At 39.3% G+C, this 241,380-nt stretch overlaps 6 protein-coding genes and 1 pseudogene across 11 annotated transcripts; 1 reads left to right on the forward strand and 6 right to left on the reverse strand.

The window, feature by feature from the left end:
• Positions 1–1,278: 1,278 nt before the first annotated feature.
• Positions 1,279–68,985, reverse strand: Slc49a4 (solute carrier family 49 member 4). The gene is made up of 9 exons (XM_070030067.1): positions 68,521–68,985; positions 56,042–56,135; positions 41,636–41,901; positions 36,999–37,128; positions 29,887–29,995; positions 23,172–23,239; positions 19,957–20,084; positions 7,170–7,352; positions 1,279–1,501 (listed from the first exon to the last, which is right to left on the reverse strand). Exons 1-9 carry the CDS (start codon positions 68,864–68,866, stop codon positions 1,386–1,388), a joined length of 1,440 nt encoding a protein of 479 aa, XP_069886168.1. The 5' UTR covers positions 68,867–68,985; the 3' UTR covers positions 1,279–1,385.
• Positions 68,986–70,279: 1,294 nt separating this feature from the next.
• Positions 70,280–103,964, forward strand: Hspbap1 (HSPB1 associated protein 1). Of its 2 annotated transcripts, XM_070030073.1 has the most exons (8): positions 70,280–70,401; positions 79,369–79,554; positions 87,301–87,482; positions 96,798–96,934; positions 98,623–98,794; positions 101,791–101,874; positions 103,146–103,256; positions 103,380–103,964. In XM_070030073.1, exons 1-8 carry the CDS (start codon positions 70,338–70,340, stop codon positions 103,908–103,910), a joined length of 1,467 nt encoding a protein of 488 aa, XP_069886174.1. In that variant the 5' UTR covers positions 70,280–70,337; the 3' UTR covers positions 103,911–103,964. The 2 variants fall into 2 exon arrangements, with proteins under 2 accessions (XP_069886174.1, XP_069886175.1); XM_070030074.1 differs by lacking the exon at positions 79,369–79,554.
• On the reverse strand, positions 73,600–75,758 carry LOC138832625 (large ribosomal subunit protein eL22 pseudogene; annotated as a pseudogene).
• Positions 103,965–104,351: 387 nt separating the features above from the next.
• Positions 104,352–141,585, reverse strand: Parp14 (poly(ADP-ribose) polymerase family member 14). Of its 4 annotated transcripts, none has more exons than XM_070030069.1 (17): positions 141,371–141,585; positions 137,086–137,216; positions 136,110–136,143; positions 134,442–134,684; positions 130,953–131,189; positions 126,968–129,210; positions 123,328–123,564; positions 122,756–122,977; positions 119,701–119,776; positions 118,735–118,884; positions 117,937–117,999; positions 117,208–117,375; positions 113,056–113,259; positions 112,377–112,976; positions 110,578–110,711; positions 107,474–107,648; positions 104,352–106,957 (listed from the first exon to the last, which is right to left on the reverse strand). In XM_070030069.1, exons 1-17 carry the CDS (start codon positions 141,555–141,557, stop codon positions 106,668–106,670), a joined length of 5,394 nt encoding a protein of 1,797 aa, XP_069886170.1. In that variant the 5' UTR covers positions 141,558–141,585; the 3' UTR covers positions 104,352–106,667. The 4 variants fall into 4 exon arrangements, with proteins under 4 accessions (XP_069886170.1, XP_069886171.1, XP_069886169.1 ...); XM_070030070.1 differs by having other exon boundaries at positions 112,377–112,967; positions 118,735–118,887; XM_070030068.1 differs by having other exon boundaries at positions 118,735–118,887.
• Positions 141,586–143,762: 2,177 nt separating this feature from the next.
• On the reverse strand, positions 143,763–183,841 carry LOC138832299 (protein mono-ADP-ribosyltransferase PARP14-like). Of its 2 annotated transcripts, XM_070030075.1 has the most exons (17): positions 183,655–183,841; positions 177,292–177,422; positions 176,585–176,612; positions 172,892–173,134; positions 171,153–171,389; positions 166,574–168,882; positions 163,323–163,559; positions 162,590–162,811; positions 159,565–159,640; positions 155,445–155,594; positions 153,580–153,642; positions 153,100–153,267; positions 151,970–152,176; positions 151,291–151,890; positions 148,833–148,966; positions 146,750–146,924; positions 143,763–145,858 (listed from the first exon to the last, which is right to left on the reverse strand). In XM_070030075.1, the coding sequence occupies exons 1-17, from the start codon at positions 183,839–183,841 to the stop codon at positions 145,569–145,571; spliced, it is 5,457 nt and encodes a 1,818-aa protein (XP_069886176.1). In that variant the 3' UTR covers positions 143,763–145,568. The 2 variants fall into 2 exon arrangements, with proteins under 2 accessions (XP_069886176.1, XP_069886177.1); XM_070030076.1 differs by lacking the exon at positions 172,892–173,134.
• A 14,904-nt stretch (positions 183,842–198,745) lies between these two features.
• On the reverse strand, positions 198,746–201,856 carry LOC138831847 (protein mono-ADP-ribosyltransferase PARP15-like). The gene is given in 4 exon segments (XM_070028864.1): positions 198,746–198,969; positions 198,972–199,106; positions 199,863–199,993; positions 201,785–201,856. Coding segments are annotated over 3 exon segments (459 nt in total). The 5' UTR covers positions 199,963–199,993; positions 201,785–201,856.
• On the reverse strand, positions 201,846–227,148 carry LOC138831848 (protein mono-ADP-ribosyltransferase PARP14-like). The gene is made up of 4 exons (XM_070028865.1): positions 227,077–227,148; positions 206,714–206,793; positions 205,834–205,997; positions 201,846–201,977 (listed from the first exon to the last, which is right to left on the reverse strand). The coding sequence occupies exons 1-4, from the start codon at positions 227,146–227,148 to the stop codon at positions 201,880–201,882; spliced, it is 414 nt and encodes a 137-aa protein (XP_069884966.1). The 3' UTR covers positions 201,846–201,879.
• Between the last annotated feature and the right edge of the window lie 14,232 nt (positions 227,149–241,380).

Genomic DNA, 241,380 nt, shown 5'->3' on the forward strand with positions numbered 1-241,380 from the left:
ACTTAAAAAAAAAACAAAGAAAGAAAGGCCAGGCACTGGTGGCTCACGCCTGTAATCCCAGTTACTCAGGAGGCTGAAATCTGAGGATTGTGGTTCAAAGCCAGCCTGGACAGGAAAGTCCATGAGATTCTTATCTCCAATAAATTACAAAAAAAAAAAAAAGCCAGAAGTGGTGTGACTCAAGTGTTAGAATGCTAGCCTTGAGCAAAAGAAGCTCAGGGATAGCACCTAGACCCAAAGTTCAAGCCCCAGAACCAAAAAAGAAAGGAAGAAAGGAAGAAAGGAAGAAAGGAAGAAAGAAAGAAAGAAAGAAAGAAAGAAAGAAAGAAAGAAAGAAAGAAAGAAAAAGAAAGAAAGAAAGAAAGAAAGAAAGAAAGAAAGAAAGAAAGAAAGAAAGAAAGATAGAACAGAGAAAGAAAGATAGCTACTGGCAAAATTGAACACACTGACTTTATAAAGAAGCAAATATTTAACAACCTAAACTCAAGTACAAGGGCACAATGCTGGAATCACTCAGCAGGTTTAAAGGGTTGAATGTTTAGAAACTGTTTTTCAAACAGGGTCATTTAATAATCAAATCTATCTGTGGAGGGTTACAGCTGGCACTGGACTTTACAGGTCAGGAAGACACCTGCTCTGTGTGGCTGGTCACCTCACTTTTAACAAAGTGCTGAATTACACATTCCCTGACAGTAATCACGTGCACCAGTCAAATCCCTGCTGTCATGAATAAAGTCCAGCAGGTCACAGGGTATTCTCAGAAACAAGGGTGAGTCAGGACGCAGATTGGGGCTGTTCTCTGACGTCCTGGAAAGCACCTGATCACCATGACAAGAATGGCCAAAGGCTTCCCACCTGGCTCAAAAGACGGAGTCATATAAGAAATGGCTTTATTAGAAAAACACGTAGTGTACATGTGGCTAATTTTTATCATCGATATACTGTTTGGCTATTTTGGAATTAATCTGATACAGGGTTCAAACTTCTTTAGAAGTTTAGTGGCATTACTTCCTATCCGGTCATGTGACTTGGGAGAAGTTATCTTCCTGTGATGGAGGCCTTTTATTTCTTCCCATAATAATAGTTAATCAGTAGTAGCACTGGCACAGAAAAGACAGGACAAGTTAGGTAGTGCTTCACCTCCACCCCAGAGTCAGGCACAGGGATGCCTCTTGTAGAGTTTTAAAATCCCCTATAACCTCAAGTCCCACATTATTATTACCTAACAGTAATTAAATTAATGTGACAACTGTAACCTAACAAAACCTCTGAGTGAAGTTTCCTTCTTCTTTTTTTTTTTCCTGTTAGCTGTGCAATTCCGAGCAAATGTGCAGTGTGCAGTATTGATTTCCAGTCTCCTTTTAAACTCCTTCAAGTCTGTGCTATTAAACTGAGACAACCACATCAAGATAGAGTCTGTCATAGGATTCCCTGAAGCACAGAATGAGGAGGAGACTGAGCAAACACGACCCCGGAAGGCACCAGTTGAACCAAGACAACTCTGTAAGACAAAAACATGCAGTTTAAGCATTCACATAGCACCAGCAGAATACCACCTGTACACAGGGTAGAGGCTGCTCTGCATTCCCAAGCACTGCAAAAGAATGAGCCCAGAAGGCTTGGAAACTGCCTCTCACTAAGCAGTGAGATCATTATAGGGCTTTCCTGAGGAATGCTTTTAACCACTGTCATAAATACCTTTTTGTCAATTTAATTCATGTTGACATTGGCTGCACAATCCATCTACTATGTCAAAGGAAAAAAAATGATCACCCTAAAGTGTTGGTTTGTTGTGTTTTAAATGTCCTCTATCACTATCACTCTCATCCCTGTTTAGAAATGTCTGCCAGATTAGAAATACAAAGAGGAAACCACCAAAATATCCATATATCACTTTCTTACTGTCTTTTTAACAGAACTATGCATTTCCAAGCAAAAATGTCAAGAAGTAACCACTACAAAATCATATTAGCAAATATATGATCAAATAAAGTGAAACATTAAAATAATCAATTGTAATTCTATTTGTAGGGACAACCCTGTATTTTGGTGTATTTCTTTTTAGTTTGTTTTTATACTAGCATGAATGATTACATATGATGCCAATGATTGGAAAACCTATAAACATCTGCTAAACAGAGGCAATTCTGTTGTTATCTCATTTAATGATATTGAGAATCTGCTTCTTCGAAAAGGCTCTCTCATGAATCCAGGACTTGCTAGTACGGCATTTGTGGGCCAGTTGCTAGCTGCTGACTGGGGCTCCAGGAACCTTGTGCTGGGCATCTGTACCTGGTCAGCCTCCTTTTACCTAACCTTACTGTCAATCCCAAGGTATAGTAAATTGCTCCTTGGTGCAAAGAGATTGTTGTTTGTGTTTTGAGACAACCTGTCCTGTCTCATATTCATTTATAAGTGCCAGTAAAAACAAATAAATGGATGGGGAAACAAATTTCATTTTTCTTGGTTATACTTCTATAGGCTTTTATTTTCGCTTTGTCCTTCTATAAAATGCTAATACTGTCTTAATCTTCAAAAATCATCCTAAAGATTCCTACACTGCTGCTTTAGTTTAATCCATAATTCATATGGCCTAAAAGAGCAATTTATGCTTAGGAATGGAAATCAGAAAACCAACCGGTAAGCAAGGCACTGCAGTGCCTTTCTATAATATGCTCACAAATGTTGCCTCCTCATCTCTCAATTACTACATTTAAAAAGTCTTATTATTCTGCAGGGTAAAAAAGATGTATATTTCCAAGGCACTTGTATATAGAGGCATTGTCTTTGCTTTCTTAGGTTGTGTATAAATAAATTCTCTGGGAAGCAGTGACCTGGGCCTTGTCGTTACTCTCATACTCCCTGAAATGACACACCAGGTATTCTCTGCTATTATAATTAACCAGACAGCCTGGATTTTTGATGATAATATTACTAAGCAAGACCAAACAGTTTTTTTTAAGTACAAAGTTATAGATAAATGCATACTATTTGTACTAAAAAGAATCACTCTGGCTTTAAGGCTACTTTTTAAGCAGTGGATAAAGTATGATATCTGAAGACGTGGTCTGCAACAATGATGTTTTTCTAAATCTTAGCAATTTTAATTTATGAGGAGCTAGAGAACATACATGTTGCCGCCATCAACTTGTCTTTGCTGAGGAATTTGTCAAATGTTGCCAAAGCAGACGGATCATTTCATCTGAATTGTTAACTTATTCTTTCCACCTGGGTTCAGATGACATCTCTAAAATGCCTTATAATTGTTCTGTGGTGTCATAGTTTGCTGATTGTTTTTTGCTGTCATTTCTCTGAAAAGCCAAAATCTACTTGGCTCAACCAACTGCCAGTGTTCTTTGAAATGACTTGCCTTTTCAGAAAGCAAAGGGTCGAGACAGGAAAATAGCAATTCATATTCATAGAAATCACAGCTTAGGTGCTTTAATAAGCAGGAAATGGCTTGCTTAAATATTACTTTGAATTAGACATTGCAAACTCACTTTCTGAGTACCTGAGTTTCTGAGTTGAAAGTCAGTTGCAAACTGACTTTCTGAGCTCTTTGTTACATGACATAACAAACTAACAATCCTGATCCAGTTTGTATTTCGTTTTTTAGACTGGGCAGCTACTGGGCATTCCTTTCCTTTTGCCTCTCACTGGAAGAAACATAAATCTGTACTTGAAGGTAGGACTAACACAATTTATCCCACACTGCGGCTGCTTCTCTGCAGCCTATAGGTCTGTAGTCAAGTCTTCTCTGCCAGTTTGTAGTAACAAGGTGCTGCATTTCTTCAGTACCTGGTAGTGTTGCTCTCTTAGGTATCTCTGAGCTAACTGTGATGTTGCTTATCTTTTTACCTGTTCCTTTTCTAACCAGAAGCACTGGTTGACTTTGCATCTTGTCTTACCCTTCAATGACACCATGCTTTTTACTTTTTTGTGCTGGTCCTGGGGCTTGAACTCAGGGTCTAGGCTCTGTCCCTGAATTCCTTTTGTTCAAGGCACTCTACCATTTGAGCCACAGCTCCACTTCAGCTTTTTAGTAGCCTCACCGACTTTCCTGTCCAGCCTGGCTTTGAACTGCAATCCTCAGATCTCAGTCTCCTGAGTAAATAGGATTACAGGTGTGAGCCACCATGCTAATGGTTGTGATCACCCACATACAGGCACTTGTCTGTTTCTAACTCCCACCCTACAGAACCAAACCTTTACTTTCCTTTATAGTGATCTAATAAAATCCTCCCCATTCTCCTTCCAGGTGAGCAGCCCAGTTCAATGCTTTGTACCCTTCATTCTACATTAATTACCCAGAAGATCTTACTATCATATCACATTTACTTTTTAGATATAAAATTACTTTCACGAGTCTACATCGTCTGAACCTGCCCTAGATCTCCTGGTAACCATTAATAAGTAATGCCCACCTCAGGAAGACCAAATTCATGGTCAGTCAAGTCAAAACCTTTATGGATAAATCCTGCAGCAAAAGTTTATGAACAAAAAACTCAAATAATACAAACTTCAGAATATAAAACAGAATACATTTTGGAGCACACCAAGTATCTAACACCATTCCCAATGATGGTGCTGTCTCAACTCATAGAGATCCTCAAAGCAAACACTAAAGAGAGTAATTCCTTTTTACAAATATGATTATATTATGTAACAAATAACTTCTCCTGTGTTCAAAGTGACCTTGAAAAATCCAAGTCAGAAAACATGCTAAGAAACTTCTGACTTGGTTTGAAGTGCCCAAAGCAGAATAGAAACAACTCTATGACCCAAAGCTCCAAATAAGCCTGACTAGTAATAATAACAATGGTCCCAATGTCCAAGAAAACTGTCACTGGAACCAATCTTGCTAGGAAAGACATTCTAATGTGGTCATTTTGGAGATGGCTCTATTGTCTTGATCGGATGGAGTTACCTACCACATTCTACACTGTGACTGGGAAGCTGAGTACCAGCTTGAAAGATTCCTAAAATGTCACTGATCTTCATGGTGATTACAAATCAGGGTTTCTTCTTGGGGGTAGTGGTATGTTTATAATTCTAGGTACTTTGGAGGCTGAGCAGGAAAATCATATGAGCCACAAGTTTGAGACCAGCTTTGACAACAGAGAAAGACCCTGTCTCTGAAAAAGCAAAACGGGAACTGGAGCTATGGCTCAAATGGTGGAGTTGTGGATGTAAGAAGCCAAGTAAGAGAGCGAGGATGTGAGCTCAAGAGTCAGTACTAATACAAGCAAAACAAAACAAAATAAAGCAAAACAAGAAACCTAGATCTTCTTTTAAATAAATCTAGACTTCTAATCATGGTGAGTTCTTCTAAATTTTGCATTGCTGAATTATAACATTTGAACACTATATTAACAGAAGAGAATTTATTATACAAATTGTGTAGGGTACTTTCGGGATGTAGTCTCACCCAGTTTTCAGGTTTGAAATTTGTGGGTCACAACTCAATTCATAGAGAATGTGGATTTTAAGGGCAGGATCATTAAATCCTATGTGAAAAATAATTTCAACACAAATGTCATATTCCTGGTAACCTTAGCCTTAGAAAGATGGAGGTGTGTTTGTGTGTATATTCATATTCTCACAAATACACACAGAAAAGCATTTCTTTAAAACAGAGGTGTAGGTACTTCAGTTCCTAATGCCAGTCAGCTAGATGTTTGGAAGACGTGCCCTTCTACTGTGTGCTAGTGGTGCCTTGGAATTACACTCTTTCACACACCATCTTTACATCAATGATCTAAGGTGCTAAAAGTCACTGAGACTTCTTTTCCCCTGAAAACCATCTTAATGAGTTAAAATGAATGATTATTTCAGGTTTCATTTAGTCACAGTAGTTTCAGAGTTTAGGAAGAAAGCTAATACTACAGAGATTTGTACAGGAACATGTGATCAGAAACCAAGAGCAAAACTTTCTTCTTCTATTCAAATAAATCCTTGATTATACCAGTAGGGTAGGAATGAGAAGAAATGGTGTCATTTCTGCTGCCATTGCCAAAGAAAATAAAAATATCTACTACCTTAAGCTGTTCAGTAAGAATATGTCTGTTATATGCTAGAGATCGCAGTGAGAGATTTATTAGAGAGTAACATTATTTGACATCTACTATTATTTTTAAATACCATGAGAACAAAACTGTTTCTTGTATCAGCCCTAGGAAAAGACACTCATTTTGCCAGGCCACACAGACCACTTAGCAAACCTGTGCCCATCAGTTAGAAAACTGTATCATGCTAGGGGAATCACAGCCATCTCTGATGTTTTAATTTCCACTGTGACACACTGAAGTGGGTTCGAGGTTGACATGGAACAGTCATAAGATTCTGTTTAGAAAACTGAATCAAAGGACAAATATTTCCTTACTGGAAATTTGCTTCCACAGAGGAGTAGAGTGGACTTCTGACTACATAAGGGTCACTCTTCAGGAGAACCAAAGTTCCATCAGGTTTAGCAGACTTAGCGTCTACTTTACCTGCATTCTAATGGACAGAGACAATCTGGTTTGCTGTAAATTACATGAAGAATTTCACCTATCATTGGAACACTTTCTGTGGTTAGGAGACAGTGCTCTGCCTCTAGTTGTTCAACATCCAGGGATGATTCTATTTCTTGCTTTGAATGTTTTAAAATTTTATTTTCCCAGTCAAGGAGGTTAACATGGTTATCATTTCAATTATAAGCCTGTCAGAAAGTTCCCTATAAACAATGTGGCTTACTGGAGTATCACATTTTAGAGCTCTTCTTACATGGTATGACCTCTTACTCATCCCTAAGGCTTTAAACTACAGCTATACCCTGGAATTAATTTACACTCTGTGCTAAGACAATACAGTATATTAAAAAAATAATACATCAGTGGTTTTCAGGGGAAAAATGAAAATTAGAATCAATTGGCCAGGTGGTGGGTTAGGGAGAGACTACAAACTACAAATAATGCATTTCAACCCAGGACAAGTAAGAAACTCTGAGGGTAAGGATGCATGGGGCTAGAAGACATTTCAAGAAAAACAACAGTGGATACTGTCTTTATTGGCATCTAAATGCTAAATAAAGTAATTTGCTCGAGTGAGAATTCTCCAACTAAATTGTCTATATATCAGTGCCACAAACTTCTCTCATAATATATACCAAAATAAACAAAACTTCTTACCTGTATGATAAAATGTGAGAAAAAATAAAAGCACTCCCATGAACATATTACTTAAAAAAGTAACAACTCCACAGGTAATTCCTTCTGGAACTGGGTAGACAGTTTCCACAAAAAGCTCAAAAAATATAGGTACACTGCTATTCAAGAACACTCCCAGGAGAATGCAGGAGGCATACAATGTCACTGAAAGAAAAACATGAATGTTTTAGTTGTATAGTAGCAACCATGAGTCATAGGAGATAGGTCTTCTGGGTGTTCTCTTTCCTAAGTATCAACTCTGGATTCTCATCTTTTCAGTGGGAATGATAAAGCTTGACAAAGCATCATACATCTGTTAGGTATTTGCTCAGATTTTTCTGCAATAAGTAAGAAAAGGTTTTGTTGCTGAAGGATTACCAGTTTATTCCCTTTTCCTTTCTAGCAGATTGTTTCAAGGCACAAAATCAACTTATCAGTATAATTAAAGAGACTTTCCCCTTGGTTACACTTATAATAAATAGGTAGAAAAATAAAATACAGGAACTTAATTCAAAAAAATCTTGATTCCTTTTTAAATTTTAATAGAACTTCAAGTCTAAGAATAAATGCCATGGAAAATTATATATAGTAAGAGACTGATTCATAACAGTTTTCAAGTTCAAACAGACATTTACTAGTATATTTTAAAAAATATTTAGAATTAGCTCTGAATTTTAGAATGAGTTTTATGTCAACAGTTTCTTTTTCTTTCTTTTCTTTTGTCGGTCCTTTCTTTTCTTTCTTTCTTTTTTTTTTTTTTGAACTGGGCACTGTCTCTGAGCTTTTGTGCTCAAGGCTAGTGCTCTACCACTTTGAGCCACAGCTCCACTTCCTGTTTTCTGGTAGTTAGTTGGAGAGTCTCTCGGACTTTCTTGCCCAGGCTGGCTTTGAATCATGATCCTCAGATATCAGCCTCCTGAGAAGCTAGGATTATAGGCTGAGTATGGTAGTACATGCCTACAAGCAGGAACTGAGGGAGTTTCTAGGCTAGCCTAGAGATATACATGGAGAGATCTTGTCTTCAAAAGCAAGACAAAACAAAACACAGGTTGACCCACTGTAACAATGAGATGCACACTATGTTGAAAAATGAACTTTACAATTTAGGCCCAGGGTTGGAGGAGTGGGAGTGGGGGGATTGTAGTTGTGGAGGTGGGAAGGAAGGGATGGTAGGGGAAAAACAAAGGAGGAGGCAACAATGCTTGATAGGAAAGGTACTCTTTACCTTGCTCATGTAACTGTAACCTCTCTGTGAAGTATTTTCACAATAAAAAACATGAAAAAAAACCCCCAAAACAAAAACAAAAACAAAACACAAAGCTGGTCCTAGATTAGCACATTAAAAGCCTATTAATACTATTCTGTAGTGAAATTTTTTTTTTTAAAAAAAGAAACACCAGGGGCTGGGAAGGTAGCTCAGCGGTAGAGTGCATGCCTTGCGAGCATGAGGCCCTGGGTTCGATTCCTCAGCACCACATAAACAGAAAAAGCCGGAAGTGGCGCTGTGGCTCCAGTGGTAGAGCGCTAGCCTTGAGCTGAAGAGCTGAGGGACAGCACCCAAGCCCAGAGTTCAGGCCCCATGACTGGCAAAAAAAAAAAAAAAAAAAAAAAAAAAAAAAGAAACACCAAACACATATAATAAGCTAGAGGTTTATGACTGTAATCCTAGCTACTCAGGGGAATATCTGAGGACTGTGATTCAAAACCAGTCTGGGCAGTAAAGTCAGTGAGATTTTTATCTCCAATTAATTACCACAAAGCCATGTGAGATGTAGTTCAAGTGGTACAGTACTAGCCTTGAGCACAAAAGCTCAGGGACACTGCCAAGGCCCTGAGGTCAAGCCCCAGGACTGGCACAACAAAAAAGCATGTCATTCACTAAGCACGTTTAGGTAAATGATCCCTATCCGAAGTAATTTTATCATTACTACTGTCTGCCAACAAATTTTCACTAATTTTAATTTGAAGGTGAAAAGAAACAGTGGGGTAATAATCACCTATTTAGAAACCTAGAATATGTGCCTATATCCTAATAAATATATCATATTCACTGATGAGTAGAATTTATTTATTCTAAGGAAAGTAATTATAATAAAAATATGCTGAATTTTTCTGATCAGGAACTGCAGAAAGTCAGGGAGTTACACTAAATCTCTTATGTATTATTCATAGAACTTCACCAGAATTTACCGTAACTGATTATGATCATTAACAGTCCCTGACATTATCAAAGGGATAGAAAAAAATAGTCCTTCTGATTCCTAATAGAATGTCTCTAATCTCACTGCTGCTTCCCTCAACAATTACTCTGGCCTTCCAGGATTATCAAGTGTTTAGTATATTCTAGTAATGTAAATCACTGGTAATTACTTTGACGTCCCTTAATTTCCTTGAGTAATCATAGATAGAAAAATATAGAACAAAAGAGTGACAGAGAATAAAGAACATACTGCTTGTGTAACAGTGACTAAAGTATTCACAGAATTACAGGGGAAGCATATGAGGTTTAGTAAATACCATGGCAAACATGACATCAAACAAAGTGTAGCCTAACACCTCATACACCCCATATGTCTTGACTAGACCTGGAATGCACAAATCAAAGGACATATTCTACTTCCTCATGACTAATAAGTGGTATATCAGGAAATGTAGGGATTGAATATCACTCACTGCTTTTAGAGAGTAGTCTATTTCCAAACACTTTACAATATATTATTGATTAGTCAGCGATTGTCAGGACAGAGAGGACTATTGACATAAGCACAGATGAATTGAGAAGTGTTAAACATGAAAAGTATCTAAATAAATGAGAAGAAAATTCAAACTCATAGGAACCAGCAAGTATTATTTTTGAGTACAATTTTACAAACTACAATATAATTAGCTGTTTTTAGGAACATGATTAGAGATAATACTTCCTATGTATTTATTTCTGAAGCAGCTTTACATCATCATACAATTATAATGAGACAACTTAAAATGAAGTGACTAAAATATAAGCTTGATACAAAATGAGATAGCTAGGATGACTGGGAAGAGTATCTCTGGTGAACCTAGGTGTTTTTGTCTTTGTAAAAATTATCTGTAAATAGTTGTACAAGGGGGTTTCCAAGTTAACATGTTCAGTTTATGTGTACAGTCATCTTGATCAGTGTTAACCCTTCCATTGCTTCCATCCCATTGCAAGTTTCTTCTTCCATTTTGACATATGTGCATTGAGTATTACAACTGTATTCTCCCATCATTCCTCTATTTGTCTATTTCCCTCCTTTTTGTCCCTCCCCCAGTCAAAATATGTTATTGGTTCCTGATACTCATTCTGTCAAACTGTTAATTGTCTATTTAAAGGAGTTACACCTTGGAAAAGCTCTCCTGTGTACCATATTTTAGTCAGTTTGATCATACACACACATATGGTCCCATATGTGTTTACATATATCTTTATATTTTAGGTTTAGCAACCACATATGAGAGAAGACATATGCCCTTTGTCTTTCTGGCTTGGTTTACTTCACTCAATATGATTTTTTTCCAGATACATCCATTTCTTTATAAATGACAATTTATTTTTCCTGATGGATAAAATACCACTGTATGTATGTATGTATGTATACATACATACACACATGTATATGTGCATGTATGTATACATACATATAGTCTTTAGAATCTCAATGTTGTTTTGATTTGTATTTCCTTTATAGACAGTGATGCTGAACATTTCTTCCCATATTTATTGGCCATTTGTGCTTTTGCTTTTGAAAAGTGTCTGTTTAGCTTCTTTGCCCATTTATTAATTGGGTTATTGATTCTTTGGGAGTTTAGTTTTTCAAGCTCCCTGTATATTCTGGCTATTAAGCCTTTGTCAGATGTATAGTTGGCAAAGATCTTTTCAGTCAGGGCCTCTTTTGAAAACCCTCAAGACCATGCAACTTATTTCATGCTCATGAAGTATCTTTGAATGCTGCTTTCCAAGATATCAAACCCTGGAAGAAACTTGGAAGGAGGCGTTAAATAACTCTTTGGAAAGATGAAAGTGGGGCTGGGAAGTTGGCTCAGTGGTAGAGCGCTTGCCTTGCATGCCTGAGGCACTGGGTTCAATTCCTCAGCACCATAAAAGCAAAAAAGAAAAAAGTCAGAAGTGGTGCTGTGGCTCAAGTGGTAGAGTGCTAGCCTTGAGCTGAAGAGCTGAGGGACAGCGCCCAGGCCCAGAGTTCAGGCCCCACGACCGGACTGCCCTCCCAACCCCCCCCCCAAAAAAAAAAGAAAGATGAAAGTTCTCTTGCTGGTGAAACTATAACTGGGTCATCTCTTAGTGGGCAATCTGGAAATTCCGATCAAAATAAACATGCTTTCTGATTCAACAATTTCACATCTAGGAATTTATCCTATAGGTCTTTAAAGAGCATTCACTGAAATACTGTTCATAGTAAAAGATTAAAAATGAGCTACTTATCAACAATGAGTTGATTAAAATTTTATAAAGCCATTAGACATGATGTATCTCTATGTACACTAATATTGATATCTCATATCTGTAAATGAAAAAGGTACTGAAAAGAGTGCTGTAGGCGAGATTGGGCCGTTCAGAGTGGTATGGTCATAGACAAAGAGAGTGCTGTATTTTCTTTTTTTGGGTCCGGTCGTGAGGCCTGAACTCTGGGCCTGGGCGCTGTCCCTCAGCTCTTCAGCTCAAGGCTAGTGCTCTACCACTTGAGCCACAGCGCCCACTTCCGGCTTTTTTCTTTTTGCTTATGTGGTACTGAGGAATCGAACCCAGGGCCTCGAGCATGCAAGGCAAGCACTCTACCATTGAGCCACCTTCCCAGCCCAAGAGAGTGCTGTATTTTAAAGAAAGGGTATAATGCTTGTTTGTAGATGTATAGAATTCTCTGGGAAAATGAAGAAGAAACTACAAATCAGGATTATCTCTAGAGAGGGAAATAGTGACAGAAGAATAGTATTTTTTCTGTATACATTTTCCACTATTTGAATTCGAGTACTTTTACTATGTTTATGTCTTAGCAAATGCATTGACAGTTGAAGAACTCTACTTCATGTGAGTTTGTTAGCTTACTGACTCAGAAACAGTTATCATTGAATCAGCTGACCCAAGGAGATAACCATACTCAGCAGTTATCTAACAATGCAGAATCTTGACATGAATATTCTCACTTCCTTTATTAGAATTCCTATAATATGTAGGTTAAGTGGGTTATTATATATGAGACAAATTACATGCAGAATAAATGTATGATCTAACTTTAGAGATCCAGTAATGAAAACCAAGCATTTTCAGTCAGTTGTCTCAGTCTCAGTGTTTGCTTCTTTTATTACTACAAAAATGATGACCGAGAGAGTTTTTAAATTTAAAAAACACTGGATAGATATTGCAGAAACTAAGGAATCAAAATGCTTTCCATAGGTAAGAGTTAAATGAACATTTTTACAATCAGAATGGAGGAAAGGCAGCCATATCAGGACTGATTTAATATATTCCCCAGTGTTCTGGGGCATGCATAAAGTAGAGCCTGATTGTTACAAGTCAGAATTTGACTTCCATTTGAATTTTTAGTTTCGTGTCTTATATATCCAGTGGGTGAATGTCATCTATTCAAAGTCAGGCAGACAAGATAATTTCTTGTTCGTCAAAGAGGCGCAAGCTACATGATCATTAAATATTTCCATGACTTTCTGTAATACTGACACTAAAAATATAATAAACTGCATTTCAATTAAAAACTCAAGGTAATTTAGCAGAACAAACACAATTGAAGTGCTGATGCAGATTTTTTTCAAAGTAATAAAGTAGTATGGGTCTACAATTTAATTGCAAAAACTAAAGTCCTCTATAGCACAAACCACAGTTATAATGAATGTATTTCAAACACATAACTCTGAAAGTACTGTTCCTTTGACAAGATTACTAAACTTTAGGGAAGGAAAACTGTGTCTAAATACATTTTTTACTAAAAAATATTCAAACTCTTAGGTAATCAGTAATTATGAAACAAATCATAAAATTTTAGATAAAAATAAGAATGATTCCATTTAATCTTGAGATACCCAAATTATTACCAATAACAACTTCACAACGCACATAATTTTTAGCATCTTCAAAACTGCTTTTACATATATTACATATTATCATCATTTGACCATTCTACCAACTCTTAGAAACAAGTAAATAAAGCTTAAAAAATTTTTTTTATAGGTTGTGAGGCTTGAACTCTGAGCTTGGGTGCTGTCGCTCAGCTCTTCAGCTTAAGGCTAGCACAATCCTGGCTTTTTCTGCTTATGTGGTACTGAGGAATTGAACCCAGGGCCTAATGCATGCAAGGCAAGCACTCTACCACTGAGCCACCTTCCCAGACCCAAATTAAGCATTTTATAGTTAGAATGACTGTTCTGAAAGTAAAAGAAAAAATTTAGTTATCAAGGATATTCATAGTGCTAATAATATTATAAAGACCTACAGATTCCAGCATGTTATCTATTAGCCACTGTGTTGGATTGAAAAACTAAAACCAACACTTGGTATATTTTTATTTAGTAGTCCTGACACAAATGGCATGCTCTCCAAATCTATATTCAACACAAAAGCTGAAAGTGACTGTATATAAGATAGATGAAATTCAAAAATAGAGCATCAAAATGTTATAAACAAAAAGGTGAATTTTAATCATGATAAATGCAAAATGGGTATAAAGTTCACGGCCTAATAAGAAAACTTAGCTTGAGCCTTTCTTTGAAACCACTTGTCAGATGCCTATGACATGTAAGCTGCTAAAGGAATGAGACACACATCTGGCTCAGCAGTCAGGTATGGGCAGTGCTAAGAAGATAACTACATTTCACTCTTTTCAAAAAAGGCCATATTTAATCATGAGCAGCAACAGCCTTCCGGGCTCTGTGTGGCAGATTCAGGAATGTTTTCAGGAGAAAAGCATTTTCTGATATACTCAGGTTGGTTAGTGGCGCTGAATTTAAATCTAAGGAGGAATTGGACTAAAGGCCAAGGTGAGATATGACAGATGCCTTCAAACAGTTCAAGGGCCATATGGAAGAGGGAGGAGGTTGACATACTCTCTGGAGCTTGTTGCTCCAAATTAGTTATAACTCACTGGGAAAGACTTTCTAGGACTCAGAGCTGACCAGCAACAAGATAGGTAATTTTCTTTTGTAGGATATCCAAGCTGTAGTCAGATGAACATTTATCTGAGATGTTATAGAAGAAATTACTGTATCAAATAATGAGTAAGATTTATTTAAGTAGTTCAGTAAAAAATTTAAAATTATGTCACAAGAAGAGTTTGACCAGACCACAAAAACCAAATATGCTACAATGCTTCTAGGTGAGAGACAAACTGTTTACTGTTTTATTAAAAAATAAAAAATAGAAAATAACTAATAGACTTTTATTAGGAATTATCTTAAATATTAGAACCAAGAAACTTCCCTAAAGGGTAGGCTTAGGACATTAATATACTTTATAGACAAACTTTTACTATTGTGCATAGTGACTGAGCTATTATTTCATAATAAAGTTAACTGGGAATTATTAGGTTATAGATTTTTTACTACAACTATTTCATAATCTAAACTTGATATTGCAAATTAAAATACTTCTTTTTGAAAAAGACAGATCTGTAAAGCAAAACTGAGCAATAAAGAGAAATATTCACATATTAACTACATATTTTCCCACAGATTTTGAGCACAGTGGGTGAATATAAAGAATGCACACACATACATGCACAGATATATGTTCCTACATCACTGAGTTGAGCATCATATTTTCTTACTAAAAAGTGATTTCTGTGACCTTCATAACCTACCACTAATTAAAATGGCTCCGATGAGGCGAGGGCATATTTCTGTAGCAACATTCATTATCAGCTATGATTTCCTTTCTGTGTTATTAATTTTCAGGTGTTCCTTATTTAGCCTTTTTGTTGGCATACTGTAGTCTTATAAAAGCTGACTGTTACATTTACAGTTCCTTATGGAGAAAAGATCTTGCAGAAATGAAGTACAACTAATAATCCTTTGTAAGGGGGAGACCTTTATAGAGTGGAGCCTGCGAAATCAGATACTATTGGTAAAGGTTTGCCAGGAACTTCCCAGGTCCAAAAGAATTATGTATGGTTCTGAAGAAGACAGCGTGCTACTAAATCATGGAACACTGACTGATCAACCAGGCAAGTGCTCCACCTGTAGGAAACTCAGACTCTGACTAAAGACTGACTTCTCTTCTTGAAAACCTCCATGGATCAACATTACCTGATCTTCCTCAATAGATTCTTTGAGCATTTCATGATTCTTACATTGAGAGTTTTCAAAAATCCACTCGTCTCTCCTTTTAATCCCTATTCTATTTCCCTTTTCTAACCAACCATGCACATGACTAAGCTACTTTTAGTCTATAATACTGAAAAGAGTAATTAAGTCACTATTTAGCTTTCTTTCCTGAAAGTTTTAAACCCCACCTTTCTTCACAAATGTGCATTTCTTTAACTATATTTCTTATTCTTTCCTGGATTTTCTAAGTTTCCCCACACTTTGGTGCATATGTGTGTTTATTTCTTTACATGCTGTTAGAAATGGGATACGGCTATTTTAACACATAAAAATCAAGAGGCTTACTCTTCTCTAGCCCATACATATCACATGCCTTTTAATCCAGTGGAGTATATTTAATACTAGAAGTCACCTTGTGGCCAGTTCTCACATCATTCCTAAAAACCTTTGTTTAGTTAGACATCCTTCCTAACCCCTACCCTGGATTTGTTTGGTATCACATCATGCATGGCACTCTAGTAACTTTAGATGAAACTCGATGAATAATCTCTTGAGGCAATTTCCGTCAGGCAGTCAAATTATATTGTTTCAGCAAACTCAACACCAAAGTGCTACCATTTTTCAAAATGCCATTTTCTGAGTGTTCATCTGTTCAGTAAAAAAAATGACTGTATGGGTTGTGACCAACAGGGCTAGACAGCTCATTCTCAGATAGGGTGAATAATGTGTTTTCATAATTTTGTCTGTAGCTTAGGCTTTGAAATTCTGAAGCTCCTGTTAATCTAGTTATGAGGTTTTAAAATTTTTCTCTATTGTAAGTACTTCAATTAATGAATACAACGGTAAATACTGAATTTCCCTAAGGAGGGGAAAAAGGCATCTAGCTGATAGTCTCCGGGAAGGTGTGTGGAAGCAAGCACACATACCAACACAGTGTACCTCTGCAGAGAACGTGATGACCCAGTTTTTCTTTTAGAGAGATAGCAACAATAGTAATGAGATCAGTGGACTACAGAAAACAGGAACATTTGGCACTTATACCCTCCCTATATGTTGATCAAAATAAACTAGTTTTAAATTTACTATGTCCATATTATTACTGCATACAGTCACATATTGTTTGATGATGTGAACACGTTCTAAGAAACGTGTTGTTAGGTGAACACCAAACAGTGCACTTACACAAAGCAAGACAGCTAAGATGAAGCAGAGGACATAATCTTAGGGGACCACCATCATTTCTGCTACTTTCCCTCCCCACCCCCAAACATCACTGTATGGAACATGGCTTTAGTTCACATACTTTTCATGGAGATAGGTTCTCCTGATATATAAAAACCTATAATAGAAATACTAAGAGGATAAAGACTAGATAGTCTCCTCATAATGATCATTAAAAAAGAAACATGAAATTGCCATCACTGACTTTAAATAGCAACCCTAGGTCTAGATTTGTGAATAATAAATTTTGTAATAAGTTCTCTCTCATTAAACCTCTTTTACCTAAAAGGAATTAGGTCAGATTTTTACAAAGGCAGTAAGGATATCTGTGATTAGACATCCCAATTCTTTATTCTTCCATTAAAATGTGACCTTTTCATTCCGATAGCCACCACTGAGTAATGAAGTGACTATGCTTACTTACTACCACTAGCAAGAAGGCCTGTCTTCTGACAATCAAGTGGGCATAACATATACTCGATTCATTCATTCATTCATTCATTCATCCATTCATGAGGGCTAGGTGATGGGGTGGGAGCTGGGGACAGAATTTATAAGATATAAGCCTATGCTTCAGACTGTTAGGGAAGTTAAGAAATATACTGAAGGAATTACTTGATGAAAGGAGAGGAAAAAAACTATGACAATTTAGAAAAGGAATGTGAACAAACACAGTCTTTAAAATACAGTCTTTGTAAGTTAAAATTATTTTTTCAGGAATATATGTGACATTCTGAAACAGACTTGCAATTGAAACCAGTAGGATTGATAGAGTTTACAATTGTTAAGATGGTCAACATCAAACTCAACCTTTCTATTCCTTTCTTAATTTAATTTAGAATTCTGCTTTCATTTCTGTCCAATACGATTATTTTCAACAGACTGGGAAAACAGGGTCTTTGATCAGGGTCACAAACATTAATGTTCTTGTAAGATTTAAAAGGATGTAATATTTTCAAATATATTTTTTCCTTGACTAGAGAAAGAAAACATGCTTACAAATATATAAAATGGAGGTAAAAATTAAACTCATACCTAATGCCTCTACTCAGAAATAACTGTTAATTTGGTCATGTTGAATAGAAAATACCTAAAGTAGAAGAAACATGTTATCCCATAATAAATATTCTATCTTTAACTTGAGGGAAAGAATTTTGTTTTTCAGGTACTCAATATTTGGCACTTATAAAGAAAATCTTACAGATGTTTCCTTGACATATCATACCATGAAAAAAATCTGTGTGTATTGTCCTGAGTAAGAAGAGTTATAAACTAAGACTGTCCCACTAGTGTTGTTCAAATACTAAGTTATGAAATTAGTCTGGCCCATTATACTTGCCAAAAATTGGGAACATTATGTAAAAATAGTGCATATATTTTATTCTGGGTCTAATTTTTACCTTGGACAACAATGCTTCTCAAATAATGCACACACTGAAGAGAGAGAGAGGACTGCCAGCAGAACAGGTTAAGGTTTCCAGTTCTTAGCACTCATAGTATCTCAGTAATTTTTTCATGGTGTCCCAAGATCAAAAGAAAGCTAACAATTACATAGTTATTTAAGCAGTTGAATAAATAATTATGCTCTAACAATTTAGTAGCTATTTAAAAGGCCATACTCATAAATGCAGAGAAATACAGTTCTATTTAATTCTTAAATGACTACAATTTTTTTACTAAGGGAATGTGTGTATTTGATGGCACTGCACAACTTCTTATATCTCAAATCAGAATGATTTTCTGTTCTGCACTGATTTTGTATGATGTTTGCTTTATAATACACCAACTACTGAAAAACAACCTTTGCAAAGATAAATACGTTCAAAAGATTTGCTGCCTTGGATGGGTAAACTGTTTCTTTTACTGTGCAGTGCAGAGATCCAAGCTGGGATATATTGTATTCCTCAGTCATATGGAGACACAAGCAACCCTCCTTCTCATGGATTTTACATGCCACTGCAAGAAGTCCCATGGGGCCTGTTCACATTCTTATTTGTTCCTACTCATACAAATGCTTGTTATGACATATTAGCCCTAAATCTACTTTCACAACAAGTAATTCTATAATTAAGCTCATAATCCAAAAGGTAGATAGATATTACACGCAAATGGAGTAAGAAATACGACTCTTAAGCAACTGTTTGTTAACAAAAGGAAGAAGGAATAACAGAGTCCCCTAGTGTACACAATAATCTATCACAATAATTAAAAAAAAAGATCCTGTAGTGGGCAGAATAATATCCTTCTCCCTCAAAGATTCATATCTTAGCTTCTGAAAATTGTAAATATGTTACCTCCGATTGAAAAGAAGATTAAGATCAAAAGAGAATTAAATTTGCTGATCATATGAGTTCAAAATTGAGAGGTTATTCTAGATTATCTGAGAGGGCCTGATGTGGTCACAAGATCCTTAAAAAGAAGAGGAAGGCAGAGGAGGAGAGTGCAGAGTGCAACATGACTATGGGAGAGAGCTGCAATCCTGCAGTATGAGAGGACTTGGCCTGCTGTTGATGGCTGTGGAGAATGAGCCATGAGCCAGTGAATGAGGCAGTCTCCTGAAGCTAGAAAAGGAGAGAAAATAGATTCTTCCTTACAGTCTACCCACAGTTTGATTGTGACTCAGTGACACCCATCGTGGGTTTCATTCTAACCTATAAAAGTGCACCATAATCAATTTATGCTGTTTTATAAACCACCAAGTTTAATAACATTACAACAGTAATAGAATCAGGTACTGAACTAATTAACAATAAAAAGAATAGCAACCACAAATGCTTTAGATCAGTTAGATGAGCTAAGTATGCTGGCTATTATAACTGCAAAAGGCATTTTCCATAAATTTTGGTTTTGTACTTATATAATAAAACTAAATATAAAATAAAGCTATAGGTGCTGATTCAAAGAATTTTACTAAAGTATACATTAAATAGCCCTGCCATCATCGTCTTTGCTGTTTAATGATGAGGTAATGACTATAAATAAAATCTTTGTACTATGTTCTGATATAAATTTTAAATGAATACAAGCATTTCTATCTTATGAATTTAAGTTAAAAAACACATTTCTTTTCCATAGGTAAAATGCCAGTTAAATGGTTTTAGGTAATTTCTTGGGATGGTGGTATGATGTTTGGACGGGGAGACTTAACGATTACTGAAGGACAGCAAAAAGAAGTTCTACTGTCAGAGTATGTGTATTCCTATGAACTGAAAATATTTACTCAGAGCTTAAAAACAGTGCTCACCTGTAGTCAAAGGCAGGTGGGTGACACTGTTCAAACAGGTTAGGGTGAACCATGTGGATGACAGTGTCGCCCCAGAAAACAGGAGGAGAAGAATCAGTTTCAGCATGCCCCGGATAAAATCTGCAAACCTGAGAGAAAACAATTTTCTGTTAATCCTAGCTGGACTTTTAGGGCTTTTCTGTTTGTTTTTTTAATTTAGTGACATACTTTTAAAAAACACAATTACTTTTTTGTGTGTATATGACAGTACTTTGTAATCCTTTCTTTTTAATCTTAGAAAGCACACAAAAGGTCATCTCTGTTTGATCTACATAATTCACAGGATGAAATTTTACATTTTCAAATACCACATTTCTTTTGAATTTTTATACTTTTTACCCATTCTATAATGAATATACATTAAGTTAGAAAATAGGTTAACTTGTTGATCTCAATGATAGGGTTCTGAAAAGTCACCCAGGAAATGTACTCGCTCAGAGCCTCTGGGGTCCTTGTGCTGATCTGCCTCTCCCTGCCTTGTTCTGCTCCCATTAGACAGCTGAGTTTGTTTTTCATACATGCTAAGGTTGCTTATTTGTCTGTGTGCAAAGCTGGCAGCTCCAGACCCTGACATGGCTCATTCCATTCAGGAGTGCATATGCCTCAGCTCATTCTCATTCCAGTTTAAGACAGCCTCCATATTCACTGAAGAGGCCCTGTCCTTATATTAAGGCTCCTCATTTATGCTGTTTTTTTTTCTTCCTATTGTTTTTCTCTATTGGAAATTGTCTTGTTTTTGTACTTGTTTAATTTTTTTGTCTTCCCTATCAGATTGAAAGCTCCCTCAGAATAAGAATATAAACAGCATGCCAGGTGTGGTGGCCACAACCTGACTTTGCAAGTTTCAGGCCAATCTTGGCTACATGGTGAGTTGAAAGCCAGACTGAGCTATATAAACAGACCCTGTCTCAAAAAACATATAAAAAATAAGGTAGGTGCCAGTGGCTGAAGCCTATGATCCTAGCTACTCGGAGGCTAAAATCTGAGGCAGAAAAATCCATGAGACTCTTATGTCCAATTAACTACTAACAAGCAATAAATGAGGCTGTAGCTCAAATAGTAGAATGCCAGCCTTGAGTGACAGGGCCCAGACCCTGGATTCATACTCCAGTACTGGCATAGAAAAATAAATTAATCAATCATAAATAAGATATACACACAAAGCAAGACAAAACAAACAAAAAAGCCATTAGCATCTAGAATACTAAAGACCATTCTATAAAGCTTAGAGGTTTTATGGTATTTTAAGTACTGAAATTACTACTATTTTCCTGAATAAATATGAAACTAAAATGCATGCCAATCCCCCCCTCCTTCCCGCCTCCCCTGGCATTTCCAACTGCTTTTCTTCACATGCAGATTAACTGTTGATTGTACAGGAATAATCTTCTGGCTGTATCTATACACAATTGCTCCATTCTTTAGAATTATTTCTATTATAGAAAAATATCCCATCCCCAATGCAGCATTTGCTATGTCTTCTCCACTTTGAATTAAAAAAAATGATTGTAATTCCTATGATAATTCATGTCCTTAAACAGTACTGGAATCCTTTGTTCTGTACTTACTAGACATGATCACATTTTTTTAGACAAAAATAACTTCCTATGAGAGCCATCTTTTGGTGGGAGAAATAGATGCACTTCAGTTTAGTGACAGATTTGTTCTCATCTATCTATGAAAGTTCACAATCAGATTTCTATGAACTCTGAGAAAGATTCCACAGCTTGATAGAAATGTCCCTCAAGAAAATATATTAAAAAAAAGAAAATATAAAACATGCTATCTAATTCCAAGCTTACTAGCCCCTTTCCTGATTTACATTTTGGTAGGCTGCATAACATTTCCTCATTGGTTAGGTAGATGTAAAGGTAGGAGAGACTAAAATAGCTTTCTGGTTCAAGTAAGAGTTGAAGTGTACTAACATTTCATACTTTGATCACACAAGGACAAACTGACCAGTGTGGCCTGCTGCTCTTGAGGACCTAGTCCTGTCAAATGCATTGATAACATCAAAGAATGTTATAGAACCAAAAACCTTCAGTAATGGCCTTTAGAAAATCTAATTACAGAAGAAGGAGGCTGAGACAGGAGGATTACAAGTTTGAGGTCAACCTGAGTTACACTGTGATATCCTGTCTTGAAATAAATATAAAATGTCCTAATTTTTCCTCTAGTTGTACCTATCTATAGTTAAGAATAGATTATAGAAAGATAAAATGTGAGATGTCATGTCTGAGGCACAACAATTCTCTTGTCAGTCTTTTAGTATGCAGAACTGGTTTTGATCAATGATGATTCACTTTAATTGGCTTGGATGTTTAATTAGAAAACTTTAGTAATGCTTCTTATCAAAATGTGACAGAACAATCTATTTTGGAATCAGTGATTTCCTATAAAGAATATTTTCCCATTCTACTTCTTCAGCTCTTAGGTTTTTATTCTAATGTTTACCAAACTTACAAAAACCTCAAAAAAGTGATTTAGAAGTTTTGATGTTAACTTATTCTTTCATTATCCCAGAAACACTAAACAAACTGTAAGATCTACATATAATAATTAAGTATTTAGAGATTAAGGTGAGTTATATATCTTATTTGATCTTCTGAAAGAAGAATTCAATTCTTCCCTTCTTGGTTAATCTGATTTCCTAATTTTGTTTTTTATTAGAGTAAAATGACTTAGCAAGTGAATGAATATTATCAGATTGGTTTCACAGTCACCCACTAAAAAAGTAACATTTTTATTCTTTCCTTTTTTAGAATGAAGGGGACCTTTTTTCCTTCTGATTCATTTTAAAAATGTGTTGTCACAATGGGTTAAAATCAAAGAGTTTGAAGAAAATGGGAACCTTTTTTGTATGAAAGTAGGAAACCATTGGAACCTACCTGTGGAAAAAAAACCAGAAATGAACACTGGATAATCAGGAGACCAACTTTTCATGAGATGCTCTGATAATGGATTCTTTTGAACTCTTTCTTATTCTTGTTAATTACTGATTTGCTTTTACTGTCATACCTTCCTTTGGATTCTTGGAGATGTTTCTCTAATGATATGCCATTATTTCTACTAGTGAATGTTGTGGGTTTTTTTTCTCTTTCACTTTCTCTAAACTTTAATGTTTATTTAGGGGAGCCTTGTTCCACTCACATGTTTAATATAAAAAATATTCTCACCTTGCCATAGCTATTCCAACAACACAGCCACCAACTATGGACCAAAATCCAATCCAGCCAGCATCTACCTGTTAACAAAGTAGCAGACACATTAAATGCAAGACTGCCATGTTGCAGCTGAGAGGAAATAAAAAAGAGATTCTCTATAATGACTTAAATGACAACAAATCTAGGGAATTTTACTTATGAAAGTACATGTAATGATAAGATATATAATAAACACAAACTAATGTTTTGATTATGCTTTACTGGAATATTTACATCGACAAAATCAACATCATTTTACAAATATTTTCAGGTATGTGCTACATACCAGGAATACATTAGACAATGGGGAAGGGTCAATGACCTCAAAAAAGTTAAATATAACTGATATAGGAGAAACTACTAGGAAACAGGTACAAAAACATCTGGCTATATCTGAAAATGTACTGAGAGAAGAGAGGGAAGAAGGGAAAGAAAAATGTAGAGAAAGAGACATTGAGCTAGGTTTTAAATGTACAGCCTATTTTTCTCTTTGGAAAATAGTTCTAATCTTGCCATTTACTAGTTTTGTGACCTAGGGCTAATTATGTCTTTTTATGTGTAAAATGGAAGGAATGTCATAATCTATCCACAGGACTTGGGTAAGTGGCCAGCATACTGGAAGTGCTCAATAAACATCACCTTATTGGGCTCCTCCTAGCTTATCTTCTTTTTCCTACCTTCACATCCACACTCTTTCAAGTAGTCTGTGTTTCCTCATCGCTCATGGACCTTTAACTCTTACTAAGACTTGCTATCTGTCCCAAACCACACTCTATCTCATTTTCTGCAACAGTAGAATGATGATGAGTTTTTTGAAGTTCAATAAGTTCATAAATGTAAAAAATAAGCTTGTAAGTGTAAAGTGCTAAATATGTTGGCTGTTATCACTGAAATTCTGGTGTATCTAATGATATTGGTGCATTTTCCTCCTTTTTATCCTTACTATGATAACCACACCAACTTATTAGTTCATTTCTTATTTCCAGACTCCTACAAAAGCCTCTGAAAAGCTCCTCAGAATCTAGTTTGTCCATTATTGTTAGAATGTTATCTCAATCATTACACTCCCCTGCTCAGAAATAATTACTAGCTTGGGTAAAGTCCAACCTTGACGTGGCACTTACGAGTTACCCAAACTACTTTTTATTATTATTATCGTTATTTTTTGGCTGGTCCTGGGGCTTGATCTTAAGGTCTGGACACTGTCCCTGAGCTTCATTTTTTTTGTTCAAGGTTAATGCTTTACCACAGCACCACTTCTGGCTTTTTCTGAGTAGTTTATTGGAGATAAGAATCTCATGGACTTTCCTGCCCAGGCTGGCTTCAAACCACAATCTTCAGATATCAGCCTCCTGAGTAGGTAGGAATACAGGCATAAGCCACTGGTGCCCAGCTTTTTCTTACTTTTGACTCATATTTTTCACTACACTTGTGACAGGGATTGCCAGCTGTTATCTTCTTCTGTCTGATACTTAGCTAGATTACATGTAATCTAAAAGTGGCCACGTGACTTGAGTTCTCATTAGAAAAGTGGGCAGAAGTGAAGTGTGCTACTTCTGGGAGACAGAGCCTAAGAAAACAGCTGTGTGCCTCTTCCACATTCTCTTTTCCCTTTCCATTACTTGCCCTTTAGATGTGGTTACCTAGTTGTCACCCAGGAATATATTTACAAGTTCCAAGGGGACGAGGGCCTCCAAAGAAGAAGAAACTTAAGGATCTAAGTCAGACTGAAGAAAAGAATTGTCTAAACTTTGATCAATGGCCCTGGATCACAATGAACATGAACAATTTCCTCAGAACTTTTAGCATTTGACTTCTCACAGCAGCTTAGTCTAAGCAATACATTAACTCTATTCAAGTTTTTGCTCTTATAGTATTTGCTGCCATTCTGGAATTCTGGAAAATATAAATGCTGTCTCGGGAAAGAAAATACCCTAAAGCTTATCTTATCCTTATCTGTTGTCCTGCATGCCGCTGACATTTGTGTTAAGAGGACTCTGTTCTGAAGGACTACTCTCTCATAGCGGGACACTTACTATCACTGTTTAAGACTTCCTTGATGCTAGTAACAGGGTCCCCCTCAGTGTATAAGGTCTTGTGCCAGGCAAAGGACCATTATACATGTGGCTGTACTGATGCTGGTCCTTTCATGCTGGTTTGTACATTTCTGCTTCCTTTGTTCATCCTTTGTAACTTTAGTTATTAAAATTCTCCCCAGTAATTAACTGCACATTTTCCTTAATTTTTTTTTTTTTTTGCTTTCACTTCATTTTAAACTTCCTTTTAGTAGCTGGTGTGTTTCATACACACTGTATCTCCCAGTCTGTTCAGAGAAAGATACCCTGGAAGGGCTTCTTAGAGTTTAAAGAACAAGACATTGACATGCAAAGTCAGCATAATTTAAATAGGTAATGCATTTTTTTCCTTATCAGAACTGAACACATTCAGAATACTTGCTATCCAGAAAAGTAGGTCAGAAAAGTAAAGGGAGACTTTCTTCTTAGGGTACAGGTATGGCTGTGGTCTAATACCAGTGTCCTCTCCAAATTTGTATGTTGGAGCCTAATCCTCAATGGAGATGATTAAGTCATGAGAGCTCTGCCCCCTCATGAGATTAGTGTCCTTTAAACAAGAGGTTGAGAGAGCTACCTTGACTCTTCTGCCACTGAGGAGGCAGCAAGAAGGTGCTATCTTGAAGCAGAGACTAGAACCTCACAAGATACCAAATCTGCTGGTACCTTGACTTTGGACCTCCTAACTTCCACAACGGTGGGAAATAAATTCCTATTATAAACTCCTCAGATTAAGGTCCTTTGCTACAGCATGGATTAAGTTGGGTACACTAGGTAATTTGGATTAGCATTCCAGTTTAGAACTAAAAATCTGAGGGAAAAATCTGTTTACAGTCGATGGAGAGAACACAGGCAATCTAGACTATGGAACCATGATCTAGGATGGGAAAGAAAATCAGAGTTAAGCTTGGTGCTTGAAGAAAAAATTTTTAAGCGTGCCTGCTGATTTAAAACAATGTAGAAAAAGAACTGAGAAGAAACAAAAAAATATGAGTTGGGGGCTTGCTTAGGGGTAGATGGTCTTCTAAAAACCTTAGTAAGGCCTTAATTTGGGACTCAGAAGGGCTATACTCTAATAGGAAGTGGCAGTGGAAATAGAATATTATTCCACAGGACCAAAATCCAACTTTAAATGGTATCAATTCCTGAAACTAGATTAACAGATCAAACTAGAAACAAGAGCATTTGCTCAGAAAATTTTAAATTATAAATGCAATCAAAAACTTTATCACTAAAAAATACAAGTTGGCACCTATGAGCCTAGCTACTCAGAAGGCTGAGGTCTCAAGGATCGTGGTTTAAAGTCAGTTCAGGCAGGTTTGTAAGATTCCTATCTCCAATTCATCAGCCAAAAGCTGAAAGTGAAGCTGTGCTTAAGTAGCAGAGAGCCAGCCTTGAGCAGAGAAAGCCCCATTACAGGCACCTAGACACAAACACAGCTACACACAGACACAGACACAGACACACACATTTGAGGCATTTAGATTAAAACTCTTTCTCAATAGAGCAGGAAGAAAGAAAGACATAAAGACAAAACCAGAAGTCAATGGAATAGAAAAGAAACAACAGGAAGCCACTGGAAAAGTTGTTTTAAAAAGTAACCAAGATCCACAAAAAAAAAGTAACCAAGAGAAGATGCAGATAACCATCATCTCCAATGTTTTGTCCTTGGAGACATAATAAAACCATGTGATACATACTTTTAAATACTTACATTAATTAATCAATTAATCTTACATTAATTCTTCCAAAATAGAAAAAAATTTCCTGTTACTTTTACAGATCCTGTTATTTTTTTTTTTTTTTTTTTTTTTTTTTTGGGTCCGGTCGTGGGGCCTGAACTCTGGGCCTGGGCACTGTCCCTCAGCTCTTCAGCTCAAGGCTAGTGCTCTACCACTTGAGCCACAGCGCCACTTCCGGCTTTTTTCTTTTTGCTTATGTGGTGCTGAGGAATCGAACCCAGGGCCTTGAGCATGCAAGGCAAGCGCTCTACCACTGAGCCACCTTCCCAGCCCCGATCCTGTTATTTTTTAAACATTGATACTAAAACTGAAAAGATAGGACAAGAAAGAAAAATTGGAGTCTACACTCATTCATAAATTTAAGTGCCAAAAAAGAAGCAACTAAATCCAGTGACATGTAGTATAATGTATCACACTGACAGATGGTGTTAGTCCAGGAATGCAAGGTGGGCTAAACAGTCCTTGGAAAGTGCTAATATGAGGGAGGAAGTCCAACTTTAAATTTATTTCATTTCAGTTGATTTAAATTTTAAACAGTGACATATGAGTAATGGCTGAACAATGTAGTTGTACAATATAACAGGGAAATGTGTTTATGAAAATCTTGATTATTTAGGCTAGGTTTTTTTTTTCCCCTGACAGTTCTGGGGCTTGAACTCAGGGCCTGGGCACTGTTCCTGAGCTTCTCTTTGCTCAAGGCTAGCACTCTACCACTTGAGCCACAGTGCCGCTTCCGGCTTTATCTGTGTATATGGTACTGAGGAATCAAACCCAGGACTTCATGCATGCTAGGCAAGCACTGTACCATTAAGCCACATTCCTAGCCCTAGGCTAAGTTTTTTTTTTTTTTTTTGGGGGGGGGGGTCCGGTGGTAGGGCCTGAACTCTGGGCCTGGGCGCTGTTCCTCAGCTCTTCAGCTCAAGGATAGCACTTTACCACTTGAGCCACAGTGCTACTTCCGGCTATTTTTCCCCTGCTTATCTGGTGCTGAGGAATCGAACCCAGGGCCTCATGCATGCAAGGCAAGCGCTCTACCACTGAGCCACCTTCCTAGCCCCCTAGGCTAGTTTTTATTGTGTGCTTTCTTTTTAAAAAATATGTGTCGTACTTTCTTGTTTGTTACTTTTTCCCCAAACCAGAGTCTGAACTCAGGGCTTTGTGCTGGCTTTGTGCTGCTCTACCACTTGAAGCATTTAGTCCAGCTTTTTGCTGATTAGAAACCGAATCTCATGGACTTTTCTACCTGGCCTGCCTTTGACCTGTGATACTTCAGATCTCAGACTCCTAAGTAGCTAGGATTACAGATGTAAGCCACCAGTGCCTGGCACTTGTTTTTGTTTTTCACATAGCTAATGTGTTTTTCAGTAACTGTATTCTGTATGTTATGAATGATGAATGTAAGGATTCTGGGTTCTCTTATTATTCCTCTAAAATGATTGATTTTTTGTTGTTGTTGTTATAGTTGACAGATTATTGGCTCTTCACTCTGAATCTGTGTAGCCTTGCTTGGCTTTGTGCTTTATTAGGGTAGGGTAGAAATAAAGCCTCTCTCACTTGGTAGGGCTTAATCTCTAAACTGTCTCCTCTGCAGACTTTTGTCCGGGCTTGGCACTCAGTATAGGCTTTGTTTATGGTGGGTCTAACTAGAGTAGATCCAGGGAACAGCCCTGCTTATTGTCTGACCTTTCTAGCATTAATTAATTGCTAATGAGGTGTCAGGATATTGGCTGTGCCAGAGCTTCAAGACATTGCTTGTCCTCTAATGGCTCTGTTCTGCTTTAAACTCTGTAACATTCTCCCTGTTAAGCCTCTAGCAGCTTTGCCCTTCCATGGCTGCCCCTTTCTCAGCTGAAGTTTTACTGCTGTAGGGAACCTCACCTAGTCCGCTGGGTGCCTCCTTCTGCAGCTCTCCTTTTAGATCAGTAAGAAAAAGGCAGCCCAAAAGTGAGCTTGAACAGGTGTGTCCCCCAAAATGATATTCAAATACCCAATTAACACTTGAAAAGATCCATAGATGTCCCTTTAATGGCATACAAGTGCATAGCTATCAGCATGTCTAAAGTACACATAAACAAGTGTTGGTAATGATATAGGACAATGAGGAATACCATGCACTGCCTGTAGGATTATAAATGGAAATGGAGACAACCACTTTGGACAAGCTTGGCATTATCTGTGAAAGGAGGTATACATTAATAACCAGCAATCCAATTTCTATATATATATATATATATATCCAGTTGCACTATGTAAGAAAGGCCTTAAAAGCCATGCATGACAACATTCATGGGGCACTGCTTATAAGATAATGAAAAATGGCAAAGAATCCAATTGTTCTTCCAAAGCAGTATGGACAAAATTATTATATAACAGAATATCATACCACACTAATGTGTTGAATTTCTTCCATTTGCCTCTCTAAATCTCTCTCTACCTTTTCTACCATGCTTTCTGGAAGCAAAGAGAAGGAAGCAATAACATCAAGCAGGGTGAAATGGTTATTTTAAAAGAAGCTAAGATATACTTATTCTGAGACCAGAGAGAAACAAATTAGGTTATGAATAGCAATATATTTGATGATGGGCTCATAAACTCCTTTATGAAGTATGAAGCAAGGACAAATGATGAAGTCAACAAAACTAAGATTTTACTCTCTTCTGTCTGCCAGCCTCATTAACAGCACTCAAAGAAATGTGAGATTCATTACTGTCTACAAAAATCAAGCTTTTAGTTGTCTCATAGAATCTTGTTTTTGCAACAGCGATTTAGAACAATGTTTACATAGTCTTAAACTAATACCAAGAACATGTAATCAGTACTCATAAACTGAAAAAACTAAAATACCTACAACATATACACATATAAAATACTTACTTGGCTGACATGAACTGGTGTTAAAATTAAGTCGAGAACTCCAGACCAGCCAGCAAATACACCAAGTGGTATAGCATATGCTAAAGCAATCATCAAAAACCTCAAATTGCTGTAAAAGAGAAGTAAAAGAAAACTAAAAATCTAGAATTGAAATTCATGGTTATGCCAAATTTAAGTCTTTTGGAAACTGCACTCTTAGAATCAGAAGTAGAAAATATGTACCCATTTGTTATTAAATTTAATTTATAAATAATGATAAAAATAAAAATAATAAAAATTTAATTTTATAAGAATAATCTTTCTTGTTTATAATATTTAAAATGACCAGTGATCCTGTATTATATTTAACGTTTATTGAATTACCAATATTATTTCATATGAGTAGGAAGTAAAACCAAGTCAAAAAACACTTTCTGATCTGAAAGAAAAAATTACTAGTTCTCCTCACAATTAAGGTAGAAAAAAAGCAAAGCTAAAAAGAAATGTATAATTTGCTAGTTAAAGAAAATTTAGGCAGTACCTTTAGTTTCTTTTTTGAGTTTATATGAGTCATACAAAGGGAGAGATTATACATATACTAGCTAATTCTTAGTCTGAAACTAGACACAACAAAGTATCACTCAATGAGTGAATGGCTATATGAAGAATGGCATGTCCATACTATGGAATACTACTCAACAATAAAAAAGCATGAGCTACTTAAGTAACATCCAACAACCTGGAGACTCATCAGAGAATCATACTGAGAATAAAACCTTGAGAGGGGGTAATGATGTTAAAAGAAATGTACTCATTACCTTACTTTGTAACTGTAACCCCCCTGTTCATCACCTTTACAATATTTTTTTAAAAAAGAGAATAAAACAGTTGAAATATTTTATGCCATATAGTATCATTTACATAATTTCCTTGAAATGATAAAAACACAGTGACAAAGAACAGATTAGTGTTTGCAGAGAATGAAGGGCAGTGTGGGAGAGACGCAGCAAGTGTGCCTATAAAAGAACAAGAGGAGGATCGTTGTGATGATGGAAATGTTGTATATCTTAATCATCAGTGTCCATTTTCTGGTTGTGATATTCTACTACTTTTGTAATATGCCATCAAGTTATTATTTCTCACAATGAAAGTATATCTGTAATTATCTCAAGATGAAAAGTTTAGTTTTAAAAACAAATTTAATAAAAATCAATACCATTCAACAGCTACAAAATATCTTAGGAATAAACTAGAAAGGTCAGAGACATCTATGTGGAAAAAGCAATCTTTAAGGGACAGACACTATCTAAATACATTGACACTCAGTTGGTGCTATTAATTTAACTCAAATTAGGTTAATGCAATCACAAACTTCAGCTATATTTTTTCTAGAAACTCATGAAATAAGCTCCAAAAATTATATGGACTAAAAGAACTTAAAAAGGCTAAGTCACCCTTTAAAAAAAAAGGTAGTGAAAGCCCTTGCATTTAAGATATTAAGAAAAATAGCATGGCCAAAGTAATTAAAACAGTATGGTACTAAATCAAGAACAAAAAGAAGAGCTGGGCGCCAGTGGTTCATGCGTGTAATCCTAGCTACTCAGGAGGCTGAGATTTGAAGATCAAAGTTCAAAGCCAGTCCAGGCAGAAAAGCCCATGAGACTCATCTCCAATTAACTAGCAAAAAGCAAGAACTGTGGCTCAAGTCATAGAGTGCTATCCTTGAGCAAAAAAAGCCTCAGACAGTCCCAGGCCTTGAGTTCAAGGACTGGCATAAAAAAAAACAACCCAAAAACAAAAACCCCAAACAACAACACAACAACAAAAAACAAGGGAGAAGATTAGATATCCAGGATACAGAAATACAGTATATAATACAAATCAAAGTGCTAAGGATGTTTAGCAAATGGTAACAGTTTATGTTTTGGAGAAAAAAAAACTGTATCATTGGTATACACCATATTTTAAGATAGATTCTCAGTGGGATGATAAGCTAAATGTGAAAGATAAAACCAAAAATTAATGTTTAAGGAAAACACAGACAAAATCATTAGGCAGATGATAGGCTGGGAGTAAATATTTCATTAAAAAATCAACAAGATATGGAAAATGAACTATATAACTTGTGGGCAGGGACAGGAGGGGGAACTGAGGGAAAGCAAAGGTACAGGGTGGCACTGTCCTAAAAAGAAATGTGCTTGACTTGTAAAATGGTAATCCCTCTGTATAACAGCTTAAAAAGAAGCTAGAAGTAGAAGTTTAAAAAATAGACTATACCTAAAGGCTAACAATCACGTGAGCCTGAAACTTACTCATTACACACAACACATATTTAACAAAAGTGTCAAAGATTAGGAATATAGATAATGCCAAGTTAAGTGGGCATTTCTGACAGCAATCTGGCAATACTTGGCAAATCTAGCTTAGACTATCACCTAGAAATCCTGCTGCAGGATCTACTTTCCAGGGCAATTCTCAGCTTTACGAGACCCGAGGCCTGTGGTGATAGATATGAGGGTGCAATCTGTGTAAATGTGATAGATCCATTAAGAGTGTAGAATACTAGATGTACATCGAATCGTAAGGATGCATCTTGGAAACAGTGCTCATATCACAAAATGAGAGTTCTCCAGATTCAAATGCCTCCTGGGGGAAGAAGTTTAGCCTCACTGATGAACTAGTCTTGAAAACAAAAACAAAAGCAACAACAAATCCCTAAAAGCAGATCATAACTCTGGATAAGAAGCTGGAGAAGCTGGGTATCTGTGGCTCACACCTGGACAGGAAAGTCCATGAGATTCTTATCTCCAATAAACCATCAGAAAAGCAGAAGTGGTGCTATGGCTCAAGTGGTAAAGCGAAAACCTTGAGCTGAAGAGCTGAGGGACAGTGGCAAGGCCCAGATTTGAAGCCCACAACTGACAATAAATAAATAAATAAATAAATAAATAAATAAATAAATAAATAAATAAATAAATAAATAAAAGAACCTGGAGTAAATGCAAAGGATAGAGTAACATGAAAAACTACACAAGGAGACAACTTGTTGTCACTGTTATTGGATTTTGGTACCCTGTACCTTGTATACACATTTATCTAATTTGGGGAGGGAAAGGGGAATAACAAAATGCTGAAACAAGGACACAGGATGACCCATTGCAACAATGGATACTCACAAGACACTATGTTAGAAATGAGATGTTGGAAGGTGGCTCAGTGGTAGAGTGTTTGCCTTGCATGCATGAGGCCCTGGGTTTGATTCCTCAGCACCACATAAGCAGAAAAGGCCAGAAGTGGTGCTATGGCTCAAGTGGTAGAGTGCTAGCCTTGAACTGAAGAGCTGAGTGACAGTGCCCAGGCCCAGAGTTTAGGCCCCAGGACTGGCAAAAAAAAAAAAAAAAAAAGAAAAGAAAAAAGAAGAAAAGAAATGAACTTTACAACTTGGAGGGTGGGTGGTGGGGAGGAAGGGGAAGATGGGTACTGGAGGAAGGAAGAGATAGTAGGAGAAAAACAAAGGAGGGGGTAACAATGCTCAATAAACAATGTACTTATTACCTTACTCATGTAACTGTAACCCCTCTGTATAGAATCTTTACAATAAAATAAAATTTAAAAAATTTTTTAAAAAATCCAGATTTTGGAGGCAAAAGAATTAGCTCTTCAACAAGTAAATTACAAGGGAAAAAGAGATGGAAATGGAAAGGTTATAAGACATTCAAGCAAATGCGTAATCTGGAGCCAGATTAAAACAAAAAAATATTCTGAAAACAATTTATGAGACTATAGAAACTGAAACACTGATTTGAAAGTAATAAAGTATTAAGAAGCTGTGAGGTAAGATATTGACAACACATTTATATCTAAAAAGAGTTCCTAAGTACACAGGCTATAGATATGAAGTTGAGGCTAGTCTTGAGCTAAAAAGTAAGACTCCTGAAAAAAAGAGCGAGCCATTTTTTTTTCTGTCATGGGACTTGAACTCTGGGCCTGAGTGCTGTCCCTCAGCTCCACAGCTCAAGGCTAATACTCTACCACTTGAGGCTAATACTCTACCACTTGAGCCACAGCGCCACTTCTGGTTTTCTGAGTGGTTTATTGGAGATAAGAATTTCATGGCTTTTTCTGCCCGGGCTGGCTTTGAACCGTGATCCTAAGATCCCAGCCTCCTGAGTAGCTAGGATTATAGGCATGAGCCACTGGTGCCTAGCCGAGCCAATATTTTTTAACATATGGATGGCCAAGCCAATATTTTTTAACATATGGATTAATATGATCTGTCCTCTGAGATGTACTTTATAATGTCAAAAGGAGGATGTGGGTAAAGCACAAATAACAATATTACTTACATATCAATAGTTGTGGAGATGGGAGGGCAGGGATGGTAGGGGAAAGACAAAGGAGGAGGTAACAACTCATTACCTTGCTCATGTAATTGTAACCCCTCTGTACGATATTTTCACAGTAAAACAAACTTACTAAAAAAATAATTGTTAGATATTGGCTAAGGAAATGTGGGGTTCTTGCCTATCTTACATATTACTGGAACACTCCCAAACATAGCTTATAAACCTTACATAGTATTTACTGAAAACAGCTAAACAGAATGATATATAATATTACATATAAATATATTACATATAAATATTACATATAAATATATACTCATGCAAAATAATATCACACTGCTAAAGCAAATAGACAAAGGAATATACACAAATGGCATTTGAGAGGTGATTAGGAAGATGAGGAAACATAAACAAGGCAATGAGTAAACAACTAAGTGAATATGACCATGTGCCCTCAATAAGGAACCTGTCCAACTCATCTCTGACTCTTAAAAGTCTAAAAGGCAACAACAATAATCATCATCAAACATCAGCAACAATACATAAAGGGAAAGAAATGTTGACATGAGGTTACATAGGATAAAAGCAGATTAAGAGGAAGGAATCAGATGGAGAATAAATAAATAACTGCAGTGAAAACATTGAGGCATGGTCATTGATTTTTTTTCTGCCCCTAGACAATGGAATTAGAACTCAGAGTCAATTGTTCCCTTGTTCTGATTAATCCAGTAAGTGTTAATTTCAGAAGGTCTTGAAAAGAGCAGAGAAGTTAAATTGCAGACTAAGGGAATGTGGCAAGTAAGGTCTACAGAGCTCCCTGGGACAGCCAAAGGGAGAGCAGGCCATGGTGAAAAGTAAACAGACCAATGAGGGAAGAGCCAAAGAATGATAGGAGGTGGTAAAAAAAAAAACAAAAACCAGAGAAGAAAGATATACTATGCTTTATGATTTAAACTCAGACTGAAGGTCTTTGGTCTTAGGTAATTAGAAATAAACATAAGGTATATCATTATAGTTCTTAATTCTTGTCAGAATTATCTTGTATATAATTCCTTAGTATATAATTCTTTAATGCCTTCTATTTCCTACAGAATGCTCCAAAATTACTAGTATGGCCTAATAAAGTATGACCCCAATCTATTTATACAGCTTTATCTTGATAGTCAACTTCTTCTGCTAGCTTTGCATGAAAATGTTTTAGCTCAACAGAATTTTTAAAACTACTATTTTAATCTATCATCTTCCAATGTGTGCCACTAACTACAATTCAATGTAACTAGCATTTTTCATTATTTAGTATGTGGAAGGAAATACACTAGGTATTAGAGAGAAATAGTTTTCAAAAATTTCTTATTGTACCCTAAAGTAAGAATTTATTTTGTGCATGGGTAGCCATGCACATGTACATATATATATATATGTATATATATATATATATAATATATATATATATATACACATATATATGCTGAACTAAAAGTCTCCCCAAAACATGTATCCCCAATACATGTGATACAATCCTATTTTCTGTTCCATTTTATTTAGTCTATCCCATTGAAGAGCTGAGGGACAGTGCCCAGGCCCAGAGTTCAGGCCCCATGACTGAAAAAAAAAAAAATAAAGTCTGTCCATTCAAAACTGGAAAATGCTCTATTTATTTTTAATTTTAAATAAATAGTACAATGTGAAGAACATCATTCAATGAATGATTTTCAACTTTAAATTTAATAAGATTTAAATATATTCCAACTATTTCCAGGGAAAATTTAGTGTTCAAACTGAAATATGCTGTAAAGGTATGAGACATTGGGTATCAAAGATTTATACAAATATAAGAATGTAAAATACCAAATCATTCAATTTAATATTGACTACATGGTAAGATGTTTTAGGTATAAATTATGTTGAATAAAATATACCACTAAGTTTAATTTCTTTTCATCTTTCTTAATGAGGCTACTAAAAAGGATTATACATGTAGCTTGAATTATATTACTATTGGACAAGACTACCAGAGAATAGAATATACCAGAAATAGTTCTTTACTGTAAGGAATTTGACATTTGGGAGGAAGATAAGAAAAAACCAATTAGAAAGAATAATATATAATAACTAAAAGTAATACATACTTATTACAATTTAATGGGGAAAAATTCAAAAGATAAGTTCAAGTGGTCCAAATGGAAGACATAATCAGAAGTGATGATTTTCTCTATCTCCAAAGAATTAATTTTAATACTGGCACTGGAGCTTTTAAGGGCAGAATTTCATCTAACTACATATAAATTAAGCCAATAAAATAAAATAATTAAATTTCTAAAAGTATGACCCTGCTGGTGGCACATGAGGTGGTTTTAGGTGAATCATAGTAATATTTTATTCAGCTTGTACTGACAGGCCCTTGTTTATTTTCATGCTCATTAACAAATACACGCTAGTAAAACAATCTGTATAAAAGCACATAAAACTCCTAATTTTACAGATGCTATTGTGTGACATATCTTTATATAAAAGAAAACTGTAAAGAAAATAAGAGATTTGGTTTTAAAAATATTAAGTAAATTATTGTATAGGTGGTCTTTGGATAATATACCACTCACAGACACTTTTGTTTGAGGTGATTTTTCAAGATAGATTTCTGGTAGGACATCAAAATATTTAATTAGTATTATATCAATTCGTTGCAGCTTGATTAATAATTGATGAAAATTACTATCTCAAATTAACTGTTACAAAACATGGAATTATTTTAAGTCACAACTTCCCAACAATCCTACATGTATTTACCTTAATAATCTACAAAAGCTGCGCCGGTAACTCAGCCGCTGGCTTGCTGCAGCCACACTGGGAGGAAGAGGAGGTCGGGGTGGGAAATAAGCTAGTGTTGCAGAGAATATTAAGCAGACAACTCCAAATTCTGAAATCAAAACAAAAAGCAAAATGTTAACTAACTACTGATAGAAAACGTTTAAAAGATATGCTTACTCAGTGTGAAGTAAATCTTACAGTATAAAGATATGCAAAAACACAGTACCTAGCCACAATATCTTAATCCAGTGAGAAAGGTGGAAATGGACATTTTAGGAGGACACAGAAAGAAATCACTCTATAGGCAAAGCACTATGAAGACTGAATGAATGAGGAGTAAGACAACTGTTATTCTGTGCAGAAAACATTAAAATCCAACAGTGCTTTACTGTAAAGGAGATTTTTTTGAAACAGATAAGATGTCTATTTTTGGTCGGTCCTGGGGCTTGAACTCTGGGCCTGCACTGTCCCTCAGCTCTTCAGCTCAAGGCTAGTGCTCTACCACTTGAGCCATAGCACCACTTCCGGTTTTCTGAGTGGTTTACTGGAGATAAGAGTCTCATGGACTTTCCTGACCAGGCTGGCTTTGAACCAAGATTCTCAGATCTCAGCCTCCTAAGTAGCTAGGATTACAGGCCTGAGCCACAGGTGCCCGGCCTAAGATGCCTATTTAATAAAGGACGATACTGAGGAAGAAAGATTATGAGAGAAAATTGGTAGAATTTATTTGATCAAGGGTAAGATTTCTGAAGCCTCAGTAGGACAGATCCAATTTACAGAGCATTGCAGGAAAGTTAGCAGGACAAGAGAACATTCTAAAAATAAGCAACCAATAAGACAAAAATTTAAATACAAGACTAGCTAATGTGGAATATTGAACAACCAAAAGAAAATGAACACCCAAGCCATCTTAGTTTAGCCCCCTTACAGAAAATGAAGTTTCTAAGACTTCATCCTCCTTTCCACAGTGTTGGCACCTGGAAGTCCCTGCTTTTGTTCTGTGCCCAATGGACAAGAAAAGCACAGCATTCACTGAAATCAGGAAACTTGGGACTACTGACCTACCTGTTGAAACCCTCACTCCTTTTGGACCAATAAAGGTCCATAAAAAGGTACATATTTATATGTACTTTTTGCTGCACAATTCTAGTTCTAGGATATGTACTTAGTGGATTTGTATGAGACACCTTAATAGATTTTTTTGGGGGGGAGGAGGGGGTTGATCATGGGGCTTGAACTTGGGCCTAGATTCTGTCCTTGAGTTCTTTTGCTCAAGGCTAGTGTTCTATCCCTTAAGAGCCACAACTCTACATTGGTTTTCTGGTGGTTAACTGGAGATAAGCGTGTCACAGACTTTCCTGCACAGGCTGGCTTCAGATCACAGCCTCCGGAGTAGCTAGGATTACAGGCATGAGCCACCAGCACCTGGCGTTGTAGATTATTTTATTTAATTCAACTAGAAAGATATATATTTCCAACTTGGACAGACAAGATTGCTAATTTACAGAATAAGCATCTTTACAACATGTATACTAGTCATTTACATTTCTTCTGTTTTTGCCTTGGTCATATTCCTTGGCTACCATTCTAAAGGCATTTTTGTGAGTAGCTCTGTGAGATATGTAAAATAGAAAGCTGTGCTCCTAGAAGGAGCACAGAAATGGAGGGATAAAGGGTGAACAAATGCAGCAGTGGTACTCACTAGACACTATGCTGGAAATGAACCACACAAATTGTGGGTATGGATGAAATGGAAAAAAATGGGAGAGAGCGAAGGAAGGGATGACATTATGCAAAAAGAAATGTACTTATTACCTGGCTTATGTAAGTGTAACCTCTCTGAGTACCACCTTTATAATAACAATAAAAATTAAAATCCAAAAAGCCTCAGGCTCTCTGATAGGTAGCTTTAGACATGGATTCCAATGCTGTCCAACTATAATGTGCTACTGTACACACTCCTGGAATGTGCACTGCACATTCTCTTCCTATAATGTATCATAAGAGGTTGTAACTTTGTCACTTTCATGGTTAAATAAACTGACTTCCATCTTGTTGACAACAAAATAAGGATGGTCCAAATATTTTGTAACATTTATACACCATTGTGAAACCATTGGCATAATTTTCTGATCATTTGAAAAAGGAAATCCTGTACCCATTACTCTCAAATTTCCCAGCCCTAGACAATCACTATATTACTTTTAGTCTTTACGGGTTTGAGTATTAGAAAATTACAAATTTTATATGTGGTCTTTTGTGACTGACTTCTTTCACCTAGCATAATGTTTGCAAGGGTCTTTCTGCTGGAGCATGTATTAGTCTGGTACTGTCAGTACCATGCTTGATTGTAAGTGTGAAAACTTATAGGCATGAATTCTTAATTCTCCTTTAAAAAAATTCTTCTTCTTCAAGACTGTTGTGGTTATTCCTAATTGCATGGAAGCCATGAGCCAGAGAGATGCAGAGGATTGGTATGTGCCTAATACTGCCTTGAAGAGACACAGCTGCCATTTAGGCTTTCAATAAGATGACTGATACTACCAAAATAAAGTTTAAAAGTTAAGCGCCACCTATTTTCAGTTTTATTGACTTATTTTTATGTTTCAACTGTTTTCTTTAAAAGAATTTAGCCATCTATATATTTAAAGTGAGTATCTGTTGCCCCTGCCCTTGCTTTCAGTTTTATTTCCTCTATACCACTTCTTTTTTTTTTTTTTTGGTCCGGTTGTGGGGCCTGAACTCTGGGCCTGAGCACTGTACCTCAGCTCTTTAGCTCAAGGCTAGTGCCCTACCACTTGAGCCACAGCGCCACTTCCGGCTTTTTTCTTTTTGCTTATGTGGTGCTGAGGAATCAAACCCAGGGCCTCAGGCATGCAAGGCAAGTGCTTTACCACTGAGCCAACTTCCCAGCCCTCTATACCACTTCTTGAAATGTAAATTTCATCATACAACTTTCTAACCTTTTCAACTTCTCCAGAGTGGTGAACTTCAAGCTCTCAACCTTTCACAGATCTGAATGGCCTGGCTTCCACTCTGGCTTTGTCCAGTGCTAGTCTCATCAGATCTAAAACACTCTGGGCTTCAGCTACTTGGATTACCAGGTTCTATCCCTTTACTGGGCTTTTTCTCTGTGGTTCTATTTTATTCTTCTGCCACCTGATTTTGGCTAACTCTCCATCCCTGAAGTTTTGAGATGCTGCATCTCCAAGGAGCTTTGCTTGAAACAAAATCTGGACTAGGTGTTCCTCAGAGTTTTCAAAGCAACTTGAAATGGTTTGTATGGCATCTTCCTCCTCTGTTTTATCACCATTTTCTCTTTTAAAAAAACTGTCTGCGTATTTCAGGCTACTGTAACTTGTGTTGAAGCAGGAACCATGTCTACCTCAGTGTCAGGCTCAGTGACAAGTACATAAAGCTCAAAGTATGTTCATAAGTGAAGAAAGAATTACTAACATTCAAACACACATTTACATCACCATTGATATATGAAATTACAGGTCCTGGACATACTGAGTTCTCTTATATCCTTCTTCCTTTTGCACTGACTATTCTTTCAATCCCATGAACATCTGGTGAACTACTGGTGAACTTCTTAATTTTATCATTATTACAGTCATGTGAAGCTTTCCTGACCTTTCAGCTTTTCTCCAAACGTAGGCAAGTTAGGTTTCTCTACGTCTGTATAGTTAATAGTTTTATTTATACTTATTTTTGATCTTACCAATTCCAATTGCTAAGCAGAGTACTTAACACGCAGTCAAAATATATAAGAACTGTTCTGTTGGAGCTGTTACACCAGTGGCTCACATCTGTAATCCTAGTTATTTAGGAAGCTGACACCTGGAGGATCCTGGTTTGAAGCCAGCCTTGACAGAAAAGTCCATCTCCAATTAACAGATGCCATCTCCAATTAACCAGCAAAATACCACGGTGGAAGTGTAGCTCAAGTGGTAGAGTGCCAGTCAAGCAAACTGAACAAGTATGAGGCTCTCAGATCAAACTCTGGAAGCAGCAAAACAAACAAACAAACAAAAAACCCAAAACTAAAACCAACCAACAATGATAACCCGAAGAGTTCCACATCAGGAAGGAAACAATGAACAGGCATATGGGGAGAGGAAACATACTCAAGAAGATCTGTAGGAAATTGAATATAAGAGCAGACTTAATTTCTGACTTCAGAAATTAAGAGAAAAAGGATCCAAAAGAATGTTTTGGAAAGGTTGATACACATGGAGAGAAGAAAATGAAGACTGTAAGTGATCACTGTTAGGTGAATATGACTAATAATGGGAACATGGCAAGGGAGAAACAGTTTTATATAGATGTTTTGTTTTATATAAAATGATAGTATATTTCAAGAAGATACAAGCATATGTGTTATATACAGTGCTTCATGGAAAAAAGGATGAAAAGGGCAAAAGTAAGACTGCCATCTAGCAAGAATACATTTTAATTTAGTAACTTCCTAGGAAAGATAGGTTTTAAATAGTTATCTCCATGTTATACAAAAAGGAATGCATGTTATGTGTACATGTGTATTTATCTGGTAGTGAGATTGTGATAGGAATAAGAATCAATGTCTGCCAGGAAAAGGAAAACCTTCAGATTACCTGTATATAACACAGTCTCGATGCGATCTTTAATATGAGCCCTGCTACTCTCTGCAGCAAGAAGAGGCGCTGTCCCATTGGGTGCTGGAACAACAAGCGGTCCCACTAGAAATGCACATGCTCCACCCAGGTAACTGAGCATTGACGCAATCGCTGTGGCAGTGGCCCGTTCATCTGCAGAAAACCATGTTGTGGAGAGGAAGGGTGGGGCATTCATTACCGTTGGACCTGCCAATCCATTTAACAGTTGTCCTGCGTGGATTAATCTGTAATTAGAAAAGTTACAAGACTGTGAGTTATTTGAAGTAGAAAAAAAATCAGCCAAAAAGAAGTTTAACTATGACAATAAGAATACGTAGCCTGGCATGGTGGCTCATGCCTGTAATCCCAGCTATGTGGGAGGCAGAGATCAGAAGGATAGAGGTTGAAGACCAGCTCAGGGAACAACAGTGAGATTCCATCTCAAAACAAAAACTGAGCATGGTGGTTTCAGATCTGTAATCCTAGTTAATACAAGAGGTATAATAAGAAGATAACAGTCCAGGCTAGCCTGGGAAGAAATGTGAAATTCTGACTCAAATATACCTAAAGCAACAAGGGCTGTGGGCACGGCTCTAGTGATAGAGCATCTATCTAGCAAGCATGCGGCCCTTTTTGATCTCCATTCTGAGAACTTTAAAGTTTTTCACTCAGGGTTAGTACTTTACCACTTGAGCTACAACTCTATTTCTGGCTTTGGCCAGAATTGTAGATAAGAGTCTCATGAACTTTTCCTGCCCAGGCTGGCTTTGAATCATGATCCTCAGATCTCAGCCTTGTGAGTATCTAGGACTACAGGAGTGAGCCATTGGTAACCAGTGGATCTGGGTACTTTATGAAGAGGAAAATCCTGGCCAATTTCCTCTATGCTTGAGGAAAACAAACCCTACAAAAAAAGGGGCAAGTGATGTGGCAATCTTCCAAGAATCCTATGCCTTCTCAAATGGATCACTACAGGGGCTTAGGACGGCCCTGTATGTTCATATACATACACATACATGCACATATTTATGTATATGCCTACATCTATTTACATTTTATTGTTATTATTAAGGAGTTGTACAAAGAGGCTTGTAATTCCATAAGTCAGGTAATGAGTGATTTGGACAATGTCACCCCTTCCTTCGTTTTCTCCCTTCCATCCTATCCACAAGTTGCCTAATTCATTTTTTAATAGTATATGTTGAATACAATGACTGCATGAAAATAAATACATGCTGTTAATGAATATGATACACTTAAAAGGCAAGTTGACTTCCCTACTAAAAGGTCTAAGGGAGATCAAATACACAGTTACCATTTTTTTCACTTCATAAGTATTTACTAAAGCCTCTAGTTCTTGCCATATACCAAACTAAGTACTTCCTATAACCTTTGTTTCATTTAATTTTATAATAATACCACATGGTAGCTATCATTATTCTCATTTATTGAAATTTTATTGAACTGTAAAAGCTGAAGCCAGCAAAGGTTAAAAAATCTGCTGAAATAAGTAGTAACAAGTAAAGCTGAAATTTAGATCAAGTCTGACTTTAACTCACATATTCTTTCTAGTGGGCCACCACTCACAATACTCATTCATAGACATAGGAAGCACCACAGCCCTAGAAACAACACAATAAAGCTCAACACTTCATACCCATCTTTTCCAAGATACTGGAAATTATACAATGAGAAGATGAGTTTAATTCCATATGCATTGCTAAGTATCTGTGAGGTTAAGGATTAGAATCACAGGTTAACCAGGCTTTTTAAGTTATTTTTTGGGAGCGGGGGATAAGGATGGAAATAGGTTCTCATGCATATTCTTTCAGTTCTAATACTGATTTTAACTTTAGTTTTAAGAGTTATTGAGGAGTAGATTCTTACTTCTATTATTGCATCTGTTCTCAGTATGTTACTCAACACTCTTATATCTTACTTATCTCATTGACCAAACCCTTTGTCCTTATTGTTCCCTGCCCTCAACATACACATTCATATTCAAGAGAAGACTTTATGGAAAAAAGAAACAGAAGTCCACACAACCTAGACTAGAAAGAGGAACAGCTTAATCTCCTGCCTTGGAAGTAGAGAAAATGGAAAGGATAGTATATAAGGCATGCTTTCATACTATTTTCCCCTGTCTTGTTTGCTTGTTAAGTATCCTGTTTCAGATTTCTTCCCTCTCCTCTTCTTATAACAACTACCATCTTTAAGTCACTTAGGAAGTTTTCTGAAAGCAGAAGGAAATAGGTATATGGGAGAGGAGGTAGAGTCCTAGTATAGAAATACTTAAGAAGTGAAATATTATGAAGTTGGTCTGCCTATATCCTTTTAAATATCTTCTTTGAGGGCAAAGTAGCCCTAAGTGTCATTAATAATACTAAGCAAATGGAAAACATTTTAAAATCTCCTATGTAAAGGGAACTATTTTTTAGATGATGAAAATGAACTGAAACTGTTTACACAATCAGTTCCTCAAAAAGCTGGTTGCTCCCACAGCAATTTCACTATAGGAAGATTCCTGATCCTGACTCCAGATGGCACAACAATCAGACTATGCATGATGGCTCTTTGACAGTACTCTTAACTGAGCTATTCCTAAAAGCAGCATTGGAATGAATAAACTTGATGCCTAAAAGTGTTAACAATAAAAGAAGGACATGGAAGAAATGATTAACCAAAAACAGATAAAAGACGTGAAATAGGATGAATTCAGAGTTAAAAGTATAAAACTCAAATTACTGCTATAGCTTCACTTTTCATTGCCGCTCCTAAATTATCCAGGCAACAAGTGCAAGAATCAGAGAATGTGTGAGATAATTTAAGGTTTATCCAAGTGCAGTTCACTAAGTTCTCAGGAAAGAATATCCCTTCTACAACATGGCACTTGTGATAAGTGTCCAGAGAGCATAAAGCACTTGGGATTCTGTTTAGAGGTCACTGAAATATGAATTATTAGTTAAAATCATCTCAAGATTAAGACAAATATATTTGACATTTAAAAGTTACCAATTTTTGGCCGGGCATTGGTGGCTCACATCTGTAACCCTAGCTACTCAGGAGGCTGAGATCTGAGGATCATGGTTCAAAGCCAGCCCAGGCAGGAAAGTCAGTGAGACACTTATCTCCAATAAACCAGAAGCGGTGCTGTGGCTTAAGTGGTAGAGCGCTCGCCTTGAGCTGAAGAGCTAAGGGATAGTGACAGGGCCCAGAGTTCAAGCCTCACAACCAACAACAACAACAAATTTTAAATAATTGTTTGGTTTTTGCATTAAAAGCCATCACACACGCAGTCTTTATAAAAGATCTATTGGCCTTTGGGTAACCTTCTGAATCTATGAGGGTTACCCACTAGCAGGTAAGCCCAATTCCTTTTTATGCAGCATCTCTTAGTTTTTCCAGAACTTAGTCTTGCTCCTCCTCATACAATATCCCAGAATCCTCAAGGCTTGGCAATTATATAATATGCTGATGGTCATAAAGTATTGTTTGAGTAACTCTGTGATGTTACACCAATCAGTAACATAAAGGTTTTCATGTTTGTCTGACATTCTTCTACCATTAAATCACCTTTTGTCTTTTCTCCCAGTTACTGGGGATAAAATCCAGAGCTCTTGCATACTATACAATCACTGTACCATTTGAGCCATGTTCTCAGCCCTTTGCCTTTTATTTTTGAGGTAGGATCTTGCTAATTTTACCTTAACTGGCTTCAAACTCATGATCCCCCTGCTTCAGACTCCTAAGTATCTAAAATTACTGGCATATACTATCATGGCTTGCTAAACTGCCCCCACTTATGAAATGAAATCTGAAAATACAATTTTAAAATAAAGTTACGTTTAATATAAAAGCCTAATTTTCTTTTTTTTAATTTAATTTAATTTTATTTGAGAACATACTGTACAGAGGGGTTACAATTACATGGGCAGGATAATGCATACATTTCTTACCAAGCATTGCAGCCTCCTCCTTTGTTTACCCTTCACCTCCCTTCCCAGCCTCCCCCCTCCCCCCCACCCAATCATACCCCCCTCCCCCCCACACACCGACATTGTAAAGCTGGTTTTGACATGGCATTTTGTACTTCTCATTGTTGCAACAGGTCCACCTGAATCCTTAAACGATTTGTTTGTCCCCATCTCCTCCACATGTTATACTGACATCAAATATAGTGAAAGCGGGGGTTACACTGTGGGGGAGGGACATACAAAGCAACAAAGAAATAATCTTATAAATGCGTTAGAAACACATGCCTGAAAGAAACGAAAACATTAAAATACATATTTAAGGGTTCATTTTCCTAACATCACATTATCTGACTTTTTCTGCTTGACTCATACCTATACTAGATATTGCAAATAAGGGAAACCATGGGACCTATGTTTCTTTGGGCCTGGCTTACTTCACTTAATATAATTTTTTCCAAGTCTTTCCATTTCCTAACAAATGGGGCAATGTCATTCTTTCTGATGGAGGCATAGAATTCCATTGTGTATATATACCACATTTTCTTGATCCATTCATCTACTGAGGGGCATCTGGGTTGGTTCCATATCTTAGCTATGGTAAATAATGTAAAAGCCTAATTTTCTTATCCAGTGTCAAAGCAAAATCTGAGATTAGTTTTTCCAGAAAAATGCTGACTCTTAAGACATAATAAAATAATATAGATATTTCCAAAAAACTCTCTAAAATGACAACATAAGATGATAAAGTATTTAATATAAGCAGCAGTCATTATTTGACTCAATACCATGTGTTAAGTATTCATTGTGTATTGCTAGGGCACTGTAATAGGTACATATGGGAACGTAAAAATAATAAGTCAAAGCTCTTCAGTAGAGGTTTAGTTCCAGTGTAAAGCACCTAGCTAGCAAACAAAAGGCCCCAGTACTATAACCAAAAAAATAAGATAAACTAAAATCAGCTTGAGCATTTCCAGGCATAGGTGGAATGTTACCTATCATCATAGGAAGAAATACCAACATAAAAATATCACAGGGCAATAATCAGACCTGCTCTAATGTGCTTGTCTGTGAGGCCTGGACATGAGTACAGATGGAAGTCTTTGCAAGCCCTCTTGTCGCTACTCCATGACCTGGGAACACACCAAGGACATACAGTCTACCCTTGGAAGAACAGATTTGGCAAAGAGGTCTGGGGTCCAGTAAATAAAGAGGTGAACAAAGTGGCACATCTCCTGGGCTCTATGTATTCCTCTCTCTGAAGGAGAGCCAGAGTGGACGTTAGCAGGCATGGAATCTTGGACAGATATCCTGCAGCAGTTCTAAGGTGGTTCAGGCAACAATAGTGGTAGGTGAAGGAAGGTGTGGTTTGGAGAATTGTTAAGGAAATATAACAAATACAGTGAGGCATTGTGCCAAGATAATAATGCCCACTAGATGACTGAATAAACAGGTCTAAGTTGAGATGTAAATGTTGATATTGGACTGGTGGAGAATAAACACTAGAGGATATCAATATTTTAAAAATAGTTGGGAAGACTGGGAATGTGACTTGGGGGTAGAGTGCTTGCCTAGCATGCATGAAGCCCTGGGTTTGATTCCTCAGTACCACATAAGCAGAAAAGGCTGGAAGTAATGCTGTGGCTCAAGTGGTAGAGTGCTGCCTTCAGCAAAAGCTCAGGGACAATGTCCGGGTCTTGAGTTTAAGCCCTGGGACTGGCAAAAAAAAAAAAAAAAAAAGTTAAGAATCTAGAAAGATGATTAAGAAGGGGCATTACAGGGGCTGGGAAGGTGGCTTAATGGTAGAGTGTTTGCCTTGCATGCATGAGGCCCTGGGTTCGATTCCTCAGCACCACATAAGCAGAAAAAGCCAGAAGTGGCTCTGTGGCTCAAGTGGTAGAGCGCTAGCCTTGAGCTGATTGCTGAGGGACAGCACCCAAGCCCAGAGTTCAGGCCCCATGACTGGCAAAAACAAAACAAAACAAAAAAAACAAAAAAACAAGAAGGGGCATTACAGAGGCGGTAAAGAAAGAAAGGAGAAAAGAATGGTGTCTTTCCAACTAAAAAGAGTTTCAATAACAGAAAGATAGTTGAAAACAACTTAAATGTCAGGGGTGTGCAGAAGCAGGTTTGCCTGCTGGGCAGCAGAAAGAGAGCTATGTGGAAGCTCAAGGAGGTAATTTGAGAGATCTAAACTTGCTTCCTTACCTGCAATGCCACATCCAATGACAGGCATGCATATCCAGTTAGGGGACTGCATGCTGCCTGCAGCTCTGCAGGTCTCTCAAGAAGCAGGTGTGCTGCCTTCTTCATCCTATTCTTCTCTTTGTCTCAACACCTTTCATTTTTTTTCTCCTCCCTCAAGTCTTTCCTTTTCTCTTTTTCCTCTCTTTTCCTAACTTCTATGAGCTTAGTTTATACTACCCTGCAAGCCATGTAGAAAAATGGATAAAAGAGGAATTTCCCTAGTAGGCCGAGAGACATGGTAGATTGGAGGTGCAGAAGTATCTAGCAACAACAGAACTGAGATGGTACAATTACCTAACATAACAGTACTGCTGAGGCTTGCTAACAATGCTTCATCCATGGGAGTTGCTGCCCAGTCCTGCTGCTGCTGTGGGTACCTTTCGCCCTCAATTGGTGCCCTTGCCCATGGAGAGGACAAGGCCTGTGTGGACATGAGGGTTGGCACCCACACATATTATTCAATGTACTTTAGCTTTTCAAACAAATGCCAATAGCTGGAGCTCAGACTGAAGATCAATAGTTCACACTTTCTAATGTACTTGACATTTTAGCTTCTATTTAATGATATTCTGGTATCCTGTCCTTCTGCTCCCTAACATCCTGGAAAATCTATAATTCCTAAATTATGTCTACTTAGAATAACATGATGTCATATAATTTGAATTTCTACGGCCATAAAGGACTTCAGACCTTACCTGAATAGCCAACCCTTTTCATAGAAGTTAACACACTTAAAGTCACATTTTTAATTATAACTTTCCATTATCTAAAATGTACTAGGTGGAGCCCTAATCATGTTACTAGCTAATGGCTAAGCCAGGACTAAAAATCAAAATTAGAACTGACGCTATTGGCCCACATCTGTCTGCTTTCTCATATGGTCTCATTCAGCAGGAATAGCCCAAATCAGACTATTAAGATAACCCAAAGTTCTGGATGCAGAGGCACACAGTACCTGACACAGTTTTATTCTGTGCATAGACCTAATTTATAAGCCTCCAGTGTACCAAAACTAGGACTGAGACAACATGAGAGACATTTTAGAAACTTAGCAGTTACTTCCTCAATATAAACCTGATATTCTTTATATGCTTTAAAATATGAAATAATTGGGGCTGGGAAGGTGGCTCAGTGGTAGAGCACTTGCCTTGCATGCCTGAGGCCCTGGTTTGATTCCTCAGCACCACATAAGCAAAACGAAAAAAGCTGGAAGTGGCACTGTGACTCAAGTGGTAGAGCGCTAGCCTTGAGCTGAAGAGCTGAGAACAGTGCCCAGGCCCACAGTTCAGGCCCCACAACTAGACCCCCCTCCAAAAAATAAATAAAATATGAAATAATTTAGAATTACGTACAAAACTCAATATGCCAACAATTCAGAAATTTCTCCTGATTCCTATTCATGTCTTTTCAAAACAGAATTTTTGGATATTCAAAATGGCAAGTGTTAAATAGCAAGACAGAGCAGTAAAGAGCCAGAAATGTTATATATTTAATACAGGAAAATGAAGTTAGGAAAAGGAAAATTAAGAGATAATCATGGAAAAGTTATGAGCCTTCTAAAGATTTTGTTATGACTCCAATTTTATTGTATGAAAATGTATTATGTTTTTATACTTTAATAATTTTACCCAGGGGCTGGGAAGGTGGCTGAGTGGTAGAGTGCTTGCCTTGCATGTATGAGGCCCTGGGTTCAATTCCTGAGCACCACATAAGCAGAAAAAGCCTGAGGTGGCACTGTGGCTCAAGTGGTAGACCAGTAGCCTTGAGCTGAAGAGCTAAGGGACAGCACCCAGGCCCAGAGTTCAGGTCCCACAACTGACAGAAAAAAAAAATTGCCCAATCACGATTCAATTAGAAGTATTGATTGAGTATCTCCTCTGTGGTCAAGGTATCTGTTGCTGGACATTATAAGAAATACTAAGGAGGGCAGTTCAGCCCTGGCCCTAAAAAGAGTTGTAATAACTTATCAAGTACAACAACACATCAAGAAAGAACAGAAGAACAGTGAAAAGAATACTGGATTAGGTGATAAGAAAAGACTCATCTAGAGCCTTCACTAATTTAAAAGTAGTAAAATCTTTGGTGAATCACTCTGTTTTTGTGATACTACAGATTAAATTCAGGGCACTGTATTGCTAGACAGGCACTGCCCCACTGACTCATTCTCCCTATCCTCTTCCTTTTCTCTTCTGTTTTAATTCCTATAAAGACATTTCACTGGGTGTTTTACAAGGGCAAATACAAGAATCACTAGGCAAGGCACAGGAGAAAAATGGACGTAGCCTTGGCCTGAGAGATGTCCAACTCCCCTTTTTCTCTCCTGTTTTTTAGTCTTCTCCTAACTTTTTTAATTACAATTTTAATTTGTATTACATATTACATTAAATCCACTGCCTTAATTTGCGCGTAAGTCATGTGGTAATGTAGTCATCTCCATCATTATCGAACTTTTTTTATATGTTTTTTTAATTGTAAAAACACTGTATATAGGGGTTACAGTTACATGAGCAAGGTGTTTTCTCCTTTTATTTTTTATTTTTGTCATTCATGGGCCTGAACTCTGGGCCTGGGCGCTGTCCCTCAGGTCTTCAGCTCAAGGCTAGCACTCTACCACTTGAGCCTCAGCACCACTTCCGGCTTTTTCTGCTGATGTGGTGCTGAGGAATCGAACCTAGGGCCTCATGCATGCCAAGCAAGCACTCTACCACCGAGCCACCTTCCCAGCCCTTATTTGACTTTTTAAAAGAATAAATACTCATAGTAGAATAAGTGAGTCCACACAAAGTAAATCATCTGTAACTTCAACACCTCAATTCAGAGCATCAACACTACTACTGTGATTCTTCAGTCTTGTTATCTTTCAGTTTTTTCCCCCAAGGAATCCTTTTCTCACAGACAGGCATGATATGCATACAATTTTATATACTAAATCATTTTAGTTTATACCATGAACATTTTAACTTTATAATCATAATTGTTAACGGTTTGTGACATTGTTTTCCAATGTACAAAATAAATTTTTAAAGATTTTCCTAATGATAGATATTTATTGCCAACAACTTATTTACTAATATTTTCACATAAACATATTAGTAATACTATTAGCACATTAATAATATTTGTATGCAAATATTAGCCACTGTCCAAATTACTTATTTACGATTATTAAGACAAAGTTTGGCCTTATAAACTAGCAAATTCATAGTAATTTGTATTTTTATCAGAAATGGTCAATAGTGCCTGGTTAACCAGCTTTCAGTACTATTACATATATCTTGGTGTATTTTCTATTGCTTATATTATAAATTTCTATAAAAGAAAAGTGGCAAAAACTTTTCCTGAGTTTTCATTAGTACTCTTTAGGTAAAATACTATGATTAATATATTAAAACAGAGCGAGGTAGAAACTCATTGAAAAGCTGTTGTTCTCTTGCCTTGAGACTTCCAGGAACCAAGATTTAAGAAAACAAGGATATGGGGCCACTAATCCAAAAGGCTGGGTTGGAAAGAGGCTCAAAAACCTCCAAGTGAAATGGATACAAAAACAGAGTTAGATGAATTCTTGTTCAAGTGCTGTTCAGAAACATATTGTATATGTCTACCATCTCTTCTGAGTATCAGAAGAAGCCTGATAAAATTTATTAGTTGAAAATATGTTCCAACTGTAGAGTTTTTAACAGTTGCATAAGGTATAGTTTTGTTGGTTGTGGGGCTTGAACCCTCGGCCTGTATGCTGTCCCCAAGCTCTTGAGCTCAAGGCTAGTGCTCTACCTCTTGAGCCACAGTGCCACTTCTAGTTCTCTAGTGGTTTATTGGAGGTAAGAGTCTCATGGACTTTCTTGTCCAGGTTGGCTCTGAACCATGATCCTGAGATCTCAGACTCCTGAGTAGCTAGGATTACAGGCTTGAACCACCAGTGTCCAGCTTGATTTTATTTCTTATTTACTCTTTGTTATACGTCTTCATGAATTTTCTTTTGCTAATCACCTTCTCCATCAAGATGTAGAGTCAACTCCATTCCTAGTGCATTAGTTACAACTGAAGAGGATCTACATGGATACACAATTGGAGAGAAATAATAGTACAGATGTCTCAAAATAGAATAAAATAAGTATTAATAGGCATCTTTAAAAGAATGCCTTGTTGAATTTAAACTTACATGGAATTTTGTACTTAAAAATTATTAATGTTTTTTAAAAGCCCATGTGTATCTGAAAATAAAAGACTATCTCAAATACAATTATAAAACTCAGAAGGATGAGAAATAACTTGCTTTCCACAGGAAATGTGCTTTTTTTCTACCCTTTAAAATGTGAAATACTTATAATTGTGGATTTTCTGGAAAGAGAACATTTATTTTGAAAATGGAAAGTTCTGTTCAAAATGAAAGTCAGCTTCTTGTCCTAAACCCACTTCCCCTTCTGGCTGTGTTCCCCATCTCTGTTAAAAGGAATCAATAGCTTTGAAGGTGCCGGAGAGCAGTCTCAATCATCCCACCACCAATCTCTTCTCACATTCTTGCTCACATCTGTGCTATTCCATTCCCAATTCTTCCTGCAGGTAGGAGTCACTCTGGATTCCTCTTCCTCCACATTCAGTACACTAGCAAATCCTCTAAAATATAATCAGAATTTCACTACTTCTTATCATCAGAGTTAACATGACACCCAAGCCCCCATCATCTCTCCTCCAGCTTACTGACTGGTTTCTCAACTGGTCTTATTATGTTTGTGACTTCTAGCTCCAGTCTATTTTCAATACAGCAGCCCAAAGTCAGGACACTCCTCTGTAAACATCCAGTGGTTTCCTAACTCAGAAAAAGCTGAAGTCCTTTGAAAGCTGATATGGTCTTGGATCCTGCCCCATACTTCAGCCACAAGCTGCAACTGCTCTTACATTTCCTTCTAAGTCACACACTTGGCTCTAGCAATCTGGCTTCCTAACAGCTGTGCTCTTCTCCCTTGTACATTTTATCCCTGTGGATCCCTTTGTTTGTCTCCTAAACACTGTGTTATCCATTACTCTCTTCAAGTTTCTATACCAAAAGACTGTCTTCCTAGTAAGATCTTTCACCAGCTTTTCTTCAGCAATTGAAGCCTTTCTTTTCTATTTCATGCTTTCCCCTATGACACATCCTACGTGTTTTTACTTACTTATCCAGTTTACTGCTAGTCTCCTCAACTGGAATATAAGCTCTATGCATGGTAGGGAGTTTGGTTCTCTGTTGTACTCCGAATGCTCAGGAGAGATGAAGGATAGGCTCAGGCTGGGTATGTGTTTGCCTTGCATGCATAAGGACTTAGGTTCCATACCTACATAGAAGGTGAGTGTAGTATATAGTTGGAATGTAAGGAATTCTGTTGAATGAATAATATATAAGGAAACAAAAGACAAGTAAAAGAATGACTATAGCTTGAGCTCTCAATCTTGTCTATTCTTCTGCCACTGTCTATCCCTGCACACTTCAATCAGTAGTTTATCTAACACTGCCTGGATACTATTGCTCCTTTGATTAGAAACCTATGTAGTTCCAAACTGTCCCACGAGAAAAGTAAAATTCTATAGGAAGTATCAAGACCTTCATAACTGGAATACTCCTTTCTATCCATTCTTATATCTTAATCTGTAGATCAGTGTTGTCCACACCTTAGTGATTTATGGGATCCTCTTGAAAGGAGAAACATTTCTCTCAAGGTCATATCCAAAGATCCTAGTCTGAGAAACATCAATTTAAGAAATTTACATCCTAGTTAATAAAAATACCTTTTTTTGTAGATAATTCCTGGAAAAACAACATCCAGTTTAACCCAAGTGAGAAGTTAGTTATACTTTACACCCTCTAAGGATAAAGCCACAGGCTGCAAGTATAGAAATGTTGCTGTATACAAATCAAACTACCTTCTACCCCAGAAGAGGCCTCAGCTCATATAGACCCTCACTGTTCTCTCTCTTGGAATACTCTTCCCTTGGGGACAGTCCTCAAAATTTTACTCATCATGCAACATAGAGTTTGATCATTACAGCTCTTATGAACTTGTATGAATGCACGTATATATGTACGTAAATACACAGAGTGAAGACATAATGTATTTGCTTTAAGAAAACACTTTACAATAGCAATTTCCTAGACACCACTGAGGGTCTCCAAGATCCTGTCAAAGACTCAGTGAGAACAAAAACATTTCCATAACAATACTAAAATGTCAAGAATCCTTTTCAGTGTTAGGAAATGAAAGGCTTGGAAAAAATTATATTAAGTGAAATAAGCCAGGCCCAAAGAAACATAGGTCCCATGGTTTCCCTTACTTGCAATATCTAGTATATGTCTGAGTCAAGCAGAAAAGGTCAGATAAGGTGATGTTAGGTGAAATGAACCCTAAGATATGTATTCAAATGTTTTTTTTTCTTTCATGCGATTGTTTCTAACACATTTATAAGATTATTTCTTTGTTGCTTTGTATGTCCTTCCCCCACAGTATAACCCCTCCTTTCACTGTATTTGATGATGGTATAATTTGTGGAGGGGAAGGGGAAAAACAAATCGTTTAAATAGGGATACAGGTGGACCCATTGCAACAATGAGATGTACAAGTCGTTATGTGGAAAACGAACTTTACAACTATGGTGTGGGGAGTATTGGGTGGGGGGGCGGGGGGAGGATGGGAAGGGATGGGAAGGGGAAACAAAGGAGGAAGCTACAATGCGTGATAAGAAATGCACTCATTCTCTTGCCCATGTAATTGTAACCCCTCTGTACAGTATTTTCACAATTAAAAAAAAAGAATCCTTTTCAGTCTGTCTCACAGTATGCTATACTTACTTGCAAGTATTTATGCTAACAAGGAGTAAGTTTATTTTTATTTTTAAATAGCAAATATCTTTTGGATTACTTAATGTTAATTGTGCACTGGTGACAGCCATCTATAGAGAGCACTGTAATTATCAAATGAAATAGTTCACATGTGTCTTTATGGTACATAACACTTAATATATTATTATTCATACCCTCCTTTCACAAAGGGAAATTTATACATCTTCCTGGTCCATTGTCTCTAGCTAGGTAGTATGAGTTTATCAAAGGATGTTAGTAGAGATGATATATGCCACATACATCTGAGAAGTTTTAAATTTGATTAGGTGGTTCTGCTCAGCCTCTTGTTCTCTGGCTCTTACTTCACAAACAGCCTGTCCCAGGCAGGAAAATATCGTGTAATCTACATAAGCAATTCACCTGAAAAGTCCTGCCCTGGAGCATGTAAACCAGAAATGTAAGCAACCAATGGACTAGCCCAAAGGTTTATTTATTCTCTTTTAGTGGAATTTTGTTTACTTGACTGTTACCTTCCAAGATAAACACTCAAGTTTTACTTCTTTTCAAATTCTTTGCAAATAGAATGTAAATTATTCCATTTTGCTCCAGGATTTTTTTCCCAGTTGAGTGCTAAAGATTTCAACAAATGGGCTGGGATGTAGCTCAGTGGCAAAGGGTTCAATCCCCAGTACAAAAAAAAAAAAAAAAAAAAAAGATTTCAACAAATGCACTTCCCATGTGGGGATGAACTCTTTTTTGATATCCTCAGTTTCATAGGGCTAATTTGTTATCTCTTCTGTGGCATTTGCTCTAGTACATATATGCATGTATGTTATATATATATATATTGTTGTATTCTATTATTTTCTAATGGTTATTATCTTTGACAGTGAAATTAACAACTGATACAGTATCTTCCATATGACAATAAATTGAAGAATCATAAAAGCATAAAAATGCTTCAAAGGCAGGCATTGATGGCTCATGCTGTAATCCTAGCTACTCAGGAGGCTGAGATCTGAGAGTTGAAGTTCAAAGCCAGCCCAGGCAGGAAAGGCCACGAAACTCTTATCTCCAATAAACTACTTAGAAAAAGTCAGAAATGGCGCTGTGGCTCAAGTGATAGAATACTAGCCTTGAGCACAGACAGGCTCAGTGACAGATCCCAGGCCCTGGGTTCAACACCCAGGATCAGCAAAATAAATAAATAAAAACAAAATAAAAATGCTTCACTGAAAATAATTCTCTACTGATCATAAAAATGGATCTGGTTAATAAAAGCTTATAATGGAACATATACACTTATAATAAAAGAGAAAGTAAGAGAAAAAGTATGAAGTTACTTATATGATTTACCTTCTTTTAATCATTAAGTCTGATACAGGTATGCATCTTAGACCAGTTCCCAAAACCATAAGGAAGGATGTCAGAAGCACAGTTACCCGAAGACCTAAAAAGAAACAATAACAGAAGGTTAATCTCTATGTACTTTAAAATAAGTCTGATGTTAATTTAAGAATAAACATTTTTATTAATCTGCCCAATTGATATCATAGTCTAACATACTTTTCTCTATAATCTCCAACATGGAAAAAAAACCTATATACTGAAAATGAAATGATTTTCACGTTAATAGAAACTTCAGTGACAGTATCAAGACCAGAAAATCTATTAACTAATTTTTTTCAAACTGAATGTTGAGAATGTTTTGTTCAATTCAGATATAATATACTATATAGGAAAATAAAATTTTTGGCAGTACTAAGGTTTAAACTCATGGTCTCATGCTTGCTGGGCAGGCACTCTAGCACTTACGCCACACTCCTGGTTTCTTTTTTGGCTGACTTCAAATAGAGATCCTTATATCTTAGCCTCCTGAAGAGCTAGGATTACAGGCATAAGCCATCAGTGTTCAGAATGACTAGTTATTTTTAATCTAATCAATACAAAATTCTAGTTTTAAAATGCAAATTGTCAATTTTAAAAACCTCTCTGTTGTCCCTAGAAAGTATTGTAATAGATTAACTATTTTAAGATTTCTCAAAAATTAACAACCTACCAACTGTATATTTTCTTATTCTGAGGACAAACTGATCCTTGTTTTAGAATAGTAAACCTTTGGGGGAAGAGTTTGGGGGAGTTAAAGTTGGAGTTTGTTTCCTTATAACTTTATCGCATAAAAGTGGACTTGAGATTAGAATGACATCAGTTACAAATAATAGAAGGTATGCTTCCTTGTACATCTTAGTATAGTGCTGGTATACTATGTATATATATATATAGATAGTGCATACATATATAACCACATACCAAAATTACTGAGAAATAAAAATATAAATCGTACTTATCTTTGGTGATCTATGTAATGGTTTTGGGGGAAGGGGAGTGCTGGGGTTTGAATTCAGGGCCCCATGCTTATTAGTCAAACTCTACCACTGCAGCCATGTCTCCAGGTCTTGGCTTTTAGTTTGTTTGTTTTTGTCGGTCGTGGGGCCTGAACTCTGGGCCTGGACTCTTTGCAGCTCAAGGCTAGCGATCTATCACTTGAGCCACAGCGCCACTTCTGGCTTTTTCTGCTTATGTGGTGCTGAGGAACCAAACCCAGGGCCTCATGCATGCAAGGCAAACGCAAACACTCTACCACTAAGCCACCTTCCCAGCCCCGGCTTTTAGTTTTAATTAATATATATTTTTAATATTTTGCACATGATCTCCAATAAGCATGTTACTTTTGTAATAAAAAATCAATTTTAAAGCAAGAAAAAAGTGATGTTAAGGACTTTCTGATTCTCAATTCTACAATAATGGTCTATAAATTTTCTTAGTTCATCAGAGTCTTTTTGAGATACCGGTATCTGAACTCTGGGCCTTGTACTTGCTGGAGGCAAGTGCTTTCTAACTCTCCTGAGTCATCTTTTGCACTGGTGATTTTTTTTTGAGACACAGGCCTCACTTCCTGCCTAGGCATGGGCTTGGACTGTGATTTTTTTTTTTCCATAGCTATCACCGAGATAAAATCTTTCAGACTCTTCTGTCCAAGCTGGCCTGTATTTACAATTTTCCTGATTTCATCCTCCCATGTATCTGGGATAATAGTTATATGCCTTTGTAGCCAACTGTATCAGATAGTCAGATTGTTTATAACTTATAGAAGACATTGATAAAAAAAAATGCACACAGGGCTAAGTATGTAGTTCACCCTCTGTAATCCCTGCTACATGGGAGGAAAAAGCCAGCCCAGATGAAAAATATGAGACCCTATCTGAAAAGTAAACTAAAACATAAAGGGCTAACAGGTATGGCTCAATGAGTAGAATGCTTGCCTATCAAGTACAAAGTCCTGAGTTCAAACTCCAGTACTGCCAAAAAAGAGAAAAGAATGGTATAGAACTTCAGAAGACAATGTAGATCAATTAAGTATTTCTTTCATCTGTATTCTAAATATGACCAGTATTTTGAAAATGTATGTCAATAGTCATGTTGGTAGAAGGGCAAAAGAAAATATAAAAAGAAAAGATAGGGCTGGGAAGGTGGCTCAGTGGTAGAGCGCTTGCCTTGCATGCATGAGGCCCTGGGTTCGATTCCTCAGTACCACATAAGCAAAAAGAAAAAAGCCGAAAGTGGCTCTGTGGCTCAAGTGGTAGAGCGCTAGCCTTGAGCTGAAGAGCTGAGGGATAGCACCCAGGCCCAGAGTTCAGGCCCCACGACCAGACCCAAAAATAAAAAAAATTAAAAAAGATATTCCACCAAGGTTCAGTGGCAGTAGGCATGGGACAGCGTACTCTCAGTAGCGGCAGCAGCCTGAAGATGTTGCCACCTATTACTGTCAACAAGCTTTCAGTACTCCTCCCACAGTGATACAAGTCATAAGAAAAACCTCCCAGGGAAGAGGCTGTGCGCCCCAGCTGATCCTTCTACTGTCTCCACCTGGTCAGAAGGTTCTCAGACACAGCAGTTTACCCTTGAAGAGTATGAATTGTGGCATCAGTTAATATTTATGCAACAATAAAACAATTAGCTCAATATTCTAAAAAGAAATAAAAATAAAAAATAAAAGATATGATAAAAAGATAAGCATACAGAGTACTGGAAGAATAATGGAGCTAAGTCTTCTTTCCATTGTTGGGAGGCTATACCTTTGTTGAAACAGAATCAACATTATCACACAGGTTGTGGCAGCCTCATCACACATGTAACTCATAAAAGCCTTTGATACAGGTGGTCACAATCCTTAACATTTATCCCACATCCCTATTTCCTTGAAACCATTTCACAGACAAAACAGACTTAAATGATAATGCAATGTTTCAAATTTTTTCCTCCTAGAAAAACTGTTTTGTTCTGTTTTGTTTTTTGGTTGGGTCTCAATGCTTGAACTCAGGGCCTGGGCACTATCCCTAAGCTTTTTTGCTCAAGGCTAGCTCTCTACCTCTTAGAGCCACAGCTCTATTTCTGGTTTTTAAGTGGTTAGTTGGAGATAAGAGGCTCATGGACTTTCCTGCCTGGACTGGTTTTGAACTGCAATCCTCAGACCTCAGCCTCCTGAATCTCAGCCTCCTGAGACACTGACACATGCCTAAAAAAATATTTTTTTTGATAGCAGCTAGATAGTTAAATGGTGTTTCCTTCTCTGCTTGAAGGAAACTGAAAGTCAACAAAATCATTATTATACAGATTAAACAGAGCAAGGGAAATAAATGTGAGATCCAGATCAGGCACATACATGCTCTGAGACTAATTTGTGAAATGAACTGAGCTAACTTTATAATATGCTTTTATAATCTGAGTATTATTAATACAATTTGGCAGAAGGAATACCATAGAGAATTGCACTTCTTGGTAACAAGCAATGCATACATACTGCTCATTTACTGCTTCTCCTATCAGAATACAGACTTTAAAACTACATTATAGCCACAGGAAATAGAGTGTAATTAATGAAAAATACAAAAAAGGTCATAAATATCCTGCAAAACAGTATTCTTATAAGTTTACACTTGGTACTCAATGAGATGCTGAATCGAGTACTATGATTTGGGCCTGTAAGGTTTACATTGTACATGATGCTCATCTTTTTCCTAAAGATTTTGTTTATAATTAAGGTAAGAGCCAGCAAGGAATAGCTGGGCATTGATTATGGCCATATGGTTGATCCAAAGAACCATGCTTCCTATTATTGCTGCCAAACACTAGCGTATTTATTTCCTCCATTATCTTTTAATTAAATGCATGATCATATTATAGCTAATATAAACATTTAAGAATGAGGAAGTCATGAAAAACTGATCATTAAAGCAATCTTGCTAAGATAAATCATGTTGGGTGCTGTATCTACAGACAAGTAAGAAATAGGCTTTTTGTTTAACTGTTGCTAAGTATTGCTTAATCTATCCCAGTTATACACTCTATCTTGAATAAAACTGTTTCTTTGCATCATTTATACCTTGATAAGATATATCTCTCTTAATTCATGGAATAAAAAAGCTATCAACTCACCGAGGGAGGAGAAGTAATAAAGACCTAGCAAGGATGAACAAATGTAGGCATGGTACTTAGTAGATACTATGAGGAAAATGAACTATGCAACTTGTGGACAGGGACAGGAGAAAACTGGGGAAAGCAAAGGAGTGTTATTGTCTAAAAAGAAATGTTCTCATTACCTGATTTATAAAATGGTGACCCCTCTGTACCACACTTTCATAATAACAATAAAATTATATTAAAACAAAAAAGACCCCAGGAAAACAGGCTTAAGAGACATGTAAAATCTCTATTTAAAAATGACCTCAAGTGGACACAGTAGTAAGGTCTGAGTACAAAAACCATGTGATGAAAGTTATTGTTAAAATAATTTCAAAATACAAGAATGACTAAAAGGAAAATCCATTTCTTCTCAAATTCCAGACACCACAGGAAGTGTCCTTTCAATGGATAATTCCTTTAGTTGAGGACATAAGGGGTGTTTTAATGGAAATCCACAACAGGTCCCTAAATTAGAACGCAAAGGTAATTGGAATGCAAAGGTAATTGGAATGCAGATGGACGGACACACACACACACACACACACACACACACACACACACACACACACACACACACACACACACACACACACACACACACACACACACACACACACACACACACACACACACACACACACACACACACACACACACACACACACACACACACGGAAAATTAAATGTTGGATGTTAAGTCTTTGGCAAGATTGTTCTCTTGCAGGGTCCATCCACTTTCTTTAGCTAGAATAAAGACAAGCTCTGCTTACTCCTGGCAAGACTCCCTTCTTTGACCACAGAGGTCACACCCCTGTCATGCCAACTCACTTTGAGGACTGTCAGGACTAACGACATTGGGCCTGTCCATTCTGTCTACATCAGACATGGGAGATTTGAAGTTTATATCCATATCCCATTATGTTTATGTATCCCTCAATCTGACTTTATCCCTGCTATCTCCCTAATTCCCGAAACTTTTCTACTGTATCATGAAGAGTGGAATCCTTATACTTTCAAGCTCTTCTCCAAATGGTCTCTCTCCTAAGGACATTGCTTCTACTGACACTTTCTAGGAATCAGTAGTACTCTTTCTGTCTCTCAGTGTATTTTCCTCGGTGTATATGATCCTCAGTATATTTTCTCATGCTTTTAAGACTTTCCCTTTATCAGTATATTTAAACAATATGATTACAATGTTCTTTATGTTTCTTATGCTGGGATTCTGAGAAATATGGATCATAATGATGTAGTTTGGTAATTTTTTTACAAGGACCTTTTTCTAAAAAATGTGAACTTATCTATCACTCCCTATCTATCACTTACTGTTCCCCCTTGCTTCTTTTGCTCAAGGTTAGCACTCTACCACTTGAGCCACAGCACCCCTTCCAGCCTTTTCTGTGTATATGGTACTGAGGAATTGAACTCAGGGCTTCATGCATACTAGGCAAACACTCTACCACTAAGCCACAATCCCAGCCTGCAATCTTCTTAATCATTTATAGGATACTTATAGAGGTTTCTCCATCCTGGCAGTTGGGTATGTGAATTATTCCCAGCTATATGTGAACATTAGGAAGTGTTCTGTGAGCTCATTTCTTCAATGTTGGAGGCATCCCTTATAGATTCAGGACTTTCCATGATGCCTCCTCCTCTATGGTACTCTTGCCTAAGAATTCTAGCTATGTGGCCATTGGACTCTGCTTCTTCAACTTAGCTGAGCTGTCTGAGTTCTTCATCTGTGTGTTGCTGAAGAAATCACAAGGGATCATTGTCTTGCCCTGTCTGATGTCCAAAGTCTGAGAACCATTGTTTCATGCACATTTTCTATTTCATACATATACTGATCCTTCCCTCCCCAGCTTTCTTCCTCCTTCCCTTTCTTTTTCCTTCCTTCTCCCTTCATCCTTTGCTGGTATTTGTCCAGCACTTGCCCAACAGAACAAGCTAAAGGAAAACGCAACCATTATGATGGGTCTCACTTTTTATTAAAAAACATCCACATGCAGCAGGACCCCAGTGCTGACCCAAGTCCAACTACAAATTTCTAGTCCTTGTATTCTTGTTTCCTAGAAAACTGCTCCACAAGTTATTTTTCTCTACAAAAAATACTCTCCTATTCTCACTCATCAAGTGGTAATTTTGTTTCCGACTTTCTGAGACATAAGTAACATCTACAAGTTCCACCACCAACCAACAGCATTCATATCTATATACCCTGTCTTCTCTTCTGTTAAATTCAGGCTCTATTCTAGGTCATCCTTAAGCTCGTTCTTCTTTACCTCTCCAACCTCTAAAGACTGTAATACCCAAGGACTTGCTCTTTTTCTCTTCTGAAGCTACTTTTCCCTCCACCAGTGATCTCATCCAGCCCTAGGACTTTAAACGCCACAACTGAGAACTCCCACATTTCTTCAACGGACTCTCTTTTGAACTCCAGATTTGTATATCTGACACATAAATTTCTATCAGCCATTTCAGGCCCCTGATCTCAATGCCATCTACTTCCAATTGCTCCGTCCACAATCCTGAACATTTTAGTAAAAAAAATCTCTATTTTCTTAATTATTAATACTAAAGAGTTGAGAAATATCTTAGAGTTCTCCCTTTCTTCAAACCCTACATATGACTCATCAGCAGTAGTGATGAGTCTACTTTCAATTTATACTTGCAACCTAACCATTTCTTATATTCTCCACTGCTACCCACAGAAGCCACAATGAAATCTACGATCAGCGCCTATCTAGCCTAACAAGTCTTTCGGCTCTGACCCTTGTTTTCAAGACAACAGCACAGTCACCCCTTCTACTCAAAGCCTTTCCATGAATGATGAACCCCCTCAACTCCTTGTTAACAGCCAATATCCTTACAATGGCTTAGGAGGCCCTGCATGAGTTGGCTTGCTCTACCCCTCTAATCTCATCTCCTACCATTGCTTCCCTCACTGGTTCTACTCTAGCCATACGGGCCTCATTGCTCTTTTTTGATATGCCAAACAAGTTTAGGACCTTTGTCTTTGCCATTCCTTTCCTCAGTCTTGTTCAGAATTGATATGCCAGGCTTCCTTTCTCCTTCACATATCTACTGAAACATAATATACGCCTTACCTGTGATACTTTACACAAAACAAAAATCCACCTGTTCACCTTTCTTTTTCTCCATTTCCCTGCTTATATTTCTCCAATATATTTACTACTCTCTGACACACTTAACACTGACTTTTAAATTTTTCTTGCCTTGATCTTCTCATGAGATGTAAATTCTGTGAGGAATTTATTCTCAGCCCTTAGCAAACATTTGGATATTGTCTTCTTGAGAATTTCTTCACTTGGTTTCCAGGGCATTCTTGCCTTTGGTCATTATCTCACTAGCAAGTTCTCCTTTGTTTCCTTATTGATTAAAGAAAAGGGTGAGAAATTAAAGCACCCATTTTAGGAAGAAAACAGGCCTTCTCTGCTAAGCTGGGTAAGATCAACCAACTACCTACCTTCTTAGAACAAGTTACCTTAGCACTCAAGGAAGGTGAAGTCTTGAGTGCTAAGTGTACAGACAGGACCTGCAGCAGCTCAACCAACGTTATGAGAGTGTATCATCTTTCTCCTATTGAAAAGGAAAAAAGTACTTCCTAAAAAAATTTTAAAAATATTTTTATTGCTTCAACAAATGGAAAAATATAAAACACGAAATTGAATTTACCATTCAATTCATAAAATCAAATACTTCTTCATAGAAACTATGAAGTAACTCCCCAAGGAAGTAGCATAAGTAGGTAGTTTCTGATTTATCTGTCCATGGATAATAGATATAATCATAAGAAGGGTGAACATAAACATTTTCCTACCATAAAAACAAGGTTGGTGACATTTCAATATTAAAAATACTCCTGATATAAAGATAAAAGAAGCATTTCCCTCTAAAAAGAAAAGAATGATGGGAAGTTACTGTTTTGGACTTGGCTCCAGACAGACCAGGCCAAACCAAAATAAAATCATTCATGCTAAAACCATCAAATTGAAACTTTTCTCCCTGAAAACAAGACATTTCAACTTACTGTATTACATAATAAGGCAACTCAATTTTACTACAAAGTGCTATGAACCAGCCAGGTTTTGTTTGTTTGTTTTGCTTTGCTTTGTTTGCTTGTGTTTTTCCTAGTATTCTGTTTTTGTGTGCACTTGAAAATCCCACTGCTGTGTTTTTGCCCAATGAGAGCTTTCTTTCTATTTTGTAGAATGGAAACTTAGATTCATGAATCATAAAAAACAATTTGAACTATAATTAAGTCTGCTTTAATTTTGTCTTTTGATATTCCTAAATCTGGCCAACTTTTACAGTGTGATCAAAGAATTGTCAGATTAGAGAAATCTAAGAAGAAATACCAATTTGATGTCATGCTATTATATGTCATGCATATTAAAATTTAAAAAGTTTGAAAGTTGAAAAAATCCAAATAAAATGTAGTTTAGTTTAAAGACAAACAAACAAAAAAATCTCATTCAATGTGCGGATGTCCTTTCTTGGCATCCTTAGCTTAGTTCCTATTCTACCTGGAGGCTCAACACAGGTCAAAACACACCTTTGGGAGGCTGGATATCTTGTTAGAAGCTTCTTCCTTGTGTTGTTTGGAATTCTGTTTAGTTCTTTCTTCTAGAATTACACATATTAAGACTAATTCCTCTTTTTCTTGAACTATACATCCTGTATTCTGTCTCCTATATTCTTTTTAAAGTTCAATACACCCAATTCGCTTTATCTTATACATCATGATTTTTTTTACACAACTTTAAAAGTTCTCTAGTTTGTCAAATGGCTTACTAAAAAAAAAACATCAGGGGCTGGGAAGGTGGCTCAGTGGTAGAACACTTGCCTTGCATGCTTGAGGCCCTGGGTTCAATTCCCCAGCACCACATAAGCAAAAAGAAAAAAGCCGGAAGTGGCGCTGTGGCTCAGGTGGTAGAGCACTAGCTTTGAGCTGAAGAGCTGAAGGACAGTGCCCAGGCCCAGAGTTCAGGCCCACTACCAGACCCCCCCCCCCAAAAAAAAATCAATGCTCAAACTGAAATGTTAACAGAATATATCAAACAACTTCTCTCTGTTTTTGGACATCATGCTCTGTGCCTAAAATTATTCTCCATTTTTTAGCAAGTAAATTGCACTGTTGATTATAAATGAATTCACAGCCAACAATTCTTTAGTCTTTTCCATATGGATACCTGAGAAGGAACTGTCAGAATGGGAGAAGAACAACTGCTAATATTACCCTGCTATTCTATATCCTCAACAATATATCAGACAACTGCAACTGTGACTACCTAGACTACTGTCTGAATACTTTTGTTCCCTTCAAATTCATATACAGAAATCCTAATCCACTAAATGATGGAATTAGTAGGTGGGTCCTTTGGGAGATGATTAAGTTATGAGGTCAGAGTACTCCTAAACAGAGTTAAAACTTTAAAAAAAATAAAAAAGACCCTAGAGAGATATATGGCAATTTCTTTTAACCCAGTCTACTTTTTTGTTTTTAATTGTGAAAATACTGTACAGAGGGGTTACAATTACATGGGCAAGGTAATGAGTACATTTCTTGTCAAGCATTGTTGTCTCCTCCTTTGTTTCTCCTTCCCATTCCTTCCCATCTCCCTACCCTCCCCCCAAAGTTGTAAAGTCATTTTTTGACATAACGACTTGTACATCTCATTGTTGCAATGGGTCCACCTGTATCCCTATTTAAATAATTTGTTTTTTCCCTTCCCCTCCACAAAGTATGCCAACATCAAATACAGTGAAAACCATGTGGGAAGGACATACAAAGCAACAAAGAAATCATCTTATAAATATGTTAGAAACAATCGCAAGAAAGAAACACAATTTGAGTCTTATCTTGGAGTTCATTTCACCTAACATCAACTTATCTGAACGTTTCTGCTTGTCTCAGACATATACTAGTTATTGCAAATAAGGGAAACCATGGGACCTATGTTTCTTTGGGCCTGGCTTACTTCACTTAATATAATTTTTTCCACGTCTTTCTATTTCCTAACAAATGAGGCAATGTCATTCTTTCTGATGGAGGCATAGAATTCCATTGTGTATATATACCACATTGTCTTGATCCACTCATCTACTGAGGGGCATCTGGGTTGGTTCCATATCTTAGCTATGGTAAATAATGCTGTAATAAACATAGATGTGCTGGTAGCTTTAGTATGGTCTTTTTTGTGATCATTTGGGTAAATTCCCAAAAGTGGGATTGCTGGGTCATAGGGGAGCTCTATGTGGAGTCTTTTGAGGAACCTCCACACTACTTTCCAAAGTGTTTGAACAAGTTTACACTCCCACCAACAATGCAGTAGGGTTCCCTTCTGGCCACATCCCCTCCAGCATCTGTTGTTATTATTAGAGTTCTTGATTATAGCTATTCTAACTAGGGTGAGGTAGTATCTCAATGTTGTTTTGATTTGCATTTCTTTTATGGCTAGGGAGGTTGAGCATTTCTTCACGTGTCTATTGGCCATCCTTCTTTCCTCTTCAGAGACGTTTCTCTGTAAATCTTTAGCCCACTTATTTATTGGACAGTTGTTTCATTGAGGATTTGTTGTTGGGAGATTTAATTTTTTGAGTTCCAGGTATATTTTAGATATGAGACCCTTGTCCATTGTATGGCTAGTGAAGCTCTTCTCCCAATCCGTGGGCTTTCTATTGGTCTTGCTAGCTATGTCCTTTGCCAGGCAGACGCTCCACAATTTCATGCAATCCCATTTGTCCAACCTTTCTTTGATTTGTTGTGTTTCTGGGTCTCTTTTAAGAAAATTTCAGCCTGTGCCAAGGAGACCTAGGGTTTCTCCTATTCCATCCTGTAATGTTTTCAGGGAGTCTGCTTTGACTCGGAGGTCTTTGATGTCCAACCTTTCTTTGATTTGTTGTGTTTCTGGGTCTCTTTTAAGAAAATTTCAGCCTGTGCCAAGGAGACCTAGGGTTTCTCCTATTCCATCCTGTAATGTTTTCAGGGAGTCTGCTTTGACTCGGAGGTCTTTGATCCATTTGGAGTCGATTCTGGTGCAGGGTGATATATAAGGATCTAGCTTTAGTTTTCTACAAGTGATTAACCAATTTTGCCAGCACCATTTACTGAAGAGGCTGTCTTTCTTCCATTCTATTTTTTTTAGCTCCCTTATCGAAGATTAGATGGCTATAGGTCTGTAGGTTCATTTCTGGTTTTCAATACTATTTCATTGGTCCTGAAGTCTGTTCTTGTGCCAGTACCAAGCTGTTTTGATTACTATGGCTTTGTAGTAGAGTTTGAAATTTGGTATTAATATTCCTCCAGCACTGTTCTTTCTATTAAGGATCGTTTTTGCTATTCGGGGGTCTTTTATTGTTCCATATGAATTTTTGGATTGTCTGGCAATTTCTGATATGAGAGGCGGGAAGAAAATGGCATTTGCTAATAGTAGACCCAGTGGACTAAGCTTTCCAGATACAACCAAACAATCCAATTCATCAAATAATTCCTTTCAACAATGGGTATAACTACAGAAAATATACAAAGTAGTTCCCAATCAATATCTAACTAATAAATCTAGAGTCTTGATAATCTAACCTCTTATGGTTAAATTAACAATCTATTGCGATGATTCTCAACCTTATGATCTCTTCCTCTCTCCTCACATAATCATACTGGCAAATGGTAGTGAGATGGACAGTAGGCCCTTCTGTAAAAGACAGCCTTTCTTCATCTAGTCATAAGCCTCCACCTAGAAAGCTACTAGGACATAAACACACATGCCCATCACCACCTGCTGGACACCCAAGCGTCAGACCTGAGTTTCCCAATAGTTCTTCCGTGACTGGAGTCACCTATTACACAAGGCCAACTCATTAATTACTTCCTCACATCTAGACATCATCAGTCTCTTTTCTGACCTTTCACCCTGAATATTCCCAATGCTTTTAGGTCAAAGAATGATTTTTTTTTAAGCAGGTACATGAAATAAATAAAACAAACCCATATAGCGCGGGCGCTAGAATGCTCCCATGCTCACAATAGGCAAAAGCTCGAGCATTTAAAGATACGTTAAATCCGTAGGGCTACATAAAGGGCTTGAACACACACTACACACACACACACACACACACACACACACGTGCAAGGCAGTCTCCCCGCAATTGTCGCTTTGGGGACAGGGGGTTCCCAAGTTAGGATGGGATGCCAGGGACAAGAGAAGAGCGCTGCTCCCCGTGGACAGCTCCGGGCAGCGCCCCATTCCTCCTTCACCCCCATCCCCCGTCCCCCACCGTCCCCGACCCCTCACCTCTCTTGTCCAGGAGCCACATGAAGGCGAAGCAGGGCAGGAAGCCGATGGGCCCCCACAGCACGAGCAGCGCGATGTCCCAGCTGGAGAAGCCATAGGCCTGGCGCGCCGAGTTCTGGATGGGGCCCCAGCTGTTCCAGACCAGGCCCTGCGCGAACGCCAGCAGCGAGAAGAGCAGCAGCACCAGCCAGCGCCGCCCGTACACCCGCCCGGGGCCCGGCCCCGCCGCGGGCAACGCCGCCGCCGCCGCCACCTCCCGGCCCCGCCGCGCGCCTCCCGGCGCAGGCCCCGGCCCGGGTCCTAGCAGCGGCTGCCGCTCCTCCTCGCTGCTCCAGCCCGAGCCCATGGCGACGCCGCCCGCCGGTACTGCCCCGCGCTCGCCGGTGGCTGCCGACCAGCCCGCCGCAGACGCGGCCGGAGGAGCCGGAGCCCAAGCCGCCCAGAGAGCCCTCCGCCTCTCGACCGCGCCTAGTGCGCCTGCGCCACCGGGCCGGCCCTCGAGAGGGAGTTGTGGGGCGGGGCAGGGCGGGGCGGGGCGAGCGGGGCGGGGGTCGGAGCGGGGAGCCTGGGGTCCGCCCTGCTGGGGGGGGGGGGAAGGAGACTGGCGCCCGCGGGCTAGACCCGAGGTGTCCCAGTGGGGATCCGAAAGAAAGGGAGAAGCTGTGGGGTGGGTGGCTGGGTCGGAGAGGGAGGCTCCCCCGGAGCCTGAAACCCGGGGCGTTGTGCAAGCCACCTGGGAGTGCTGGCGGAAGCGCCTGAGTTTACGTCTCGTGCCCCACACACAGCCCGCTGACCTCAGGTCACTGAACCAAAGGCTTGCTTCTGTGTGTGGCTTATTTTTATTGGGACTATAACTTCAGAGGTTACAGGGGCTCTAAGACGGAAATATAGGAGGGGTACGGGGGACTGCGTCGTGAAAACCATTTCAGGTCTGTGTACCGTGAAGTATTAGTTTTGTCAATTTATCTTTTTGTGTTTCCCATATCCAGTGAAATGGCAATAAACTAGCCATGTAGTTCACACAGACCTATGATATATAATACTATCTACATATCATGTATACGATACCATCTTTCTGCTCACTTTGTCTATCACTTAACCCAGCAATCTATCGGACAATCTTAAGGTCAGAAGACGAAGTGACCTCGGTCCGTTTCTGGTCGTGATTTCTGACCAGACACCCAGCCTCAACGACGGAGGTTGGTCGTCTTTTGTCCAGATCGTGTTTCGACGTAGGAATCCTGAAACCCGACAGCTGTCAGTGTCCTTGAAAAACCCAAGCCAAACAAGTTGGCTTGTTTGGAATGAGGAGTGAGTCACAGGAACGCCACCAAAGGACACTCGGGTTTGTATTCCCGGGTATCCACAAAAGCCAGACGCTGGCTACCCGAGGCGCCCGAGCTGCCCCGGTATCCTAGGCTGATGAGAGGCCACAGACCCGGGAGCGCGGCAGACCCAGGGCGTGGCCTGGATCCCCACCGAACAACAAAGCATTCCCTCAAACGCCAGTTCTAGCGGGTGGGAGGAAGGGCCAGAGGATGAAGCAAAGTAGAGGTGAATCTAAGAAAAGACAGCATGAAGGAGGATAAGGTCAGCGCCAGCTACAGCGGCGAAAACCAGACCACGTGCTCGGTGCCTTTCAACAACCCCAGACCAAAACAAACGTGCGTGGCCACGCCCAGCAGCGTCACGTGGTCTCGAGGGCGGTGTTTCCGGCGCAGGGGCGGGACGGGACTAGGGGGGAAAAAAGGACCGCGGATCTACTTCCGGTCGGCCGCTTCCAATTTACTTGCAGCTCCAACCGTCTGGCTGTAGCCATGGCAGCGTGCTCCGAGGCTTGCACTCACCCGGTCCTAGTAGCTGGAGCTTCAGGGGAGAGAGGTAAGGTGTCTTGCCGCCGTCAGAACCTAGATACGAACCCAGTGCATGCCTGTCCCACCCGCGGGACCCCGACAATCAGCGGGGCCCATATAGTCAGTGTGGCCCCGTGGCCCGGCCTGCTGTAGGGGGTGGGGTTCCACAGAGCAGGCCTCGGGATAGAGCATGGCTTTGAGAGACTGACGTCACAGCCCCACGGGGCGCCACCGGAGGGGCGCGCCATGCCGCCGAAGGGGGGCGGGGCAGGCCGCCGAAGTTGTGGGGCTTCCCGCTGAAAGGGCGTGGCCTGCTACTGGAGGGGTGGGGCGTCGAGCCCCACATGGTGAGTTGCCGATTGGGATTGGAGAGGGGGCGGCTTGGGGGAGGAGCATGAATGGTGGTGGGGTTAGTGGGGGAGGGAGGCAGCCTATCTGGGTATATATAGACTGAGTGCTCCGAGGAGAGGGGGAAGGAGGAGAAGAAAAACCGGGGTCCTGAGGGAAGGGTAGTCCGGAGGAGACAGGAGTCCTGAGGAGAGTAAGGGACTAACCGTTAGTGCAGAGTTAGTTACTGCTGATAGGACAGCGGTAGGAATGGAGGGAGAGAAGGCAGGAGAGGAAAGCTTGCCGGAGCAGGGCAGGCCTCGAGGGGCCATATGGGACCTCCTTAGGAGGTCATTCGGGGCCGATTGGGGCCTTCCTTTAGAGAGGCCTGTGGAGAGGAGCCTCCCGGAGCAGAGCAGGGCAGGCCTGTGGAGAGTGGAGAGGCCTGCAGTGAAGGAGAAAGGGAAAAGCCTTCCTCTTCGGAGGTTTGGAGCTTTGGAGGCTTGCAGACCGACCAATAAAGGTTGGGGGGTCAGGACTGCCTAGTGGAGGCTTGGAGGCTTGGTGGTTGAGGCTGCTCTTGGTTCTGGGTATCTAGCCCAGGACAAGATAGTCTCAAGACCCCTTTCTGGTGTAAATAATGTAAGTAAACTTCGGTTGTCCACTTTTCACTGCCTCGATGGATTGTCTCAGTCTTATTGTCATAGGGTCTTCTCATCATAGGGTTCTCTGACCTTGCATTAGGCCAGGAATAAAGTGACTTTCCTCTCCCCTCAGATTATGGCATGTAGGTTTTTTATCTTCCCTACAAAGGCCCGTATTCTCACATTCAGTGATAGGCTGTTGCACGTACAGGATGTTTTGAATGTGAAAGGATTCGATACAAAACATTGGAGCCCATCCTTAAGATAAATGGAAATCTAAGACTTTGGTGAGCAGGGATTTGTTTACTTTGGAAACCTAATGTAGCTTGAGTTGGGGGCCCATAAGCAGAGATTGCTGTTGCTTGGTTTCGGTGCCATGCATCTGATGCAGTTCTGAATCCTGCCACAAAGATCCAGAAACTTTGTGGAGTGTTTTGTTGTATTAGGCTACATTAATTAGACAAGGTGGGTGAGTGATTTTCTTGTTACATTTGCACACAGGTTTACAATGTGTTCCATCAATCTCACCAGGAACAGTCTAAAGATGGGTCACCTTGGAGAAAACAAATTCTTCCAAAAAGGCAATAGTTTGAGATGGGTGGGATGAGATAGTAATAAGTGACAGAAGTCTAATAGTGGTGCTCGGGGCTCTGGGAGACAGAGATCAGAAAAGCACCATATGGGTGCATTTGGAGATCAAGTAGTTTGCCTGGAAGGGGGCTGCCCCTTCTCAGTGACAGAAACACATGATAAACTCCTACTGTCTGGCTACTTTCTTTCTCTCTTTCTTTTCTTTCTCTCTCTCTCTCTCCCTCCCTTCCGTTTTCCCTTTTTCTTCCTTCCCTCCTTCCTTCCCTCCTTTCTTTCCTGCCTTCCTGCCTTCCTGCCTTCCTTCCTTCCTTCCTTCCTTCCTTCCCTCCTTCCTTCCTTCCTTCCTTCCTTCCTCCCTCCCTCCCTTCCTTCCTTCCTACCTTCCTTTCTGTCGTGGGGCTTGAACTCTGGGCCTGGGTGCTATCCCTATGCTCTTCAGCTCAAAACAAGCACTCTACCATTTGAGCCACAGTGCCACTTCCGGTTTTCTGGTGGTTGATTTAAGAGTCTCACGTACTTTCCTGCCAAGGCAGCCTTTGAACTGAGTAGCTAGGATTACAGGCCTGAGCTGCTGGTGCCAGCTCTCTGGCTTTCTACTGCCTGTATTGCTCACTTACATCTGTGTTCCAGGGAGAGAGTCACACCTCCAATTCACAAATCCTATTTTACCGCCTGTCATGTCCCATTATCCACTTTTGAATGCATGTCGTAGTTTACTCTGTTCCTAGAAAATACATTGTTTCCTTGTCCTTTCCTACATTTTATTCTGGAAAAAGAAAGAAAGAAAAAACCCTTACGATGAAACCAACCTTTAATCTCTTTGTACCTACAACTGTCCTGCTGATCTTTGCTGGAAAAAGTCCTGACTAACCCTGGAGTATTCACTCAGTAAGAGCCTGACATCCTTCTGTCAGCATCCTAACTTTTTAAATTGCCAGTCCTCCCAATTTTTGTCTCCTTTCTTCCCTTTTCATAAAGCTGATGATGCCTTTCAAAGTAAGCCAACTTTGCATCCTGGTTTCAAGTCTCTCAGAAAAATAGGGCAAGGCAACACAAAAGTAAAGTTGTGAAGAGACGATAAGGATGTGGACTTGAGAATAAAGAGCATTTGGAATGGTTACTGTAGGGCTAGGATAATTAGAATTCAGTGATGATGTGATTTGAGTGCAGGAAATAGAACTATGGAGGTGAGCATGAAACTCTGCAGCTGATCCCTTTCTTTAAAACTGTTTCTGAATATGCTTAATAACTCAATATGCAAAAGTAGAGAAAAACATTGATCCATCAGTGGACATTTTGGGTTGCATCCATTGCTGAGCTCTTGTCACACAGATGTACCTCTTTGAGCACCCACTGTTGAATTTTTTTATGGAAAGTAAGATGAAATATGTTTTGAATCATTGAAAATACAGGATGCAAAAGTTAGAAGAGATTAGGTAGAAATTTTGAATACACTTTAGGGTATTGGAAAGAACATTAGATAGACACCATTTTTTTTCAAGTGTTATCTTCATTAAAAAACAACTGATTTCCTCAGTATCACCAAAAATACAGATTTACTTGTCTTTGTTTTATGTTTAAGACTAGTATTATTTTGAGTGTATAACTATTTATGAGCCAATTTTTGTTGAGAACTCATACAAAATATTCCAAGTAAATGAATTTTAATCCTCATTGTCTTCCCCTTCTTTGTGCTGGTTGATCTGGAAGGAAGCAATTTATAACTCTTTGCTGTTAGCAATTACACATAGCCAATCATGTAGATTATTCTTTTGGTGAGTTATTTCAAAGTCCTGGCTAACCACCTCAGAGGTTACATTGATCTTGCTCTTACTCCTCTCAGTGATGACTTCCCGTCCAGCAACATTCCCAGCTTTTCTGTTCACCTTGAGTCTCTCTCGTAGAAACAGCTCAAAATTGTCAGCAGCCACGCTTCCATCTTCTACAGGGTGGGTATAGTCCAGGGTGAGCTTCAGAACCTGCTTCTTTTTTTTGCCCCCCTTCACCAATAAGCCTTGTCTAGGGTGCTATGGCGGCAGGGGAGGCATTTTTTAAGAAGACATAGTTTCAGAGATAACTGAGTAAGAGCTTCAAGTGAAAGTGGATAGGAAGAATTCCAAAGGCCTATGGACCCTTGGTAAATACTCAGCCTGAAAATAACTCATGTGCACAGCCTCAGGATGAGGGTGTTCATAGGACATCAAGCTTGGCAATAACAATTATGTCTCAACAGCCTTAACACTAAAAGTTGTGTTTTCCTCAGTGGCAAAGGACCACCTTCTAGACCATTTATCATGTTACTTAAGCATTATGCTACTTTCAGAAGAATTTTCTAAGTTTGTACTGACATTTAAAATACTGGATGCAAGATGAAAAATTATATTTGGCATAAATTTTACTGTCAATCTTAGTAATCTTAGATATGATTCCACCAGTCTTCTGATATCACCACATCATAGCTACTATCCCATTGGTTTTAAAATTTTATACACACATGTATATATGAAGATAAACAAAAAATAATTTTCACATTAACAAAACCCATCATATATTTGCATATACACATATGTATGTATATGTAAGTATATATTTGGAGATAAATTATCTTTCTTTGTCAGGACTTGGATCCTTTAATGTATAATGTATTCCTGTGACAGTTCTTTGAATTATAATTCATAGCATCTTCTAAAATTTTTTCCTCCTCTTTTTTATTTTATTTATATTTTTTGAGCTGGCACTGAGACTTGAACTTAGAACCTGGACACTGTCCTAGAGCTTTTGTGCACAAGGCTATGCTCTACTTCTAGCTTTTTGCTGGTTAATTGGAGATTGGAGTCTCCTGGACTTTACTGTCTGGGCTGGCTCTTTGAACAGCAATCCTCAGGTCTCTGACTCTGCCACTGGTACCCCGTTCTTTCCTTTTCTTTTCTTTTCTTTTTTTTTTTTTGTTATTTTTCTTGATAAAGTCTTTAGTTTTTGTCAGGGTAGGCTTTCCTATGTTTCCTGTGTAGCTGGGATGACTGGTACATGACCATCCCTACCCAGCTTCTTTGTTGAGATAGTGTCTCACCAACTTTTTACCTATGGTTGCCTTCAAACTGTATTCTTCCTGATATCTACTTCCTGATCCTAATATCCTAATAGCTGGGATTATAAGCATGAGCCACCCCTTACCCTTCCTAAAAGTCTTTAAATGCCCATAATTTTTCCATTAGTATTATATCTAACATGAAAGACAAATTAATTTGCATTTCCGGATCTTTGCCTTTGCTATATTCTATCAGTTTTTTCTAGAAACTTGGTGAATGTTTCCTATTCTTGTCATTTATTCTAAATCTCAGATATAAATCCAAGGTAGGTATTATTGACTGAAGCCAGATTGCTGGCAAGTTCAGAGAAATTTTGTTTTTACTTACCTTGTGTTTTGCATTAATTTTTTAAAAGTTTCTGAGAAATGGGGCAACTTGCTTTTTGATGTTACCCTGTTGCCAAAGAAAAATTATAAGCAAGCTGTAACAAATAGTCTGAATTTGCTACATTTGAAGGGAGAAAAACTAAGGTGCAAGACCTGGATTAGTAATCTTTTTACAGCAATTTCTAAATCATCTAGTTAGAAATTGCTGCTTGCTGCAATCTTGAACCTAAACATACATATACTTTAAAGATTATTGAAATTACATCAGAATTTTTATATCTCTTTGCAGATATTCCGGGCATGTAATGACTGGGTGAATCCCTAGGTTATTTAATCAAGTCTAACCTTGCATTCTTCTTTTAGGGCAATTGTAAGACTTAAACCTGCTAATTTAATGGCCCAGTTCATTGTTGATTAAACTATCAGAAACCAAATTAGTTTTATCTCCCAACCAGCCGATTGTTTTATTTCACTGATGGGCTTGAAATTCTGTAAGGTATGCTAATTTCCTGTTATGGAGAATATCCTACTGCTTGCTTTTACACACACTTGATAGCACTTTTCATTTATTTAGCAAATGTTTGGCACTTAATGTATATCGGTTATTAGACATAAGGTGCATTCTCAGCAAATTTTAGTTTGGAGGTTTTCTGTTAAATAATCTCTTGGATGTGTGGGATTTTTAGATCAGGTCATTAAATACCTCTTTAAATTTGGGCATTTTGCTGGGGAAAAAATTAACTTCTATGAAACTGTTCTGTTAAACAGTATTCACACTGGGCGTAGGTGGCTCACAACTGTAATCCTAGTTACTGAGGAGGCTAAGATTTAGATCAGGTTCCAAAGCCAGTCTGCCAAGGAAGTCTATAAGACTTTCATCTTCAATTAACCACCAAGAAGCTGGAAGTGGAGTTGTGCTTCAAGTGGTAGAGTGACAACCGTGAGCAAAGAAAAGCCAAGGGACAGCACCCAGACCCTGAGTTTAGGCCTAGTATCAGCACAAAAAGATAAGGAAAAATAAGAACTAAAAACTTCCTGTGTTATTAATGTATGGATATGTATTTGTAAAAAGTGTAGCTAGGTGCCTAAATATGAGAACTGTCCAGAGAATGCCCAAAGCTGTGTGATCTAAGATAAGTGGAATAAATACATCTCTACCCTATTTTAACTAGCCAACTTAGAAAATGCTTCTGTTGTCGTCTGCTCTCTAAATTTCTAGAAGCAAAATGTTCAGAGATTGAATATTTTACTATTTTGAAAATGGAAAGAATGTTACAGGTGTCAGACCAGCCATGATTCAGCCAACCTAAGTACTTTCAGGGTGACTATGGTTGCTTTTCAAAATGCTCTTGCTTGGAGGAGGTGAGGTGAATCTCTAGTTACAAATAATAATGGAGTTTAGTGCCATGAAGATGTACATCTTTTGCATTCTTCAGGAAACCCTTGCAGTTTCTTGGGCTTTTCTTTTATTTCCCCAAATGGCTACTTTCTAAGGCAAAATGGCTGACTCAACAACTTCTAGGTAGGTATCTCTGTCCACTCCTGTCTGCAAAGGAATCTCAGAAATATAATTTTCAGCCATTCTTCTCTGAGTTCTGTTGGTGAGGAAGAAGAGGCCAGCTATTGAGTAGGCAGACCACTACCAGTAATTCCTGTAGATGTAACAGGCCCCCTCATTCCCTCAACTTTGTCTCTCTCCAAAGCACACATAGATTATTATCTCTGTTAAGATTTCCTGATCCTAGTTATCTTTTCAGGTCATACTCTTTACAGAATTTTCAACCCTCAATTATCTACAGTTTAAATTCCTAGAAATAGGATTGTATGGTAGGAAGAAGAGTGGTCTTGGGATCTGGAGACCTGATGTCTAGTTCTAGTTCATCTGACCTCAGAGCTTCCACTTTATCCTGTGGATAATGGAAATAAAATATTTTGTCAGTATTTTATAAGCTTCTTAAAGGAAAAGATGAACACAGTGAATAGATGGTATTGGTATGATGATCATGTTTGAAATTAATTTTCAACCTCTAAATAGAACAAGCTGTTGCATTTGACTTACGTTATAGCAAGTTACAGTCTGGAAACATCTAGTTTTGTTTTGATTATCTAACACCCACCCACATCTCTGGTTGAAATAGTCTTTGATATTATTCTCTTTGTATTTCTTCATCTTGTCATTCCTGCCTTCCTCACTGACAGCCTGTTTTTATTTACCATCTTATTATTCCACTTCTTGCATAGCTTTTGCAGTAACACTCAATCAATTTCAGTCCCTACTCTCTCTTCTCATCGCACACCTGCACACTTTATAGCTATCATTTTTACTTTTAGGAGATATAATGTGCTGTGAGATTGTTATGTTATTATTTATTAAATATCTTCATACTTTGGGGCATTAGATTGTTTACATTTTTAGTTGTTATAATGTGTGGTAGTAGACAGTTTGTATCTACTTGTATACTATATATAGTATATATGCATGTTTATAATATGAGTTGCTGGAATAATGGGTGGGTTTTTGAGACTTTGCTTCATTTTCTTGGGAATAATTCCAATTTATGTGTCATGAACAACAGAATATGAATGTATCTCCTCTCCTTCTTGGCTTCTGCATCCTCTTTCCTTCCATCCTTCCTTCCCAGTGCTGGGACTGGGAAGTAAGCCCAGGTCCTTGATCATGCTAGGCTATAGCATGATCTCTATAGCAAAGCTACACTAACAACTCTATCAAAGCTTTACATAGCACCACAAGGAATTAAAATATGCCCTATTGACATTGATTATTGAGGTTAAAGGCACTTGGAAAACAGGAATGCCAGAAGGAATTTTGACTTCCTTTTTCTTCCAAAAGCAGGTGATAAAACTGGCAAAGGTACTTTCCTGTAGCAGGAGAAAGGAAGTTACTCTTCTAACTGGGTTGTCAAGGCATAAACCTTGTTAACTATTAACTTCTGGTCATTTTTCTTTCATTTCTTGTCCTAGCCCAGACCTCTTTGTCATGCCATGTTTTCACAGTTTATAGTTCTGTCTGACCTGGTATGTAAGTGTTTTGCTGTCACTGCTTCTGTTGTTCTTAATTTTTTCTTATGAGGACTCTTAGGAACTTGTAAAAGTTACTAAATGAAATCTGTATGCCTTTCTCTTGCTATCCTGTCTTAGGTGAGTTTTAGTCAGTCTCACATACCTATTAAAAATATGAAAAATATGGCTTATCCATTTTCATACACATAGAATCCAGGCACTCCATGTCCAGGAAGGTTTGTGTATTGCAATCGAGGTAAGCTTTTATTCAACATTGGTTAAGACATTGTATATTAATACAGCTGGCTGAGGATCTTTTTGCATTTTGTAGCTAGCAATCCTAAAAGTGAACAACTCCCTCCATGCTGGACGCCAGAGGCTTATGGGCAGGATTTTTCAAACCTAGAAGCTTTATGACAGCCTAGAATCAGAGAACTGTGATTCCATATCCTCAGAGTGAAGACTTATTGGTCTGAACTTCCAAAGGCAAAATCTTATTGCTCTAGGCCTTGAGAACTAGAGGCTTATGTCTATAGGTTTCAAAGCCTGAGACTTATGCTCAGGTTAGAGGGTAAGTGGTTGTGATCTGAGTGATAGCCCAGCACCTAGCAGTGTGTTCCGGTGCCAAGATTCTGGATCTTTAGCTCCTAACCTTTAAAGCTCTCTGCAACTCCTTCAGAATGGTATTTCTTCCGTAGAGTAGCATTTCCTCTATTCAAGAAATATTTTATCCCAAATTCATCTTTTCATTTTTAAAGAATTTATCAACATTTAGACATTTAACATTTTAATATGAAAGAAATCACTTAAGGATTAATGGTTCTTCTAAAAAAAAAGAATTCATAGTTCTTTCGGAGGCCAAATATTTCTATACACAGTAAGAAATGTGTGTAAATGAAATGTAGTTACTGAAAGAATTGCCAAACAGAAGCAATTTTAACTATTTTTCTTCAGACTATACAGAATAAATTCTTATCTATTGTATTTTTCTCCCTAGGTAAACATGTCAAACCTTTTACACCAGAGAAAGCAAAAGAAATTATAATGTCTTTACAGCAACCTGCAGTTTTCTTTAATATGGCTTCTGATTGGCCAGCACGACATTGGACTGCCAACCACATTTCAAAGCTCCTTCCTAGCAAGCAAATACGATTTAGAATGGGACTAAAAAGCAGAGACACAGGTAGGGCTATAACTCATCATCACAGTGTCTGTTGACTCCACTCCCTCTTCCCGGTGGGAATTTCTGATTTCTGGGAATTTTTTTTGTCTTCAATCTTCTTTTTAACCATTCACTGTATAAATAGATAGATTTTTTTTTTCTGTTCCTGTAGCTTGAACTCTGGACCTTGAGCTGTCCCTGAGCTTCTTTTGCTCAAAGATAGTGCTCTACCACTTGAGCCACAGCTCCACTTCCAGTTTTTTCTGTGATTAATTGGAGTTAAGAGTCTCATGGACTTTCCAGCCTAGGCTGGCTTTGAACTGAGAACCTCACATCTCATCCTCCTGAATAGCTAGGATTACATGTGTGGGCCACAAGCAGCCCACTTAGGAAAATTTTATTGGAAACTCTTGGAAAGTAGTTTGGCATAATGTAGCTTTTTTTTTCTAAGACAAAGTAATTGAGTTTAAATTCCCACATAAAATGAAAATGTATTTGTTCATATATTGAATTATGCATGTTGCCAGACATATTGTGCATCAGCAAACATGGAAGACATTTAATAAATATTTATTAACATGCTATTATTTATATTACCATCTGACTAAAAAATGAACACTATAATACTGTTGTTATAATAGTAATAGACAATCTAATAATGAACAATACACTGTAATAGTTTTTGGGTTTTTTTGGCCAATCCTGGGGCTTGAACTCAGGGTCTGGGCATTGTCCCTGAGCCTCTCTGTGCTCAAGGCTAGTGCTCTACCACTTGAGCCACATTCCCAGACCTTTAATATTTTATTTTTTTATTATTGTTATAAAGGTGATACACAGAGGAGTTACAGTTAACATAAATCACTTAAAGAGTACATTTTTTGCCAGTCCTGAAGCGTGACCTCTGGGGGCCTGGATGCTGTCCCTGAGCTCCTTTTGCTCAAGGCTGGCAAGAGTACATCTCTTTTTAGACAATGTCACCCCTTCCCTCCCTTGACACCTGTAGAGTATGTTCTTTTATTTGTGGCTTCAGACTATTGATAGTGCTTGATTTTAATTGTAATTTTTGTCCTTTGCTTTACTGGCTGCCTGTATTGTGTTTCAAAAATATGGAACATATGTAATGATGTTTGTTTATGAGTATATGGTGTTAAGGACCAAATCCTACTTATACAAGTTAAGCAAGCACTCTATTACCAACCTAAATCCCCAAACCCCTCTCTCTCCCTCTCCTTCTGTCCTTTTACTTGCCCTCTCTTCTTCCTTCCTTTCCTCCCTCCTCTTTCTCTCCTCTCACTCATCTCTTCCTCTCTCCCTTGTACTAGGTTGCCCAGACTGGGCAATTGTTTTAGTAATCCTCTTACTTTGACCTCCAGCATTGTTGGGGCTATGAGTACATATTACTACTGGGTTTTGTTTGTTTATTTTGTTTTTTAATTCTCAAGCAGATTGATTTTGCCTGCTCCCTTTTCTTCATAGAAGTCTTTGAACATTTCCATTTTTCCCTCTATTTCTAGTTAAAACAATTGTCTTTAACAATTAACTCTAGAATTCAGTTACTATAAAGGAAAGAATGGTGTTAAAATACAAAGAAGTCCATAATAGTTGTCTAGCATCCAATTTGTATTTCAATATGGGTGAGAAATTCAGTATTTAAGCCTCACAGTGAAGTGGCTTTTGAAATCTATTAATAGCTCAAGAGGAACTAGAAAGTTCCCCCATGTCCCATCTATAGCTCCATGTTCTTCTCATGTTTTTAGTGCCTAGAACCCTCTTAGACTTCTGTGACAGAGACAGAAGTGTTATTTATACAGGTATCTCATTTTAATCACAGCAATGAACTGTTGATGGTATCTTAAAGACCAGACTAACAGCAATAACATAAAATCAGGTTGTACTTTTTCCTTCCTGGTTCTATTGAAATAGATCTGTCACTCATTGAAGCAGCCTGTTAGATATAAACTTGAAGAGAAACAGGAATTGTATCTCTTTCACATCCTGGCTAGACTGCAGATTTACTACCACTACTAGCAGCTAAAATGGGTTGAAACCTGTTGTCTCAGGCCTATTAACTGTTTACCTGAATCCATTCTGTTAATCTACTTACCACCTAGGATGGTACTATTCTTAGAATGGTACTGTTATTATTCTGTGCTATAGATGGGGCATAGTAATTTGACATTTTCAAGTTAATATTTGAGCATAAAAGAAAAAGACATGAAATGAAACTCTGCAGTTGTAAGAAACTATTCTGTGTTTTCAGTAAAGATAACTTGGTCTTTAAAAAATTCCTGTCAAGCCAGAAGTGGAGCTGTGACTCAAGTGGTAGAATGCTAGCCTTGAGCAAAAGGAGCTCAGAGACAGCACCCAGGCCCAGAGTTCAAACCCCAGAACTGGGCAAAAAAATTATATCAAATTCCTACAACATAAAATTCAGCCTATTAGGGGCTGGGAAGGTGGCTCCGTGGTAGAGCGTTTGCCTTGCATGCCTGAGACCCTGGTTTCGATTCCTCAGCACCACATAAGCAAAAAGAAAAAAGCCAGAAGTGGTGCTGTGGCTCAAGTGGTAGAGCGCTAGCCTTGAGCTGAAGAGCTGAGGGACAGCGCCCAGGCCCAGAGATCAGGCCCCACGACCGGACCTCCCCCCCCCCAAAAAAAAATCAACCTATTAGTCATTTTAAAACATTCAGTTCAGGGCTGTTATATTTAGTGTGTAACTATTACTGCTGTTGAATTTCAAAACAGTTTATATCCTGTTCAGATGGCCACTACCTTTTAAGTAGCTGATTTCCATTCTGCTGTACCTAGCACTAGGTAATACACATTGAGGGCATATCATTTAAACAGAGTCAGGGAACATCTGCCCTTTTGTCACTGGGTTCTTTCATCTAGTTTGTTTTCAAGGTTCATCCACATAGTAGTCCAAGTGAGACTTGGACTACTTGGAGACATCCCTAAAATCTGAAATTCTTTGAAGCCTGGATTTTCTGAGCACCAACATGATATTACTAGTAGAAAGCTGCACATCTGACCTAATGTGATAGGTCATTGTCAAAATGCAGGTGCACTAAAAACATTGGATAGTGTTACCTTTAGTCTGTGTGTGTATGTATTTGTGTGTGTAAGATATGTGTGTGTGTGTGTGTGTGTGTGTGTGTGTGTGTGTGTGTGTGTGTGTGTGTATAAATGAGTTTCATACTTAGAATTTGGTTCCAATTGCTATGATAGCTCATTACACGTATACTAATATTCTAAAATTCAGAAAAATTAGAATCACTTTTGGGTCTCAAGCATTTCAGATAAAGGACACTCAATCTGTATGTGTCAGTGCTTCATTTTTCTTCGTTGTCAAATATTCTATTGTATGAACATACACATTTTATCCATCTCATTAATTCCAGTATCACTGATTAATCCTTTTTTAAACCTTTTTTAGCTTTAGAAATTACTTTTATTATATTCCTGTGTTCTTGCACATTCAGGTATTAGTTTCTAGGTCACATATTAAGCTATGACATTTTGAGTTAGTAACACAATTTAAAAACACTATTTTAGGCCGGGCACTGGTGGCTCATGCCTGTAAATCCTAGCTACTGAGGAGGCTGAGATCTGAGGATCACAGTTCAAAGCCAGCCTGGGCAGGAAAGTCCATGAGACTCATCTCCAGTTAGCCACCAGAAAACCAGAAGTGGTGCTATGGCTCAAGCAGTAGAGTGCTCATCTTGAGCTGAAGAGCGCAGGAATAGTGCCCAAGCCCAGAGTTCAAGCCCATGACTGACAGAAAAAAAAAAAACCACAAAAAAACCCCCACTGTTTTAGCAGTGGTGTATATTTTAATACTTAAAAGTACAGTTCATTCTATCTGGTTTCTTTTTGTATATATTTATATTCTTAGTTGACATGGATAGATAGATATATAGATAGATAGATAGATAGATAGATGTATTTATGTAGCATCACTTCATGTATACATCAATGTCCAAATCAAGTTATCTTCCACCTCAAACATCGATTATTTCTTTGTGGGGAGAGAAAATTTTCAACATCATTTCTTTGGGCTCCTCTGAAACACACAGTACATTGTAGTCATCTAGTCACCTTACTGAGTCATCAAACACCAGAAATTATTCTCTTACCTATAGCTTAGTTTACATTGACTAACTTTTCTCCATCTCTCCAACCCCTAGAAAAACACTATTCTACTCTCAGCTTATATTACTTTTCTTTCTTCGATATCATTGAATTTCATTAATCTAAATGAACTTTGAAATGCTGATGGGATTTAAACTGAAAATTCATTAAGCTCTGAAAATTAATTTGAAAAAAAATCACACTTTTCCTGGTGGACAAAAAATATTTTCAGGTCTTTTTTTTTTTTTTTTTCTTTTTTAATGAGAGCTCAAACTGAGCTCAGTTTGTACCATACTGCCAAATCCTGAACTTGGTTGTGCTTCTTCTTACCTAACACTTGGAAGTGAGTGGGATGACAGTCCCAGATGCTAAAGCAACTTCAACAGTAAATAAAAGAACAATAATGATAAAGTTAGACAGGAGTAATTCCAGTACATAAAGTAAACTAAGAGAAACAAATGTACTACCCAGAGAAAAACTGTCACTATAATGAAGTCAGACAGCACTTTTGTGCTCCTTCATCTGGGAAGCAGTGAAATGTTTCTATTTTGGTATCATTATGTAAATCAAAAGGTCAGTCATTTCCATTCATTGCATCATTTTAATTTCTCCTGACAGTAGCAGTTCTCATGTGCAATTTTTACATTTTCAGATTTTCATTTTTAATATTCAGATCTTGCTGTGACAGAAAATGAAGTCTTCTAATAAGTCCAGGATTGGGGGTGGGGTGGGGGTGGGGGGCTTCTGTGCAGACTTGTTTGTAAAAGTGACCTCTCCTGGAAAGTCCTGTTATATGTATCCACCCCAAGGGAAGTAGCTTCAGTTAAAGGATCTTGTATTTAGTTGGGTAAGTTGGATTGAATTCTGTAGTAATGAATTTACAAGACAATATAAATTTTTCTTTCTTTCTTTCTTTCTTTCTTTCTTTCTTTCTTTCTTTCTTTCTTTCTTTCTTTCTTTCTCTCTCTCTCTCTCTCTCTCTCTCTCTCTTTCTTTCTCTCTCTCTTTTTCTTTCATTCTTCTCCCCTCCCTTCCCCTCTCACCTTTTCTCCCCTCCCCTCTCTTCTCCTCTCCTCTCCTCTTTTTCTTGTATGTATATGTTGGTCCTAGGGCTTGAATTCAGGTCCTAGGGACTGCCCCAAAGCTTTTTTGCTCCCAGACTAGTGCCCTACCACTGGAGCCACAGCCACTTCTGCCCTTTTGATGGTTAATTGGAGATAAGAATCTCACAGACTTTCTTGCTCAGGCTGGCTTCCAACTGAGACCCTCAGCTCTTAGCCTCTAGAGTAGCAAGGGTTATAGGCATGAACCACTGGCTCCCAGAAACAATGTAATTTCTTTAGTTTTACAGTAGAAGTTACTAAAATAATGAGAAATGATTCCTGTTTATCATTTATTATGAAGTTTTCTTCTCATATTCATTTTTGCTAATAAAAATATAACTATGTACTCTTATGCTATTATAGTGAAATATTGATGATGTCAGTGATATTAAATCTTAAATGGTTTGATAGTTTGCTACATGCCAGGCACTTTTTTAAGTGCTTCTCAAAAGTTTATAAAAAATTTAAATAGTTACTGTGTATGTAGATTTGTATCTTCTAGATCATTGTACGAATGAACTTTTCATGCTTTGCTAATGTGGTAAGTTGATGAAGTAGATGGATTAGAATGATTCTTTGGTATTCTGTGTGGTGTTAGGAAAAATAAGGGAAGGGAAAAGAATAATTCTGTAATTATAAATGGTTCAAGAAGGAAGAGAAAAAAATAGAAAAGTTGTTGAAAGGAAAAAGGATTGGCATACCATTCTTCTAATTCTATTGAGTTTGAAAGGTTGCAAGTAAATGTATGAGAAGTACTAACAATGGTATCTACTACTAATAGTATTTGCTAAGTGTCAGAACTGATCTGCATATTTTCCTGAAAGGATTTCATGCTTTGCAAAGATTATGATCTGATTTTTTTTTGGGGGGGTCCGGTCGTGGGGCCTGAACTCTGGGCCTGGGCACTGTCCCTCAGCTCTTCAGCTCAAGGCTAGCGCTCTACCACTTGAGCCACAGCGCCACTTCCGGCTTTTTTCTTTTTGCTTATGTGGTGCTGAGGAATCGAACCCAGGGCCTCAGGCATGCAAAGCAAGCGCTCTACCACTGAGCCACCTTCCCAACCCTATAATCTGGTTTCTTAAATAGTAACTTCCCTGTGTTCATTTACAATATTCTGCTATTTGCAGATTAAATTAATTTTGTTGCTCTCACATCAATCTAAGACTCCATAGCAGTAAACCACCAGGAACAGATAATGGGCTTCCCTCTCAAAGCTTTTGTGCTCTGCTCCCAAATACAACACAGAAGTTTATATCTAATTATACAGTGCCTCAAGTTGTATTGTTGTAGCCAAATGCTTTATCTTTGAAATACACTTTTGTCTCCCTTTTGAAACAGGATTTTGCTATGTAGCCCAAGGTAGCCTTTAACTCATGATCCACTTGTCCCAGCCTTTGATTGCTGAGAGTATAGGCATGTATAAACATATCTAGCCTTGTTTAAAAACATTCTAAGTTCAAAAATAACACTCTTTTCTTTTCTATTCCTACAAGCATGGTGTTAATTATAAATTACATACTTAAAGATCCTAAATTAGAATCTTCCTGGTACCTTTCTTCACTACCTTTTCTCTCATAAACTCAGTGAGCATAAGATCCATCTATATTTCAACATCATTGAGGACCCTAGTGAGTTTTGGCTGGTATGATTTGTCATTAGTAACACTAACTGTATTGAAACAAAATGGAGAGCTTTTAAAACCTAAAAATATAAGTGCATGCCCTACCAGCTGTCAGTGCAAAGATATCATATACTTCATGGAGTCTCTGGAAAACACAGCACAATCATAAGAGAGAGTGAAAAAGACAATTAATGTCTTAGCATTATAGGGAAGTACTTCCAACCTCACCCTTATGGGTCTTGGAGAATTGATCATCTCAGTTTTTCTACTGGATCACTAAATCAGGCCATAATAAGGCTTGTTTTTTTAATCTTCCCACCCTTTATTTTGGGAAAGGGTGGCTCTGGAGTTCAGGATGGCCTGGAACTTGCTATACAGCCTAGACTGGCTTCAAATCACCATCCTCCTTGCCTCTGCCCCATGAGTACTGGAATTACAGATATATACCATACAGATATACTCAGCTGGGAATAAAAGAGTAAAACTATGTTTTTCACTTTTATGCTGTACTGTGAATGGTTAAATGGTTCTAATTATATAACAAGTACAAATTAATTTTTAGTTACTATTAATATGATAGTTTGGTTTTTTGGTGAAGGGGATTGAAATTAACTTTGGTGGGTTCGCAAGTTTGTGGTAGCACACATCTGTAATCCAGCTGTGTGGAAAGTGGAGATGAGAGGATTGTGCCATTCTCAAGAAAGCTTGAGATCCTATCTGAAAAATGAGTAAAAGGAAAAGGACTGAGGTGTGGCTTAAATGGTACAGTGTTCCCAAACAAGTGCTAGGTGTAGCTGCAAACTGCTGAACCACCCACCCATACACACAAAGAGGAAATTACCTTTATTTAAAAAGTACCGATAGTATTTGAAACTGTTCATTATACATTTAAAGTTATGTTCTCTTACGTTGTAGTTCCTCAGTTTGAAACTGCATGTAGTTACGTGGAGGCTACACTTGAAGAGTTTTTGACCTGGAATGCTGACCAACCTCGTATTTCTGGACCATTTAGAGATTATGATCATTCCAAATTCTGGGCTTATGCTGACTATAAATATTTAATTAGTCTATTTGAAGACAGGGCAGATGTTTTTCAGGTAAGTAATGAAGTCCTTTCCATCTTAGTGAGAACTGGCTCACAAGAAAAGATGGTAAATCCACATCTTCCTGGTATCTTATTCTTTCACTGCTACTTTCTGTCATAAGTAGTCTGTGTTTTGGGGGTTTCGCCCAGTGGAGTAGAAGGGTCTGCCTCAGAGACATATGACATTTGACTCACATAGATGAGCAGCTATGTCTGTTTTCTTACTCATCTTTCCTCACATCCCTCCTTTGCCTTTGAAATGTACTATAAACAGGTGGTGTATAAACCTTATTTCCTCCTAATCTACACAGAAGTTCCTGCTCTGTCAGTGAGACAGGTAGAGGTGCAAATCTGATTCTGTGAGAGGCATTATTTGGGATGTTACCAGGTATTCAGTAGTGGATAGAGCTCAGAAGTGTGAGAATGAATGAACTGCAGAAGTGAGAATATGGACATTCTTTTCCCTGTGTTGACACTGACCAGGGTTTGCAACCTCAAATGGCCTGTGATGATTTTGAAGACACCCTGCTCTGGTTTCTGCCTTGTCCTAGGTATAGGATGGTAGTGGGAGTGGTGCCATGGAGCTCATTTGGATAACTGTCTTAGCTGGAATCCTTCACTCTGCCCCTGGTTCTCTGGGGAAAAAAAGAAATTTCTCCCATTCCTGCTCCTCCTACTCACATGGGACAGTGGTTCCTTGGCTCCAGAACAGTTTCTGTTCAGCCTGTAATGTTCTTTTTCTCTGTGAGTTATTAATGTGGATTGCAGATTAAGACCTGTAAAGTAGTAATATATATCAAGTACTTGTCCTTGGTCCTTTTATAAGTGCCTTACATTTAGAATCCTCCCAGTAAATTAATGATTTTAATACTGATCCACATTTTAAGAAAAATAAGGAACAAAGATTATGCAACCAAGAATGGGTTGACATGTGTGATCTCCCTCCAGAGCTGTCACTAGCACTGTGCCTTCAAACACATGCAGCTGCCCTGTGGGGCTTTATAGATGGATAGCACCCTTCTAGCCCAACTGAGTCCCTCTCCTGCTGCCTCCAGTGGTGCTCATTTGACCCCTCCAGTTGTCTGTAGCATCCAAGCATGTCTCCAATGGGCAGGCATGTGACCTGGCCATGAAGTGTGACATAAAAGAAAGCCTTTTGTAAATGTACTGGAATTCCAATTAAGCCCTTGTAAAATCTGATATGTATAGTCAAATGAGGTTTCTGTCAGGTTATAGTGATTCATTCTGCTGTGAACAACCAAATCTATTGAATTTTATCATCTTTCTTCTCAAAGTTTTCAGAGCATCAACTCTTCTTATATCATAAGTACCTAAGTTCTTGTTGCTTTCATTATTGTAATTCAGTCAGTTCCCAAATCTTAATTTATTGTTGTTCTTTACATTGGTATAAAATGGTAGATGAACATTAAAATTGATAGATCTTAAAAATCAATTCATGTGAAATCACATAATAAGCAAATTAAATGTTAAATATAAATATTAATGACACCCCCCCCCACCAACGTTGTAAAGTTCGTTTTCCACATAGGCTTACATTTAATTTTTTGTCCATTTACGTATTGCTTTGCTCACCTTATCCAATAGAAGTGAGAATTTTGAAAAAAAAATATTAATGACACAATTTAAAGAAAGTAAATATATTAAAGTTATATATTATATATTAAAATTGTTAATGTCATTTAAAAAGTAGACTCTTATCTTTTTATATTTATTTAATATCTGGCTATTGAAGATGGCCAGATTATCATTTAGGTCGTTGAAATTTGCTGGTATGTATGAAGGATATGAAGACAACCTTGCTGCACATCAATATGCAGCTGAAAAAAGGAGGAGTATTTTAACAGGCTTTTCAGAGAATTGTGGGATTTTTGCATATCACATCAAACCTGACACAGTATAGTTTCTTCAAAATTCATTCATCACAATATAGAATCTGAACCCACAGCAAATAAACCCTTTTTACTCTTCTAATAAAATCCTTGCATAGAATGGATTTTTTTTTTCTACTCCTGGGCCTTGGTCTCTGAACCTGGGTGCTATCCCTAAGCATCTTTTGCTCAAGACTAGCGCTCTACCATTTGAGCTACAGCACCATTTCTGGCTTTTTCTGTGGTTAATTGGAGTCTTATGAACTTTCTTCCCAGGCTGGCTTCTGTGGTTAATTGGAGTCTTATGAACTTTCTTCCCAGGCTGGCTTTGAACCTCGATCCTCAGATCTCAGCCTCCTGAGTAGCTAGGATTATAGGCATGAGCCACCAGTGCCCAGCTCTAGAAAGGATCTTTTGTAATGTCATACATTGGCAATTGGGATGAAGTTGGTTTACTGAGTTGTATAGATCTTCCAGATGTTGATACATGGGTATACTGACACTCTTCATTATTTAAAAGTCATGTTTGTTAATATTACACAATTACCATGAGAAAAATCTTTAGCATTAAGAAGCTTTCAATGTCATGTATCTGAAGGTACAGTTCTCAAGATTGTTTTCATTCAGCTCAAAATATTTCTCTTGTAATTTATTCTTTCACTTAGATTGTTTAGAACTATAATGTCTAATTTATAAATATTTTGGATTTTCTAGCTTCACTAATTGATTTCTAACTTCATCTTGTTCTGGCCAAAAAATATACGTCTTATTTTAGTCCTTTGAAATTTAGGAAACTTGTTTTATGGCCCAAATATAGATAATATTGATAAATGTTCCCTATATACTTGAAAATAATATGCACTCTATTGTGTGGAGTGTCTTATAAATGTCAATTAAGTCAGGCTGTTGGTTCAAATCTATATCCGTACTGATTTCTCTATGTATTTGTTACCCATTATAGAGGGAGTGGTGCTGACCTCCTTCCCACCCCGCAGCTATACTTACCTTTTTGCCTTTTCATTGTAGATTGGTTCAAGTTTTGTTCCATATATAAACTTATTAAATTCACATATACATTTAAGATTATGATGGCCTCTGGATTGATATTTTATTATGATGAAATGACCCTCTCTGCCTTGGGTTCTTTGTTCTGATGCTTATCTTGTTTAGTTTGCCTTTGATCAATATTAGTATGAGAAAGGAATAATTAGAACACAATCTTTTATAAAATTCTAGAAGTAGCAAACTAGTTTATAGTTACAGAAAAGTTGTTAGTGGTTATTTGAGAATGAGGGAGGAGGTAGATATGTGTTATGAGAGGATACTGGGAAACCTTTAGGTATGATCAGATGTCATTTCAATTGTAATGGGTTTTCAGGTTTGTATATATACATGCAAAAATTATATACATGAAAAAGCATAAATATAAATAATGTACATATATTTATATATAAAGTATATGTAAAATTACATGTATATGCATATGACAAATATATATGCATAAACTGGTCAGATTATATACCTTAAATCTTTAAATATATGCTGCTTATAGTACATCATTTATACCCCAATAAATAATACAGTGCTACTAGTACATTTTGGTCCCACTGTCTTAACAATAACAAATCACTATTCTTGTTTCACCATCAGTGTAAATATAAGCATAGTAATATAAGCAAATAACATTTTAATAGTATTATGAAAATAGTTTTGACCTCACAAATCCCTTGAGTCTCCAAGAAGCTCTGGTATAGTTATTGTGTAATTATTATATCCTAATGCTGACTCCTAATTCTACAACAGTTCCTTATAAAAATACTCTTTATGCCATGCTCCACATTAAATATTAAAATGTGTTTATTATGTTCATAGCATTTCATGATTTAAAGGTTGTATATGACAGCATTTAAGGCCCTCTCTGGTGATGCATACCTGTAAGTCCCTATCCAGTCTCCTCACTATGGCTGGACATTCTACATTCCTTCTCCCCTCTGGCCTATGGTCATGCCCTTTTCAGTTTCTATGTGATAGGTTCTACTTTCTAGCACCTGGCTCAAATTCTGTCCAGGCTATCAAACTTCATCTACCACACCTACATCCATTTCCCCTTGCTTTCAATATGCCCAATGTGTTTTATTTGAATGTTACTGAAATAGTTCATGAGATAAAACATTGTGTCTTGTTCCTATAACAATATTATAAGCTCTTTGGGCTATATCTAATGCTTTTTTATTCCCCCAAACTATTAACATGGTGCTAAAGTATAACAGATATGTGAATAGTTTCATGTGTATTTTTTCTCCTAGTCTTATCATTTCTTGCTTTGACATTTCTTTAGTCTTTAGAGCCCTTTAGAAAATGTTTTGATTTACACCTCTGACTTCACTCTTACCAGCTTTTCTTTGGTATCTTATGTAGGTAATCAATTTTTTGTCAATCAATAAGGCATTCTTTTTTCTCCTTAGCCTTCTACTGGTTTAACGTTTTTACTCACTAATTTGCCTTGAATTCCCCATCTAATAGCTCTTCTCTTCTATAAAGTAAATTCATCTACTGTATAATATTTAAATTTAAATATATGAATTCATATACTGACAAATATATTGATATGGTTGGAGAGTAATGTGGTAATCTTACAAGTAGCTTAAAATTATGATTTTGATATTTAAGTGATTTTTGTGTATTGAAGTAGTCTCATTATTTTTCAGTTATGCACCATATCATTGCCTAACCTAAGTAAAGCATTTTTGAACACGTTGTCTTCTTCTACTAAAGGCAGATAGTGAGTTTGTGACAGCAGTAAGATTTTTTTAAATCTCTGACTCATTAGGCAAGAATGATGTCTTAACTTTTTCAGTTATCAATGAGTATCCTTGTAGTTGAGGCAATTAAGAATTAACACATGTAGTGCAGCATATACAAGGCCCAGCACTGCAAAGAAAGGATCACTTTATAGCAAAAGGGAGTTTTCTCCCAAGAATATTTTTCAGATAGTTCCCATTTTATGTTATTCGGATTGGCTTCAGAGAATCAGGAGCCTTAATAAGCCACTAAGATACATAATCCTTACATGCAATAAATAGGTTAGTTGTAACCTGCTTTGGACTTTATGACATAGCTATGAAGGAATGTTGAGCTTAAGCAGGTGGATTGATAATGATTAAAAGAGTCTAATGACCAATGATTTTTTTTTTGGTATGTGTGTGTGTGTGTGTGTGTGAGTGAGTGAGTGTGATTACATGTGTGTATGTGAACACACGAGCTTGCACACTACTATCAGGACTTGAACTCAGTTTCTCAGCCCTTTCTTGTTTGGCTTTCTTGCTCACAGCAGTTCTGCCATTTGAGCCATGTCTCCACTCTGTCATTTTGCTAGTTAGTTGGAGACAGAATCTCATAGACTTCTGTTCAGCTTGGTTGGAACCTTGAGCCTCCTGAGTGGGTAGGATGACAGGTGTGAGCCACAAACACTTACTTCAGTGATGACACTGGCTTTTTGATGAAGCAAATTGGCATGTTAGAATTTTGCTTTTCATCTAACCTATCAGTGAGTAGAGAGTTAATGATCTCTTTTCTGTTTATATACCTGAAGGTAACTTTTTAAATTTTATTTATGTATTTATTTATTTTGTTGGTTGTGTGGCTTGAACTCTGGGCCTGAGTGCTGCCCTCAGCTCTTCAGCTCAAGGCTACCACTCTACCACTTGAACCACAGCACCACTTCCAGCTTTTTCTGTTTATGTGGTGCTAAGGGCCTTATGCATACAAAGCAAGTATGCTACCACTGAGCCACCTTCCCATTAAAAGGAGAGCCTGATGCCCATAGCTCATACTTGTAATCCTAGCTACTCAGAATGTTGAGATATGAGTATCACAATTCAAAGCCAGCCAGGGCAGGATTAACTCCAGTTAACCACCAGAAAACCAGAAGTGGCACTGTGATTCAAAGTGGTGTAGAGCTCTAGCCCTGAACAAAATTGCTCAGGGACAGTGCCCTGGCCCTGAGTTCAAGCCCCACAACCAACAACAACAACAAAAGGAAAGAAAGAAGAGAAAAAAAAAGAGACTTAAGTATTTGCTAATATGTCCTTTGAAGGATTCAAATTTAAACTGAAGTATTCATCCATATAAGGGACATGATATATCAGTGGTTCATATATCAGATTCTGTGTGATCTTTGTGGACCTGAAATGTAATTTTGACATGTCTATAATTACCTTCATGTTCTGTTAAAAAAAATTAGAATGCCCATAGTCTAAAGCAAAGGAGATTTAAACAGATGTGTATCTAATGTGTCACTCATGACTATACTGGAAGATATAGTGAACCAATGAGGTACTTGCACTTGCCTAGGAGAAAAAGATTCTATAGGAAAACATTTAGATTAAATTTCACTGAATCCAACATTTTACATTTAGCATGTAGAAATAAGGGCTTAATACTATACATATATATATAAATTATACACAAATATATTTATATAAAATCATGATAAGCCATGAGTTTATGCTGGAAGTAACTCAATTTTTGAAAACAATAAACAGCTCTTGATAAAATTATAAAAACAAAGTATTATTCATCCTTAAGTTATTTAGTATCTACTTTTCTGGAAAATTCAATATATATTAAAACCATGCAAACTCTCTTTGGTGATAAGTTAAATAGCATTCTAATCTGGATAATTACAAACAGATTTTTCAGCATTGTGCAAACTGTGCACGTTGCACCTTTTTTGTTATGTTGAGCTACATCTTAGGCCCCCATCCATTTAGTGCCAGTGGTGCTCCTTTCCAGTATGTGTGCCAACAGAACTGTCTACACATTGTTTTACACATTATTCCACAGCACCATTAAGAGGACAGTACTGTTCCTTAATTTCTCTATATGTTAAATAGATAAAACTACTTTCAGTCTGAAGATTAAATGAGATGTAGGCCTAGTCTACTGTAAGATTCAATAAATAGGTTGAGAAGACTTGATAGCAGTTGAAAATAGCTGTCTAGCTGTGAAGTTCGGATGGATAAAACACAAGACACCAGGCCAGTAAGATTAAATTTAAGGGGAATAAATGTAGGACTCCATGGATGTTGCCTAAAAGCTGTTTGCAAATCAAAGCTAAAGACATGATTAGTCAACAGTTCAAAAGACAATACAGGAAGGCCCCAAATTAGCCTTGGTGTAGTTCAATTGCTTAAAAATAAAAGCACTGTCTGCCAGTGCATTATAGTATGATAGCCCAATACAATCCATGTCCAAGGTATTACCCACGCTTCCACTTGTAGCCACCTTTCTTTTGACAAAGAAGTTAAAATAGAGCTTCTTAGAGAAAAAAAATAACGCTTCCACTTGTAGGTTAAAAAAAAAGGAAAAGCATGGCATCTTTTTCAGATAATTTAAAGACAATAATTTTGGGAGAAAAGATACTTATTCTCTGCATCTATATAAAGCAGAACTGAGCAGGGCACCAGTGGCTCATGCCTGTAATCCTAGTTACTCAGGAGTCTGAGGGTCATGGTTCGAAGCCAGCCTAGGCAGAAAGGTCCCTGTAAGACTCTTATCTCCAATAAACTACTAAAAAAAAAAAAAGTCAGAAGTGACTTTGTGGCTCTAGTGATAAAGTGCCAGCCTTGAGCCCAACAAAGAGGCTCAGAGACAGTGCCCAGGCCCTGAGTTTAAGCCCTAGTTGGCGGGGAAGGGGGAGGAGGAAGCAGATCTGAGATACTCCTGGAAGCTACAGGAAGACATACTGATTTTGTAGAAAGCTGTCAACCAGACACTTGGTTGCTCTTTCTTAGGGATGCTATAAAATAGCATTTTCCAGGGATGGATAATGTCTAGAGACTTTTCCAGCTTTTGAATGGATGTCAGAGTAGATTCCAGGATGTGTTGCCACACCAAGCACATACAGTAGCCCTAACTAGGTTCCCTGTTCTTACAAAGACTCAGGGAAGATTCCCTTTTGTCCTGGATTGTTTCAGACATTTCACTACCCATAAATAGCTGGACTCCACTGGGAAGAAAATCTCAGCGCGTGTGCTCTTTCGCTATCTTTCTCACTCTCTTGCACACTCTCTTTCTTTCTCTCTCTCCCTCTCTTCTCTCCTCTCCTCTTGTCTCCTTTCTTCTCTCTTCCTTCTCATCTTTCTCCTCTTTCTATTTCTGTTTCCTCTACATACATACACACTCTCTCTCAAGAAAGCGTCTTTTTATTGCTCAGGATGGCCTTGAGTTAGCTACTTAGCCCAAGCTGACCTCAAACCTATCATTCTCCTTTCTTAGCCTCCTGAATGCTAGGATTATAGGCATGTGCCACCACACCAGTAAAAATCCAGACCTTTTTTTTTATCGATTGTGGGGCTTAGAACTCTGGGCCTGAGTGCTGTCCCTCAGTTCTAATGCTCAAGGCAAGCACTCTACCTCTTGAGCCACAGTGCCACTTGTGGTTTTCTGGTGGTTAATTAGAGATAAGAGTCACAGACTTTCCTGTCCAGCCTGGCTTTGATTCATGATCCTCAGATCTCAGCCTCCTGAGTAGCTAGGATTAGAGGTGTGAGCTACTGGCACCCAACCCAGACTTAACAGACTCTGGAGTCAGGCTCTGGTGGCTTATACCCATAATCCTAGCTAATCAGGAGGCTGAGAGCTAAGGATTGTCATTTAGAACCAGATGGGTCAGAATAGCTTTGAGACTCTTACCTTCAGTTAACCAACAAAAAGCTAGAAGTAGAGGTATGGCTCAAGTGATTGAGTGCCAGCCTTGAGCAAAAAAGCCAAGTGAAAGTAAGAGGTCCTGAGTGGAAGTCCCAGTAGCATTACAAGAAAAAAAAAAGCTGTATGACATCTCTAGTTGGAGATTCTGCTTTAGTTTTAGTAGATATGAGCTACAGCTCTGGAACGTTAGTTTTAAAAGACTGCTAGTCTTTTGGAGAGAAGGCTTCTTAATGTGGTCATAAAAGTACAAAAGTAATAAATTGTTTATATCCACAAATATTGGTACTGCTTCAAGGACCCAGGGGTCCTAAGTTGAGCTTCAGCCATATTTCCACTGCACTTCCTGCCTGAACCATTCTTCCCCCAGGTGGCTGCAGAATTGCACCTGTTGTTTAGTGTCTGCAACAGCTGTAAGCTTCATCTGGATGGGATTTTGTTTTGGTCTGTTTGGTCACTGGTTGATCACAAGCCTCTAGAAAAGTTCATGGCATGATGTTAAGTAGTCAGTAAATGTTTGTTGAGTGACTCCTAGAAGTGAGGTTACTTTTGCTTTTCTTTTTTTGCTTAAAATAAAATTCATGACCTTCCCTGGACACTGTACCCCCTCTATCTGTAGCTATCTCTATATAAGGAACTATATATAAGTGGATATGCAAAAGAAATGCTCAACTCTGACATAACAGATGACTGGTTTGTTCTTGATGGATTATAATTTTATTTCAAAACAGGACGTGATATGGTCTGACTTTGGATTTCCTGGAAGAAATGGACAAGAGAGTACCTTGTGGATTGGCTCCCTGGGAGCCCATACCCCCTGTCATCTGGACTCTTACGGTTGCAACTTAGTATTCCAGGTACAAGGAAGGTAATGCATATGTTTGCAAGTACGTGCCTGAGTGTGATGTGAGCAAACAGAAAAGGAATGACAGGATTCTGCGTCTTAGTCACAGCTTCATCCTGTCCATCTGCTTTGTGCCAGGCATAGCTTTTCCACCATGTTCTCTCTTTCCCATGTGAAGTGAGGGGAACAATTGAATTGGTTTCTGTGTCTTAACCATGATCAGAATTGTCTTCAGAGTTCCCAGTTCAGCTGGCCCTAGCTTTCTCTCTTAAAAGTATTTATATGTGTGCTTTGAGTAACACACAGGAGGTTTCCCTGTGTTCCTTGGACCTCTCAAGGGGTAGTCAGGGCACCTGTTCCTTCTCAACTGTAGTTTGTGCCCTCCAGTTGACCCAACACCAGATATTATTGCCATAGATCAGTTTTTGTTGTTGTTTTTTTAATCTTCATCTGTCCGTTGTCCCTGTGAAATAAAAGGGCTAAAAGTCTGCAGTATATTATGTGTGTGCTGGTACTGGGGCTTGAACTCAGTTATTTCTGTGTTTCCCGCCACACACCCCCCCCCCCCCAACACACAACTGGTGTTCTATCTCTCAAGCCATACCTCCAGTTCAGTTTTCCTCAGCAGGGATCCCCTTGAAACCATTTTCCTGTACACTGTAGTTTTTTTTAAAGTTGTTGTTATCATTGATACTTGATTTTTCTTTGAGACAAGATCTTGTTATGTAGCTAAGGCTAGGCAAGAACTCACTATGTAGCCCAGGCTAGTTCTTAACTCCTAATTTTCCTGCCTCAGCCTCCTGGTTGTTGGGATTAGAGCACACCTAACTACTGTAGAGTTTAACTAGAAGGTTAGTTAACTTCTTCTGAGGCATTGTTAGCAGTAATGAACTTCCTCATATTTAGTTTCATGATTTTAACAGTGCTACAAATGCATTTATATGTTTTGATAAGATGTAATAAGATGAATTGTCAAAAACCATAGTAAAAAATGTAAACTTGATAAAACAATCCTTTTTCTGTATTATTACCATTACTATTGTCATTATCATTGTCATTATTAATCTCTGCAGTCTTGGATTATGGACTCTGGACCTTATGCTTGCTAGATAAGCATTCTGTCACTTGAGCCACATCTTAGGCCTTTTGGGGCTCCTGTTTATACCCAGGCTGACCTAAACTATGATCCTGAATACAGGGGGTGAGCTTAATCTTTGGATATAAAATGACTACCTGATTTTTTTTTGACTGCTTGTTTGCTTTGTTTTTTAACTCAATCAGGACCTTGTGCATGCTAGGCAAGCACTTTACCACTGAGCTACATCCCTAACCCATGACTATCTGATAGATAGATAGATAGATAGATAGATAGATAGATAGATAGATAGATAGATAGATATTCATTACATCAGAAAGAACAAAACAAACCAAGGAGAAAAACACATGAGAAGGAAAACTTTGATCTGAGATAGGAATGAGTCTTCCCAGCAAGGAAACAGACTGGCCAGGATCATGAGATACCCACTATCAGTGAGTCATTTTCAGCAGATGAGTTAGAGAGCAGCTCTGAGTAAGAGGCCAGGAGGACGCTGACAATATGTTCCTTGGTTTTGAACTTGAAGGAGTAAAAATGAACATTGATTTGCTAATTTCTTACCTATTTGTCTCAAGTTGAGAACACTAACTTGTATCTTTTTTTTTCTTGATATTAGGAAAAGATGGCATCTCTTTCCTCCTGAAGATACACCTTTCCTTTATCCAACCCGAATCCCGTATGAAGAATCTAGTGTGTTCAGTAAAGTCAATGTGGTCAATCCTGATTTACAACATTTCCCTCAGTTCCAGAAAGCTCAGAGACATGTGGTCACGCTGTGCCCAGGACAGGTAATGACCTCTCTGTCAAAGGACACCATTGTGTCACCCTGGTGCCATGTGCGTGCCCCCAGTGCAGACAAGAATAGTTTCCTCATGCTGTTCTGCTGTTCTGAGGTAGCTGTCTCATCTGTAACAGGTGACGGAAACATAGCACTTCCTGTGAGGAAAGTAGACTTTGAAGGAAGACAGCCCACAAAACCATTTTCATTCAGGTTAAGAGAAAATTTCAAGGCACAGTTACCAGAACATTTTTTCACAGTTCCTGTCTGTTCAGGTGTAACAGAATTAAACCCAGACACATAAATGTGCATTGGAATGCATTTGGATAGTCAGCCAACAGAGGCAGAATGAATTGAGAATAGTTTGGTTTTGAGAAAGAATGGGTGACTATTTCTAGCATTTCTAGTTCTGTGACACTGTGGGTAAAAATTCCCTTACAACATTAGCACTTGCTGAATGATGGTTTACTCTGAAAGATCTTGGGTTGTTTGTTTTGTTGTGTGTGTGTGGAAATGTGCGCACGCGTGCACGTGTGCGTGGTTATGATTTGAGGCAGGGTCTTGCTATATATCCCTTCTGGCCCCCAAATTGTGGTCATGCTGCCTCCATCTCCACATGGGATTACAGGCATATATTCCCATACTCAGCTTCTTTATCTCTTGAAGAGACTTAATACCCTTAGTTCTCCCTCTCCATTGCCTGTGTACCTTCCATCACTCCCATGTGTAAAATTACTACATGTATTTATCCATTTCATTCATTTACCGGTTAATCACATTGGGTATTATGAACATTGGGTATTATCAACATTACTGTAATGAACTTTCCTGTGTAAGCTGTTTGAGAAATCATTTGTTTTCAAGCCTCTTGGGTACATACTTAGGAGTAGAATTCATGCCTCATATAGTTAGTTTGTCTATGTTTTTCACAGTGACTCTCCCATTTTACATTCTTACAAGTAATAGATGAAGATTCCATTTCTTCCCATCTTCTCCAACACTTGCTGCTTTTTATTACTGCAATTCTTATAGCTTTCTAATGGGTATAAACTAGTTTCTAGTTCATTTTTTATTTCGTCTTTAATAGCCAAATTTAAATGATGGGTTTGTCTTGTATCAGGTTTTTTTTTTTATCCTGTTTGTTCTTTAATCCACCATAAGGTGGCTCTCTCTCACCACTTTATTATGCTAGGATATTCATGACTTCTTTATTAGTCAGCTTGCTGTCACTGTAATGACAGAAAAAAAAATACCTGAGAAAATCAATTTAATGAAAAAGAAGCATGCCAGTGGCTTATTCCTGTAGTCCTACCTACTCAAAAAGGTTATATCTAAGAACCATAGTTCAAAGACATCTTGGGCAGAAAAATCTGTGAGACTCTTATCTCCAATTAACCAGTAAGAAGTCGGAAGTAAAGGTATGGCTTAAGTGATAAAGATCCACTTTTGAATAAAAGAGCCAAGTGAAATTACAAGGCCCTGAGTCCAAGCCCCAGTACTAGAGCACAAAAAAATCCATTCATCCATCCATCCATCCATATATATGTATATATGTAACTTATTTTTGTTTCATGGATGTTTAGCTGTGTTGCTTTGGGCCTTGGCAGCACAGTACATTGTGGTGGGAGTATGCCATGGAGTTGAGTGCTTACCTCTTGTCAGCAGGCAACAAAAGAAGGTGGAAGGGCTGGGCACCAGTGGCTCACGCCTGTAATCCTAGCTACTCAGGAGGCTGAGATCGGAGGAACACAGTTCAAAGCCAGCCCGGGCAAGAAAATCTGTGAGTCTCTTATCTCCAATTAACCACCAGAAGACTGGAAGTGGTGCTGTTGCTCCAATAATAGAGCACTTGCCTTGAGCTGAAGAGCTGAGGAACAGTGCCCAGGCCCAGAGTTCAAGCCCCACAACCGACAGAAAGAAAAAAAAAAAGAGGACAGAAGGGACTGTGTCTCATTATTCTTTCCTGGGCAGCCCTCAGTGACCTAACGTCTACCTATTCACGGTTGTACCACCCCCTACACATTGCCAACCAAACCTTCAACTCCAGGAAAAACCACCTCTACTCATTGTCCCTCATATCCTCCTATGAGCAATTATCTTACCATTTCTTACCCAAGTGCCACTAATTTTCTCATTCCAAAGCCTAAAAGCTGCCCATTACCTCCATGATCCTTGACTCTGCCCATTACTTTTCAGTCTAGTGACCCTCCCTATCTAGATCTTAAACACTCAGTAAATGGACCATGTGAGAATATTCTTCGCAGACTCTCCTAATGTCACAATTTTAACCATCCTTTTATTCAGAATTTCTTAGCATAAATTCTAACGCCTATAGGTTAAAACCCACTAACTGTCTCTGAATTCGGGACCTTCACTGGACCTTTTTCTCTTCTCACTGCCCGGCACCTCCTGGGCAGTAGTGGCACTGACCTTGCTGAGTCTCAGCAGTGCCAGCTTTTCTCCTTCCTAACATAGTCTCATTCTTTTCTTTGTCCAGTTCCTCCCCTTGTTCTGATTCAAGTCACTCTTTCTCTGGACCTCTTACTCTTGACTGCCCTAGTTGAGGCCTGCCTCTTCTACTTGGAGACTTCTCACATTTACCATTTCTATAATGGCACCCACCAGTCCATTATTTTCTCACCAGCTGGCTCTTGAACTGTAAAATGACAGAAGAGAAGTCCTCTATTTTCACATTTCTCAGATTTTTTTCTCTCCTTTCTCAGAATTTGGACAATTGTTTTGCAGCAGAAAGGAGGAAAAATTAGACTCTCAAAAGCCTTCAGTAAAATGTAAATGTAGACAATGGCATTAAGAAGAGTAGAAAAGCTGGCTCAATTAAAAAAAATGACAAGGAAAAACAGATTATGGGGTTTTTGTTTGTTTCCTCTTTCCTTCAATACAGTGGGGGTTTTTTTGGTGTTTCTTCTTTCCTAGCAGCCTCATCAGATCTGACTGACATAAAAATGAAACATCCCATAATTGTGCTATTTTTTGTTTGGTTTTCAGGTTCTGTTTGTTCCCAGACACTGGTGGCATTACGTAGAATCCATCGATCCTGTCAGCGTCAGTATAAATTCATGGATTGAGCTGGTACTTTTTTGTTGTTCTTTTAAAAATAAAATCTCTGCGCTCAAGATACACAATTTGGTGATTAATTTGCTAGCCAATACACCAGGATGACCTTGTTTGGACTGCAGTGTTTTTGTCCCTGTCCCCAAACTCCCTGAGCTTGAAAGAACTGTGAGTTTATCCATTCACTAGTGATTGCAGTCTGCTTTCCAGAGTCCCCTGGATTACCTGTGGTTGTGGCTTAGGTTTACACTGTCTACATGGGAGCTGAGGTTGGAGCTTTGGACTGTTTCCTAATTTTTTCTGTGTCATCTTTCTGTTTCTCTGTGGTTTTTCAGATGTCCAGTTACTTCTTTTGTGATTTCCTAGGCTCTTTCTCTTTTTCTCTTTGGGTCATAGTCTCTCCTGACTGGTACTCTCACCTTTTCATTCATGTAGTCAAACTGAATAAGCATCTGTTCTACCACCTGACCCTGTCCATTCTCTTTCTACATCAGTATCTATATATCTATATTAATTATGTATATTACAGATGTCAGGTTGTGGTTTTCCCCCTTTTATGTTTTTGATTAATAGGAGTTGGTGCTTTTGCTGTCATTTATCATTAACGCTACAGTGTATACATGTAGTAGCTTGGGAGAGCTATGTTTGGATGGCTACCCACTTCTCCTTCATACCCCCAGTCAAAGGGATCTAACATAGACATTCTGCATAGTAAACTCTGTATTGCTGATCTGCTCTCCCAGCCTGTTCACCTCATTCTTAGAGTGAAGCGTGTTTACAACTTTTCTCTGACCCTCAAATAATTTGCTTTTCTAATTCCATAAGAGGTATTCTTTTGTGTGATGATACTTTTTGAAAATGTTAAACATGTTAAAGAATTGGGCAGAAAGCACAAAGGTGGCTTATACTGAAGGCATATGACTTACTGACAAAATACACACTTAAATTTGCCTATTGGTCTATTCTACATCTGTTCCAGATGGCAGATGATACTGAATACAAATATCATGGTTCTGCCATTAGCATATTCATTCTGTCACAAAGCTTGAATTAATGAGAACAGAGAACACTGTTAAAAGAGTCTATATTCTCTTTTAGACCAAAAAGTGAAAGACGAGTGCTTAAGAGATTTGTTGTTGGAAGTGGTTCTGTGGCTCAAGCCATAGAGCGCTCACCTTTAGCTGAAGAGCACAGGGACAGAGACCAAGCCCAGAGTTCAAGCCCCATGACTGACCAAAAAAAAAAAAAGAGGTTTGTTGTTGTTGTTGTGTTTTTTTAATCTAACTTAGGAAGAAGACCACCTAGCCCGAGTGGAAGAGGCAATCACCCGGATGCTGGTGTGTGCACTGAAAACTGCAGAGAACCCACACAACACCAGAGCCTGGCTAAACCCCACTGAGGTAGGTGGTTCTGGATTTCATTGTGGCTTTGGATTCCTATGGTGAATCAGCCTAGATAATACATTCATTTTTACTTTTCCTAAGTGTATGCTAGCATCCTGAAGGGTTTGTCTTTATCTTCAGGTGGAAAAAACATCCCATGAAGTCAATTGCCACTATTTAAATGGAGCTGTTTCTGCCTTTTTTGACCATTACAGAACATCTAAAGTAGGAGAAATTCAAGTAGTAGGAACACATGGGGAGAACCTCAGAAAGGATGAACTAAGCATCAACAGCCCCATGGAGGTAAAGGACACACACAGCCAGAGTATAACCATGGGAACCACAAAGCAGGGGGCAGCAAGCCCCTTTGGTCCTCATCTGGTGCCTGTCACACCGAGCTCTGAAGAACTCCCTTCAGAAAGAGGCGTATTTGAAAGCAATGGCAGAGGATTTGTCTGCAAAGATGAGGAACTCTTTCCAAAACCATCCTGCACCAGGAGGCAACTGATGATCAAACAACGCGAAAATGCTGTGGTGGAGTCAATTGCCTCTAACAGCACTACAGCCCCTCCCTCAGTGTTCATCTCCACAGACGACTTGCTGGACTGTGTGGTGAACCCACAAGTAACCAGGATGGTGGCACAACTTTTGATACAAGGGAAAAAAATATGATTCTTCTAAAGGATGTCTTTCTAAATAACATGAAAAAGTATTTTTTAAACATTGTTTTCTGTGGTTTTTATTCTTGTTTTTCTTAGCAGAATCTCACTATATGAGATTATGAATTCAGAAGCTGACTTTAACCTCATAATTCTCTCCTGTCTCTTAGGCTCCTGAGTGTTAGGATTACAAGTGTGTGACTCAATTTCAGTTTGTAGTCAGGTGCATTGCTCTTTTAGTAAGCTTGCTGTCCTAGGTTCCTTTGCCTTTCCTCCTCCATCTCATCCTTCCAGACTACCTTAATTGTAATTTCCCAGTATTCCCAGCAGGAAGCAGCCTCCATCAGCTTCATCCTAGGATCAATCTGCTGCTTGTTTTCATGAAGAAAGTTTATTGGAAGACCTACTCCATGCTTTGCATTTCATATTATCTATGGCACCTTTAGAAGTGCAGTGGCAGAGTTACATCATCACAGAGACTGTATAGTATAGAAAATCAAATATACTCACAATCTATCCCTTTGCAGAAAATGTAAAGCATTCAAGTGTACTGTTTCTAGGAGAGGACTTGAACAGAATCATGTCAGTCTGTCTCTAATTCAGGATAGTACATTATATAATTATTCTTTTTTCATTTTAATTGTTATTATAAAGGAGATATACAGAATACATAAGTCAGGAAAAGAGCACGTTTCTTTTTGGACAATGTCACCCCTTCCCTTACCGTCTCCCAGTTTTTCCCTCACATCCTCACTCACAAGTTGTATAGTTCATTTTCAATATAGGGTCTAGTGAGTACCACCGCTGCATTTGTTCACCCTTTGTCCCTCCATTTCTGTGCTTCCCCTTCCCCTCCCAAAGACAGATAGCTGTGTAGTTATTCTAAGAACTAAGTTGGTCCAAGGCCAACCAAAGAACATGCTAGACTAACCACTGTGTATTTACCCATTTATTTGATCATTCATTGTCTGTCTTCCCCAATCAGAATGTAATAACTCCACAAGGGTATGGTTCTTGGTGACATACGTTCATTATTTGACTGAGAAAATATGATAGAAATCTTTGTCAGTACTTCATCAAATGCTTTGGGGCAGAATATGTTGTGGCCAATGGTAAAAAGTGCTGTAACTTTTATTTGACATGTTCCTATTGTAGAAATTTATCTATCTTTTCAGATAACTCCTGTTTGCTATTTATGGCTTAGCCAAACTCAATTCAGTATGCAAGAATCCACATAGACTAGAATAGAAAAGGATAAAACTTCAAAATTATCTGTACATAATTTCAGTGAATTATAATAGTAAGCCTAAGTAGTATTTCCTGAAACTTTTCAGAAAAGTATTCTTTTTTGTGATAAGTATATTTATCATAAGGCTTTTTCAAGTAGTCTTCATAGGTACTTGGCCTGATACAGAAAGTACTTAGGATAGCCGGAGATAAGAAAAATGAAAGTTCCGCTGAGACAAAGCCTTTCATTCCACTTAGTTCTTGACCTGCAGAGACCTCATGAGAAAGTTAAGGCCTTGGTATAAAAGGACCAGTGACTCACACCTGTAATCCTAGCTACTCAGAAGGCTGACATCTGGGAATTGTAGTTCAAAGCAAGCCCGGGCAGGAAAGTCGGTTAGACTCATCGCCAATTAAGCAAAGGAAGTGGTGCTGTGGCTTAAGTGGTAGAGCGCTTGCCTTTAGCTGAAGAGGTCAGGGACAGTGCCTAGGCCCAGAGTTCAAGCCCCACGACTGAAGGGGGGAAAAAAGAAAAAGAGGCAGTGGAAACCAAATCCAGAGGAAATAAATAGGCAAGGAAATATGGGGGTGTCTCACATATCATCTGAGATATTTTGAGGCAGTGGCATCTTTGGAGGCCATGTTCTGCAGTGAAAGGCTGGATGTGACAGGCAGCAAAGACTCCGTAGCTGGTTCTAAGGATTCCTGTTTAGCTGACCTCAGACAAAGAACCTTCTTGCACTCTGAGCATGTCTCCTCAGCCTTTGGGTATAGTATTTACATTTTAGGACTAATCATGGGAATAAAATAATGCATAAAAAGCACTTATTCTATCACCTGCATAAACGAGGTATTTAATGAGTGATGTTCAAATCTGCAGTTTCCCTGAGGAATTAGGAAAAACAATTTTGCCATTGCATAGGTATTAAATTAGCAAAATAGCAATATGACTGCTTAATTCCTTTGGTTATACACAAGGCTTTAAAATCATCCAAAGGTAGGCTGCCAAGGGAAATAAGGCATTTAATAAACCTTAGAGTTGGGGCTGAGAAGGTGGCTCAGTGGTAGAGCGCTTGCCTTGCATGCCTGAGGCCCTGGGTTCGATTCCTCAGCACCACATAAGCAAAAAGAAAAAAAGCCGGAAGTGGCGCTGTGGCTCAAGTGTTAGAGTGCTAGCTGAAGAGCTGAAGAGCTGAGGGACAGTGCCTAGGCCCAGAGTACAGGCCCCATGACCAGACACAAAAAAAATAAAAAATAAAACCTTAGAGTTGATTAATCTTAGCAAAAAAGGATTTCACTTTCACTGAAGGTGTAGCTGGCATCACGTACTGGGCAGTGTGAAGACAGGTAAGTTGTGGACACACAATTGTAACTATATATCTGTCGATGTATTTTCTCTCAATATTGATTCATTCCTTTATGAAGAGAAGCTCAGATAACTGATTTCAGTGACAAAGAGTGATGTTTTAGTCTTAGAAAAAGTTTATGGAGAAAAATACTGTATCTTGACTTTGGGGTTCTTTTGGAAAAGGACTCCAAAATATTACTGTCTAAAAGTAATAAGATACTCTGGGTATGCTTGGTAGTCATAAAATACCACAAATAAGCTTGGTCTGTGAACATTATCTACGACAGTGTCGTACAGGTCAGTAGGATTTTGAGGGTTCTTTTCAGGAGGCACAATGTATGATTGATTTCCGAGGGTATATTCTCCAACAAGTACTCGAACGTAGTAGATGTGTTTTTTCCCATTTGCATCTGGCCTGGAGTATGTGTCATTGGCAGAATAATTGGCATTAACAGCAAAATAGGTTCCCTTTCCGTAGCATACAGCTGTGAAGAGAAAAAGTACTTTAAAATAATTTCATTATAGGCTGGGAATGTGGCTCACTGGAAGAGTGCTTGCTTCACATGCATGAAGCCCTGGGTTCAATTCCCAGTACCACATACACAGAAAAAGCTGGAAGTGGTGCTGTGGCTTAAGTGGTAGAATGCAAGCCATGAGCAAAAAGAAGCTCAGGGGCTGTGCCCAGGCCCAGAGTTCAAGCCCCAGGACTGGCAAAAAAGAAAATAATTTCAGTATAGCATACAATTTGACATGTCCCAGTACATCAAACAATGTAAAAGAATATTTAAGCATTTTGTGGGGGGAGGGTTCATTTTTAGAAATCAAATATTCCACATCTCAGGACCAGATAGGCCAAAGGAAATGGAGCGAGACCTATCATGAAAGTTGCATTGATAACTGGCCAAGTATGGGGAAAACAGTGGAAATTCACGTTCCTAGCCAGCTTGAGTTACCATAGCTGAAACCTCAGTTGGGAGCAGCCAGAGTCCTGGATTCCTTACCGTTCTTCCCTGCATAGCTGCGGTTAAAGCCATTTTCATTGACATGTGGCACAGAGTTAATATCTGTCCCATGGAAGAGCAGCCTCTCATTCTTTTGGTGGCCATTCTTGGCATCAATGGTTTTTTTCTTTGCCTGATAGCTATTCCAGAGACCTAAGTTTTGGATCCTTTCGATCTACAAATGAATAAAAAAAAATTGCTAGAGTTGATGACACTTGCCAAAGTATAGGAAACAAAACATGGTCACTGGTTTTCATAAAAAATTACACTCAACAAATTCAATGTCAGCTGATATAGTTTCCTCTTTCAGAAATCTTAGATTCAGTGTTTCATACAAATGGACATTGGATTGAATGTTGGCTTAATCTTTAATACTTTTTATGTACCACACAAGAAAAAGTCCAGTATCTTAAGTAGTTATATGAACTTTGCTGACTCTTCCTCTCCTATCTTACTTTTTTTGCTGGCCCTTGGATGTGAACTCAGGGCTTGGATACTGTCCCTTAGCTTCTTTTGCTTAAGGGTAGTACTCTTAACATTTGAGACACAGCTCCACTTCCAGCTTTTTTGGTAGTTTATTGGAGATGAGAATATCACAGACTTTCCTTCTGGGCTGGCTTCGAACAATGATCCTCAAATCTCAGCCTCCTGAGTAGCTAGGATTACAGGCATGAATCATTGGCTTCTGGCAAATCTAAACTTTTTATGTGCACTCCAGTAGCTGCTGCTGGTGCTGTCTACCTTTCTGTTACTTTGCCTCTTGCCAGTTTAAAAAACTTGTCCTAGAAGGTGTAAGGAGTGGATAAATGTGGCTAGAGTCCCTCATAGAAAAGCAGACATGAAAGGTTTCAAGCTTTCAGAATCTTTCTATTCTACAGAACTGTCAGGCCTAACAGTATTAATCTGCCTTCATCTAGTTCTTTCTCCAATTGCTGCAGTTTTTAGGGTTTTATTTTTGATTTGATACCGTTTCCTCTAGTTAAAAGTCTCGACATTATCACACATTTTGTTGAGCTTCTTTGTGACTTAAACATTATTTCCTCCTCTTCACAGCTAAATTTCCAGTTATTCTGACTACATCTATTCTGTTTCCTGTTAAGTCAAATTTTCTGTATTTAACTTGATTTTTTTATACCTTTAAATTTTTCCTTAGATTGTAAAACATTTCTTAATTCCTTGGCCTTTCAGTTCTAAAATTTAAACCATTATTTCTTACATTTTTAGAAAATTTACTAAGCACATAGTTTTTTTCAACTACTAGATGATCTGGGGAAGGAAAAGGTCTATTTGAAGGACATAGGGATTTGATGAGCCAAGCTCTCAGAGACAAGGAAAGTACAAAATGAAACACAAAAGTCAAAAGAGAATGATTTTTTCTAACTGCCTAAAGAAAATAACTGTCAAAGAGAATTCTATACCCAGCAAAATTATCCTTTAAAGAATGAGGATGCAAGAAAGATGTTTTTCAGACAAAATCTGAAGCAAGTTTACAACCAGATCAACATTATAAGAAGTACTAGCTCTGTAAAAATGATCCCACATGGAAGCATGGAAATGCAGTTTTGATATACAGTGAGAAAAAAGTAAATGTCTTCAGAAAACTAAAACTAGCCCTTAGATAAATGGCAGATAAATGGAGCTTAAAGGATTCAAGGGTAATTACATTATCTAGAAAATGATAAGCATATTGATTTACATTAGCATTTCATAAGTCAGGATAAAGATTGTTTCTAGAGTAATCAAAGAATGAATCAAATAACATAAATATCCCACAATCTAATAGAGCAGAGTATAAAATAGTGTAATGCTTAATCCAAATGACAGCAGGAAAAGAGAGCAATGGATATGTGTGTTAAATGGAAAATAAAGATTAATGTGAAATTTTAAAATCTAAATATCAGTAAATATAGTAAGCCAATTAGGAACTTTAATGAAAGGATAAACAGTTCAAGTATATGTTGCCACTATGAAACACAGCTTAAGAGAGCTTGGCATGTACCAGTGGCTTCTACTGGTAATCCTAGCTACTCAGGAGTCTGAGATCTGAGGATCAAGGATGGAAGCCAGCCTACCAGGAAAGTTCATATCTCTACTAACAAGCTGGAACTGAAGCTGTGGCTCAAGTGGCAAGGCACTAGCCTTGAGTGAAAAAGCTAAAGTATAGTACCTACCCCTGGTACTAAGCCTCAGTACTAGCACGTGCACCCACGTGCACACACACACACACATCAAGTCTATAGCCATACCACCTTGATCTCAGAAGCTAAATAGAGTGAGGCCTGTTTAGTACTTGAGTGGGAGACAAAACACATCTTAAGTACATAGTTATAAAGATTAAGCCAGGAGCTGGTGACTCACACCTGTAGTCCTAGCTACTCAGGAGGCTGAGATTTGAGTATCTCAATTCAAAGTCTAGGCAGGAAAGAGAGCTCAAAGTGGTAGAGTACTAGCCTTGACCAGAAAATCTCAGAGACAATGCCCAGGCTCTTAGTTCAAGCCCCACAACTGACAAAAAAAAAAGAAAAAGGAAAAAGCATGGAAAATAGACATGGGAAGGGAATGTTGCTTTTTTAATATTACTAATAATAATTTGGTATAGTTTTAAAATAATTTTATGCATTATACAGGATAAAATAAGTACCTTATTGTTACTAAGAGCCAAATAAATATCAATTAAGAAAAATGTCTATGATATTAAGTTTTAGTTGAAAACCTAAACATGAACTCATGAACTTGTCATTTGCAGTGAGTATATTCAGTATACAATTCTTGATTGCATGAGCCCTGGCCTGGGAAGGTCAGGTACAAGGTCAAACTTAGAAGATATAGTATTAAATTTTTATTAGCCTGCTTTGCAAAGTAAATGTGGTATATATTTTGATAGCCTCACATCATATGGCCATCTGTTACATTGAAAAACGGACACAAACATCATTATGTTCAACAATTCTGGTGACATGAGTAAAATCTAAAATCTAATTCCCACAAAATTGTATTTCTAAAGAATGAACACACTAGGAAGTGCATTGAATGTGTTTATACAGGACTGTGCTAACATTTATTATCTGTACCATCAGAAAACTCTATGACAGCAGCAGGCTTACCTTTTCTATGATGAACTTTGAGCAGGTCTCATTAAACTTGTCTGCCACCTTGTTGTATTCTGAATCACCAGGTTGCAGCTCAACCACACACAAATTCTGCTGCTTCATGTCACTCCAGTTTGCAGGGATGGCAACTACAAAGTAGACATTTAAGGATCACCCTTCACCCCTGTTGTCCCTGGACCACTCCCACATGCTTCAGAAAATTGAATACCACCAGTATTCCAGTGTTATAACCTCCTAATTCTATGTGTTCAAGAAATTCCTTTATGTTTTATAACATGGACCTCAGTCAAGATGTAACTGGAATGCTTTTTTTTTTAAAAAAAAAAGGGGGGGGGGAGAAGGAGAAGGGGGGACTGAAGTGTTGTACTGTAGTAGATAGATTGCCTAATCATGTGTCTTGTGTCCTGTTTCCAGTAACCCTCCCTGCGGAAAGCCGCAGAGGTATTGGATCTGGAGTTTGAAAGGATAGAAGCTATATGTGGGTATCTTACAAGCTGATCATGTTAAAATGTGAGAACTGCTGGGCCAGCTCAAATCACATGCTTTTCCATGACAGTCTCTACTCCGCTGCAATGAAATAAAACATTATTTCCTAACTGTGATTTAAATAGTCCCGGTGTTTTGCCTATGCATGGATTTTTGACACAATGCCTTACTACCACTGTCAGCACAGGACACTCAATATCAGCTTTCTCACTCTTCTTTATAACATCCTTAAGAGGTAGGTTATGGTGACACCTGTCTCCTACCAGGTAAGCAGAACACTACACACGACCTGTCATTGCTCAGAATCTGAAGACTTCATTCATGCTCATCTCACAAGAGATGAATGTATTGTACAGGAAGTCAAGTTACCCGTTGTCTTTGGGGTCTTATATGGTTGACAGGCAGGAGTAGCTATACACAACTGGCCTTCCCTCCCTGGAGATTTGATCCAAGAGGAGATCGGCAGGCTGTTGATGTATGCATGTTGATGTATGCATCCAGGAACCTGCTGTTCAGGGCAATGGTGGCTTGTGGGAGTAGAAGCAGGCTTATCCCTGTGTCACTGCTCACATTGATTGAGGGCCCACTCTTAGACCAGGCTGTCCTCCCCTTCCTCTCCATTTATGACCCTTTGGCCTTTTGTTCTTAGAAGCTTTGGGCCACTTTTGTTTTTAAGCTTACTGTTTTCCTTGCTCTGAATGAAGCAACCAGTACTTACCAGGCAGAATGGCAGCTGGGAACATTCTAACCCTAGAGACTGAGAGAAATTCAAGGTATGGCCAACTGGTACTATTAGGTGTGTCCTCCTAAAGCTATTGAACACATCCATGCTATGTTTTCTTGACTGTATATTGATGATGATGATGATGATGATGATGATGATGATGATGATTATGATGATGATGCTGGGCCTGAGGCTTGAACTCAGGACCTGGGTATTGTCCCCGACCCTCTTTGTGCTCAAGGATAGTGTTCTGTCACTTGAGCTACATCACCACTTCTGGCTTTTTCTAAGAGTCTCACAGATTTATCTGCTTGGACTGGCTTTGAACTGTGATCATCAGATCTCTGCCTCCTAGTAGCTGGAATTGCAGGCATGAGTATATGTTAAGTATTTAAACTCAGAGATCAAGTTTTTAGGTTTTCTATTCCATTAGGGATACTTGACTTTTACCTAACTTTAAATCTGATGTATGTATAAAATAGAATGTATAAAAATGGATGTAAGTATAAAATAAAATGTATGTATAAAATAATCCCAACACATGTATAAAATAGTGCATGCAAAGGATGAAACTTGGACTCACCTTCGGGTTTTGTGAGGCGCTGAACCATTAAGCTCTGTCCATTTGGACCAGTGGCAATGCATGTGTTCAAGTTCAGTGTGTAGTCCTGATTATTAATTTTGACAACAGTACTCTTGTCCTTTGCTTTCTTTGCATGCTCCAATTGCAGATTTGTTATCTTATCAAAATTATGAAAAGTGCTATTGTCCTCATATTGCCATTGTATAAATTCACTGATAGACTCTGCATGGCTTTCCTTTTCTTTGGCCAATCTAAAGCTCTTGATCATTTCCTCAATTTCATCTCTAGCCTTCATCACATCTCTGCTAAGTCCCAAAATCTTGATCAGAGGTCTCGTCTGGTCCAGAGAAATGTTGATATTTAAATTTCTCTGCAGCCCATTCAGTTTCTGAACTTCCTTTACACCAAAGTCTTTGATACACTCATCTTCACTGGTGTAGAGACATTGCTCTTCTTCAATCAGCTTCTGTATCCAGGAAATAGTATTGTCCACAGAGCTTGCATCTTTACCACATACTCGGAAAGTTGTCACTTCTGTTTTTCTTTCCAAAATCAATGGTTTCTGATTTTTGGAAGACTGCTTTGAAATACCTAAAAAGGCTAAGAGAAAAACAGATTAGCTATTTACCATGCAACAGGCAATATAGGAATATGCATTTCATAAATTCAAATAACTCACAGGCAATTTTAGACATCACAGATGGCTGAGAAGCCTGAGACCCTTCTCTTTTTTTCATGTTGGCATAAAACACATCCACTAATTGGGGCAGAAAGATAACAACTTTAACTTTTTTCACAGATTGAATCAATCCTTTCTGGACAGATTTTTCAATGGCATCAATTATGGCTTCAGCAACTTTATCTGGTTCTTGTTTAGCACTTCCTGGAAAAGCAAATAATAAAAATAGCATGAGAAAGAAAAGGTCCAACTGATAAAGACTTAGGAAGAAATTAGTCTTACTGAATAAATGCCTGCTTCACAGCTCTGTTTCATCAGAGCGGTAAACTGTCTAACAGTGCATCCATCACCAAGCACTTTTGAAGTCCTAGATGCAGTGGTAATTTTAGTTTCAGGATGTCTTAAACCAGCACTCCAACATAGGACCTAAAATCTAACTTCTTATTTGTGTTATTCATGTTGCCATGTTTAGCTGATCCCACCTTACTGCATTCCTTCCTTCCTGTTATAGAGAGCAGGTAGCCTCTCTTGGAGGAGGAGGAGGAGGGGAGGGGAGGGGAGGGGAGGAGGAGGAGGAGGAGGAGGAGGAGGAGGAGGAGGAGGAGGAGGAGGAGGAGGAGGAGGAGGAGGACGAAATATATATATATATAAACACCATCTCCTAGAGGAGAAAAGCAGAATTTTTTGATTCTGTTATCACTCGAATTTATACATGTATTCATATTCTCCAAATATCTGTTGGGACCTGATTTGAATTAAGGTAATTTGGTAATTAAGGTAAATTGGTAAGATCACCTAAAACTGTTATCTATTTGTTATAATCTATAATTCTTTGCACTTAAGCTGGTCATGGGGGCTCCAAGAAGGCTTTTTCTCTCACACTCAATGAGAGTTTAGCTCAAGGAAGTCACTCAGCAGATCCATTCCCTTTTTGGATAATTCCACATTGTACATCTCAGTGAAAGCCAGGTAAGATAATGAAGAGTCTTTTTCCAGTGTCAGAAGTGGTCTCACATGAATGACAGCTCAAAAAGTCTCATGATAAGCAATGTAAAAGTCTTCTGGCCAAGTTAGGTTGTAGATAAGACTCAAAATCCACTTGGATTATCCATTTTGATGGTATTCACCTCCATTGCAGAAAGATGAGTACACATTTCTTTAACTTGGCTAGGTAGAAAACTGTGGGAATATATATATAATCACTCAAAAACATTAACCAAAAGGGTTTATTATTAAGTTATTTTTTAGTATTAGATGACCAGAGAAAGGATATTCCTTTCAAGGCTGTGGTTTCTCCACATTATTAGAAAGAGTTTAAATGAAAGCATTCAGATACTCATTCCCAATAAACACATACTATGTCTCACTATGGACTAGTTAAGACACTATTGTTAAGACACAGATGATGAGATTTGTGGGATGCACAGGTGTCAGTAGGTGAAATCTAGAAACTCAAGGAAAAGACTATGCCAGACTGACTTGTGTTGCAGATAAATATTCAGTCTGCCATAGACAGGTTTTTATTTTGTTTTGTGTCAGAACTTGGGCTTATACTCAGGCCCTCATGTTCTTACTTTTTCCACTCAAGGCTGATGCTCTACTACTTGAGCCACATCTGTACTTCTGGATTTTTGTTAGCTAGAGATAAGAGTCTCTCAGATTTATCTGCCTAGAACCTTGGTCCTCAGATCTCAGCCTTCTGAGTAGTTAAAATTACAGGTGTAGACAAGTTTTTAAAAAGAGAATTCTAGAAAGGTTATGAAGTCAGTGGATGTGGAAAATCCAGTTCTAGTCAGGAAATGATAATACAAATTGAGGCAAATGACAAGTGCTAACCAAAGATAAGAGGCCAGAATGAGCAGGCAGCTGAAGAGACTGACTGATATGAGGGACTAACTGGGTTTATCCGTGAACTTTTGCTCCACGTGCTTGCTGCTGGCTTATTCGTACTATGTTGTAGGCTGTGCTACATTGCAGTTGTTCATTTACATACCTGACCTCCCACAGCACCAAGTACTCCTGGTATATTTGATCCTCTGGGGGTCACTTTTCCATTTCCTATGCCTATGCACATAAACTTATACATATATAATCCCACTTAATAATGAGATAATGAACAGATGAAAATGATAAAGAGGTAGAGTCAGGGATTCCAGGTAGAAAGTGATGGTTAGTGGTGTTAAGAGGATGGGCAGATGTAGGTGAGAGTTTGGAGTCTGTGGTTCTTGCAGGTATTGTTATGCAGATATTTTCTCCCTCATATGGTTATCTCTAAGGAAGAATTTTTCTTTACTGATGGAGGCTGCCTTGACACAAATCTACTTATAACCAGTACTAAGAAGTCATGTAAAGACCAGTTCAGTTGATGATAAAGACAGATAAAGAGGACAAGCAAGGAAAATCTCTTAACTCTGTTTATTTGTGCAAACCAGCAGTGCATCTCAGTCAGTGGACTAGTAAATGGGTTGGCAATGTATATCTGCTCAAATAGGTGTACATATTTATACAAAATGAAAGCTGTCCTTTCCCTGTTTCTTCTTTTGACCCTGCAGGGACTACCCTAGAAAAATGACTGAAGGTTGCTACTTTGTTGGTCTGAAGTAATTTAAGTAGAAATAGAATACTAGGAAAAATAAGATGGAGACAGACAGGAGGGCTGTTGATGGAGGGAGCGAGAATGTCCACAAAAATAGGTAAGTAGATGGATAGGGAGATAGATAAATAGATAAAATTGGGCTAATCTACTAAAAATAGATAATACAGGGGCAATAAGAATAGGAAGGATTATAAACTATACTTCGGGGATAAGTATTAAAGTAGAAATAGAATTCCACGTAAAGTATTAAGTAAGACATAATATAGGATCATACAGAATTACAGAAAGCAAAGTATAGCTCAGAGAATTGGAAGAAGGTCCAGAGAGTGATGGGGGGTGGTGAGGGTGAGGGTGAGGGGGTTGGTTTATTGAAACTAACATTTTAAAGAGATGAAATGTCAGTCTGAGCAAGAGACTTAGAGCTTAGGGCTACTAGACAGTCTCTTACTTGGCCAGTCCGATCTCACCCATTGATCTGGAGAATGCACACCTCTCCTGACTGGTTGTCCTCTGGAAGACCACACAGAAATTTCCCCGTCAGTGAAGAGGACTCTTTATTCCCAGGGCAGTGCTGGAAGGGCATTCTTTAACCCATGACAAACCCAAAGTACTCCATGTGAAGAGTCATATAATCAAGACAGAGTTTGAAAAAAATAAGAATCTCAAAATTAGCAAGTGGACTGGAAAGCTGAGGTTTTGATCCACTCAGTTCTGGAGACTTGAGAGACAGAGAGAGGTCTGAAGCTAAGCAGCAGAGCTAGCTATTGAGTTGAAAACTAGAAATGCTCATCTTGTAGCCAACTATAGCCAGGTGGAAATGGATGCACTGATATTCTGCATGGGAGAGAAGAGAGGAGCAAGTGAAGGATGAAGTGGAAGTTATGTAGGGAAGTGACCAAGGAGAATTGAATATGAAAGAGCCCAAGGGATGACCTATCTACTCCTTTCTTTCTCTCCCTCGCTTAATCTAATATCTAATATCTCAATATTCTCTTCAGTCTCCTCCTCCTCCTCTCCTCCTTCTACTTTTTTTTTTTTTTTGATGGGTCGTGGGGCCTGAATTCTGTGAACTCTGGGCCTGGGCACTGTCCCTCAACTCTTCATCTCAAGGCTAGTGCTCTACCACTTGAGCCACAGCACCACTTTCAGCTTTTTCTGTTTATGTGGTACTGAGGAATCAAACCCAGGGCCTCATGCATGTGAGGCAAGCACTCTACCACTGAGCCACCTTCCTCTCTCTTTTTTTTTTGAAACAGGTTTTCAGTCTGTTGGCCAGACTATCCTTGAAAGCCTGGGCTCAAGCTGCTCCTCCTGCCTCAGCCTTCCTAGTAACTGAATTGGACTTGTACCACTGCTCCCATTCAATGCTTTTTCTTTTTTACTTAAACCACCTAAAGACATTGCTCATCTCTTTCATCAGAGGTACCCTGGGATGAGGAAACTGTCTACTCCTATTTTGATATTGTTGTCATTGTCACATTAACACTCAGCAAAACCTATGGGAAAGTGAACACTTTGTGACTGGAATTTAGTTGTAACAGCCAGAGGCTACAAACCTGTCCCAATGGCTGGGAGGCAAATGGAAGAGTAATTGAATTTTTCACATTCTTTCAACACACAGGTAACAGATTTTATGACATTATATCCACCAACAACATGAATAATTTTCTTGCAGTTCAATAATCCACCTTCCGTAACTATATATTCATTATTCTTCTGTTGAGCTGGAAAAGACAAACAAAAAGATACAAAAATCAGATGTAGAAACTTCTCTTTGAGAACGAGAAATGTCTGATATGGCATGAAGCATGTTTCATACAAAACTAAAATGCTATCTCTGATGAAATTTTATGACTTCAATTTTCTTCTTTAACAGTGAGATTACTTTCAAACTCTAATGCCCTATAACTGAAATTCTTTAGTAAACTGTATGATAATAAGACCAATACATTGTTTTCTTTTTGTGGGGGGGGGGGCGGAGGGCCCGGTCGTGGGGCCTGAACTCTGGGCCTGGGCGCTGTCCCTCAGCTCTTCAGCCTTGTAGCGCTCTACCACTTGAGCCACAGTGCCACTTCTGGCTTTTTTCTTTTTGCTTATGTGGTGCTGAGGAATCAAACCCAGGGCTTCAGGCATGCAATGCAAGTGCTCTACCACTGAGCCACCTTCCCAGCCCATAATACAATACATTGTTTTCTTAACCCCAAGACTCTGCTTGTTTTCTTCCAAGACTGACATTATTAGTCTTCACTTACAATTTAGGCCCAAATATTAGTATTTTGCCTTACCTAGGCGAGAGCATTCCATTTGCACATCTGGTCCTGCACCTTCTAAAATGGCTTTGGAGACCCCTACATGAGAAAGTCAAGATGGTTACAAACACAAGAAATCTGCAATATGTTTAGATTAGAAAGACGGCCTTATTATATTCAAGGAGTTCTATACCTGAGTATTGCTGATTAACAGAGGAAAAAATTCAGAAAATAGCTTTCCATCTATAGGAAGCTATCAAAATATTCTAAAGTTATTAAGTAAGATGACTATTAATCATGTTATTAATAGTATTCACTAAACTATTAAATTATCAATAACTACTTATTAAAATGTATTAATATAAAAATAGCCGGTTATCACTACTAAATATCCCCATGCTGCTGATCACATATATGGTATATAACATATGAGCACCGTTATATATTACAGACTGTGATAGACAATTTGCTCCAGGAAAGTTAGAATGAACTTGTGACTTTAAATGAGCATCATTATTCCACAATACTGTGAATTTCCGGAAATTAAGTAATCACTTAATCACGATCAAAAAAAAGAACCTTGGGGAAGGGAGGGAGGGAGGGGATGGTAGGGGGAAAACAATGGAGGGGGTAACAATGTTCAAGAGGAAGTGGAAGTGTACTCATTACCTCACTCATGTAACTGTAACCCTCTGTATAGTATCTCTACAATAAAAAAAATTTAAAAAAAAAAAATAGCCGGTTATCAAAACCAGTTTGGCTTGCAGAAGATCTTCTTCATAGGATTGGCCATGGTGGTTTTGACACTAGTTCAAAGTCACCCAAGGGAAGTACCTGTTCTGAGGTTAAACGTATTTGAGGTTGAATTTACTATCACATCTGCCACTTCTTTGGTGATGTCACCAGAGGCCACCTGGAAGAGGATGGGGCCAATTTTCATTTCATACACTCCTAAATTAGGGCTGGAAACAGCCCCATAGAAATCTGCTAAGAGAGAATAGTGGAGTCAGTCACTAAGATAACAAGAGCAAGAATGAATGAGACTGCTTCCTGTACCCCCAACCCCCGCCCCAGTGCACAGAACCTTCCTCTCTGGGTGTGACCACCAGCTTCAATCTTTTCACTGTCTTTGAGCCCCTACAATGGTGTGCTTCCAGAAAAAGACTAGGAATATGGTACATATCAAACATGACATCTACAGGGGCCAAATACAGTCAGCCTTATAGATCCTATGTGTCTCACATGCACAACGAAAATCTTGGGCCACACATAAATGCCACCACACCTGGGGACTCTGAAAAGGTAACCAATGAGGATGTTTTAGGAAAGAAATCAAAGCTTGAAGAAGCAACTTGTACAAAATTTCTTATTTGTTTTTGTTTTCACATTTCTCCTCTTTTCTCCCCTAGTTTTTCCCAAATTGGGGAAGATAGATAGACCTTGACTCCCCCAAAAGCTTCTGTGATCCCCAAAAAGGATTAAAAAATAACAGCAGTTTTGACAGGAAAAAAATCATTAAGTTAGCATTGGGCTCAAAGTATTTATTTTGAAAATCTGTAAGATTATGCTTTGAAACTATTCTTATCATGATTTAAAAATCCATTGTATAAGCTGGGTGCTTTTGCCTTAGATCTTATAAACATGGTCAGAAGCTTATCTGTTTCGGTTTATGGAACATACTCAAGTATGTTATTTATCACTCAATCTTCCAGAAAAAGCATCACAATCATCTTTTACTTGCCATGAAATAGTTAAATTAGCAACTAGAAATCACTAGTCAGTTTAAAAGCTTTACTGAACCTTGTGCATCTGCAGCCTTGGAAGCTTTGTCACTGGGAATTCCATTCTTCCTTTTGGAAAATTCATCAGAAAATGCCTGGAATAAAAATACAATTTTCCCCATTACACTCCTCAGGTAATCAAGGAATTCAATTCATCAGGGCTTTTGATCCTGCATATTTAGATGTAAATAATTATCAAAATATTCAGTTTCAGCTGGGCGCCGGTGGCTCATGCCTGTAATCCTAGCTACTCAGGAGGCTGGGATCTGAGGATCACGGTTCAAAGCTAGCAGGGGCAGGAAAGTCCATGAGACTCTTATCTCCAATAAACCACTAGAAAACCAGAAGTGGCTCTGTGGCTCAAGTTGTAGAGCGCTCGCCTTGAGCTAAAGAGCACAGAAACAGCACCAAGCTCAGAGTTCAAGCCCTATGACCAACAAAAAAAAGAAAGAAAAAAATTCAGTTTAATAGTTTATCTTTTTGGTGGTACTGAGTTGAAACTCTGGACTTTGTGCTTTGCTTGCTGAACAGGTATACCTGCATCTAAGCCATCACTGCAGCTCTTAGATTTGTGTGTGCGTGTGTGTGTGTGTGTGTGTGTGTGTGTGTGTGTGTGTGTGAGAGAGAGAGAGAGAGAGAGAGAGAGAGAGAGAGAGAGAACACTAGTACTGAGGCTTGAACACAGAGCCTTGAGCTCTCACTTGGCTTTTTTATTCTACTACTTGAGCTACAACACCACATCTGGCTTTTTTCCTGGTTATTTGGAGATAAGAATCTCTTGGATTTGTCTGCTCAGACTGGCTTTAAACCTTGATCCTAAAATCTTAACCTCCCTAATAGCTAGGATTACAGGCATGAGCCACTATCATCCAACTAGATTTTTAAAGTTATAAAAACAATATATAGAATCCTCTTTCTACAAATTTCTTCTGAAAATTATCAAAGATGTGATCAAAGATATAAATATAGGATATTCATTAGAGTGCTATTCATAATAGAGAAAAAAAATACTTAAAAAGCCAATAGGGAAGCCAGGCGCTGGTGGCTCATGCTTGTAATCCTAGCTACTCAGGAAGCTGAGATCTGAGGATTGCAATTCAAACCCAGCCCAGGCAAGTAAGTCCATGAGACTCTTATCTCCAATTAACCACCAGAAAACCAGAAGTGGTGCTGTGGCTCAAGTGGTAGAGTGCTGAAGAGCTCACGGACAGCACCCAGGCCCCACAACTGACAAAAACAACAACAACAAAAAAAGTAGGAAAATAATTAAGTTTTAATATATTTCCTAAAATATTTCACAGCTATTAAAATTATATTTTGGAGGATATTTAATCGAATAGAGAAATGCTTATTTTATACTATTAAATAAACAAAGAGGATATATAATTACATATTTATAATCTCACTTTAAAATTATATTTGCAAATGGAGTTGTGGCTCAAGCAGTAGAATTCTAGCCTTGAGTGAAAAGCCAAGTGCAAAGCTCTGAGTTCAAGCCCCACTACTAACACAAATTAATAAAGTAAATGAATAAATTTACACTTGAAGCAAAGAAGACTGGGATGGCAGACAACCAAAGAATGTGCATCTTTTGTAATATTTAAAATTTATTTAATGAAAATGGATTACTTTCCTGATAAGTAAAAGTAAACAAACAGTAAAAGAAATAAAGCTAGACACTATGTTGAAAACAAGCGATACAACTTGTGGGTGGAGATGGGAGGGAAAAACTGGGAGAGAGCAAAAGAGGAGTTACATTGTCCAAAAAGAAATGTACTCATTACCTGACTTATGTAACTGTAACCCTTCTGAACATCACTGTCAGAATAACAATAAAAAATAAAAGTTTAAAAAAAGAAACAAGGACTGGGAAGGTGGCTCAGTGGTAGAGTGCTTGCCTCGCATGCATGAGGGCCTGGGTTCGATTCTCAGCACCACATAAGCAGAAAAAATCCAGAAGTGGTGCTGTGGCTCAAGTAGTAGAGCACAGGGATAAGGACTTAAATGCCCCTGGTTCTCTCATAAAGTCAAATCTAGTAGCTAACTCAGAGATAATATGCAGTTGATTGACAGACTATGACTGAAGATGTTTTACTCATGTGGGGATATCTGATGCATTCTAACTAACACCATTTACTTCTAATTAATTGCATTTTTAGCAATAGGCACAGGAATCACTTTATCCTATCTTGACATTTTCCTATTGATAAAGTCATAATTCTGCTTTATGTCTTAACATTCCACATCAATGTGAAAGAGTCTTAAGGTATCCATCACCTCCATTACAATATGTGGGCCTTATTGAATTCTGATTCAGACATAAAACCATTAAAGACAAACTATTTATGAGATACTTGGAAATTTGAACATTGACTTTATGATTGATTAAATAAAAGGAACACAAACAATTTCTTTTTTATATGATATAGTAACATACTTATATTACTTGTAAAAAAAGGATCCTTGTAAAAAATAAATTGCTGAATTGTTTTGGGATAAAATTGTAAATCTGAGGGCTGGGAAGGTGGCTCAGTGGTAGAGCGCTTGCCTTGCATGCTCAAGGCCCTGGGTTCGATTCCTCAGCACCACATAAGCAAAAAGAAAAAAATCCAGAAGTGGCGCTGTGGCTCAAGTGGTAGAGCGCTAGCCTTGAGCTGAAGAGCTGAGGGACAGCGCCCAGGCCCAGAGTTCAGGCCCCATGACCGGACCAAAAAAAAAAAAATTGTAAATCTGAGATTTGCTTCAAAATCATGTGAGAGAAAGGAATATAAGCATCCAACATACTGGCCATAGGTTGACTACAGTTGAAGCAGAAGAATAGACACAATCTGGCTAATTAGATTATGTAATCTATTTTTCTATGTCCCTAACACATTCCTGAATGAAGAGCTAATTATTTTTCAGTATCTTTAGTTTTTCTTGCAACTTGTCATGCTATGAGTTAACACTATTCTCTTACTTTCCTGTATGTGAAATACATACCAAAAGAAAATCCTGTTAGGCAAGAAGGCATTTGAGAATTTTAGGTTCCAAATACAGGTAGCCAAATTCACCAGAAATGAGCAAAAATATACCTGAATATTTTCATGATCTGTTGGATGCAGCAGAAATTGAACCTCTTGCAAAGTTTTCAGTTGATTATTGCTGCTAAATTTCAATACTTCTGAAATAATTAAGTCAGCAAATACAGTTTTAGGAAATCCCAAATTTCCTGTTCCTATTGCTGGAAATCCAATGGATTGTAAAGATAGCTTCTCAGTGATCTCCAAACAGTCTCTGATTATGTCTCTCATGATCTGAAAAGCACAAAGCACATCTTTATACATCTTGCCTAGAAATTCTCCACAGATAACATTAGTATACTGAAAGAAGCCTAGCCATTTTCCTGCTGAATTTATTTTTTTATTTTTTTTGGGGGGGGGGGTCTGGTCGTGGGGCCTGAACTCTGGGCCTGGGCGCTGTCCCTCAGCTCTTCAGCTCAAGGCTAGCGCTCTACAACTTGAGCCACAGTGCCACTTCCGGCTTTTTTCTTTTTGCTTATGTGGTGCTGAGGAATCGACCCCAGGGCCTCAGGCATGCAAGGCAAGCACTCTACCACTGAGCCACCTTCCCAGCCCTTCCTGCTGAATTTAAACCGAGGCCTTACCTGTAGTGAAGATGTGCTGTTACCTCCCCATTCTGGAGCTACCACATGAAGCACATAGTGGCAGTCCAGATTACCACCACTGGTTTGGAATATGGTGCCCACATTGGCAGTGATCCCTTGTGCAGCAGCCTTCAACTCCTCCTGAAGCTTCAGCCCACCCTTTTTCAAGAGGGCCTGAGAGAGGGGCCCTCTATTGAGTGCAAGATCTGAGGCAACGGAGTTGACAATGATGTGGGTCTAAAAGACAAACCAAATATTTGTTTCAAATTCTCACAGAAGGTGTTCAACACCCAAGGCTACCTTTGAGCCGCTGAGTTCCGCATAATGGGATTCAAGTCAGCATTAACTGTTCTATACTGAAATAGAAATTCAAGTGTTAGTAAATTTTTCTCCAGGACAAAAGATAGCTGACAGGAAAGAACCTATAAACGGGGTATCTATGGCTCATACCTATACTCCTAGCTAAGATCCAGAGCATTAGGGTTTGAAGCCAGCCTGGACAGAAAAAGTCATCAAGACTTCGTGCTCAATTAACTAGCAAAGTTTAGGGTAAAGGCATGGCTACGTGGTAGTACAACAGCTGAGCAATAAAGTAAACAAGCGGGAGCCCCTGAATTCAAGCACCTCCTCCCACCCTAAAGGACATATAAATGGGCCAAGATGACTAGAAGAGTCCTGAATAAGACCCTCTCAGTAGCTGGCAAAGATGCCATGGGCTACGGGAGACCTGAGATGGAAATGTTCACAACAAGCAAAGAGTGACAGAGAAAGGCCGGTATTTACTCATGGTGGATTGTGTGTGATGCATTGTTCAAACCTGACAGAGAGGTTCTGCCAGCCAGGGTAGAAGTGATACTCTTAGGGGCAGATTGTGGAAGAACCACCTTGAGTGCTAATCCACACACAGTGAACAGACATGAAAGCTTTTTTTTTTTCTCAGAGTGCACATGAGCCATCATTAGGCTGTGTTAGTGAGGCCAAGAGAAGAGAGGAGGAGGCGCTCTGCCCTCTGTGGGACTTGCAGAGTATTGCACTGCAGCTACTGGGGCAGTGGAAACTATACAGCTCTGGGAAGGAAAGGAGTAGAAAGCACATCTTCACATTCAGTGACAAGAGAGACCAAGAATAGAACTCATTGCCATTCCTGATTCTTGATTGAAGAGGGCATTCTGTGTATTTATTTAACTTTAAATAAAAAAGAGACAAATTATTTTTGATATTCTGAAAATAGTACAATAATTAAGAATCTTTTATAAATTTGAGTCCTTGCTCTACTGGATTGCTAGCTTGGATAAGTTATTTCAGCTCTCTAAATATCATTCCTTCATATGAGAAGTGAGAAGAACAGTGTTTTAGAACTCACCTCAAGGCATTGAATGAGAAAACACAGTCAATCACCCTACATAAATCTGTCACAAAGTATCAATATTAACTATGTTTATTCTAACTACTACTTAAGCTTCATGTCAACAAAATCTAATTAATTTTCTTTGTCATTTTATACTACAACAAAAGGTTCTTTAAGAGAGGTAACTTGAACTAAAGAATAAAACTTGGCCCATATAATAGAAGAAAAATATTGGCAAATCATAAACCTGTACCCATAAGAGACCTCAAAACACATAAAAAAAACACTTAAAATTCAATAATGAAACAACACCACTATATAAAAGCAGGGGAAAAATCCAGATATTTCTCTGAAGAGATACACAAATGGCCAAAAAACACAAGAAAAGATGTTCAATATTGCCGGATGCTGGTGACTCATGCCTGTAATCCTAGCTACTCAAGAGGCTGAGATCTGAGGATCATGGTTCAAAGCCAGCCTGGGCAGGAAGGTCTATGAAACTCTCATCTCCAATAAACCACCAGATAACCAGAAGTGTCACTGTGGCTCAAGTGGTAGAGTGCTAGCTTTGAGCTGAAAAGCTGAGGGTGCTGAAGAGCGCCCAGGCCCAGAGTTCAAGCCCCACGACCAGAAAAAAAAAAAAAGTTCAACATTATTAGTTAGTGGGGAAATGCCAGTAAAAGCCACTTCTAGTTCTCTAAACTCCTATATGAACATAGACAAATGATGGTAATGTTTGGCAGAGATGTGGAGAAACTAGACCCCTTGACATTGCTGACAAGAATACAAACTGCAATAGTAGCTACGGCAAATAAAAAGCAGTTCCTCAAATTAAACATGGAGTCTCGAAGGGACCAGGCCATGACACTCTGAGAATGGATACTCAAGCGAACCAAAACAATCATTCATGGAAATATTGTAAACAAATGATCATAGAAACAGGACTCATAAAAACCAAAGAGTAGGTACAGGTGTGGCTCAGGTAGAAAAGTATTTGCCTGGAAGCATGAGACCCTGAGTTCAATGCTGAGTCTTGAAGAAGAAAAGACAAGGTAGAAAAATGTTAGAATAGGTATGAACCTGAGAAATATTTTTAGTGGAACAAATCACTCATAAAAGGTCACGAATTGTATGAATTTATGTATACCACATTTTGGGGATGGGTCCACTGAAAAATAGAAAAGTAGAGGGCAAGACAAGATGGTAGATTAAAGCATTCACCTTTTTGACTCTGTGAATGAGAATCTAATAACCCAGGAGTTACTACATTCTGAAGAAAGAGAGGAATTACAAAAGGGTGGCAGGAAGGCAGAAAACCACAGAGATACAGATGTAACAGAATAAGAAGCAGTGAGGAGTTCTAAGTTCATTTCCAGCTCCTCTGGAGAGGAAGGGGAAACCGAAGATCCCTTAACAAGGCAAAGGGAACAGCTCTGACTACAGGCTGTCCATTTTAGCTACCAGGTAAGTCCATACACCCGATTGTGGGGGGTTGTGAGACAGTGATTAGTTTGGCTTGGAAGCTAGCCTGGGTGTTACTCCACCTAGCCCCTCACACTTGCCCTACTTCTTTCAACTTCTCACCAGGAATCCTTCTTCCACCACTCCCTGTCACCGGCATCCTCCAATGGAAGAAGGGCAGCCTGGCAGAGCTGGAGTGGACCATATTTGTTGTTGTTCTGATTGGTTAGAAACCCATGTTGGAAAAGCTGTTAAATGCCTTTAAAAAATCATATTAACTACCAGCATCCCTCTCCCTACCTGTCCCGACTCTACATGAATTGTTTGTAATTGATACCTGATCCCTAGACCTTCCTCAGATCCACTTTCCTATTCCTCTTCCTCTCCACATACAAACAACAAACTGGTATTGGTGCTAATGGCTCTTCAAGCTCACTTCTGCTCAGCTCCATTGAGAAGATGCTTTCTTCTGCATTCCCCATACTCTGTTCTGTATCTTCTCAAAGTTTCCAAAAAATGGCAAGGGTAAATGCAATATCATATAATATTTTATGATACTATGATAATATATGATATCAAGATCAACTTTGACACATTGGAACCTAGAGATCTGATCTCAAGAGCCTTTCAATTCTCACAAATGATGGATCAATTTCTGCTAATAAGTGTGACTGATAATTTATCTGAGGAAAGCCATTTCAAGGCAGGGATGTAGAGCATCTAACATCTCTTAATTTCCCCTTCCATGTCTTCCTTTGGCCCACTATGAGAGAGCCACAGACTAAGAAGCATCATGGCACCTTGGTGATGATTCTAAACAGAGACACTCACCTTAGCATTCTGTACATCTTCACTCACCAACAGCATTTTCAGGCCGCTTGGTGATACCAGACATAGCTGATCCTGTGTTACCTTTACAGGTTGGTCTACCGCTGTTAAATGGACGGGGGAGGTCATATCAGATAAGGACTCTGACTTGGGATGGGAAGTTGGGTCTTTGAATATAGTTTTCATAGCTTCAACAAAGGCTCCAAAAATCTTCTCAGATGGGTCCACAAGGTAAATCTCTTTCAAGGAGCTACCTTTGTGATTATATTGGCAATTGTCCTTGATCGCCTTAACAATGGTCTCCACACACTGTCCTAAGGGAAAGCCAAACATTCCAGAACTAACAGCTGGGATGGCTATGGATTGGTAGTTGTTGTCCTCAGCTAAAAGAAGACTGCAAATCACAGCTGACTTTAATAGTTGTACACACCTCTGGGCATTATCTTCTTTCCACACAGGCCCTACTGCATGGATCACACGGTGGCAAGGAAGCCTTCCTGCTTTTGAGATGGTCGCATTGCCAGGTAGGATCTTGCCCCTTTTCTTCACTATCTCGTCACAGTCTGCTTGAAGCTCAGGGCCAGCTGCTTTTAAGAGAGCAGCAGCAAGCCCACCAATATGCCTGAGGGACTCATTTGCAGCATTCACCACCACATCCACTGGAAACTGAGTCAAGTCACCCTGCTTCACAATCAGCATGACACCAGGGGCCAGCTCCCTCTTAAAGCTGTTGCCCTCTTCCTCCTTTCCTTTGTTCTCTTGGAGTTCAATGAAACAGCTATACAACCGTCTGACCTCACTTCTGTAAAACAACACTTTATCCTGGAAGAATTGCCTGGCTCCTGGCTTATCAATGTTAAAGGTTTTAACACAGATTAAATTCTGAACTTTAGCAATGATGTCTGTGCCTTCTAGTACTTCACTCTTGGTACCAATCAGTAAAATGCCATTCTTTCTGTTTTCAGGCTTGAAAATTACCTGCACACCTGTCTTCTTTGGCCAGAATTCCTTCTTGTTTGCCCTGAAGTAGTCTAGAAGCAAGGATGGCTTGACCTCAATGAATCTCTCTATTCTCATATGTTTTTCCAAGAAGTCAAAAAGCAAGGTATAGATTTCATTGACTTCTTTCACACAGCCTGCAATGATCACCTCAGCTGGAGATCCTGAAGTTAATTCAGTGATTGCCACCACCTTTGTGTGGGAATTGTGTTTCTTTTGTAAATCATTAACTTTCTTTTTCCATTTGTTGCTGTTAAGAATTTCCTTGTCTTCAACTTCAATGCGTTTATAATTTAAGCCACTGAGCATTTGCTCTTCAGCTTGTGCCTGATCTTTAGCAGAACAGCTGGTCAAGTCAACAGTTGTATCTTTTAGTTCATAGACTGCATGAACTTTCTGTTTTATAAAGAGAAACTGAGACAATTCTTTACAGTCTACCTGTTGCAAAAAACTGGAGACCTCAGAAGAAATCTGAAGTGTTTTCTGAACCATGGAAAATATCATTGCCAGGACTTCACTCTTTAATTTATACACATCTGCACGGGGTCCTTTAACGCACAGGTAGTGAGCAGATTCATTGTAAGAGAGTTCCATCTCTGGGCACTCTGTTCCTAGATGATTCAGGATACCACTATGGCACAAAAGAAAATACTTTCCTGGAGAAATGGCCACTTTTTCCTCCAGACTCTCCTGTTCCTTTCTAATTTTTTGCATGGTATTTTCTATTAATTCCTTGGTTTTCAAGGTAATGTTTTGGACATCTTCTGATTTTCCTGCTAAAATCATCATCTCCTCAGTTGTATCAAACTCAATCAAAATCCTAGCATCTTCTATATCTTGTTTGATGGTGTCCCACACTCCTGGCTCCACTTGGAGTGAGATAACTTCATATTTAGACCTGATGCCAGCGAGTGCTGTGGATGCATCTTTCTGCCAGGTCTTGATTTTTGATCTTGTTTGGCTGCCCAGAGTGGCTGCAGGTCTGACGGTAACTGTACTGTTGAGTTGGGACCATGTTAGCTCACAGTGACAATGTCTCATTTCATTGTTTATCTCCTCAATCAGATGCCCTTCTTTCTGAAAAAACTTGCATAAGAGTGGATCCAATGACTCTTTGAATGGTGCTGGGAGCTTGATCAGAGGCTTCTCCTTACCATACAAGGCGGTGCCCAAGGAGATATAGTAGGGGAAGACTGATATTGGCATCTTATTGAAGTTATGTTCCTTGGACATGATATTGTCTAACACTTTAAAATAAAAATAAAAAGGTCACCTTCAATGTGATAATAAATCAAGACAAAACTTTTCTAGAGTGAAATCCCTAATGGCTACAGAACTTTCATGTGTTATAAAAAGCCACTAGTTATCTCAAAGTGTCCAAAGATAAATTGGTATCTATTAACAGTCCACAGGTAGATCTTATTTAATAAAACGACTGCTTTCTACCCAAGAGCATGATATTAAATTCCTAATTAAGTCCTATTTTCTGTTTCTTCTTGTATCATGGATGTATCCCCATCACATGAAGAAACAGATATGAGTTTGGTCACAAGTGTACAGATAATATTTTCCCTGGTGCAAATGATAGTTTTCTGCTCAGTTTGAAACTTATCCCAGTATTGTGTTGTTCCTTCTTGGACAGTTCTAGAATTTAAGTGTTAGCAGTTTACTTAGATTAAATTAAAAACTTTCCTAGGAGAAGCAAATAACTGATAGCTTACCATGTGTCAGACACTATTCTAAGTGCAACTAAATATACTTCATTTAATCCCTACAACAACCTTGTTGTAGGTACTTTTATGACCATCCTTATCTATAAATGATACAACTCAGGTTTGGAACAGCTCGGTAAGTTGAATAAGGTTTTATAGAGCAAATATAAATATAAAAAAGCTAAGTAAGGTTTTATCTGAGCTAATATTCAGCATCCTTCATCTCCATAGTCCATGGTCTCTCTCTCTCTCTCTACCAAAACATCCTCCTCAGAGACATGTGAGAGCTCAGCCCAGAAACTATCGTTCAATAAAACCAGCCCCTACTACAGTCTCTCTCCTGTCAATTATACCAGGACCTGTGTATGTGTGTGTGTGTGTGTGTGTGTGTGTGTGTGTTTCTTATTCTCCTAGACCTTGCTCATTTTCTGTTGCTAAGCAGCTATAAGAAATATCATCAAGGAATTTAAAGTTAGCCTCCAAACAACATATGTTAAAATAGTATCCACGGTGGAAAGATGCTAAAAATGATTTCACCTTGTGAGTGACTGGGAACCAGGGCTGATGTCAGGCATGATGGAAAAAAATTCCCCGGAAAGGCTGTGCCCATGACCACTAGCATGACTAATTGCTACCTTATGTCGAGTTCCCTGCAGGATTATTTCATTTAGTCATCACAACAGGTGATGGACATGTTATGAAGGAGAAAACAGTGGATTTGGTAGGTTAAAGTAACTTGCTGAAGAATATAAAGCAGTAAGCCCCAAAGTGAGATTGAATTCGGATCTGACTTCTATTATCTAATGTTAATTTTATACATCTTATATTCTGCATCCTGAGGTCATGTGAAACCACACTTAAGTGACCACACTGAGTGATCACACTGATAGGTAAAACAAACAATAACTACAATTGTAGAATCTGTATGTTATTAAGAATGTCTTTACCAAAACCTGTTGAAAACAATTTGAAAATGTATACCAATAGCTTAAACTCATTATTTTAATAAGATTGTACTTAAAGGTTATAAAAATGACCTATCATATTTTTTAATCTATTCATAGATGGTGACTCATTAGAAAATCTTTTATCTTTTATAAACATGCTTCTTTTTAGTCTGAGTCACTGCCTTTAGGAAGCATTGTATCTCAGGTAAACTGATCGTTAATTTCTGAAAAAACATATATCAAATAAAATGCATCAGAATTTAAGTAACTGCTAAGACATGCTAAAATTGGCTTAGTTTATGTCCAATATCGTAAGCTAAGAGCTATTACCTTTTGTGTCATAAAATTCAACGAGAGCAGAACTCTCATCTGGAAAACACTCAACACTGGCAACCATTCCTCCTCCATTAAAAGGATTTTCAAAGAAAAGTTGCAACTGGAAGTCATCAACACCAGGGGGCAGGTTTTCAACCCTGATTGTTTTTGTCTTTTCCAGAAGTCTTGGAGAAACCTGAAGTTTTTTAATTGAATGGTGCCTGGCACAATCATCAATAAATTTCATAGGATCTGCAAGAGAAAAAAAATCAGAAAATTATTATATCACTAAAGTATACAGAAAAAAATGGCCTGTCTATTGTAAGAATCCTTCATGACCATCTGAGGGGACCACGCAGAGGCAGGCAGGCACAGGAGAAAGATTATTATAAGGTTTATTAGAGAAGCCCTATCTCCCTGGGAGAGGGAGCACATGGCATCTGCCCCTATCCAGGTGGCAGGTAGAACTTGGGGAGAAAGTGAGGGTAGAAGTGAGCTAGGTGCATGCAAGGCAGGTCTGGGTGGAGAGAGGGAGTGGCCAGCTTTATGGCGGAAAGTCTGGGGCAAGGAGGGGCTCAGGTCTAGGTAGAGCTGAGGACCAACGGTGGGGATAATACTAACATCTATTAAGATGAAAAGAACTGAACTGGCTCAGACTCTAATCTCAGCTACGTGGGAGGCAGAGTGGAAAAAATCAAGGCCCTAAACTGACTTACAAAATGAAAAAGCCAAAAGGGTTGGTGATGCGGCTCAACTGGTACAGAACCCGAATTTGTTCAGACTCCAGGATAGCCAGACAAAGGGGTATGCAAGAAGAAGCTATCATTCCAGTTTTGAACACAAGATTTTAATACTTCCATAGGAATCTGCATGCCTAAAATAAATTTCTAATCTCTGAACAACACTCTCATGAATGTCTTATGGGTCTCCAATCACAGCCCTTGCCAACCTGCAATAGCATCTCATCTCACTGGTTTCTCATGTCCTTCAAGAGCAGCCTGTCTGCAGGAGAAACTCACACTCCTTAACCAGCTTACAGTGGCTCTGGCTATTTGATTCCAAACATCACTTTATTTCCTGTGTTAGCAGAAAAAAAAAGCCAGTCTGTTATTTTAAAAATCTACCTTGCCTGTACCATTTCCTGCTTCTAGTGTATTCCTTTCCTTATTATTGATTGATTGATTGATTGATTTTTACTGTTCTGGAGATTAAACCCTGGGCTGTATATAGGTTAGGCAAATGCTCCACCATTCACCCTAGCTCCAGCCTCAGCAATTTTGTTTATTCTTCAGAATTCAGCCCAACTATGTCTTTCAAATTACTAAGGATTGAGGGTGGGTCAAACCTATAGCAAGCACTGTGTTAGACTCTGGGGACATAAAGATGACTCTAACAAGTCTTTGGCAGCTTGTCATTCTGGAGGGAAGAGGCCAGAGAGAAAACGCATTGTGTCTTATGGGATTAACTGGAATCAGATTTGCAGAGGATGTGGTCTTTCATCTGGATTTAAAACAAGAAGAGAGGCTGGATGGATAACATACAGAGACATGACAAGCAGGAAAGCATCTGCCTGAAATGGCTTGGTTCATTTTAGATACGCGCAGTCAGTATGACTGGAGTACAGACTTCTCAAGTGCAACCCTAATCCTCACTTGGATCTTTCTTCCCACTTCCCACAGCTTGTTGCTCACAGGCAAGACCACACCTTCTCCTCTTGAATCATTATTCACTTACATGGAAGCTTCTTCCCTGTCCCAGTCTGTGAGTTCCTCCGCAGCAAGAACTATGATTTATTCATCTTTTTGCCCATAGTACCCACACCAGTGCCTAGCACACTATAATGCTATACTTTGGCTCTAGAAGGATCCCCTAAGACCCATACACTAAAAGCTGAGAGGTGGAGTGAACTAAGAGGTAGGGCCTAGTGGGAGGTCTTTTGGTCACTTGGGAGGAGAGAAGGGTTTAGGGTGACCTCTTTCTCTTAGCAAGGAGGTAATGAGTATGCCGTGTTCTGCTACCTACATGCTACTTTTCCAGGGAGGCAAAAACCACAATAGGGTCAAATGACATGGAATGCAACCTCCAAAACTGTAACCAAATAAACATCACTGTGTAAGCTTATTGTCTCAGGTATTTGTTAAATTACTAAGAGGCTGATGAACACAGGAGGGGTTAGAACATTTTCACCAATGGACAAAAAACAAGTTCTTTTAGATGTTCCTTTTTTCATAATACTAGTAAACTTGAAACTAGAATAACTTCTTTTGTTGATGCCTTACCTGTCTTAGGTTTGATGTTAATTGCCTTTCCAGAATCACCTCAGTTGATCATGGTGAACTTGAGGTTGTTATTATGATCGCTAATTTATAGATGAGGAGAGTGAGGCACAGAAAACACACTAACTAGATGAATGGCAGAACTAGAATTATGACTCCATCACTTGTGCTTTTAATTAACCATTCCATTACCATGGTCATGGGACAGTGAGGGCTTGAATTGGAAAGCTCCTTTGTTTTAGGTGAAGATTGTTTTTCCTCATGACAATGACCTCAAAGAGCTTCTGTATCACATACAGAAAAAGTCCTAAAGTACAAGATGGTAAGACTGAGAAGAGACAAATTCTAGAGGTTGGATACCTGGGTTCAAATCCAGTGCTTCCATTTATCAGCATATAGGTGCCTTTGTCTATGCCAATTGAGAGGTAATGCCACAAGGTTGTTGAAAGAGAGATAAATAAATACCTATGAAATGCTTAGCAATAGTACCTAATTGATAGCAAGCACTATGTGTGATTGTTAATATTATTGCTTTGAGTAAGTCCACCTTAGAATCAATACTTACGCCTCTCAATGAATGAAAATGCTCATTCCTTTACCTGGAATCATGTTAGTTAACTTTAGACTTTAGATTTCTTTTTTTTTTTTTTTTTTTGGGTCCAGTCGTGGGGCCTGAACTCTGGACCTGGACACTGTCCCTCAGCTCTTCAGCTCAAGGCTAGCACCTTACCACTTGAGTCACAGCACCACTCCTGGCTTTTTTCTTTTTGCTTATGTGGTGCTAAGGAATCGAACCCAGGGCTTCAGGCATGCAATGCAAGCGCTCTACCACTGAGCCACCTTCCCAGCCCCTAGACTTTAGATTTCTATTTCTGTGTCTCTTCCTGTCTATCGGTCTCTGTCTTTCTCTGTGCATGTCTGTCTCTCTCAGTCTCTCTCTCTCTCTCTCTCTCTCTCTCTCTCTCTCTCTCTCTCTCTCTCTCTCTCTCTCTCTCTCTCTTTCTCTGACACACACACACACACATGAACTCATACAATAAAAGTCAACCTATTAAACATCAGAATTTAGTCTGAAAGCTAACTTTCTTTTCTTCCAAAATTGTTATTAATATGTATTATTAACATGTAGTCTTTTTTACTAGCTATTTTCTTTTAACTTTTCTCTGATGTGGGGTCCCAAATCTCAAGACAGAAAGAATACTGGCCATTGAAATGCCCTTGAGCTTACCTATATGCTTTGGCAAGGTAACCACAGCAACATCGAAGTCTCGGTTTATTTCCATCTGAAAGTCATCACTGGGCAGGCCACTTACATTCTCAACGAGTAAGGTCAACATTATATCAGTCACGTTTGCTGGAAGATTTTCAAATGCCACCAAAGAAGAAACATGTTCGCATTCTCTTGGGATGTCTTCCTGTTTTTCTGATGTACTATCTAGAGAAAGTTTTGCTTCCAGCTCTGCTGATACATCTGATTTAGGAGAGACAAAAAATGTACAGATGTTACATGGTCATAGCAAAGTGTGACTTAAGATGTGACCCTTACTTTTCCAATCTTTCAGCCAACTTTTGGCTGAAAGCTCTTAGATAGATTTTTGCTTTAGTGAATTAAAAAAATAAGATGTAGTATTTTATTTTCTACTAACATTACTGTTATCTTAAATTCAATGTAATCAAAACTTTTTGTGCCTTAACTCTCCAAGAAGCACAGTTTGTCCTCCATAGCACTTGATATTTATTTCTATCACAGCCCTCCATTACAATGATTGAACTAAGCATCTCAAAAGCAAGACCCAGGCTTGTTCATCCTTGTGTTGCCGATGGATAGCTGAGACTCAGTAAATGATCACTCAATAGGAGAAATACTGCTTGGTGCCCTGGTGGAATGCAAGAACATCTGATGATGTGCATACACACTAACTAAATATAGTGTAAGGAGTGAGATACAACATAACAGTACTGAGTGAGACAAGTATGACCACATGGAATGGGGACTGGGCTTGGGATAAGGCTGCATATATTCAATCCCTGGTTGCCACTCTTTAGTTATGTGACCTTGGTCATGGGTCTTAAGTGTATATACATCAAAACCCCAAAACACTTGACTAAGTGAACTGAACAGTAAGTCTTCTTTCAAGCAATCAAGTTTTATAACCCACGACTATTAAAAGCTTGGTCACAAGAGAAGCCTATCAGGACTCAGAAGAAGAGACAAAGCGGCTGAGCAGCTACTGAAAGAGCTCAGAGAACAGGAGGAAATCTGTGAAGGTCTTGAAAAGTGCATAGAATTAGATAGAAAAAAAGAAGGGTAAAGGGGATTCTGAGTAGCAATCACTAGACAATTTGGAGAAAGCAACTTGATCTACTTGGCTGTTGGCCGTTTCCCAGCAGGTGAGGTAAGAACTCCTGACTTCCGGTGCCAATGCGTTAACTTCCGGTGCCAATGCTAGGAAGACATGATCCACCGAGAAGTCAATCCTTTCTGCTGAGGTTCCATAGGACATACCTGGAACAGGCAGTACTCACAAAGCAGTGCTAATGGACGCATAGCTTTCTCCAACATATTCTTGTCCTCGTTTCTCATTGCTAGTGGGTACAAGTGGGCTCTAGCTTTTAGTTCACTATGGGAATATCTTTCCTACTCCTCAACTGCAATCATCTTCCAGCCCCCCAGAGAACTCTTCCCATCCTTCTCACTTCAACCCAGAGGAACCCACAGGGTTCATCCTTTGCATGGTATGCAAAGCACTAAGAAAGTATAGTCCAAGGAAGCTCCAAGCTGAGCAGGCCCTAGTTCTTAAAAGTTTAGGAGAAGGGGAAGATCCCCCAACCTGTCTTTTTTAATGTAAGCAAAACTGCTTGCTGAATGCTTGAGCTACAAAAGCTGAAGTTTTACCTGGTTCTTTGACATCTTCTTTCACCCTGGATTCCTAAAACCCAAACAATAAAGTACCATTAATAGACTAGTCGTAATTGTAATCTTACATTAAGAAATCATCCATAAGACCAGCTTGAAGTTGTAGGAAAAACAGAAATTATATTGGAACACTCCCATATGGGGCTCTTGAATGCAATCTGGGGCTACATGTCACAGCATTTCCATTTGCTAGGGACAGATCATTGGTGAAAACAAAACCCAACAGAATTCACAAACTGGCCTGTAAATTCAGTTTTTCCTGACTTAACTCAATGCTTATAACAAGCTTCATAGAAGTCATCTCATTTTTTGATCATCTATTTAACAATTAAACAGCACAAGTAGTCTGGATAGTTGTCCTCTAAAAACAATGTAAAAGCACAACAAAATCTTTATAGCCTAAAGCTATAAAGAACCAAGATACACAGATCCAGGATTTTATTTTATTTTATTTATTTTTTAGACCCAGGATCTTATACCCTAATATCATTGTGACCACAAATCTTGACTTTTTTGTTGGTGGTGATGGTCATGAGGCTTGAACTCAGAGCCTGGACACTGTCCCTGAGCAATTTTTGCTCACGGCTAGCACTTTACCACCTTGAGCCACAGTTTCACATCTGTTTTCTGGTGGTTAATTAAAGATAAGAGTCTCATGGACTTTTCTACTCAAGCTGGCTTTGAACCACAGTTCTCAGGTCTTAGCCTCCTGAGTAGCTAGATTACATGTGTGAGCCACCAATGCCCGGCCAAATCTTGACTTTCACGAAATGTCCAAAATCAAAGGAAAAGGTACCTTCCCTCCATCTTGTCATACTACCTCAACACAGCTTTCCCCACTCCCTCAATATTGTTAGCCACTTTTCTGCTCATTCCACCACATTTTGAGATTCCCACATTTGGAAGCTTGGGAGATCATCCAGATCCCTCTGAACCCTGGCTCCGTCTGGCTTACCTTTGTTAGAATTTCCCCCTTAAAGACAGGGCCTTCATCTGGGGCTATGGGCAATCGGACAGTGAGCTTGAATGTTCCTGTTCCTGGCAATTCCAACTCATGATTCTGTTTCTCCAGAACCCTCTGCCGAACTGAAATGTCAAGAAAACAGTCAAGTGACATTCTTTATTTTATAATTATTCTAAGATTTTTAAGTCACTTCAATAACTTACCCAATTTCTCAAGAGGCTCTATACAGTAAAAAGAGGAAAAGTTTAATAAATAGATATAGATTCTAATTTCATCTTTATACATCATTTTTTTAATATTTAGTGTTCCAATTTGGATCTGCAGTTTCCCTGAGGAGCTTATGTGTTAAAGATTTACTTACCAGCCTGTAATGATAATGAGAGGTGGAGCCTATTGGGTGGCAGTTAGGTGATGGGGGTGGGAGGCTGTGCCTTTGCAGGGATAGTGCACCCTAGTCCTTGCCCTTGTTACTTCTGGCCGTGAGGTGAAGGCTTCCTACCCACAAGTGCACCCACTAAGACCTTGCCCCAGGCACAGAAGCCATAGGCCAACTGACTAGACTAAAATCTCCAGAATTGTTGTGCCAAAATAGAGCTTTCTTCTGTAAAAGGTATTTTCTCCTGTTTTCATTGTACTGGCAATTTGACTAGCACAGACAGCATATTGGTTAGTGAGCATTAATTACAAAGTAGCTCAAGTCTCATCTGTTAATGAGGCAAATGGATACTGTCTTGTACTAAGACTGGGTACATTTAATTGAAGACACATTTAAGGCACTTCACAGTACCTGACACTCAGTAGGTATTCAAAAGGCAGCAATATTAATGTATGCTGTGGTGAAATAGAGAAAGCAAACCCCATGGAGAGCTAGGGAAGCCTAGGACATAGAAGGATGCAACCATGCTTCAGAAAGGTAACTCAGATAGCCATGAACAGAATTAGAAGTACGGTTAGAAAGCATTTGAACCAATTCCTCTGTCTTATGATAAGGACCTCACATCTGGTAGTAAAGGGATAGGAAAGAAGAGATAGGAGAACAAAAATAAAAGAGAGAGAGAGAAACAACAGATGAGCTACATTGAAAAACTAGGTAGTGGATATAAGAATCCAAAGATCTAGATTCAACTTCCAACTCCACAATAAACTAGGCGAATGACCATAGGAAATACCTTAATTTTTCTGAAGCCTCAGCTTCTCTACTTAACATTTTGTCTGTGAATGTGCTTGGTAATGTCCTCAAAAACTAGGTGGATATAAGTTGTAGTTATGTATCAACAGAGAGCCAGGGAGTTGGTAAGAGTGGCCAGAGAGAGAAAAAAGCAATCAGTGTGTCTCAGATCATGAAGGAAATGGAAGGAGGAATTTACAGGAATGGGTATGGTCAACAGAGCGAGATGGTGCTGAGTTCAGAAAGAGGCTTTTGAGAGATCTAATATTTACAGGTGTGACTCTGGAATGAATCCTGAGTTAACCTGTGATTTGATCTGACTCAAGAGAATTTTTTAAAAGGCAGCATGAATACCTTTGTGTCTCAGTGAACCATGATGAGCCTTAGAATCTGAAACAGGCCTTTGAATGAAACTGAGAAGAAACTCGAGGCTCTTAACTCCTCTCCTTATGGGGGTGCTGTACTTGAACTGGAGTGAGGATAGAGGACTGGGTAAGACCAAAGAAGGCTAAATGTATGCTGTTTTATATGCCACAATATCTGAGACCTTGTACCTCTGTGTTGCATTCCTTTCCTTCTTTCCTGGACTTTTGACAGTCTATCCAGGTATCTGAACATGCTAGTCACTTCTCAGACTGTGTGCAGTATGTGTGGATGTGTGGTATTCCAGAAGAGAGATGGTAGTAGTGTGAGTATGTGATCCCAACAGAAAGTAGGTGAATCTGGGAGGAAGAAGAGCAGAAACTGAGGTCCAGCTTCCCTCACCCATAGGTACCGCCTTCTTCCTACACTAACCTTAGGTGGTCCACATTTGAGTTTATTAAGGAAATGGCTTTCCTTACTCCAAGGATGCCTGGGCTCCTGAGCAATGATCAAGAGTCAAATTATGATGAGAAATCATGATTAAAAAGCACACCTCTAAGCTGGGAGCTGGTGGCTCATGCCTGTAATCCTAGCTACTCAGGAGCTGAGATCTGAGGATCGCGATTCAAAGCCAGCCCTGGTAGGAAAGTCCGTGAAACTCTTATCTTCAATAAACCGCCAGAAAACTGCAAGTGGTGCTGTAGCTCATGTGGTAGAGCACTAGTCTTGAGCTGAAGAGCTGAGGGACAGCACTCAGGGCCAGAGTTCAAGCCCCATGACTGACCAAAAAAAAAAAAAAAGTACACCTCTAAACCAAGATTTAAAATGTTTTGTTAGGAGCTGGGAATGTTGCTCAGTGAATATAGAGAACACTTCCATGAGTTACATGAACCAGTAGCCTTAGACTGATTCCCAGCACAGAAAAGAGCTACAAGTATATTTGCATGCAACTTCTCAGATATCTAGTTAACTATACAGAAAGTGAAATCCAGCTTTTTATTTGTTTCTCTTTGCTATATAATAAATGTTTCAAAAAAGTGCTGGTTGGCTTCCTTCAGATTATTTATATTTATATGAGTAAATATGCTACCATACACTGTGACCTGCACCCACCGACACCACTTCCGGTCATTCTCTCTAGAACAAGAATGCATTTCCTAAGACTGTCTGGAGAGGCCAGGCATTGCTTAGCCATGCTTGGGAGGAAGTTGTTCCTCAAATGGGAAACAGATACTGATGGGGATTTCAACACCCTCAGAGTGTTGGCCACTAAACAGTTTTGAGTCTTAGTAAGTTTTGAGTTGTCTCTGCTGAGGTAGCAAACCAATGGGACCACTAGAGCAGCCTGTGGGTGTGGAGGGAGAGGGGAGTGGACTGGGAAAACTGGGGAGTAAGAAAGCTGAGCAGAGAGGTTGCAATTGTGTCCGCTTGAAGGCTCAAATTAAGTTCTCTTTATTGTCACAAAAATTATATTTTGTGAGATGGCACTCCTCTGCTGCTGCCATTTTGTATATTAAATTCCAGTTCTGTTCAATTGGGGTTATCAACAAACAACAGATTCTTAAACTTAAGCTGTCAGGGCTGGTTAAAGGGCTGATTTCTATCCATTATCACATCCCCTGCACAGAGTCTCTAGCACAGAGCTGGGAATGTGCCTGGCTAACCTGTCCTGCAGCTGACCAGGTTGCAGGTGGTCTGTACTCCAACCTGAGAGCTGCTCCTGAGGACAGTGGGATTTTAGAGAAGAAAGAACCCCCTAAGGGTGACCTGATGCTGGAATCAAAGTGGGGGAGCCTCTAGGAAAGGGGAAAGGAGAAGGGAAATGACTTAACATTATGCTGTTCTCCTTCTGAGCACTCTGGTGGAATTAATCCTTGGAGAGAACTGTTCTTAGTCTTCTATAAGAAGGGCCAAGTGGGTCTCTTGTTCCCTTCTGCCTCTCCTGCTAACCTGGCTGCACCCTTCCCTTTCTCCTTCAATTTCCCCTTCCCAGGCCCCTGTTGGGGCGTTGTATCTCTCCAAACTGCAGGGCCCCAGAGCCTCCTTGCCTCTCCTCAAGTCCAAAGACAGGAAGATGACTGTTGTCTGCATCCCAAGGACCACTGGTGGTTGTCACCAGGCTAAGAAATCCCAGGGGGGAAGTGGCAGGCTGGAACAGAAGCTGGAGTTTCCATGAGAGCCCTGAGCAAGCAAATAACAAATGGCTCTAGATCTCCCTTCATGAATCCACCAGGGTGAGGAACGGGGTGGGGGTGGGGGCCCTGGGGGCTCAGCTGCTTAGTAGGACAGAACTTGCCCCAGAATCAAAACTCTCAACCCACATCGTCTGGGAATGCCAGCGGTGCTCCCGAAAGTGTGGACCACCATGACACGGAGGAGGGGAGACAGGGGTCCCTGGACAGGACCCTCTCCCATTCCCCTCCACTAGTCAACGCAAAGCAGGTGACAGGGCCTCTGCCCCCCTCCCCAGGGACCCCAGAACCACTGGTTACATCCACCACCCTTGAGGAGTCCCTGCGACCCACATGTTTCCTAATCTCGTTCTTTCCTTTAACGAAGGATCTGAGGTTGATAGATTCCCAGAAGCAGCTCGGCGTACACAAGGCACTAAAGCACCCTTGGGTGGACTCTGTGTCCATTTTGCGGCTCCGTCCCCCACACTGCGACTCGCCCTCCCGGGCTGCTGGAGAAGACGGCAGATAACTCACCCCCCCAACCCCCCAACCTTTCCTTTGCGCCCCTCACCATCATCAGGGAAGAAGAGCACCAGGAAGCGCTGTGGGTCCCCGGGCTCCTGGCGGACCTCACACTCGCCGCCTCCGGATCTCTTCGGGCTCTGGAAGTACTTCTGCAGCTTGATAGTTAAGTTCTTGGGGGGCTGGGGACCCCAGGACCCCTCCACCAGCAGCGGGAAGGGGCCCGCGCCAGACATCCTCGGTTGGGTGCCTCTGCTCCGACTGCCCGACCCGGAAAGCGCCTTTTGCCCCTTTCGCTTTCGTTTCCAGGAAACTCCATCTGGCCTTTAGTTTCGGTCTGGGGTTCAGCGGCTTCAGGATTCCGATTGCTCCACCAACTCCCTCCCTGCCCCCTCCCCAATTCCCCACCTTCATCCCAGGCCCCAGCAAAGATGCGCGAATCCTCTGGGGCTGGCATCGGCCCTCCCTCCACCTGTGCCGACCCATGCAGACGCTCGAACAGTCATTCCAGTTTTCTTCCAAGTCGTCTTTCGTTGTTAACAAGAGATTTTTTTTAAAAAAGTGATTCTTAGACTGTGATCTCCATGACTTTGGCTTCCCACTTTTCAACCATAGATGGATGGATCCCAGCTTTGCGTTCTGCCATTGAGCTGGTTTTCCTGGATTGTCAAGGTTGGATGTTTGCCAATGTCAGGGAAATGAGAGCCTCGGGGGGGTTTGGGTGGAACACTTCACCAGTGTCTTATCATCTGGATGGATCCGCCCAAATCCTTCTCACAGAGTTCCCGCAAGGGCTACCGCAAAGGCAGACGCAGGGAGTTGGGCCAGGAGCCCAGTGGTGCCCTGGGACAGAAAGCACAGAGGTTCCTGAAACTAGGGATGAGGCTCTTCACCCAGGGTGCGAGCCTGCAGGGCTGGGCACAGCATCAGTGCCACCTGGGCCTTAGAGTTGACCCAGATGACCTTGAGGGCTGGGAATTGGAGAGGACTCCATGGTGTGATTTCTCTGTTCAGCTCCATCTGGTCAGTCCTGGTGGGTGAAGTGGAGTCAGAGACCAGCCATATGATAGCCCAAGGGCCTGGACCAGGGGAGACTAGTGAGGACCAGGGTGCTGGCCGAGGACGATGAGGACATGATGGAGTCTAAATTGGTACTGAAGACTGTGAGCCAGAAGCAAAGGAAACACTCAAGATGTCTCACTGCACTATTACCTATGGGACACACGAGGGAGTGAATGGCTGGATAACAGTTGTCAGGATCCTAGGGAGGCCGGACAGAGTGGGGGAGAGAGAGAGAGACTGAAAAGCGTGTATTCACCAGGTGGGGAGTGTTCCCGGTGGCAGAGGGGCCTTATGCTTCCTTCCAGTGTTAGATATCTCCAGTCGGAGCAGAGTGTGTTGACATGCTGGAGCCCTGGCAGCCCTATCGGCTGAAGAGGAGGAAAGAAAGCCAGGGCACTGACCTGAGGACTGGAAGAGGGAAAGAAGCAGAGTCAGCAAGTACAGCCGGCAGTTCCCAGAAGAGTTGGCTGGGGTGGGGGTGGGGATGGAGGTGGGGGTGGGGGTGGGGGAGGGGGTGGGGGAGGGGCTGTGTGCAGGGGAGAGTGGGAGCTAGCAGCCGCTGGGGATGGGAGGGGGGAGGTGTCACAGGATCAGATGATGTTATTTTTGTTTCCTGGATTAAATATCTTTAAGATAGGAAGGTCTCTGGCATGAGTAAACTTTGGTAGGAGGACAAGAGGATGATAGGAGAAAGTGGAAGTCCTTCTTTGGTGGCATATGTCGAAAGAGGACAGTTCCAAATCATCAGGGGCAAGCCAGAGAGAGAGAGAGAGAGGAAGAGAGAGGAAGAAGGAGAGAGAGAGAATGGGAGAGGGAGAGAGAGAAGGAGAGGAAGAGGGAAAGGAAGAGGGAGAGAGAGAGATTGAGCGCACACAGCAGCCTGTCCATTGTACATGGCAATGGGCAATTATCCCTACGGATTCTGTAGGAGGGTGAGGTGTCAGAGCCTGCCAGTGTCAAAGGTTCTTTCACCTCTAGATCTTGCATTTCATGTCTTAATCACAACGAAGCTGAATTTTAAGATGAAGAAAATCAACTACTGTATAGGCCAAAGACATTTCCTGAGCTTTTATACTTTTGGTATAATAGAGTTGAAGCACCTTCAATATTCTACCGGCAGGTGGTGCTGGTGATCTGCCCTAAACCACCCTGGGCCCCTGGAGGGCAAGCGCAGAAAACACAACAGGTAGATCCCAGCCCTCAGCTAACAACATGATTGTTACAAGGCCTGGTTCCTGTTTCACCCCTCAAACACCTGGGAGGGGGGCGATCAGCAATTCCAATCCCTCAGTATTTGGAGATCCAGAACTGGGAAGTTAGTTTTCTTTTTCTTTACACCATCAGTTGATAAGAAAAAAAAGGATCAGATTTATTTTCATCTTTCAAAAGAAAAATCTTTATTTAGGTAAGTTGTCAGTGTCCATTTCTGGATGCCTTACAAAGACATTATTCATTATTACACGTTAATTATTGCTGAGTGCTTGGGCAGGAGCTTCCAGGGGGTCTGATAGCAAGCATTAAAATCCACAGAAGGTTCTGATGGAAAGCTTTGAGTTTCAGTCTCTATAGCACTTTATCTTCTGGGTTTTTCTTTTGCATTATTCACTTGAGCCCACTCCCACCACAGTGTACTCATCCTCTCTCAATTCTACTTTCTTTTGCATGTTCCCTCTGAAAGTTTTTTTCCTCCTTAGAAAGCTAGTACCCCGCCATCGAGGGAAGAGGAGCCTTGTGTGGGAGTAGCCTTCAGCATAGACGTGTCCATGTTCTTGGTTACTCTTCCACCGAATAGCCAATATTTGTACAACAGTGAATATTTGTTCAATATATGTATGCACTTTAGGATTGAACTTAACTTTGTTTACTTCATCAACATCTTCCCGTTCAGTTTGTCTGCAAACTTGTATTGTCTAGTATAAATCTCTCTCTGTCCCATGCAGAGTCCCCTTTATGGAAAGGTGTCTTGACTTAGCTGTTGGAAGTGCGATTTGCTCAACCTGTTCAGACTTGCTCACAGCCATCTTGCCCAGGCCATACCTTTCGTAGGACAGCCCCAGCCAATGGAAGGGAAGCATAGAGGCTTAACCTATCCTTGCTAGTATAATACAGTTCCTACAGGTTTTTAATCCTGTGAGCTGAGCAACCCATGGCATTTCTCTGAAGCTGTTGTGAGGCCTGCATTACAGCTTGACCTCTTTGACCAATTCTGCTTCCTCTCTCTCCCTTCCATAGGTTTCAACTTAACATCCTGCACATTGTGTTTCATGTAGCAAGCCAAGCCCTGGAGAAGACAATCTGTGGTATACATGGGTGTTACCTTTTAACTCTATGGGATGAGGGCAGGTCACTGATTAGGAACAGGTGATGTCTGTTCAATCTGTGTCTTTCTCAGCTCAACCATGAGCACCTTCCTGGAACTGTCCTTCCTCCTTGTGATTCCAAGTCAACATGAAGATAATATATCAATCAATATGATTGATCAAGATCAACCCTAAAGTACAGATATGAATTATTACACAAATATTATCTGTGGTTGTGAAGTGGAAGGACCAGGAATCAAGGCTGGCTGATATTCTACCTCTCATCAGTCAGAAAGTACATCCTAAAAAGCTTTGCTTTGTGGAAGAGATTGGGGAAATATTTTCTGGTTCTGTAAGTTGGTGATCTCCCTAAATTAAAATAAATTCTATCTTCATCTTACATATAAACTTCTTTCTTAAAGTCTATATTCTGTCAGTGATTGGAAGTCATGAACAAAAATAAATTTTAGTATTAATGATCTCATTATATACCAGACAATAATGATTTTCCTTTTTAAAAAATTGGCATGAATTAAATTGTACAAAGCAGAGGTTTTCTTACTGCTATTTCCATATACACATAGAGTGTTGTTTGATTATATTCCACCTCCTCTGTGGCTGTTTCTTGTTCCCCTTCCTCATGTATTCCTTCTCCCCTCCCCTCCCATCTCTTTCCCTTCTCCCTATTATCATGACCTTCTTTGTATTTTGTTTAATTTTCCCTTAGCTTTCACAAGTGAGCAAAAAAATGTCGTATTTGTCTTTAAAGGACCAGCTTACTTCACTTAAAATGATTTGATGTTAGAGAAAAACAGAACAACTGAACTTTATCTTATAACCAGATAGGTGACTATGAACAGTATTTTTTGGGAAGGAAGAAAAATGTTATCGTCTGAAAGTAATAAGGTATTCTGGGTATGCTTGGTAGTCATAAAATACCACATATAAACTTGGATTGTGAACATTATCTACAACAGTGTCATAAAGTTCAGTAGGAGCATGAGGGTCCTTGGGCGGAGGCACAATGCTTGTCTGAGATCCAACTGTATAGTCTCCAGTGAGTACACGTGCAAAATACATGTGCTTTTTCCCATTTGCATCTGGTTTGGAGTACCTGTCATTGGCAGAATAATTGGCATGGACAGCAAAATAGGTTCCCTTTCCGTAGCTCACAGCTGTGAAGAGAAAAACAAATCATTTAAAAGAATTCCAGCATAGTATACAATTTGACATGGTTGGCCCACTTTGTCAAATAATGTAAGAAGAATATTCAGTGAAATATTTAGAGTGTGTACTTTAAGAAATGGAGAGACAAAGGATGAGCAAATGCAGCCCTGGTACTCACTGGATACTATGTTGAAAGTGAATGGAAGGGGGATGGAAGGCAAAAACTGAGAGAGAGCAAGGGAAAGGGTAACATTGTCCAAGAAGAAATGTACTTGTTACCTGACTTATGACACTGTAACCCCTCTGTATATCACCTTTATAAGAACAACTTTTAAAACTCAAAATTTCTTTCTTTTTATTTTTTATTTATTTTTGTGTGTGGGGGGGTCAGGTCATGGGCCTGAACTCTGGGCCTGGGCGCTGTCCCTCAGCTCTTCAGCTCAAGGCTAGCACTCTACCACTTGAGCCACAGAGCCACTTCCGGCTTTTTTCTTTTTGCTTATGTGGTGCTGAGGAATCGAACCCAGGGCCTCAGGCATGCAAGGCAAGCGCTCTACCACTGAGCCACCTTCCCAGCCCCTCTTTTTATTTTTTTATTGTGAAAAAACTGTACTGAGGGGTTTCAATTACATGGGCAAGATAATGAGTACATTTCTTACCAAGCATTGTAGCCTCCTCCTTTGTTTCCCCTTCCCATCCCTTCCCATCCTCCCCACTAAAACTCAAAATTTCTAAGTCACAGGGTGAGGCAGGTCCTTTGGAAGGAAATACAGTGAGACCAACCCTGAAACTTGGACTTCAAACTGGCCACCTGGCACAAGGGAACACAGTGAATTCCTACTGTCCCCAGGCAGCTTGGTGTCCTGTCATTCAGGGCAGCCAGATTCCCACTTCCTTACCATTCTTCCCAGCATAGCTGCGGTTAAAACCATTTGTATTGACATATGGCACAGAGCCAGCTTCTGTCCCATGGAAGAGCTGCCTCTCATTCTGTTTGTGGCCATTCTTGTCATCCATGGCTCTTTTCTTTGCTTGGTAGCTATTCCAGAGATCTGGATTCTGGATCCTTACAATCTACAAGTTAATACAAAAAATATTCTGCTAAGGCCACAAACACTTGCCAAGGCATATGAAACAAAACATGTTCACTACTTTTTTTTTTTAAATTACATTCAACAGCAAATCCAATGCAGAGAAGAGCTTCATGCATGTACATATGTGTTTAGATCCAGTGTTTCATAAAGACAGGCATTGGAGCAAGTGTTGGTTTAATTTTTAATATCTTTTATGCACGATGTGAGAGCAAACGTGTCTAAGATCTGAAGTAGTTGTTATATATACTTTGTTTACCCTGTCTCTATAATCTCTGCTTCCTTCCACTCCAGGAACTTGCTCCTGACATTGTCACCTCTCTTTCATGACCTCTCTCTGTCTCTTGCTATCTCTGTCCTTCTGGGATAGCAGTTGACCTACCCATGTTCTAATCTTGAGAGAAGCACTGGAATGTCCAGGCAAGAAGCATAGTCATGAATGGGAATGTAGTTGCTCCTCAGCTGCAAGAGTGGGGCATGAATCCTGATGGGGAGGGATCTGGCTAAAGGAGTAGTGGCCATGCTTTGAGCACACCTATTGGTTGAGGAGTGGCCTTCTGGGCTGTGGTAGAACATGGTTGGTTCCCTGATTACAGATCAGTTTTCAAACTCCTCTAATCAACTAATGTAGCAGTTTCATACGCATATCCTGGGAGAAGTGGGTAGGTCAAACAGGCTAGGGTACTTCATGGGAAGGTACAAAGCAAAGATGCCATGCTGTTAGGTTTTTTTTTTTTTTTGCATTCTGGAGAACTCTAAGATATAATATTGTTGCCTGCCCACAGCTGAATCTTTCTGTCATTGCTGTTCAGATTTGATTTTGCTAATTTGCTCTCTAGTTCAAAGTCTGAACATTATCACACTTTTTACTGGTCTGACTTACAACAACTTTTGTCTGCTATTCTTGACATCAAAATTCCATTTTTCCAAACTAGTTCCATCTTGTTTCCACTTAAATTTTGCTTACTTAACTCCCTTAATGTTTTCTTTATTAATGTTTAAAAATCATTCTCTTTTTTTGGGGGGGGTCCGGTCTTGGGGCCTGAACTCTGGGCCTGGGCGCTGTCCCTCAGCTCTTCAGCTCAAGGCTAGCGCTCTACCACTTGAGCCACAGCACCATTCCGGCTTTTTTCTTATGTGGTGCTGAGGAATCGAACCCAGGGCCTCAAGCATGCAAGGCAAGTGCTCTACCACTAAGCCACCTTCCCAGCTGTTTAAAAATCATTCTCATTTAGTCTTTCAAGCTTAAAAGTTATAAGATTGTTTCTTATTGTTTTACAATTTAATAACAATGCAAAATAATTATTTTAGGACCCAGAATGTAGCTCAGCAGTAAAGTGCATGCTGAGCATGGTGAAGCCACATATTCAAACCTAAGTACTACAAGAAAAATTCAAATCAAACTTTGAAGCCATGTTTTTATTTTTATTACTTTGTTTCACAAGATATATCTGATGTGTCTTTAGTATTCTAACATCATATTGCAATAACTGACAGAACTTTTTTGTTGTTGTGCCATGGGGCTTGAACTGAGGGCCTGGACACTGTCCCTGAGCTTTTTTGATCAATGCTACTTTAAGCCAGGACACCACTTCAGGTTTTTTGGTAATTAATTGGAGATAAGAGTTTCATAGACTTTCCTGCCCATGCTAGCTTGTAACCACGATACTCACATCTGAGCTTTCTGAGGAGCTAGTATTGCAGACATGAGCCACTGGCACTCAGCAGAAGAACTTAATGTCTCAGTAATTATGGTGACTTAAGCAGAATTAAAATTACAGCCCAATTACCATTGAAGTACTAATTCTGGATACAAGCATGCTAGGAAGTGAAAGAAAATATATTCATAGGAAAATGTATTCAGGAAACTCTACACCACCAGCAGCCTTACCTTCTCTATGACAAAGTTTGAGCAGCTCTCATTAAACTTGTTTGCCACAGTGTTGTATTCTGGATCACCAGGTTTGAGCTGGACCACACACAAATGCTGCTGCTTCATGTTGCTCCAGTGAATAGGCATTTCAGCTGCAAAACAGATGTTTGAGAATCCCCTGAGAATTCTAGTATTCTTTGGCAAATTGAATACCATCTGTGTCCGTGAGTTACAAACTCCTAATTCTCTGTGTTCAAGAAGTTCCTTAGCTTTCTAGGAGAATGGTTTTCAAAGTATGGACCACAGACAACCCATGTCAGAATTGACTGAAATGTTTGTTTTTTTAAAAAGAAAAAGGAAGTAAGGTCTTAGCTCAGTGGTTGATTGATTTCCTGGCATACACGAGGCTCAATACCACCACCCCTAAAAATGCCCACAGATGTGTTAAATCAAGATTACTTTTCATTTTTCTTTGTACGAGATGAGACTTGAACTTGATACCTGACATTTTCCCTCATTGGCTGGTGTTCTACCAACCCCTGGAATCAGGATTTCAGAAAGGCAAAGTCTGTGTCTTCGTCATAAGTTTTTATCATGCTAAGAGGTGGAAATTAAGGGTGGAATATAACTCTTCTGTTCAGCCTCTACTCTGTTATAACTTAACAAAATATTATTTGTCTGCCATCCATTCAGTACTTGCTATAGTTTTTCCCAGAATGCTTCACCACTAACTCCACCAAAGGGCACACAACTTGTATTTTCTCATTCTTCTTCAAAATATACTTCAGAGGTGTATGGGTGATAGATTTTGTGTGTGACATGTTGTTGAGGAAGATCAGTCTCCATTTTCCTACAGCTGATCAGAATCTGAAGAATTCATTCACATGTATGCCCATGAGACAAATATAGGGTATAGGAAGCCAAGTTACTAATTTTCGTTGGGGTACTTATATGCTTAGAAGTCAGGAATGGTTGTCTATTCAAGACAGGAATTCTTTTCCTGAGGATCTCACCCACTCAATATCCCCATTTTGTTTCTTAGTGTGTGTATCCTGCCACGGAAGCCAGAGGTGACTTTGGGGAACAGAATCAGGAGTCTCACTTATCACACCTGCAGAAAGGGCCACACTGTTGAAAAAGTCTGTCCTAGAAGGAAACCTTACTTCATTGTTGGTGGGAGTGTAAACTTGTGCAACCACTTTGGAAAGTAGTATGGAGATTCCTCAAAAGACTCCACATAGAGCTCCCCTATGACCCAGCAATCCCACTTTTGGGCATTTACCCAAATGTTTACAAACAAGACCACACTAAAGCTACCAGCACAACTAGGTTTATTGCAGCATTATATATCATAGCTAAGATATGGAACCAACCCAGATGCCCCTCTGTAGATGAATGGATAAAAAAAATGTGGTATATATGCACAATGGAATTCTATGCCTCCATCAGAAAGAATGACATTGCCCCATTTGTTAGGAAATGGAAAGACTTGGAAAAAATTATATTAAGTGAAGTAAGCCAAGCCCAAAGAAACATAGGTCCCATGATTTTCCTTATTTGCAATATCTAGTATATGTATGAGTCAAGCAGAAAAGGTCAGATAAGGTGATGTTAGGAAAATGAACCCTAAGATATGTATTTAAATGTTTTTTTCTTTCATGCATTTGTTTCTAACGCATTTATAAGATTATTTCTTTGTTGCTTTGTATGTCCCTCCCCCACAGTATAACTCCTGCTTTCACTGTATTTGATGTCGGTATAATTTGTGGAGGGGAAGGGGAAAAAAAAGTCGTTTAAATAAGGATACAGGTGGACCTGTTGCAACAATGAGAAGTACAAGTTGTCATGTCGAAAACGAACTTTACAACTTTGGTGTGTGTGTGGGGGGGGATTGGGTGGGGGAGAGGGGGGAGGCTGGGAAGGCATGGAAAGGGGAAACAAAGGAGGAGGCTACAATGCTTGCTAAGAAATGCACTCACTATCATGCCCATGTAATTGTAACCCCTCTGTACAGTATTTTCACAATAAAAAATATATATTATAAAAAATAAAAATAAAATAAAATAAAAAAGAAAAAGTTTGTCCTTTCTGTTTCCATTCCTTTGTAGCAGTGTTCTAAAAACAAGCCAACAAAAAACTCGGGGACACTTTCCTTATAAACCTATCACCTCCTCTGATGGAAGCAGCCAATATATTCCCAGAACTGTCTGGGAACCTTCTAAACTGTAGATTAGGAACAAATGCAAGGAATTCCCATGGTACTACTAACAAGGCCCTTTTCTGGGCTATTAGCCATGTCCAGGCTATGCTTTTCTGACCATAATGTGAGTTATTTAAACTTAACGACAGTGTTCTTTAGTTGATTTCATTAAGGTGACTTGAATTTTATGTATGGTAAAATCTGATCTCTATACAATAGTGGTAAGCCCAATATAGGTGTAAAGTAGTGGCTGACAGGTATACAAGTTGGACTCACCTTCAGTTTTTGTGAGGCGCTGAACCATTAAGCTATGTCCATTTGGACCTGTGCCAGTGCCTGTGCTCAAGTTCACTGTGTAGTTCTGATTATTAATTTTGACAACAATATTCTTATCTTTTGCATTCCTTGCATGCTCCAATTGCAGATTTGTTATCTTATCAAAATTATGAAAAGTGCTATTGTCCTCATATTGCCATTGTATAAATTCACTGATAGACTCTGCATAGCTTTCCTTTTCTTTGGCCAATCTAAAGCTCTTGATCATTTCCTCAATTTCATCTCTAGCCTTCATCACATCTCTGCTAAGTCCCAAAATCTTGACCAGAGGTCTCGTCTGGTCCAGAGAAATGTTGATATTTAAATTTCTCTGCAGCTCATTCAGTTTCTGAACTTCCTTTACACCAAAGTCTTTGATACACTCATCTTCACTGGTGTAGAGACATTGCTCTTCTTCAATCACCTTCTTCATCCAGGAGATAGTGTTGTCCACAGAGCTTGCATCTTTACCACATACTCGGAAAGTTGTCACTTCTGTTTTCTTTTCCAAAACCAAGGGATGCTGTGTTTTGGGAGCTGGCCTAGAAAAGCCTAAAAATGCTAAAGAGAGAAAGAAGATTAGCTATTTCCCATGCCCTACAATATTAGGAATATACATTTCATAAAATGAACAACTCACAGACAATTCTTGACATCAAAGATGGCTGAGGAGAAGCCTGAGACCCTTCTCTTTTTTTCATGTTGGCATAAAACACATTCAGTATTTGGGGCATAATGATAGCAACTTTAACTTTTTTCATGGACTGGACCAATCCTTTCTGGATAAATGCTTCAACAGCATCCATTATGGCCTCAGCAACCTTATCTGGGTCTTGGTTGGCATTTCCTAGAAAAGCCGGAGGGAGGGAATAGAGAGGGGTAAGTGAGAGAAAAAGAGGGATGAGGTAAAAATGATTAAAAGAAAATATACTTATCGCTTTACTTATGTAAGTGTGACCCCCTGCTCATCACCTTTTCAATCAAATAAATTTTAAATAAATAAAAAAACATGAGAAAGAAAAGATCCAACTGAAAATTTTTTTTTAAATCCCTTAGAAATAAATTATATAGATCCCAGTTCTCACAGAATAAATGCCTGCTTCCCAACTCTTACCCACCTATATTTTCTAATAATACTAGCAACTGATTTTGAAGTCTGTGATGCAGTGGGGATTTTTTATTCCAGATGTCCACAGGCCAGCATCTCAGCACACGACTCTGAAACTTAACTTTTGTTCCTGACTTTCATACCTGCCCTGTTCAGCTGAGGCCAACTCACTATGTTTCTCCTCTCCTGTTGTGGAAGTTACACAGTGGCTCAGTGGTAGAGCACTTGCCTTGCATGCTCGAGGCCCTGGGTTCGATTCCTCAGCACCACATAAGCAAAAAGAAAAAAGCCGGAAGTGGCGCTGTGTCTCAAGTGGCAGAGTGCTAGCCTTGAGCTGAAGAGCTGAGGGACAGCGCCCAGGCCCAGAGTTCAGGCCCCACGACTGGACCCCCACCCCCCCGAAAAAAAAAGCTATTGGTATCTTCAAAAGAGCCATAACAAGCAGAACATGATAATGTACAACATACATTATCATTAACTGTCAAGGTAGGCACACGTAGTCTACTGTTGTTGTTCCTTTGTTTCTCTACTTCTCTCTTTAACTTAAAGGATACACACATGTTGTTCATTGTCTCAAGGCACTCACTCGGCCTCAGTGTTCATCAGCCACATGCTCCCTCACAACCAAACTGATGGGAAAGTGGACTCCTTGGGTTACAAACCTGTCCCAATGGCTGGGAGGCAAACGGATGAATAATTCCGTTTTTCACACTCCTGCAATACACAGGAAACCGATCTCTTGACATTATTTGCACCATCAACATGGATAATATTCTTGCACCTCAATGATCCACCTTCAGTAATTATATACTCATGCTTGCCCTGTTGACCTGGCAAACACACAAATAGTTGAAAAGAAATTAGATGGTGAGTCCACTCTTTGTTAAAACCATCTGTTGCTATAAGGAAGTGTTTGGGGAATAGGAAACTCCTAAAATACTATTGTGATGAAATATTGTGGTATAATTTCTCATTTTCATTGGAAGATCACTTTTCACTTACAGTACTAATTGGAAAGCTTGAATAAAATACATGATTTAAGACTATTGTGTTGTCTTCTCCAACCCAAGATTCTCCTCTGTCTCTTCAGGGCCTCCCACAGTTTTCCACTTAGAATTTAGGCCCAACTACCAATATCTTACCTAGGCGAGAGCATTCCATTTCCACACTTTTTCCTGCACCTTCTAAAATGGCTTTGGAGACCCCTGGATGAGAAAATCAAGATGGAAACAAACACAAAAAGAAATTAGCAGTATATTTGGATCTGAAAGATTGTCTGTCATCAAAATAGTCCTGCACTGAATCTTACTGATTAAAAAAGAAAAATTTATAAAATAATTTTATAATTGTAATTGACTACCAAAATAATATAAGCCAATTAATAAATGTAAACTAGTCAAAGTGATCAAGTACAGTTTGGCTATGGAAACTCCTCTATTGCATCTACCAGGTGAATTACAGCACTAGTCTAAGTCATGCAAATGAAATACCTCTTTTGTTATGGAAACAGCCCAGATGTCCTACAGCAGATGACTAGATCAAAAAAAAAATTGGTACCTACACACAATGGAGTTTTACACAGCCATTAGAATAATATCATGTCTGCTAAATCCAAAATGTTAGGTGATACGACAAAACTAACAGGACTTAAGAAACAAAGAACTCCCATTCATCTGGTCGAACCACTACTAAATATCACCATGCTGCTGATCACATGTATGGTGTATTTGTGTACACCGTTATATGTTAGACTGTGATAGACAATTTGTTCCAGGAAAGTTAGAATGAACTTGTGACTTTAAATGAGCATCATTATTCCACAATACTGTGAAATTCGGGAAATTATGTAATCAATCACAATTAAAAAAAAAAAAAAGAACCTCGGGGAAGGTAGGGAGGGAAGGGATGGTAGGGGGAAAACAATGGAGGGGGTAACAATGCTCAATAGGAAGAGTACTCATTACTTTACTCATGTAACTGTAACCCTCTGTATAGTATCTTTACAATAAAAAGAAAAAAAAAACGGGGCTGCAGTCTTGAGCTGCAGAACTACTGATCCCCCCTCCCCAAAAAAAGAATAATATCATGTCATTTGCAGGGAAATGGATGGATTTAGAACAAATCATGTTAAATGAGGTAAGCCAACCTCATATGAAGAAGCTAGATCTAAAAAAACTGGGCTGAGTACCAGTGGCTCATGCCTGTAATCCTAGCTACTCAGGAGACTAAGATCTGAGGATCACAGTTCAAAGCCAGCTTGGGCAGGAATGTCCAAGAGACTCTTATCTCCAATAAACCACCAGAAAACTGGAAGTGGTGCTGTGGCTCAAGTGGCAGAGTGCTAGCCTTGAGCTGAAGAGCTGAGGGACAGTGCCCAGGCCCAGAGTACAAGCCCCACAACAAACAAACAAACAAATCAAATACACTGGAACATGATAAAATATACAGGATTCTAGGCATTCTCACTCAGTGAGACCAAAGAAGGATACTCTTGGGGGAGGAAGAAAGAGGTGTAACACCTGGATGCATCTGACCATATAAACTAATATTTATCAAAATGCAATCCAGGAAATGGAAATGAGAATTTTTTTCTTTGTCTCTGGTTTGTTCATTTATCTGTCTTTGGATGGGAGACACAGAAATAGAGGACAAAGGACAAAAAAATATGGCAGTGGTACTCACTAAATACTATGTTGAAAATGAACTATATTACTTGTAGGTGGTGATAAGAGGGAAAAACTGGGAGAAAGCAAGGGAAAGGGTGACATTGCTTGATATATATATATATATATATATATATATAATATGCATATATATACTCTGAGATATATATCCATATATATATATACTCTGAGACATATATATGTGTGTATATATATATATATATATATATATATATATATATATATATATATATATATATATACTCTTTACCTAACTTATATAACTGTAACCACTCTGTACATCACCTTTATAATAACAGTAAAAAAATTTATAAAAGAAATACCTTTTTTATGGTCAAACGTATTTGAGGTTGAATTTACTATCACATCTACCTCTTCTTTGGTGATGTCACCAGAGGCCACCTGGAAGAGGATGGGGCCAATCTTCATTTCATACATTTCTGCATTAGGGCTGGAAACAGCCCCATACAAATCTGCCAAGAGGAAAATAAAAAGTAGCAGTTGTTAGGAAACTGAGTGACAGGGTATTAGAGTAAAGAAAGAGTAGAAAACAATCCCAACCAACCAGATCAACTTCAATGGAGAGCTGAAGAGGGATGCCTGGTGACCTGAGAGCCAGGAGACAGAGGCATGGAGGGTTGAGGGCAGGGGTGAAGGGACTAAGTAGGGTCCTGAATGAAGGTGGTTGGAGGATACAATAGTTTCCAATGGGCTTTGCAAGTTAGTGGTTTTGACCTGAAGTAGTTGACTCAGGCCTGGTTCTGGGAGCCTGTTGTGTAAACCCACAAGGCAGGTCCCAGTTCAGCTAGGTATGGCCGGCTTCGGTGCCTGTTATCTGGAGGGGTGGGAGAATGGACCTCCATGTTTCGGGGATTGCAGATTTCCCTCAGAATTAACCACCATTAATTAATCAGCAAGAACAAGGAAGACTCAAGACTTAGGCTGCTTCATGTGCCCCTCCTACAGGGCTTTCCCAGGTTTGAGAGACCTGTAGCCTGTAGCCTGGCTTTGATGCTGGGCTCCAGTGATGGGATGTTTCTACCAACTAGAAGATAAAGGCACCTGGGCAGGCTGAGGTGGATTCGTGGATTCCACCACTTAAGGACTGAAACCTAAATAGCAGCTGGCAGATTAAAGAAGGAAGTCAAAACTTGCACATTTTGTGTGTGTGTGTGTGTGTGTGTGTGTGTGTGTGTGTGTGTGTGTGTGTGTGTGTGTGTGTGTGTGTGTGTGGAGAGAGGTGGAGGGGAGAGAGGGAGGGAGAGAGAGGGAGAAGGACAGAAAGATAGAGAGGGAGGAGGGAGAGAGAGAGGGAGAGAGGGAGAGAGGGAGGGAGAGATAGAGTGAGAAGAGAGAGAGTGTATGTGCAGGCTTAAACTCAGACCCTGATGTTTGCCCCTGAGCTTTTTTTGTTCAACGCTAGCTACTGCTCTACCAGTTGAGCTCTATTTCTGGCATTTTAGTGGTTAATTGGACATAAGAATCACACATACTTTCCTGCCTGGGTTGGCTATGAACTGTCATCTTCAAATCTCATCCTCCTCAGTAGGTAGGATTATATGTGAGCCACTGAACACTTATACTCCTTAAGACATTTTAAATAGTACATAAGGACTTTGAGCACATCTCTTTTGACCCTCCCTCCCGCTGGTACTACCACTAAACAAGACCTGTTTTAAATTCCTGTCCTTCATTTCCTATTTTTAGTGTACAATATCAATTGTACAAAGGAGTTCTACCATATTATTTCACACACATATTGTACTTTAATTAGATTAACCCTCTGTATTACACTTTCTTTCCCCATATCCTATTAACAACTCTCAGTAGGTTTCATTATGACACCTTCATACACAGACATAGTGTTTGTTTGTTTTTTTTTATATAGAACCATGCCCATGTTTGTTGCTGCCTTGGTCACAATAGCCAATACATATATATATATATATATATATATATATATATATATATATATATGTATATATATACATATATATATGAGAATTATTCAGCCATAATTAAGAATAAAATTAGTCACCTTCAGAAAAATGAAACTGGTAATCATCATGTTAAGTGAAGTAAGTCAAGTTCAGAAGTATAAAAGCAACGTTTTCTCTCATATGCAGAATTTAGACCTAAAAGATCTGTATATACATAGATATACACATACACACACACATATATATATACATATGCACACAGATACATATATAGAACATGTTTGTAATTGTGGGGCTGTATGAGGGACAATGGGAGAGAAGAAAAGAGAATCAAGGGCGAATGATGTTGAAATACATTACATCTATAATAAAGTCCCACTTGTACAGCTAACATATGTTAATTAAAATGTGAAAAATAAAACCACTGCATGGGAATCTACTATTATCTCAATACAATTTTCAATTTTACAAAGCACTAGAACTGGGATGAGGGTAGCTCACTGGTAGAGTAGGTGCTTTTCTTACAAAAGGCTCTGGACTCAAACCCCAGCACTAAAACAATAATAAAAGAATCAGAGACAGAGGGCCTGAGGCATGCAGAATACATGTGATTGTTTGAAACATTCCTATACTTTTCATCACTTTCTTTTCTCTCTCCCCTTCACTCAAGGTTATCCCTGATAATGGATGAATGAGGCAATACCACAAGCGGCTTGAACTCTGACTGAGCCCTAGCTCTATAGCCACAGGGCCTGGAAAATAAGCTCTCCAAGCCAGAGTGTGGAGGAGGATCTTAGTAAGTTGAAAACTGCAGAAGAACTGGAATAAGTTTTTAGCTGCCCCAGAGCTGCACGTGTTAGCTGGGCCATAAGCAGAATAGCCAAGACTTCAACAATTGAAATGACCTTAGGACTCTGCCCACTCAGAAAATGAGGACACTGCACAATGAATTTAAATTGTCTGCCTGCTAAGCAAGCAAGAACACTACCATTCTGAAACCCAAGGTAGTATCAAAGTCTTACAAGGTAGTATCAAAATGTCCAGCATATGTGTGTGCATGTATATATCTCCAAAAATTGCTTGTCACATACAAAGCCAGAAAAATTGACTAAAAAATTCTTGAGCACAAAGACAGAACTAAAATGATCCAGGTGTTGGAATTATCAGACTTTAAAAGTGTCTGAAGAGCTGGGTACCAGTGGCTCATGCCTGTAATCATATAATCCTAGCTACTGAGAAGGCTGAGATCTAAGGATAATGGTTCAAAGCCAGCCCAGGCAGGAATGTCCGTGAGCCTCTTATCTCCAATAAACCACCAGAAAACCAGAGTGGTGCTGTGGCTCAAGTGGTAGAGCCTTGAGCTGAAGAACTGAGGGACAGTGCCAGGCCCAGAGTTCAAGCCCTATGACCAACCCCCTCCCCTCCCCAAATATCTTCATTAACAGTGACTTATGAGGTTGGTGCAAACACATCTGAATGAATAGAAATGACTATGAATGAATGGAAAGACAGGAGCTCTTTAAAGAGAAGTAGGAACTAAACAAAACAGACACAAAAGCATATTTTAGAGCTTTAAAATGTGCTGTCTGGGGGCTGTGACTGTGGCTCAGTGGTAGAGTGCTTGCCTAGCATTGCCTAGCATGAAGTTCTGGGTTTAATTCCTCAGTACCACATGAATAGAAAAAGCCAGAAGTGGTGTTGTGGCTCAAGTGGGTAGAATGCTAGCTTTGAACAAATAAAAACCCAGGGACAGTACCGAGGCCTTGAATTCAGGCCCTAGGACTGGCAAAAAAAAAAAAAAATGCTGTCTGATATTAAAAGCAAATTCCCTGAATGAGTTCAATAGCAGAGGGGACAGAGAAAAGACTCAGTGAATTTGAAGGCAGATATGTATAACTTACTCAATCTGAAGAAAAGAGAGGGGAAAAAAGATGGAAAGGAATAAAAACAGCTCCTCAAAGACATATTGTATAAGTAATAAATTGAAAAGTTCCAAATTTGATGGAAGACATACCTCTTTTTGATTTAAGAAGGCACAGTAAAGCCAGGCATGGTGAGATGAGCCTGTAGTACTAGTTATTTGAGAAACTGAAGTAGAAAGATTGCTTTGAGCTCCTCGGCTCAAAGAAGGCAACTCCAGATTTCAAAAGAAAAAAAGAAAAATGACTCATGGACTCCAAAGAGGATCAATTAAAAATTAACAGCTTATATTTGACACAGGAGAAGCATAGTATCTCTCTATGTGTCTATTTCAGAAATACATGTTATGTTACCACTTACTACTTAAAAACCCACTGTATAGATTATATAATTTGGTCCATCTTCTCTTTTGCACTGGTTCACATAAACATGTCCAATATCTTACCTGTTTAAGTTTATACAACAGACTTTAGTATGCTGTCACTCAAATTTTCAGAAAAATAATCATGATCATCCTTTACCTATTACTGAATAGTTACATAGCAACTAAAAATAATTTGTCAATATAAAAGCTTTACTGAACCTTGTGTATTTTTAGCCATTGGAACTTTGTCACTAGAAATTCCATTGTTCCTTCTGGAAAATTCATCAGAAAATTCCTGGAATGCAAACACAGTTTTCACCGTTACACATTTTGGTTCATCAAGAAATTTAATTCATCAGGAATTCAGTTCTTCATGCACTTACATATTTAGAGGTAAACAGTTATCAAAAATACCCAGTTTCTTAATAGGTTCTTTTTTTGATGGTAGTGGATTTAAACATCTGAGCTTTTATTTCTTTTTTATTCTAGTGTTATTATAAAGGTGATGTATAGAGGGGTTATAGTTTCATAAATTAGGTAATGAGTACATTTCTTTTTGGACCATGTCACCCCTTCCTCTGCTCTGTCCAAGTTTTTCCAACTTCTTAACCGTATTACAATGATAGTGAGTGAATCTGTGACTTTCTTTCTTTTTCTTTTTGACCTGGTAGTGACACTGAAAAATCACCATTGTTTTCCCTCCTTATAAACAAGCAGTAGGAATTTTGTAGGGAATAGACAAGTAACATCTGGATACAGATATAGTGATGGGTGGGGTAGAGAGATACTTCTGAGTGAGGATCTTGTATTCACAGGAGCCAGGCAGATAAAGTACACAGGTACAAACTGACTTAAGTTAGGAGAACTGGAGAGCTTCTGCCACTCAGCCACAGTACACTCTTCAAAGTAAGAATCCCAGTGCATGCACTAGATCTCTCCAAGTCTTCAGTCACACTGGTTTTGTACATCTGGAGTTTTATGTAAGTGTTTTTTTTTTCAATTTTCAGATACTAACCAGTGATTAAAATGTTTTTAAAATGTAATTTGAACAAAGCACATCTAGAGGCCATGGGGTGTCATTTTAGATCCTCTGTTAAATCTCCATTTAAAAATACTTCAATAACTTTCCCTCTTTGTGAAAACATAAGCGAAGTCTGTCTTTAAAAATCTTGCATCTCATGTATGAAGAACCAATAACATTTCCAATGTTACAAAAGGTGTCTGAAGAACTAATCCTTTTTAGAGTTGTACCCAGTACTCGGTGTTTAGGAAAGATGAAGGCTGGGGTTCCCTAGATAAGAGTGAGATTTGAAGGCTACATTCTGGGTTATAGAACTCACACCCCAGACCATGCAGCCAGTCATTCAAAACTGCTCAACACCTCATGCCTCTAGTTAAGTGTGCTTTATATTTATAAAGCTAAGCTTCCCAAGGACTATGATTTATAGGAAGGAAAGCAATACTACATGCTGTGGTCTATGACTCATAGCATCTCACACAATATCAGTCAGAGAGAGATTGTTTAAAACTTTGCATGGAGTAGGGAAGTGGGAGGGAAGGGATGATAGAGGAAAACAAAGGAGGAGGCAACAATGCTTGATAAGAAATGTACTCATTACCTTGCTCATGTAACTGTAACCCCTCTGTACAGTATTTTCACAATAAAAACATATAAAAATAAACTTCCCATAGAACCTTTAGAGGGACCAGGTGCCAGTGGCTTACACCTATAATCCTAGCTACTAAGGAGGCTGAGATCTGAGGGTCATGGTTCTAAGCCAGCCCAGGCAGGAACGTCCGTGAGACTCTTATCTCCAATAAACCTCCAGAAATCCAGAAATGGCACTGTGGCTCAAGTAGTAGAGCGCTAGCCTTGAGCTGAAGAGCTGAGGGACAGTGCCCAGGCCCAGAGTTCAAGCCCCATGCCGAACCAAAACAAACAAACAAAAAAAAAACAAAAACAAAAAAACCCAATTAACTTTAATTACACAGGCAAAGTAAATGGACTACATTCTTTATTTGGGTGGATTGGCTGCCTGATTGGAATGGAGCTTGCTTCCAAATAATTCATAGTGTGTAGGTCTAGTGAAAAGGAATCTATGACCTAAAAATCCAGATGGTCCAATAACCAGTTCCTGGTCATCTCTGGCTTTCTGGCTTTCATCTGTTTAAGTTCTGCCAATATTATGGAACTTTTCATCTACTCTTCCAGATGATAAAGACAGGAAGGACAGAAATAAGGGCTTTCATAACTCGGATTCTTCTATAATGTGAGTGGCTCATCTAAGACTCAAACTGAGTAAATAGGAGCTGGCTGACAGACTATGAATGGGTTTGGTTCTTATATTTCTTGTCTCAACTCTACTACTCATAATGCTTTTTCACCAATACTCTTGTAATTTATTGTATTTCCAGAAATAAGAAAAGAAATTATAATTTATGTCCCTTCCTGGTATTTTCTTATTGAGAAGGCAATATGTATGTCTTCTATATTATGCATTGACATATATAGATCCACATGTAAGTAAATCACTTTGGTTAAAATAGTCTTAAAGGCCTTATTTGATTCTGATTCAAACACATTGACAATCTGAACACTGACTTTACAATTGATCAAATAAAAAGAATTGCTGCTATATTTATTTTAGATATGATATAATACTGCAATTATGTCATTTTATTAAAGTGTTTTGTTTGAAACACATTTCTAGGTGTGGAGGGAGGTATAGCTCACATGGTTCAACTCCAACTACCACAATTTTATTAAAAACTGAAATGAAATAAACTACCAACTTTTTAGGCATAGATTTTATATAGTTAGGATGCACTTCAAAACAGGAGAGGAACTAATGCAGGTAGCTATCAAACATACTGTTTGGGCTGGGAAGGTGGCTCAGTGGTAGAGCGCTTGCCTTGCATGCCTGAAGCCCTGGGTTCGATTCCTCAGCACCACATAAGCAAAAAGAAAAAAAAGCCGGAAGTGGTGCTGTGGCTCAAGTGGTAGAGTGCTAGCCTTGAGCTGAAGAGCTGAGGAACAGTGCCCAGGCCCAGAGTTCAGGCCCCATGACCAGACCCCCCCCCCAAAAAAAAACATATTGTTTGATGATGGATACAAGGAAGCAAATAAGATTGTTTAATCTACAGTTGTTTAAAATTTTCCATTTTTTAGCTCAAGAGGAAATTGAGAACATTAGATTCCCAGACAGAACTTACCAAACTAATAAAAAACGAATGAAGACTGTACCTGAATATTTTCATGATCTGTGGGGTGCAGCAGAAATTGAACCTCCTGTAAAGCTTTCAGTTGATTATTGCTACTAAATTTCCACACTTCAGAAATTATTAAATCAGGAAATACAGTTTTAGGAAATTCCAAAATTCCTGTCCCTATTGCTGGAAATCCAATGGATTGTAAAGACAACTTCTCAGTGATCTCCAAACAGTTTCTGATTATGTCTCTCATGACCTGAAAAACACAGACATGGCCTTGTACATCTTGCCTAGAATTAGGTGTTAGACACAAAAGAAAGAGAATTCAGCACCTTTGACTGTGGCCTCTGTCACACTATTTTGCTTTCAATAGAAGTGAACACAAGGAAAGTTACAGACAAAAAAACAGAAAGGGAAAAGAAATTCCAACTAACATCACAGGATGAATGAAGAAAAGCACTGACTGTACTTGTCCTTCACAGTCTTCTGTTCTCAGGTTTCACTCCCTTTTCTCACTAAGATAATCTTCAATAGCACCCCCCAACATTTCCTACCCACTGAATAGTTACTAAACTCTACAACGATTTATATTATTAACTAGTACCCCTGAGAAGTCAGCCACAGCTGAAGGAAATGGCCATAATTGTGGAACCTGCCCCCAAGCATGATATTGTGACCGACAAAATACAGGCAGAGTCTAACCTACAGTATTCTGAAAGAATCCCAAGGCTAGCTCATTTCCTTCAGAATTTCAAACTGGAACCTACCAGTAGTGAGTCCACGTTGTTACTTTTCCACATGGGAGCCACCACGTGAAGCACACGGTGACAGTCCAGATTACAACCACTGGTTTGGAGAATGGTGCCCACACGGACAGTGACTCCTTGTCCAGCAGCCTCCAACTCCTCCTGGAGCTTTGGCCCTGCCTTTTCCAAGAATGCTCGAGAGAGAGGTCCTCTATTGAGTACAAGATCCGAGGAAATGGAGTTGACAATGACATGGGTCTTAAAGACAAAATAAAAAATTAAGTCTCGGCAACCATTACTTTATGTGAGTCACTGGGTTTAGCACAATGAGGAACAAGCAAGATGATTAAGGTTTTTAGAGACTGAAGTAACAATGAAGTGTTATTAAAAACTTATTTACATGATTCTGGGGGGAGGGGGGGGAGGGGGAGGAGAGGAGGAGGGGGAGGGGGAGGAGGAAGGGGAGGAGGAGGGGGAGGAGGAGGAGGAGACGACGACCATATAAATGGCACAAGATAACTTGACAAGTCTTGAAAAAGACCCTTCCATGGCATGAGCAAGTGGGACCTGAGAAATGGGAATGGTTACATGAGACTGATAACGACAGGAAACAGCCAGCACTTACTTGTGGTGGATTGTGAGCCATGAAAAGGTTGGTTTGACTTGATGGAGAGCTTCTGCCTGCCAAGCTAGATATAGTACCCTGGGGTAGACTGAGGAAGAGCTACCTGAAGTTCCAAGCACACACAATGAGCAACCATAAAAGCTTTTCAATCACAGTGCATATGAACAGATTAATCAGGCTCCCTTAGTGAGGCAAGAGAAGAGAGGAGAAGAAATGCGGCCTGTCCACAGGACTGGAGGAATAAGGCACAGGATTCATGGTGTCAGTGAAAGCCAGAGGAGGGGCATGGGAATGAAAAGAATGGAAAGAGCTCTTTCAAATTCAGTGTCAAGGGGGACAAGGAACAGGACTTTCCAGACTCTTGGTCAGTAGAACATTTTGCTTATTTGTTTGATTTTTACAAATGAGAAATTATAGTCAGTAATTTTTTTGGGGGGGGGTTCCGGTCGTGGGGCCTGAACTCTGGGCCTGGGTGCTGTCCCTCAGCTCTTCAGCTCAAGGCTAGCGCTCTACCACTTGAACCACAGCGCCACTTCCAGCTTTTTTCTTTTTGCTTATGTGGTGCTGAGGAATTGAACCCAGGGCCTCAGGCATGCAAGGCAAGCGCTCTACCACTGAGACACCTTCCCAGCCCTACTGACAGTAATTTTAAATAGTGCAAGTTTAGAACCTATTCTATTCTTTACTTGATGGCTTAGCTGTGGGATTTGTGCCACTTCCTTCATTCCTCTAAGTCTCATTCTCTCCTCTGTGATCTGAGAGGAAAGTACTCCTACAATTCACCTCATAGCATTTAGGGAGGAAATTCATGTCAAGCATTTATGGCGCTATTGGACATGAAGTGACCCTCAGTGTTGGCTGTGATTCTTTACTACTACTGTAACTAGAAATCCAATTAATCTCCCAGTCCCCCCCCTCGGCCACTTTTTTTGGGGTAAGTCCTGGGGCTTGAACTCTGGGCTGCTTCTGCTCAAGACTAGCACCTTACTACTTGAGCCTCAGTGTCACTTCCCACCTTTCCTGAATAGTTCATTTGAGAGTCTCACAGACTTTCCTACCTGAGCTGTCTTTGAACTGTGATCCTTAGACCTCAGCCTCCTGAATAGCTAGGATTATAGGCCTAAGCCACAAGCACCTGGCTTCTAGCCCATTATTTTAAATTAAAATAATCTGTATTTTTAAAACATAACAACTTCAAATAAAGAATATAAAAAAACACTGCTCATAGGACAGGAAAAAATATCTACAAATCAGTTATGTGACCATGGAGTTATATATTTAAAATTCAACAAAAAAGATAACCCAATATAAAAGCAGACCTGAATTCAAATAGTCATTTCTCCAAAGAAGATATTCAATTGGCCAAAGGCATATGTAAAGGTGTTTGACACCATTGGTCATTAAGAAATTCAAATAAAAACCACTGTATGATAAAAGCATCCACTCACTAAAAGGGCAATAATAAGAAAGACAAATAATAATAATGGTTGCCAAGGATCAGAAATTGGACCTCTTAACATTACTGACAGGAGCATAAACTGATAGAACTACTTTGAACCTTGCCTACCAGTTCGTCAGGTCAATTCTGAAACTACAATGTAACCTAGCTATGTCATTCCTACATATGTACTAAACAAAATAAAAAAGTCTTCAATATACATTTTGTAAATAAATGTTCGTAGAAACAGTTCTCATGAAAGTCAAAGAAACAATCAAGTGTGTATCAGCTGATGAATGGGTAAACAACATTCCCAACAATGAAGTATTATTCAGCTATAAAAGTTACAACATGGGTGAACCTTGGAAATATATCTCTCTGGGGCTGGGGGTATGGCTGTAACGGTAAAGTGCTTGTTTCACAAACACAAGGTCCTATGTGCAAACCTAAAACAGTACTACCAAAAAGAAAAAAAATCTTCCTAGTAAAACAAACCAGTCAGCCAGATGCCAGTTGCTCATGTCTGTAATCCTAGCTACTCAGGAGGTTAAAACCTGAGGATCATAGTTCAAAAGCCAATCCAGGCAGGAAAGTGCTTGAGAGTCTTCTCGCCGATTAACCATTAGAAAACCGGAAGTGGAGCTATGGCTCAAAGTGGTAAAGCACTAGCCTTGAGCAACAAAGCTCAGGGACAGCACCCCAGCCACGACTGACATAGAAAACCACAAATAGGATGATGTATTTCATTGTATTTTCAGAGTAAACAAACTTACAGCAAAGTAGATTAATGGATGCTTGCGGGTGGGCGTAGGGAGGTAAAGTAGGTGGTTAGATGACATAGGAGTGACTGAATGAGCTCAAGGATTCTTTCTCAGTGATTGATATAAGTGTTCTATTACTGTTTATCACATTACATTGGGCACTCCTTTGGATGAATTCCTAGGGATACTCTTTTTTGTAAGCAGTCTAAAGCAAAACCTTTCACAGAGTAATTTAATCTACATCATTTCATTTCATGTAAAGCATATCCAATTTGTGCTTTTTAAAGATAATGAGGACATATGGCATTTAAACTTGATTAAAATGTTCACTGTGTTGGGATGTTGGTTTACTTTTCCATCCTTATCCCCTACTGACTCTCAAGGGGGGAACCACAGACCCAGTGGCATCACAGCATCTTGATAGTGTTATATAAGTAACAACACTCACCTCAGCCTCCTGCACACATCTTTTTACCAACAGCATCTTCAGGCCTCCTGGGGCTACTAGACATGGAGGTTTCTTTGGTACAGGTGGGTGTGCTACTGTAAAACGGAGGTGGGAGGCACTGTCAGGCAAGACTTCTGTTGTAGGCAGGAAGTCAGTCGGGGATTCGGTCTTGGCCAGGGAAGCTGTACTGGGTTGGGTGTCTTCAAATACATTTTTTATAGCTTCAACAAAGGTCTCAGCAGTCTTCTCAGATGGGTCCACAAGGTAAATCTCTTTCAAGGAGCCACCTTCCTGCTTATATTGGTAGTAGTCTTTGATGGCTGAAACAATGCTCCGTACACTCTGGTATAAGAGAAAGCTGAAGATTCCAGAACTGATAGCTGGAATGGCTATGGATTGGTACTTGTATTGCTCAGCTAAACTAAGACTGGTTTCCACAGCTCGCTTTAACAGGAATACACACCTTGGCACATCATCGTCATTCCCCTGAGGCCCTACTGCATGGATCACATGGTGGCAAGGGAGCCTTCCTGCTTTGGAGATGGTGGCATTGCCAGGTAGGATCTTGCCCATTTTCTTCACTATCTCATCACAGTCTGCTTGAAGCTCAGGGCCAGCTGCTTTTAAGAGAGCAGCAGCAAGCCCACCAATATGCCTGAGGGTCTCATTTGCAGCATTCACCACCACATCCACTGGAAACTGAGTCAAGTCACCCTGCTTCACAATCAGCATGACACCAGGAGCCACCCTCTTCTTAAAGAAGCACTTCTGCACATTTTCACTGCCTACCTCCTCCTGTTTTTCTTTGTCCTCTTGGAGTTCAATGAAACAGCTATACAACCGTCTGACCTCACTTCTGTAAAACAACACTTTATCCTGTAAGAATTGCCTGGCTCCTGGCTTATCAATGTTAAAGGTTTTAACACAGATTAAATTCTGAACTTTAGCAATGATGTCTGTGCCTTCTAGTACTTCACTCTTGGTACCAATCAGTAAAATGCCATTCTTTCTGTTTTCAGGCTTGAAAATTACCTGCACACCTGTCTTCTTTGGCCAGAATTCCTTCTTGTTTGCCCTGAAGTAGTCTAGAAGCAAGGATGGCTTGACCTCAATGAATCTCTCTATTCTCATATGTTTTTCCAAGAAGTCAAAAAGCAAGGTATAGATTTCATTGACTTCTTTCACACAGCCTGCAATGATCACCTCAGCTGGAGATCCTGAAGTTAATTCAGTGATTGCCACCACTTTTGTGTGGGAATTGTGTTTCTTTTGCAAATCATTAACTTTCTTTTTCCATTTGTTGCTATTAAGAATTTCCTTGTCCTCAACTTCAATGCGTTTATAATTTAAGCCACTGAGCATTTGCTCTTCAGCTTGTGCCTGATCTTTAGCAGAACAGCTGGTCAAGTCAACAGTTATATCATATATATCATATATCTCATATACTGCAAGGATTTTCTGTTTTATAAAAAGAAACTGAGACAATTCTTTACAGTCTACCTGTTGCAAAAAGTTGGAGACCTCAGAAGAAATATGAAGTGTTTTCCGAACCGTGGAAAACATCATTGCCAGGACTTCACTCTTTAATTTATACACATCTTCACGGAGTCCTTTAACGCAAAGGTAGTGAGTGGATTCATTGTAAGAGAGTTCCATCTCTGGGCACTCTGTTCCTAGATGATTCAGGATACCACTATGGCACAAAAGAAAATACTTTCCTGGAGAAATGGCCACTTTTTCCTCCAGACTCTCCTGTTCCTTTCTAATTTTTTGCATGGTGTTTTCTATTAATTCCTTGGTTTTCAAGGTAATGTTTTGGACATCTTCTGATTTTCCTGCTAAAATCATCATCTCTTCAGTTGTATCAAACTCAATCAAAATCCTATCATCTTCTATATCTTGTTTGATGGTGTCCCACACTCCTGGCTCCACTTGGAGTGAGATAACTTCATATTTAGACCTGATGCCAGCGAGTGCTGTGGATGCATCTTTCTGCCAGGTCTTGATTTTTGATCTTGTTTGGCTGCCCAGTGTGGCTGCAGGTCTGACGGTAACTGTACTGTTGAGTTGGGACCATGTTAGCTCACAGTGACAATGCCTCATTTCATTGTTTATCTCCTCAATCAGATGCCCTTCTTTCTGAAAAAACTTGCATAAGAGTGGATCCAATGACTCTTTGAATGGTGCTGGGAGCTTGATCAGAGGCTTCTCCTTACCATACAAGGCGGTGCCCAAGGAGATATAGTAGGGGAAGACTGATATTGGCATCTTATTGAAGTTATACTTCTTGGCCATGATGGTTTCTAACACTTTCAAAGCAAAAGGAATAAAAATAACATCATCTTGATGGGATACATTTCAAATAAAAACAAATTAAGGCAACCCATTTTTATTTTCTAGAGGAAAATAAATCCTAATGTTTTCACAATGTTGATGTGAAATTTTAAGGCAGCACTATTCCCAAGATGCTCAATTATAAATTGACATGTACTAACAGTGTACAGATAGACCTTATTTAATGCAATAATTACCTTCTACCTGATTAATATGTTGATACATTTTAATTAATATGTTGATACATATTAATTAACTCCCATTATTCTCTTATCCATATCTCAGGGATGCATTCCCACCATAAGAAATAATGGATATGAATTTCTTCACAAACACAAGGTTGGTATTTGTCCAGTGTGAGGAATATATTGTTCCTCAAAGACAAGCTCATTTGAGTAACATGTTATTTGTTCTATTTCATATAGTCACAGAATTTTAAGCTTCACAGTTGTCTTAGATTCTATTACTCATCTTACAGCAGAACAATAATAACTCTTATATTAGACACTTTTGTATGTATGTTCCAATCCTGGGGCTTGAACTCAGGGTCTGAGCACTATCCTTGAGCTTTTGTACTCAAGGCTAGTGCTCTACCACTTGAGCCACATACTTCCAACATTTTTGGTCATTAATTGGAGATAAGAGTCTCACAGACTTTTCTGCCTAGGCTGGCTTTGAACCATGATCCTCCAATCTCAGCTTCTTGAGTAGCTAGGATTACAGGCATGAGCCATCAACACCCAGCCATCAGATAATTTTTAAGTGCTTTATATATATGAAGTTCATTTAATCCTTGAAACCTCCCTTTAAGGGAGAGACATTATTATTATCATCCCTATTTTTAAATAATAAGATGGAGGCTGGGAAGAATTAGATAACTTAAGTAAAGTGAATATCTAAGTTAATATCCAGCATCTACCAGCCCCCAAACCTGTGATTTTCCATTATAACAAAACAAAATCATTCTTAGTCATTTGAGAGCCCAGCCCAGAGACTATAATTCAGTAAAAACCCATACCTCCTTCTGCCCATGATACAGTTACCTCCTGGTCATTGTACAGAGACCAATCCAATCCCCACCCCCCTCTTTCTATTCTTATTAACCTTCCAGACATTCCCCATTTTCACTTAGTTGCCAGGCAGGTAAAAAAAAATCAGTAAACTCCAGTAATAACTTGGACTTCAACTTTATCCATGGTGGAAAGATGTTAAAAATAATTTCATCATATTTGTTTTGTGACCAAGGACTAGTGCCAGGCTTGATAGAAAGATGAAAGCCTCCAAAGCCCAAAAATATAAGCCCGAAATCCCACCACAGTCCCATGGAGGATCTGTGCCAGTTTTCACTAGCAGTTACTGAACTCTGCATTATTCTAGGTACTCTGCAGGTTGGTTTCATCAAGTCATCACAACACTGCTCTCAGCAAATTACTACTGTGACACCCATTTTACAGATAAGAAACCCACAGGTTTGGTGGCTTAAAGCAACTTGTCAAAAATCTCAACACGAAGCTAGACGCTGGTGGCTCATGCCTGTAATCCTAGCTACTTAAAGAGACTGAGATTTGGGGATTGTGGTTCAAAGCCAGCCTGGGCAGGAAAGCCTGTGAGACTCTTATCTCCAATTAACCACCAGAAAACCGGAAGTGGCCTTGTGGCTCAAGTGGTAGAGTGCTAGCCTTGAGCTGAAGAGCTGAGGAACAGCACCCAGGCCTCCCAAAATTCACAGTCAGTAAGCACCAAAACTAGGATTCAAACTCATGTTTGTCTGTTGTGATGACCATCTAAGATGTCATTTTAATATGCCTTATAGTCTCCATCCTGAGGTTATTTGAAACCATTCCTATTAGTTCCTGAGTAATGACACTTACAGAAAAGATGGAGCAGTAGCACTTTATAGAAACTGTATTATGCTACTGAGTATGTCTTCACCTAGACTTGGCTTAAATTAATTTGAGAATTTATGTGGATGGATAAACACAAATTGTCTTTTTAATATAGCACATCAAAAGCCCCAAGAAAGATACATGTTTTAATCAGTTATATACAATCTCCTTTTCACTTTTAAAAACTTGGCACTGATTCTCTAAAATTTTAATCACTGCCCTCATGAAGTATCATATCCCAAGTGAACAGATAATTAAAATCATTTTAAACAAGCAAAATGAGTGAGAATGTAACTAACTGCTAGGACCTGCTTAAATGGCCTAGATTATGCCAGATACCAAAAGCTAAGAGCTATTACCTTTTGTGTCACAGAATTCAACGAGAGCAGAACTCTCATCTGGAAAACACTCAACACTGGCAACTTTTCCTCCTCCATTGAATGGATTTTCAAAGTAAAGTTGCAACTGGAAGTCATCAACACCAGGGGGCAGGTTTTCAACCTTGATTGTTTTTGTCATTTCCAGAAGTCTTGCAGAAACCTGAAGTCTTTTAATTGAATGGTGCCTGGCACAATCATCAACAAATTTGATGGCATCTACAAAAGAAGAAAATTAGGATATTACGATTTGATATCTAAAGAACATAGAAGATTGTGGCCTGGTTATTAATCGAGTTAAAAGGAAGAAGCCAGCACTCCAGTTTGAGACAGGATTTTTACTACCTACTTGAAACTTGGCATGCATAAAACCTCCTGTCTCTGAATGATGTGTCTGTGAATGTGTCACATCATTACTGGTACTGAGCAGTGTTTCTCTAGTCATAATCCTCACCAGCCTACAATGGCATCTTGTAATTTCACTCCCCTCTCTCCAGTCCTTCAATGGTGCCATGCCTGCAGGTCAAAGCTCACACTCCTTCAACAGCTTACAGTGACCTTAGCGATTTCCAAGCATTACTTCAGTTCTTCCCTGCAAATTATTTTCCACATCACCACAAAAATTAGCCATTGTTTGAAACCTCCCTTTTTCCCCCCTTCACCCTTGCATATGCCATTTTTGTGTCACAAATACCCTTCTCTAATGTTCTGTTATTGTTTTTGCTTTTGTTTTTTTTGCTGTGCTAAGGAACACACTTGTACACGCTAGGGTAACCGCCGTGCCCCCCCACCCCACCCCAAGTAAAATGGCAGCCCTTGTAATTTTTTTAAACTTTGTTTATGTTCACCCTTCATGAATCAGCCTACCTTTTCTAAATTAGTAAGAACTGATGGCGGGGCCACAATACACTGTGCTACCATCTGCGTATGAATAAAATAATCTAGATATGAATAAAGTAAGTCTTTGCCAGATGGCCACCTAGGAGAGAAGGGGGCCTTGAAAGAAACTACATTACCTCTTGTGGGATTGAGTAAGGAAAAAAAATCATACCTCAAAGTCTTGAAGAGCAAAGAAGAATTTTTCAGAGGGATAAGCAATCAAAGCATGTCAGTCAGAGGTTACAGCAATGGCATGAACCAGCTTACTTAGTGCAGTTTAAATACAATCAGTACAGACTTGTACAAGTGTAACACTAATACCTTTCTTCCCATTTCCCACAGCTTCTCCTCTTGCTAGCTTGTTATCTATTTCCTCCTGTTATTTACTTCCATAGGAACTTCTTACCTGCTCCCAAACTGTGAGTTCCTCTAGAATATCTGCCCAGGAAGCTAGCAGATACTATAATATAGACCTACACTGTCCCCCAGAGGCCCATGTACTAAATCCTTAATCCCCAGCTTGATGATATTAGGAGGAGGAAGAACCTTAAGTAGTGAAACCTAGTGGGAGGTTTTCTGGTCCCTGGGTGGGAGGAAGGATTGAGGATGACTTTGCCTCTTTCTTTCAGCCATTAGGCAGAGTATTCTCCAAGTGGTAGCCTTGAGCAAAAATACCAAGGGAGAGAGTAAGCCCTGAGTTCAAGCCCTAGCATGGTGCTCTCTCCCTCCCTCTCCCTCTCTCCTTCTGTCTCTCTCTCTCCCCCCCTCTCTCCTTCTCTCTCTCTCTGGTAAAAAGAAGAAGAACAAAGAATATTGGCCAATGAAATGTCCCTTGAGCTTACCTTTATGCTGTGGAAAAGTAACCACAGCAACATCAAAGTCTCGGATAACTTCCATCTGAAAGTCATCACTGGGGAGGCCACTTATGTTCTCCACTAGTAAGGTCAATGTTGTGTCAGTCACATTTGCCTTAAGATTTTCAAGTGCCACCACACAGGAAATGTTTTCACATTCTCTTGGGATATCTTCCTGTTTTTCTGGTGTACTACAGAGAGAAAGTTTTGTGTCCAGTTTTTCTGACACATCTGCTTTGGGGGGGAGACAAAGGAAGTTGTATTATATTTATCTGCCATAGTCTTAGTACAGTTAGTTATACTAAGATATGAATGTTTTGTTTTTAGGTCCCTAATTGAAATAGCTTTCTGCTTTGGTAAGTTAAAAATATATGTAAAGCTGCTTTATATTATATTATATTATAATGTAAAGCAGGTGGCTCACCTGAGATCTGAGGATTGCAGTTCAAAGCCAGTCCAGGAAGGAAAGTCTACAAGACTCTTATCTCTAATTAACTACAAAAAGAACCCGGGAAGTGGAGCTGTGGTTCAAGTGGTAAGTGGTAGAGCACTGCCTTGAGCACAAAAGCTCAGGAACAGCACCCAGGCCCTGAATTCAAGCCCCAGGGATAGTGTGTGTGTGTGTGTGTGTGTGTGTGTGTGTGTGTGTGTGTGTGTGTGTGTGTGTGTGTGTGTGTGTGTGTGTGTGTGTGTGTGTAATATAGCATTTGTCTATTATCATTTGTATTTTAAGTTTATATTACATTCTTTTCTGCTTTATCCCTCTGCCCAACTTGTCCTCCATAGCACTTAACATTTATTTCTATCACAGCACTCCATTACAATGATAGAAATAAACTTCTCAAAAGCAAGACCCAGGCTTGTTCATCTTTGTGTTGCTGGCCCATGGTAGATACCTGAGACTCAGTTAATGATCACTGAATAGGAGAAATACTGCACTCTGATGGAATGCAAGGACATCTAATGATGTACACACATTTGCATTGACTATAGTGTAAGGAGAAACAACATAACAGCATTGAATGAGACAGGTATGATCATGTGGAATAGGTACTGGGTTAGGGATGAGGCTGTATGCATTCAACCCCTGACTGCCACTCTTTTGCTATGTGTCCTTGTCTTAATATTAAACGAGAGCATTGGACTAAGTGAACTATATAGTAAGAGTCTTCCCAGAAACAGTTTTTCCCCCTCTAATACTGGGGTTGAACTCAGAAACTCATACATGCTAAACTGGCACTCTATCATTTGAACCACACCCCAGCCCCACTTTTTGCAGGCTAGAGTTAAATGGATTTTTTTTGGCTACATAAAATCAAGTGATTTTTTTTTGCCCAGGCTGGCTTTGAACTTCAGTCCTTTAGATTTCAGCCTCCTCAATAGGTGGGATTATAGATGCAAACTATCAGGTCCTGGACAAGCAATTATTTTATAACCTGTGACTATTAGAAGCTTCAACACCAAAGAAGCATGTCAAGAGTTTGAAAAACAGATCAAGGGGCTGGGCTTGTATAGAAAGGCCTCAGAGAACTGGATGTAGCTGTGAGGGCCCTGAAAGGTGCCCAGAATTAGGTACAGAAAATAGCAGTAAAGGATATTGTGGGCAATAATCACCAGACACTTTAGACAAAGATAAGGTGACTGATGTGTCTACAAAGGAGTGCTCTGGGGCAGATATATGAGCAACTAGTTCAGAAAAACAGGCCAGATCCAGAATGTGCTCTGAACTTCACCTTGCAGGTGAAGCTAGAGGTGAGACAGAGTTTCTGTGAAAGGATGATGAAATATTAAGAAACAGCTCCCAGAAACAGAGACCAAGCTATGAGTTCCCTCCATGATAGACTTGAAAGTCACAGGAGGGCCTAGCCACGAGAGAAGGATGGATGTTAAGACTTTTTATAAACTGGTGACCAATGTCTATGAAATGTGAGAAGATAGAATCCTTTAATTCCCAGAAGCTGAGAGGCAAACTGGCTGAGAACTTAAAAAAGAAACAGTAAGTCCTAAAGAAAACTTGTTTGATGAGCGAAAGGATACAAATGGCTTCAGTAGATTGGCTCTGACTACTCAATAGGAACATCCAAGAGACAAGAAATTTAAAAAGGAGTCTAGACCGGAGATTTGGATGAGGAAGTTCCAGAATTTTCCCAACCCAAGTAACCAGTATTTGCTGCCCTTGGCCTTGATTCTTTTCCAAGACATTCCAGCTGCTCGTTTCCAATTTTCTATCCAGCCCAACTAATCATAGCCTGGCATAAGGCACTGTCTTTAATCACAGACCACGATGTTAGTAATATGTCCGGCTCTGGGCTATCAATTCCCGCAAACTTTCCAGTTTTAACTTCTTGCATAGGTTTCAGGTATGCCTAATACATGCCCACCCATGACGCAGCGGCCTCTGCTTCTTGATCTTTGAGACTTAGGACTCATTAGGCAACTCTTCTCCATTCATACACAACTCTGTTCTAAAAATGCCCATCCCAATCTAAGTCATTTCTAGAGTTCTAGATTAGGTTCATTGTCAGAATTTAGTGTATGTACAGCAATAATTTGACAATAAAATTGCTAAAAGCACAAGAAACATCAATTTCATGGACTTTTAGATATTATTTTAACTTATTTCATGTTTGTTTAATTAAATTCCTAAGTCTCAGAGAGGGCTATCTAGTCCCTTTCTGCCAATGAACCTTTCATGGGAGATTTTAGACTAATTTTGAATGCATTTCCCTAAGATTTGGGTCCATATATCACTCTCTCACTCTTGTTTAGTTCATTCAGCATGGTTCATCATTTTACCCTCTGTAACAACATGCATATCCATGAAAACTAGTAGTTTATAAGTGTCACACCAATGTGCAGCCACTATTTAAGTAACAGAATCCAGGACAGCTATCTAATTCCTGGCTGATTCCAATCATAGGTGAGGTAAGAAGAGAAGCTGCCTTTGGGGTCACTGCATCCACTTCTGCTGCTGACCATTATGGTTCTTCTTGTTATGGCTGCATAGGACATCTCTGTATACCAAGTGTTCACAAAGCAGTGCTGACAGATGCAGCCACACAGCATCTGTGGATGGACGTGCCGTGTCCTTGTTTCTTTTCCTTTTTCTTTCCTTTTTTTTTGCCTGGGGCTTGAACTCAGGGCTTGGGCACTATCCCTGAATTTCTTTTACTCAAGGCTAGTGCTCTACCACTTGAACCAGTGCTATTTCCTGCTTTTTCTGAGTGGTTTATTGGAAATAAGTCTCACCAACTTTCCTGTCCTTCCTGCCTGGGCTGGCTTCAAATGGAGATCCTCAAATCTCAGCCTCCTGAGTAGCTAGGATTATAGCTGTGAGCCACCAGTGACTGGATCTGTTGTTGTTTCTTACTGGACACCTGGGCATAGATGTGCTCTACCATTAAGCTTCTTACCACTTTCTAGAAATTTTTTTTCCCTCTTCTCAACTGCAGACATCTCCCAGGCCCTAGAGGGCTGCTCCCATTTGTGTGACTTGAGCCTAAGTAACCTCATAGTGTCTGCTTTCTGACAAGCTTGCATAGGTGTGAAGATGGTCCAGCTCCCCACTGAGCAGACCCTGTGATGTGTAAAGATGGAAGAGAAGGACTATTCCCAGGTGATTTCTATAATGACTGCAAAACTGCTTAGTGAACATCAGAGCTGCTTCAACTTTAGTTTTACCTTTAACATCTTCATTCACCCGGGATTCCTAAAACCAAAACAATAAAGTAGCATTACTCTACTGGTAGTAATTACTTTACATTAAGAAAACATTTCTAAGACCAGACAGGAGTTGTATGGTAAATAGACATGATAATGGAATACTCCCGCATTGGGTTTCTTGAGTGCATCTGAGGTCATATGTCACGGAGCATCCATTGGTCATTGGTAAAAATGAGATGCAATGTAATTCCTAATTCACATTAAATGTTCAGTGCATGGGGTAATCCTGAATCAGACAAACAGCTGAGGTCATAATTTCCAGACTCAACAGTTATTATGTACTCACTATAACAGCAAGTTCATAGAAGTCATCTCATTTACCCTAGCAGTAATCTGACAATCCATTTTTTAATTGGGGAAATAGCAGGTAGTATGGATAGCGGTCTTCTAAAAACAATGCAAGCTTCAGGCTATAAAGAGCCAGGCCACAGAGAGCTAGCATTTAAAATCCCAAACTAATATTATTGTAACTACTAAAATCAAAGGAAAGGTACCCTTCCTCCATTCTGTCCTACCGCCTTAACATGGCTCCCACCCCCTCCATATTTCTCAGCCACTTTTCTCACTCTGGCTTCATTCCACCACATTTTCTTATTGAGATTCCCACATTTGGGAGCTTGGGACATCATCCGGATCCCTCTGAACCCTGGCTCCATCTGGCTTACCTTTGTTGGAATTTCCCTCTTAAAGACAGGGCCTTCATCCGGGGCAGTGGGCAACTGGACAGTGAGCTTGAATGTTCCTGTTCCTGGCAATTCCAACTCATGATTCTGTTTCTCCAGAACCTTCTGACGAACTGAAAAGTCAAGAAGAGAAAACAGTCAAGTGACATTCTTTATTTTATAATTATTCTATTATTTTTATGTTACTTCAAGTTCTCAAAAGAGGCTCTGTACAGTAAAAAAAAAAGAAGAAAAGTTTAGTAAGTGTGTAAGGATTAGAATTTCATCTTTACACATGCATTAACACTATAGTTTGGGTCTGTACTTTCCCGGCAGAGCCTATGTATTAAAGGTTTCAGTTGCCAGCCTATGACACTAATGGGAAGTAATGGAGCATTAAGAAGTATAACCTGGTGGGAGAAAATGAGGTAATGTGTGCTTTTTCAGGAGATATTGGGACCCAGCCCCTTCTCCCTTTTTTACATCTGGTCATGAGATAACGGCAGTCTCATGATGTATCTTGCCAAAAACCAACAGGTCAATTGACCATAAGTGCAAACCTCTAATATTGTTGAGTTAAAATGAACCTTTCTGTTAAGGCATTTTGTCATAGTACTGGAAAGGTGACTAACTCATGTAGCAAGTTCCTTAATAAGCATTATTTATGAAGCAAAAAATCTATTTATTAATGAAGTTAATAAAGATTGTTGTTGTTTTTTAAAAATCAATGTTGGTTGCATTACATTGAAGACACATTAAAAATAACTTGGTACAGGCCCTGACACTCAGTAGGTATTCAAAAAGCAGCAGAATCCATTCTACACTGAGATGAAATAATGCAAGCCTCCCTCACGGACAGCCAGGGCCTAGGACATGGCACGATGAAAGCTATGTTTTAGGAAGGTGGCTAAGGAGCCTCATCAGAAAGTCCAGTTTCTTAGTCTGTGATGATGAGGGCCTCATATCTGGCAGTAAAGGATGTATGAAAGAAGGGATGGAAAATATTTTGCAAAAATAAACAAGTAGAGGATTAATATATCAAACATCAGGGACAGAGTATATGCCACGCCTACTCCAGTGGAGTCTGCTTAGCATGGAACACCTGCTATCAGATCTGAGAATGGGGCTTCAAAGAGGCCTACCTCCTGGAAAGTCTGGCAAGCCCCTGGGAAAGAGGTGTTCCTGTTCCTGTTTCTCTTTTCTTCGCTGTATAGGAGTGCCCATTAATCTTTTACTGCTCCTGCTGCTTATTCTACTTACTCATGCTCAACGTTCCCTTATTCAGGGCTCTTTCTTGGAAGTGATGATGACTCCAACATCCGATGAGTGTCCTGAGAATATGACTAACTCACCAGAGTTAAGTGCTACCCTGAAAGCCCCTCTTATGGAGGTTATTAGACAAGTCATAAGTAAATTTAAAAGTATTGGGGGGTTCATGACGTCACTTCAGCAGAAGGAATTGTTTATAAGAGATTTACAAGAAGCTGTAGGCACGGCTAGAGCAGAAAGAGTGTATGGCTATTGGGGACTTCCCTTTAATCCTGAAGCATATACAATAGACCCATATGGATATCCTGTAGATAAGAAAGATGTAGACGGATATTTAGACCAAAAGCTAAATAAGATTCCTAAAAGGTTGGTAGATGGAAGGTGGCAATGGCTTATCAGAGGAAAATGGTGGGATCCTCCATTATCTAGGGGACCCCAAAGACTTCCCCCAGATCCATAGCCTGTTACAGGTGTGTATGATAAGGATGGCAACCGTTGGGTAAACTACTTAGGAGAAAGAACTTCCTATTACTCTCTTCCATTTACTGAGAGACTTGCTAGATCTAGGCCTCCTTGGTGCTTACTATCAAAAAAGAAGGAACAAGGAAGATCTTATGAGATAGTTAAGGCCTTTATGGAGAAGAGTAAACGATTATGTGAAAGGGTTACAGTGAAGACACTATGAGCCTGAATTTGATATATGGCCAGATTTAACTAAGTATACTGAATATCATGATTTTTGGCCACAAATTGGGGACCCTCTAAAAAATGGCAAAGAAGCACAATTGCTTAGAAAAGATTTGAACCGCACAAAGTGCAAAACTAAACAAAAGTAACAATAAAGTACTAGAGTTCATGCCTTTCTGTCCAGCACCTTGCCCATATGCTCTGGTTAATGGTTAATAGGTGATAAGCATCTCGAAACCAATTGTATTTCTTAAAAATATTTGCAATATCTAGTATATGTATGAGTCAAGCGAAAAAGGTCAGATAATGTGATGTTAGGAAAATGAACCCTTAGATATGTAATTTAATGTTTTCCTTTCATGCATTTGTTTCTAACGCATTTATAAGATTATCTCTTTGTAGCTTTGTATGTCCCTCCCCCACAGTATAACCCCTGCTTTCACTATATTTGATGTCAGTATAACTTGTAGAGGAGATGGGGAAAAACAAGTTGTTTAAGGATACAGGTGGACCTGTTGCAACAATGAGAAGTACAAGATGTCATGTCGAAAAGGAGCTTTACAACGTTGGTGCGGGGAGGGGGGGGTGAGAAGGCGGGGGGGGGGGATTGGGTGGGAGGGTGGGGGGAGGGAGGCTGGGAAGGGATGGGAAGGGTAAACAAAGGAGGAGGCTGCAATGCTTGATAAGAAATGTACGCATTAACCTGCCAATGTAATTGTAAACCCTCTGTACAGTGTGTTCACAAAAAAATAAAAATTAAAAAAAAAGAAAGATCTAAAAAAAAAAAAATAGAGGTAAAGCCTGGAACAAGTGCCTATCGTCATAGCTCGTCATCCAAAAACAAGATCAGGCGACTAGCTGGTGACCACCCAAGAACGAAGCCTTGCAGCAAGGTTGTGTAACCTTTTGCCCTTTCTCATGGAGACCTTTTTCTATAAAAGCTTGTCATCCTCTGCAATAAATCACACTCAGCATTCACTCCTCTTCTGTGTGAGTTGTCTGTTTGCCATCTCCCCACCTGTTCCAGTTACCCCCACTAGGTGTCCTCCATCGTCCCGACAGAGCCGGTCCACGGCAAGTATAAAACTGAAAGTGGAAGTGGACATGTGAGTCTAGATGTGACTTTAACCCTGCCAAGAACCAGCTGAATGGCTGTAAGGAAATACAGCTTAACCTCTGTGGAATTTTCATATCCCTGCTTAGCATTTTGTCTGTGAATGCCTTTGGTAATGCCCTCAAATGCAATGCAGATGTAAGCTGGGATGATCAGAAGGATTAGCTAGAAAAGGGAAATTCCATGAAAACATGGAAAGGGAGTTTTGTTAAGGAGGGGGTGTGGTCAACAGTAAGATGGCTCTGAGGTCTGGCAGAAAGGAATTTGGGGGGCCCTGCTATTTGTGGCTGTGGCTATGACCTGTGTGCTGGGTTACTATGTTATATTCTGATGCAAAGGGTTGGAGAAGCTGAGTCCTTTTTTCCTCCTCCTCTCACCCTTACTTTTTTTTTAAATTTTTATTTTTTTAATTTAATTTTTTTGTGAACATACTGTACAGAGGGGTTACAATTACATGGGCAGGATAATGCGTACATTTCTTATCAAGCATTGCAGCCTCCTCCTTTGTTTACCCTTCACATCCCTTCCCAGCCTTCCCCCCCCCCCCCCCACGTTGTAAAGCTCGTTTTGGACATGACAACTTGTACTTCTCATTGTTGCAACAGGTCCACCTGTATCCTTAAACAACTGGTTTTTCCCCATCTCCTCCACAAGTTATACTGACATCAAATATAGTGAAAGCAGGGTTTATACTGTGGGGGAGGGACATACAAAGCAACAAAGAAATAATCTTATAAATGCGTTAGAAACAAATGCATGAAAGAAAAAAACATTAAAATACACATCTAAGGGTTCATTTTCCTAACATCACATTATCTGACCTTTTTCGCTTGACTCATACATATACTAGATATTGCAAATAAGGGAAACCATGGGACCTATGTTTCTTTGGGCCTGGCTTACTTCACTTAATATAATTTTTTCCAAGTTTTTCCATTTCCTAACAAATGGGGCAATGTCATTCTTAATGCGTTAGAAACAAATGCATGAAAGAAAAAAAAACATTAAAATACATATCTAAAGGTTCATTTTCCTAACATCACATTACCTGACCTTTTCCGCTTGACTCATACATATACTAGATATTGCAAATAAGGGAAACCATGGGACCTATGTTTCTTTGGGCTTGGCTTACTTCACTTTACAAACAAGACCACACTAAAGCTCCCAGCACAACTATGTTTATTGCAGCATTATTTACCATAGCTAAGATATGGAACCAATCCAGATGCCTGTCAGTAGATGAATGGATCAAGAAAATGTGGTATATATACACAATGGAATTCTATGCCTCCATCAGAAAGAATGACAGTGCCCCATTTGTTAGGAAATGGAAAGGCCTGGAAAAAATCATCCCTTACTTTTTGTTGTGATAATTAATACTGGGCTTGAACTCAAGGCCCTATGCTCTCACTTGGCTTTTTCGAACATACTTCTACTTCAGGCTTGTTGCTGGTTATTTGGACATAAAAATCCCACAGACTTTTCTGCCTGGACTATCTCTGAATGGTGATCCTCAGATCTCAGCCTCGTGAGTAGCTAGAAATACAGGTGTGAGCCACTGGTGCCTGGCTCAAAGTCTTAAAGGGAGGCATGATGGATTTTCCACCTCAGCCAACCATAAAGGAATGGACCTCAATGCTCACTTGGAAACAAGCATTAGAACTGACCTGAGAAAGAATGCTAGCCTCCAACTCCACTCTTTAAGGTACAGGTTGCGGATTCTATCCAGACTCGAGGACTGACTACTGAGAGTGACTTCTGAAAGCTGAGAGCAATCTGTAATCCAGTTTATCTGATGTGATCTGATGTCATCTCTGTTACATAGCTACCTTTGTTCCTGAACTTTGTTTTTAAAGTCCATCCAGGCATATCCCTATGCCAGCTGCTTCTCAGATTGTGTGCAATACGTATGCACATAGGTATTTCAGGGGCTGAATGGTAGTATGATCAGTAATGTGATCCTCAATAAGGACAGGAGTTTGGGAGGAAGAAGAGTGGGAAGTCTCATGTCCAGCTCCCCTCACCGACAAGGACAGTATCCTTCCTGAACCAAGCTCAGAGCATCTACATGTAATTTTATCTAAGAAGACGGGTTCTTGCATCCTTGGAAAATTTCAAGCTCTGATTTATGACAAGCAATTTTGATAACATGTTCAAACTAGGGTTTAAAAGTTACAGGCAGTCTGTGCCCCAAGCATGAGAACTGCTCTTAAGGACAGTGGGATTTTAGAGAAGAAAGAACCCACTAAGGGCCAGGGGAAGCTGATAGCTGGAATCAAAGTAGGGGACCTTCTAGGAAAAGGGAAAGCTGGAGGGAAATGGCACTCCATGGTGGAATTAATCCTTGGAGAGAACTGTTCTTAGTCTTCTATAAGAAGGGCCAAGCGGGTCTCTTGTTCCCTTCTGCCTCTCCTGCTAACCTGTCTGCATCCTTCCCTTTCTCCTTCAATTTCCCCTTCCAGGGTCCCTGTTGGGGCATTGTATCTCTCCAAACTGCAGGGCCCCAGAGGCTCCTTGCCTCTCCTCAAGTCCAAAGACAGGAAGATGACTGTTGTCTGCATCCTGAAGACCACTGGGGGTTGTCACCAGGCTAAGAAATCCCAGGGGGGAGGTGACATTCTGGGAGTCATAGATTTGGAGTTCCCACAAGAGACCTGAGCAAGCCCATAACAGGTGGCCCTTGGCCCACTTTGGAAGAGGAAACTGGTGGGGAGCACGGGGATTCTTACTTGCTCAGCTACTGGCTAGGAGGAACTTGGCCCTGAGAGTGAAACATCCCAATTCACATCACCTCAGAATGCCAGCGGTGCTCCACATGTGTGGACGCCCGTGAGACTGAGGAGGGGTGACAGTGGGCCCCAGACTGGGGAAGGGGTGTACATAGCAGCCTTCTCCCCTCCACTAGTCAAGGCAAACTGGGTGAGGGGCCTCAGCCTGCACCCAAGGGACCTCAGAATCCTGGGAATCTCCATAATCCAGGAGGAATCCCAGCAACTCCCAGTAAATCCCAGTGAGTTTCTTCATCCTCTCCCACTCCCACTGACAAACAACAGGAACAGGGAAAGACAGCTGAGAAGACAGCGACGAAGGTTGATGGACTCAGGAATCTCAGCTCCCAGTGAATCACAGCACCTAGGGTGAGCTCTGAATCATTCACCTCCACTCTCCAGGGGCTACTTCACCTCCTGCGACTGCCAATTGACCGGTGCATCCCTCCTGTACCCCCATCCCTGGCCAGTTCTCCCAGCAGGAGGAGCCAGCGCTCCCCCCAACCTTTCCTTTGCGCCCCTCACCATCATCTGGGAAGAAGAGCACCAGGAAGCGCTGTGGGTTCCCGGGCTCCTGGCGGACCTCACACTCGCCGCCTCCGGATCTCTTCGAGCTCTGGAAGTACTTCTGCAGCTTGATAGTTAAGTTCTTGGGGGGATGGGGACCCCAGGACCCCTCCACCAGCAGCGGGAAGGGGCCCACGCCAGCCATCCTCGGCTGGGCTCCTGTGGTGACTGAAGAAAGCTCACTTTGACCCTTTCGCTTTCGTTTCCAGGAAACGCCTTTAGTTCTTCACTTAGGTCCAGCTGCTCTAGGACAGGAATAGTAGCTCTGCCCTCCTAAACCCATTTCCCAGCCTTTCCCCCAAGTTGCCCTTTGGGGCTGGCTGTCAGGCTCAGCTGTTCTCAGTCCCTAAGCTGAGCCATCACCTGCCAAGCCACTGAGACACATTTTTCACAAATACACATTTCTATATATATTTTTTTAATTTTTGGAATCAGTCCCACCTTTGACAAGAAAGTGGCTCATCAGCTCTGATTTTTCTTAGGACTTTTGCTGCCCCTCTGGGGAAGACCATCAACAATCAACAGACGATCTGGATCTGGAATTTTCCTTCAGTGCTTCCTTCAGTCTTTCCTTTGAGTTATGTTTCATGACCAGAGACTACTGCCTCCAAAGATGGTAGAAATGATACACTGCCTATTTTTCCAAAAGTTTCTTGGTAGAACAGAGATGCATTCAATAGAGGACCTTCACCACTGCCCACAGCTGAGGGAAACAGGAGTTAGAGCCATGGAATAAAAGCTCTGGGAGGAAGTGGTGCTGTGGCTCAAGCGGTAGAGTGCTTGCCTTGAGCTGAAGAGCATACGGACAGCGTTCAGGCCCAGAGTTCAAGCCCCATGACCAACCAAAAAAAGAAAAAGAAAAGGAAAAAAGAAAAGAAAAAGCTCTGGGAAAGGAAAACACAGATCTTCCTGGGATGAATGAGAACAAGGAAGGGATCCCCAAAATGTAGAATATGGGGAAATGGGCTGTGAATGTCTCTTGAAGCCTAGAGATGCTGTAGAGGGCTGGGAAGCAGGGAAATGGTTGTGTGACTTGCTTGCTCAGGATTAATCTGGCTGCTGGCAGTAGAGTCAGCCAAGTGACTGCCTAAATGCCCCAGGCCAATGGAGGCTGCCTGAGACTAGAGTCCTGGCAGAGGAGAATGGAGAAGTGTGGGGTCTAAATGGTAGAGAAGGCAGGCTTACTGAAACTGATAGAGCCCCGACAGATGGGAAAGCTGAAGATGACCCCATCTTCACCCATGTGTAGACCAAGCCAAGTGGCCGAAGAATCAATGTATCAAAACGGGTGGAGGGTAGGGTTGCAGGAGTGGGGAGAGAAAGAGGCTGGGAATCTGTACATCATCCACCCATGAGGACAGTGTTTCTAGTTACAGGGAAGCCTTATGCTTCCTTCCAGCGTCAGGGGTACTTGGAGTCAGAACACCGTCTATTGGCCAGCTGGGACAATGGCAGCCCTGTCTGCGGGGGAGAAGGAAAGGGAGGCAGGGGCCTGAGAACTAGAAGAGGGAGGGAAGTAGAGGCAGCAAGCGTTGCCAGATCTTTCTAGAAGTGTGGCTGTGGAGGGGGAAAAAGGAGCTAGGCAGCACTTGGGAGGATCTGAGTTGTCACTCGTGTTTCCTTGTTTTTAGCACAGAAAAGTGTTCAGCATTGGTGCATTTTGATAGAAAGAAAGGAGAATGGAAAAAACTGGTAGTGGGAGAAGGTGAGCAGACTTCCTTCTGGCATCAGCCTTAGGAGCAAGACACTCCCCAGCAGCCAGGTAGAGATAGAACATAGGAGCAAGGCTTTGTGAATGAGGCTGGTGGGCGTGTCCTGGAGTTCTCACCCCACAGCTTCTTGTTCGCTGTTGAAGAAGGATGAGGTTTTTTGTTTTAGAATCTACCAAAGTCAAAACTTCTTTCTGTTATAGGTATGGGCCTGCATTTTACATCGTAACCATAATGAAGCTGAATTTCAGGCTAGAGAGAACCAGAGATGGACCCCCCAAAAAAATGTTTCCTGTGCTTTTATTCTTCATCTATAATAAAGCTCAACAGTATCTAGATATTTTCCTCCTGCCTTTGGCATTCTACCTGTAGATGGTGCTATGATCTGATCCAAACTCCTATGGACCCCAGGAAGGCAAGTGTAGCAGACACAGAGTTTAGGTCGTAGTCCTCAACCAAACATGGTGACCATCTCTGTCTTACCTCAAGCCATAAGGAAAATCAGCAATCTCATTCCCCCAACTCCCCAAGCACTTGGAGACTGAAGGAGAAAATCCTTCCTCACATCCTCAATTGATAAGAAATTGAAGTAGGGATACTAGGTTTAACCAGTGCCATGTTGACCATATGGTGGATAGGGAATTGGATTTAACTGGCGCCATCTTGTCTTCATGGTGGAGGAAGGTGAAGTCCCACCTCCCAGGTGATGGGCATGCCTGCATTCCTAGAAGCAGGGGGAGGACGATAGGTTACTGGACCTGTCAGTCCTGTGCTTTTAACTCAGGAGTCTCTTGAGTTTCCTGTGACCCCGCCCCCTGATGCTGACCCTATTTAGTCTTGGACCAGCTCAGATGCCATTAGGCCCTGCCTTGTCTGCTGTGTCTCCTGTCTCCTGGCTCTCCTCCTGTCACCATGGCATCCCACTTCCGCTCCTGGTGGAGTTGATCTGGTTAGTTAGTATTGTTTTTCTGCTCTTTCTTTCCTCTCCTGCTCTCACGACTCAGTTTTCTGACAGTATTAAGTGGAGTTGAGGGGCTGCTGGTCTTGGTGATAGGAGTCCATCTTCAGTTACCAGCTTTCCAATAACTACTTCCAATTCTACCTTCTCTGTTTCTTGTGACCGAGATACCTTACAACAAAATAAAGTCAGAGAAAATGCTTCATTTAGAGTAGAAGGTTTTGCTGGATTTCATTCAAGGACTGCTTTATCAGTAGTATAAGTTTGTGACTCAAAGTCTGCTTATCACTCCTTGACAGAGCATCCCTGCAGCATAATAGGTTGGGGGGGGACCATAAAGACTCAGACTTTTCTGTTGACCATGGTGAAACTCTGGTGGGGGTTTTATCCTGCAAGCTCCCCATGGCATTCCTCTGAGGCTATTGTGAGGCCTGCATTGCAGCTTGACCTCTCTGCCCAATTTGACTTCCTCTCTCTCCCTTCCACAGGTGCTCATCCCAAGGAAAGTTTCAGCTCAGCATCCTGCACGCTGCATATTATGTGATAAGCCAATCCCTACAGAAGCTGACTTGTAGTGTTCATGGATGTTACCTTTTAACTCCATGGGATGAGGGCTGGTTACTGACTAGGAACAGGTGCTGTCTGCTCAATCTATATCTTTCCCAGTCCAGCCATGCATACTTCCTTGAATAAATCATCAGTGCCCTTCCTCTAACTGTCTCAAGTTCAGGGTATTTGCATTTTTAAAAGATTTATTATCAGTGAGAAAGTACATTTTAAAAATCTTTGCTCTGTGGAAGAGATTTGGAAAGCCTGACAGATGTTTCCTGCCTGGGATGGCAATCCTCATATTTCAGCCTCTTGAGTAGGTAGCACTGTAGGAAGGAGATACCTACACCTGGCCGGTGAGAGAGGTGTAAGTTCAGTCTTCTCCATATAAAATACGCAATTCTCCCAACCCACTTGTTAAAGACTACCATTTCTCCATTGATATTTTTGGCATCTTAGTTAAAAAAAAAAGATGTCTCTAGCTGTGTAACTTTATTTGCAGATCATGTATTCTATTCCACTGGTCAACATGTCTGTTTTGTGCCACTCCCTTGCTGTTTTCCTTACTATAGAGCTGTATTATAATTTGAAGTTAGGTCTTAGTATACCTCCAGTGTCTTAATAGGCATAGTGAATCTTTTGAAATATATATTCCAAAATTAGAAAATCTAGAAGAAATGAATATATTTCTAGATGCCTATGACCTATCAAACTTGAAACAAGAAGATACAAATAACAGAGCAAAGAGACTAAAGCAAGAATGAAAAGCTCAGGAATGTATGGATTTACTGCTGAATTCTACCTGACTTTTAAGGAACTGACTCAATGTGTCTCAAAATAGTTCACAAAATACAAAGGAAAACACTTCCAAACATAATCTGTAAAGGGAGTATTTCCAGATACTGAAACGGATTGAGGACATAAAAAAGGGGAAAACTATAGGTCAATTTCCTTGATGAACACAAACACAAATAAAATGCTTCAATGGGAAATGAAAATTATCATACACTACTTGCAAACCATATTTGACAATACGTTAAAATGCTCATATGCCAGATCAAGTTGACAACTTTTTTTTGCTTTTCCCCCACTATCCTCCCCATATGAAGAATTCAAGAATGTCTTTGTAGCTCCCAGAAGACACCTCTCTTTTTCTTACTGACCATGGGAGGGAAAGAACATTCATGGCAGCAAAGAAAACAACTCTGCAGACTAATGCCAGCACATCAAGAAAGAAGCAGGCTCACATCTACCCTCCACCTGATATCTCGTGTCCAGAAGCTCATGCCACTGGACTTTTCTGTAAAAAGCATCCTTTCTTACTCTCCTCTCCCCTCACTGTGCTTTCTGAAATAAATAGCTTACACAGTCATCATTTTGTCTGGCAAAATCAATCAACCTTTACTTCCTTTTCTCTAAGATACCCATCTCATTATTTGTAAACTGGCATTGCATTCAGGCAGCTTGATTTCTAGGAACATGACTACAAAACTAGAGGGCAAGGGAGGAGGATGAGTTTGGGTTTGGATGCAGCAAAGGATCTGGTGTGAGAGAACTCTCCTGGAAAGGAGAGCTGGTGTGGAACTCAATCCAGAAATAGTTAATTGGTCCAATGGAAGAAAATGAATTCCCCAAAAGGAAACGTGAAGGATTGCTTATTGAGTACCTCTTGTTCAATGACTCAGTACCTGAGGCTTAGTCCGAGGCTTGGTGCTAATTAGGAGGTAGTGGAACCTTTAAGAGGTAGGACTTGAGTTGTTCTTGGGTCATTGAAGATGAGCCCTCAAAGAGGATTATGGGAACCAAATCTCTTCCTCCTTCTCTTTTTCACATCTTGAAACTGGGGACAAAGAGTTTTGTTTCTGCATACACATGGGCCTGATGTGCTGCCTTACCACAGGCCCAGATTCTTAGAGCCAATTAGTTATGGACTTGAACCTCCAAAATAATGAGATAAAATAAACCTTTTATCTTTATAAGTTTATTTATCTCAGGTATTTGTTATTGAACCCCCAAAGCAGACCAACACAAGCATCAAACATAAAATAAAGAAGAGAGGTGGATGAAAGAGGCTTGGGACCTATCTCTGGCTGCCTCTGTGACTCGCGTCACTTTCTCTGACTTCAAAAAGACTCAGCATTGACTTTGCTAGGCCTGAGACTAAGACCCATGGCATCTTCCTCACTCGGTGTTAGATCCTTGAGAAGCTGCAACCTAGTTCCAATGGTTGCCAAGGAAACCGAAGCATCCTTCCTCTGATCATACCTTTCCAGAACACTAAAAGACCAGTTTCCCAATATTCTTTTCTAAAGGACATGTACTGTTACTTTGGACTTAAATAACCACCTGAGGAAACTATGAAATATCCTGGAGACCGTGCAGCTTAAGAAAAGAGAAGAGAAACAAACACACAGCATGAGGATTACTGGAAGTCAGACTTTGATTGCTAAGAAGTGAAACAGCTGACACTGGAGAAAACTAGGAGAGACCCAGCTTTCTTCCCGTGGCGGGTTTTCTTATAGGGAGAGTAACGGGCTCAATTTCTTTATAATCAGAATTCCTTAACTCAAGAGTCAAAGCAGACACCCTGAAAACATTAAAGGACAGAATAGGAGAAACCTGTTTTCCTTGGCACAGGCTGAAATTTTTCTTAATAGAGACCCAGAAACACAACAAATCAAAGAAAGGTTGGACAAATGGGATTGCATGAAGCTGCAGAGCTTTTGCATGGCAAAGGAGATAGCTAGCAAGATCAATAGAAAGCCCACAGATTGGGAGATCACTAGCCATACAACAGACAAGGGTCTCATATCTAAAATATACCTAGACCTCAAAAAATTAAATCCCCCAACAACAAATCCTCAATGAAACCACTGCCCGAAAAATAAGTGGGCTAGAGACTTAAAGAGAAACTTCTCTGAAGAAGAAATAAGAATGGGCAATAGACACATGAAGAAATGCTCAACCTCTCTAGTCATAAAAGAAATGCAAATCAAGACAACATTGAGATACCACCTCACCCCAGTTAGAATGGCTATAATCAAGAACTCTAATAACAATAGATGCTGGAGGGGATGTGGCCAGAAGGGAACCCTACTGCATTGTTGGTGGGAGTGTAAACTTGTTCAACCACTTTGGAAAGTAGTATGGAGGTTCCTCAAAAGACTCCATATAGATCTTCCCTATGACCCAGCAATCCCATTTTGGGGCATTTACCCAAATGATCACAAACAAGACCACACTAAAGCTACCAGCACAACTATGTTTATTGCAGCATTATTTACCATAGCTAAGATATGGAACCAACCCAGATGCCCCTCAGTAGATGAATGGATCAAGAAAATGTGGTATATATACACAATGGAATTCTATGCCTCCATCAGAAAGAATGACATTGCCCCATTTGTTAGGAAATGGAAAGACTTGGAAAAAATTATATTAAGCGAAGTAAGCCAGGCCCAAAGAAACATAGGTCCTATGGTTTCCTTTATTTGCAATAACTAGTCTATGTCTGGGACAAGCAGAAAAGCTCAGATAAGATGCTGTTAAGTGAAATGAACCCCAAGATAGGGACACAGTGGTTTTTCTTCTTTGCTATTGTTTCTAACATATTTAAAGGTACCATGTGATTTTTTTTGTTGCTTTGCATGTCCCTCCCACATGGTATAACTCCTGTTTTCACTGTATTTGATGTTGGTATAATTTGGGGAAGGGAAGAGAAAAACAAAATGTTTAAATAGGGATACAGATTGACCCATTGAAACAATGAGATGTACAAGACACTATGTCAAAAATGAACTTTACAATTTAGGCAGGGGATAGAGGGAGGGAGGAGAGGGAGGATGTAATTGAGGAGGTGGGAGGGGTGGGATGGTAGGGGAAAAACAAAGGAGGAGGCAATGATGCTGGATAAGAAATGTACTCATTACCTTGCTCATGTAACTGTAACCCCTCTGTACAGTATTTTCACAATAAAAAACTTATTTAAAAATACATTGTTGAATATTTTAGTTTGATGTTCAAACTAAATCTTTAATCCTCTCAATTCCTAAAACAAGCCAATGAGGTAAGTCTTAATTTTACAGACGAAACCAAACATTAAGACATAAGGTCTTTGTCCAAGAATGGACAAAGACTGCAGCCTGCCAGAGACATAAAACAATGCGTTCTCTACTGTCCAAGAAGAACAATTTCTATGTACATTAGACAAATTTCTCAAAAAGGTTAAAAAGCAATAAAGATATAAATCATAGACAAAATTGTGGCAAAATACTTCTAGCATATACATAAATAATTTTATGAAATCAGAATTGTTAGCCCAATGAGCTCCCTTCCCATAGTTTAGCATGCTCCTTCCCCTCTTCCACAGCTTGGCATGCTCCCGTCCTAGGTAACACTAAGTCCATTTAGTAAAGACAGTAAATAATCAGCCTCCTTTGCCCTGAGATGGCACTCCTCTGGGGCAGCTACTACCATATAAGGCAGCAAGAGCCCCTTAGAGTGACCTTCAGGTCTGGGCAGCTGCAGAGCTCTTTATCACTACTTGGGCAGCAGCTATAAATCCTGATCCACTGTGATGAAGCCCCTGGCCCTCAGGTCCACACCAGGGTGTCCACCTCTTAACCCCTTCTAGCCCCTCCTAAACTTCAGTAGGTTATATAGGTCACTTCAGAAATAGTCAGCGCTCCTCACTCCTCCCTTGTAAGAAGAGGTCTTGCCAGTCCCTTTTCTGGTAATAAACCTTTTCTTTGTTTTTTTGTACCTGGATGTCTGTGTGTTTTCCTGGCAAAGTCTAAAATAAATCTAATAAGAATAACCAAATATTAAATTTGTCTTCCAAATATGGTTTCCTGGTCTACTTGTAGAACTTATGTGTTTTGTCTCATATGTTTCCTGAAATGTTTTGATTTTTCACAATCTGTTATGGGTGTAGAGGTATGTTCAGTATAATCTACATCATAGTTATCTGTCCTTCCCATTCTACCACTCCAGCCACTGGTAAGAAAACTTCTAGATCAACAACAAGAAGTCCTAAAATCTTATGGGTGATGCTTTTGTGATCTAAGAGAATAAGGAATTTGTTATTTGTGGAAGACCTTGTCATGAAGTGGTCTTAAATTCCTTTTAGTAAAGAATTGAAGTCTGGTAAGTGGCCAGACTTGCACCCAACGATGGCCAACTCTATACTTTTCAAAAGCTCTATTCTTGGAGCATCAGTTTAGCATGTTTCTACAGTTAGACAAGTTGTACGTAATTTGTTGATAACGAATTTAAATACTACAATTTTCACCAAATTACATAATAAATTAATTTTAGCATAAAACTGAAGACTCTGGTGGTAAGTGGATTATTTTCATTTGTGAAGTTTAACATTGTCATCACAACCCTAGATGATGAACTTCCTGTTTGGATTATGTTGTAGGAAGGATGCTGCCCTACCTTTACTGATATAATAAGGCCCAGACTTAACGTTTGTTTATTGTTTTCTCTGCTTAAAGTCAGTTTGTGTCCTTATTAATTTTTTTTTGGGTCCGGTCGTGGGGCCTGGGTCTGGGTGCTGTCCCTCAGCTCTTCAGCTCAAGGCTAGCGCTCTATCACTTGAGTCACAGTGCCACTTCTGGCTTTTTTCTTTTTGCTTATGTGGTGCTGAGGAATAGAACCCAGGGCCTCATGCATGCAAAGCAAGCGCTCTACCACTGAGCCAACTTCCCAGCTATTGGGTTAAATTTGATCACCTTTCAAGCAACATACTCTGTGGCATGGAGGAATAAACATTTCTCCCTCACTTAGAACTCTAAAAGTTCTTGAGCACATGAAAATTGTCAGAGCTGTTTAAGACACTGTCTTTTTGGAACAGAATGCTTAGAAGGAGGCAAAAAAAGAGAAGGAAGAAGTAGATTCTGCCAGCTCCACCCTGTTGGGAGCCTCCAGTGCTCAGGAATCCGATGTAGCCCTCCAATGCACAACATGTTCTCCCTCCCCAGACAGCCTCCTGAGGCCTTTCCAGCTTCACCATGTTTCAACAGAGGAGGGTTCTTTATGACTGCCTGATGCATAGTCAGTGCATTGAATGGATATTTCATGAACTAACTTCTGTGTGTAAGTTCCACAGCATTTAATAATTTAGAAAATACTTAAAATATCTATTTCTGTGGTTCAATCTTATCTCTTTCATTTAAAATTCAATGCTACATAAAATACCTTAGTATAAGCATATATGTGTGTAAGTTGTAAGTAGACATATGTAAGGAGAACATGCTCAAAAGTGTGATATCAATGGGTGTGACCATTTTGGAGGAAATCTAGGAAAAAGGGCTTGAGTTTCATTTCTGAGTGTGCATAATATACAGAAAAGTTAAAGGAAGGGGGATATAAATGCTAACAGTAATTTTTTAAAAGTAGAGAGCCTTAAAACTTATTAAATTGTAGTAGTAAAATTTTAGTAGTTCAGATTTTTTGTAGTACTAGAGTTTTAACTATCAAGAAAGCCCTGCTTCATTATTCTAGGCTACAACTACCTCATAAAGTATAGTTAGTTTTGTGTCTAAAGTACAACAGCTTCCTTTCTTTTCTCCTATCTGATGCTACTGAGCTTTTTTTGGAGCATTCGGCCAACTTTGTACAAAAGAGCCCAAGTAAGTTGTTATGAAGAAAAGCTGTACAGTCTGACCAGGCATTGCTTAAATGAAGACTTTCCCTATTGTGTCCAAATGAAACAGTCCACATAGATCTTACAGACTTCAAACATGACTCATAGTTCATCTTTAAGATTTAAACACAGATACCTATTTATTATCACCCTGTCTAACATCCACTAGATTTAATACTCCAATTCTCTGTGAGCTGTTTCCTTATTTACTCAAGAATCCTGACATAACAAGCCAGTGGCCATTTTCTCTGGTTCTTATTATTTAAGAGCACTGGACATATTTCCATATTTATAACTTACCTGGGGACTTTCTATAATGCTAAAGTCCACTTGGCTTGATGGCAAATGAAAGAGGAAGTGCAGTTAAATTATACTATCCTCCCATGGCCCAAGGCCTCACTCAGTCACTGACAGGAATTGGCATAACACTCCCTGATCTTCTGGAGACATTCATGATGACTCATCTAAGTGAGATTAATAATTAATTGGCGACATGCCATGACAGTGTCTTTTTGTGTGTGTGTGCCAGTCCTAGGTCTTGAACTCAGGGCCTGGGCACTGACCCTGACCTTCTTTTGCTCAAGGCTAGCCAGTGTTACTTCTGGCTTTTTCTGTTTATGTGGTGCTGAGGAATTGAACCCAGGGCTTCATTTGTTCTATGTAAGCACTCTACCACTAAGCCACATTCCCAGCCTGGCAGTGTCCTTTAACTTACCTATTTGAAGTACTTGCACTTGAATCCCAACTAAAGGTCTTATGAGAAAACCCAAATGAAGGCACCTCTCTGAGTACTACCTCAAAGCATTTGCATTTTAATTATTTTTGTAAATTATAGAATTTAAGGATGTAAAAGGTTGCCCCAAATCATCCAGCAGAGAAACTTCCCTATCGAGGGAAGGATGTCACTTGCTTAAAGTGAACAACTACTTAGTAGAGGAGACAACACTTGAATCTGGTTTCCTTTCTGTATGGAATCTGAGGTGAAATACCTGATTGTAGTCTCCACAAATGTGAAGAAGTACAAACATGACCCATGTTACTTCTCCTGTAACTGTAACAGACCTTAATAGTAGGTGTTACTACAACAAACTCAGATTGCTTGAGAGTCTTTACATTAACGCCATGCAAAATCTATCATTTGGTTAGAAGTAACTCATGAAACAAAAGCCATTTCCATGCCTAATCTATTTCAAAGGTTCTGAATTTTCTTTGCTTAAAATAGCCAAGGGATATTTTATTATCCACTTCCTGTAACAAATAGAAAACTCCTGAAGGAGTGAGAATCTTTTCACTTGCTAAGAAATTTCATCTTCCCTTCATAGAAGGAGGAACAAGGGGGAACAAGGAAATTCTTAGGTAGTGAGATTATTCAATAAGACATTGTTGTAGTAGACATGTAACAGTGTGCATTTAAGTGAATTGAGCAATATACAGCACAACACATATACTGCAATGTAAGCTATGATTTTAGTTAAAAAGATGCACCAGTATTAGTTCATAATTCATATCAATACCATGTAGATGGAAAAAGTTAGTAATAGGGGAATAGGGAATGGATACTTTGGGACATTTCTATCTACTGCTTTAAAACCAAAGTCATCTCACTAGAAGATAATAATAAACCTAAAAGCTGTAACATTAGAAACATAACAATTAGAAGATACAAACATTGATTAAAAACAAACATCACTTAGGACATTGTGTTTAGTTTTAGATGTCACAATTGTGAAAAGTAAATCTGTTTATTAAAGGGAAACTGAGGCTGTGAAAGGACTCAAAACTATGCCACACAGGAAGAACAAAGACTAATAGGGAGAACTAGAAAAGAATATATTTGGGCTTAACATTAATGGTAGTTGTCCTGTAACACGTGAAGGTCTGCTGTACAAAAGATCTGTTCTGCAACACTACAAGGAAGAGCAACGACTAATAGGGAGAACTAGAAAAGAATGTTTGGGCTTAACATTAAGTCAAAATTTAAATACGATAAATATAGCCAGTGTGGGAGACGGAGTTCTCAGGCAAGTGGAAGGTAGACTACCATTTGGTGGGCTGATTTTGCATCTAACATTTGTTTTTGCTTCTCTTCCATCAGATCTCTTTTCATTGAATTTATTAACCTATTTTCGAATATATATTGCTGGTAAAATTCACTTATCAGAATGCCTTTCTGTCAGAGGTGATAACAGTGCAACGATGGAAGATACAGAAATAGTTGAACATTATCAGTAATGGTGCTTTATATCGATTGAGACATATAGCTGTTTCAAGCACAAATAATACTTGTTATTTCTTATCAACTCAATAGCTTATATTTCCTATTTAGTCCTATTTTAATAATTGTAATAGCTTTGTTTATCTAATACCTGCTATGTGTCAAGCATTTTACAAATAGGATCTCACTTTAGGTAATCCTCACCATGAGCCTATGAAGTAGTTTGTATATAATTTTTAGTATTTATGTATTTATTTATTCATGATTTAATGGTGGGCTACAGTTACAAAAGTTAGATAATGAGTACATTTCTTTTTGAATAGTGCAACATCTTCCCTCTCTTTCTTTTTTTATTGTGAAAATGCCGTACAGAGGGGTTACAATTACATGGGCAAGGTAATGAATACATTTCTTGTCAAGCATTGTTGCCTCCTCCTTTGTTTTCCCTTCCCATCCCTTCCCATCTCCCCCCCATCCCCCCAACACCTGTGGCCTCCTCCTAGGGTTATACCATGGGGGAGGGACATACAAAGCAACAAAGAAATATCTTATAAATATGTTAGAAACAATAGCAAGAAAGAAAAAAACGTTTGAGTCTTTATCTTAGGGTTCATTTCGCCTAACATCAACTTGTCTGACCTTTTCTGCTTGTCTCAGACATAGACTAGTTATTGCAAATAAGGAAAACCATGGGACCTATGTTTCTTTGGGCCTGGCTTACTTCACTTAATATAATTTTTTCCAAGTCTTTCCATTTCCTAACAATGTCATTCTTTCTGATGGAGGTATAGAATTCCATTGTGTATATATACCACATTTTCTTGATCCATTCATCTACTGAGGGGCATCTGGGTTGGTTCTATATCTTAACTATGGTAAATAATGCTGCAATAAACGTAGTTATGCTGGTAGCTTTAGTATGGTCTTGTTTGTGATCATTTGGGTAATGCCCAAAAGTGGAATTGCTGGGTCATAGGGAAGATCTATGTGGAGTCTTTTGAGGAACCTCCATACTGCTTTCCAAAGTGGTTGAACAAGTTTACACTCCCACCAACAATGCTGTAGGGCCCTTGTGTCTCAAGTGGTAGAACACTCGCCTTGAGCTGAAGAGCTGAGGGATAGTGCCCAGGCCCAGAGTTCAAGCCCCATGACCCACCAAAAACAACAACAGCAACAAAATCACCTCTTCCCTCCCTTTCTCCCAGTTTTTCCCTATGTGTCCCCTCCCCCAACAATGCACATAGTTCATTTTCAACATAATGTCAAGTGAGAATCACTGCTGAATTTGCTCACCCTGTGTCCCACCATTTTTGTGCTCCCCTTATCCTTCCCAAAATAGATAAACTTACAGATAAGACAAATGGTACAGAAAGCAAAAAGTGACAAAGGACAAAAAGAAAAAAAAACAAAAACCTCATCTACATTTCTTGGAGTGCATTTCAAAAAACATCATTTTATATGATCATAAGTACATAGCTCTTGAGCCTTTGGATCCTCTTCTAAGAATATACTTCTTTGGTCTCATTGCATGACTGTGTAGAGTCCTATATAGTTGTACAAGTGTATATTTTTGTCTTTTACTATCCTTTGTGTCTACTTGTGACTTATGCATACATTCTAGTTACAAAAAATGAAGGAAATCATGCAATATATGTTCCTTTGGGTCTGTCTTCCTTCACTTACTGTAATTTTCCAAGTCTTTCCATTTCCTTACAAATGACACACTAACATTCTTTCTCATGGAAGCATAGAATTCGAATTCCATGCATATATATGACACATTTTCTTGATCCATACATCCATAGATACTCTGGGGCATTTGAGTTGGTTCTGTATTTTGGCTATGGTAAACAATACTACATTGAACATGGTTGTACTGGTAGCTTTAGTGTGGCCTTATTTGTGGCCTATTGGATAAATGCCCAGGAGTGGAATTGCTGGGTCATAGGGAAGCTCTATGTCTAGTGTTTTGAGGAACCTCTGGTATATACTAGTTTTTTTCATCCTTATGCATCTTCGCAAATATTTGTGAAACACCTGTTGTCCGACAGGCTCAGACCATAATCAAGAATAAAAATGTGAGGGCTGGGAAGGTTGCTTAGTGGTAGAGTGCTTGCTTTGTATGCATGAGGCCCTGGGTTCAATTCCTCAGCACCACATAAACAGAAAAGGCCGGAAGTGGTGCTGTGGCTCAAGTGGTAGAGTGCTAGCTTTGAGCAAAAAGAAGCATTAGGGACAGTGCTCAGGCCCTGAGTTCAAGCCCCAGGACTGGCAAAAAACAAAACAAAACAAAACAAGAATAAAAATGTGAATGAGACACTGTCCTCATCTCCAGCAATGATTCTAGTCTGTCCACTTGGTAATGCTGGGCTTTCCATACCCCTTAGCATGATTCCAGGTGCCTTCTCTAAATCTGTAAGACTGCTATTCTTTCTTAAAAATATATACCTGTTCCTTCTTGTTTTGTGTTTAATGGTTGCTTGATAGTGAAGATTTTAACTTTCTTGTACTTGCTAGGCAAATGTTCTACCCCATGAGCCATAGCTTTAGATTATTTTTTTTTCATATCTCTTGCAGTTTTTGTCTGGGTAAGCTTTGGACCATGATCTTCCTTCATATTCTCCCTGTGCAGCTGAGTGTTTACCATAATGTCCAGCTTGTTTGTTGAGATAGAATTTTGCTAGTTTTTCTCCCCAGACTGACCTTGAATTTTGATCTTCTCACTCATGCCTGACAAGTAGCTGCAATTATAGGTATAAGTCGCTGGGCCCAGCCCAAACCTGTTCTCCCCCTCTCCCCAGATTTCATATCTATATTATGTGATTCTCCAAGTCTTTTGTCCTCAGATAGGATTATTTCCATTAAAAAAGATGAAGTGATCCCGGTTTCAATGGTAAAAATTACCCTTTCATCTTAGAAAAATCAGTTGAGAGAAAAAAGCTAAAATTTGTCTAACAACCAGATATACATTAGTGAATAATTACTGAATGTATTTTTAGTGAATGATTCATGAATAATTCTTTCAGGAAGAAACATAAAATACTATATGGTCTGAAGGTAATAAGATACTCAGGGTATGCTTGGTAGTCATAAAATATTACAAATAAGCTTGGATTTTGAATGCTATCTACAACAGTGTCATAAAGGTGAGTAGGATTTTGAGGGTTCTTTGCAGAAGGCTGTATGACTGATTTCCACATGCATATTCTCCAGTGAGGATGTGAACATAATACATGTGCTTTTTCCCATTTGCATCTGGTCTGGAGTATGTGTCCTGTGCAGAATAATCAGCACTGACAGAAAAATAGGTTCCCTTTCCATAAAACACAGCTGTGAAGAGAAAAACAACACATTTTTAAGAATTTCAATGTAGTGTACAACTTGACATGTGGTCAAATAATACAAAAAATGTTCAAGTAGGGTACTGGTTGGGCCAACAGCATTGTATCTGTAATCCTAGCTACTCAGAAGGCTGAGATCAGAGGATCACAGTTCGAAGCAAGTTGAGGAAAAAAGTTCATGAGACTCTATTGAAAAAGTAGCTGGACTGACGGGCTGGGAAGGTGGCTCAGTGGTAGAGTGCTTGCCTTGCATGCATGAGGCCTGGGTTCGATTCCTCAGCACCACATAAGGAAAAAGAAAAAAGCCAGAAGTGGCGCTGTGGCTCAAGTGGTAGAGCGCTAGCCTTGAGCTGAAGAGCTGAGGAACAGCACCCATGCCCAGAGTTCAGGCCCCATGACCAGACCCTAAAAAAAAAAAAAAGCTGGACTAAGGGCACGGCTCAAGTGGCAGAACACAGCAGCACAAGCAAGCAGAATGAGAACAATTTCTGAGTTCAAGCCACATAACTGACAAAAAACTGTTCAGTTATTTTTTGGGGGGTGAGGGTTTTTTTTTAAAGTTTTAACAATAAAATATTCCACATCTCAGGGCCAGTCAGGACTTTGAGGAGGAAATACAATGAATCCTACCCTGAAACTTGGACTCAACATGACCACTAAATGTGGAGCAGACACAGTGAACACATATGGTCCCCAAACAGCCTGGTGGAAACCCACTAGAGCATCCAGATTCCCACTTCCTTACCATTCTTCCCCACATAGTTGCAGTTAAAGCCATTTTTATTGACATGTGGCACAGAGCCAGCTTCTGTCCCATGGAAGAGCTGCCTCTCATTGGTATCCATGGCATTTTGCTGTATTCTGGATCCTTTCAATCTAGAAATTAACAAAGAAAATCATCCTGATAGTACCAAGAACACTTGCCAAGGTCCATCAAACAAAGCACAATCACTATTTTTCATAAATACTCATTTCACTCAACAGCAACTTCAATGTAAGATGATAAATTCCTCATTTAGAAATATTTTTAGATCCAGCTTCTCATAAACATAGACATTGAGGCAAATGTTGGCCTACTATTGCTGGTAATAGGTAAGTGGCATACACAGCCCAAGATGCATTGTATACATAAGCTGCTTTGGTAAATGACAAAAAATTCAATATGTAATGTGAAATTAAGTAAGGGAAGGGATGGGTTGGAATGGGTGGGTGGGAATGTTTAAAGTGGTGACATTGGTCAAGCTGCACTGTATTCATAAACTGCTTCAGTGAAAGGCAGCTTTCTTATACAATGACTTCAAGATAATAAAAATATTCAAAAATCGTAATTGGATATCATAATTTTCAAAGAATTTTATGTATAGTACAGAAAAAACAAGTAAATCACTATTGCTAGGAAAACAATTATATGAAAAGACGCCCATGCACGTGTATGGATACACACACAGAAACACATATACTTTAAGACATTAAGTAAACTGTTAGTCAGGGTCAGAGAATCAAACTTGTAATCCAGGTTGGGAGGATTATAATATATGGCCAGCTGAGGAAAAAATGTTTGTGACACAAAGATCTCTACCAATAGCCTGACACAGAGGTTCGACCTTGTCATCCAGCTCTGGGAGGAGTGGGGGTTGGGAGTAGCCCTACTTTACGTTTTTTCCATCAATTTTCCTCATTTATTTTATTTAAACGTTTAGTATACATTCTTTGTAGGGCACTTCTATTTTTTTGGATTGTTATGGGTTTAACAATGATTAAACAGAGTGGTAGATAAATAGAAAAAATACCAAGAAAGAAACTTTGTCTTATTGGCAGACTTGTTGCTACTGATGAAGGAGAGATATGCAAAGATTTCTGACTTTACTCAGAAAGTAGTGGAATTATGGAGAGAAATGGAGAAGGAAGGGAAAAGAAAATTTTTTTCTTTTAGCTACTGGGAACATGTTCTAAAATCTCAATTCAAAGATTCAAATAGATAATGTTAATTTTGGAGCTATCAACATCAAGATAATAGCTGAAACCAAGAAAGATAAAAATATTACACAAATGTTTATTAAAGTAGGGACCACAGACAACACATATCAGAAGCACTGGAATGTAAAAAGTAACAAAGCAGTATAAGTGATCCTTTTTTCCTCTAGCACACACACACACACACACACACACACACACACACACACACACACACAGGATCTCTTTAATCAACCTGATTAAAGTACAGTATTTGGTATATACAGATGATGAAGCCCCTTTGAGTCATTAAGATGCACTTTAATGAATACGAATATTAAGTTAAAACATATCCTGTCTGGGGTATACGTACTAGGCAGGCTAGCAAATGGACAGGGTGAAGGAGGGCAAATATGGTCAAAATATTTTGTGTACATACGTGAAAATAGATCATTGAGGCTAGTGAATCTTGTTTGAAAAAAGGGGGAGGGGAGGAGGGAGAATGATAGAGTAGTGACTAGATGGAAGGGACCAAGATGCATTCCATGCATAAATGTGTTAAAATGAAACTTCCTTGTATAACTAACTGATGATAACAAAAATAGAGCACAAACCAAACAAAACCCCCAGAAAAGTCTAAAGAGAAAAAGAATACCCATTTCTCATGCAAGAGCAATGTTAGTAACATACATTTCATAAAAATGAATGACTCACATGTAATTCCAGACAGCCCAGATGGCTGATACCTTTCTCTTTTCTTCATGTTGATATAAAACACATTCAATAATCACTATAAAAATATAACAACTTTAACTTTTTTCACACTGGATTGATCCCTGCCTGCCAAATTCTTCAATGGTGTCCATTATGACTTCTGCGACCTTGTTTAGGTCTTGTCTGGCACTTCCTGGAAAATAAAATAATAAAAAAATGACTGGAAAAAAGAAGGCACTAGTAGAAAGCTTAGTAATAAATTAGTGATTTACAATTCTTTTTTTATATGTAGGTTTATATTTTTAAAAAAAATTTTTATTGTGAAAATACTGTACAGAGGGGTTACAATTACATGGGCAAGATAGTGCGTACATTTCTTATCAAGCATTGTAGCCTCCTCCTGATTTACAATTCTTACAGAATAAATACCCCCCTCCCAATTCTATCATATACTGTAGGCTTTTCTGTCATCTGGTAGATACCTACAAGCAAGGTGGAAATTTTGTTCTAAAATGTCCACTAGCCAATACCTCAGCACCAACCAACTTAACTTTTAGTTAAGTTTTTAACTTTTGCCCTGTTCAGCTGATCCCAGCTCTCAATGCCCCTCCCTTCCTGTTAAAGAATGCCAAGTAACCTTTCTTCTTGGATCAGTAATGACCCCAAAAGATCTACAAAAAGCAGAAGGTGGGACTATTTGTAGAAACAACATACTCATAAGATAGAAAAGCATAACATTTGACTCCATCATCATTTAACTTATACATGCATCCATATTCTCTCAAGATAGTTTGGAAGATCTGATTTAAAACAAAATAATTTCGTAAGATACCCAGGACTGGAAGCTACTTGCTACAATCTATAATTCTTGGTACTTAAGTTATCCAGAGCTTCCAGGAAGTCTTCTGTCCCACACTGAGTGAGAGTTCACTTGACCAGAAAGGCTCAAAGATACAACAAACAGTTTCATTCCTGTGTCCAGCATTTTCCTTATCATATTGCTCAACTATGAAAGCCACTGCCTAGACATGACCATGAGACCCCCCTTCCAGTGAAAGAGTATAAACAACAGCTCACCAAGTCACACAGTAGGTGTAAAAAGTTAGTCCCCTAGCCAAGGTGGTTTTGATAGACTAAGTATCCACTTGGATTATCCCTGTTGAAGATGCTCACATATATTTTGGGATAAAGAGAACAGACTTCTTTGACAATAACAAGAATGATAAAAACACTCATCAAAAGTGAACAAAGAGGATTTGTTCAAGCCTTTCCCCCCCACCCAACACACACACATGCTGTATAATCAAGGAGAGGGAAATTCTCCTTTCAAGGCTGTGGGTTTCGTTTCCAATATTATTTGAGAGAGTTTCAGTGGAAACACACAGATGCATTCAGAGGCTCAACAAGTATTTATCTCATTCCATCATGGAATGCAGGATTTGAAAAGATGAAGTAGGGGAAATTAAGAGTAAGACTGAGGCATGTAGAACTTTGTCATAGGCATGATGTGTTTAGCATGACATTGAAAGAGAAACCATTTAGGTTTGGGACAGAAGAAATGTGGAGAAGATGCAAAGTAGAGAATCTGACTCTAGCAAAGAAATGGCGATCAAATTTAGGACAAAGACAATTTCTAAACAAATATAAAAGGCAAAGACTTAGCTCTAGGAACTGAGAAGACATTTAGGATTTGACCAATCTGGTTTATCTTGGATTCTTCATTCCCACTCTTTGGCCACCCACATACCCTCACCATGTAATGGAACTGCTATGTGGTAGTTGTTCATCTACATGCTTGACTCTCTCAAAATACTAAGTGTTCCCAGTGGGCTTTCTTATCATCTTTCCATTCCATAGACCCAAGCACATAATTATGTAATCATACCAAAGAATGAGTTCATGAACACGGGGGTAATAAAAGAAGGTAGGGCAGGGACTTTAAATGGAAAGTCATGTTTTCTGAGTAGTTGGAAGAGCAAGAGAAAGTACAGCTATGTTGTATGGGGAGGGGTTCGGGATGTGAATGGGAGTTTGGGGTTGTATTGAACTTGCAGTGCTTGCAGGAATTGTTGGTCAGCCATTTCTTCCCCTTGAGCAGGTATTTACTAAGAATCTGGAGGTTTCCTTTACGATGAAGGCTGCCTTGATCACAGTTGTAAAATCAGCAAGTAAGGGGTCAGCTTTAGCTCAAATGGTAGTGAAGACAACTAAAGAGGACAAGCTTGATTGCTTTTTATGCAGATCAGCAGCGCAACTGAGTTAGTGGACAGTATAATAAGCTGGCAGCAACCCAATAACACTCAAAAATTTGTACATATTTATACAAAAAATCTAATTTAGTCTCCTGTTTTTTATTTTTACTCCATCCAGGGACTACCCTAGAAAGATCTGTACCTCTCCCTGGCTTCTGCTTTCTTACACTGAAGTACTTGGAGATAGAAACACTGGACTAGATTTAATAGGAAAAAACTACAGATGGAGAAAGAGAGAGAAGCCATCAGTGGGTTACCAGAAAGACAGATAAGTAGAGAGATAACAGATAAAAGATAGATAGATAGATAGATAGATAGATAGATAGATAGATAGATAGATAGATAATAGAGAGATAGATGATAAATGAAATTTTGGCTAATCTGCTAGGAATGGATTATATGATCAATAATTAAAAGCAATAAATATATTTCAGGTGATAGGAAAGTGGTAAAAATAGACTTAGATTTTTATGTAGGAACATTTTGGAGAAGGTATAGAACTACAGAAAGCAAGGTATAGGTTGGTGATTGAAAGAAGGTCCAGAAAGTGACAACGGTGATTGGCTTTATTGAGATTAAATTTTTGAAAACCTGGATATCAGTCTAATAGAGTCAAACTTCAATTCCTAAGTAGCAGAATGAGAGCTCAGTGCAGGTTCCTCTCTTACTGGAACCAAGCCCACCCATTCCCATTCACCCTGAGACAGCACACTTCTGATGAAGAAGGGCAATCCTGTAGGAGCTGAGCACAAATCCTTCAGCATTATACATAACCAGTTTCTGAGCCAGAACCAGAACTAATAATAAACCTAACACCTTAACTAATGATAAAACCAACACTATAATTTTTTTGTGAAAAGTCACACACTTAACATATAGTTTGAGGAAGATAAGAAATTTAAAATTAGCAAGGACTGGGGATTTGAAAAGAAGGTGGAAAGTTGAGTTTCTGATCCACTTAGTTCTGTGGAGTTAAAAGACACAGAGAGATCTGAAACCAAGAGGCAGAGCTAGTTACTGAGTTGAGAACTAGAAATGCTCTGGACCAGATGTGTCCACTTGTGGAAGTGAATGCAGCCATACCTTCTAAAACCTGCTGGAATAATTCTATGGGAGAGACTACCAACGGAGGACTATGGGAGAGATCTGGTTACTCAGGACATAAAGAGAGGAGGAGAAGCAGGCAGTAAAACCATGGAGGAAAGGCAGGACATTTTTTCAAAACAAGAAAGAAATATTCATCTGCTAGCCAATTATGGCCAGGTGGAAATAGATGCACTGATATTCTTCAGGGAAAGAGAAGAGAAGAACAAGTGAGGGATGAAGTGGAAGTTATGTAGGAAATTGAAAAATATGAGAAAAAAAACTAGATAAAAGAACCAGAGTGGTGGTTTTTTTTCCACTCCCTTCTTTTTCTTCCCCTACATTCCTTTTCTTTCTCTTTTTATTTTCAGTCTAATATATCAATACTTTCTTCAGTTTCCTCCATTTTATTTATTGCAACAAATTATTTATTTATGGTCAAGTTATCCTTGAACCTGTATAAAAGTGATCCTCCTGCCTCAGCCTTCCCAGTAACTGGGACTTGTATCACTGTGCGTAATCTTTTTTCTTCTTCTTTTACTTAAAACTCCTAAAGGCATTGCTCATCCCTTTGAGGTTGCAAAAGGGGTGCATTCCTAGGTCAAATACCTCTGTCCTCACGCTGGCTAAGTGTATATCAACCACACTGACTCAACAAATCCACGGGAAAGGAGACATGTCAGGATTTATCCTTGACATCTAGGGACTACAAACCTGTCCCAATGGCTGGAAGGTGAATGGATGAGTAATTTCGGTTTTCATATTCTTGCAACACACAGGAAATGGATCTCTTGACATTGTTTTCACCAGCAACATGGATAATATTCTTGCACTTCAATGATCCTCCATCATTATATACCCATTGTGGTTCTGTCAGGCTGGGAAACACAAAGAAAAAGATCCAAATGAGATGTTGATCTACTACTCTTGGTTTAGAAAGCAAAATGTCTCACATGGCAAAGAAGCATTTTTTTTTTTACTAAGAAGGTTTTCAAATGCTTTCTGTGATGAAATTTATGGCAGAATTTGTCTTTTTAGATGGGAGATTTTTTCCATATCTCATTCTTTGTCATTAAAAAATGTAGAATTTAAAGCCAAATGTGTTGTCTTCCCAACCCCAAAACTTTCCTCGATCTCTTCACATTAGTCTTCCTTTACAATTTAAGACCAAATGCTAGCATTGTGCCTTACTACTGAAGGAACATTCTATTTCTATGTTTTCCTGCTCCTTCTAAAATGGCTTAGGAGACACCTACAAGAGAAAAGCAAGGTGGTAACATGAAAGTAAATCACTGCAGTGCATTTGGATCAGAAACATGGTCTTACTGTCATCAAAGTATGATATAGGCATATGCACAGGAATATATGCATGTGTATACAAATTTACATATATTTACATATATGTGTGTTATTACATATATATATATATATACTGATATGTAATAACTTGTAAGTTCAAAGAAGCCATCAAAATATTTTTAAATCATTTGTATAAATAAGTCAAAATGATCAAGTATGGTATGGTTATAAACATTCCTTTATATGATCTATTCTGATAATTACTGCACTAGTCCAAAGCATACTAGTGAAGTACCTGCTTTGTGAATTAAATGTATTTGAGGTTGGATTTGCTATTACATCTGCATCTTCTTTGGTGATGTCGCCACAAGCCACCTGGAAGAGGACAGGGCCAATCTTTATTTCATACATTGCTGCATTAGGGCTGGAAACAGCCCCATAGATACCTGCCAAGAGAAAAAGTAGAGCCAGTTTCCAAATCAGCAAGAAGAAGGATTCCCGTCACTGCTGCTCCCATATATCTCCTCTGTCAAGGCTTCCCTGGCTCTCTGAGAGTTTTAGCTTTACCCTGGTCCTGGCCCTGGATTCTAGTGATAATCTGTTTCCAGAAAGGGAGTAGAGAATTTAGTGTCTATCATGATAGTACCTATCAAACATGGTGCCTTAACTGGTCGAGGTGAAGTCAGTCCCAAAAGGCCTGTCTCTCTGACAGTTAACAAGAAAAAAAAGTCCTCAGGAAACATACAGAAGTATAAACCACCAACTAAGAACTCAGAAAAGTAAGTAATAGCTGGGAGCCAGTGGCTTGTTCCTGTCCTCCTGGCTACTCAGGAAGGCTGAGATCTGAGGATTGCAGTTCGAAGCCAGTCTGGGCATGAAAGTACATGGGACTTTTATCTCCAATTATCAAAGTGAGAGAGCACTAGGCTTAAGTGAAAAAGCTCAGGGATAGCACTCAGGCCCTGAGTTTGAGCCCTCACGCTCCTCAACACCACCAGAAGGTTTGTTTTTTTTTTTATATTTTGTTTTTAATTTCTCCTCTTTTGTCTCTCTAAGTTGTGACCTTAGCAAAATTTAGATATGCTATCTTTTAGTCAAAAGATTAGGAAGAGTCCCTGTGAATTGAATATGTGTGGAGGGAAACCTTGCTGTTGTACACACACAGTGGGTTTAAATTCATGGCCTCTTACTTCCTAGGCAGGCAAATTAACCAATTGAGCTACACTGGCAGTACGGGTTTTGCTAAGTTTTCCTGGCTTGGTTTCAATCCTGTGCCCTTCCAGGCTCTGCCTCCTGAGTAGCTAGGATTACAAGTGTTCTCCACCACATACATAGTTTTATTTTGGGCTTTTGCCCCCAAAAGAATGCAATTTCGGAACTATACATTAGCACTACGAAGAGCTAAAACTCAGATACATATTTTCTATTCCCAGAGAATCCAAGGAAAGAACTTATAATCTGACTGATGTATGTGTATGTTTTTATGGAACATTCTTGTATTTCTTTCCTACATTTTCTTTCTCTTCAGCCAGAGCACCAAGGTAATACAAGGGGAAAGCAACAAGAGTCAGCTTAAACTCTTATGGATCTCCATCTCTGAAGCCTCGAAACCAGAAAACAGATTCTACTGCTCAGAAATGGAAAGAGAATCTTAGAAAGGTAAAAGCTGGAGCAGAGACTTCCTTGTTTTCTATGTAGAGACTGAAGGAGAATCAGGAAAATTGACTACCTCTTGAGTGTAAGAACAACAATAGATGCCAGGCCTAATGTGAAAGCATCTGCTATAGCAATGACCCAGGTCAGTAGTATAAAGGTTTAAACTCAAGGATAGGAAGGCAGGGACTCTACCACTTAGGATCTGCCTCCAGTTTGTTTGCTTTGGTTATTTTTGAGACAGTGTATTCCTTTAACCCTGGGCCAACATGGACTGTGATCCTCCTATTTATGCTTTCCTTAAAATTGGAATGATGGGTGCACACCACAACATTTAGATTTTTCTGCTGATATATAGCCTGGTGAACTGTTGTCTGGGTTTGCTTCAAAAGTCAGTCTCCTTGATCTTTATTTCTTGAGTAGATGGGTAAATAAATATTTGAAAGAATGAAATGATTTGAAATGAATAAATATATAAAACAGACATAGTGAGCACTCTAGAAGTTAAAAGGTAATGTTTAAAACTTAAAAATTCCCTGATGACTTCAATCGCATGAATAGTGAACAAAAAAAAGACAGTAAATTTGAAGGTAGATTAATATAAATAAGTTAATATAAATTATCTGAAGTTAAGGAGAGAAAATGAAATGGAAAGGTGGAAAACAGCTTCTCGCATTTTTGATAGATTTGATAGATTTTTTATAGATCAATAATTGAAAAATCCCCAAATTTCATAATTGGTATACATTTTTTACTTTAGGAAGGTACAGTGAAGCCAGGCACAGTAGCACAAGCTATAGTTCCAGCAATTTGGGAGGCTGAGGCAAGAGGATCACTTGAACCCAGAAGTTCAGAAAAAACTTGGGCATCATGGGGAAGTCCTGGTTCAAAGAAAATAGAAGCCTCAAATGCCTTGGTGAATCCCAAACAAGTTAAACTCAAAAATAACAATTAAAGGGCTGGGAAGGTGGCTCAGTGGTAGAGTGCTTGCCTTGCATGCCTGAGACCCTGCGTTCAATTCCTCAGCACCACATAAAAAAAAAAATAACAAGTAAAATCTGACAGAGGAAAAGCTTTGGGTTGGTAGTATCTTTCCATGTGTTTATTTTTGAAAAATACATGTCATATTATCCTTTGAAAATAGTAATCTAGTCACTAACTTCTGGGGCTTGAACTTAGGGCCTGGGTGTTGTCCCTTAGCTTTTTGCTCAAGCTGGTACTCTTGCCACTTGAGTCAAAGCTCTAGTTCTAGCTTTTTTGGTGGTTCATTAGAGATGAGAGTCTCATGGACTTTCCGCCCAGGCTGGCTTTGAACCATGGTTCTCAGATCTCTGTCTCTTGATAGCAGGCATGATCTACTAGCTCCTGATTTGGTCAATAATTTCTTTTTTTTGAGGGGGGGAATCCAGTCGTGGGGCCTGAACCCTGGGCCTGGGTGCTGTGCCTCAGCTCTTCAGCTCAAGGCTAGAGCTCTACCACTTGAGCCACAGCTCCACTTCCGGCTTTTTTCTTTTTGCTTATGTGGTGCTGAGGAATCGAACCCAGGGCCTCAGGCATGCAAGGCAAGCACTCTACCACTGAGTCACCTTCCCAGCTCTTGGTCAATAATTTCTTTAAAATCTATTGTATAGATTGTATAACTTGGCCCACTTTGTCTTTTGCTCCGGCCCTTATCTTGCATTCTCAGGTTTATGGGACATACATTTCATTATTTATCACTCTGTTTTTCTTAGAAGAAAAGTCATTACCAGCTTTCAGCTGCCACCTTTACTCATCCTAATTAAAAGTTTACTGAACCTTATGTATCTTTAGCTTTAGGAATTTTGTCACCAGGAATTCCATCATTCCTTCTGGAAAATTTGTCAGAAAATACCTGGAACACAAACACAGTTTTTACCATTACAATCTTCAGTTTATCAAGGAATTTAATTCATTAGGTCTTCTGATCCTGCATGTACACACACACACACACACACACACACACACACATACTTTAAAAATAATAATTCTTGAATAGTATTAATTTCCATATGTATATATATTTTATTTATTTATTTATTTATTTTTTGCTGGTCATAGGGCTTGAATTCTGGGCCTGGGCACTGTCTGTCAGCTCTTCAGCTCAAGGCTAGCACTCTACCACTTGAGTCACAAAGCCACTTCCGGCTTTTTCTGCTTATGTAGTGCTGAGGAATTGAACCCAGCGCCTTATGTATGCAAGGCAAACACTCTACCACTGAGTCACCTTCCCAGCCCTTCTTATAGATTTTTAAAGTTACCAAACATTACGTGTAATTCCATTTCTACAATGTACAGAACAACCCCTGCCCCAAATTTAGCTTGCTTTGCATGTGCAAATCTAAGTTCCCAATGTATGATTATCACAGGGAAAGTACCGGCTATGTACTGTGTTCTACATGTCCTCACACAATACAAATCATAGGTTATTAGAAAAAAAAATTACTTCTTGGAATATAGGAGTGATTCAGATGACTCATAAATATGTGATGAAACTAAATTATTACTGATTAGTTAAAAGAAAAAGAAAAAGAAAAACTCTTCTATGACAAAGGAGTAATCATGGACCAAGTAAATAGACCACATATTTTACTCAGGTTGTTGGGCTGTCTGATTGGCATGTAGATTACATGTACTTGTTCCCAAAAGAATTTATGGGTAATGACTAGACTCAAAAGGCATGACTTAAAATTTCAGATGTTCCAATAATCCATAGACATCTTTTGGGTTGCTGGCTATATCATCTATTAAGTTCTTGTGATATCATGGGACTTTTCAAACATTGAATGTCATCTACTCTCCTGGATTTGATTATAAGGCATAGAGAGCAGGGAAAAGGATTTAAATATCTCTCATAATGCCATGTATAGTGGCTCACTCAGAGATAATAGTAAATATGAGCTGATTGACAAACTGTGACTGGAGATGGCACTCATTTTAACTCTCCTATTCACATGGAAATATACCCTTCTCTTATAATTAGTTGCATTTCCAACAAGGGGAGCAGGGATCATTTGTATCTTATCCTGAAATTTCTCTATTGAGAAGCCATGCTTTGGCATTGTGTATTAACATTTTTAGATCCATGTAGAAAGAAATCATAATGGATGAGTCTTAAGATACTATGTCACCTCCATGATGACATGTGGGACATTTTATTCAGATACAAACATCAACCATTGACGAGACAGCTGGACACTGAATGAATAAAAGGAATTATCAAATTTATTTTAGATATGATACTATTGTATATTTATATTATTTAAAAGCAAAGAATTCTTGCCTAAAATAAATTGTTGAATTGTTTAGGAATAAAAGTGTCTGTGATTTCCTTCAAAATCATGAAAGGAAGGGAAATAAGTGAAGTTTGAGATCAACAACATTGGCCATCAGTAGATGATGGATTAAAATCAGATTGGGATTTGCTTCAAAATCATATGAGAAACAGGGAAATACGTGAAGACAATGATCAAACATACTAGCTATAGATTTCTAGTAAGAGGTGAAGCTGAGGAAAAGATAAAGGAGAGTTAATTAGACTACTTAATCTACTTTGGTAGATTTAACATTTTCTTGCATAAGACGTTAATATTTTTTAATAGTCATAATTATTTTTTAAACGTGTCATGCTACAATGGATCAATACTCTCTTATTTTCCTATATAGAAAAAAAATAAAAAACACATTCTGTTAGATTAAAATACTATTGCCAAAGTAATCCGAGATGAGTCAAGATGGTACCTGAATATTTTCATGATCTGTTGGATGCAACAGAAACTGAACCTCTTATAAGTATTTTGGCTGATACCTGCTGGTAATTTTAGTATTATTTTTTTTTTTTTTTAGACCTTGAGTTTTTCATTTTATTCAATCTTAATTAGTTTAAATGATACATTGACTAGTGACTATTGAATATGCAACACTGACAGTACTGAGGCTTCAATTAAAATACTAAGACTTTTTAGACAGCTTCACTTATGTGTATTACAAGCTGGGCTTTTGCCAACTCCCAACTCCAGTCTTGTACAGTACACTTAATTCCTGCCCAAATATAGGTTTTGTTTTTAGTATTTCTTTTTTTTTAATTTTTTTTTATTGTAGAGATACTATACAGAGGGTTACAGTTACATGAGTGAGGTAATGAGTACACTTCCACTTCCTCTTGAACATTGTTACCCCCTCCATTGTTTTCCCCCTACCATCCCCTCCCTCCCTCCCTTCCCCAAGGTTCTTTTTTTTTTTTTTTTTTTTTTGATCGTGATTAAGTGATTACTTAATTTCCGGAAATTCACAGTATTGTGGAATAATGATGCTCATTTAAAGTCACAAGTTCATTCTAACTTTCCTGGAGCAAATTGTCTATCACAGTCTGTAATATATAACGGTGCTCCTATGTTATATACCATATATGTGATCAGCAGCATGGGGATATTTAGTAGTGGTTCAACCAGATGAGTGGGAGTTCTTTGTTTCTTAAGTCCTGTTAGTTTTGTCATATCACCTAACATTTTGGATTCATCATCCACTTATCAGGGAGACCATGTACTGTTTGTCTCTTCGTTCTTGGCTTACCTCGCTCAACATGATTCCTTCTAGCTCCATCCATTTCCCTGCAAATGCCATTATTTTGTCATTTCTAATGGCTGCATAATATTCCATTGTGTATAGATACCACAATTTTTGGATCCATTCATCTGTGGTGGGGCATCTAGGTTGTTTCCATATCCTAGCTATTGCGAACAGTGCTGCAATAAACATGGAGGTGCACGTGTCCTTGTATATTGGTTCCTGTTGTTCAGGGTAGATGCCTAGAAGTGGTATGACTGGGTCGTAAGGGAGGTCAATCTTTAGCTTTCTAAGGACCCTCCAGACTGCTTTCCAAAGTGGTTGTATGAGTGTACATTCCCACCAGCAGTGTAATAGCGTTCCTCGTTCTCCACATCCCCTCCAGCATTTGTCGTTGGCTGATTTGTGGATGTGGGACATTCTGACTGGGGTAAGGTGGTATCTCAGGGTTGTCTTTATTTGCATTTCCTTCACCACCAGGGATGATGAACATTTCCTCATGTGTTTCTTTGCCATTTTTATTTCTTCATTTGAGAAGTCCCTCTTTAGTTCCCTTGCCCATTTAGTAATTGGTGTGTTGGGTTTGGGAGGGATTAGTTTCTTGAGTTCCCTGTATATACAGGATGTTAACCCCTTGTCTGATATATTGCTGGTAAATATTTTTTCCCAATTAGTTGGTTGTCTTTCTAGCTTGGTTGCGATAGCTTTATCTGTGCAGAAGCTTTTTATTTTAAGGTAGTCCCATTTGTCGAGTCTCTCTCCAATTTGTTGTGACCCTGGGACTCTGTTCAGGAAGTTCCTTCCTGTGCCTATTAGTTCAAGTGTCTCTCCTACTCTATCCTGCAGTAGTTTCAGAGATTCAGGTTTAATGTTAAGGTCTTTAATCCATTTTGAGTTGATGTTGGTGCATGGTGATAGGCTGGGGTCCACTTTTAGTTTTCTGCATGTGGCTGCCCAGTTTTCCCAGCACCAGCGGTTGAAGAGGCTGTGTTTCTTCCATTGTATGTCTTTGGCTCCTTTGTCGAATATCAGCTGGCTGTAGGCCTGTGGATTTATTTCTGGATCTTCTATTCTGTTCCATTGGTCTTTGGGTCTGTTTTTGTGCCAGTACCATGCTGTCTTTGTTATTATAGCTCTGTAGTAGAGTTTGAAGTTCGGCATGGATAGCCCTCCCATATTGTCTTTATCCCCTAGAATTGTTTTGGCTATTCTAGGTCTTTTGTTGTTCCATATGAATTTTTGGACTGTTTTCTGTATTTCAGTGATGTACGTCATTGGGATTTTAATAGGAATTGCGTTGAATTTGTATATTAGTTTTGGAAGTATTACCATCTTTACTATATTAAGTCGGCCTATCCAGGAGCATGGGAGGTCTTTCCATTTCCTAGTGTCTTCTGCAATTTCTTTCTTTAACTTTTTATAGTTCTCATTAAATAGTTCTTTTACATCTTTGGTTAGGTTAATTCCTAAATATTTTATTTTTCGGGAGGTTATTGTGAATGGGGTTGCTCCCTTTATTTCCCTCTCTTCCTGTACATTATCAGTGTATAGGAAGGCAACTGATTTTTGTGGGTTTATTTTGTATCCTGCTATTTTGCCAAAGTGATTTATGATTTCTAAGAGTTTGGGGATGGAGTTTTTGGGATCGTGGAGGTATAGTATCATGTCGTCTGCAAAAAGGGATAGTTTAACTTCTTCTTTTCCTATGCGGATCCCTTTAATGTCTTTTTCTTGCCTTATTGCCCTGGCTAAGGGTTCTAGGACTATATTGAAGAGGAGTGGAGACAGTGGGCATCCTTGCCTTGTTCCTGATTTTAGGAGAATTGGTTGTAGCTTTTCCCCATTAAGTATAATATTGGCTATTGGTCTGTCATAAATGGCTTTTATTGTTTTTAGAAATGTTCCTTCTATTCCTATTTTCTCCAGAGCTTTTAGCATGAATGAATGTTGAATTTTGTCAAAGGCCTTTTCTGCATCTGTAGCGATAATCATGTGATTCTTGACCTTGGCTCTGTTGATATGTTGGATTACATTTATTGACTTACGTATGTTAAACCATCCCTGTGTCTCTGGGATGAAGCCTACCTGGTCATAGTGAATTATTTTTTTTATGTGTTTCTGGATTCTGTTAGCTAGAATCTTGTTAAGGATCTTTGCATCTGTGTTCATCAAGGAGATTGGCCTGTAATTCTCCTTTTTGGTTGGGTCTTTGCCTGGTTTGGGGATGAGTGTGATATTGGCTTCGTAGAATGAGTTTGGGATAGCTCCTTCCTTCTCTGTTTCTCTGAAGAGCTTGAGGAGTATGGGTATTAGTTCTTGTTTAAAGGTCTTATAGAATTCTGCTGTGAATCCATCTGGTCCTGGGCTTTTTTTTGTTGGAAGACTTTTGATAGCTTCCTGTATCTCATTATAGGATATTGGCTTATTTAATTGGTTAACTTCTTCTTTGCTCAGTTTGGGCAACTTGTATTTCTCTAAAAATGCATCCATTTCTGCCCGATTTTCTTCCTTTAGAGAGTATAGCTTTTGAAAGTAGTCTGTTAGAATTGTTTGGATATCTTGGGTACGTGTGGTGATGTTTCCCGTGGCATCCCTAATCCTATTAATATGGGTTTCCTCTCTTCTTTTTTAAATTAATCTAGCCAATGGGCCATCAATTTTGTTTATTTTTTCAAAGAACCAGCTTTTTGTTTGGTTTATTTTGGTTATGGTTTTCTGATTTTCTAATTGGTTAATCTCTGCTTTTAATTTGGTTATCTGGCTTCTTCTAGTAGCTTTAGGTTCCATTTTTTCCTGTTTTTCTAGCTGTTTTAATTGCAACATGAGATTATTTACTTGGTCTGTCTCCATTCTCTTGTTGTGGGCACTGAGGGCAATAAATTTGCCCCTCAGGACTGCTTTTGCTGTGTCCCACAAGTTTCTTTGTGAGGTGTTTTCATTTTCATTGAGTTGTAGGAAATGCTTTATTTCTTCTCTGATCTCTTCTGTTATCCAGGCATTGTTAAGGAGTGTGCTGTTCAATTTCCATGTATTGGAGAAATTTCTGCGGTATGCTTTGTTATTGAGAGCTAGCTTGATTCCACTGTGGTCAGATAGGATACAGGGGATTATGTCGATCCCTTTGTATTTGCTTAAGTTCCTTGCATGAACTATGATATGGTCTATTTTGGAGAAAGTTCCATGAGCTGCTGAGAAGAATGTGTACTGTGTTGTTTTAGGGTGAAATACTCGGTAGATGTCAGTTAATTCCGCTTGCAGTATGGCCTCTCTTAATTCGGTAGCTTCTTTGCCAATCCTCTGGTTGGTAGACCTGTCCTTTGGTGAGAGTGGTGTGTTAAAGTCTCCTAGTATTATCGTATTGGGATCTATTTTATTCTGTAAGTTTGAGAGCATTTGTTTGACATATCTGGGTGCACCAATATTTGGGGCATATAAGTTGATGATGGTTATATCCTCCTCTTGGATTGTTCCCTTTATTAATATGTAGTGTCCGTCCTTGTCTTTCTGTACTGATTTTAATGAAAAGTTTATTTTGTCAGATATCAGGATAGCTACACCTGCTTTCTTACTGGGGGCGTTTGATTGGTAGATCCTTTTCCACCCCTTCACTCTGAGTTTGTTTGTATGTTTGGCTGAGAGGTGGGTCTCCTGAAGGCAACAGATGGATGGGTCTTGTTTTCTTATCCAGTCCTCAGTTCGTTTTCTTTTAATTGGCGAATTCAGCCCATTTATATTAAGAGAAAGTATAGAGAGATGCATTGTTGTCCCTGCCATTCCGTTTTCCTAAGTTTTTCTTTTTTCCTTTCCTCCTGTGCTTGCTCAGTTAGACTTTGAGTAATGCCTGTTTGGGGCAGGCCCCAGTTCCTGGCTGCTTTCTTCAGGTTGTGTCCCCCCTCTTAGAATTCTTTGTAATGCTGGCTTAATGTTTATGTATTCATTTAGTTTTTCTTTGCTATTAAAAGTTTTCAGTTCTCCATCAAATGTGAATGCTAGCTTTGCCGGGTAGATCAGTCTGGGTTGGCAGTTATTGGCTCTCAGGGCTCGTATGGTGCTTTCCCAGGCTTTTCTTGCATTCATTGTTTGTGTGGAGAGATCTGCAGTAATTCTTATTTTTTTCCCATTGTAGTATAGCTCCTTCTTCATTTTTGCTGCATGCAGGATTGTTTCCTTATTATTCAGATCTATCATTTTTACTATAATGTGTCTAGAAGTGTTTCTCCTGGGGTCTTGCTTGTTGGGTGTTCGATAAGCTTTTGTGATGTAGTTAAGATGGTCGTTTTTTAGGTGGGGAAAATTTTCATTGATTATCTTGTTAAATAGGTGTTGCATTCCCTTGCTCTGGAATTCCTCACCTTCGTCCACTCCAATTATGCGAAGGTTAAATTTTTTAGCATTATCTGCTTGCTCTTGAATATCCCTTTGGTTTAATTTGAGTAATTTTTCCATATCTGTCACTTTTTGGTCCAGTTGGTGTATTCTGTCTTCTGTATCTGACACTCGACCTTCCATTTCATTCACTCTGTTGACAGTGGCTTCTATTGTGGTTTGCATGGAGGAAATGGATCCCTTTATGGATTCAATGTTGGTTCTCAGAGTACTGATCTCACCTCTCAATGAGGTATGCATTACCTCTAATTTGGCGTTTATCTCACTTCTTATTGAGGTTTGTGCAGCTTCTATTTTTGCATGCATCTCTTGTTTGATACCCTGTATCTCTTTGGATAGTTCATCCTTGTGCTCTTTCAATTTCTGATAAATTTCTCGCTTTATTTCTTGAGTCATTGCCTCCAGCAACCCTTGGAAGTAGCCTTTGTCTTCCATTCCTGCTTTGCTCCCACTGGGGCTCTCCCCTGTGTGGCTGCTGGCTTTTGAGGTGAGCTTGCTGTCCTGGGTGGTAGTAAACCTTGTGATTTTTCTCTGTGATTTTCGCATGGAGGTTCAGGAGACTGCTCTTCAATTTTGTTTTGGTGTGTCTGTCTTTGCTTGGTTGCTGATTCTGTATTGGTAGAGAGAGTCTGTGCCTGATCTGGGTTCTGTTGGGAGCCTATTTCCAGCTGCTATTCTGACTTACTTAGGCTTCTCAGCTCTCTGCTGTAGATTGCTGACAGTTCCCGCCTTTGGAAGGGTTGAGCAGCCTAGACTGCTTGTGTTTGCTCCTACGGGTGCTCTTGTGAAGAACAGATGCTCTGGATGCACTCTCCCAAATGCTGGAGTCTGCTATGGGCTCCTGATGTGTTTTTGTTTATTTGTTTTGGGCTGGTTGTGGGCTTGAACTCTAGGTTTGGGTGCTGTCCCTCAGCTTTTCAGCTCAAGGCTGGCACCCTACCGTTTGAGCCACAGCACCACTTCTGACCCTTTTTGCTTTTGTGATGCTGAGGAATCAGATGCAGGGCCTCATACATCCAAGACTATCACTCTATTGCTGAGCCGCCTTAACAGTCTGAGCTCCTGCTTACTATCAGGTGCTGGCAGCCTGTGTTGCCCAATTCCCAGTCTAGGGTATATGGGTGGAGTTTTGGTGGGGTTTGGGCTTCTCTTGTCCTGGGCCTCCAGGTCTTTTGTTGTCACAGGCGTGCTTCCCGGGGGAGTGTTGTTTCCTGGTTTTCTCCCCTCTGTTGAGGCGTATGCTCAGCTTTTTACTTCAATTGGGAGGAGTTGGTTGTGTTGTTCAGGCGCCGGATCCCGGGCTTGGTTCCGGCCCCAGCCTGGAGCGCGCTTGTTAGGCCTGTGCTGATGTGTATACCCCCTAGGTTATACAGCCTGGGGGACACAGTTCAAATTTCTTCTACTGTTGGTAGTCTTGACCCAGGGGCGCTGTTCCTGGCTTGGGCATTTAAGCTCCCTTCCAGGGGTGCTCTTGCTCTAGCCTGGCCAGCTGAGTGTGCTCCATGGGCTGGTGGAGCTCTCAAACAGTTCCCAGTTTTAGTGGGTCCTGTGGTCCGGGTGCTGGGGTAGGGAGTCTAGGTCAGGGTCTGGGGATTCCCTCCAGCTCTGGTCTCCCTTGAGGGATACACTTCCCCACGTGGAAGCTGGTTGTTTCTGTGTGGTGTAGGTCGTCAGTTGTTGTTGCAATCCGGGCTGGGTTGGGCGGTGGTGGCTCTGTGTGATTCTTTTCTGTCTCTGCCTCTGTCGAAGCTGTTGGGTCAAGAGTGTCCATGCTCAGGCAGCTTCTTCTCGGTACCTCTGGGGCCCAAGTGACCCCGCCGGGTTGTTGCGATCGTGATCGGGCGGGCGGGTGGTCTGCAGACAGGACCCTTTGTCGCGCCGAGCCCCTTTGGCGGGATGGAACCTCTCTGTTCGGGTGGAGAGTGCTGGATCGTTGCGATCGTGATCAGGCGGGCCGGGTGGTCTGCTGCAGGTCCTTTTGTCACTCTGCTGATGCCGAGCGGCTTTGGCGGGATGGAGCCTCTCTGCTGGGGTGGAGAGTGAGGGGTGGGGGTGGGATCCTCGTGGAGACTCCCGGCTGGTAGGTTTCTCTGTTCCTGGCGATCTGCTGTTCTGCAAACCAGTACCAGATGTTCTGAAAGTGGCCCCCTGTGTCTCTGCTGTTTCTCTGGGGCTCCCACAGCCCCCCGCCGGGCCGGCTGGCCGGCGGCTTGGCGCGCTGCCGCGCGGCCAGTAAAGGTTGGGGGAGGGGTCTTCGCTTTTCTCTGTTTTGAAATTCTTTTCCTCTTTCTTTTTTGTTATTCTCCGCCTCTGGTTTTTCTCTGAGTGTTCGTCTTTTTGTTGTTGTCGGTCTCTTGGGGAGATTAAGCGTTGGAACTCGAACTCTCTTTTTGGTTGGAGAGAGCTGTGGCGTTTCCCTACTGCCCCGTCGCCATCTTGGTCCCCCCCTTAATTTTAGTATTATTAAAACTGTATTTAGCAAATACAGTTTTAGGAAATCCCAAATTTCCATTTCAAATTGCTGGAAATCCAATTGATTTTAGGGACAATTTCTCAGTTTTCTTCAAACACTTTCCAATTATGTCTTCCATGATCTGAAAAGCACAAGGCACATCCTTATGTATCTTGCCTAGAAATGACAGAATCTAAGGAACAAGAATTCAACAACATTGACTGTTATCTGACTCCTTCCATGTCAGTATTCACAGAGGTTGAGGGTAGTCCAAAGAGAAAAGGAAAAAACACAGGGAGAAAGAAGAAAAGCACCAACTATACTTGGTCCTTTACACTCTTCCATCCTCAGGCCCCATTTCCTTTTTCTCACTAAAGCAGGACAATCTTACTAAACACTGCAATGAATTTATATGAGTAACAAGTGACCATAATGATGGAATCCGCCCCGAATGTGATATTATCACAGAAGAAATGTGGAATGAATCTAATCTATAGTACATTGAGAGAGCTAGCCCATTTCCTGGACAATTGAAACCTGACTCTACCTTTCGTGCATTATTACTTTTCCATGTTGGAGCCACCACGTGAAAAACCTTGTGGCTGGGCAGATCACAACCACTGGTTGAGACAACAGTGCCCACAAGAACATCCTTTTGTCCAGCAGCCTTCAACTTCTCCTGTAGCCTTGGCCCAGCCTTTTCCAAGAGGGCCTGAGAAAAGGGCCCTAAACCAAGTGTGAGGTCCCAAGGAATTGAATTGACAATGACCTGAGTCTTAAAGACAAAACCAAAGATTTGTTTCAAATCCTCACAGAAGACATTTATCAATCACATGGGACAAATAAGACAATTATGGTTTTTGCAGACTTAATTACAAAGTGAAGACAAAGTGTTATTAAATATGTATTTATAAATCTCTTGAAGAAAAGAGACCTATCCAAAAGAACATGGAAATGACATGGAATGGCTGGGTTAGCCCCGAAAGAGGCAGTTCTGTGAAGATGCCTGGTGAAGTCTCCATGGGCAGTGTGGGACCTGAGAAATAGTAATGGTCACATGAGCCAGAGAACAACAGGGAACACCCTGAATTTACTCTGGGTGGATTGTGAGCCAAGACAAGCTTGGTCTGACCTGACAGAGAACTTTTGCAAGCCAGCATAGAATGGTACTCAAGGGTAGATAGTGGAAGAATCAGCCTGAAGCCCAAACCACCACTGGAAGTCATGGAAACTTTTTCATGGTGGTTTTTCATTTTCCTGTACAATGGTGAAGAACCTGGATAAATTATAATCTTCACTCTACTCACTTGCTAGCTGTGGGACTTCGGTAAATTTTTGCTTCATTCTTCATAATTACATTCCCTCATTTGTGAGGTGAGAAAGCCTAGGATGTTCCTTATGGTAGATTTTTCAGTGAATGAAAATAATGCATGTTAAACATTTAGATCCATGTTTGCTTGCCTGCTTGCTTGCTTGCTTGCTTGCTTGCTTGCTTGCTTCCTTCCTTCCTTCCTTCCTTCCTTCCTTCCTTCCTTTCTTTCTTTCTTTCTTTCTTTCTTTCTTTCTTTCTTTCTTTCTTTCTTTCTTTCTTTCTTTCTTTCTTTCTTTCTCTTTCTTTCTTTCTTTCTTTCTTTCTTTCTTTCTTTCTTTCTTTCTTTCCTTCTTTCTTTCCTTCTTTCTTTCCTACTGTCTGTCTGTCTTTCTTCCTTCCTTCCTTTATTTTTGCCAGTCCTGGGGGCCTAGGCATTGTCCCTGAGTTTTTGCTCAAGGCTATCACAATACCACTTGAGCTATGTGCCACTTCCTGCTTTTTCTGTTTATGTGGTGCTGAGGAATTGAACCCAGGGCTTCATGCATTCTGGGCAAGCACTCTACCACTAAGTCACATTCCCAGTCTATAACTCAGTGCTTTAATGTTTGTTTATTGTTAGCTGTGATTTACTACTTACAGTAAGTAAAAAGTATATAAATCTTCCTGCTCATTATTTTATTTTGCCAGTTGTGGGGCCTGAACTCTGGGCCTGGGCGCTATCCCTCCGGTCTTCTGCTCTACCACTTGAGCCACAGAGCCACTTCTGGCTTTTTATGTAGTGCTAAGGAATCGAACCCAGGGCCTCATGCATGCAAGGCATGCCATTGAGCCACCTTCCCAGCCCCCTGTTCATTATTTTAAACTAAATTTATGTATAATATACTATATTTAGTGTGTGTGTATGTGTGTGTGTGTGAGAGAGAAAGACAACCTGGCTGCAGAGTGGTATATCAGAGGTATAATCCTAGCTACTTGGGAAGATCAGGATTTAAGCATAGTTCAGTTTATTCATGTGCCCATCTCAATCAATAATTGGATGCAGAGGCATATGCCTGTCATCCTTGCCATATGGGAATAATAAAGAGGAGGATCACAGTTCTAACTGGATGGACATACATGAAGACCCTAATTTGGAAAATGAAAAAGTACAGTGGATTTGGGGTGTGACTCAAGAGGTAGATCTCCTGCCCAGCAAACACAAGGCCCTGTTTGAACACTAAATAAATCTGTCAAAATATGCCAGGTGTAAAGGCAGTGAAAATTTATACAAGCAACATAGTATCATATTGGATTTTTACATTTACTGGAACTTAGTGATCTGTTCTCAATGCCCTTTCAATTCTCATAAATAATGGCTCAGTCTCTATTACTTAGAGTTGGCAAGTAACCCAATTACCTAAAAGGACCTCTTTCAAGGCAGGAGGGCTTTTTTGGTTCTTTGTCTATGCCTGTTTTCCTTTGGCCCTAAACTTCCTTAGTCTCAGACAAAGAAGCATCATAGTATTTTGGTAGTGTTTAAAAAACATTAGGGGGCTGGGAAGGTGGTTCAGTGGTAGAGCACTTGCCTTGCATGCATGAGGCCCTGGGTTCAATTCCTCAGCACCACATAAGCAAAAAGAAAAAAGCCGGAAGTGGCGCTGTGGCTCAAGTGGTAGAGCTCTAGCCTTGAGCTGAAGAGCTGAGGGACAGAACCCAGGCTCAGAGTTCAGGCCCCACGACCGGACCAAAAAAAAACATTAGGGACACTTACCGTAGCATTCTGCACAGCTTCTTTTACCAACAGCATTTTTAGCCCTTCTGGGGACACCAGACATGGCTGTTTCTGTGATTCTTGTGCAAATTGAATTGTATTTGTTAAATAGACATCGCAGGGTGATTTGAACCTGATGCTTTTTGGTGTATTTCCCGTACTCTTTTCAAGTGGGTCCACAGAGGAAATCTCTTTCCAGACACATTCATTCTCGTTAGTAAAGTTGTTCCCAGTGATTTCCACATACTTGCCTAATACAAAGAAACCACTTTATCTAAAGATTATTTTAGTAATAAAAAGCCACAATTCTATCTCTTCACCTGCATTTCAGTCTTCTCTCTGCTTTTCAATGCTTTGTCATACTTAAATAAATAAAACCTTTGCTCACCATCCACCTTGAGAATCTGCACAAAATTTTTCTTACCAATTAATTCAAGAGGCTGGAAAGTGAGGACTAGATGATAAACTGAGACTTTATTTTCCATTAGAATCATCCTCAAACCTTCCAGAAATAGAATTTTGGGTGGGCCAGCCAAGAAATGGTAGTCGCCCTCCATCATAAAGTAAGGTCACCAGGTAGGGAACTGCTTAAAGGCTGGCTTTGATTTTCTTCTAGTTTCTCTAAGTCTTCCTCTCTCTTCCCCCTTCTCATAATGGCCTTGGGACTTATTTTTAGATTCCCTCAATCATCATTTCTCCTCAAAGTTCCATCTTAGAAAGTGAAAGCATCATATGAGAGCTACAGAGGCAGAATAAACCCCATTTACAATCTACCTAGTTCCCAGGTAAGATGGGCCAAAGGCAGATGGCCGGAGGAAACATGTAAGATTGTTCCCCTAAACTATATAAGATTGCCTCTAGAAATGGAAAGGTTTCCATCTGAGAAATCTGGAAAAATGCTGCAGCCCTAATGTGACTCAGGGAGTTTGTCAAAGGTTTTCTTTGCACCCATGGAAATATTCATGAAATTTTGTCCTTCCTTCTGTTTATGTGCTGCATTAAATTTATCATATACTTAGTATGAGAACAACTCAATCATGGCCTCTCAACTTTTTAATGTGTTGATTTCAGTTCACAGGTATTTTATTAAAAAGTTTGAACCTTTGTTCATTAAAAAACTTTCATCAATGAGACTTATATAATGAAAACTAACAAAAAAAATCAGAGAGACATCAGAAGACCAAAAGACGTTTCGTGTTCATGGATTGGTAGAATTAACATTGTGAAAATGGCTATATACCGACATCCATAGAGCCTTCACACACTGTTAAGAATGTAAATTAGGCCAATCATTATAGAAAAGAGGATGGAGTGTTCTCAAAAAAATAAAAATAAAACTACTATATATCTTGCTATTCAACTCTTGGGCACATATCCCAAGGAATGCAGATTTACATACAAGAGAGATGTTTATAACATCACTATTTAGATTAGTGAAGCTATGGAACCATTTTAGGTGCCCAACAGGCAGTGATTGGGTAAAGAAAAAGTGGAACATATATATATATATATATATATATATATATATATATAGTTATACAGTTATATGGTTATATAGTTATAATTCAACCACAAAAAAGAGTGTAGAAAAGTCGATTGAATGAGAGATTCTCATATTAAGTGAGGTAAGATAAGTTCAGAAAGACCAGTAGAGCATGTTTTCATTCGTATTCATAATCAAGACTTTAAAATCACAATATGTTATGATTATTCAGAGGAACTGTTTGGTTTTTTGTTTTTTTTGTTTTTTTTTGGTGCTGGCACTGCAGTTTAGAACTCTGGGCCTTGCACTCTTGCCTGGCTTTTTCACTCAAGGCTGCTGCTCTACCACTTGAGCCACACTTCCACTTCCAGAGTTTTGCTGGATAAATAAGAGTCTCATAGACTTCTTTGTCTAGGTTGGCTCTCAATCACAACCCTCAGATTTCAGCTGCCTGAGTAGCAGTGATTATAGGTGTGAGTCGTTAGTGCCTGGCTAGAGGAACTGATTTGAGGGCTCTGATTGGGGGAAATATATAGAAGTGCCGCGGACCAGGTTCTGTCGGAGTCAGCGTGGCATAGAAGTGCATTGTATGTACACTATATGTATATATGAAAACAACATAATCAACTCTTCCAAAAACTAAAAAGAAAGAAGGAAAAGAAAGGGGACTTAAGTATGAATGAAATAAGTGGGATAAGTTTGATCAAAGTACATTGTGCATATCTTGTAAATAGTACAATATAGACCATTTGCACAATTAACTTATTCTAGTAAAAAAATAAAAACTTTTTTACCAAAAGAGATGGGTCCTCAATTCTCACTTTTGAGAACTAGTAAACTTAATGTTTGGGATCTTATTAGCTCATTATTTACGTAGAAGAGGATTTCATTGTTACATTTCTACAAATGTTTATAATATATTCCAATCAATTTCACCTTTTTCCCACTCCCCCTTCACCCACTTTGGTCTTTGGAATTTTCAAGAAGATATAATAAGAACAAAAAAATGGTTAGAGAAATAGAGGCACAAATGGTGAACAAATGCAGCAATAGTACTCACTGGACACTATGTTAAAAAAAATAAAGTATATGCTGGGTACCGGTGGCTCACGCTTGTAATCCTAGCTACTCAGGAGGCTGAGATCTGAAGATCTGAGATCTGCTAGCCCTGGAAGGAAAGTCCATGAGACGCCTATCTCCAATAGACCACCAGAAAACCGAAAGTGGTGCTGTGACTCAAGTGGTAGAGCACTAGCCTTGAGCTGAGGGACAGCACTCAGGCCCAGAGTTAAAGTCTCACAACCAACAATAAATAAATAAACAAATACTAAATTAATAAAGTATACAACTTGTGGGTGTGGATGAGAAGGAAAAACTGTAAGAGAGGGAAGGAGTGACATTGTCCAAAAAGAAATGTACTCATTACTTGACTTATGTAACAGCAACCCCTCTATATATCACATTTATAATAACAATTAAAAATTTTTAAACTGGTTAGAGAAAGTCAGTTATTAGCCAAAAAGGAACTCCAATTATTTGTAGGAAAACAACAGCAAGTATTGGCTATAATTATGGAAGGAAATATTTTTTCCTGAAAAAGACAAGCACCTCTGAGGAAAAACTATAAAGGAAAAAGTTGACTCTGTTAACCCCAAAGGAAACTGTTACAGATGCAGGGAGCTTTATCACTGAAAAACTAATTGCCCTGGAAAAGGGGGGGGGCATAAAAATCAGAGATATAGACTTTGCCATTAGGGAAAACAGTGGAGTAAGGGTTGTTCCTGTATCCAGAGAGGGAAGGAGGCATTCATCTCTCCAATATTGCAACCCTTGAGAATTGAAGCCTGCCTCTAAGCAAAATCTGACCTATCAACTTTCAGTATCTTATGATGATTCTCAGGTTGTACTCTATGTGACAGATATAATAATACACTTCCTGTTGGATAATGGGGCTCAATATTCTGTTGTAAGTGAATTCTCTAGACTAACTGGTATTGATAGGACTTCAAGGATTTATTCATAGAGGAAAGATTAATCTCCAGATATATATATAAAGAGCTCCAGAATTTACACACCAAAAGAATGAAGCAGCCAATTAATAGATGGACAAGTAAATTAAACAGACAGCTCTCAAAAGAAGTATCAAAAGCTAAAGCATGTATGAAGAAATGTTCAATATCCCTAGCCATAACTGAAGTACAAATCAAAACATCATTTTAATTCTATCTTATTCCAACAGGTATGTAAAAGATTTCTGTTTAGGGGTGGATATCTAGAGGGGGAAGAATATAAAGAGAAAGTACAGGGCATTAAACATTTTAAAGCATTCTATACACACATACAAAAATAGAGCAAGGAAACCTGTTGAAATTGTTCCAAGAGAGGATGAGTTTGATTGGAATACATTGTATGCATAGATGGAAATTGTGAGACACTCATGTCCAACTAATGTATGCTAATAAAATGAAAAAAATAATAAAATTACTTAGAATTCTCCTGGCCTCAGGTATAAAGATTAGGAGATTTTTTTTCCTCAAAGATTTCTTATGTTACTGGAGTGTCCAGCCCTATTATTGAGCAGAGATATTCTATTTGGGAGACTATAATACATCTAAATATCAGATGTTCTCTACCATTTCTGGAAGCTCAACTGAGTCTCCCACATCAATAAAATAATAATCTTCCTCAGGAGTTCTTGTTAGCCATAAGTCCTCTGGTCCAGAACACAGAAACATCCAACAAAGCAATAGCTGCTCAATCTTATTATGTCCCTCAAAAGAAACAAGAATCTAATCATCTCAAAGCTAGCCATGGGCAGTGGTCTTTGGTTAAGCTACATTGTGAGTACAATGACAATATTCTTGTAAGTCACCTACTCTCATTGTGTTAAAACCAAATAGAATACCAACTTGTATAAGGCTTAAGGGAAGCAAGTGAAGATGCCTTGTGTTGGTCTAACCCATAGTCCCCAAATGCTTATAATATTTGCCTCAAATACCTAGTTCACAACTCATGATTCAAAGGATTCTTTCACATACCACTCGATTCTGGGTCTTCATCAGTGTCTGTGGGCAACCAGACGGTAAATGTGAGTAGTCCAGTAAATTCATAATCCTCTTCCACCAGAATCTTCAGCCATACTAAAATATCAAACCAAATCAATAAGTTAATATCCTCAAATACAAGCCACATTCCTTTATGTAATTATATCATGATTTAGATTATCATGATTCTCTGGACTTCATTATTGTCAGTCAGTATTTCGGCTGGTTTCTCAAGAGAGGCTCAATGCAGTAAAAGAGGAAATTTAATAAACAAACATATTTGGCCTTCCATCTTTAACTCAACTTTGTACTACTTATTGCTCTAGTTTTGATCTGGAGTACCCTCAAGAGCTTATGTATTAAAGGCTTACTTGCAGTCCATGGTACTAATGGAGGTGGTAGAACCTTTCAAAGCTGGAGCCTGGGTAGGAGGAAGTTAGGACATTGAGAGTATACAGGGGATATTGGGGAACCTGGAACCAAATAGAGAATTAGTATATCAGATAGCTGGGCTAAAATGAAAAAGGTGAACAATAGACATTAGAGTCTACAGATTCAGATTTGACCACCAACTAGGCTATGAATAAAGGAATACAGCTTTACTTTGGTGGAACCTCAGTTTCCCCACTTGCCATTTTGTCTGCAAATGCTCTGTGTAACACTCTAAAGAGAAAGGCAAATGTAAATTGTGATCATTAGAACAAGACAGAGAGAGCAAAGGTTAATCAGTGCGTCTCAGATCCTAGAGAACATGGAGCTTAAAGGAGGGGGAGTGGCCAATGCAGTGAGATGGAGGAGAGGGCAGGAAGAAAGGAACCTGATGTTCAGGGCTGACATCCTGGGTTGTGCTCTGATGTGGCTGGTCTGTTGAGCTTGGAGTCTTTCGTAAATGGAAGTATGATGGCTTTCCTACTCCAGCCTGCCAGGAGTGGGCCATGCAGGGCCTTCCTGGAAGCCAGTGAACACTAAGCATGGAAATCACTATGACGTTTAACCTGCAGAAAAGTAACGTGTTTGTCTAAAAAACACACACACAACACTACAAGAGGCAATACCAGGAGGTCAAAGTCCATTGCAGTGTTGAGGAGAAGCAGAAAAAGGGGAAGATTTAAGTGGTATCTCAGTGGTAGAGGGCTGTCGTGTTCAAGGCCCCCCATCTCTCTCTCTCTCTCTGTCTCTTTGTCTCTCTGTCTCTGTCTCTGTCTCTCTCTCTCTCTCTCTCTCTTTTGGTGGGTTGTAGGGCTTGAACTCTGGGCCTGGGTGCTGTCCCTCAGCTCTTCAGCTCAAGGCAAACACTCTACCACTTGAGCCACAGCACCACTTCCAGTTTTCTGGTGGTTTATTGGAGATAAGAGTCTCATGGACTTTCCTGCCTAGGCTGGCTTTGAACTGCAATCCTCAGATCACAGCCTCCTGAGTAGCTAGGACGACAGGTGTGTACCATCCGGTTATGGCCCCTCATCTTTTGCACCTGAGAAAAATACATTTTAACTGTTGATTTGTATCCCTCCTTTTATAGATATACACATAGATATAGACTACATAAACAATTATGCATATAAAATATACATATAAAATTTTCCCTGCCTTTGCCTTTGTGCCTGAAGGTGGCTCTCATGATCTGATCTAAACCATCCTGACAAAGACAACATTGTGAAGTGAGTCAATCTTCAGCCAACCCAGTGATTATCCTGCCAGAGCCAGTTAATCCCCAGAAACATATCAAAAATGAGAGAGAGAGAGAGAGAGAGAGAGAGAGAGAGAGAGAGAGAGAGAGAGAGAGAGAGAGAGAGAGAGAGAGAGAGAGAGAATACGCTCCTTTGTACCTTACTTCCTTTTTTAGAAAACCAAAAATCATTTTATCAACTCTCAGCTCTTGGCTTTCCAGTTTTGATCAACCTGAAGTCTCAGCTCTTGGCTTTCCAGTTTTGATCAATCTGAAGTCAAAGATCAAAAGTTGATAATCAACTGAGTCATTCTGCCATTAAAAAAACAACTAAAAGCAGTTTTGGAGAAGTATAATTAATTTCCAACTCTCCTACTCTTCCAGAAAAATATTACCCCAAGGTACAAGAAAAGGAAAATTGTTTCTATAAAAATAGAAAGATGTTTGTTATAGGAATCCCTTAAAGAGAATGCAAAGTCCAGGTGAAATCTCACCTTCATTTACTGTCAGGCAGAAACAACTAGTTGTGCATGTTCCAAAGATGCAGGATGGTCAGTCCTCAAGTAAGAAGATTCGCATCACCATCTGCACCACACAATATAATGTTCTAAGCTCACTCTGTAATCAAGGTGACCATCTACATTATCAATTGCCTTTATTCAAAAGCAAAATTCCTCTTATTTCTCCATAAGGGAGGTATGGTTTAGACCCAGATGTTAACCAATGTGAACGTCTTGCCCTACCAAGGAAATTGGGCAATGGGGTGCCATCTTCCTTGGTGATTGTTTTTCAAACTTACGGATTCAATGTCTGTTAGAAAACGCTCCAAGGATATAAATCTAGAAAGCATTTATTAAAATATTATTAAAATATTTTTACTCATCTCCAAGGAACGGAGAATCAATGAACAATTTATAAGTACTTGAAAAATGAAAGCAGAAAAGGGGGGCTTCTGTCTCTTTTTTGTACCTGAGAGAAATAATCTTTTAATCTTTGTTTTGTATTCACCCTTATATGGCTATAGAATATACTAGAAAAGCTATAGAACATATTGAACAATTATGTATGTAGAACATATATTCTTTTCACTTCTATTTGGTACCTGTAGGTGGTGCTTGAGATCTTATATAAACCATCCTGGATTCCAGGAGGCTCCCCTAAATGCAGAGGGGCAGGTCATAGCCCTCAGTCAGCCAAATGGGTAACTTTTTCAGGACATGGTCTCTGTTTCACATAAACCAGAGCAAAAATCGGAAATCCCATAGTATTTGTAGCTCCAGAACTAGGCAAAGAGGTTCTTTTTTTCTTTACATCATCTGTTTATAAGGGGAAAAAACCTTTATGTATACTGAAAGTTCAATTGGCCATTTCTGGATATCACCATACACATGAGGTACTTTGACATTAAGAAATAAATCTATATTTGGCCCCTACCAACATCCCCCAAACTTATATAATGCACAAACCTTTCATTTTTGACAGAACACCTAGTATCCTATACAGCCAAAGATTTAAACATTTTACTTTAATAGTAAGAGCTAAATTAATAGATAAACAACTTCTGTGCAGCATCGATGCTTACTTTTTGCTGGCTCCTTTTATATGTTCCATGTATTTATGTTCCTTGAGTATTTAAGCCCTCGAAAAGGCAAAGCTTAGGAGAAGACTTTGCCAAATTGCTGTCTTCCCCATTAAAATTGCCAGTGGTACTAGCTTTTTTAAGTTTTGTGTTCCTGTGTTTCAAATTCATTCTATCTATATATCTATCTTCACATATATGTATGTATTTATATATATATATTATATATATATATAAACACTGTGTTACTCCAAGCATTCTAATAAGTAAAAGAATCAGGCATAGGTCATCTAAAGAGTACAAACATACATCTGCAAACAACTAAACATGCATGTGTCGCTTATAGTTATTATCTTAAAATGTTACATGTAGTGGAATAACTATTTTTCAAAATTATAACTATGACTATTATAAAAATCACTTTAGAAAGCACCTATTTTTCAAAGAAATTAGATTTTCCTTAAATCTTTGCTCTTATTGGGTTTTGCTTTGTATGTTAAGCACAACTTCTAACAAAGCAATTTGAGCGGTATTTTTAAGATGCTAGGACATCCCCTAACCTAAGAATGGGCACCAAGCAAGCTTATCCTAGCAAACGCTCCATAAACTTTCAGTTGTTTAAATTTAGCCAAAAAAAGAAAAACACTTCATCAAAAGTTCTTATTGTCACTAATTCTGTTTATCATTCCCACCCCAAACATGGGATCAGATCACACTAATCAGGGTGTTGCTGATAAAGGGCAATCAAAATCAACCCACTAGTGAAGTCATATGTTTAGAGAAAATTTCTTGAGACAAGGTTGCAAGTTATTTGGACAACTTCATATTAATGAAATCACTTGTACCAGTCCTTCCAAAATTAAATCTGAGAAGTTATAGAAAATGGGTTCTTATGCGTAATTACTGACATTGGAGATTTCCATTAATTTTAATTATACTTTTAGTATTTTTTATATTTATGGAGTTATTTGAAAGGAAAGAGGATTCTCCTACACAATTTATGGAATTGTATGTCTTCTGACTTTGGTTCCCTCTGGAATTTTTCTCTATAAATTTTCCTTTACTGTTATACTTAAGCAACTGGTTTGGTAACTTGTCATTTTCCTTGTATACTAGCTTATTACCTAATCAGGAAGCCTATAAAACCTGATTATCTAGCACCCTAATGACTTCAAGAATGAGAAATGTCCAAACACAACAAGCAGGGGGAATTGTAGCATGTACTTAAAAATGGCTTTTGCTAAAAAGCACTAGTTACCCATATGAGCCCCAAATTTGAATAAAAACAGGATTAAAATCTCTGTATTTCTGCCTCAAATTTTTCTGTCTTCTTTGCTATGAGCTATTGTTTTCCACTCTCACTATAGATTCTGAGAATAGGAATACAGGACTGATGGTTAAATATCTTGTGACAAATCATTTCTACCTATCCCATGCATTAAAGACATATTCATCTTGACAAGTCCCATCTGACCAATCTTGAGAGAACAATCATTAGATCATACTGACCCCTGCTCCTAACCTTGCTACTTTTGATATTCTAGGCTCTAACTTTAACATTTCTGTCAAATTTCTCAACTCCAGTCTAACTAATATCCTCATGCTAAATTTCCTACCAACACATTTTCACCCTTGGGTAAGATAAGTGCTTCATTTTGTGACAAAGCTATAATTCTGCTGGCCCAGAAGTATAAATGTCATATTCTCAGCAGCCATCACCACCTAATCCAATCAGCTTCCCCAAATCTCAACAGAGAGCAACACTGTGGACCTTGAGTCTACCCTTAGCAGAAAACAGCCAGATCAATCTTGCTGTTCATAAACCTGAATGGACTAAGGATCCAGAGCCCCTGATTAGATAATAGTCCAGTATATGGTCATCTAGGTAGATATGAGCAAGAATGAGGACATTCTCTGGGCTATAAGATTCCATTCCCCTTCTCAGAGACAGATTAACAAAACCTCAAAGGCCCACACTCCAGACCAACAGTTAAGAAAATGGCCCTACATCCTTCTTATGTAGCATATTCCCCATATTAGGACCACACATATGCCCTGAGGGATATAATGACTGCTATGTCTTTTCACTTATGGGACTAAAAGGCAAAAGGCAAAAAAAAAAGATCCAATGTGCAGGCACTTGCACTTAACTTTTCAAAATTGCAAGCAAATGCCTTTCAATTCCTAGACAGCCCCTATGCAGTCATCCAGCTGCTTGAAGAGGATCAAAAGGAGAGGACTCAGGATTTGCACCACCTTGTGACCCCACTCTATTGAATAATAAAACTCAAAGCCCCAATCACTTCAACACACTCTGTTCTTGTGCAAACTGTGCACTGTACATCTGGAAGTGAAGTTAATGAATCATTTCTTGTGATCTTCTTATTCACTGTGTGTCTCTTTCTGCATCTGGCAGTATCCTAAACTGCACCCAAGGAATGGAGGAGTATTTGGAACCCCATTCACCTATAATAGTGGGAGCTGAGTCTATTGTTCCAGTTATCTTTGACTGCTTGACATTTTTTCTTTAAATTTGGAGGTATGAAGCAAATAAAATCATTTACTACTGTTAGCCCTTAAGATTCTAGCTAGTTGACTGGGCTCAGTGAGGTGGATCTCCCTGAAGGGCTCTCAGTAGTTAGACTATGGCTGAGGCAAAAGACATCTCAGAGACCACTTACTCACATATGATTGGTACCATATATCTGAGCAACTCTAAATGTAATATATGGGTTTTTTTTCAGTGGCAACTTCAGTGTACGGGGGCTTCTCTCATGGCCACTAGTTCCTATGGTGTGGAGGTAGGAAGGGAAATTTGGCCCTCAGGAATTAATAATGCCACCACTTCTTAGAACAAGTTACTAAATTAGTTTAAGAGATCACATACAAGGAGAAGAGAATCAGCTTCTATAACCTTGTGCAGGAGAATTTAAGAATGCATACACATAGTTTAAGAATGCATACACATACCAAACTGTTCCCCCCTCCTGAGCTCAAAAAAATTTGTTTCTTTTGTGGCAGGTGATCTGCCTCAGATGAGTGATCTGTGTTTCCAGATAGATTCCAGGAGACAGGATCTAATTCTAACCCCTAAGGTTTATTCAGAGATTACCAGATGTGTGCTAGTCATGATTCCAAGTCCCCGATTTCTCTGCCCTATTTGAATTATTCTTCTCTTAATATCCAAGTAGAACATCACTTGTCTTAATCTGGTGCACTGTAGGAAAGTCCTGAGCTTTCTCCAAGTACATCTGTCTTCAGAGGCTACATTTCCCCAAAGAAATCCCGTGATGATGTCTGCAATTAGGGGCCTACTTCCACCCTGTTCCCCTGGCAGAAATAATCATCACTAGCATATATAACAACTGTATACTACTTACATCTCAGTGTGGAAATGAAGTCCATATCAATTCTCAGCATAAGTATTTGCAGGAATGTACCATCCATTTCTTACTCAAACTATTTTCCCATTCATTCTTTTCTCTTTTTTTGCCAAATAGCCATAGTACAGAAAATACTGTACTTTCCATTATTTTTTATTCAAATTTTAATTTTGTCAAGGTGATGTGCATAGGAGGTTACAGTTACATAAGTAAGGTAGTGAGTACATTTCTTGTCCAAATTTTTACCCCCTCCCTCATTTTTCTCATACTTTCCTTCCCCCCGCAAAAAAATGTACAGATCATTCCTAACATATTGTCTTATGGCTATCACTATTGCATTGGTTCCCCCTTTGTCCTTTGTCTCACCATATGCAATACCCAGGGTATTTCCATAGTATAGAGGTTATCACATCTGCTTTATACTCCGAAAGTCCTGGGTTCGAGTCCCAATCACTCTTATTAGGGAGAGACTCTCCCTTCTGCATAGGTTAGTAATTAGAAGTTTGTGGTCATTTATTTGAACCTTACCCTGAAACCTTTCTCAGAAAACTTTGAATTAGATGCATGTATTTTTAAAGCATGACTTTTCATATAATGCCCCCACCACTTCTCCTGGCATGCTAACTGATGTGTGTGAAGTCTCTGCTCATTTCCATACATGTTGGTAATCACTGGTGCCAGAATCTCCTCTCTGAGACTCAAGTCACTACATTCTCTACAGGGACTCTTCTCTCATTGGCGTCAACCACCAACTCATCTAAACAACACTTGGGTCTGCAATCCACACTCTTAAGAAACACCTCCTCCTATCATTCACATTTCTGTATTCCTTACCAGTTCTCTACAGGCAACCCACATAATGTCAAAATCCACTGCCTTAATAAAATGAATTGTTCAGCTTTCTTTAGATTGCTTGCTTAGATAGCTCTTCCCCTGGCTCAGGGTCAGCAACCTTTAATCTCTGATAAACATGCAATCTTGTAATGGTGACCACTCATTTGGGAGTTGTCTTGAGCATAGTTACTTATTTTTCATTTCTCTTTGTCCTTCCACAATCTTTCATTCCCTCCATAATTGTTTTACAAGGATTGTCATCTCTCATTTGCCCAAATTCTAAATTTGAAAGCAGAATTCACAACTAGTGACCTTTGTAAATGGTTCTTTTTGTACCTACTAACATAACACATGTGAATTTTGGGGGGGGGGGGTCCGGTCATGGGGCCTGAACTCTGGGCCTGGGCGCTGTCCCTCAGCTCTTCAGCTCAAAGCTAGCGCTCTATCACTTGAGCCACAGCACCACTTCTGGCTTTTTACTTTTTGCTTATGTGGTGCTGAGGAATCGAACCCAGGGCCTCATGCATACAAGGCAAGCACTCTACCACTGAGCTACCTTCCCAGCCCCACATGTGAATTTCTTTAAGGTTTGACTTGCAGAAAAGTAATACATCTGTCTCTCTCTCTTTGTGTGTATGTGGCAGGGCAGGGTGGGGGGTATCCTGGAGTTTGAACCCAGGGCCTGGGTGTTGTCTCTGAGCTTTTAAAAGCTCAAGGCTAGAACTTTACCACTTAAGCTGTAAGCTCCACTTCTGGCTTTCTGGTAGTTTATTGAACATAAAAATCTCAAGGACTTTCCTTCCTGGGCTCACTTTAAACTGTGATCCTCAGATCTCAGCTTTCTGAGTAGCTAGGATTATAGGCATGAGCCATTGGTGCCTGGCTATGTCTATCTTAAAGAAAAAAGCCACAGGAAGTAGTACTCTTTCACTCTTGAGTCTTCTTAGTTGAAGTCCATTGCAATGTTTGGGAGAAGAAATAAGGAGTGTTTGGGCTGGACTCAGTGGTAGAGTATTTGGCTAGCATGCACAGGCCCTGGGTTTAATCCCCAAGATCATGAAAAGAAGGAAGGAAGGAAGGAAGGAATGAAGGAATGAAGGAGAGAGGGAGGGAGGGAGGGAGGGAGGGAGGGAGGGAGGGAAGGAGGGAGGGAAAGAGGGTTATCATATCAGTCAGGATGATGCAGGGAGGAAGTCTCCAAAAGGAAGAAAGCCTTTGCCTGGGACCTTGGGTACCAAGTTGGTAATGTTATCACAAAAAAAGAATTGAGGGCACATCAAAGTAGAGAGCAAGCAGCTGTATAAATAAAGCAAAGCAAAACTATGATAGGTAGTACATGATCAAGACATAAGTGCTGGTGCATCTGATAACAGGTGTTTCATATGGTGAAAAAGTAGGTTAATATTCGGCCCAAATTGACCTTATGATGTGTTCCTTTTCTTAATCTGACACCTGGTACAATTGGGCATTTTTGCTGTTGCATTGTGTAACTAATTGGACCCAGAGAAGTCAAGGCTGGCCTGCTCACTAAAGTGAGGGGTATTGATGTATGGGCGTCCCTTCAATTTATGGGTGGATTCTGCCACATGCTCCCTTCAAGATCAGTGTCCATTTTTGAAATGTTATTTTTGTACATGTTTTGTGTCAAGAAAAGTCATTTTTCTGTGTTTGCTTTTTCAGGGTAATTGCCTTTAATATATTTTTGCTCAGCTTCTAGAGCACGTGAGTTAATTTGGGCAAGCAGGCAAGGCTAGAGGAAGAGAGTTGTTTTTTTTTTCTTTTTCCTTAAAAAATTTTTTTAACTAACATCGTAGCTTGTGAGTGAGTGTAAGGATCAAAGCAAAAAGTATGGTGCTTGTGTGCTTTTTTTTTGTTGGTCGTGGAGCCTGAACTCTGGGCCTGAGAGCTGTCTGTCCCTCAGCTCTTCAACTCAAGGCTAGCGCTCTACCACTTGAGCCACAGCACCACTTCTGGCTTTTTCTGCTTATGTGGTGCTAAGGAATTGAACCCAGGGCCTCATGCATGCAAGGCAAGCACTCTACCAGTGAGCCACCTTCCCAGCATCTTATGTGCTTAAAAAAAAGTTATTTTATTGTAAAGATGTTGTAGAAGGGTTACAGTAACATGAGTAAGGCAATGAGTACAGTTCTTGTCGAGCATTGTTACCCCCCGTGTTCTCCCACTATCCCTTCCCTCCTGCTTATGTGCTTTTAAACAACTAGTTATTAATATAGTTCCCCTCTGACATCCCTGCTGCTGTTTCCCATTTTTTCCTCATTTTTCCTAATCTATCTTGCCTCCCAAGAAAATTATTTTTAAAAGATGTTTTCATTATCTTTAAGTAGTTGTACAAAGGAGTTGCCACTCAACAAAGCAGTTGATCTATGTCACTCCTTCCAACCTTTTCACCCATCCCTCCCCGTCCTCACTTTTCTTAATTTTATAGGATATACATAATTTTTTTACTGTTTCACACACACACACACACACACACACACACACCTGCTTCTTTTCATTGCTCTAACCCCTCTCCTCCCCTAACTCACCCCTTTGAAATACCAGTTTCCTGGTATTTGTTTTGTTGAACTTTGATTTAGTCTTTCTGGGGAATTACACTGTTTCCCCTGAATCTGCTGGGTATTTTTTATTGTCAGTTGAGAGGCTTGAACTCATGCCCTGAGCACTGACCCTGAACTGTTTTGCTTAAGGCTAGCCCTCTACCACTTTGGGCCACAGTGCCACTTCCAGTTTTCTGGTGGTTAATTGGAGATAGAATCTCACAGACTTTGCTGCCCAGGCTGGCTTCAAATCACAGTCCTCAGATCTCAGCCTCCTGAGTAGCTAGGATTACAGGCATGAGCCGCTAATGTCCAGAGGGATCTGCCATATTTCATACCAAGTACTTTGCATACTATTCAAAGTACTTATATATTTATAGCTTCCACATATGAGAGAACATTGCAATCTTTGTCTCTCTGGGGCTGACTTACTTTATTTAGCATAACTTTTTTCCAGATCTCATAAGTTAATTCTGGATGACAAAGACCCTGCTCAGTACATAACCTCTCTGCCTGGCATCTCTTTCACCTTCTTATAAAAACACTTTGCACTTAGTGAATCCCACAAGTTGGAATTTTGAAGATGAAGGGGAGCTTTGAAGTCCTCTCCATCTCACAAAGTGCCAGGACTTGAATGAAGCTTATTCTTTCTTACCATCTCTCATCTGTCAATTATTGTCTTTCAAGCAGTGAGCAGCCCATCCTTTGTATAGTAATCTCTGTTGCAAAGGCTCTATTCTGCCACCACAGACCAAAAACAGCTGCTAGAAAGATAAAACTAAAAATATAATCAACCACTCATCAGAAACCTTGCCAAAAGATAAAAGAAAAAGAAAATTGTCTCATCATTAAATAACTACTACTACAAAATGGTGCTGATCAGAGCAATCTCCTAAAGAGATTCCAAAAGCAGAACACTCCTCTTTTTTATATTGTCCATCAGAAAAAGCTGGTAACACACATTCCCAATATTAATGGTACTTAGTCATAAAATAAAAGGAATTAACACCACCACATTGTATTCTAAATTTCTCAGTAGTTGAGGTGTGTGTATATACATATACATGTATATATATGTAGATATACATGTACATTATATTGGCCTTTATCCAAATGAATAATATAATTTATTTTGTATCTACAAGTAGCTATGACTTGAAGCCTGATGCCAACCAACATCAGATTCCTGCCCTCCTAGGAAAGAAGGAAATAGGAAAGACAATTTCCTCCATGATTGGATTTCAGAATAATGGGCCCAAAGTCTTTAAGAAGACACTTGTGTTATATACAACTTATAAGACCTTGTGAAAATGCTTACAAAGATTTATTTGCATCTCAAAAGAACAGAATGAATGAACAATTTACAAATGTTTGAAAGTGAATTCGAGAAGAGCAACTTTATTCTCTTTTTTGGATGTGAGAGAATAAGATTTTAACTTTGGGTTTGTATGCACTCAGTGCGTAGCTATGGAATGTACATACACAAGAGAGTATGGGTGTGTTTCACTTAAATTCTGCTACAAGACACACAAAGTTGGATTTTGTTTATGTTTTACATATCATAAAATATTATTCTTTGATTTTAAATTTAAAAAAATTCTAATCTTGCAAGCATCCAACAACAGCAAAAAGTGGGCTGGATTTGGCAACTCTTAACCTAGTCTCTAACTAGGCCTATCTAGAACTGAATTCCTAAAAACAATGAACAATGGAACTTTCACTTCCTTGGTAGCCAGTATGTAACTACAGTTAGTTTTTGTTGTCATGAGTTTTCTCCAGCTAAAACACATTTAACTTCCTTTACTGTTAGTATTCCTAAGAGTATGGTAACAAAGAACAAATTTCACTGTTCAAAACAACAGAAGTCTATTTTTTCACAGGTCTTGGATGTTACAAATATGCAATCAAATTGATAGCAGTCTGGTCCATATTGGAGGCTTTGATGGAGAAAGCCCCATGCGTCTTCTAGTAGCTTCTGGTAGTTTCCCTCACTTCTTGGCATTCATTGTCCTCCTAGAGGTGCATCACTATTGCCACCTTTATCACCAGGCTGTTCCTGTGTCTGCCTGCATATCAACATAGCTTGTGGGAAAATATGATTCTATTTATCATAATCCCAATTTTCAGGTTAATTTCTGGATACTTTCTGCTCACTAACTAGAACACTATATCTATATATCTCTCTACATGTGTGTGTAAATATATGAGTGCATATATATACATGTCTATGTATGTATGTATATATATATATATGCCAGTCCTAGGCTCAAACTCAGAGCCTGAGCACTGTCCCTGAGCTTCTTTTGTTAAAGGCTATATCACTCTACTTCTTGAGCCACAGCACCATTTCCAGCTTTTTCTATTTATGTAGTACTGAGGAATCAAACCCAGGGCTTCATGCATGCTAAGCAAGCACTCTACCACTAAACCACATTCCCCACATGAGAATACTATATTCTGATGATACTCCCAATCACAACATTTCCCTGGGTTTGACTAAGACACTCTGACCAGGCCACATCCTTGAAGAATATAAATCCTTGGTCAGGACTTGTGGTTCATGTAATTCCAGTTGCACAGTAGCTGAAGATCAAGAGGATCACAATCCAGACATATAAACAAACTATTTAAACAATAATGAAAGCACAAAGAGTAAAGGTTTGACTAAGAAGATCCCTGCCTAGGGCCATGTGCAAAGATCAGTTCAAAATGAATCAAAATACTCTAGAGCTATCATGTGATACTTGAGATTTTGAAACTACTAAGAAGAAAACTTAAGAGGAAACATTTCCTTATATGGACATAAATAAGTTCTTTTTTTCTAATATCACAGCCAATAAGAGCAAGAGTGTTAAAGGAAATTGTATCAACTTAAGAAACTTCTATACAGCAAAAGAAACAATAAACAGAATGAAGACACCAGCCTACAGAATGGGAGAAAATATTTGCCAGCTACTTCTCTGACAGGAAATTAATATCCAGAATAGATAAAGAGCTAAAAAAAAATGGAACATCAAAAGAAGTTATTCCAATCAATAGTTGGACTCTTTCAAATGAAAAAATACAAGTGGAAAATAAACATGAAAAAGTTTTCAACCACCTTAGTCATCAGGGAAACAGAAATCAAAGATACATGGCGATTCAGCCTCACCTCAGTCAGAATGGTCACTCTTCACAATAAAAAGAACAACAAATATTGGTGAAGATCCTGGGGGAGAAAGAATTCTTATTCATTGCTGGTAGGAATGTAAATTTGTTCAGCCACTATGAGAATCACCATGGAAATTCCTTAAAAATTAACAACAGAACTCCCATATGATCCAGCTATAGCACTTCTGGGTATAAACTCAAAACAATGAAAGTTAGCTAACTTTATAGAAATACCTCTGTACCCATCTTCATTGAAGAAATATTTATAATATACAAGTTATGAAATAGCTTAGGTACCCATTGATGGATGAATGGATGGAGAAAATAGGATAGATAGCAATTTTACTCAGTCATTAATAATACAGAAATTATATTGTTTGATTGAAAAATAGATGCAACTGGAGGCCATTGTATTAAGTGAAAAAAATCTTGTCTCAGCCGGGCGCTGGTGGCTCACACCTGTAATCCTAGCTACTCAGGAGGCTGAGATCTGAGGATCACAGTTCAAAGCCAGCCCGGGCAGGAAAGACTGTGAGACTCCTATCTCCAATAACCACCAGAAAACCGGAAGTGGCACTGTAGCTCAAGTGGTAGAGCGCTCGCCTTGAGCTGAAGAGCTGAGGGACAGCACCCAGGCCCAGAGTTCAAGCCCCACGACCGACAAAAAAAAAAAAAAAAAATCTTGTCTCACAAAGACATAAATATCTTGTGTTTTCTCACTTTTGTAGTATCGAGGGAGTTACAAAAGACAGCAAACCAATGCACACACATGTGTGCACACACATACACATGCACACACAAACAAGCTTACAAAAGTAAACTGAAAGGAGGGGAAGAGAGGTAAAAGAAACAATAACAGAAAAAGTGAATATGATGAAATATATTCTATGCATGTATGGCAATACCATGATGGAACTCTTGCTGTGTATAATTTAATAGACATCAACACAAAAATAATGTTTGAAAACTTCTAGGATTAATGTAACCTTTGGCTGATAATTACTGTCCTGTCCCAGCCTCCCCAAATAAGGAGTCCCTCAGTTCCACACCACAGGTCTCATGGATGGGCATGAAGTATGAATTTGGAAAGCATTAGACTCCTCATCTGACAAAAGCAAAATGTTGAGA

Source organism: Dipodomys merriami, unplaced genomic scaffold, assembly GCF_024711535.1.
Source record: "Dipodomys merriami isolate MVZ:Mamm:240054 unplaced genomic scaffold, mDipMer1.0.p SCAF_2, whole genome shotgun sequence".
Lineage (NCBI taxonomy): Eukaryota > Metazoa > Chordata > Mammalia > Rodentia > Heteromyidae > Dipodomys > Dipodomys merriami.

Bases quoted from the DNA above. Each gene is read 5' to 3' on its own strand.
- Slc49a4 (XM_070030067.1), bottom strand. From the start codon at position 68,866: ATGGGCTCGGGCTGGAGCAGCGAGGAGGAGCGGCAGCCGCTGCTAGGA. The intron at 56,136-68,520 runs GTGAGGGGTCGG...GTTTCTTTTTAG, and splicing joins GTGGCTCCTGGACAAGAGAG to GTCTTCGGGTAACTGTGCTT. The intron at 1,502-7,169 runs GTAAGAAGTTTT...TTTGTCTTACAG, and splicing joins TCTCACATTTTATCATACAG to AGTTGTCTTGGTTCAACTGG.
- Hspbap1 (XM_070030073.1), top strand. From the start codon at position 70,338: ATGGCAGCGTGCTCCGAGGCTTGCACTCACCCGGTCCTAGTAGCTGGA. The intron at 87,483-96,797 runs GTAAGTAATGAA...ATTTCAAAACAG, and splicing joins ACAGGGCAGATGTTTTTCAG to GACGTGATATGGTCTGACTT. The intron at 101,875-103,145 runs GTACTTTTTTGT...AATCTAACTTAG, and splicing joins TAAATTCATGGATTGAGCTG to GAAGAAGACCACCTAGCCCG.
- Parp14 (XM_070030068.1), bottom strand. From the start codon at position 141,557: ATGTCTGGCGCGGGCCCCTTCCCGCTGCTGGTGGAGGGGTCCTGGGGT. The intron at 117,376-117,936 runs GTAAGGCAAAAT...TGTCTTTTCCAG, and splicing joins AATGGAATGCTCTCGCCTAG to CTCAACAGAAGAATAATGAA. The intron at 112,977-113,055 runs GTGAGTTATTTG...TTTTTCTCTTAG, and splicing joins TGTGATGTCTAAAATTGCCT to CCTTTTTAGGTATTTCAAAG.
- LOC138832299 (XM_070030075.1), bottom strand. From the start codon at position 183,841: ATGGCTGGCGTGGGCCCCTTCCCGCTGCTGGTGGAGGGGTCCTGGGGT. The intron at 153,268-153,579 runs GTAAGATATTGG...TGTGTTTGCCAG, and splicing joins AATGGAATGCTCTCGCCTAG to GTCAACAGGGCAAGCATGAG. The intron at 146,925-148,832 runs GTAAGGCTGCTG...ATTAACTTGTAG, and splicing joins CAAACTTTGTCATAGAGAAG to ATTGTAAGGATCCAGAATCC.
- LOC138831848 (XM_070028865.1), bottom strand. From the start codon at position 227,148: ATGAATTTACTGGACTACTCACATTTACCGTCTGGTTGCCCACAGACA. The intron at 206,794-227,076 runs GTATGTGAAAGA...GTCCTCTTCCAG, and splicing joins TGAAGACCCAGAATCGAGTG to GTGGCTTGTGGCGACATCAC. The intron at 205,998-206,713 runs GTACTTCACTAG...TGTGTTTCCCAG, and splicing joins ACATTTAATTCACAAAGCAG to CCTGACAGAACCACAATGGG.